This window comes from Babylonia areolata, chromosome 25, assembly GCF_041734735.1.
Source record: "Babylonia areolata isolate BAREFJ2019XMU chromosome 25, ASM4173473v1, whole genome shotgun sequence".
NCBI lineage: Eukaryota > Metazoa > Mollusca > Gastropoda > Neogastropoda > Buccinidae > Babylonia > Babylonia areolata.
In genome coordinates, this window is record NC_134900.1 from 8,711,017 (window position 1) to 8,973,470 (window position 262,454).

General features: G+C 43.5%; 5 protein-coding genes and 2 long non-coding RNA genes across 15 annotated transcripts in view; 2 read left to right on the forward strand and 5 right to left on the reverse strand.

Annotated features, from left to right (window-relative positions):
* Nucleotides 1-4,928, reverse strand: part of LOC143299412 (uncharacterized) — a 21,783-nt gene extending 16,855 nt beyond the window's left edge. Inside the window, exon 1 of the long non-coding RNA XR_013057534.1 lies at nt 4,850-4,928. This is a non-coding gene — a long non-coding RNA (uncharacterized LOC143299412). The remainder of the gene's footprint in view (nt 1-4,849) is intronic.
* Nucleotides 4,929-15,763: 10,835 nt separating this feature from the next.
* On the forward strand, nt 15,764-114,277 carry LOC143299458 (phospholipid-transporting ATPase ABCA3-like). 2 transcript variants are annotated; one of them, XM_076612674.1, is made up of 24 exons: nt 15,764-15,876; nt 27,485-27,715; nt 29,308-29,558; nt 39,577-39,814; nt 40,238-40,411; nt 51,404-51,585; nt 53,011-53,142; nt 53,586-53,703; nt 54,004-54,158; nt 55,979-56,134; nt 59,558-59,768; nt 61,819-62,068; nt 67,636-68,075; nt 69,617-69,792; nt 70,792-71,163; nt 73,670-73,984; nt 79,694-79,850; nt 83,387-83,626; nt 89,317-89,511; nt 96,563-96,855; nt 98,293-98,480; nt 110,334-110,504; nt 111,135-111,375; nt 112,016-114,277. In XM_076612674.1, exons 2-24 carry the CDS (start codon nt 27,493-27,495, stop codon nt 112,211-112,213), a joined length of 5,076 nt encoding a protein of 1,691 aa, XP_076468789.1. In that variant the 5' UTR covers nt 15,764-15,876; nt 27,485-27,492; the 3' UTR covers nt 112,214-114,277. The 2 variants fall into 2 exon arrangements, with proteins under 2 accessions (XP_076468789.1, XP_076468788.1); XM_076612673.1 differs by lacking the exons at nt 15,764-15,876; nt 27,485-27,715; nt 29,308-29,558; nt 39,577-39,814; nt 40,238-40,411 and adding exons at nt 46,427-46,817; nt 48,797-48,855 and having other exon boundaries at nt 112,016-114,274.
* LOC143299459 (uncharacterized) lies at nt 111,194-115,681 on the reverse strand. The gene is made up of 3 exons (XR_013057538.1): nt 115,430-115,681; nt 114,312-114,491; nt 111,194-111,328 (listed from the first exon to the last, which is right to left on the reverse strand). It is a non-coding gene; the product is annotated as an uncharacterized LOC143299459 (long non-coding RNA).
* A 72-nt stretch (nt 115,682-115,753) lies between these two features.
* LOC143299475 (phospholipid-transporting ATPase ABCA3-like) lies at nt 115,754-196,096 on the forward strand. Of its 7 annotated transcripts, XM_076612702.1 has the most exons (28): nt 115,754-115,863; nt 118,944-119,110; nt 120,079-120,157; nt 121,688-121,919; nt 124,092-124,272; nt 130,252-130,482; nt 137,892-138,142; nt 142,634-142,871; nt 143,232-143,405; nt 150,871-151,052; nt 152,540-152,677; nt 153,121-153,238; nt 153,469-153,623; nt 155,518-155,673; nt 158,877-159,087; nt 160,759-161,008; nt 162,413-162,924; nt 164,563-164,738; nt 165,857-166,228; nt 168,698-169,012; nt 172,710-172,866; nt 180,232-180,471; nt 181,462-181,656; nt 182,178-182,470; nt 190,293-190,480; nt 191,911-192,081; nt 192,993-193,233; nt 193,659-194,211. In XM_076612702.1, the coding sequence occupies exons 4-28, from the start codon at nt 121,731-121,733 to the stop codon at nt 193,854-193,856; spliced, it is 5,532 nt and encodes a 1,843-aa protein (XP_076468817.1). In that variant the 5' UTR covers nt 115,754-115,863; nt 118,944-119,110; nt 120,079-120,157; nt 121,688-121,730; the 3' UTR covers nt 193,857-194,211. The 7 variants fall into 7 exon arrangements, with proteins under 7 accessions (XP_076468817.1, XP_076468814.1, XP_076468819.1 ...); XM_076612699.1 differs by having other exon boundaries at nt 120,079-121,919; XM_076612704.1 differs by lacking the exon at nt 180,232-180,471 and having other exon boundaries at nt 120,079-121,919.
* Nucleotides 194,349-206,831, reverse strand: LOC143299476 (uncharacterized). Its single transcript, XM_076612707.1, has 9 exons — nt 206,680-206,831; nt 203,195-203,333; nt 202,170-202,277; nt 201,065-201,179; nt 200,511-200,629; nt 199,902-200,002; nt 199,632-199,680; nt 198,664-198,757; nt 194,349-197,890 (listed from the first exon to the last, which is right to left on the reverse strand). The coding sequence occupies exons 2-9, from the start codon at nt 203,295-203,297 to the stop codon at nt 197,704-197,706; spliced, it is 876 nt and encodes a 291-aa protein (XP_076468822.1). The 5' UTR covers nt 203,298-203,333; nt 206,680-206,831; the 3' UTR covers nt 194,349-197,703.
* A 4,948-nt stretch (nt 206,832-211,779) lies between these two features.
* LOC143299533 (potassium voltage-gated channel subfamily A member 7-like) lies at nt 211,780-243,423 on the reverse strand. Of its 2 annotated transcripts, none has more exons than XM_076612804.1 (3): nt 243,072-243,421; nt 235,765-237,741; nt 211,780-213,585 (listed from the first exon to the last, which is right to left on the reverse strand). In XM_076612804.1, exons 2-3 carry the CDS (start codon nt 237,350-237,352, stop codon nt 213,539-213,541), a joined length of 1,635 nt encoding a protein of 544 aa, XP_076468919.1. In that variant the 5' UTR covers nt 237,353-237,741; nt 243,072-243,421; the 3' UTR covers nt 211,780-213,538. The 2 variants fall into 2 exon arrangements, with proteins under 2 accessions (XP_076468919.1, XP_076468918.1); XM_076612803.1 differs by lacking the exon at nt 211,780-213,585 and adding an exon at nt 220,883-221,448 and having other exon boundaries at nt 243,072-243,423.
* An 11,300-nt stretch (nt 243,424-254,723) lies between these two features.
* LOC143300025 (uncharacterized) lies at nt 254,724-255,806 on the reverse strand. The gene has a single exon (XM_076613581.1). The coding sequence runs from the start codon at nt 255,804-255,806 to the stop codon at nt 254,724-254,726; it is 1,083 nt and encodes a 360-aa protein (XP_076469696.1).
* Between the last annotated feature and the right edge of the window lie 6,648 nt (nt 255,807-262,454).

The following is a 262,454-nucleotide window of genomic DNA, read 5'->3' on the forward strand; positions in this document are numbered from 1 at the left end:
AGTTAGATATTCATATGATGTGTCATATATGGATTATTAAATGTTTGTGTAATCTTTATGTGTTTGGAGAACTGGATGATTTTAGTTTGTAGAAAAAAAACACATTTTTGCTCATGTTTTGATTGATGATATATATAGTTTGTCTCTTGCCAGTTTCAGTTTCAGTTTCAGTACCTCAAGGAGGCGTCACTGCGTTCGGACAAATCCATATACGCTATACCACATCTGCCAAGCAGATGCCTGACCAGCAGCGTAACCCAACGCGCCTAGTCAGGCCTTGAGAAAAAAAGAAAAAGGTGAATAAATAATAGATAAGCTTACATAAATAAATAATAATTATAATATAAAAAAGGTAGTAGTAGTAATAATAATAATAAAATAATAATAATAATAAATAAATAAATAAATAGTATGCATATAATTCTGGTGTTTGTGATGTTGTGTATGCTAATACGATTTGACTCCTTTTAGAGGGTGTATCTAGTTAGCAGACCAAAAATTTGTTTTCAAACAGATTTTTTCCTCTTTTTGAGAAATGTGCACAAGAACAAAGACTTCAAATCAAGTTAACATGAACAATTTTGTATGATCCATATGTGCATGATCGTATACATGTGTGTAGTGTGTGTGTGTATGTCCATGTGTGTGTGTGTGTGAAGGATTAGAACATTTCCAGATAGCTTTCCTACCATCGTATGAAAATTTTTCTTTTTGATGATGTTATCTACAAAAGTGTACCAGGGTTCTCCATTTTGGTGATCTTCTTAAGCTCTAATTTCATTAATAGAATTTAAAATGACAAAGTGTTCTTTTAGACTTGCTTTATACTGTCTGTGTTTTGTTTCTTTTACACATTAGATGACATGATAGCTTGTTTGCACATACATTGACATGCTATTCTGTTTTGATTCGGGATTTTTATCTTGGAAATTACATGTTTGTGAGTTACCACTTTTTTTTCTCGTAGCTCTGTTTTCCATGTTAACATTGTAAAAAACTCATTTTCTACCAAGTCAAAATATTTCATTGAACATTATTTTGTCACTTTCATTCTTTGATTTTGAGCAGGATGAAGAGTTGGAGGTGATTATATCTGGTGGTAATTATGACAACAGATATGGTGATATTTTTTTCCTTGTGTTTTGCAGAGTCAAGAAACTTTTTTTTTTGGTAGTGAAAGATATTGATATTTTAAAGAAAATAAAAGTTTTATTAATTCTTAAAACCGAAAGTGTGCGTGGTTTGTGTTTGTGTTTGATCTGCTTGGGAGAAGAGAGTGTACTTTTGTGATATTGTGTGTATGCACACACTAACACTCTGATACATATATACAGACACACAAACATACACATACATGGACACACTGGTACTTCTTCAAAAACATATATGCACTTGGATAACAAATCTTCTTCTTCTTCTTTCTTGGTAGTACATTGGGAGCCGACGATGACAAGGTCTGTGAACTCAGCAATGACAGTGCATGTGACTCCACAGCCCAAAGCTGGAAGCACACAGGTGCCCACAGATATTGCTGCGATGGTCTGAATTTTGGACTGAGGAGGATGAGGTCCTATGTCATCTGTTCCTTGCAGTGGCGAGACGCAGTTGTCTGTCCACTTCAAAGGCAGCTGTTGCTTTGGAGGTGAGAGACCTCCATGATGATCTGTCCACAGCAGAGGCTTCCAGCTTTGCATGGCTGGATGTCACACCATCTGAGGTTGCTCTTCAGGGTGTCTTTGTGCCTCAGTTTGGGCCTTCCCTCTCTGCGTGAGCCCTCCTTGAGCTCACCATACATTAGTTGTTAGGGGATGCGGCTGTCGTCCATTCTGATGACATGACCAGTTCAGCTGAACCTTCAGCAACAATGACTTAACCTTCGCTGGCTATCGTGGGTCGCACACGACCCAGAAGGGTACAAAAACACAAATATCTCAGCCAATTCTTAATATTTTTCTACGAAATTTCAGAAATGCTTCCTACACCTAAAAGGCCAACTTTTGCCAAAAAATGAAAAAAAAATTCATAAATTAGTTAATGAGTAATTAAAGGTGGCGTTTTAAGTACACACGGACACTGGTGTGGGTTGTGTATGACCCATGCTTTTTAAAGATGAAAAAACGTGGTCACCCTTCGAAAGCTCATGTGGGTCATGTACGACCCATACCTTTTTAATAGTGATTTCAGAAGGTTTAATGACGGGCACAATAGCCGAGTGGTTAAAGCATTGGACTGTCAATCTGAGGGTCCCGGGTTCGAATCATGGTGGCGGCGCCTGGTGGGTAAAGGGTGGAGATTTTTACGATCTCCCAGGTCAACATATGTGCAGACCTGCTAGTGCCTGAACCCCCTTCGTGTGTATATGCAAGCAGAAGATCAAATACGCACGTTAAAGATCCTGTAATCCATGTCAGCGTTCGGTGGGTTATGGAAACAAGAACATACCCAGCATGCACACCCCCGAAAACGGAGTATGGCTGCCTACATGGCGGGGTAAAGAACGGTCATACACGTAAAAGCCCACTCGTGTGCATACGAGTGAACGCAGAAGAAGAAGAAGAAGAAGGTTTAATTTGCAATTAGTGAAGGAAAATAAAGAAGTTTAACTTTCAATAGCCTCACTACCATACTACTCTCCCACTACCCACCTGCCCCTCCTCGCCCCGTCCCTTTCGCCTGTCTTCAGCTATAACCCCCTTCTATCTCTTTCTCTAACAGCATGTACCTGTGTGACTGAATATCTTTGATTGTGCATGTATAGGATGCTATGAGTCATCTCTCTCTCTTGCTCTCTCTCTGTCTTGCTGTCTGTCTCTTTCTCTGTCTCGCTGTCTGTCTGTCTCTCTCTGTCTCATCTCTCTATCTATCTCTGTGTGCATAAGTAGGGTTTGTATGTATGTGCATGTGGTGTTATGCATTTGTGTGTGTGTGATCAGTTGTGTGTGAGTGTGTGTGAATGTGTGTGTGTGTGTGTATGTGCGTGTGTGTGAATGTGTGAGCATGTGTTTCTTCTGAGTGTATGTGTTTGTGTGAGTGTGTGTGTGCGTGTGTGAGCGCATGTGTGTGTAATCAGTTGTTAGGATATGTTTTCCTTTTCTATATTTTGTTATAAGCTTTGGAGGAATATACAGGTTTTCGTCTCTTTACAAAGTATGTGTCGTGCACGACCCACACAAGCTTTGGAGGAATATACAGGTTTTTGTCTCTTTGAAGGTATGGGTCATAGACGACCCACATGAGCTTCCATGTGTAGTCAAAAGCGACAGCCAGCGAAGGTTAATGCTTGTGAAATCAGCTTTGTTCAACACCTCTTGGTTTGTGACTTTGTCCTGCCAGTGGATGCCCATGACCATGTGCAGCGATCTCATGTGGAACTGTTCTAGCTGCTTGATGTGCTGTTGATAGAGGGTCTACTTTTCACATCCATACAGTAGTGAAGAAAGGACTACGGCTTTGTAGATCTTTATCTTTGTAGACTGTCTTATGTTTTTCTGCTGAGAACCTTCACTTTCAATCTTCCAAGGGCCTGGCTAGCTTCCTGTATCCTGGACATGATCTCTTTATCCAGTGATCCATCTGCAGAAATAGTGCTGCCCAGATACTTGAAGCTCTCCACACACTTCAGTTGACTCCATCAATGGTAATGGCTGGCTGGGGCTGGCTGTGTTTGGGGCAGCTTGGACCAGGACCTCCATTTTTCCAAGACTGATTGTCAGTCCAAACAGATTGGATGCTTCTGCAAAGTGGTGGACAATGACCTGCAGGTGATTCTCCTTGTGTGCCATAAGGGCACAGTCATCTGCAAAGAGGGCTTTAAGGATGAGTTTCTCCAAGGTCTTGGTTTCAGCGGTGAGACGACAATGGTCGAACACAGATCCATCCAGGCAGTATTTGATGTATACGCCCAAGTGCAGATCTTTCACAGCATGGAGTAGGACCTGCATGAAGAACAAGATGAAAATCATGAGGGCAAGGACACTCCGTTTGAGTGTTGAAGGAGTTTGTGTAGTCACCATTGGAAAGAACTTGTCCAATCATGTTGTCATGGAAGAGCCGTATGTTGTGTGTATGCGCACACTAACACTGATACATACATACAGACACACAAACATACACATACATGCACACACAAGTACTTTTTCAAACACATATATGCACTTGGATTGCAAATACTGACACACAAACACACATGCATGCAGATGCGTGCAAACTCACATTCACTTTGTGTGGAAAAGAAAAGCCAATGGTCATCAGAGACAAGGCAGCAGAATGATAAAACCACTCTTTTTCACATGGTTACCTTTCACACTTTTCATTCACACATTATGATAAGTTCTTGAATTCAGCAGCATTATTCCAGATACATAATTTAATAGCATCACAGACAAATCAAATATGTTACATTCAGCATCCACACAGAAGTAAAAGCTACAGTACTTTCACTGTTCAACAGTGAATATCAAACAGATTTGTCAAACACAAAGAGAAAAAGAAAAAAAATCATCAAATGTGAGCGGATCAAAAAGACACACAGATCTTGATACAAGGAGCAAGTCCATTGAATAGTGAATAATGTTTTAGTGAATAACATCTAATGAATAACTTTGATGCATTACTTCAAGATGTTCTGAATAAAGGTTGCGCTTGATGCCTATGAAGAACACACAGTTTCACTCTCCACCACCAAAAGACAGCAAAGGAAAGTGTCAACAAATGACAAAATGGAAGCACAACAATGAAATACTACAAGTGTCACAAAATAACAAACAAAAAATCCTCTTGCAGAAGATTATGCATCTGGTCTAGATCACTCAAATACTCAGCAAATACTTCAATAAATGTAATGATATACCTTTTAGCAAAAAGATATGTTGCCGGGTTGGCTACAATCTTCGTTTGGCCAGCTTAGTAGACGACTTTTGTGACTCACCAAAGGTTACGAAGTTGTAAATCGGTCACAAGTTATCTCCCTTTACAGGGAACCGAATGATGATTTTCATCAATTTGTTAAATTATAAACACTTCCTTATAGATGAGATTATAGTTTTATGTTATGGGACTTCAGAACGATCTTACTTCTCAAATGTAATGATATCATTTGGCCAGAAAGCCTATAACTTTTTTAAACTAGATCTAATATTTATGTGAATGAGTTTTGGCGCGATCTTCGAAATCCACTCAGTTGAAGCATACAAAATACCTTCTTTTCTATAAATCGATATAGTTGCCGTGGAATTTAGATTGTGCATTAAAATGTAAATGATTAAGCTTCTTCTCGTGCACTGCTTTCCGTGTACACCTAAGTTATAGGCATGCGATGGTACAAAATGTCTGACGGCATTTCGGCGCCACAAAACTATCTCTTCTTCAAGCCATTGGAATTCGTCAGTGCCGATTTGAGCAAAATATGTTTTTACAATACCTAGACATTTTTATAGCTTGTCTTGCAGATGTTTGCATTTCTGTTATCAATCTGATTCGTATCATACATGTATAACTGTGTTGTTGTTGGTTTAAACGAAGTATTTCATTGTCGATCACAAGTGCCAAAAACACCGCCAAGCGGTGCCGACACGGGAGCTGTCCGCTGAGTTTTCTCTTGAATTTTTACATAAAAAAACCTTTACTCTAGAAGCTGATTCTATAGATGATTTTTATATAGTTGGAAATTCATGATGTTCAGTCACTTAATTGTTGCAATTATATTACATATCGCGACGTATTAATTGTTGTAGTGTACAAAAATGATACATGAACTCGTTAAAAGCTCGTTCATTCAGTGACTCTTTTTGTTTACAGTTTTTAACTACATTATTTTTGTAGAAAATGGTTTAGCTTAAGAAAATGCTCGTCTCTTATAGTTTTGTGTGATATATAGTATGTCTATGTTAGTTCCCCGAGCCGAAAGTTAGAAGCCGCTAAATTTGGTCAAACAAACACAAGCTTCGCCCCTCAAGGCTCGCGGAGGGCCGGTTTCGTGAATCGCTTCGCGGCGCTGGCTTTGCGGTTCGACGGAACAGAATATAAGGAGTGAGCGAGTGCCAGACAAATAGAGAACTCTCCTGGCCTGGAAGAACGGAAGAATAAAAGAAGAAAACCAGCGTACTGCCTTCCCGAGTCTACCTTGCCTGGCTGCAGCTCTCTTCTGCTAACACCTTCTACCTGTCTTCACCTTCTCTAACACCACCTTACCACCCCGTCACAGATAACAAATTCAGAAGATACAGTAAGAGAAAAATGTGTTCCTCGAACAATGGCTCTTTGTCTCATTTTTCTTGTCTCTCTCTTTCCCAATGATTTTGATTAAAACACACACACACACACACAAAGTTGAACAACCAACAATTAACTCATATCTAAACAAAGTATCATTTGATTTTTTCTGTCTGAATATATCAAATTGCGAGAACTCCCAACGTGATAAGAAGCATTTGAGAAGTTAAAAAGAATAAAGCGAGTCGAGAAACAGAGAAAGTTCAAGTTGAAAAATGAGACACATTCTTTATACAGGCTGCTACATTAAACGATCAAAACTGACTTAAAAGGGACAGTATACGTTTGGTGAATGTGGGTTTGTGCCCTTTAGGCCGTCCGCAGACGACAACCAGGCCTGAGTTCTGCCAAATCACTTTAGGAATGCAGTATTAGACATTGGGCTTCAAAAATGAATAAAGTTTCCAATGTAAAAGTAATGATACTAAAGGTAAGACGGTGAGATTCGTTAATTTCCATCTTGCAAATGATTTTCAGTGTCTTAATAATAATAATGGTATTTGTTTTTCAAGTTGATGAAAGATTCAGCATGTTTATTTGACTTGCAATGTAATTGAATATTTCGCTATAATATACATTGCCTCGTATCCATGTAGCCCACTTTTTTTTTTAGAACAAAATTTGATATAATCGTTACCGACTCTTGTTTTCGCTATTGGTGGGCCACTTGCATTTGCAGTCTGGGTTGGTGCAGAGCTGCATCTCTAATACTAGCTGATGGCAAACGGGAAACCCAAACCAACAAAAGGTCATAAGCCATGACTGATATGAAAGGGCATGCTCAGTTCGTTTATTTATTTTTTTTTCTTTTTTCCACCCATATGCATCAGATTCCTTTCGTTGAGACATAAACAACTAACTGCATGACAACAGAATGCAATGGGAAAATTAGATGAAAATAGTTATGAAAAATACAACGAACTAAATAGAAATCGTAAGAGATGACAACATGACCTCAGTGAACATGTGTTACTTTAAATAAAAACAGAAAAGTTATTTCAGGCTCTCGAACTGACATCAAATTATTGCATCACGACTAAAGTACGTAATTGGGCGCGTCATTGAAACGTTCGCCAATCTGCAGCACTGGCGAGTTGAGGCCCTGCCGTGGTAACGCGGCGCTTCACACTCCTTTCATTGAAGCAGCCAAACTGAGGTACGAATATGGTAAAGTTATCAAATCCCGACCTATTCAGTCACTCCGGCGCTATTAGTTCTTAAGGCTTTACTGTAAACCAAATATGGCTCGCGGCATAGTCTTGACTTGATTGACTTGACTTGACGACGGTTTAGGCCTCTCCCGAGGCCTGTTCGTGTTCCAAAAAAAACAAACAAAAAAAACCCTGTCACTGAATTGGTTGCATGCGTGGCGAGCGCGGCAAGACCAAAATCAGTTGCTCTGACAAGATGGGTTGTACAGACCAGGTAGGCCCCTCCAGTGTTTGTCCAGGCGGCTCTTGCCGCGTTGACTGACGGCGCCAGGACCAGGGAGTCTGGGAGACTGTTCCACTGTGTCACCACTCTATTAGAGAAATAGTTCTCCCAACCCTGACATCAAGGCGAAAGCGTTGTTTCTGGAGCTTTAAAGTGTTGCCTCTGAGGTTTCCACTGAGTGACGACTGGAACACTGGCCTCCGTGTACTTCATAATGTCCATGGAGGTATTTAAATACTTCTATCATGTCCCTTCGCAGCCTCCGGTGTTCCAGACTTGGCAGCCCCAGTAGTCTCAGTCTCTGGGTGTAAGGCTTCTCTTCAAGTTCAGTGAGCCCAGGAGTTTTGTTGCTCGCCTGTGGACATCCTCGATATCACTGCATAGCGTTTTATGAAACTGTTGCTAGACACAGTGGCCATATTCCAACAGTGGTCGGACGAGGCTCTTGTACAGCTGAACAAAAGTTGTCTCAGTCAGAAAATCAAACGATCGCCTTATAAGTCCAGCCATTCTGTTTGCTTTAGATGTCAGCTATGCAGCATGCTCTTTGAAACTCAATAACTCTTGTAAAGCTGGAATTCAACAGCACCGAAACTGTGCCCGACACGGTACGAATCCCGCGAACTGGAAACTGACATGTTGAATCCCAACACGAAACCACACCGTCACGGCACCAATACTAGCATGTCGTTTCGTTCCATGGGGCAATCTGTGCCTTTTTGTCTGTATATAAGGAGGGAGGTGGCAGAATCGTTAAGATGCTTATTTGTCAGTACAGAGTCAGTGAGGGTCTGGGTTCGAATCCACTCTCGCCCTTTCTCCCAATAACTGAGAACCCACGCCGTGGCAACCAGAGTGTAGTCCTCTGGCAAAATTCTGTGGAACAAATCCACTCTGATAGGTACACAGATACATCAAGTTATAGGCTATGCATGCAATCGGTCAAACCCCGGGCCGACTAGCAAATGTGTCCGCGTGTAGCGTAGGCTATTATGGATTTGTCCCGGCGGGCGAATCAAATCCAAAAACGCTACATCCGGCCACAGTGTAGTGACGCCTCCGCGAGAAACTGAAACTAAAACATAGTGAAATGTAGTAACTGAATCCGAATCTAAATTCATTCCGTTCAAAATCGAGTCAGGCGAAAACCACAAGACTTACACCGGCAGTAAAAGCAATATCGTTTCACCCCTGCACAAAAATTGCCGTTGAAACAGGTCACTGAATTTAGGACGTTAAAATAGGACTTCACCCGTCCGCCAGTGCTTCGTCAACAGAATGGAGAGGCATTATTTTCTCTTCAGTTTTTGATTTCGTGATCTAAGAGCACAACACTTATCTCTTTGAATCATTGCAAAATAGAATTAATTTGCCTATCGATCGTCATTTAGAAGATCCAGAGATTTTCTTACTTGTTTATTCGTTTATTTGTTTATTTACTTTAATTGTTATTCGTTCATTTAGTTATGTGTTCATTCATACATTCATTCATTCGTTTCTTTATTCTATTAAAAAAAATAATTAATAATTGTTTTACAAATGGTCATTGTTTACTATTTATAGTCAGTATACGGACTCACCTCATGTTCCACTTTATAGTTATGAAGACTATATATTTATTTATTCATGAATATTTGTTTCTTTTGTTAAAAGGGGGGTAGAGTAGTGGTGGGGATAGGGGTTGACTAGGGGGTAGGTGTAAGAAGGTGAAGAGGTAGAGTAGGATAACAGGCAGAGGATAGGTGCACAATCCACTCTCTCCTCGTACCACAGCAGGGTCTTTTAGAAAGATGAATTGAGGTGTTTATTTCTCTAACTTAACAGCACACCTGGAACACACACAATATTAAAACCCAGGTTAAATCAATACCAAAACATATGCTAGACATAATCGCACTGATGTAACAGAAACATCATTATGTTGTCTGGACAAGTAAACAATTCCACAGATAACCTTTCTCCATTCTGACACTCAATGTCTAGCCGTACACTCTCTTCTCAAAGAGATCTATGTAAGAATGTAAAACAAGCTTCATATAGCTTACCATCAACAATCAGTGACATATAAGTTAATGTGCACCAAATATATGACTAACAAATACTAACTCCCAGTATTTAACTCCTGTCAAACCACCATAGAATAATAGCTGTCGTACCAAGTATGTGGCAGACAATTACAAACTCCCAGTGTTTAACTCCAGTTAAATCATCATACAGTAATAGCTGTTTCCATTAAGACTGAACAAATCTGTACTTTGTATCTGCAAAGTATCTCATTGGTAAAATGTTTACATGGGAATCATATAGTTACCAAGTAATTTGGTAAATATATAGCAACCTGTGTGCACCAACATAGGACTGCCTGTCAGTGGTCTCAAATCTTATTGAACACATACAGCTATGTGTTACCCCACTGGCATATAACACATGACTACAGCACATGGTAATCACAACTACCAAGTCACACATGTCCCCATGTTGCATTATCACCCATGTGCACACACATGGAAAAGCATGAACATACAGTTAGCCTGTAGATTTGTTCACCTTGAATATAACCATCACCACCTAACATACAAAATAGGTATGTCATGCCTCAAAATAATTCCAACTGTTACAACCAAAACATTCTACACAGATGCAACCCACACATAATCTCTGTGTTTCTTTGTGTCTAAATGCTTACATTGACACACAATTGACACAACAATTGACACACCACTGACATGTTACTGAACATTATCATTTATGTAAGCCAAGATGCACAACCTGTAAACCCAAACATGATGTCCAAGCATCATACCATAATATCAACCTGTAGGAAACAGGAAAGGGGGGGGGGAGGGGGGGGGGATACCCAAATACCCTAAACCAGTACTCCATTTAGTCATGTATTGGCTACATTGTGTATTTTAACCACTTTTCCCTCAGTCACCAGCCTCAAATACAATTAAGCCATACACATGCGGGCTATGCTCTCTCACAAGTCATGGTATCTGCATCAACACATTCCAGTTACATTAACTGTGCAATACCACATCAGCCAAAAGTGTCATAATGTTCTTGTGATACAACATTACAATTCGACAAACTCCAAACTGTTTCCAAAAACCAGAAAGTAAATTGCCAACAAACCAAATTACCAGTACAAGCATTACTCACAGCCCCAACGTTTCAGGGTTCACTTTATATTCATGTAGCAGAACACAATCCCACTGAGCCAGTGTGTTAGTTACAGAATCCAAGTATAACATAAATCAAGCATTCAACTAAGTCTGAAAAATAGATGCTAGTTTGACACTCACAGCCCCCATGGTACTGTCTTGACCGTCTGGCTCTCCTGGCCTGCTTCAAGGAAGGAAAAGAAAGAAACCCCACTTGCCTATTCATTTTATCCTCTTCACAAGCTGGCACCGCATGCAAACTATCTTCCAACCCAGAACGTTTCCAATTGGCTGAAGTTAACAGACCAATCCGGGACCAACCATGCTAGACTTGCACATTCAACACTTTTCTCACAGAACCCAGCATTGTCAAGGAGGAGGGGAGGGGAGGGGGGGGTGATGAAAAGAGGAAGGGAAGGAGGAGGAAAGATCGCCCAGCCCTGATTCTGTTCTAAACAGCTCATGATAAACACACCACACCATGTGGTGACCATTGAGGCAGATGCCATCCTGCCAGAGATCGACATGGGGGGGTAAGGAGGGGGGTTGGGGGGGGGGGGGAGGGGGGGACGGGGTTGAGGGTGATGGGAGTGGAAGGGAAAAGGGCAGGGGAGTGTATAGGAAGAGAATGGTCAGAGGAGATACCATCTTTACTTAGTATTTCTTGATAACTTGCTCCCTCTGTACTTGGCCAAGGGAAGGGGGGAAAGGGAGAGAGGGTATGGGGAGGGGTGTTGGTGGGGATAGATGCCATGAAAGGGGGGTGGGGGGAGAAGAGTAGGGAGGTAGGAAGGAGGGGTCCATCAGTGCGCAGTGTGTCTGAGAAAATCCCATGCTTCCACCATAGGCGCCTGACACACTATAACACTTTATTCGTTCATTCACTTATTTCATGTATTTGTTCATTAATTAATTTATTCGTTCATTTATCACAGTTTGTCATGGCAACTCAGTAATTCAGCAGTATAGATGGAAATGAAGTGTTTACTCATGTGATACTGACATTTTTTCATGGTTCAATTCCCCTGTTACAAAAGCCTCTCCTCCTTTTCCATCTTCCAGAACAGAGCCATCAGTAAAAAGTTTGACTAGTCATTTCTCAATTTACTTATATGAGAACATACCCCAGAGCTCTCAAATTTTTCTGCGGCAAATGTGTGTGTTGGGGTGCGGAGGGGTTTGGAGGAGGGGGAGCACGGTATGTTTGCTCAAGTGTTCCCCTGTGTGTGTGTGTGTGTGTGTGTGTGTGTGTTTCCATTTCAGATGTTCCATCAACAAAAGAATTGGCACTGAAAAATAACCGCTGTTGATCTGCAGTTAGCTTTGACTGAGTGGTTTGCTGCCAACAGAAAAACGTCTGATAACAGCTGTGCCGTTTTGTTTATATGAATTAATGTATCTGAGTTTCATGTCTGAAACAGTCTGTATTGTGCTAGTGCTGTTTCGGTGCCGTACATGATACCAGCGTCTTTCAGCCACACTCAACTTTCAGCTTGTGTATGTAACAGACTGCACCCTGGCTGGGACCGCGAATGGGTATCTTTGTGGCATGCATCATTTAATCTGACGTTTGTGCATTCATCTGACGTAAACTGCAGTATTGGTGCCCTTCAGTGGTGCCTGTGAGACTGCAGATTGTTACACGTGTGTGTGTGTGTGTGTGTGTGTGTGCAAGTGAGCGCATACGCTTTTTTAATTAAAAAAAATATTGTCACATAGGCCTGTACAATTTTTCACACATACCTTGGGTCAGCTCTCACAGCCTGATAGCACGTTTCTGCATGCTTTATTTGTTTATTTTTATAACAGCAATGTGGTGTAGTGTTTAATGTGCAGGCCTTTGGTTTTTAACAATGTCAAAATGGTAGTATAAACAATGTTTAATATTCTTTTCAGTCACAACAGGAAGTGTGTATCCTTGGTTTTGCACCCAGAAGATACAGTTTCCTACATATATTTCTAATAGATGGGGCTTTTGCAAAACGCTTATTAAACAAGAGAGGCAAGGCCTTCAAGACTCACTTATGATACACTAAAAAAAAAAAAAAAAAAAAAAAAAAAAAAAAAAAAAAAATCTAATCGTTAAAATGTTTTCTATATTTGTTATTACAGAGCTTCAGGTTAAAAGATAAAGAAAAAAGACCGAAGGGCAGATTCGAACTCCGCGTGATCGAGTGAGAAGAAACTGTCTTACCCAATACACTATCGAGGCTCCTTAACTGACGTTCAAAAAAATAATATTTAAACATGCCTTTTTAAAGGGCAATAAATCGATTGTGGTATTTGCAGTGAGAACACTGTTTAAATCATATTATTCTGGTGTATCTTGGGCATTCAAAAAATCTTTAAGGGCAATTAGAAATTCTTTTTTAAGTCCGCGGTAAAGGAGACGTGGCTATCGCGGCAATCACACTGCAACATTTAGCCGTTTTCTCTGGATCTAGATAGATGTACAAGTTTAGTTACACCCTGTTGACATGGTCAATTCAATTTCTCTTTTATGTTCATTCTAGTTTTATAGTTTTAAAGTTGATTTGAAAATTGAGTATTTTGTTAAACTAATAACATGTAGAGCAAAATACAAGTACTTCTAAACGTCATATGAAGTGAAAAGGACTTCATTTTGAGAAAAGTCAAGACTGGAAATTTTTACGTTTCAATTCAAGGGTATTAACGCTCATGGTTTATTATTTTTAACTGAATACCCACTGATTCTGTGAATATTTTTAGGGCAGTTTGGGGTATAATCCAGTAAGTGATGAGGCGTTCACAAATCTTTCTCTGAATAAATATTTAACGGTCTCTTTCTCCAATTTTCCATCACATGTTATCGTGTATTGTCGATTGAATATAGGATTGAACGGGCAGGTCAACAACTTGCAACAAAATGGCGTCATTCGCGAAGAATATGAGCACGCGCATTGAATATGCATAAATATGTGTACTCAACTGATTTTTGCCCATGACCTTCAGGGCTCAGCCAGTAGATTTATAAAGTCCACTCGTCCAATTGATTTTAGTATTTTCTGAAAAAGACCACTTGGGCGAATGAACATAGTGAAAGCCCTGTACACTGAGAGTAAAACACACAAGCTTTTATGTATTGAGTATAATTTCAAAATATAATGTTTAAAATGAGAAAGATCAGTTTAAAGCAAATTAAGCCCCCTAGCATTAATTAGATTAATTTCCCTTTTTTACAATCTGCACCAAAGACATGCAAAATAAATATAACTTCCATGCTTAGCAAAAGAAGTTCCTGTTTGAACAAAAAATGATAAAAATGACTGCTCTTGTTGTTGTGTCAGAATATCAGATCAAAGTGCCAAATTTAGAGAATAAAAAATATAAATATAACAGTAAATTCAGTTTGCATATAATTTGGCTTCTTTTTTTTAATATTTTTTGTGCCCATTCCAGAGGTGCAATGTTGTTTTAAACAAGATGACTGAAAGAACTGAATTTTTCCAATTTTTATGCCAAATTTGGTGTCAACTGACAAAGTATTTGCAGAGAAAATGGCAATGTTAAATTTTACCACGGACACACACACACACACACACACAGACAACCAAACACCGGGTTAAAACATAGACTCACTTTGTTTACACAAGTGAGTCAAAAAGCAAGTGTTGTTTTGTATGATCTCATTTGTTTTAAAGATAAAGAAAACCAGTGGTTGTTGCGTTCACACAGGTCAAGATCTAAGGTAAACTGAACTTGACAAATATATTCTTGAATGCAATTTAATGAAGGTTTTTAATAAAAACATCATTGTGAAATTTATTCTTTCAAGCTGGCATCAAGCTATTGCATCGCTACTAAGTTATGTCATTTCCTTACACACAACATTGCACGGCAGTGCCATCATTGAAAGTAATTCCCAAATTCGATATTTATTTCAGCCACATGTGAAAGGAGTTACTTTGTGAACATGGTGCACTACAATATATGAATTGACAACTGGATGGTAGCAGAAAACGAGAGTAGGAAATCGTCCTTCAACCAGTGAAGATTTTACAAAGTGTAAGAGAAAAACCACAACACACCTTTAATTAAACCCAGAACAAAGAGAAGAGAGAAAGAAGTGAAACAAAGATTTGGATCTAAAATCTTTGTGGATATCCTTTTGGGAACATAAAATTTCCTTCTGATCCTGATACTTAAAAATTTTTTTTTGACATCTCAATGCACAAAGGCGTATGCAAATTGTTTCATATATGTAATTTTTTTTTGATGTAACAAGTCCTCATTTGAACATGAAGGACAGACTTTTTTTTCACTGTGCCATCACCTGCATTGTTTCAGTAGCATTACTTCTGCATTCCAAGTCCCTCATACTCATCTATACCCTGGTTAGTCCAGTCTCAGTGTTGGCAGTCCACAGGGAACTGCCTGTGTCAGGCCACAATTTGGCCTCACACTAGATGAGACTCAGCATTGTTGCCGAGTCATTTTGGTGGTGTTCAGTAGTGCTTCTTCTGATTTAACATACACAGTACACCACCTTCTAAGCCCCATACTGATGACAATAATTGCAGAGTGTCACCATAGGTGTTGACTGTCCAGCTTGGATTCCTAATTTACATTTATTCCTCTCATTCTGAAAAAACAAATCTGTGTTGTCAGTACGTGTGCAGGCAGGTACACACCCACACCCATCCACACACACACATGGTATTCACAAACACAGACATGTACATTTGGATGCGTTTTTCACTCACGGGCGTACACCTGACTGTTCAATAATGAACAACTTCCCAACCCCCCAACCCTCTTGACACAGCTGCTCGGGGACACCACCAGAAGCCAGTCCAACATGGAGCAGGGCGCTGCGGAGAAGCCTGAAGCATCAGCACAGGCGTCAGCTGGCCGGCCGGGGTTCCTGGCCCAGGTGGGACTGCTGCTTTGGAAGAACTTGCTGCTGCAGCGCCGCAAATTCTGTGTCACTGTTGCTGAGATCCTGATTCCATTGTTTGGGGTCTTCATCATGGATTCTCTTGGACAGGTGTGGTGGTGTGGGTGTTGTGAGTGTTTTGGGAGTGTGTTTGCTTGTGTGTGTTGTGTGCGTATCTGTGTTTTAGGTGTGTTTGTATGTATGTGTGTGTGTGCATCACTGAGATATATAAACATCTGGAGGGAGTGGGGAAGCACCACTGACAGGAAAAATCTGGCGGACAGGAAGTTGCCATTCAGCCACCTTGGACTGCTGTCCCCGGCCCTGGCACGGTGTGCTGTTGTGTATTCGGCTGTACAAACAAGATTTTTGCTTAACTGCAAATGGCGAATAGAAAGACTTTTCATAAAAGAGTATATTTTATTGTTCATCACTCATTTTCTACTTGCAGGTTTTCTTCGTAATATACATAGCCTATAATTCAATCTTCTGTCGTCAGTTGTCTCTCTCAAGCTGCTCCTTTTTATGTGTGTATGAATCACAGCTTTTGGTTTATTATCTATGTGTCTACTAATCTATCTGTCTGTCTGTCTGTCTACTGATTTTTATTTTATTTTATTGATATCAGTGCCTATAATGCAAGATGTACATACTTAGTTTTATGACTTTACAACTGACCTTCGTTTTATCCTGAATAAGGCATTATATTTCCTTAAACCGTTCTGTCACAAACCATGCTTTTTCCGTTTTTATGCATTTCCTCACTTTTGTTTCATTGATAGGTGATTAACAGTGTCTGTGGCACATGCACCAGCACGCGCGCACGTGCGCGCGCGCACACACACACACACACACACACACACAGCGTATTTAAGACAGAGAGATTATGACCGTAACGTCTAAAACTTAATCCTTTCTTAGTGTCATAATCTCATAGCATTTCAATGGATACGGTGGTCAGCTTGTGTGAAAAGAACACTGATACGGACTGTACATAAAACAAGTAGTGTTTGTATTGTAAGATCATCAGGTTGTACTAGCCCAGTTCCATCCTCTTCAGCCTTTCATTTTCGTGTGGTTGAATATCCATTTTTTTCTAAAAGTTGTTCTGTTGTTCATCAGATATCAAATATTAAATCTGTCTTTCTCTCTTATATGCACATGAACCTAAAATTAGTTTGTGTTTTTTTCTCTCCCTCTCTCTGTCTCTGTCTCTCTCTCTCTTTGGGAGAACCACACACCCACCCACCCACACACCCCCCCCCACACACACACACACACACACACAAAATATGCTGGTGCGACAGACGGACAGACTTATAAACAGATTTGCAGACAGAGGGAGAGAGGGGTGATATATCACTGCACACATGCCCAGCACACAGTACACACAACACACAAAGCAGTGTGCTTATTTCCCGTGAGCAGCCACGGGACAGCAGCTGAAGATGGCGCCCAGTTTCTGTGTGTTTTGCTGATGGACCGACGGATGAGTAGGCAGTCAGGCTTATCTGTCGGTGTGTGTTCTCATATGGGAGAAGAGGCCGATTCTGGATACGCAGCACTTCCCACAGGTGTTGCAAGGGAAAACGTCTCCAGAAGTTGAGTCCTGCTTCCTTCGCTCACGCTTCTTAATGGCCAGTGTTCTCTTGTTTTCAAACATCTTTATACCACTAGAGCACAGCATCCTCCAGCGAGAGCGGTCAAGGGCATCAGTTTCCCAAGAAACGATGTCTATGTCACAGGCTTCGAGGTTTGTCTTCAAGGTGTCCATGAAGCGCTTGCAGGGTCTGCCAATTTCGCGGTGGCCTTCTGTCAGCTGGCCATACAGTAGCATCTTTGGGATCCTGCTGTCTGTCATGCTGACAATGTGTCCTGTCCAGCGTAGCTGGCACTGGATCAGAAGGCTTTCGATGCTGGGCAGGCCGCTCCTCCTTAGAACCTGGAGGTTGGAGACCCTGTCTTGCCATTTTATGCCAAGGATCTTTTGTAGGCATCTCTGGTGAAAATGCTCAAGTTGTTGAATGTGATGGCGATACGTTGTCCATGTTTCACAGCAGTACGACAAGGTGGTCAGCACAACAGCTCTGTTGGTTTTGATTTTGGTGCGGAGCCTGATGCCTGTGTTGTTCCACAGCCTGTTGTTGAGTCTGTCAAAGGTGGAGATGGCCTTGGCGATGCGCAGTGTCACTTCTGTATCAAGGGCTCCGTTGGTGCATAGGGTGCTGCTCAGGTAGCAAAACTTATCGACTGACTTGATCTCTTGTGTCACTGATCTTGATTGCAGGCAGGGGGGAGGCACTGGCGTTCTGTGAGCTAGCCGGTTGGTACATGGACTTGGTCTTGCTGAAGCTGATGATGAGTCCAAAGCGCCTGCAGGAGGTTGAGAACCTGTCCATAATGAACTGCATGTCCTCATGGGTGTGTGCAGCAAGCGCATAGTCATCAGCAAAGAGGAACTCTCTCAACAGTGCCTCAAACACCCTGGATCTGGCGTGGAGTCTCTGCAAGTTGAAAAGTTTGCCATCTGTGCGAAACTGAATGTAGATGCCCCGGTCACAGTCTTGGAAAGCGTCAATCAACATGGCAGAGAAGAGAATGGAGAACAGTGTGGGTGCCAGGACGCAGCCCTGCTTCACTTCATTTACCACAGGGAATGGATCCGACATGTCAGTATTTTCCTGTACTCTTGTCTGCTTGCATCATGGAATGACGCAGTCAGCTGGATTAGGCTCTCTGGGCAGCCGAACTTTAGGAGGATCTTCAACAGACCACGGCGGTTCACCATGTCGAAGGCCTTATTTAGGTCTACAAAGACCATGTGGAGCTCCTTGTTCTGCTCACGGCACTTCTCTTGCATCTGGCGTACAGCAAACGCCATATCACATGTTCCCCTGCCTAAGCGGAAGCCGCACTGTGCTTCAGGGATGACTGTGTTGGAGACATGGTCAACCAGTCTGTTCAGTATGATGCGGGCGAAGATCTTGCCGGCAATGCAGAGGAGAGAGATTCCACGGTGGTTATCACAGGATGTTTTGTTTCCTTTCCGTTTGGACATGTGGACAATTGAAGCATCCTTGAAATCCTGGGGGACCTCCCCTCTCTCCGAGATAGACTGGAACATGGCGGTGAGCTTGTCTGTTAGCACCTCGCCTCCATACTTGTAGATGTCAGCCTGGATTCCATCCACTCCTGGTGCTTTTCCTGACATTGTCAGCTTCAGGGCCTTCAGGGTCTTGGCCTTGGTGGGAGGGGCAGCTAGTGAGTCATTGACTGGTAGCTTTGGGAGGGCTGCAATTACCTCGTCGGATACGGACAAGTCCCTGTTTAGGAGGGTGTTGAAGTGCTCTGCCAAGCAGGCAAGGATGTCTTTCTTGTCTGTCAGGAGGGTGGTCTGGTCCAAGGCTTGGACAGGGGTTGATCCTGTAACTCTTGGCCCATACACAGCTCGGAGACCATCATGGAAGGTCTTCATGTTGTGAGCATCAGCAGCGGACTGAAGCTCTTCAGACTTTGTCTCCCACCAGGTGTTTTTTTATCTCATGCAGCCTTTTCTGTATGAGTTGCTTGGTTTGCAACAACTGGTCCGTCTTCCTCTGGCAGTCTTTATCGGAAATGTGATCCTGATGCCGAATATGCAGTGTGTTCAGGAGATTGGAGATTCCAGAGTCGTTCTTGTCAAACCAGTCTTTGTGGCTCCTCTGTACAAAGCCGAGGTGTGTCAGCTGCTGCTGTGTACACAGCATCTCTAAAGGTGCTCCAAACCTCTTCTACATACGTCCATGCAGGAATTTCTTGGAGAGCTGCTTGGATTTGCTGCTGCAGCACGTTCTTGGTGATTGGGAGGCGGTGGATGTTCAGCTTCCTAGGGGGTTTCTGCCTAGCTGGTTGGAGCTTGCATGCAAGTCTGATGTTCATCTTGCTGTGCATCAGGCGATGGTCTGACCAACAGATTGCTCCTCTCATTCAGCGTGTAATGGAAACATCACCGCTGTCCCTCTTCCGGACAATCACATAGTCCAGCATGTGCCACTGCTTGGAGCGGGTGTGCATCCATGTGTTCTTGTACTTGTCCGCTTGTTGGAAGAGGGTGTTGGTGATGGTCAGTCCATGCTGCGTGCAGAGCAAGAGCAAAAGTAGTCCGTTGGAGTTGCACTTGCCAGTGCTGTGCTGTCCTAGGACTTTTGGCCATGAGGAGAAGTCCACGCCGACGCGCACGCGGGCATTGAAATCCCCAAGGATGATCAGCCTGTCCTTTCTGTCTACCGCTGAAATGGTGCAGCTGAGCTCCTCGTACAAAGCTTCTTTGATGTCATCAGGGTTGGTCATTGTCGAGGCATAGCAGCTGATGACTGTGGAGAAGCGATCCTCAGACAGCTTCAGACACTGGGTCATCAGCCTATCGTTTATCCCACGTGGAAGGCTGTCTAGCTGTCGTGCAATTTTGGTTTATATGGCAAAGCGCATGCCTGAGGTTCTTAGGGTGCCATCTGGCTTCCCAATGCAGTAGAAGGTGTAGCTCCCTCCAACTTCCTCCAGCTGGGTTTCACCGGCAAACCTGGGTTTTGCTCAGGGCTGCTGTGTCCACCTGGTAGCGATCAAACATTCTGGCAGTGAGCGCTGTGCACCTTTCTGGTCTGTCGTCTCTGTCCAAAAGGGTGTGAACATTCCAAGCACCCAGAGTCAGGGCATGACTCCTGGTTCTTTTCTTCAGTTGTTTTCGACCGCTGGTAGGTGCAGTTTCCTACTAGGTACTAGATGAGGCAGGCTTTGTTTAGGGATCCTTTTTTCTCTCCTTCCCCATGTGTGGAGAGCAGTGCTGTTCCTAAAAAGGGCTGCTCTGACGCTGTGGGAGGATACTGGTGCTACATCTGCCCCAGTCTACGGTGGACGACCATCACCCCACAGAGTGTGCAGAGTCGTGACTAGGAACTATGCCAGCAGCATCCTCTGCCTGTCCCTGTTACCACTTCTCCATCGCCGCAGGGTTTAGAAAAGCTGGGTGTTGAAGGGCTAGCTTGTCGTTCCGACATTAGCCTGGTTGCCTGACCAGCACAGGTGACTTTTTAGTGAAGAGGAGTTGTGCAGTCCCTACCTACGATCAAGAGTCCCACAGGTGCAGATACTGCCACGTGTGGAACGGCCTTGGCAGGTGCAGGTTTTTTCTTCGGAAGTTCCGTCTCCTAGGAGGACTTCAGCCAAGGATAGGAGCCTTCACAGCCGTTGGGAAAGGTTTCCTCCTCCGCGTGATCCGTCGTTGGGAGACTTTACATGCGGCAGGTAGTACTGGGTTCCATGGTACCAGTAGCAAGGGCTATGCCCCTGACCTGACTAAGCAACATTGTTATCGTCATCGTCATCCTCCTCCTCCTCCATCATCATCAATATAAAGCACATCATGCTGTCAGTAAAACACGTTACTTATTGTCAAGCCTCTAGTGCACTTTAGATCAAATTGTATTGCTTTTAAACTTGCCAGGTAGCTCATGAATACACTGTGTAAAGGGAATGTATATAATCAGTGGCAGAGTTGTGTCCCTTGGGGCATCAGTCTTAGTACTTGAGGTTACAGGTGCAGTGCCTCATTTCAAAGTTAGGACAGGACACCTGGTTTTGATGTGGAAGCATAAAGAAAAAACCCACATTTTAACCTGAAGAGGTCCATTGACGGAGACATGTGCATGCATGCATCTGTGGTTTATGTAGGCAGTTGTCTTTGTCTTTGGGGACACCATCGTAATGCTGACTGTCCTAAAGCCATCTTTGCCAAGAGAGTGGGGATGAAACTTGGGCAAGACACTCCACTATAATTTAATCATCGATAAATATAGCCCAGATAGTTAAGACATCAGTTGCCTCGCCTGCTGTTGTGATGGTCAGTGGGACACAACTGTCATGCATGACTGTTTCTGTATTGTTGAGAGTAAAGAGAGATGGTCACAAGGGGTGTGTGGGTTATGGGTCCAGTTGGTGAATGCCAAGGGTGTGACAACGCCCACTGTGTGGGACGCTAACATCTTGGGGCGAGACGCGGGTTTCATCTTTTTGAAGCCAGGTCAGCACATGATGTACGCCCCCAACTCCACGCTTGTCAACCGCATCATGGCTCAAGTCAACACCTTACTCTTTGAACATTTGCAAGGAAGTGGTATGTGGGTGTGTGTGTGTGTGTGTGTGTGTGTGTGTAGGTGGACAAGGAGGGAAGATTATCATGTCCACATGATCATGGTGAGTTCATAAGAATGAACCAAAACAACATTTAATAGTGGTGAATTAATAGCAATCAAACAAGAGTTTATACTATATTCACATGATCCTGGGGAAATAATAGCAGAAAAACAAAATGGCTTCAAGCATGCCTTCTGATTTGTTGTCATGCTTTAAAATGATTTTGAACAATGCTGCAAGAATAATTTTCAAAAAGTCAACAAAAAAAAAAGAAAAAGAAAAAAAGATCATGTTACCCACTCTCACACCAGTTTCATTGGTTACCCATTGAGTACAGAATTCAGGGGAGATAAAAGGATCCCTGAACAAAGCTTGCCTCACCTAGTACATAGTAGGAAACTGCACCTACTTGGACATCCAACACTAGCGGTCGAAAACAACTGAAGAAAAGAACCAGGAGTCATGCCCTGACTCTGGGTGCCTGGAATGTTCGCACCCTTTTAGACAGAGACGACAGACCAGAAAGGTGCACAGCGCTCATTGCCAGAATGCTTGATCGCTACCAGGTGGACATAGCAGCCCTGATTGAAACCAGGTTTGCCGGTGAAACCCAGCTGGAGGAAGTTGGAGGAGGCTACACCTTCTGCTGCATTGGGAAGCCAGATGGCACCCTAAGAACCTCAGGCATGCGCTTTGCCATATAAACCAAACTTGCACGACAGCTAGACAGCCTTCCACGTGGGATAAACGATAGGTTGATGACCCAGTGTCTGAAGCTGTCTGAGGATCGCTTCTCCACAGTCATCAGCTGCTATGCCTCAACAATGACCAACCCTGATGACATCAAAGAAGCTTTGTACGAGGAGCTCAGCTGCACCATTTCAGCGGTAGACAGAATGGACTTCACCTCGTGGCCAAAAGTCCTAGGACAGCATAGCACTGGCAAGTGCAACTCCAACGGACTGCTTTTGCTCTCGCTCTGTTTGCAGCATGGACTGACCATCACCAACACCCTCTTCCAACAAGCGGACAAGTGCAAGAACACATGGATGCACACCCGCTCCAAGCAGTGGCACATGCTGGACTATGCGATTGTCTGGCAGAGGGACAAAGGCGATGTTTCCATGACACGCTGAATGAGAGGAGCAATCTGTTGGTCGGACCATCGCCTGGTACACAGCAAGATGAACATCAGACATGCATGCAAGCTCCATCCAGCTAGGCAGAAACCCCCTAGGAAGCTGAACATCCACCACCTCCCAATCACCAAGGACGTGCTGCAGCAGCAAATCCAAGCAGCTCTCCAAGAAATTCCTGCATCGACTGATGTAGAAGCGGTATGGACCAAGAGCCACAGGATCAATCCCTGTCCGAGCCTTGGACCAGACCACCCTCCTGACAGACATAAGACATCCTTGCACGCTCAGCAGAGCACTTCAACACCCTCCTCAACAGGGACTTGTCCGTATCTGACGAGGTAATCGCAGCCCTCTCACAGCTACCAGTCAGTGACTCGCTAGCTGCCCCTCCCACCAAGGCCGAGACCTGGAAGGCCCTGAAGCTGACAATGTCAGGAAAAGCACCAGGAGTGGATGGAATCCAGGCTGACATCTACAAGTATGGAGGCGAGGTGCTAACAGACAAGCTGACCACCATTTTCCAGTCTATCTCGGAGAGAGGGGAGGTCCCCCAGGATTTCAAGGATGCTTCAATTGTCCACATTTATAAACGGAAGGGAGACAAAACATCCATGGAATCTCTCCTCTGCATCGCCGGCAAGATCTTCGCCCACACCATACTGAACAGACTGGTTGACCATGTCTCCAACACAGTCATCCCTGAAGCACAGTGCGGCTTCCACTCAGGCAGGGGAACATGTGACATGGTGTTTGCCGTATGCCAGATGCAAGAGAAGTGCCGTGAGCAGAACAAGGAGCTTCACATGGTCTTTGTAGACCTAACTAAGGCCTTCAACATGGTGAACTGTCGTGGTCTGTGGAAGATCCTTCTAAAGTTTAGCTGCCCAGAGAGCCTAATCCAGCTGATTGTGTCATTCCACGATGGCATGCAGGCAAGAGTACAGGAAAATACTGACATGTCGGATCCGTTCCCTGTGGTAAATGGAGTGAAGCAGGGCTGCGTCCTGACACCCACATTGTTCTCTATTCTCTTCTCTGCCATGTTGATTGACACCTTCCAAGACTTTGACCAGGGCATCTACATTCAGTTTCACACAGATGGCAAACTTTTCAACTTGCGGCGACTCCATGCCAGGTCCAGGGTGTTTTAGGCACTGATGAGAGAGTTCCTCTTTGCTGATGACTGCGCGCTTGCTGCACACACCCATGAGGACATGCAGTTCATTATGGACAGGTTCTCAACCTCCTGCAGGCGCTTTGGACTCACCATCAGCCTCAGCAAGACCGAGTCCATGTACCAACCAGCTAGCTCACAGAACGCCATTTCCTCCCCCCCACCTGCAATCAAGATCAGTGACACAGAGATCAAGTCAGTCAGCTAGTTTTGCTGCCTGGGCAGCACCCAGGTGTTTACTGTGTGTGTGCTTGTGTAGGGCATGTGTGTGTGTGTGTGTGTGTGTGTGTGTGTGTGTGTGTGTGTGTGTGTGTGTGGTTGTTTATATCTGCAACTTGTAGTTTTGTGTTGGTGTATATAGATATACATATATGTTTTTTGTTTTTTATTGTGGAGCTGTGTGATTGCACTGTTGTTTATATGCTGTTTCATGTGAGGCCCTCAAAGCCTGTTGTGGCGAATAAGAACAATGATTATCATTATCATTATCACTAATATTATTGTTATTATTGTATTATAATCATTGTTGTTCTTATATCCACATGTTCATGGTGAATTAATAAAAATGGAATAAAGGAATTTATACCATGTCCACATGATCATGGCAAAATAATAACAGAAAATACAACAGCATTTACCGTGTCCATGTGATCATGGCTAACTAATATGAGTGAACCAAAACAGCATCTGTCAAGTCCACATGATCATGGTGAATTAATAACAAAGAAAGAAGAGTCTATACCATGTCCACATGATCATGATGAATTGTTATCAGTGAAACAAAAGAGTTTATACCTATTGCAAAACAGGCTTATCATCAAAACATACTGTATTGCAGAATGCAGAATTGAAATGAACTACTTGTAGTTCAAAGTAACTCATAGTAAGTGAGAGAATTCCACTGAGAAAAAATCATAATAATGATTATTGATGAAGCTCTTCCCCAGAAAATTATGTCAGCACATAAGGTAAAAAGTCTTAATCAAGATGTGCTTGATTAACAATTGGTCTAGTGACTCTGCATTCCCAAAATAACAAAAACACTATCCTATATATGGTGACTCATGTTCCCAAAATAACAAAACTACTATTCCTTGTATGGGGCCTTGTGAACACAACCCGATACCTATTTCATAAATAACACCAACTAAAAACTGATACACACACCACGACTGAAATATTCATGCAGGTAACATTAAGGAAATCAACCAGCCACTGGAAACCTGCTATAGAAAGAAATATTATCTGGATCCTAGCTTGGAAACCTTGTTTGGCACAACACCCTCATGCCCACACACACCCACACACAGTCTTCATCATAACTCCATTTCTGTGCTGACATTCACTGACAAAAAGTCTCATTCCCGGATCTTTCCAAGTACAAGCAAAACTCTGTGTTTACACTGGAAGGTCACTAACCATGACACATTAACTATAAGCACAGTCTACGTCACTGTACGGAAATACAATGCACATAGCCAGTCTATAAACTATCAACTCTTATTAGCTTAAAGAAGTGATCCACGGCACAAGGATTAATTATATATGATCAGGGGAATCTTGAGATGAAACTTAATATTTCACTGACTAAAATCCATTTGTAATGAAATGAAGGTTTAACAATCTTTTCATACATAGTATAGTTATTCCAGGACAAGTCATGTCACACACACCCACACACACCCACCAGCCACCCAGACACAGAATCACTTTCCATTGAAGTCTCATAACTAGACTTGAGCAAGTAGAAGAAATCTTACGCAACAACATATGTAATAGAAATGAATGTAACTCTTAAGTGATGATTCACTCTCAGCAGGAAGACTTGACAAAGTCAGATTTTTTTCTAAATGGCATGTCATAAAAATAATTTTTCGTCACAACAACAAAATCCAAAATTTAACCAAACAAGTTTGGGTAATGTCCTGTTTTAGCGTCCTAAATTATTGCACCTATTGATCTTTTGCACTTGTTTGTTTTCCTTCAAACACCCAAACTGATTATAGCAGGGAAAAATATTTCCTCTTTCAAGGCATCTGGATAGACGCCCAATAGCTCTGAGGGAGGGAAAAGAAAAAAAAAAAAGCAAAGGGAGATAATTTAACCTTTCCATTAAGTTCAGTGCAGTCTCAACTGTAGAAAAATGAATACTTCTGCTGTATGTGAGAGGTCAGTTTGTTGTCCTCTTAAATTTGTGTGTGTGTGTTAGTTTAGTTTCCTTTTTTGTGTGTAAGCAATTTTCGAGGTTTGGGTTTTGTTTTTTGCTTAAAGAATAACAATCTGGGAAGAATATCACCAAGTTTGACAGTCAAACCATGGGACTGCTCAAAAACTTTTAAAGAAGACTGTGTATGTTTTCTCCTGCCTCTACCACATGCACTTTGAGGCTAGAATATCTGAGCTCAAATACAAACTTTATTCTAAGAATATTTATATTTCACAGTTTCTAAAGAATTCTCTCTCTCTCTCTCTCTCTCTCTCTCTCTCTCTCTCTCTCTCTCACACACACACACACACACACACACACATACACACACAAAGTTTGTAAAATTAATGTCAAAGTTTGTAGGCAAGCAGAAGATTTTAGTAATGCAGGAAATGTGTCATCTTGCGTTCTTGGTTAAATGTACCAGAAGAACTATACATTGAATACTGTGTTCTTTTTGTGTGTGTGTTTTTTTATTCTTTTATTTTTATTTTTGACATTTTGGAACAGGACAATTATGCATTCATCAAAAAGATTTGATAGACTTGAAGATTGGTGGACAGACAGTAGCAGCTCACTCCATATGGATGATGCCAGGAGAGAGGTATGTTTTCCATGTGGATCTAATCTTGCACAAAAGAATTTTTACACTGGATGATTTTGTTGGTACAGTATTACAGTTCGCTTAATCAGTAAGTGCAGGACTGAAAAAGACCTTGTGTAAATATGTGAGGTACCCATTTAGATATCTTTATTCCAGTTTCTGGAGAAGATGCATATGGTGTGTTCATGTTTCCTTAACCTAACAACTACTGAGACAAAGTATGAGATCTTTTACATGCATATTAGATCTTCCACATACATATATTCATGAAGGGAGATAAAGACTCATAGTTTGCCGCTTTTGTGGACTGAGAAAATTTAATGACTTGGGTGAGCTTGTTTGCTATGTGGATCCTAAAAGTAAATGGCTCGTTAATCATGCATTTGTTACTTTCACTTCATCATGATGTTGTCTTCTCTGTTTTGCAGTGACTGTCATGGGTTTTGAATCTGAGGAAGACGTCATTCAGTTCTACCAACTGCTAGGAGAGGAGACTAAGGAGAAGTACCGCTTCACTGTCATTTTTGACATTGAGCCCTCAGCCAGTGCCTTGCCCCCCAATGTCAAGTACACCATACGACCGTGGCCAAAACATGAGTGGTACACATGGAGGGTATTTTCTTTTGGGCAAGGGCTGTCACCTGCTAACAACTTTAGCAGTACGTTGTTTGTTGTATTGTGGTGGTGAGGTGAGACAGTTACCAGTTCTGAACAGTGTTTGTTTTCATGCATCAGCCAGCTTCCAGTATTTGCCCTCACACATTTTTGTTTGGTTAATTAGTATATCGGCACATTGAGAGATGACCAGTAGTTAGAGAGATAACCAGTAGTTTGGGGAAAATGGTTAATGTTGGGAAGATACGGGTTTGAACCCATCAGAAGCACATCTCTTTTTTTTTGCTCATGGCTAGCTCCTACTCAGAGTTGTTAGCTCTGTGCTCACATGGAAAGATTGGGACCATACAGTTGAGTATTTTCAACTTGATGGATGTGTCATGAGGAGTGTAACTCAGACTGATTGACCAACACCGCATGCTTGTGTATAAATTCCAAACCTATGTGGGGTCTCCATGGCAGTGTTGTCATCACTCTCATCCCCATCTATCATCAGAAAAATCAAACAGAAAAAAGTCTGGAAGTTTAAGTCCCTTGAAACCTTGCTCTCACAGTGACCTCAGCTTTGAGTTCCAGCTCCATTTCAGTTGTGATGCCAGTCTTTGATGTGGGCACATACAGCGACACTGTCATGACAGTCTCCACTCCATTGGATACAATCAGTTGTGATGTCAGTCTTTGATGTCGGCACATACAGCGACACTGTCATGACAGTCTCCACTCCATTGTATACAATCAGTCAGTTGTGATGCCAGTCTTTGATGTTGGCACATCCAGCGACACTGTCATGACAGTCTCCACTCCATTGTATACAATCAGTCAGTTGTGATGCCAGTCTTTGATGTCGGCACATACAGCGACACTGTCATGACAGTCTCCACTCCATTGTATACAATCAGTCAGTTGTGATGCCAGTCTTTGATGTCGGCACATACAGCGACACTGTCATGACAGTCTCCACTCCATTGTATACAATCAGTCAGTTGTTATGCCAGTCTTTGATGTGGGCACATACAGCGACACTGTCATGACACAGTCTCCACTCCATTGGATACAGTCAGTCAGTCTGAAGGATTATTTTCATCTGTATTAGGGCTTGGTGGGTGGTGCCCTGTGTATATTGATCCACAAGAGGCACCACAGAACACCGCTGTAATAGCTCAGTATCACTGCATGGTCTTGTATGGTATGTGACCTGACTGCCAAACATGAATAATTACTCTGTAAAGACTGCTGACACTGGGAATGCAACAGAATGCACACACACATGCACACACACACACACACAGACAGACAGACAGACACACACACACACCGGTTTCCCCCACCACATGCATACAGACATGCACACACATGTGTGAATGAAAGTTTTAACACTGGCAGTGGCACACTTACTTTTGTTTTCTTCTTTTTGTTGACTTAAAAAAAAGAGATTTAACTTTCTCATTTTGCATTTCTTGTGACTGAATGAACAATCACTAGATGTTGAGACACATTTTTTATGAACAAACAAATGAACAGACTTCTATTTAAAAAAAAAAAAAAAAAAAAAAAAATTACCCCCCCCCTCCCCTGCCCCATCCTCCTTCCAAAAACCAGACTTCTAACATGGACATGACTGTTATGTTACTGGCAGTGTACTTCTGGCGGGGCTTTGCGTATACTCAGCGATTGGTCTCGGAAGCTCTGATCCAAGAGTGGCAGCCTGAGGCGAAGTTGAACGTGTCGTCATTGTACGTTCGGCGCATGCCATACCCACCATACAACGAGAACACCGTGATTAAAGTCATGGGAGATAGCTTCCCCACTATCCTCATGTTGTCCTTCATCTTCAGCGTCATCATCATGAGCAAGAACATTGTTGAAGAGAAGGAGAAGCAGCTGAAGGTAGGTGGGGTGCATGTATTTTATTGTACAGCGTTACTTCTTGTCACAACAACATTTCTCTGTGTGAAATTTGGGCTATTCTCCTTGTAAAGACATCCATTCATAAGTGTTTAGATAAACTATCATGAAGACAGAAAAAATTCAGATCTCACTCCTCTCAGTCAACCATGTTCATGTGCACAATAATCACACAGGAGACGCATATCTTTACAAATATTTATATACAAAAAAAACTATATTTGAAAAATTATCACATTCACTCATGCACTCATACGAACTATGAAGGGCAACAACACACAACACACTGCACAACACATAACGGGAATACTCATTTCTGTCCAAAGATTTCGTTTCACTCCAGTCCTCAGTCCAGGACACAGACTGCTTCTCAGCGCCTTCTCCACAGCTTGGCTGCTCTCAACAGTGGCACCATCAGCAGTTACTGCTGCTGCTGCTGTTGCTGTTGTGGCTGCTAGGTCTCGGCCCAGCGCCAACCCACAAGCTCTTTAAACCAAAATAAAAATACTTTCAGTTCATCTTGGATAATGTACGTGTTTATGCTTGCCTCCGTATTGTCTTGTCTGTCAGTCCCATCAGTCACATGTGTGAGGGGGTGCGTGTGTGCCCTTTACAATTTCACTAACTTACCTAGGTTCAGTCACGCATCATCCTCACCATTAAATTACCAATTATAAAATCACAATTCCTTAGCTATCGTCTTCGTAATATATAATATCTTTCACCCTCTTTTTGTCTTTCCAATCCAATCATATGTTTCCAAGCAGTAGTAATAGTAGGCCTCCTTCGGTCATGGCTGAACATGGATAGAGTATATCTGACCTAATGTCTAATTGGGCTGTCTGCTTGGGCCAAGCAGTGTCACCTGTGACTGTAGAGGCCGATGTGAGAGAGACAGTCTCTATCACAGCGATCACATGTGTAAACTGATGCTGGTCTGTTGGCTGCTGTCCCTTTTCTGCGAGCTTGCTTTTCTGCTGCAGCAGCTGACAGTTCGTCCTCATCAATCCGTAGCTGATTCTTGAGAGTGCTTCTCCATCTGTTGCGGTCATCTGCAAGGTCCTCTCAGTGTTGATCTCAAGCGCCTTCATGTCACGTTTGCAAACGTCTTTGTATCTCAGCTGTGGGCGGCCGATGCTTCTCTGCCCTGTGGCGAGCTCTCCATAAAGGATGTCTTTTGGGATGCGACCATCTTCCATGCGGTGAATGTGGCCCAGTCCAGCAGCTCATGCTGTCTCAGCATGGTATACATGGTCGGGAGGCCAGCGCGAGTTACCTTGTCTTGCCAGGAGATGCCGAGCATGTGCCATAGGCTTCTCAGGTGGAAGGTATTGAGCCTTTTCTCCTGATGAGCATGTGTGGTCCATGCCTCACTGCCATACAGCAAGGTGCTGAGGACGCAGGCGTTGTATACAGCCATCCTTGTCTTCGTGGTCAGCTTGGGATTTGTCCACACTCCTTGTGTGAAGCGGGCTTGCGTTGTGGCTGCCTTCCTGATCCTCTTGTCGATCTCGGTGTCAAGGGAGAGGTTGTCGGTGATGGTGGACCCAAGGTAAGTGAATTGATGGATGGCTTCAAGCTCGTAGTAATCAATGGTGATGGCTGGTGGAGATGGCGTGTCTTGGCCTAGGACATTTGTCTTCTTGAGACTGATGGTCAGACCGAAATCTTTGCAGGCCTGGGAGAAGCGGTCCATTAGTGACTGCAAGTCCCGCTGAGTGTGGGTCACAACTGCGGCGGCGTCAGCAAAGAGCATGTCTCTGATGAGGGCTTCGCGGACTTTTGTCTTTGCTCTGAGGTGGGCGAGATTGAAGAGCCTGCCATCTGATCTGGTCCACAGGTAGATCCCTTCTTGCACTGTGCTGAATGCATGTCTCAGGAGAAGAGCAAAGAAGATTCCAAATAGGGTGGGGGTGAGGACACAGCCTTGTTTGACACTGCTGTGTACATCGAAGGGCTTGGAGAGGTTACCATTAGACTGCACCGTCCCTTTCATGTTGGAGTGGAAGGACTCAATCAAGCTGTGCAGTCTGGGGGGGGTTGGGGGGGGGCAGCCGATCTTTCGAAGAGCCCAGAAAAGGCTATCTCTGCTGACTTGGTGAGGTCAATGAATGCGACATACAGGGGCATCCTCTGCTCTCTGCACTTCTCCTGGATTTGGCGAAGGGAGAAGATCATGTTTACTCTGGATCTCTCTGCTCAGAAACCGCACTGTGATTCCGGGTAAACACGTTCGGCCAGTTTCTGCAGGTGAATTAGGAGGACCTGAGCGAGGACTTTGCCTACAATGCTGAAAAGTGAGATGGCTCTGTAGTTGTTGCAGTCGCTCCTTTCACCCTTGTTTTTGTAGAGGGTGATAATCTTGGAATCCCTCATGTCCTGCGGTACAGCTCCCTCATTCCAGCACTGACAGAGGACTGTGTGCAGAGGATGCAGAAGAGCAGTCTTGCAGTGTTTAATGAGGTCTGGGGGAATTCTGTCACTGCCAGGTGCCTTGCCTGATGTCAGGCTGTTAATGGCCTTGCTGAGTTTGTCCTTAGTTGGCTCTGCGTCAAGTTCTTCTATGACCGGCATGCACTTGATGGCATTGAGGGCTGAGTTGGACACCATGTTTTCTGTGGAGTAGAAGTCGGAGTAGTGTTCTGCCCATCTGTCCATCTGCTGGCTAGGATCGTTGATTACTTCCCCAGTGGAGGATTTGAGGGGGGCAGTCTAGCACTGTGTTGGTCCCAGTGCTTTCTTGATACCATCATACATCCCTCGGATGTTGCCTTTTTCAGCAGCATTCTGTATCTCTTTGCTGAGCTCTGTCCAGTACTCATTTGCACATTGCCTGCCGTTAATTTGCAGGTTCTTCTCACTGGGTGACCATTTGTACTCAGTGAGTGCAGTGTGCTTGGCCTCAATACTGGCCTCAAACCAGTCGTGGGACTTCGCGGTTTTCTTCCCAAAGGTGGCCATAGCAATGCGGTGCATGGTGTCTCGTAGCATTTCCCATCTTTCTGTGGCAGAGTCTCTGGGCTGCAGTGCATCAAATTCTCTCTCAAAGGCCTCTGTGAACTGTTCTACATGGTCTGGCTGAGACATCTTGCTGACGTCAATGCGAGAGTTCCCTTGTTTCTTTGAGCAGTGGAACTTCTTTGGTTGCAGTCTGATCTTGCAGCATACCAGAGAGTGGTCCATGTCATAGTCTGCGCTGTGGTAAGAGCGAGTGTGGAGAAGGTTTTTGATGGCAGCTCGTCTTACTAGGATCAGATCCAGTTGGTGCTAATGTTTTGAGTGCGGGTACCTCCAGGAGACTTTGTGTTGGGGCTTTGTCTTGAAGAAGGAGTTGGCGATGCACAGTTCATGGCAGGTACAAAGCTCATGTAGTCGCTGTCCATTCTCATTCATTTTCCCCACTCCAAATGAACCGAGACAGGAGGGCCACGAATCGTTGTCTGCACCCACTCTGGCATTGAAGTTGCCCAGGAGAACAAGTTGTTCTGTCCTGGGGATGTTCCTTATGGTTGATGTGAGATTTTCGTAGAACTCATCCTTGGCGTCTGGAGAGGCGGACAGTGTTGGAGCATATGCGCTGATGAGAATGACATAGCCTTCGGAGGTGTTGAGGTGGAGAGTCCATAGTCGTTCTGAACCACCACTGCCTGGTTCGATCATGTTCAGCATGCTGTTCCTGACTGCAAAGCCTACTCTGTACTCTCTTGGGGCATCAGAGCTCTTTCCTTGCCAGAAGAAGGTGTAGTCCCTCTCCTTTAGTGTTCCTGAGTCAGCCAGCTGTGTTTCCTGCAGAGTGGCAATGTCCACATTTAGTCTCTTCAGCTCACTGTTTATGATGGCCATCTTTCTGGCGTCGCTGATGTCTTACAGATCTTGGGAGAGCCCAGGCATCATTGTCCGGACATTCCAACAGGCCAGTTTCATTGTTGATCCATTTCTTTAAGTTTTCTTTTTGCCTGGTGCAGAAATTAATGACCTGCTTGTCAGATATTCTCCTAATCTTCATACACCCATAGAAGAAGGCAGGTCGTGGCGGGACAGCACCTAACTGGCTGGGGGCTGCCCAGCTTGGGCGGGTGGTAGCTGTCCAGTGGGACGCGAGGGTCCCTCCCACCGTCAGAAGCAACCCCTGGCATCAGCTCTATGCCAATTGAGCGCTAACTTATAACCGGTAACTGTTGCTCCATGTGTTGTTCCGACGGTAGTGCTAGTAGCGAAGCTGGAGTGTCCTCTCCAGGTTTTAGGTTTAGGTGCAAGGTGTTTGTGGATGGATTGATGGATATAAGCTTGGGCAATGTAATATGGAAGACAGGCTGTTGCCCATGCAGCTTGTCCCCCCTCTCCACCTCACTGACAGATCCAAAGGAACAGAAAGGCTGTTACATTTTGGTGCCAACGCGGCCGCAGGAGCTGCCGGAAAGTGACAAAGTTTGCCATCCAACTGCCTTAGGGCCCCACACCGGATTTTCTGTCAGGGTTTACTCCCTTAGCTAGGTGGCTGCAGGTAGCTCTTCAGAGCTGGCGCCCTTTGATGGGTCCATTCCACCAGGGTGTCTAGCCACCCTCCTCACCATCCTCCTGAGAGGACTGGTGGGGGTGCTGGTTTAGTCGCCAGCAATTGGACCCTGTGACAGGTAGTACTGGGATCCAGGTTACCAGTAGCAGATATATCTATCTGACTTGACCCCCATGTTTCCAAGCAAACGCTAGTAATTACGTATGACAAATTTATATTCCATTATTCCAGTGTTGCGAAGAATCAAATCAAATCAAATTATGGTGCTTAGAGCCTTGCCGACCGTTAAGGCCATCTCAAGGCTTTCGCCACTTTAAGCGTTGAGAAGAAAGTCTCAGTGGAAATCATTCTAACAATGATACAAAGATAAGGTAAAATCAAGTGTAAGCAAAACAATATTCTTTTCTCCCTGTCACAGTAGCAGTGACATTATAAACACTTTGACAAAAAGGAATCTTACTGCCAAGTTTAGAAACAGTATGATAACATAACATTGAGTTGTTCTTTTTTTAAAGACCAAAAACCAAAACGACCATCAAATGCACACACAAACACACTTATCCAAATTGCTCCATCGACGCTGTAACAGTGAAATAAAATCGACACAAGAAATATTCTAAGTTGTTTTTTTCCACTCTCACCTGAGCACTAGGGTCTCAGAGCCAAAGTTCTCTGCGGCTGTAAGCCGAACGGTCACACTGGTTCGGTGACAAACAAGTTTTGCCAGAGAGCATGCACCTCCCTGAGCTCTCACCTGAACATCCGTATACGAATAATAAATGTTCACTTGAGCAACTTGTGCAACCACGCATATAACAAAGTTGCCTCTTTCAATTAAAGTGAAATGCCGCACGAAAAAATGTCTGCTTCGATGTAATGGTTTTCATCACACTCTTTAGGAAGAGCATGTCAATACAGCACAACTTTTTGGTTTTCTTTGTTTTTTTCCTGCCTGCAAGTATGTTTGTTTTCCTATCAAAGTGGATTTTTCTACAACATTTTGCCAGGGACAAGTTTATTGTTGCAGTTGGCTCTATACTGCATTTACTAGGTGTGTGTTACACACAGGACCTCAGTTTGTCATTTCATCCGAATAACTGGTGTCCAGACTACTCAAGGTCTAGTGAAGGGGGAGAAAATACTGGTGAGTGTGAGATGAGATTCAAACCAGTGTGCTCAGATTTTTTCACTTCCTAGGCATGGGCATAACCACTAGGCAACCACTATGTACATATATTCTGGACTTCAGTTATTCTTCCATGTTTTCCATTACATGCTTCCTGGGTGCAGTGACAGTGGATTCATGTGGACTGTCATTGGAGGGAAGCAGTGGTGGTCTCTGCTATGTGGGGCTTTCATCCTAATTCAACTGGCTTGCACATAACAGTGCAATATATTTTGATGTGTAGTGTTCATGTGAATGATAATGAAGTGTATCAGTGCTAATTTGTGTGGCTGAAAGTTTGAATGTATATTCATGTATATCTGGTGTGTAGTGAGTAATTTTTTTTTCTTTGATGTGGTTTCATGTTCTTTCACTGAAAGTTATTTATACCAGCCTTTTTATTTGCTTTTTTTCTTTCATATTACCCACTGAAACTAATGGTTCTGATCCTAATTTGGGTACAGCATCGCATGCCCATAAACTAATTTGGCCCAATCAAAAACAGAAGCAGACACTTCAAGGGACTTGACTCTGTCATCCTCCCAAAACATACCTTCCCTTGGAAAGTGTGATTCTGTACAGCCCTACCATTCAGCCAGTTTTTAGACCTGTTTATGTACTGATGGAGTCTCCCGTCGGACCGACGGACAAATAGGCAGGCTTATCCGTCGGTGTGTGTCCTCATATGGGAGAAGAGGCCGATTCTGGATGCGCAGCACTTCCCACAGGTGTTGCAAGGGAAAACGTCTCCAGAAGTTGAGCTCTGCTTCCTTCGCTCACGCTTCCCCTTAATGGCCAGCATTCTCTTGTTTTCAAATGTCTTTATGCCACTAGAGCACCGCATCCTCCAGAGAGAGCAGTCAAGGGCATCAGTTTCCCAGGAAGCAATGTCTGTGTCACAGGCTTTGAGGTTTGTCTTCAAGGTGTCCTTAACCCTTTCGCTGCCAGGAAAATAAGATTTAAGTGAAATCTATTTGCCAGGGTTTTTTCACAAAAAACGGGTATAAATTTTCAAAAAATTCTGTGTTCTTTGTTATTGGAGAAAGCCCCATAAACGTATACATTTTCTGAAAGGGAAATGAATAAAGAATACAAAACACATGATGTTTTCCCATTTTATATATTTTAATTGACATGCTGTTGTTTTGAAATCAGTGGTTTGTTTTCTGTCACATTTTCAACTTGTTCATTACAAACATTAGTCAGGTAATTTGCACAAAAATATCATTTTCTGGAGAAATGGACATCTGCACACACAAAATCATACTAGAACAACCACAATATAAAAAAACTGAAAAAGAAATAGATGCATTGTGACTTCCGCAAGTGATAATATGGATGTGAGGCCACGCCCCCTCAGTCTCCACCCCCTCCTCTTCACCCCTCTCACACGGTCACTTCATCCAGTTCTCATCAGACCGCGTTGGCTGAGTGCCAAGAAAATAGCTCATATGGTGTCCTGCTAAAAATTCGGTGACCCTGTCGTCTGCTAGAGTTGAACAGCCGGCATCACTCACTGATAGTCGCATCTTGGCCACTCTCTTGATTGCTTCCTTTATTTTCTATCAAATCGTCCTATAAATGTTCACCACTGTCTTCTCCTTCGAATTTATGCTCCAATTCTTTCTAAGCATCAGCTAAAGAAAGTAATCTTGGTTGATTTAGTTCGCCACGAGCGCATGTCTTGAGCACGGAGTCAGTCCGACATTTTGTTGAGCGAGCGAGGAGAGGAGCCAGGCAAAGACTGCGGCCAGTAACCCAACCAAAACGTTCAAATAAAGGACTGCCTTATGACGCAGATGGTGTTTCTAGCTATGAATAGAATCTAGAATGATTCCCCAAGCTAAAGCTACCAGCATTTTTGTCAACGAACTGAATGCAAAGCAGGGAAAAGTCAGAATATTTCGATGACGAGTTATCTCGTCATTGTGGCAGCGAAGCATACATGCTTTCCATGATGAGTTATCTCGTCATGCAGGCAGCCTAGGGGTTAAAGCGCTTGCAGGGTCTTCCAAGTTTGTGATGGCCTTCCTTCAGCTGGTCATACAAAAACATCTTTGTCATGCGGACAATGTGTCCTGTCCAGTGTAGCTGGCACTAGATCAGCAGGCTTTCGATGCTGGGCAGGCCGCTCCTCTCTAGGACCTGGAGGTTGGAGACCCTGTCTTGCCACTTTACACTGAGGATCTTTCATGGGCATCTCAAGTTGTTGAATGTGACGGTGATATGTCATCCATGTTTCACAGTAGGGACAACAAGGTGGTCAGCACAACAGCTCTGTTGGTTTTGATTTTGGTGCGGAGCCTGATGCCTTTGTTATTCCACAGGGTGTTGTTAAGTCTGCCAAAGGTGGAGCTGGCCTTGGTGATGCGCAGCATCACTTCTGCATCAAGGACTCCATTGCTGCATAGGGTGCTGCCCAGGTAGCAAAACTTGTCGACTGACTTGATCTCTGTGTCACTGATCTTGATTGCAGGCTGGGGGGAGGCACTGGCGTTCTGTGAGCTAGCTGGTTGGTCCATGGACTTGGTCTTGCTGAGGCTGATGGTGAGTCCAAAGCGCCTGCAGGAGGTTGAGAACCTGTCCATAATGAACTGCATGTCCTCATGGGTGTGTGCAGCAAGTGCGCAGTCATCAGCGAAGAGGAACTCTCTCAACAGTGCCTAAAACACCCTGGACCTGGCGTAGAGTTGCTGCAAGTTGAAAAGTTTGCCATCTGTGTGAAACTAGATGTAGATGCCCCAGTCACAGTCTTGGAAGGCGTCAATCAGCATGGCAGAGAAGAGAATGGAGAACAGTGTGGCCTGTTTATGTGATAGCATGCTATGTGACAAGATCTGACAGGTTCTCCAAGATCATCCTTCAGGGAACAGTGCAGGGGGAAAATGAGGCAGAGAGTGAAGACAACATCACTGAGTGGACAGAGGAGCTTTGCTAGAAATCGGGGGGACCCAGTCCCACGAAGCCAGAAATGGAGACAGTTGGTGATTTGTTCAGTAGTGCAGGACCTCCATGACTAAGCCAGATTATGGGACGAGCGACAGTGCTTTCTTTTCGTCAGGAGAATAAACTTCTTTCAGTCTGTTGATGTTCTTACTTTTCTCTTTCAATTGAATAAAAAGCAACAATAATATATCCCTGCTTCAGCCAGGCCCTGCAGTGTTGCTGCAGTGATTTATTGCCTTGTGTATTGCCATTGAACATTGTTCTCCTCTGGCATGAGTTTATTGCCTTTTGTACTGCCATTGAGCACTGTTCTCCTCTGGCATGAGTTTATTGCCTTTTGTGCTGCCATTGAGCACTGTTCTCCTCTGGCATGAGTTTATTGCCTTTTGTACTGCCATTGAGCACTGTTCTCCTCTGGCATGAGTTTATTGCCTTTTGTATTGCCATTGAGCACTGTTCTCCTCTGGCAGGAAACGATTGCCTTATGTATTGCCATTGAGCACTGAGCACTGTTTTCCTCTGGCATGAGTTTATTGCCTTGTGTATTGCCATTGAGCACTGAGCACTGCTCTCCTCTGGCATGAGTTTATTGCCTTTTGTCCTGCCATTGAGAACTGTTCTCCTCTGGCATGAGTGTATTGCCTTTTGCACTGCCATTGAGAACTGTTCTCCTCTGGCATGAGTTTATTGCCTTTTGTATGCCATTGAGCACTGTTCTCCTCTGGCATGAGTTTATTGCCTTTTGCACTGCCATTGAGAACTGTTCTCCTCTGGCATGAGTGTATTGCCTTTTGCACTGCCATTGAGCACTGTTCTCCTCTGGCATGAGTATATTGCCTTTTGCACTGCCATTGAGAACTGTTCTCCTCTGGCATGAGTGTATTGCCTTTTGCACTGCCATTGAGCACTGTTCTCCTCTGGCATGAGTATATTGCCTTTTGTCCTGCCATTGAGCACTGAGCACTGTTCTCCTCTGGCATGAGTATATTGCCTTTTGTACTGCCATTGAGCACTGTTCTCCTCTGGCATGAGTTTATTGCCTTTTGTACTGCCATTGAGCACTGTTCTCCTCTGGCATGAGTTTATTGCCTTTTGTACTGCCATTGAGCACTGTTCTCCTCTGGCATGAGTTTATTGCCTTTTGTTTTGTCATTGAAAACTTCTCCTCTGGCAGGAAACCGTTGCCATTTGTACTGTCATTGAATATTGTTCTCCTGTGGTAGGAGTTTGTTGCATTTTGTAGTGTTACTGAACACCGCTCTTCTCCTCTGGCAGGAGTTTGTTGCCTTTCCTATTGCCATTGAATACTGTTCTCCTCTTGCAGGAGTTTATTGACTTTGATATTGCCATTAAGTACTGTTCTCCTTTGGCAGGAGTCAATGAAGCTGATGGGGATGTCTTCAGCTGCACACTGGACGTCATGGTTCCTGCTGTTCTTCTTCTATCTGGTCATAGCCAGTGCCCTCTACACGATTTTCTTGTCAGTCAAGCTAGGGAGCAGCCAGCCTCTCCTTGTCTACAGTGACCCCTCCCTCATCTTCTTCTTCCTTGTCCTCTATTCCATCAGCATCATCGCCTTCACTTTCCTGGTCAGCACTTTTGTCAGCAAAGGTACACCAGTCAGTGTCTTCCTTTGCAGTCACTTGAAATTTTTAGTAATGTAGATGTAAAGGCTGTAAGTATGCATTTTGTGACCTGTGAAGACTGTAGGATATATATTATATAACTGTAAAGGCTGTAAGATCCATATCATGTGATTATTAAAGACTGTTTCAGACAGAGTTATCAATTCAGTGTTATTTCAAAACTCTTGCTCTCACATTTGATTGGTTTAGGAGTTTGAACTTTTGATTTCATCTTCTCAGATATATAGCACTGACTATGATAAGTGATCAAGGAATATGATGAAAAAGTGACTTTTGAGAACTTTATAATACATTTCATAATACCCCCCATTGTTCATTCTTTGATAGTTTTGCAGGGAAGCCAGCTGTCACATTATTCAGTATTCCTTCCCCCCTTGTTTTGTGGCAGCCAACATAGGGGCAGCCTTGGCAGGGATCCTGTTCTTCGCTACCTTCTCACTGTTTTTCTATGTTAGTAAGAACTACAAACAACTCACTCTGAAGCAGAAACTCAGCTTCTGTGTTTCCTTCAACACGGCCATGGGTTGTGGCATCAAGACCATCAGCTTGTATGAGGGAACAGGTGGGTAGACAGCTCTGTTGCTGGTAAAGAGGCACATTGGTTGCTGGTTAAGAGGGCTTTTTTTTTTTTTAAATCTAACTGCACATAACATATATACGTCATTGTGTGTGCGTGTTTGTGTGTGTGTGTGTGTGTGTGTGTGTGTTTAGGTCATTTGTGTAGGAATTTGTCTGCTTTTATGTGGGGTGTGGGTAGATTTGTTTGTCACTTGAGAGTTGGGCCTTTATGTCTGTGAGACTGTTGCATGTGCATTGTGTATCTATGTGTGTGTGTCTTTGTGTTTATTTCAATGTGTGCGCATGTGTGGGTGCATGCAGGTTCACTGTTTATTTTCGTTCTTGTTCTTATTTCAGTGATTTGCCTTCCATATTGCTGTTCCCTTGTGATATTCAGTGTATTTACTTATTTGTTTATTTTGTCTTAACAAAAGTATTTTATTATATTGTTATGTCAGTGTTTTACACAAACCTATGATAGGTTATTAAGGCCTGGTCAGCATAGTGGGTTTAAGAGAAAGTGGGCATCTGCTGTTGCAGCCTTTTCTTTTTCGATTTCAGTTGTTGTTTTTTTTACAGCAGATGTGGTGTGGTATATATGGATCTGTCTGCACACTCTGATATCTAAAAACTGAAACTGAGGACACATTGATAGCACTGGTTGCTGATTAAAAGGGTTTGTGGATTGTTGGTTAACAGGGCTCATTAATTGTTGGTAAAGAGGTCTCACTGATTGTTGGTTAACAGGACTTATTAATTGTTGGCTAAGAGGTCTCACTGATTGTTGCTTAACAGGGCTCATTAATTGTTGGCTAAGAGGTCTTACTGATTGTTGGTTAAGAGGTCTCATTAATTGTTGGCTAAGAGGTCTCACTAATTGTTGGTTAAGAGGGCTTATTAATTGTTGGCTAAGAGGTCTCACTGATTGTGGGTTAAGAGGGCTTATTAATTGTTGGCTAAGAGGTCTCACACAAAGCATCCAGAAGATGGACATGGCACAGCCCTGGAGGAGATCACCACAACCAAATAGACTACATCATGATAAAGAAGCGTTTCCAGTCTAGCGTGAACATTGCCAAGACAAGAAGTTTCCCAGGAGCTGACATTGCAAGTGACCACGACTTGGTAATGATGACCTTCAAACTCCAACTGAAGAAAACAAAGAAACAAAGCTTCTCAAGACTGAAGTTCGACCTGGAAAAATTGAAAGATCCTGAAGTACAAGAGGCATTCCAAGCCATGATTGGTGGGAAATTCGCGCCACTCATCACTCTCGATGCAGATGACGCCGACCTGGATACACTCGTAAGCGACTTCAACGCAGCTGTAACTGAAACAGCCCAAACAACTCTTGGAAAACAACGCACCAAAAAGAAGCCCTGGGTCACGGACGACATCCTACAGCTGTGTGACAAACGTAGAGACCTGAAAAAGAAGAAGAATGAAGAAGAAGGGGCAAAACAGTACAAAGCAGTTAACACCGAAATCAAGAGAAGCATGAAGAAGGCAAGGGAGAATTGGATTGAAGGAAAATGCCAGGACATAGAGGAAAACCTGACAAGAAACAACAGCAAGAAAGCCTACCAAGTTGTGAAAGAACTTACCAACACAAGGCAAGGTAGAACTATGTCCAACATCCAGACCAAGGATGGAAAATGTCTAACAGAAGAACAAGACATCCTGAAGCGATGGACAGAATACTGCTCAGAGCTATACAACATACAGACCACAGGTGATCCAGCAATACTGAATGTTCCACCAGCCACTGATAACAGTAACCACCCCATACTCCGTGAAGAAATAGAGGCAGCAATAGCATCGCTGAAAAAAGGGAAATCGGCAGGAGTGGACAACATCCCATCAGAACTGGTCCAAGCAGGGGGTGAAGTTATGATAGATGTGCTACTGAAAATCTGCAACAAGATCTGGCAAACAAGGGAATGGCCCACACCGTGGACACAATCACTGATCATCACCCTTCCCAAAAAAGGCAATCTCCAGCAGTGTCAAAACTACCGCACCATCAGCCTGATTAGTCATCCCAGCAAAGTCATGTTGAAGATCCTGCTTAACAGACTGAAACCACAAGCAGAAAACATCATTGCTGAAGAACAGGCAGGTTTCAGACCAGGAAGGAGCACAACTGAACAAATCTTCAACTTGAGGTTGCTATGTGAGAGGTACCATCAACACCAACAAGACCTCTACCACGTCTTCATTGACTTTAAGAAGGCATTTGACAGGGTCTGGCATGCAGCGTTGTGGGCTACCATGAATCTGTACAACCTGACCAGACTGATACGGCACCTCTATGACAAAGCCACCAGCGCTGTCTACCTCAACAACAGCATCGGGGACTGGTTCAGAACCACAGTCGGAGTGAGACAAGGCTGTCTACTCTCCCCAACACTCTTCAACATCTTCTTAGAAAGAATAATGACTGACGCACTGGAAGAGCATGAAGGAACAGTCAGCATAGGTGGCAGAACAATCACAAACCTACGTTTTGCCGACGACATTGATGGACTGGCTGGAAAAGAAGAACTGGCAAGCCTGGTCAAACATCTGGACAAAGCCTCCACATCGTATGGAATGCAAATCAGTGCGGAGAAAACCAAACTGATGACTAACAACACCAACGGCATCAGCATTGACATCAAAGTCAACTACGAAAAGCTTAAAACAGTCCACAGCTTCAAATATCTGGGAGCAATCGTGTCAGATGAAGGATCTAAACCAGAAGTACTCTCGAGAATTGCCCAAACAACAACGGCACTCAACAAGCTGAACACCATTTGGAACAAAAACATCGCTCTCAGCTCAAAAATCAGACTGATGCGTTCCCTGGTTATATCAATATTGCTCTACGCCTGCGAGACTTGGACCCTGACTGCAGACATCGAGAGAAGAATCCAAGCTGTCAAGATGAGATGCTTTCGTAGACTACTTGGCATCTCCTACAGAGACCACATCACTAACACGGAAGTGAAGAACAGAATCAAACAAAGTATTGGACCCTACGAAGACCTTCTGTCCATAGTGAGGAAACGCAAACTTAGGTGGTATGGACACATCTCCCGATCATCTGGTCTTGCCAAAACGTTCCTGCAAGGCACCGTACCAGGAGGCAGAAGGAGAGGACGGCAGAAGAAGAGATGGGAAGACAACATCCAGGGGTGGACAGGCTTGACGCTCGGTGACGCCCTGAGGAAATCAGAAAACCGTGAAGAGTGGAGAGGGGTGGTGGTCAGGTCAGCAGCGGTGCCCGAACGGTCTGAACCCAGACTACGGGAGAGGTGAAGGTGAAGGTGAAGAGGTCTCAGTGACTGTTGGTTAAGAGGGCTCATTAATTGTTGGCTAAGAGGTCTCAGGGATTGTTGGTTAAGAGGGCTCATTAATTGTTGGCTAAGAAGTCTCACTGATTGTTGGTTAAGGGGGCTTGTAAGCCCACAATTTCTGCAATGCCATGATTTCTCTCACACTGATTCCGATGTTGAATTTGAGGTGGATGCATTGCAGTGATCCATCTCAAGTCAAATACAATATATAGTTGTGTTTCAGTGTCATTACTGTTCATGTCTTCGCTAACGTCATTGTCGTTACCATGTTTGTCACTGTGATTGCCCCCTTTTTTTCTTTTCTTTTTTTGTCGCTCATTTTTCTCTAAGATTTGCGTTGGGAAAAGACAAGAAACCAACTCTGATGATAAAGGAAAGGGTGCCCCCACAATTTCTTACACATTGTAAGAAATTGTGGGCTTACAGGGCTCATTGATTGTTGGTTAAGATTGCTCATAAATTGTTGGTTAAGTGGGCTCACATATTCTTGGTTAAGAGGGCTCACTTACTGTTGGTTAAGAGAGCTTATTGGTTGAGAGGGCACATTGGTTGTTGGTCAAGAGAGCACATTGGTTGTTGGTTAAGAGGACATATTGGTTGTTGGTTAAGAGGGCATATTGGTTGTTGGTTAAGAGGGCACATTGGTTGTTGGTTAAGAGGGCATATTGGTTGTTGGTTAAGAGGGCACATTGGTTATTGGTTAAGAGGACACATAGGTTGTTGGTTAAGAGGACACATAGGTTATTGGTTAAGAGGACCACATAGGTTGTTGGTTAAGAGGACATAGGTTGTTGGTTAAGAGGACACATTGGTTGTTGGTTAAGAGGGCATATTGGTTGTTGGTTAAGAGGACATAGGTTGTTGGTTAAGAGGGCATATTGGTTGTTGGTTAAGAGGACACATAGGTTGTTGGTTAAGAGGACATAGGTTGTTGGTTAAGAGGGCACATTGGTTGTTGGTTAGAGGTGTTTGTATCCTGCTATCCACACCTGACTTTTTTCCTACTATAAAGGTTTCTCATGTGAATGTGATGTGCAAACTGCTGTCAGTGAGGAGAATACACCACCTCCCTCCTTTGTTTCTTTTTGCTTGAATGTTCACTTATTCTGAAAGTTCCTGAAGGACGTGCAGTAGTTCTTTCACAAACACTAGGTGTGTGTTTTACATGGATCGTGGATTATTATTTCCTTTGAAACATTGGTGTGCAGTCATCCACTTAAGATCTAGAGAAAGTAGAGGAATATGGAGGAATATCACTGCCAGTCACAAAGTGCCTCTCCAAAACCATCTCACTGACATCGCTACTCTCCCATCCACTTTTCTCTCTTCCAACACTTTGAAATGTGTAGCCTGTGTTATCTCCTTTGTCCATAAGTATTTCTTTGGTATCTTTCTTTGCCAACATTTTACTGCAAAACATGGTGAGCCCACTCCCAGAGCTGAACAAGATGACATATGATAAAAAGAAATCCATATTTAAAATTCTTTTTATTATCATTACAGGGTTCTCAAAAAGTTTGGAACTTGTACAGTTGTATTTGTATTTCTTTTTATCGCAACAGATTTCTCTGTATGAAATTTGGGCTGCTCTCCCCAGGGAGAGTGCGTCGCTATATTACAGCGCACCCATTTTTGACTCACGTAAACAAAATGAGTCTATGTTTTAACCTGGTGTTCGGTTGTCTCTGTGTGTGTGTCAGTGGTAAACTTTAACATTGCCATTTTCTCTACAAATACTTTGTCAGTTGACACCAAATTTGGCATGAAAATAGGAAAAATTCAGTTCTTTCCAGTCATCTTGTTTAAAACACCATTGCACCTCTGGGATGGGCACAAAAAAATTAAAAAAGAAGCCAAATTATATGCAAACTGAATTTACTGTTATATTTATATGTTTTTTATTCTCTAAACTTGGCACTTTGATATGATATTCTGACACACCATCAATTGCAGTCATTTTTATCATTTTTTGTTCAAACAGGAACTTCTTTTACTAAGCATGGAAGTTATATTTCTGGTGCATCTCTTTGGTGCAGCTAGTAAAAAAAGGAAATTAATCTGTAATTAAAACTAGGGGGTTTAATTTGCTTTAAACTGATCTTTCTCATCTTAAACATTACATTTTTGAAATTATACTCAATACATAAAAAGCTTGTGTGTTTTACTCTGTGTACAGGGCTTTCACTATGTTCATTTGCCCAAGTGGTCTTTTTCGGAAAATACTAAAATCAGTATTTTGAGTGGACTTTACGACCTATTGGCTGAGCCCTGAAGGTCATGGGCAAAAATCAGTTGAGTACACATATTTATACATATTCAAAGCACGTGCTCCCGACCGCGAGGGCGACATTTTGTTTCAAGTAGTTGACCTGCTCGTTCAATCCAATATTCAATCGACAGTACACATAACATGTGATGGAAAGTTGGGAGAAGGAGACCATTAAATATTTATTCAGGGACAGATTTGTGAACGCCTCATCACTTACTGGATTATGCCCCAAACTGCCATAAAAATATCAACAAAATCAATCAGAATCACCAATTTTTTTTCAGTTAAAAATAATAAACCATGAGAGTTAATACCCTTGATGAAACATGAAAATTTCCAGTTTTGACTTTTCTCAAAATTAAGTCCTTTTCACTTCATACGACATTTAGAAGTACTTGTATCTGGGTCTACTTGTTAGTAGTTTAAGAAAATACTCAATTTTCGTATCAACTTTAAAAAAACAAAAAACAAAAACCAACTATAAAACTAGATGGTCATTTACCCCGAGACTGATACCACCAAACGTTATCAGTCATGTGACTAGCAGAAGATGCTTGTTACACACAAGCTGTTAGCACCAACGGAAGAGACAGCAACCACTGATGAAGTCAGTCAGCCATCCACCCTCAAAACTGGCCATTCTGACAACTCCCCACTGGCTCAGTTTCTGCATCAGTGGCAGACTGCACTACAAAAACGACACCAGGCTAGACAACACAGTGTCACACGCCTTTGAAACACAGCCATCCTAAACAACAGATCCTGTCAACTTGATATCATCTTTATCATCAAGATCAGAACATGTATGGGTTGAATCAATATTATTCATATCATACAATTTAATATAGATCTGAATGCTATGACATGTCATGTGAATTTGAACTTTGATATTGAATTTCTTCAAACTCGCACACACACACACACAGTCTATAGTGACATTACAGTAATACAATTTGTAATATTATGTAGTTTGTGTACACATGTTTTGAGCACAAAATAGGTTCAAATGTGGAATGTATTTACTGAATTAGGTGTGTATGAGAAAGAGACAGTGAGAGATTGCAAGAGAAAATTCTTTATTCATGAGGATAATAGATATATGAAAGTTGTTTGTTGTATTGATGTGTGTGTGTGTGTGTGTGTGTGTGTGTGTGTGTGTGTGTGTTAGGCTCTATAACAATGACATAGTATGACTGATATGCAGTCTACATAAATGATTTTAGACTGCTGGGAAACAGACCTTGGCCTGACTGATCCACTCCAGGGGTTTGAACCATTGGCAATAATATCAATTGCCTTGAAAATGTTCAGTATTGTGCAGACTACTTTGGTGTAGTAGGTGCTAGTTTGGGGTGGGAGAGAAGTGGGATTTGTTCCAGTATGGTGACATTACCGTAATACGATTTATAATATGTAATTTGTGTACACATGTTTTAATCACAAAATAGATTCAGTGGAATCCATTTACATTTCAGTGGAATGTATTTTCTAAATTAGATGTATATGAGAGAGAGACACAGAGAGTGAGAGATTACAAGAGAAAATTCTTTATTCGTGAAGGTAATAGATATATGGTAAATGAAAGTTTGTGGTGTTCATGTATGTGTGAGAGTGTGTGTGTGTATGTGTGTGTGTGTGTGTTTGTGTTTGGCTCTGTAACAATGATATAGTGTGATTGATAGCAGTCTGTGTAACTGATTTTAGTCTGCTGGGAAACAGACCTTGGCCACACACACACACACACACACACACACACACACACACACACACACACACACACACACACACACACACACAGAGTATATAGTGACATTACAGTAATACAATTTTGTAATATTATGTAATTTGTATACACATGTTTTGAGCACAAAATTGTTTCAAATGTGGAATGTATTAACTAATAAGTTAGATGTGTATGAGAAAGAGACAGAGAGAGATTACAAGAGAAAAATCTTTATTCATGAGGATAATAGATATATGATAAATGAAAGTTGTTTGTTGTGTTCATGTGTGTGTGTGTGTGTGTGTGTTGTGTGTGTGTGTGTGTGTGTGTGCGTGCGTGCGTGCGTGTGTGTGTGTGTGTGTGTGTGTGTGTGTGTGTATTAGGCTCTGTAACAGTGACATAGTATGACTGATCAGCAGTCTACATGACTGATTTTAGACTGCTGGGAAACAGATCTTGGCCTGACTGATCCACTCCAGGGGTTTGAACCATTGGCAATGATATTAATTGCCTTGAAAATGTTCATATTGTGCAGACTACTTTGGTGTAGTAGGTGCTAGTTTGTTGTGGGAGAGAAGTGGGATTTGTTCCAGTATAGTGACATTACAGTAATACAATTTCTAATATTATGTAGTTTGTGTACACATGTTTGATCACAAAATAGGTTCAAATGTGGAATGCGTTTACTGAATTAGTTGTGTATGAGAAAGAGACAGAGAGAGATTACAAGATAAAAATCTTTATTCATGAGGATATTAGATATATGATAATGAAAGTTTGTTGTGTTCATATATCTGTATATATAGATATAGATATTTATATGTATGTATGTCTGTATGTATATATATATATATATATATATATATATATGTGTGTGTGTGTGTGTGTGTGTGTGTGTGTGTGTGAGGCTCTGTAACAATGATATAGTATGACTGATACATAGATATTTATTAAATGAAAGAGATGTTTTTTGTGTTCACATGTGTGTATCTGTGTGTCTATGTGTGTGTTTAACAATAATATAGTATGACCGATAGCAGTTTACATAACTGATTTCAGACTGCTGGGAAACATACTCTGGCCTGACTGATCCATTCCGGGGGGTTGAACCATCTTGTGTATGGAGTGTAACTGAACTTTATTTCTTATATGAAGTTGAATCATTTTTCACTAAAACAAAAAGCAAATTTGAGTTTAAACAATCATTTGAAACAATTAGGCACATTGTTAATATCTATATTTATTTTTTCACACTGTATTACACTTTTTCTCAACAATTATAAGCTTATTATTCAGTAATTAACAGTTTTTGTTTTTCATACATAGTAAAAAGTTCACTGTTCAGTTACATCTTATGTATTAAGATATATATAAATACATGTATAAAATGTAACTGAACTATATTTATCATTTGAATTTTGACTTCCATGTGTGAGCATGAGCATGTAATGGAGCCGCATACTCAAATAGATGTATGTAGAACTTTTGAAGTTTACACTAGAAATAGAGTGACTGTTTTAAAAATGATCTAGATTATGAAGTAATTATATATATATATATATATATATATATATATATATATATATTGGGTCTTACTAAATCAGGGTTATCACAAAAATCTGTAATATGATGAAAATGTGTTGTGAATGTCATTTTTTCTAATACTAATTGTAATCATAATGCAGACAGGCACATTGTTAATACCTATATTGAGTTCACATTGTATTAATTGTTTTCTCTATGATTAAGCTTATAATGCACAACGTAATAGTTTAACAGAAAGTTCAGTTACATCTTATATATTCATACATGTATAAAATGTAACTTAACTTTATTACCTATCTTGTGTGTGTCGGTGTGTATGTTGGTCACACTTAGTTGCATTTCCTCTTTCATTTAAACAAAAGCAAGTGTGAGTTAGAAATGATTTTTTTCCTTTGTGACTGATTTTGAAAAAAATTAGTGAAAAAAAAAGTGAAATCCAACACACCTTTGTGTGGTCTGTATTTTTATGTTGGGAGGTGCATGTGACTTTTGTTTTGCAATTGATTTTTTGTGTATTTTGATTCATTTGTTGTAGTAAGTGCATGTCACAAGTGAGTCTTGAAGGCCTTGCCTCTCTTGTTTTTGTGTTTTTTCCCGCCTGCAGTTTTATTTGTTTTTCCTATCGAAGTGGATTTTTCTACAGAATTTTGCCAGGAACAACCCTTTTGTTGCCATGGGTTCTTTTATGTGCGCCAAGTGCATGCTGCACACAGGACCTCGGTTTATCGTCTCATCGGAATGACTAGCGTCCAAACCACCACTCAAGATCTAGTGGAGGGGGAGAAAATATTGGCGGCTGAGCCGTGATTTGAATCAGCGTGCTCAGATTCTCTCGCTTCCTAGGTGGACACGTTTCCTCTAGGCCATCACTCCACTTCTTTGGAGCATGGTGAAATGACGCTTAATTTTCAGCAAACAGTGGTGTATGCAGCCAATGCAATGAGCACCACTCATAACCAGGTGTGCTTTCTTGCTTTACAATGAAAATCAACAGCTGTCATTTATAAACCACTCAACAACTGTATTTTTTTCAGCTGAAACATCCAGTTTTCAAACACATTTTTCAAGCCTTTCATGGTGCTTGAAACAGCTGTAAGAGTAATTCACGAGAGGCCACTGGTAGACTGTAGACAACCTGATGATTTAAATCCCTTGATTTTCGAGCATTTATGAGAACATTACTGCTTTTTTGAAGTGGTCATGAACTTTTGGTGAAGTGTGTAGTATGGTGATAGGAAGGTGTCAGAATGGTTAAGACGCTTATCTCCCAATACAGCATCTGTGGAGGTCTGGGCTTGAATCCTGATCTGACCCTTTCTCCCGAATTTTTACATGAAGATATGAGTGTCTTGTCATTTGGAGGAGACAATCAACGAAGGTCCAATGTGCACCACGCACATGGCACACTGAAAAAGAAGTTATGGCAACGAAAGCGTTGTCCTCTGGCAAAATTCTGTAGAATAAATCCTCTCTGATAGGTACTCAAATTTATGTGGATGCACTCAATGCCTAACTATGCACACTGGGTTGTTGTCAGGCATCCACTTAGCAGATGTGGTGCAGCTTCTCTGAATTTGTCTGAATGTAGTGACGCCTCCTTGAGGAACTGAAACTGAAGTATGATGATGAAGGGGGCTTAGTATGATGATGAAGGGGGCTGGTTGTAGTATGATGAAGGGGGCTGGGTGTAGTATGGTGATGAAGGGGGTTGAGTGTAGTATGATGATGAAGAGGCTCAGTGTAGTATGATGATGAAGGGGACTCAGTGTAGTATAATGATGAAGAGGCTGAGTGTAGTATGATGATGAATAGGTTCAGTGTAGTATGATGATGAAGGGGACTGTGTAGCATAATGATGAAGAGGCTCAGTGTAGTATGATGGTGAAGAGGCTCAGTGTAGTATGATGATGAAGAGGCTCAGTGTAAGATAATGATGAAGTGGGCTCAGTGTAGTATGATGATGAAGGGGGTTCAATGTAGTATGATGATGAAGAGGCTCAGTGTAGTATAATGATGCTCAGTGTAGTATGATGATGAAGAGCCTCAGTGTAGTATGATGAAGAGCCTCAGTGTAGTATGATAATGAAGAGCCTCAGTGTAGTATGATGATGATGCGGTTAGGGAAGGGGGCTCAGTGGGACGGCTTCACAGAGCCAGCCAGCGTGGACGACAACTTTTCCCTGATGCACGCCATGGTGATGCTTGTGATGGACACTGTGATCTTCTTCATTCTCACCTGGTACCTGGACAATGTGCACCCTGGCACCTATGGTGTGCCCCGGCCCTTGTACTTTCCCTTCCAGGTATGTATGGTGTGCTCTACCCATGGTACTTTCCATTCCAGGTATGTATGGTGTGCCCTACCCATGGTACTTTCCCTTCCAGGTATGTATGGTGTGCTCTACCCATGGTACTTTCCATTCCAGGTATGTATGGTGTGCCCTACCCATGGTACTTTCCCTTCCAGGTATGTATGGTGTGCCCTACCCATGGTACTTTCCCTTCCAGGTATGTATGGTGTGCCCTACCCCTGGTACTTTCCCTTCCAGGTATGTATGGTGTGCCCTACCCATGGTACTTTCCATTCCAGGTATGTATGGTGTGCCCTACCCATGGTATTATCCCTTCCAGGTATGTATGGTGTTCCCTACCCATGGTATTATCCCTTCCAGGTATGTATGGTGTGGTACTTTCCCTTCCAGGTATGTATGGTGTGCCCTATGGTACTTTCCATTCCAGGTATGTATGGTGTGCCCTACCCATGGTACTGGTATGTATGGTGTGCCCTACCCATGGCTGGTACCTTGGTACTTTCCCTTCCAGGTATGTATGGTGTGCCCTACCCATGGTACTTTCCCTTCCAGGTATGTATGGTGTGCCCTACCCCTGGTACTTTCCCTTCCAGGTATGTATGGTGTGCCCTACCCATGGTATTATCCCTTCCAGGTATGTATGGTGTGCCCTACCCATGGTACCCCTTCCAGGTATGTATGGCATGTCCTGCCCATGGTATTTCCCCTCACAGCAATGTATGTACCATGGTACTTTACTGTCCAGGTGCTTAGTGAGTGACCAAGAAAGTAATCATGACAAATACCAAAAGGGATCAGGTCACATTGTATGAATGCACCCTCTGTGTGTAGTAAATCTGAAATTTCATTTACTTCCAGGTGAGCAGTCCTCTTTGTCTGGTTTTAGGTGAATTGAGAATGGCGGAATAGAAGAGTAGTTTAGGTTGGGGTTTTAAAATTTTTTGTTTCTGTAATAACTGTACATTTATTTAGTGCTTTCAACCAGTGTTAAATAATATGCAAGTCAGACACAAACCACAACGCACAAATACACTCAAACATACACATGCACACACAGGTGCACGCACTCACACACACCCACACATACATCCACACGTACACACACGCACATGCTCACATGCACACACACACACATGGAGGAAATAGATGTGGATCCATACTACAGCTAATGAAGTTGAACGCTGTGATTAAGAAGAGTCACGGTCTGCTTGAAAAGGAATAGTTTCAGACTTGTTTTAAAGAATGTGAGAGAGGGACTGTGACAGACTGACAAAGGCTGTGAATTTTAGGTTTGTACGGCTGAAGAACTGGGAGCTCTTGTGCGATGTTTCTCTGTAGATAGGAAGAACAGAAAAACAACTCTAGAAACTTCTGGATCTCTTAAAAGTAAATTGTTTTTCATGTGTCATAATGCAGCCATCATACTGGTGTGGGTGTGGACGGCAAAAGAGATTGCATAAAAAGACAGGTGGTGCCACAGGTGACCGTCACTTCGAGCGTGAGCCGAGCGGTCTGCCTGTGGGCATCAGTATGGTGCATTTGAGAAAGGTGAGCGACTGTGTGTGTGCACAGTGTGTGCTGTTCTCCTTCTTTCTGTCTTTGTGTTCAAGGGGGATTGACAGAGAAATGATGAATTACAACAGTGAGATCAACAATCCATAAATATCAAATACATGTTTGTGTGGTGTGGGTTTGTGTGTAAATGTGTGCCCACGCATGCTTGTCAGCTGGTTGTGCATGTGTGTTTGTGTGTGTAGGAGTGTTCTTATGATTGTGTTTGAGTTTGAGAGACAGTCTTTTGTGTCAAATCTGTGTTTACAATAGGAATCAGATAAGTGTAACTTATAACTGCTCCTGAGTTTGTGGTGGGTAGATATATTATTTTGTGTGCATTTCAGAGAGAATATTGTGATGTTCTCACTTTGATATGACAGTCATGACTGAAAATGTATTTCTTTGGCCTTACATTTTGGTTGCTGGAATGTCTTAAGGTGTTTGACAACAAAGCGGCGGTGAAAGATTCCACCCTGACCATGTATGAAGGCCAGATCACCGTTCTGCTGGGTCATAATGGTGCAGGGAAGACAACCACCATGTCCATGCTGACAGGTGCTCTCCCTTAGTGTTTATTCTGTGTGTGTGTGTGTGTGTGTGTGTGTGTGTGTGTGTGAGAGAGAGAGAGAGAGTGTGTGTGTGTGTTTGTGTATCTGTGTGTGTGTTTGCTTGCACATATGTGTATGTGGGTGTTGCACGTGTGTGTGTGTGTGTGTGTGTGTGTGTGTGTGTGTGGGCATGTGCCTGTCTTGACAGTCTGTTACCTTGTCGCAGTGTTTCTATCAGCCCTGTAAATGTGAGAGGACATGAAATTAGTGAATGCTTCCCATGTAGACTGCTCTTGTTGATTTTCAGGGTTCATTCCCCCCACGTCCGGAACAGCCTACGTCAATGGCTACGACATCCGCACAGACATCACCAATGTGCGCAGTAACCTGGGCCTCTGTCCCCAGCACAACATTCTCTTCGATACTCTCACTGTTGATGAACACCTCACCTTCTTTGCCCGGGTATGTGCTATACCCATTATGTACTGTTAGAATCTGTTCAGTTGTTGCTTTTCTTGTTGTTATTGTCTTTTTGCAAGCTGAAGAGGAAGACAGAAAAAAAAATAGTGGACTGACAACATTGCAGAATGGACAGAAAAACCATTTGCACAGATCCTGGCTTTGACACAGGTCTGGAGGAATCTGGTGTTCAGTTCTTCTGCGAGGTGACTCAAAGACACTCCACAGAGCTGAGGGAGAAGAAGAAGGGTCATGGTAGGGAGGGATGGTGGGAGTATTTTCATATATAAATGTAACTCCCAGTCCATTTTCCACCTCAGAACCAACTTCAAGACTCATCTGTTCAAAACTGCCTTTGATTAATTAGGGTGTGTTGTGTGTGTGTCTGTGTGTATTTGTATGTATACATTGTATACAGTTGACTACGCATAAGTTGACTCCTGGGGACCAAAAAAAATAGTTGACTTATACAAGGGTAGACCTGTCCACACCTTGGATAAGTTGACATTTTCTGGAAGTATTATCCTTAGAATGGAAAGTCAACCTCTGTCAACAGAAAGACCACAGAAAATAAGGTTGTGATAAATGTCACCATTCTGCCTCTGCATTGCATTGATACATGCGTGTTAAACATTATTTGGGTATTAGATTTATCTGTTGGTTATTTAACATGTATTGGTTTATGTAATTTGTGGACCTCGGTTGAACGTAGGTGATAACAATTTCAGTTAAAGTTTTGGGTATGCATGTTAAATTTTTCTTTGCTTTTTTGTGTGTGTGTTTTGACTTGCTTGCATATGTTCCACGTTAGTTCACTGGTCCATCATTCGTTTTTTTAGTTTTCAACTGCATACAGTGCTTGCACTTGTGTACAGTTTTATATATTGCTTTGCTTGCTTGTGTGTGTTTGTGTGTAATGGTTTGAACTGGTGTTTGAAATGGCAAAATGTATTGCATTTTCATGCATTCAAGTTAACGGTGATCAGGGGAATAATTACCAGGGGAATGATTGTTTCCTCCTACATTGACTATGATGTGGCAGTTTTTCACAACATTCATGGTTTCAGCCCAGAAAGTGACATGAGTGTTGACTAATGACAGGGAGGGGGAGATTTACCTGGGCACAAAAATTTGGTTGATGTGTGGGAGGAATCCACTTACATGAGGTTGAGTTTTAAGCAAAAAAATTTACAGAGATAAAGGAAGCTGTCGGCCAAGGCCAAAGAAAGGTGGTGGCTTACCTGATGAGTCAGCTTAAAGGAGATCTGCTTGAGTGGGGATGATTGTAGTTTGCTGTATTGTACTTTGCATGATCTACTTTTGATGCATTGTCAGAGTTTGTAATGTTTTCTCACTTGGTAGGTCAAACCTGCATGTCTTGATGGATGGTGTAAAGAATTGTAATATGGTCATATTTGAAATGATGTTTTGTAAGGCACTTACAGAACAGTTATTTGATTCAGCAATATATATATATATATATATATATATATATATATCTACTCACTATATATTTTAAGTTATAATGGCACATAATTCACCATAACATAGGATCCACCAAGCTGCAGTTGTTGATTTTAGCTCCCAGAAACAGATTCTGCGTCTTTTCGATTGAATGCAGTCTCTGTGTGGTTTAAAACTGAAAATTCCCTTTCTGTATGTGACCCAAAAATCGTGACAAATACTAGAAGAGATCAGCTCACATTTTGTGAATGCAGCCTCTGTGTGTCCTAAATGTGAAACATCACTTTCTGTGTGTGACACTAAACGTAACCATGAGTGGAGATCAGCTCATGTACATTTTCCATGTTTGGCACCGACAGCTGAAGGGCTGTCCACGGTCAGAGATCCCAGCGGCTGTGGCCCACATGGTCAAGGAGGTGGGGCTGGAGTCCAAGAGGTCTGCCCAGTCACACACCCTGTCTGGCGGCCAGAAGCGCAAACTGGGTGTAGGCATTGCCCTGATCGGGGGATCCAAGGTAAGCTTTTTGCTGTTGGGGAAAGAGACGGGGGCTGGCATGTTTGTTGACTGTCATTGCTGTGCTGGCTTTTTGTTTGAGTTGGTTTGGGTTTGAACAGAATTTTGTTCAAGCTTGAATTGATAGTGGAAAGACGGGCGCAATAGCTGAGTGGTTAAAGCGTTGGACTTTCAATCTGCGGGTCCCGGGTTCGAATCTCGGTGACGGCGCCTGGTGGTTAAAGGGTGGAGATTTTTCCGATCTCCCAGGTCAACATGTGTGCAGACCTGCTAGTGCCTGAACCCCCTTCGTGTGTACACGCAAGCAAAAGATCAAATACGCACGTTAAAGATCCTGTAATCCATGTCAGCGTTCGGTGGGTTATGGAAACAAGTACATACCCAGCATGCACACCCCCGAAAGCGGAGTATGGCTGCCTACATGGCGGGGTAAAAACGGTCATGCACGTAAAGGCCCACTCGTGTATATACAAGTGAACGTGGGAGTTGCAGCCCACGAACGCAGAAGAAGAAGATAGTGGAACAGGGGAATAAAAAATGAGCAACGACAAGCTGTGGGTTATGGCGCGTTGAAAACGGTTTTGTTTGGTTTTGTTCTGTGTTTGTGCTGTTTGCTGTGTGTTTGGTTTTGTTCTGTGTTTGTGCTGCTTGCTGTGTGTTTGGTTTTGTTCTGTGTTTGTGCTGCTTGCTGTGTGTTTGGTTTTGTTCTGTGTTTGTGCTGCTTGCTGTGTGTTTGTGTGCCTTGCTTTGTTTTGTATTTGTGTGTTTTATTTTGTTTTGTATTTGTTTATGTGTCTTGTTTTGTTATTTATTAGTTTGTATGTGTGCCTTGTTTTGTTTTGTTTCATTTTATATTTGTTTGTGTGCACAACACAGACATACTGAGTGGAAAGCCAGCGCACTCAATTCTTATTCCAATTTTATACTGTTCCCAGTGTTTTTGTTTTTGTGCACACATACACAGAATGGAAGGGCAGTACACTCACTCATTATTCCCATTTCAAAGCATAACCTCCTCCTTTTCCGTGATTTGTGTTGGGAGTTAACAAAGGGATATGGCGCATTCAGAACTGATATCTTAGTGACAGGGCCAAAGTGAAGTGATTGCCTCCCTTCCCTTAGAATAAAGACAAACAATCAGAGGGAGTTGTTATCTGTTTCGTTTTGAATACAGTTCTAAAGTATTCAAGTTATATTAATGCAAAGACTCTCTGCTTTGATATCATTTTAGACCACATTTGGAGATTATAAGTTTTTTTTGTGTTTATTGGATTAAGCCAAAATACTTATCCATGTTTTGATTTATCCTGTCCATTGGCCATCTACTTGATCTTTTTCTTCTTCTTGGTTTGTGGCCGCAGCTCCCATATTTGTATGTATACCAGTGGGCTTTTATGTGTTTGATCGTTTTTACCCTGCCATCTAGGCAGCCATACTCTGTTTTCGTGGGTATCTACTTGATCTAGTCAGAGTGTGTGATCCTACACAATTGACAAAAGGAAAAAAAAGAAGGGACATATTTCCAAACCAGAGGCACAGATTTTCTTCTTCTCTTTTTCTGATGTAGTGCCTACTGGTGGTACTGTTTTGTGACTCCAAATTGGTACCATAAACCATTCAAGTCTTATTGAGAGGCAACATCAAAGGCAAACCGCGTTGTTGGAGTCATCTGAAGGTCCTTAGACTACCTAACACCAGCAACTTTCGTCCAGTTGTTCAAGGGATTAGTCAGACTACTCCTGGAGTACGGTCACTGTGTGTGTAAGCCAGACGAGAAGAATCAGAAAGGTCTCAACTCTGAAGTGGAAAACGTCCAGAGGAGGGCGACCAAAATTTTTGGCCCTCTGAAGGACCTCCCGTACCCCGAAAGGCTATGTCGGCTGAAGCTCCCATGTCTGGAACACAGGAGAAAGCAGGGAGACGTAATTGAAGTCTACAAGTACCGACATGGCTTCTGCAAAGTGTCATGCCCTGACTTCCACGTCGCCATGAATGAGCTGAGATCCACCAGAGGCAACTCCCTGAAACTTCAGAAACCAACGCACCGTCTCAACGTGCGGGAAAACTACTTTGCAAACAGAGTTGTGAACCTCTGGGACAGCCTCCCAGATGATGTGGTAACGGCGCCATCGGTAGACACCTTCAAGAGAAGACTGGACAAGCACTGGGCTGTACTACCTTCAATGTACGACCCAGAATGCCTAGCCTAAATTGTTAAAACAAGTGATCTGATTGGCACCATCCTCAAACCACCCAGGCCAATCAGTTTCAGTTTTGAGAACCTGAACATGGTCCTATGAAAAAGGACATGAATCTTGTAACATCAAAGTCAAGTCAAAGTCAAAGTCAAGTGATACTGGATTTGGCTTTACGTTGCTGATCTGTATGGAATCAGTCACATTACTAATGAGTTGGAAGAAAACAGAATTTCAGAAGCAATATAATCAAACCGAGAAATAGACGGGCACAATAGCTGAGTGGTTAAAGCATTGGACTTTCAATCTAAGGGACCCGGGTTTTAATCTCGGTAGCTGCGACTGGTGGGGAAAGGGTGGAGATTTTTCCAATCTCCCAGGTCAACATATGTACCTGCTTAGTGCCTGAACCCCCTTTGTGTGCTTACGCAAGCAGAAGATCAAATACGCACATTAAAGATCTTGTAACCCATGTCAGCGTTTGGTGGGTTATGGAAACAAGAACATACCCAGCATGCACACCCCCGAAAATGGAGTATGGCTGTCTACATGTTAGGGTACACGTAAAAGCCCACTTGTGTACATACGAGTATCTGGTGTGGACTGTATGTTGAGAGCTTATGCACTAAATTCAGACCCCACAATTCCCTTGTTCGGAGAAGGCATTTCTGAAGAACTGGTTACAAAAGTGTCCCCCATCTTTTTATATTTGCTTGTGTACACAAGACACAGACACACAGCATGGAAGGAATGGAAGGCGATGTGCACAACACATAGACACACAGCATGGAAGGAATGGAAGGCAATGTGCACAACACATAGACACACAGCATGGAAAGAATGGAAGGCAATGTGCACAACATATAGACACACAGCATGGAAGGAATGGAAGGCAATGTGCACAACATATAGACACACAGCATGGAAGGAATGGAAGGCAATGTGCACAACACATAGACAAACAGCATGGATGGAATGGAAGACAATGTACACAACACATAGACACACAGTGTTGAAGGAATAGAAGGCAATGTCCACAACACATAGACACACAGCGTGGAAGGAATGGAAGGCAACTGCACTCGCCCATTATTCCCATTTCATAGCCATACCTGCATCCACTTTTTTGTATTTTTTGTGTGCACAACACATGGACACACAGAATGGAAGTGCTCCACAATTTCAACATCCCCCCCCAACCCCCCTCCCAACTTTCTCCACATGTGCAGATTGTGATCCTGGATGAGCCGACAGCAGGCATGGACCCTGGGGCACGGCGCCAGACATGGGACATCCTGCAGCGCCACTGCAGAGGGCGGACAATGCTGCTGTCCACCCACTTCATGGACGAAGCAGACCTCTTGGGTGACCGCATCGCCATCATGGCGGAGGGTGTGGTCAAGTGCTGTGGCACCTCCCTCTTCTTGAAGAAGCTCTACGGTAGGCTGACGTCAAAGGGTCCACTAGAATAAAATTGAAATAAATGAAATAAAGTGCTGTGGCACCTCCCTCTTCTTGAAGAAGCTCTATGGTAGGCTGACAGCAATGGGTCCACTAGAATAAAATTGAAATAAATGAAATAAAGTACTGTGGTATCTCTCTCTTCTTGAAAAAACTCTACAATAGGTTGATGTCAATCTGACAACTTAAAAAAAAAAAGAAAAAAAGAAAATGTTGTACTCCTTCAGTGTAACTAACATTTGGATCGTCATTATGGCAGATGGCATGGTGAAGTGCTGTGGCACCTCCCTCTTTTTGAAGAAACGCTGTGGTAATAATAATAATGGTTATCCTTCGGTTCCAAGGAAGATGTCACTGTGTAGCTTTATATGCACACGGAAGTGGCTGTGCAGCTCACACACACACACACACACACACACACACACACACACACACACTCACTCACTCACTCACTCACTCACTCACACAAACACGCACTCTCTCTTTCTATCACACACACACAAGCAGGCATGCACTCGTGCATGCATCAAATAAGTTGCTGGATCCCTGTTACATAGCTCAATTGGAATGTTCCTATAGTGTGACTTTGCTACTGGTACTGTTGCTTTGGTTTCTATTTAAATTGATCATTGATGGCTATCTATACAGGTATCCACATCAGTCCATCAATGATGACAAGAGCAGGGTACCTATATAGGTATCCACATCAATCCATCAATGATGACAGGGTCAGGGTACCTATATAGGTATCCACATCAATCCATCAGTGATGACAGGGGCAGGGTACCTATATAGGTATCCACATCAATCCATCAGTGATAACATGCAGTGTACATATATAGGTATCCACATCAGTCCATCAATGATGACAGGGGCAGGGTACCTATATAGGTATCCACATCAGTCCATCAATGATGACAGGGCCGGGGTACCTATATAGGTATCCACATCAATCCATCAATGATGACAGGGGCAGGGTACCTATATAGGTATCCACATCAATCCATCAATGATGACAGGGGCAGGGTACCTATATAGGTATCTACATCAGTCCATCAATGATGACAGGGGTGGGGTACCTATATAGGTATCCACATCAATCCATCAATGATGACAGGGGCAGGTTACCTATATAGGTATCCACATCAGTCCATCAATGATGACAGGGCCGGGGTACCTATAGGTATCCACATCAATCCATCAATGATGACAGGGGCAGGGTACCTATATATGTATCCACATCAATCCATCAATGATGACAGGGTCGGGGTACCTATAGGTATCCACATCAATCCATCAGTGATGACAGGGGCAGGGTACCTATATAGGTATCCACATCAATCCATCAGTGATGACAGGGGCGGGGTACCTATATAGGTATCCACATCAATCCATCAATGATGACAGGGTCAGGGTACCTATATAGGTATCCACATCAATCCATCAGTGATAACATGCGTTGTACATATATAGGTATCCACATCAATCCATCAGTGATGACAGGGGCGGGGTACCTATATAGGTATCCACATCAATCCATCAGTGATAACATGCAGTGTACATATATAGGTATCCACATCAGTCCATCAATGATGACAGGGCCGGGGTACCTATAGGTATCCACATCAATCCATCAATGATGACAGGGGCAGGGTACCTATATAGGTATCCACATCAATCCATCAATGATGACAGGGGCAAGGTACCTATATAGGTATCCACATCAGTCCATCAATGATGACAGGGGCGGGGTACCTATATAGGTATCCACATCAATCCATCAATGATGACAGGGGCAGGGTACCTATATAGGTATCCACATCAGTCCATCAATGATGACAGGGGCAGGGTACCTATATAGGTATCCACATCAATCCATCAATGATGACAGGGGTGGGGTACCTATATAGGTATCCACATCAATCCATCAGTGATGACAGGGGTTGGGTACCAATATAGGTATCCACATCAATCCATCATTGATGACAGAGACAGGTTATCTATATCCACATCAGTCCATCAATGACAGGGGCAGGGTACCACTTGGTGATGGTGAAAGGGCCACAGTGCGACGAGGCTGAAGTAACGGCTGTGATACAGAGCCAGGTGGCGAGGGCTACACTGGAGAGCCATATGGGGTCGGAGTTGTCTTATCTGCTGCCGAAGGAGGATGTATCGCTGTTCCCAAAACTGTTCAGGGTGATTGAGCGATGGGGTGCTGAGCTGGGCATCACCAGTTTTGGGGTCACTGCCACCACCATGGAGGAGGTGTTCCTCAAGTAAGTGTGTGTGTGTGTGTGTGTGTGTGTGGGTGGGTGGGTTGGTTGGTGTGTGTGAGTGTGAGTGTGATAAGTTCATTTGTGTGTGTTTGTTTTATCTCCATGTATGTGTGTCTGTATTTTTTATCTCCTTATGTGTTGTTTTTTTATGTGTGTGTGTGTGTGACACATCTCCATCTATCAGTAATGTGTATCTCTTTTACATTATCTCTGTCTCTGGAGACTCAGTCATTATTTGTGGAGACCTCAATGCAAGATCCAAGCTATGGGACCACGGAACACCAACCCACAAGGACTCGCACTTGAAAGAATGATAGGGGAAATTCTTCTTAGCCCATTAACAACTACATCCCCAACTCCCCTTGGAACAAGACAAGGGGACAGTGACAGTGTGATCGACATCGCTCTAACATCTCCAAAATTCAGAGCAGAAATGAATGCAGAGACGCTTCCACACCAAGGCAGTGACCACCTCCCGGTAGTTTTCAGTCTACAGAAACTGTCAGACAAACGCTGCATGAAACCGCGTGATCCATTTCAGTATGAAACCAAAGAGACAACCGTCATCGAAAAATTAAGACGCAGAAGAAACAAAAGAACGGCACTGAACAGGATGCAAACTATTCAGCCCCCATGGTGGAATACCGACACAGAGAGAGCCTGGATAGAAAAACATGCGGCTGTCAAACTTTGGCAGAAAGAAAGAACAAAACCATCTCCAGACAAAGATACTGAAACAAAAATGAAAGAAAAAACTAAACAGTTTGAAACCATTGCTCAAGAGGCCAAAAATGACAAGTGGAAACAGTTTTGCGAGGCACTCAGTTATGACTCAACATTGACAGAGTTCTGGCAATTTTATCGTCGCATGGAAGGGAAAACGTGCACAACAACAACCCCAGACATGGTAGACACTGATGGAACCAAGCTTAAGACAAACGAAGAAAAAGGATCCGCCCTGCTCAAACGTTTCATACAACAGAGTGATCAAAGAAACTTAGATGAGAAAAAGAAATATGTTGAGGAGTTAAACCAAACCCTTATGCAGACTGGACCTGATGATGACTTGACAATAGATGATCTAAATGAAGCAATAGCTAAATGCAAGAAAGAATCTGCCCCTGGCCCAGACAAAGTTCGCTACTCGGACATCAAGGAACTATCGGAAGAAGACAGAAGCAAACTTTTCAATCTATATCAAAACAGTTTCCACAATGGACATGTGCCGGAGGACTGGACACACAGCTTCTTAAAACCCATACCAAAACCAGGAAAGGACCATCATCAGGTAAGCGGCTACCAGATCCTAACCATGCAAAACATCGCTGGAAAGCTCATGGAACGCATGATAGCCAGGAAACTTGCAAGGGATCTTGAACACAGGCACATTCTCCCTTCAAATCAAGGTGGTTACAGAACAGGCAAGTCCACATGGGAAAATGCAGCTGCTTTTGCATATGAGGTGTATGAAGGATTTCAAAGGAAAGAAGAAACACTAGCAGTAGCAATCGACCTTGAAGATGCCTACAATAAAGTCCAGTTTGCACACCTCATGGAGCTGCTGCTAAGGTATGGAGTAAGTTTGACACTGACAAGATGGGTAGCAGCAGCGCTTCAGGAAAGAACCGTCGTCCTATGCCTTGGAGATTGGATGTCTGCACCTTCTAAACTATCCATGGGACTGCCACAAGGGTCTCCGCTCTCTCCTGTCCTCTACAATGTCTACACGAAGGGCCTTGCAGACTTAAACAACAATGGAATAGCTCGGGTGCTTACTCTTGCGGATGATGGCCTGGTCTTCAAAACTTCGAAAGATGCTCAGGAAAGAACCAAAGCCGTCCAGAAACAACTAAACAATATTGCTCAATGGTGCAAAGACACAGGATCTTCCATCAATCCAGCGAAAGCCCAAACGTTGCTGTGTGAACAACAGAACCGCGAGCAAAGCACCACCTTCTGTGTCATTCGATGGGATTCAGATCGAGAAAACTGAATGCCTACGCTACCTAGGAATGCACTTCGACAGGATGCTGACCTTCAGAAAACATACGGAAAATACTGTTCTCAAATGCAAAAAAGGCCTTTCAGTCTTAAAGGCAATTGCAACCAAAGGTATTGAACAACGCCACCTCTTCCTGCTATACCAATCACTCGTCCTCAGTGTGATCGACTACAGACTTGGGCTAACAACACCGTCTCAAAGCAACCTCCTAAAATTAGAAAGAGTACAAAATGAAGCTATGAGGCTGATCCTTGGAACAACAAAAGACACGCCCACAGAAACCATGCGATACCTGCTTGACCTTCCTTCAGTGCAAGCCAGAAACAAGTTAGAACAGGTCAAGACCTACTTCAAAGCATTAGAAAACCCTCAAAACCCACTGCATGACACAGTCAAAGAACCAAAAGGCAGCCGTCAGGGCGAGGAAGATCATGGATGGGGCAAGCAGAAGACACAATCCAGCTAGTATGCCGACTACAAGACCTGAAAGAAACAAAAGAATGGGAGAAAAACCCCGAAAACCTCAACCATCTATTCAACACAGCCATTTCACCCACTCTAGGAAGACATTGTCGGGAATGGCCAGAGGGCAAAACTGATGCGGAAGTGAAGCTACTCATAGAAGAAAACAGTAAAGAAGAGGACATCATCATATACATAGATGGCTCAGTCACCAAAGACCAATCCGGTTGGGGATTCACTGCGAAACAAAATGGAAAAACAGGGAAGAGAATGCTGCCTACAAAGTCACAACCTCCAGCCTAACGATGGAAGTTGAAGCTGTGACACATGCCCTCCAGTGGCTATCGTCCATCCATACGCCCGGAAACCAACATGCCATGATTCTAGCAGACTCAATGAACCTCATACAGAAAATTGAAAACGGAATGGGAAGCCCAGAGTGGCATAAGGCAATGCGCAACTTTCAGATAAAAAAACTCACATGGTCATACTGCCCGGGACATGCAGGAGTTAAGGGAAATGAGCAAGCTGACAGACTTGCTGGTAACGCAACACCAACGAGCGGCCTACATCTAGGAAAATCGGAAATCCTCAGAAAAGTCAAAGAATATCAAAAAGAACAGGTACAAGGCCATCACACCATCGATCGCCTCAAAGAAATAAAAGCAGAGAGCGGGAGCGGCCGTAAGTCTAACATGAAAGGTAGAGCACGATGCTTTGCAAATCAAACAAATATCGGCATCATTTCCAAACCAACATTGCGCAAATTTCTTCAAAACAGAACAGAGTCTCTGTGGGCTTTTTCAAATACAGTAGACTGAGCAACACACTAGACGCCACATTCTTGGCATCAGAGATCTTTTCCCATCCCTCTTGCGGCCAATCAGTGGCAGCCTCTGTGCGTGTGTGTATGTGTGTGTTTGTGTGTATGTGTGGGTCTGTGTTTTTGAGTGCGTTTGTGCATGCGTGAGAGTGTAAGTGTACACAAGTGTCAGGAGAGTTCTGTGCATGTGTGTGTGTGTGTGTTGTGTGTGTGTGTGTGTGAGAGGGAGGTGGGGGTGCAGGGAGGAGGTGAGATAGAGGATGAGGTATGTGAGTGTATGCATGCCTACACTGTGGGAGCATCAGGATATTGGAACATATATTTTATATATATCTTTGTATATATGTGTGTGGGGTTGGGGGTGGGAGATATGGGCGTGTGTGTGTGTGCTTGTACAAGTAAGTGTTCATCTGTGAGTGTGAGTGTGTGTGTGTGTGCGTGTGTGTGTTTGTGTGTGTGTGTGTGTGTGTGTGTGTGTGTGTGTGTGTGTGCCGTGGAAGCTGCAATACATAGACTAGAAACTCCCAGTGTGTAGAGGAGGGGGTAGAGGAGGTGCAGGGAAATTTGTGGTGTGTGTGTGTGTGTGTGTGTGTGTGTGTTGGAGCTCATGTACGTTTATATGTATTTGACTGTGCTTTCATATCTATGAAACTGCGTTTTGGGGGCATATCTGTTATGCGTGTATGTGTGAATGTGTGTCTTCATGTTTTATATTTATTTGCTTATTTATCATCATTGTTGTCTTATTTATTTAATTATTTATTTATTATTATTATTATTTTATCATTATTTTCATTACTACTACCTTTTTTTTCATCATAATATTTATTTATTTATGTATGTACGCTTATATATATATATATATATATATATTTTTTTTTTTTTTTTTTTTTTTTTCTCAAGGCCTGACTAAGTGCGTTGGGTTACGCTGCTGGTCAGGCATCTGCTTGGCAGATGTGGTGTAGCGTATATGGATTTGTCCGAACGCAGTGACGCCTCCTTGAGCTACTGATACTGATACTGATACTGTCTCTAGCTCTCTCAATCTCTCCATGTGTCTCCATACAAAAAAACCGAAATGTCTTATACTCACCACCAGATAGAAACGCCAAAACTTTTCACACAACCTTCCACCCCTTCCCGTAAATGGTCAACAAATAGAAGAAGTTGATAATCATAAAATTCTTGGAGTCATCATTGATAACTTATCTTGGTCCAGTTATATTATGTCATTATGCAAAACTGTCCAAAAAGATTTATCAGCTTTCCAGAATTAAACATTTTCTTGATTTGCATTGTCGAAAATTATTCTTTTTGCCTTATATTGAATCACATATTAACTATGCGTCAACGCTTTGGGATTCAGCTAGCGATAATATACTAAAACCTTTACTAAGTCTGCATAGACGAGCTCTTCAATTAATCCTTCTGAAATCTTCATCACTGACTGCTGACGACTACAGACATTTAGATGTTCTTCCCCTAAAGCTTAAACTTAAATACAACAAAGCACTTTTTATTTTTAAAATCATGTCTAATTATGCTCCATCTTTGAGATATAGATTTCCGATGATGCTAGTCTGTCAGACCTACAAGATTAAGATCCCAATTCCAAGAGTAGATCTGTTTAAATCAGTCTCATTTATTCAGGAGGCTGTTTATGGAACAATGTTTCATCCAATTTTAATGTTCAGAAAAGCATTCGAGAATTCAAAAAACATTACCATACACACCTTATGGACAAATTTCAACAATCCTACTTAACTTGACTTTGTCTTATTGAATACGCATATATAGTTTAATTGTATGTCTAACCACTATCGCAGTACTTAATGATATACAACCACAATCAGTGTCCTGCATACTTTGTGTGTGTGTGTGTGTGTGTGTGTGTGTGTGTGTGTGTGTGTTGTTTGTTTTTGTTTTTTGTTTGTTTTGTTTTTGTTTGTTTTGTTTTTTGGAGGGGGGAGTGGGCGAGGGGGTGTAATTTTTTTTTCTTCATAATATGATGTTTGTATCAGGATTGTGCACATGTGCCTGTTTAAATGTGTATGTGAATGTCATGTCCTTATTTCTACATCTCTTTGTTACTTTGTGGATGTTTTGATTCATTTTCATTTTCTATTTGCCCTGAGGGCTGCATGAAAAAAAGCACATGTATGCTTATTCCACTTCCCTCAATAAAAAACTTTGTTCGTTCGTTCTCCCCCCTCAGTCTCTCTCTTAGTGTGCTTGTCACTATTTTGTATCAATAGTGATGGCAGAGATGCCTGTTACCAGGGTGGGCGCCAGTAACGCAGCACATGACGACAATGAACCCAGTAACAAGGCCCTAACTTCACGACCAAAGATACCTGTTAACAGGAGGGGCTCCAGTGGGGTGGATGACAGCAACACTTTCACCGGTGTGGGCGAGTCCAGTGACAGATTTGTGAGTGGTGTGTTGGGAGTCAGCACCAGCAGGAGCAGTAATCTGATTCAGTCCGGTAACGCCAGTGCTTCTGCCAGTGGTGTGTTGGGAGTCAGCAACAGCAGGAGCAGTAATCTGATTCAGTCCCGTAGTGCCAGTGCTTCTGCCAGTGGTGTGTTGGGAGTCAGCAACAGCAGGAGCAGTAATCTGATTCAGTCCCGTAGTGCCAGTGCTTCTGCCAGTGGTGTGTTGGGAGTCAGCAACAGCAGGAGCAGTAATCTGAATCAGTCCGGTAACGCCAGTTTGAGAGGTATATGGGTGTGTGTGTGGGGGGGGTATGGGGTTGGGGAGGATGGGAGTTTTAGTTTCAATTTCTTTTTCTCAAGGAGGCATCACTGCGTTTGGACAAATCCATATACGTGACACCACATTTGCTAGGTAGATGCCTGACCAGCAACAGCACCCAGCGTGTTCAGTCAGGCTTTGAGCGCATGCATATGTATGCATTTGTGTGCCTATGAGAGTGGATTCCTTCTACATAATTTTGCCAGAAGGCAACGCTTTTGTTGCCATGAGTTATTTTTCAGTGCACCATGTGTGTGCTGCACACAAGACCTTGGTTTATCATCTCATCCAAATGACTAGATGCTCAGTTTATTTTCCAGTCAATCTTGGGAGAAGGGCGAGAGTGGGATTCAAACCCAGACCCTCACGGACACTGCATTGGCAGGTGACCGTCTTAACCATTCTGCCACCTTCCTCAGGAGGATGGTAAATGTGTGCCTTTGTGGAAAGAGATGTCAGGAGCAAAGAAGAGGAATGGGGAGAATGTTTGTGTTGGCATGGAAGTGAGAGGTAGACATTCATACGGGTTCAGTCAGCTTACTTTGTGGACACAAAACCATTATGTGTTTATGTACAAACATGTGTGTGTATGTCTGTGTTTGTGTGTATGTCTTTAATTATATATGTATATACATGCCTGACTCAGTGAGTGAACAAGTAAATGCATGTCTGCAATCACTACACGCATGGATCCACCAAGTAAATGTATGTCTGCTCTCACCACACACATGGATCCACCAAGTAAATGTATGTCTGCTCTCACCACACACATGGATCCACCAAGTAAATGTATGTCTGCTCTCACCACACATGGATCCTACAAGTAAATGTATGTCTGCTCTCACCACACATGGATCCACCAAGTAAATGTATGTCTGCTCTCACCACACATGGATCCTACAAGTAAATGTATGTCTGCACATGCTACACACATGGATCCTACAAGTAAATGTATGTCTGCTCTCACCACACATCGATCCTACAAGTAAATGCATGTCTGCTCTCACCATACATGGATCCTACAAGTAAATGTATGTCTGCTCTCACCACGCATGGATCCAACAAGTAAATGTATGTCTGCTCTCACCACACACATAGATCCAACAAGTAAGTGTATGTCTGCTCTCACAACACACATGGATCCTACAAGTAAATGTATGTCTGCTCTCACCACACATGGATCCTACAAGTAAATGCACATCTGCACACGCTACACACATGGATCCTACAAGTAAATGCACATCTCCACATGCTACGCACATGGATCTTACAAAGTAAATGCACATCTGCTCTTACCACACACATGGATTCTACAAGTAAATGCACATCTGCACATGCTACACACATGGATCCTACAAGTAAATACACATCTGCGCACACTACACACATTGATCCTATAAGTAAATGCACATCTGCTCTCCACACAGGACACACAGGACTGAATCCAACAATTTAACGTGTGTCTGTACACACCACACACATGAATTCCCCAAACTTTTTTTTCAGCCAAGATGGCGCTGGACAACAGCTACAGTCGTCTGAGCGGTATTAAGTTGAACCTGTCGCGCTTCTGGGGCATGTTTGTGAAGAAGGCCATCCACACCAGGCGCAACCGCATCATCTCTGCTGTGCAGCTGGCCCTGCCTGTCTTCTTCACCATTCTTGCCATCCCATCCGAGAAGGTCAGCACTGTGGAGTGGTGGCCCAGTGGTAATACGCCCTCTAGGAAGCCAGGGAATCTGAGCTAAACAGGTTCAAATCTCACACTTGCCAGCATTTTCTCCTCTTATGCTAGTCATTTGGATGAAACAGTAAACTGACGCCCCTTGTGTAACATGCACTTAGTACATGTAAATAAAACAACAGAGTATTGTCCCGAGCAAAAATTCTGTAGAAAAATCCACTTTGATAGGAAAGCAAATACATCTGCGGGCAGAAAAAGTAAAAAAAGGTGGCACTCTTGCTGTAGTGATGTGCCCTGCCGAGGGAGAGCAGCCCTAATTTCACACAGAGAAATCTGTTGTGACAAAAGAACAGGGTATGCAATACAATACTTCTAGCTCCTGCAATTTGAACTTGAGGGTCTTGTGTTCAATCCTAGGCAGCATCTACTGGGTTATGGGTGGACATTAGCTACAGGGAGTCGTCCCAGTCAGTCCTATTTCTAAGAGTCAGTGATGTGTCCTAGCGAATCGGTGAAGTTAACATGTAACATTTCAGCTCTGTGACCAAGCAGCGGTTTAGTGCTTCCCCAATATTTTCTGTGTGTGTGTGTGTGTGTGTGTGTGTGTGTGTGTGACCCAGTTGGCTGTCCTCATAATGAAACATCAACCAGTTGTAAATACACATCTTTTCTATAGAAAAAACAGGTATTTTGTGAGACACCAAGCATCGTCATCAATACAGATTTAAGTGTTGGCCACAGATTTGTAACCAAAATTTTTCTTCACACATTTAAGATTATTTTCCTGTGCTGTTTGTTTGATTGGTTTGTTTTGAGACTGAAGCAGATTTAGAATATCTGCAAAAAGTGGTTGAGGTAGGCTGTGTCACCAAGTTTGTTGGTATAAGTGTAACTGGATATTCACTGTCGGACGTTTCTGTCCACAAGAATACACAACTCATAGAAGATGCCTTCTATATCAGCTGTTGATCTCCTTGTGATCTCTGACCCCACCCAGGCAAAACACCAAGCAAACAATGAAGTATCATTGGACCTGACCCTGGAAATGTTTAACAGTACCTGCTCGGCCTACACTTCGGGGATCACCCCCACACCTTACAGCCTTGCCCTGGCCACAGGCTACTCCTCCCAGTTCTCTGGGGATGACCAAATCCAAGCCATTGACCGCAAAAAGTTTCCCAAGGTCACCGATTTTTACCTGGCACAGGCAGAAGAACTGGGGCTGTCCACGTACAATAAGAAGGTGGTGATCGGGGCGCAGTTTGAAGCGGATGGGTCTCTGGTGAATGCGACAGCGTGGTACAGTGGGCAGCCCTTCCATGCCATGCCTGTGTCATTGGCTTACTTCATGAACGCCTTTGTCAGAGAGGTGAGGAGAGCAGGGAGGGAATGACTTTTTTTCCCTGCATATCACAATTATCATTTTTGTCAGTATCTTCTCTCATAGGGTTCATACACTCCTTGAAATGTGTTGAAACTTCTTGATTAGTGGGTACCCATTTTCAAGGCCCTTGAATCCTTGAAAACCCTTGAAAATTGAGTCATCAAAATATGTATTTGCTACTTAAAAGATAGTGATTTTTTTTTTTTCTGTTTGTTATTTGAAACACTTAGAAAAAATCAGACAAGTGTCATTGAGACATAGCTCAGCAAAACCACTTAGGAAATGTGAAAAGAGTTTAGATCTGTTTTCCCCTGTAATCCCAAGCCTCTTACCTGTTTTGTGCTAGGAATACCTGTGTTTGTCTGCAGTCATCCAACCTCTTACCTGTTTTGTGCTAGGAATACCTATGTTTCTCTGCAGTCATCCAACCTCTTACCTGTTTTGTGCAGAGAATACCTGTGTTTGTCTGCAGTCATCCAACCTCTTACCTGTTTTGTGCTAGGAATACCTGTGTTTGTCTGCAGTCATCCAACCTCTTACCTGTTTTGTGCTAGGAATACCTGTGTTTGTCTGCAGTCATCCAACCTCTTACCTGTTTTGTGCTAGGAATACCTGTGTTTGTCTGCAGTCATCCAACCTCTTACCTGTTTTGTGCAGGGAATACCTGTGTTTGTCTGCAGTCATCCAACCTCTTACTTGTTTTGTGCAGAGAATACCTGTGTTTCTCTGCAGTCATCCAACCTCTTACCTGTTTTATGCAGGGAGTACCCATGTTTCTTTGCAGTCATCCAACCTCTTACCTGTTTTGTGCTAGGAATACCTGTGTTTGTCTGCAGTCATCCAACCTCTTACCTGTTTTGTGCTAGGAATACCTGTGTTTGTCTGCAGTCATCCAATCTCTTACCTGTTTTGTGCAGAGAATTCCTGTGTTTGTCTGCAGCCATCCAACCTCTTACCTGTTTTGTGCTAGGAATACCTGTGTTTGCAGTCATCCAACCTCTTACCTGTTATGTTCAGGGAATACCTGTGTTTCTCTGCAGTCATCCAACCACTTACCTGTTTTGTGCTGGGAATAGCCAAGTAGTTGGATTTTCAATCTGAGGGTCCCAGGTTTGAATCTTGGTAACAGCACTTGGTGGGTAAAGGGTGGAGATTTTTCCGATCTCCTAGGTCAACATATGTGCAGACCTGCTTGTGCCTGATAACCCCTTCGTGTGTATACACAAGCAGAAGATCAAATACGCACGTTAAAGATCCTGTATTCCATGTCAGTGTTTGATAGGTTATGGAAACAAGAACATACCTAGCATGCACTACCCTGAAAACGGAGTATGGCTGCCAACAGGAAAACCTGTTTTCCTCTGTAATCTGATACCCTGCCCTGTTTTGTGCTAGGAATACCTGTTGTCCTCTGTAATCCCATACCCTGTTCTGTTTTGTGCTAGGAATACTTGTTGTCTTCTGTAAGCCCGTACCTTTTTTCTGTTTTGTGCTAGGAATACCTTTTGTCCTCTGTAATCCCATATTGTGTCCTGTTTTGTGCTAGGAATACCTGTTGTCCTCCATAATCCCATACCTTTTTCTGTTTTGTGCTAGGAATACCTGCTGTCCTCTGTAATCCCATACCCTGTCGTGTTTGTGCTAGGAATACTTTTTGTTCTCTGTAAGCCCATACCTTTTTCCTGTTTTGTGCTAGGAATACCTGTTGTCCTCCATAATCCCATACCTTGCCCTGTTTTGTGCTAGGAATACCTGATTCCTCTGTAACCCCATACCCTGTCCTGTTTTGTGCTAGGAATACCTGTTTTGTGCTAGGAATACCTATTGTCCTCTGTAATCCCATGCCCTGTCCTGTTTTGTGCTAGGAATACCTGTTTTCCTCTGTAATTCCATACCAGTTTTCGCATAAAATACACCAACATTTTCCCAGTTTTATGCTAGGAATACCAGTTTTACCCTTTAATCCTCTAACTTTTTTCCTGTTTTGTGCTAGGAATACATGATTTTGCCTAAAATCGCCTAATCTTTTCCCTGTTTTATGCTGGGAATACTTGTTTCTACCTATATCCCCCTAACCTTTTCCTGTTTTGTGTCAGGAATACTTGTTTGTACCTATATCCCCCTAACCTTTTCCTGTTTTGTGACAGGAATACTTGTTTCTACCTATATCCTCCTAACCTTTTCCTGTTTTGTGTCAGGAATACTTGTTTCTACCTATATCCCCCTAACCTTTTCCCTGTTTTGTGTCAGGAATACTTGTTTCTACCTATATCCCCCTACCCTTTTCCCCGTTTTTTGCCAGGAATACATGTACTCCCCTATAATCCCCTTACCTTTTACCTGCTTTGTGCAGGGCATGTTACCGTTCCCCATAGGTTTAATTTTTTTTCTCTCTTTTTTGTGTATACAGCAGATGTGGTGTAGCCTGCATGGATCCATCTGCACACTCTGACACTTCCTTGAAACTGAAACTTAAAACGACTGTGGGCAGATAGCAGGAGAGGGCCACCGTATCACGACAGCCAACTACCCCATGCCAAAGAGCAAGGAGGATGCTGCCACTGATGCACAGAAGCAGTCACTGTCTGGGGGCTTCACCATCAGCTCCAACTTGCTCTTCGGCATGGCCATCCTCACTGCCTCCTTCTGCCATTTCCTCATCCGTGAGCGACAGACTGGTGCCAAGCACCTGCAGGTGGTGAGTGGGGTGGGCCCCCTGGCATTCTGGTTGGCTTCCTTCGCCTGGGACTTAATCAACTACCTCATCCCTTGCCTGGTGTTGATCGGCGTGTTTGCCCTTTATAAGGTGAGGGGGAGGATGGGGTGAAGGGATTGTTGGGTATGGGGTAGAAATGAAAAGAAACGGAAGTTTATTCAGTTTAGAGCCTAAGCCTCTTCCTCATGGGGGTTACACAAATGCTGTGGGAGAAAACAACATGACAACCACTTGGAATGGAAGATTAATGGCCCAAACAGGAAAAGTGCAAGAACTTTTACATGAACTCATATAGTATGCCTGGCACATTGTAAGACTGTGATGGATAGGTCTGGACGAACATCAAACAGAAGGACATGTTCTCTCCTTCAGTGGAGACCTGAACAAACTCATGAGTGGAGTATGATTCCATGTCAACATCAAGAACATCAATAACTTGGTCTATTGATGCTGCCCAATATCCTGCAGGATTGCTACCTTCGGACTGCTGGCAGCATCTTTCAGCTTCATTGTACAAGCCTATGCTCTGACCTCAGACTAAGATGACAAGTGGAGGAATTCGACACCCAGCTCCAAGACATTTTTGACAGAACAGACAACTCCTACCAGAGTTTGCTAGCTACAACAGTATGATTCTGGCCAACACTCTTAGGGAGCACAGGGCTTCGTGGTTCTGGACATAGCATGCGCCTGGTAGATTCAGTCACAACCAGATCAGTTACATCCATTCAGGCAACAACAGAGCAAAGACCAGGATGTTCACTGGTGGAGACATTGGAAGTGACTGAAGTGACTGTGATCTTGTTATCATGAACTTCAGAGTCAAACTCAAGAAGATTAACAAACCCAGAAACACCAGATCAAACCCAGTCTAGACAGATTGAAGGATCCTTCAATTTGGGAATACTTAAAAGCAACAATTGGCAGAAAGTTTGCACCACTGCTAGCGCTTGATGACCATGTTGAAGTGATAATCACCACCTTCAACACAGTCAGGACTAAAGCAGCCAGTACATTGGTAGGAAAATACCACCAACAAAATTCAGCCCAGGGTCACAGCGGGGAATTGGGACTTGTGAGACGTGAAAGTCATTTATTGTCCACATAGCAATACAGCCCTCAGGACAAGGGGGATATCATATTAAGCATATTGTTGCACCGCTTGAATGGTTCTAACATCACACACACACACACACGCACACACACACATGCGCGTGTGTGCACGCAAAATACATACTTAATAATGCACACACTCACATGCGTACAGATACATACATGAAACGTGCGGTTAAATGTGGATCATCTTTGGATTAGTTGTCATTTTGTTCCATTATCTTTTTTCTCACAAGCATTGCTTCTGCTATGAATCTAGCTAGAGCTTTCAAAGAGTTTTCATTATCATTCGAAATAATACTCACAACATGATTGTGACTCGGATTACCAAAGAAAGAATTTATCATACTACAGTTTTTTCGTTTATCGTCGTATGCGGTACAATGACAGAGAAAGTGAATTTCATCTTTCATCACACTCGCGCATGACAGACACACATTATTCGCATCTTTTTCGCTGGAAAACCAATGCTTGAAGTTTTTTTTAGTCCACTCACTCTCAGTCTAAACCTGATGAGGCTATCCCTATGCCATTTATTTGTTACACATGATAAATATTTTTCTGCCTGAAAGACGCTTTTAAAGGAATAAAACCACATGTATTTATCGTTAGCTCCTAGGTGTGAATGCCAGTTTTGCTTATAGCATGAGATAAGCCTGTCTTTAAATTTACTTATGAAACCATGCTCATATCCAACCTCTTGACTCAACCAAACTATACCAGACCCATTCTCACTCAGTAATTTATGAATGCTCGATACCCAATTAAACTGACCAGATTCATGTTTTGATAGGAGCATTTCATAGGCCTGTCTACATAGTCACAACATTGGTAAAGCAGTGAGTTTTAACCAGTATTTAATGCATTTTATATATGTTCTGATATATAACAGATATCTTCCTGTTTCCCCATATACTAATTTATTAGATGTATGTAAAGGAACACAAAGGAATCTTTTTATTGCAAAAGTATGCACTTTTTCAATCTACTTACAATCTTCGTGTAACCCCCATATTTCAGCTGCATAAGTTAAGAGTGGTTCTATCTGTGAATCAAACATTTTCCAAAACAGATTTATGTCCATAGTCTTAAGTTTTTTTAAGAGGTTTCTGTATTTCCATGACCCCCCCCCCCCCCTTTTCCCTTTTCTACAAACTTCTGACAAAGCTATACTAATACTTAATTTTGGGACATGTATGACACAGAGACATGAAGAATGCTAGGTACACAACCAACAAAATTCAGCCCTGGGTCACAGCGGGGAATTGGGACTTGTGTGACACAGAGACATGAAGAATGCTAGGTACACAACCAACAAAATTCAGCCCTGGGTCACAGTGGGGAATTTGGACTTGTGTGACACAGAGACATGAAGAATGCTAGGTACACAACCAAAAGAGCAGAGTACAAAGAGGTCAACGAAACGATTACACAAGGCATGAAGGCAGCCAGCAGGAGAACTGGGTTGAAGAACAGTGTCATGAAACACAAGACTGTCTGAAAAGAATAACAGCATGGGGGCAGTCATTGTTGTGAAAGAGTTGACAAAGCAAAGGCAGTCCAGAGTCAGCATGATACAACGGAAAGAAAGGAATTGTCAGCGACTAGTTCCACAACACAGTTGGGGTCTGTCAATGGTGTCTTCTATCCCATATACTCTTCAACATATTCCTGGTATGTATAATGACTGATGCCTTGGAATGACACTCTGGAACTATCAAATTCCGAGGATGTACCATCACATACATCTCCAATTTGCAGATGATATTGATGGACTGGCAGGCAGTGAGGAAGAACTAGAAAAAGTGGTGAACTGCTCGGATAAATCAACCTGGTATGGAATGGAGATCAGCACAGAGAAGACGAAACTCTTGAAAGACCAAATCAACACCAGGATCAATGTCAACAGTCATTAGCTGGAAACAGTGAAACAGTTTAAGTATCTAGCTGCCATCATCAGTGAAGAAGGGTCCAAGACCGAAATACTGACAAGAGCTGCGCAGACTTAAACAGCACTGGCAAGGCTGATGTCCATATGAAGACAAGAACATCAGTTTCAGAACAAAGCTGAAGTTCCTGCATGCACTGGTTCTCTCTGTTTTCTTGGATGTATGCGAGTCCTGGACTCTTACAGCAGAGCTTCAGAGAAGGATCCAAGCTGTGGAAATGAGATGCTTCAGGAGACTCCTTTGCATCTCCGTAATCAATGAAGAAATAAGAAAAACCATCAGTACGAAGAACTGACCACAGTGAAAAAAAGAAGGAAAATAAGGTGGTATGGCCTTGTAACAAGATCCAGTGTGCTCTCCAAGATCATCTTTCAGGGAACAATACAGGGGAAAAGGAAATGAGGCAGACAGGGAAAGAAGTGGGCAGACAGCATCACTGAGTGGACAGAGAGGAGCTTTGCTGAAACTCAGGCCCTATCCCACGACCGCCAGAAATGGGAAAAGTTGGTGATGCTTTCTGATTGAGCAGTGCAGCGCCCCCACAGTCTGATAAGGTTTCAGGACCAGAGACAGAGACAGTGACACACACACACACACACACACACACACACACACACACACACACACACACACAGTGTCACATGACAATCTTAAAAGAAAAAAAAAGAGAGAAAAAGGAACAGTAAATCAGGCCTCAGACTTCACACCAGGAAAAACACCAGGGCACACCAGATAAAAGTTAACACTTTATTCACTCACCCCCTCACACACTCACAAACAAAAACAAAACAGTTGTTCCTATTCTCTAATTCCCTTCCACACCCAACTTCCCTCTATCTACCACCTTCCCTTACCCATGAATCCAATGTTGACAATAATTAGTCATTAGCTGATCAGAACACCAAAATGAACTTCATACTCCACACTCTCACAATCTCACATACACAGGTACAAAACGCACAGTCAGCCCCATGTTCACTCCCCAGGCATTCCACAAAACTCCCCTGTCCATGTCACACACAGCACAGATCGATGCTGTCATCCTTGTAGAACCTGGTGACTCCAGTCCACGGAAAGAGGGGGTGGGGGTGGGAACGGTCGTCTTGACGCCCAAATGCCACCATGAGAACGACCCCCGTCGGTTCCGGCGCTAACTCCGCCCTCCTCCACCTTTCACTTCAGGCAGATGAGAGAGGCTGGCAACTCTGGCACCAACCTCCGGCACCGCGCGGACACTGGGGACCTGACATGGAAGGGGCAACAGGGCTGAAGGGAAAATAGCAGCTGAAACACCCTTGCACAAAGTGTGAACATCCCGATGGTCGAATAAGAGAAAGTTTGGGAGGAGGAGAGCTAGAAGGAGAAGAAACACAGAGGCTGACACACATACACACACACAATGGCAAGAACAGGGGGGAAAAACAATACATCTTCCAAAGATGCACACAGACAGAAATACAAAGAACCAGGGTATGAGAAAGAGGGGGTGACAGGCAGGATTGTACAATAAGGAAGGGGACTGCACATCCCTACCCCCACACACCACCGCCTCACCACACCTGAGGGGGACGGGCAGAAAGACAACCCCATGGCCTCTGCCAGAGAAAGAATAATAGAGAAAAACTGTTCATCGACTTGTAACAATATCTACTTCTCTCTGTGGCAAAACATATTCATCAAGAAAAAACAAATCAAAATAAATATTTCCATATCAATGTAGTGGGAGGGAAAAGTAGCACCCCTCTCGCCCAAGATTTAATAGAGAACTGTCAAAGTGTACAAATACGAAATGATACCTGGCAATAACTTAACAGTACAAAATTACACAGAAATCTTAATACATAAGCACACAGCGAAAACGATTACATGTACAAATAGAACAAACATGGCCATACAGAGCTAGCCAAATGCCAGTGAATAAATTTACCTAAACAGCTGGAGCAGTCTGGTAAAAAATTCCAAGAGACTGGTGTTTCTTCTACCCGGCAGGACGAGGACACAGGTAAGCACAGGGCCTGCAGTAACCCTGGCAGAACTTTTGGCTGAATGAACAGCCCATCCCCTCCTCTTCAAATGAATGAAGAGGAACCGGGGAACCACTGGACAGACTGACCAGAAAGCATTCCAGTTCAAAACTCGTCTGTGAGGAGACGGAGCAGAGAGACGCTTGAATCTGAACCATTAACGGTTCACTCAGAAGCATAACCGCTCGAGTGGCATGGACCACATTGCCACATGGACACACTAACTCACACACGCTCACATACTCCTATGTATGGCAACCCTATCGTCTCAAAAGCTGGTACCATGTCGTCTTCCCCAAGAATGGCGAAATAAAAAAAGTAGCATTTTAACTGTCGACCGTGACGTATATATACATGCGGGGGGAACACTTTGAGAGAAAGAGGGATGTTTGGGGGATGGGAAAGTAGGGGGTTATTTGTTGTTGCTTTTTTGTTTGTTTTTAAGGGTGGTGATGGGGGTGGCATGTTTTGGTGTTGGGAAAGGATTGTGTGTTTGTGCACATGTGTATGTATGTGTCTGAGGTTTATTTTTTGGTATTTTGATTTTCCTGTGTCACTTTTTTTTTTTTTGAGGTTACTTATTCTTCTCTTCTTCAACATGTTTATTTCATTTTATTTTTCTTGTTGCATGTTTATAATTATATACTTCATTTTCTTATTCACCATACTATTTTTTTGTTGACTGTTGTTTTACCTTCCTGTTGTTTTTCCAGGTGGATGCCTACACGGACAAAGATAACCTGGGTCTGGTGCTGCTGATCCTGGTCATGTTTGGAATTGCCGTCCTTCCTTTCATCTACATCCTCCAGTTCCGATACAGCAGCCCTGCAACTGGTTTTGTCAACCTTGTCATCCTTGAAATCATCACTGGTCAGTAATCTGCATATGATTATAACAATAATAATGATAAGAAGAAGAAGAGAAAAAATGGGTATTTATAATGCGCTCTACCTCCTTGGCACAGGGTCCCAGAGTGCTAAGAATGAACGTCAGTATGGTGGTATCAGTATCAGTATCAGTAGCTCAAGGAGGCGTCACTGCGTTCGGACAAAACCATATACGCTACACCACATCTGCCAAGCAGATGCCTGACCAGCAGCGTAACCCAACGCGCTTAGTCAGGCCTTGAGAAAAAACAAAACAAAACAAAAAAAAAAAAAAACAACCAAAAAAAACCGGGGGAATAAATAATAGATAAGCTTGCATAAATAAATAAATAAATAATAATTATAATATAGAAAAAGGTAGTAGTAATAATATTAGAAATACTAATAAAATGATAATAATAAAACATAAATAAATAAATAAATAAGACAACAGTGGTGATAAATAAGCGGATAAATGTAAAACATAAAGACACACATTCACACATACACCCACACATGCATAACAGAAATGCACCAAACATGCAGTTTCACAGATATGAAAGCACAGTCAAATACATATAAACGTACATGAGCTCCAACACACACACACACACACACACACACACATATTACCTTGCACCTCCTCTACCCCCCTCCTCCACACACTCATTTCTAGTCTACGTATCGTGGCTTCCACGGCACACACACACACACACACACACACACACACACACAAACACACACTCACAGAGATGAACACTTACTTGTACAAGCACATATGAAAGCACAGTCAAATACATATAAACGTACATGAGCTCCAACACACACACACACACACACACACACACACACACACACACACACACATTACCTTGCACCTCCTCTACCCCCTCCTCCACATACTCATTTCTAGTCTACATATCGCAGCTTCCATGGCACACACACACACACACACACACACAAACACACACTCACAGAGATGAACACTTACTTGTACAAGCACACACACATAACGCCCATATCTCCCACCCCCAACCCCACACACGTACATACAAAGATATATATATATATATATATATATATATATATATATATATATATATATATATATATATATATACGTTCCAATATCCTGTTGCTCCCACAGTGTAGGCATGCATACACTCACATACCTCATCCTCTACCCCACCTCCCCCCGCACTCCCACCTCCCCTCACACACACACACACACACACACACACGTACACATATCTCTCCTGACACTTGTGTACACTTTCACTCTCGCGCATTCACAAACGCACTCAAAAGCACAGACCCACACAGACCCACACATACACACACATACACACACACACAGGCTGCCACTGACTGGCCGCAAGAGGGATGGGAAAAGATCTCTGATGCCAAGAACGTGGCGTCTAGTGTGTTGCTCAGTCTATTGTATTTGGAAAGGCCCACAGAGACTCTGTTCCGTTTTGAAGAAATTTGCGCAATGTTGGTTTGGAAATTATGCCGATATTTGTTTGATTTGCAAAGCATTGTGCTCTACCTTTCATGTTAGACTTGCGGCCGCTCCCTCTCTCTGCTTCTATTTCTTTGAGGCGATCGATGGTGTGATGGCCTTGTACCTGTTCTTTTTGGTATTCTTTGACTTTTCTGAGGATTTCCGATTTTCCTAGATGTAGGCCGCTCGTTGGTGTTGCGTTACCAGCAAGTCTGTCAGCTCGCTCATTTCCCTTAACACCTGCATGTCCCGGGCAGTATGACCATGTGAGTTTTTTAATCTGAAAGTTGCGCATTGCCTTATGCCACTCTGGGCTTCCCATTCTGTTTTCAATTTTCTGTATGAGGTTCACTGAGTCGGTTAGAATCATGGCATGTTGGTTTCCGGGCGTATGGATGGACGATAGCCACTGGAGGGCATGTGTCACAGCTTCAACTTCCATTTTTAGGCTGGAGGTTGTGACTTTGTAGGCAGCATTCTCTTCCCAAATTGTTTTTCCATTTTGTTTCGCAGTGAATCCCCAACCAGACTGGTCTTTGGTGACTGAGCCATCTGTGTATATGATGATGTCTTCTTCTTTACTGTTTTCTTCTATAAGTAGCTTCACTTCCGCATCAGTTTTGCCCTCTGGCCATTCCTGACAATGTCTTCCTAGAGTGGGTGAAATGACTGTGTTGAATAGTATGGTGGGAAAATGGTGACAAAAAACAAAGGGACTATAATCAGGACTTGCAAACAGGATAAATGGAATGTGTCTGTGACAAAGCACACACACACAGATGCACGCACACATGCGCCTGCACGCAGACACACACACACACGCACACACACACACACACACACATACACACACACACACACACACACACACACACCACATCACACCACACCACACCACATGCCAACACACAGACGTCCATCACCCCTCCTCGCCCCCCCAAAAAAAGGATCATGACTGCTGACATGGTAGGGGTAAAAATGATCATTCACGTAAAAGCTCACTCGTGTACTGTATACTAGTGAATGTGTGAGTCGCAGCCCATGAACAAAGAAGAAGAGACGTCCATCAGAACAGGTTAATTTGAATTGAGATTTTGATTCAGTGTGATGAATTTGTGGGAGAAGTTTATTCAAGGGGATGTGACTTCAGTGGTGTTCAGTGGTGCCTGCTTTGATTTAACTTACTTAGGACACCACCTGCCTACTCGGCGGGCAAGTTCAATATCGCTTTCTCAGTTATTGGTATTCTCATTCGGGGCATTTAGCTTGCAGTCTTTAGCCTATTGTCTAAGTTGTTCGCTGGTGTTTCAGAGGGGACTGAGCATGTTTTCAGTGTTTTGAGCATTTTGTGTATGAAGTATGGTGTCGACAATATACTCAGCTGTTATATAGCTGGTCCATAGAAACTGCAGTGTAGCTGCACTGATGATATCCTCTACATTGTTCACGAGTGTTTTCAAGGGGACTAAGTGTGTTTTGGATGATGTTTTGAGAGTTTAACGCATGAAGTATGGCATCCACAATGCACCTAGCTGTTGCAAAGCTGAGCCACAATGAAGCTGCACATTGAAGATGGTGAATGATGTTGGGGTGAGTGAAGTTGTACGGATCCTTGAAGACGGTGTTTGGCTGTGGGGAAGGTGGTTGAATGGTTGAGATGCTTGTCTGCCAGTACAATGTCTGTGAGGGTGTGGGTTCACTTTCTTCAACTTTCTCCCTAGATTAACTGGAAAATCAAACTGAGCATCGAATCATTTGGATGAGATGTTAAACTGATTTCCCGTGTGCAGCATGCACTTGGCGCATTGAAATAGAACACATGGCAACACGTGTTGTCTTCTGGCAAAATTCTGTAGAAGAAATCCACTCTGATGGGTACACAAATATGTACGCATGCAATCAAGGCCTGACTAGTGCATTGGGTCATGCTGCTGTCTGGCATCTGCCTATATAGCATATGTAGTGTAGCACATGTAAGTTTGTCCAAATGTGGTAGAACCTCCTTGAGAAAGTGAAAGTGAAACTGGACTGTGCAGGTCTGTTCCCTATGATAGCGATGAACATCCTGAGGGACCCATCCATTGGCCTGAAGGACTTTGTTGAGACACTGGACTTGGTGTTCATGGCACTGTTCCCCCACTACTCCGTGGGGATAGGATTCGGCAATATGTACATCAACCATGAGAACAGAAAGTACTGCATTAATGGACCCATAAAACCCCCGAACACCTGCCAGGCTTCCAAGTTGAAGAAAAAAACCAACTCTTGCTGCAAAGGTGAGTGCTGGTGTTGGTGTGGCAAGCGCTGCCATCTTTTTTATTCTCATACTCACCTGTCCCATGTGAATAGGACTAGCTTTGTCGGGACAGAATATTAACTTTCTCAACAACAAAACCAACTCATGCTGTCAAAGTGAGCACTGGTGTCGGGGCGTGGAAATCATGGCCATCTTTGTTTTTGTCATCATGCTCACATGTTGAGACTGAATAGGGTTGAGCTTTGTTACAAAAGGTGAACGTTGGAGTTAAGGCCCACACATGTCGAAGGGGAAAAATAGGTCACTCTTCAATGATTATCACACTGTTTATCTTACTGTAGAAGGTGTTTACAGTGTTTGTCTTACTGTAGACATTGTCACAGTGTATGTCTTACTGTAGACATTGTCACTCAGCCCCACTGTAGATGTTGTTTGTCTCATTGTAAACATCACTCTGACTTATTGTAGACATTGTCACATTGTCTTTCTGTATACATTGTTACAGTGTTTGTCTTACTGTAGACATTGTCACAGTGTATGTCTTACTGTAGACATTGTCACAGTGTATGTCTTACTGTAGACGTTGTCACTCAGCCCCACTGTAGATGTTGTTTGTCTCATTGTAGACATCACTCTGACTTATTGTAGACATTGTCATATTGTATTACTGTGTTTTCACACTGTCTGTTTACTGTAGACATTGTCACACTGTCTTACTGTAGACATTGTTACACTGTTTGTCTTACTGTATAGTCACACTGTCTGTCTTACTGTAGACATTGTTACACTGTCTGTCTTACTGTATAGTCACACTGTCTGTCTTACTGTAGACATTGTTACACTGTTTGTCTTACTGTATAGTCACACTGTCTGTCTTACTGTAGACATTGTTACACTGTTTGTCTTACTGTATAGTCACACTGTCTGTCTTACTGTAGACATTGTTACACTGTTTGTCTCACTGTATTGTCACACTGTTTTACTGTAGACATTGTTACACTGTTTGTCTTACTGTATAGTCACACTGTCTGTCTTACTGTAGACATTGTTACACTGTTTGTCTCACTGTATTGTCACACTGTCTTACTGTAGACATTGTTACACTGTTTGTCTCACTGTATTGTCACACTGTCTTACTGTAGACATTGTTACACTGTTTGTCTTACTGTATTGTCACACTGTCTTACTGTAGACATTGTCACACTGTCTTACTGTAGACATTGTTACACTGTTTGTCTCACTGTATTGTCACACTGTCTTACTGTAGACATTGTTACACTGTTTGTCTTACTGTATAGTCACACTGTCTGTCTTACTGTAGACATTGTTACACTGTCTGTCTTACTGTATTGTCACACTGTCTTAATGTAGACATTGTCACACTGTCTGTCTTACTGTATTGTCACACTGTCTCAATGTAGACATTGTCACACTGTCAGTCTTACTGTAGACATTGTCACTCTGTTTGTCTTGCTGTAGACATTGTCACACTGTCTGTCGTACTGTAGACATTGTCACACTGTATGTCTTACTGTAGACATTGTCACACTGTGTGTCTTACTGTATTGTCACATTGTCTGTCTTAATGTAGACATTGTCACACTGTCAGTCTTACTGTAGACATTGTCACTCTGTTTGTCTTGCTGTAGACATTGTCACACTGTCTGTCGTACTGTAGACATTGTCACACTGTATGTCTTACTGTAGACATTGTCACACTGTATGTCTTACTGTATTGTCACATTGTCTGTCTTAATGTAGACATTGTCACACTGTCAGTCTTACTGTAGACATTGTCACTCTGTTTGTCTTGCTGTAGACATTGTCACACTGTCTGTCGTACTGTAGACATTGTCACACTGTATGTCTTACTGTAGACATTGTCACACTGTATGTCTTACTGTATTGTCACATTGTCTGTCTTAATGTAGACATTGTCATACTGTTTGTCTTACTGTAGACATTGTCACACTGTCTGTCTTACTGTAGACATTGTCACACTGTCTTACTGTATAGTCACACTGTCTGTCTTACTGTAGACATTGTCAGACTGTTTGTCTTACTGTAGACATTGTCACACTGTAGACATTGTCACACTGTCTGTCTTACTGATTGTCACACTGTCTGTCTTACTGTAGACATTGTCATACTGTCTGTCTTACTGTAGACATTGGCACACTGTTTGTCTTACTAATTGTCACACTATTTGTCTTACTGTAGACATTGTCACATTGTTTGTCTTACTGTAGACATTGTCACACTGTCTGTCTTACTCTAGACATTGTTGTCTGACTATAAATGTTACACTGTCTTAATGTAGACATGGTCACACTGTATGTTTTACTGTAGACATTGTTGTCTGACTGTAGATGTTACACTATCTTACTGTAGACCTTGTCACACTGTTTGTCTTACTATATTGTCACATTGTCTTACTGTAGACATTGTCACACTGTTTGTCTTACTGTAGACATTGTCGCATGCACTGTTTGTCTTTCTGTAGACATTGTCACACTGTCTGTCTTACTGTAGACATTGTCACACTGTTTGTCTTACTGTAGACATTGTCACACACACTGTTTGTCTTACTGTAGACTTTGCCACACTGTCTGTCTTACTGTAGACATTGTTACACTGTGCCTCTTACTGTAGACATTGTCACACTGTACGTCTTACTGTAGACATTGTCTGACTGTAGATGTTACACTGACTGTAGACGCTGTCACAGTTTGTCTTTCTGTAGATGTTACACTCTCTTACTGTGGACGTTCAATCAATCAATCAATCAATCAAAAACACTTTATTAATCCACATGGAAATTAAGTTGTGCAATCACAGGCTCATTGTAAACACTGGCATAAAATCATGCGCAACATAAGAAGAGATTAAAACTAGTCAAATAAGAATTCCCAATAGCTGACGATATACTACCCCCCCACCCCACCCCCCACCCCCACCCCACACACACACACATACTCATGTTAAGACAATAGGGTATTGCACAACAATATTAACAAATGAAAACATCCAACAAAAAAAGGGTATAAGATTACTAAAAATGACATGCGCGCACGCACGCACACACACCCACACACACACACACACACATGCACACACACACACACACACACACACGCACACGTTAAGACCATAAGGTATTGTACAACAATACATAAATAAAAACATCAAGGGAATAAATCGTATATATAAGTAAAATGCACGCGCGCGCGCGCGCACACACACACACACACACACACACACACACACACACACACACACACACTCATTCACACACACACTTACACACACACACAAACAACGTATACATGCACATAACATATGTCACACCAATAAGATTAGAACATTAACATTAAGATACATGAAATCCAAGTAAAATAAGAAAATATTTAAAAATCACTTCCGATCACACACACACAGAAATGCTTGCTTGCCCGTGCTCACCCGCTCAGTCCCACATGCACGCATAATGTCTGCTCCCATACACTCTGCTGGTGAAGTTCAGGTGTCGCTGTGGCGAGTGGGCTTGGGGGGTGGGAGGGTTCACTTAGTGTATTGGATGTTTTGATTGTGTGCGCGAATGGCTGTAGGAATAAATGAATTAATGTATCGAGATGTTCTTGCGCGTGGAGCTCTAAACCTGTCACTTATGTCTGACCTTCTGCTATTAATGTCATCATGTAGTGGGTGACTTTGTCATGTTGGAAAAGGTCATTAGGAAAGCGGGTGGGGTGGTGGGTATAAGACAAGACACCTTTAGTGACATGCACAATAGAAAACTGACTGACAGACTAATAACAATTTTGACCGACGTAAGACATCCACTACATGATGACATTAATAGCAGAAGGTCAGACATAAGTGGTAGGTTTAGAGCTCCACGTTATCACAGTTTGTCTTACTGTACTGTCTTACTTTGGACGTTGTCACAGTTTGTCTTACTGTAGATGTTACACTGTCTTACTGTGGACATTGTCACAGTTTGTCTTACTGTAGATGTTACACTGTCTTACTGTGGACATTGTCACAGTTTGTCTTACTGTAGATGTTACACTGTCTTACTGTGGACATTGTCACAGTTTGTCTTACTGTGGATGTTACACTGTCTTACTGTGGACTTTGTCACAGTTTGTCTTACTGTGGATGTTACACTGTCTTACTGTGGACTTTGTCACAGTTTGTCTGACTGTAGATGTTACACTGTCTTACTGTAGATGTTGTCACAGTTTGTCTTAATGTAGATGTCACACTATCTTACTGTGGATATTTTCACAGTTTGTCTTACTGTAGATGTTACACTGTCTTACTGTGGACGTTGTCACAGTTTGTCTTACTGTGGATGTTACACTGTCTTACTGTGGACGTTGTCACAGTTTGTCTGACTGTAGATGTTACACTGTCTTACTGTGGATGTTGTCACAGTTTGTCTTACTGTAGATGTTACACTGTCTTACTGTGGACATTGTCACAGTTTGTCTTACTGTAGATGTTACACTGTCTTACTGTAGATGTTGTCACAGTTTGTCTTACTGTAGATGTTACACTGTCTTACTGTGGATGTTGTCACAGTTTGTCTTACTGTAGATGTTACACTGTCTTACTGTAGATGTTGTCACAGTTTGTCTGACTGTAGATGTTACATTGTCTTAATGTAGACCTTGTCACAGTTTCTGTGACTGTAGATTTTACACTGTCTTACTGTGGATGTTGTCACAGGTTCTCTGACTGTAGATGTTACACTGTCTTACTTTAGGCATTGTGGATTTTGTCTTACTGTAGATGTTACACTGTCTTACTGTGGATGTTGTCACAGGTTCTCTGACTGTAGATGTTACACTGTCTTACTTTAGGCATTGTGGATTTTGTCACAGTTTGTCTTTTTGTGGATGTTACACTGTCTTACTGTAGACATTGTCACATTTTGTCTTACTGTAGATGTTACACTGTCTTACTGTGGACGTTGTCACAATTTGTCTTACTGTGGATGTTTTGCTGTCGTACTGTGGATGTTGTCACAGTTTGTCTTACTGTGGATGTTACACTGTCTTACTGTGGACATTATCACAGTTTGTCTTACTGTAGATGTTACACTGTCTTACTGTAGATATTGTCACAGTTTGTCTTACTGTGGATGTTATACTGTCTTACTGTAGATGTTGTCACAGTTTGTCTTACTGTAGATGTTACACTGTCTTACTGTGGATGTTGTCACAGTTTGTCTTACTGTAGATGTTACACTGTCTTCCTGTAGATGTTGTCAGTTTGTCTTACCGTAGATGTTACACTGTCTTACTGTAGATGTTGCCACAGTTTGTCTTACTGTAGATTTTACACTGTCTTACTATAGATGTTGCCACAGTTTGTCTTACTGTAGATGTTACACTGTCTTACTGTAGACGTCACAGTTTGTCTTACTATGGATGTTGTTATACTGTTTACTACAGGCATTGTCAAACTGTTATACTGTAGATGTCACTCAGTCGTACTGTAGACTGTACTACACAGGCATGTGTTCCCTATTCAGATGTAACCACTCATCCTTTAAATCACTCACTATGTAACATGTAGTAGCTTTTATCACATTTTACCTTACATTCTTGTTCTTGTTGGCAAGGTGAGTTCACTACCTCCCTCTTTTTCTGTTTGTTTAAACTTCCAACTCCCAGCTAGTTTGCTTTCATTTGATGGCAGGCATTTGTGGGAAATTTTGCACACCCTTTGAGGATGACTACCTGTCGTGGGAGTACCCAGGCATTGGGCGCAACATAGTGTTCATGGGCTTGCAGTGTGCAGTCTTCTTCCTGCTGACACTGGCCATCGACTATCACCTGCCCCAGAAGCTGGTCTACCTGTGCCATTGGATGGCCTGCCAGTGCCGGAATGCAGGTGAGATAAAGGGGGGCTGATGGGTTTACGTGATGTAACTGGGTAAGAGAAAAGCAAAATGTTTTTTGGTGTGTGTGTGTCTGTTTTATTAACCTCTTGACTGCTTTGTTGAGGTACGGCGTACGTCATGAAATGTCGCTCACCAATGCTGTATTGATGTGCGCCGTATGTCATGTAACATTGTTCTATGTTTTGAGTCCCGCATTACAGAAAATACAGTCTGCTAACCATTAAATTAGCTCCCCTGAGAGCTCTTTATCTCCTGAGTTCCCTAAGCTAAAATTATTCACCTCATTTGTCATATTTATGGCGAAAGTTTTGCAAATTTGTATGAAGCTCAAGTTGTATTTGCAAAGCCATGGCTGAATGCAGACAAACCCCAAAACTTGCACTAGTACTGGAAGAAATCCTTCACGATGCAAATAGTAGAGATGAAGATTGTGGACTGAATGAGATAGAACTGCATGAAGTTGATGCCGAAGACGCTGATTTTGACATGGAGGGGGGTGAGAGGTGGAGTTGCTTGACGAAACTGAAGACAGACAAGCTCAGCTGATTCAAGATGCAGGTGGGTGTTTATGAGGTTTGTCAGTTTATTATTTGCTTTCTGTTTGTTGTAACAATGAATATAACTGCATTGTGTGTGTTTTGAGTGTGTTAGCTGTGGTAAGTAGCTTTGTCAGTCACTGATTAGTGTGTGTGAGTGAGAGAGAGTCAGTCATGTGAGTATTGTGTGTGACCATCATAGCCCAAGGAGGCCTGGCTTGCTGGCTGGCGCATTGTTGATGACAGCTTGTGTCGCTCGCCTGTGTGTTGTCATATCATATCAATATCAAGGCGTGCAGGCCTGACAAGGCCTTTTGCCCGCTTGAAGCGGGGAAGAAAAAGAGAGTCCCCACATATGTCTGGTGCATTTTTCAACATTGAGTGTGCAATGCTTGAAAAATCAATAAATATGTTGTTATAGTGTGCCAGCAGTGTCACCCCCCACCACCTGCACTCTGTCCCCCTTCCCTCCCCATCCCTTCGTCCCCTCCCCCCCCCTCTCCCTCCTTATCTCCCTTCCCGCGCCATCCAAAGTCCAGTCTTTGAGGTCGCGCCGACACTGCGCCACCCTCCCTCCTTCCACCCTCCCTCACCCCTACTCCCTAGTCGGCCCTCTTTGGTCAGCGACGCAGCGTCACCCGCCCCAGCTATAGGAATACGTGCAGTTACGTGATGTCTGCCACAATCCCCGTGTTCGAAACAGACGAGCACGGCATGTCGGAACATCCCGTGTGGCGGCCTGTCTTTCAAGTCGTTCCCCATCTCCCCTGTCACAAACACAGCTGACGTAGATGGCGGGACTTCGGAAGATAAGCTAGGGAGAATTTATGCTAATGTGAACTTTGATCATGCCGGCTAACATGCCGAGAGTTGTATTGTCCTGTCTCCCCAATCTCTTTGTGATGTAAATAGGTGAACTTGTCATCATAGAATGTGTATAGACAAGTGGGTTGAATTGTAGCGAATCAGATCAGTCTGTTGAGTTGGACGAATTGGGATCAAGTAGTGAATCTGTCAGTCATTCATGTAGTGTCATTAGGACAAGCAAAGATTGGTTATTTCAGTTCAGCTAGTTGGGGGAGTGAGTGTTGTAGCTTGCATTAGTATACACAGTATGTTGGGGGAAGGGATAAAACCAGTCAGCACAGCCAGTTCTTAGCTGTCTCCCAGAAGAACTGACTGACACAGGGTGACTGACTGATCAGTGATGTGAGGAACAAGGAAATCCTTGTTGGGCTGTGTGCTGCTTATAGGTGCTGCTTTACTTTAGGTGTAGGGTGAACTTTTTACTGTGTGCTGTATTGTAAAGTAAACACTATAAAAACCACTCCATGTGGCCCTGCTATTGATGTGAGGAGAGAGTGAGTGAGTGCATCATTAGTTGATCCTATCTCCCCCCCCTGTCTATTCCCCTCTCTTTTCTATTAGAATCGAACCACACACTCTTAAACACCAGTTTTTACAACGTAAATGAGTTTTGTATTTAAAATTTTGTAAATGAATATCAAGATAATGTGCAATCTGGAAGTTTTTACTGAAACTTTTAATAGTTTGTAGGAATGGCCTCTTGTAGCACTGTTCTCATTCAGTGTAAACAAGGAGTTTATAGTTCTGCTGTCATATAATCCATGAGTCATTTTATACATCTCTATTAAATCACCACGCAGTCTTATATATTCTAAACTAGGTAACTGAAGTGCTTGCAACCTATTTTCCTAGTCCATATCAGCAAAACCAATGATTCTTTTAGTAAATCTTCGTTGAACATTTTCAATACTGTCTATATGTTTCACTAAGCCCGTATTCCAAACAACATTCCCATATTCTAAGACTGGCCTGACTAATGACTTAAATAATGGCACCATAATGTCTTTACTTTTACACTGTATATTCCCAACTAACATTCCAGTTAATCTATTGGCTTTTTTAATGGTTTCATTAACATGAACATCAGAAGAGAGACCAGAGTCAACAATGACTCCAAGATCTCTCTCCGATGAAGTCTCCTGCAGGTCCGTACCATCCATATAATACTTATAATGTGGATTATTTCTGCGTATGTCTAAAACTTTACGTTTATTGCTATTAAATTTAACTTGCCATTTATCAGTCCAGTGTACTAAATTATCAATACTAACTTGTAACTTCAATCTGCCAACATCAGAATCTGCTTCCTCATAGATCTTTGTATCATCTACAAAGATTTTCACACATCAGGCATTTTCACATCAGGCATGTCATTTATATAATATACAAAGAGTGTGGGCCCCAAGACACTGCCTTGAGGAACACCACTACTCACCTTAACAGGACACGATGACTCAGTCCCTACTGATACGTACTGTGTTCTCTCATATAAGAGGTCTTTTATCCATTCCAACAATTTACCACAAATACCGTACCCTTGCAATTTAACAATTAATCTATTATGTGGAACTTTATCCAATGCCTTCGCTCCCAAGTGTGCATTGGTTGTTGTTTTTTTGTGTGTGTGTGTGTGTGGTGGGGGGGGGGAGTGTTGATAAAACTGAAATCCGAGAATGATATACAGAATTGTATGCCTAAATTACTTTGTAAATGCAGCACTTGTAGAAGTGTGTGTGTGTGTGTTGTCATTTTGTTTTATAGGAAAAAAGAGAGAATGAGGGGTGTGTGGCATACCATGAACAAGTTTCAGTGTGTGTGTGTGTTGGGGATTTGGTGTGGGGGTGTAGGTGTGTCTGTGTGTGTGTTTATATTTCAGCTTCTGAAAACAATCAGAAATAAAATGGTACCATTTCATAACCTTTTTATATGTAAAGAAAAAAGAACAACAGAAAAAAACCCAAACCTCCAAAAAAACTTAGTCTTTTATGTGTGATGGAGTGGTAAGGTGGTGTTAGAGAAGGTGAAGACAGGTAGAAAGTGTTAGCAGAAGGAGCTGCAGCCAGGCAAGGTAGACTCGGGAAGGCAGTGCGCTGCTTTTCTTCTTTTATTTTCTCATTCTTCCAGGCCAGAAGAGTTCTCTATTTCTATTTGTCTGGCACTCGCTCACTCCTTATATTCTGTTCCGCTAAACCGCAAAGCCAGCGCCGCGAAGCGACTCACAAAACCGGCCCTCTGCGAGCCTTAAGGGGCCAAGCTTGTGTTTGACCAAATTAAGAGGCTTCTGAGTTTCGGCTCGGGGAACTAACTAACATAGACATATTATATATCGCACAAAACTACAAGAGACGAGCATTTTCTTAAGCTAAACCATTTTCTACAAAAATAATGTAGTTAAAAACTATACACAAAAAGAGTCACTGAATGAACGAGCTTTTAACGAGTTCATGTATCATTTCTGTACATTACAACAATTAATACATCGCGATATTAATATAATTGTAACAGTTAAGTAACTGAAAATCCTGAATTTCCAACTATATAAAAATCATGTATAGAATCTGCTTCTGGAGTAAAGATTTTTGATGTCAAAATTCAAGAGAAAACTCAGCGGACAGCTCCCGTGTCGGCACCGCTTGGTGGTGTTTTTGGCACTTGTGATCAACAATGAAATACTTCATTTAAACCAACAACAACACAACTATACATGTATGATACGAATCAGATTGATAACAGAAATGCAAACATCTGCAAGACACGCTATGAAAATGTCTAGGTTTTGTAAAAACGTATTTTGCTCAAATCGGCACTGACGAATTCCAATGGCTTGAAGAAGAGATAGTTTTGTGGGGCTGAAATGCTGTCAGACATTTCGTACTATCGCATCGCTATAACTTAGGTGTACATGGAAAGCAGTACACAAGAAGAAAGCTTAATCATTTACATTTTAACGCACAATCTAAATTCCATGGCAACTATATCGATTTATAGAAAACGAAGGTATTTTGCATGTTTCAACTGAGTGGATTTCGAAGATCGCGCCAAAATTCATTCACTTAAATATTAGTTTAAAAGAGTTATAGGCTACCTGGCCAAATGATATTACAGTTGAGAGGTATGATCTTTCTGAAGTCCAATAACATAAAAACTATAATCTCATCTACAAGGAAGTGTTTATGATTTAACAAATTGATGAAAAATCATACGGTTCCCTGTAAAGGGAGATAACTTGTGACCGATTTACCGCGCCAGACTTCCTTAGTAACCTTCGGCGAGTCACAAAAGTCGTCTGATAAGCTGGCCCAACGAAGATTGTAGCCAGCCCGGCTACATATGCAGTGTGTTTCAGGTATGCAGCATGGTGATGATCATGATGTTTATCCTGGACCATCTGGAGCTGACAACTTGCCACAAACCTGCAGCTGAAGACCAGCAGCAGCAAGACCAAAGGGCAGTAAACAAGCCTCCAGCAATTCTGGATCAAACAAAAACATGGGTGCCACTGTTTGTCACAGCCTTGACAGTGTGTGTGGTTGATCACAACAGTCACAAGAAAGACTGGTTGATAACCTGGTTGATGTTGTAGCACCTACATAATGGAATGACAGTCCCATTTTTTTTTTATTGCATTTTATGGAATTTTTATGTTAGATTGACTCATTATTTGAACATGTGAGTTTTGAAAACAAAATCTTGGTTCATTTTCCTTTCATTTGATATAACTTTTATGCACTTATCTTCAGTACTTTTTTAAATATAAGCAAATTAAAATCAATGGAGTGTTTTTCTTGTTTTTCTGAAAAATTTCTCAGCATAGGCTATCGCAAAACATACTAGCAGTGAATGGGTTAAGTATCTACTGTTCAGAGTAAGTAAAATGAGCAATAATGCATAATCATGAAAAACGTGCAATAATCCATATTCACGACTCAAAGAAATCTCCTGCACACATATACTCTCGCACTCTCTCTTACACACACACGTACGCGCATTCACACTCTGTCACACACATACACGCACGCACAAACAGATGCACACACACACACACACACACACACACACACACACACACACACTTCCACTCTCTCATGTACACACATGCACACACACACACACACATGTATGTAGCCGGGTTGGCTACAATCTTCGTTGGGCCAGCTGAGCAGACAACTTTTGTGACTTGCCGAAGGTTACTAAGGAAGTTGTAAATCGGTCACAAGTTATCTCCCTTTACAGGGAACCGTATGATGATTTTCATCAATTTGTTAAATTATAAACACTTCCTTATAGATGAGATTATAGTTTTATGTTATGGGACTTCAGAACGATCATACTTCTCAAATGTAATGATATCATTTGGCCAGAAAGCCTATAACTTTTTTAAACTAATATTTATGTGAATGAGTTTTGGCGCGATCATCGAAATCCACTCAGTTGAAGCTTACAAAATACCTTCGTTTTCTATAAATCGATATAGCTGCCGTGGAATTTAAATCGTGCATTAAAATGTAAATGATTAAGCTTCTTCTCGTGTACTGCTTTCCATGTACACCTAAGTTATAGGCATGCGATGGTACAAAATGTCTGACGGCATTTTGGCGCCACAAAACTATCTCTTCTTCAAGCCATTGGAATTAATCAGTGCTGATTTGAGCAAAATACGTTTTTACAATACCTAGACATTTTTATAGCGTGTCTTGCAGATGTTTGCATTTCTGTTATCAATCTGATTTGTATCATACATGTATAGCAGTGTTGTTGTTGGTTTAAACGAAGTATTTCATTGTCGATCACAAGTGCCAAAAACACCGCCAAGCGGTGCCGACACGGGAGCTGTCCGCTGAGTTTTCTCTTGAATTTTTACATAAAAAATCTTTACTCCAGAAGCAGATTCTATAGATGATTTTTATATAGTTGGAAATTCAGGGTGTTCAGTTACTTAATTGTTGCAATTATATTACATATCGCGACGTATTAATTGTTGTAATGTACAGAAATGATACATGAACTCGTTAAAAGCTCGTTCATTCAGTGACTCTTTTTGTGTATAGTTTTTAACTACATTATTTTTGTAGAAAATGGTTTAGCTTAAGAAAATGCTCGTCTCTTGTAGTTTTGTGTGATATATAATATGTCTATGTTAGTTCCCCGAGCCGAAAGTCAGAAGCCGCTAAATTTGGTCAAACAAACACAAGCTTGGCCCCTTAAGGCTCGCAGAGGGCAGGTTTCGTGTGTCACTTCGCGGCGCTGGCTTTGCGGTTCGGCGGAACAGAATATAAGGAGTGAGCGAGTGCCAGACAAATACAGAACTCTCTTGGCCTGGAAGAATGAAAGAATAAAAGAAGAAAACCAGTGCACTGCCTTCCTGAGTCTACCTTGCCTGGCTGCAGCTTCTTCTGCTAACACTTTCTACCTGTCTTCACCTTCTCTAACACCACCTTACCACTCCGTCACATGTACTCTCTCATGTGCACACACACACGAGTGCTCACACAGACCCCCCCACACACACAATGTCAGTAAAACAGCATGGATAATGGGGCAAAGTAAAAACAAACCCTTCAAAATGGTGATCAGTATAGAACTCCAATGGAAACAGGCTCAGGGAGTCTATCCATTCACATTTTGTACTTGATTCCAGATGAGGACAGTGCATCGTCAGAAGACAGAGACGTGGCATTGGAGAAACAGAGGGTGGACAGTGGTGGAGCGGATGGGGACACCCTGGTGTTGAACCGGCTGTACAAACAGTACGGCACGTTCGTGGCCGTTAACCACATCTCGGTTGGCATTCCAGAGCAGGAATGCTTTGGTCTGCTGGGGCAGAACGGTGCCGGCAAAACCACCATCTTCAAGATGCTGACCGGTGATGTCATGGTGACTGACGGCGACGCCTCTGTCTGGCAGCACAGCGTCAAGTCCGACATTAGAGCGGTTTGTGATGGTGTTGAGTGTTTGAGTCACTGATTTTATTATTAATATCATTATTACTGTTACTATTATTATCATAGTTGATACGTATACAATGCCCGGTCAGAGACAAAACTCTAAGCGCTTTAAAAACACAGTCATTTGCATAACAGGCTGCTTACCAAGGTAGAGCCAACAGCTGCCTGTAGGCACTGATCATCTGCTGCCTGTGTCATTCAGTTAGGCCTGTCACATGTAAGCACACACATATCACAGATATGTATATATATTTGAGTGAATGTTTCTCCTGGTAAGAATTTTGCCAGGGACAGATCTCTTGTTCCCATGTGTTCTTTTACGTGTGGTAAGTGGATGCTGCACATGGGACCTCAGTTTATCATCTCTTCCATATGACTAGTGTCGAGACCATAACTCAAGACCTCGTGGAGTGGGGAGAAAATTCTGGAAAGCATGGATTGGATCCGCACCCTCAGATTGTCTCACTTCTTAGGTGGGCTCTGTGTTCTGTTGACACATAGACTTTGTGGTGATTGTTTCTTTTATTTCTATCTTTTTAGCAGGCAGGAGACTACCTGTATTTACATCTGTTTGTGGTGTTTACACTCATGGGTTGGAACTTGAATTTGGTTTTGAACCTTGAGTTCATGAAGCCATGTCAGTTCAACATGGAACCGCCAGTGCAGGCTGTGACAGGTGAACAGGAATGAAACACACATGTGCATGCTCTCACATAAACACACATACAGGTATTTAAACACACACACACACATACACACACACACACACACACACACACACACACATATATATACTCACACATATTAGGGAAACACCCCCATATAAGGAGCATTAGTTGCAATATCACATTCCAAGATAAATAGCATTTATTTAAACACACAAACACAGACACCACACACACACACACACACACACGTGCACACACACATGAACTCACATATACATGCTCACACACATTAGATAAACTTAGATAAACACCCCCACACAAGGAGCATTAGTTGCAGTATCACATTCCAAGATAAATAACATTTCTTCATCCATTGATGAAATAGATTATCTATTTACTGATTTTTAGAATTTCATAGTTATGTGTGTGTTATTCCAGTTATCAGTTTGCTTATTCTTCTGTGATGTATTGTTTTTAAATACATTATTATTATTATTATTTGTAGTAGTAGTATTAGCACCCAACACAGACAGTCAGAAGCCCTCTTGGCTGAGAGAGTGGGCATGTAACTTGGGCAAGTCACCTTCCACACTAATCATATTCTAGCCCAGATAGCCAGTACAGCAGTTGCCTCCTCTGCTTTTCTGATGGCCCTAGTCGGACACGACTGACTATCATACATCATTTTTACCTGAGGACCAGCTGGTGTTGGAAGTAGTCCTGGAAGCAGACTCGACAGGTGCAGAGTGTTGCAGGTACAAGCCAACATGGGGTACTGCCCGCAGTTTGACGGTTTGATCGACCAGATGACAGGCAGGGAGACGCTGGTCATGTACGCACGCATGAGGGGCATTCCCTCCTCTGACATCGATATCATCGTCGACAACCTCATCAACCTGCTTATGCTGGAGACCCATGCCGACAAAATGACCATGCACTACAGGTTGGTCTTCCCTACTCTGTTTGTGTGGTCATTTTTTTCAAAGCAGACATGGTATAGTGTATATGAATCAATCCACATGTTTTGACACCTCCTTGAAACTGGAAATGAAACTGCGTGTGTCCAGTGGTCTGTTTACCTCTCACCATTACTCCCAAATCAGTAGGTTTCTTTCTTTTTTTTTCTCCTTTTTGTTTTATACACGTTCACTATTTTTGTTTCTCTTGTTTGTATTTTCCAGTTTCAGTATGTGATTTACACCACTTCCCCTCTCCCGTCCCCACCTCCCAGAACATGATATGAAACTCAGTAAGGTGTTATTGTTTTCTTTAATTTGTATGTCATTCAGAAGTATCTGTCTTCTTTGTGCTAAGTGCGTGTGTGTGTGTGTGTGTGTGTGTGTGTGTGTGTGTGTGAATGTTTGTGAGTGTGTGTTTATGCACATGCACATATATGTGTGTGTGTTGACATGTGTGCACATGAAATTGAATGGGTGAAAGGGGGATGTCATGAGTACCATAAAGCTTGTTCTTTTCCAATTCTTCTTTTGAGTGTTCACCTTCATTTTTTGTGTGTGCATTCCTGTTGGGAGGAGGCACCATAGCAGAATGGGTGAGGCGTTTGACTTGGGATTCAGTGTTCAGCAGTGAGACGTTTTAACATGCTGTAGTGTGTCTCTCCAGTGTTTAGCAGTGAGACCCCTTTAACATGCTGTGGTGTCTCTTCATTGTTCAGCAGTGAGACCCCTTCAACCTGCTGTAGTGTGTTTCCATTGTTCAGCAGTGAGACCCCTTCAACCTGCTGTAGTGTGTCTCCATTGTTCAGCAGTGAGACCCCTTTAACATGCTGTAGTGTGTCTCCAGTGTTCAGCAGTGAGACCCCTTTAACATGCTGTAGTGTGTCTCTAGTGTTCAACAGTTAGACTCCTTTTACATGCTGTAGTGCCTCTTCATTGTTCAGTGGTGAGACCCCTTTAACATGCTGCAGTGTGTCTCTAGTGTTCAGCAGTTAGACTCCTTTTACATGCTGTAGTGCCTCTTCATTGTTCAGCAGTGAGACCCCTTTAACCTTCGCCGGACGGTGTGGGTCCATGTGGACCCAGAAGGGTCTTTAAATGCCGATATCTCGTATATTTATAGATGTTTTTCAACGAAATTTTAGATATGCTCCAAACACACAAATCCCCTCCTTGTCCTAAAATTTCGAAAATATGGGTCAAAATTTCAAAAAGTAATTAAAGGTGACATTTTAACTAGTCACTGATGACGGTGTGGGTCCGTGTGGACCCATGGCTCGCAAAGAGGGAAAACTGTGTTTACCCCTCCGCAGACGGCCTGGGTCCGTGTGGACCCATGGCTCGCAAAGAAAGAAAACTGTGTTTACCCTTCCGCAAACGGTGTGGGTCCATGTGGACCCATGGCTCGCAAAGAAGGAAAATTGTAACCCTTGGCTACAGAGGGCGACAATGGGGAGGTCTGTAGAACCCCTCTTTGCATGCTGGAGAGAGAAACTGAAACCGATACTGGCACTTCTGAAAGTAACAAGTTCTGATGAAGCGGCGGGTTTTTCCCACGTTCTCTCCTTGCTACAAGTATCTCTCATGGAGGCTGGACAGTCACGCTGATACCGTCATGGACAGACCCAACATCTTTGAAGCACTTGTCACCTGCGCTGACGTAGAGGAAGATCGTAATTTTGGTGAGTATATCAACATTTTGAGTTAGAATTTAAACCACTTGACTATTTATTAGGGGAAATATAGTTGATGGGTCGGGGGTTTGGGGAGTGCAGAAATGGCTTGTATCTGTGGTTTGTATCTGTCTCTGTCTCAGTTCAAGTTGCATCTCAAAGCTAGCCAAAACTAATCAATAACGTAAAAAGGCTTGAAGAATACAATCACAGAGGTGTACTCACTCTGTCTGTTTTGGTACTCTAGTGTTATGGGTTAATTGTTTACAAGTGCTTACATGAGTCTGCATTTTTGTTGCTTGTCATTTTTAGTTGCGAATGCTTACAATGTTGCCCGGGTTTTTTCGATGACATGGTGTGTGTGTGTGTGTGTGTAAAACATAACTGCAAATTTATGGAATCATATCTGACTATATTGTACCTATTTCTTCTTTTTTTGGTTACCCCAGATGAGCAAAGAACACGGATTGCCAGTTCCCAAGACCACGAACAAGAAAGTGGCGATGACGAGACCAGTGACGAAGAATTTCTTCCACCTGAGCCTGATGCGGAGTCCCTTAGTGACGATGAACCAGATTTCGAAAAAGATGAAGAAGAAGTCTTTTCTCAGTCAGGTGAGGAGCAAGAAGTGCCACCAGATTCCAACACATATACAGCAAAGGACGGAACAAGATGGAGCAAAGTTCCAGTGACCGGAAAAAGAAAGACGCCGTCTAAGAACATTTTCAAGTGTCCCCCTAGTCAGGTCCCTGGAACCCAAAACAATGGCCTGACAGTCGTAGGGACAGTCAGATCCAACAAAAGGTTTCTACCCTACCCTTTCAAAAGCAACAGAAACCTCCCACTTCACGGCAGCGAGTTTGCTTACAATAAGACTGTCACCCTTGTTAATTACCAGGGGAAGAGAAGGAAGAACACCGTTCTCCTCAGCTCAATGCATGACGAAGGGATGGTGAAGCCAGGGGCCCCCAAGCAGAAGCCTGAGATTGTTCTTTTTTTAAAATGAGACAAAGGGGGCTGTAGACTCTCTGGATAAGCTTGCCCATGCTTATACCTCAAAAAGAATTTCCAAACGCTGGTCATTTGTCATGTTTGCCAACATCATCGATCTTGCTACAGTGGCTGCACGCTGTGTCTGGTCAATCAAGTTTGAAGATGATTCTCTTGCAAAGAAAGATGCACGGAGTGGATTCATCCAATGCATCAGTAAAAGCCTGATGTTGCCACACATGAAGCGCCGTCTCATGCACACAAACATGCACCGGGGCACTCTTGATCTGATGAAACGTTCAATCAAGAGGATTGAGCTTGAGTCAGAAGGGCACAAAATGCCAAGAGCAAAAACGGTCAGGCAAGACAAGTCTGAGACAGTAAGATCAGGTGAAACTGCCAGCACATTGCACAAGAGGCAAGCCAGTTCTGATCCTGGAACATCAAGTGAAGCTGCCCCCACACAGCGCAAGAAAGCACGCTGCTTTTTCTGCTCATGGAAGGCTGATCGAAAAGTGAGACAGAGGTGCCAGAAATGCAGTCAGCATGTTTGTCCCGACCACATGCAAATTCTTTACCCTTCCTGTGCGTGCTCAAAGTAAAAACGCTGAACTTGTCAGATCATGAGAATTCTAAAATGCATACATGTTCTTCAGCTATACCAAATGCAGTAAAGATATGGTATTTGGCTCTTACACAATGTCATGACCTAACATGATTCTTGCTTGTTGAGTTCTTTTTTGTGTGTGTGTGTTTCTTACTACTGCTTGGTGTTCTTAATGTTTTGATCTTGCTTGTATTTTTATGTTTCTTTTTTCTTGCTGCTTGAAGCCTAATTGCCTTAGAAATATAGTCTGCATTTCAGGTAACATTCCTTAGTGTCAAACATACAGACATGCAACATATACACATACAGTTTACACACACACACACACACACACACACACACCAGGCATGCCTACCCCCAAATTTGCTTTTCAGGAACAACACACATTAGAATCAGGGACAGGGTTAAATTTTCAGGAACATCTCAGCAAACATACATCTGTCATCAGTCTGACTGATGTCGCAAAACGCATACGCGTCTCTTTTCCTCCCCGGATTTATGAACGGCTACTTCTCAGAGTGTTCCTTCCTGAAGATCTGTGTCATTATGCAATCATGTCCAAGGCTGTGATTCAAGTCCCTCATATACACCTGTATTATTTATCTATTGCAGATTTCACATTAACTCACTCAGTACGGCCAGTCCTCTCTTCTCCTCTACACAGACCCCTCGGATGTTCAGTGGGTGTCTGAATGACCCAACCTTTAGCTTCCATTGTCAGAACTGTGGTATTCTTTGTCAACATTCACCTCTTCCGTATAAGAGCGTTCCGCTTGCAATATTTTGATGATGGTAATTGGGATGAAACGCTGTTAACGTCGTCTCTTTCGCCGTTCGTATGGAGAGAGTTAAATTGATATCATCACTATTAGTACTATTGATTTCAGTGTGGCCCAGCTGACCATCCAGGGCCAACTCAACTCCTGCCAGAAAACTAAATAATTGATTTTTAAGAGGTTTGGGAGGACCTCTCCTCTGTGTGTGTGTGTGTGTGTGTGTGTGTGTGTGTGTTTACAAGGAAAATGTACTTATCACACAAGTTTGTACTGTACCATATAACTGACCATCTGGTCTCTGCTGCTGTAGTGTCTGTTCCGCTGACAGACTTGTGTGCTGGTTTGAGGAAAGAAATGGGGAAGGGGGATGACTGGAGGGAGGTGGGGGTGGGTATGTGACTGGTCATATCAATTTCAACAGTCAGGGATTCTCAGCCAGAGCAAGTGGTCACTGTCCTGGCTCAGTGCCAATTTTGCCACACTCATTGACTGTGTGGTTTTATTCACCCCCACCCCTCTCTCACCATTGGTGGCAGAGACAGAGAGAGCGGAGGGCAAGTATGCATATGGGAGGTGGTGTCTGGTGGTGGGAAACAAGAGGAGTGAGGGATGTAGCCAAGTGAGGGGATCAGAAGGAAAGGAGGAAAACTGAGGTCATGTTTGTGTTCACTAGATTTCACTTATGAATATAATTCCACAGAATGCTTATTTCTGGCTGTTTTCTTTTCTTTTTCTTTTCATCAGCACACAGGACCTTCACACTGAGATCAGGGGGAGTGTGAGAGAGAGAGAGAGAGAGAGCAGTCAAAGTATAGGAGGGGAGGGGGGTAGTGAAGGGACCAGAATAGCGCTGCAGTGATTTTGACAGCTCTGCCAGTGGTAGTGGAAGGGTGAGGTGGAGGTGGAGGAAGATTGGGGAGGGAGGAAGGTGGGCACAGCCATTCAGTACATTGCTCTCTTTGGACTGACTACAGACAGGTCTCATTGGTCATCAATTAGATAACACGAAGTCGTGGGCGTTTTTCTTCCTCCTCCTTTTTTCTTCCAGAAAATGGACCTTCCGTTTTTGACCAAAACCTAAAATCAGTCTCAGGACCGCGGAAGAGTTGCACCCATGTTTCCATAAGTCTTAAAGAAGTGTCTTCGGCAATGGTCAGAAAGCCATCTATGGGTACACTTGTACCCACTCAATACTTAGGGGGAAAAATGTTATGGTCGGATTTTTTTTTATTTTCCGGGACATGCAGCAAACATCCGTATTTCCGGGACACAGTTTCAATTCTACCAATTTTACGGGACAAAAAATACGGGCCCTCAGTAACGGTAGGCATGCCTCACACACACACACACACACTAACACACAAATTCTGCTGTGATTGAAGCATAAGCGCCACTGTCCGCCACTGTTGCAGGATGGAGCAGTATTTTGAGAACTTCGCCAAAATCGGATTAAAATAACCCTCTTTATAGACATGGGTCCACCTGGACCCACACCGTCTTCGGAGGGATGAACACAAAATTTCCTTCTATGACGGCCATAGGTCCACATGGACCCACACCGTCTGTGGAAGGGTGGACATGATTTTCCCTCTTTGAGGGACATGGGTCCACACTGACCCACACCGTCTTCCGTGTATAGTCAATAGCACCGTCCGGCGAAGGTTAACATGCTGTAGTGTGTCTCCAGTGTTCAACAGTAAGACCTCTTTAACATGCTGTACTGTGTCTCATTGTTGAGCAGTGACACCCCTTTAACATGCTGTAGTGTCTCATTGTTCAGCAGTGAGACCCATTTAACATGCTGCGGTGTGTCTCCAGTGTTCAGCAGTGAGACCTCTTTAACACACTGAAGTGTGTCTCCAGTGTTCAGCAGTGAGACCTCTTTAACCTTCACCGTACTTGGTTATTTTCCCACTTATCCATATTTTGTGGGTCTCACAGACCCACACTCGCTAAAGAAGGAATCCAGAGCTTACCCCCTATTCATACATCGTGGGTCTGACAGACCCATACAAATTAATGTGGGCTTTTCCAACTTCAATAGACTGAGCAACACGTTCCTGTCATCAGATCTTTTCCCACCCCTCTTCCGGCCAATCAATAGCAGCCTCTGTATGTCTGTGTCTGTGTCTGTGTGTGGCAGCCTCTGTATATGTGTGTCTGTGTGTGTGTGTGGCAGCCTCTGTATGTATATATATATATATATATATATTTGTGTGTGTGTGTGTGTGTATTTGTGTGCGTGCGCGAGCGTGTAAGTATACACGTCAGGAGAGCTCTGTGCGCGCGCGCATGTGTGTGTGTGTTCGTGTGTGTGTAGAGGATGAGGTGTGTGTGTGTTTGCATGTGTACTGTAGGAGCAACGGAATATTGGAATGTGCGGGTGTACACACACACACACACACGCACGCACGCACGCACACACACACACACACACACACACACACACACACACACATATATATATATATATATATATATATATATATATATATATATATGTCATCGTCAGGAAAAGGGATAGGCAAGATGTACGTGTAACAAAGACCATGTGCGGCGCCGAGTGTTGGACAGACCATCGCCTTGTAGTCTCGAAGCTGAATATTCGAATCCAGCCCAAGAGACGCCCCCAAGGCCAGAAGGCTCCAAAACGGCTTAAATCGCTAAGCTGAAAAACATCACCATCAAACAGTCCTTTGTGGAGCTGCTGGAAGATCGTCTGGAATCCGCCTCTCTGGACAACCAGAATGTGGAGTCTGACTGGAGGACCCTGCGTGAGCTGATCTATAGTACAGCTTCAGAGACCCTGGGACCCATGACCAGAAAGCACAAAGACTGGTTTGATGAAAACTGTGATGAAATCAAGCAGCTTCTGGATGAGAAACGCCGTCTGCATCAAGCCTACCTCAGCAACCCAAAGTCCACATCAAAAAAGGATGCGTACGATGCCATCCGCAGGACTGTTCAGCAAAAGTTACGCCAGATGCAGGATAAGTGGCTGAGTGACAAAGCTGATGAGATCCAGGGATATGCTGACAGGCACGATATGAAGAGGTTCTATGATGCCTTAAAAGAAGTCTACGGCCCCACATCCTCAGGATCATCCCCCCTCCTCAGTGCAGATGGGAATACCTTGATCACCGAGAAGGAGAAAATTATCGAACGCTGGGCTGAGCACTTCAACAGTGTCTTAAATCGCCCTTCCTTCATAAATGATGAAGCCATAGACCGTCTCCCACAAGTCCCCATCAACGAAACACTGGACGATCCGCCAACACCTCTTGAGACCCAGAAAGCAATCCATCTGCTATCCAGTGGCAAAGCACCTGGCTCAGACTCCATACCAGCAGAGGTCTACAACGATGGAGGCACTGTGCTGACTGAGAAGCTCCATCAGCTGTACTCACTCATGTGGAAAGAAGAGACGATCCCCCAGGATTTCGAAGATGCATCTATCATTCACTTGTACAAGCGAAAGGGGAACCGGCAAGCCTGTGATAACCATCGGGGCATTTCCTTGCTCTCCATCGCAGGCAAGATACTTGCCAGGATCCTACTAAACCGCCTCACAGCACACCTTGACCAAGGTCATTTGCCTGAGAGCCAATGTGGATTCCGGAAAGAGCGCGGAACCACCGACATGGTATTTGCTGCAAGGCAGCTGCAAGAGAAATGTCAGGAGCAAAATGCTGCTCTGTTCTCCACCTATGTCAACCTCACCAAGGCCTTCGACACCGTGAGTAGAGAGGGACTGTGGAAGATCATGGCCAAGTACGGATGCCCTACCAGCCGCCGTGGCGAAGTGGTTAGCGTCGCGGACTGACGGCTGGGAGGACGCGGGTTCGAATCCCAGCGGAGGTGGGTTTTTCGGCCCGTGGCCGGCTCCTACCCAGAGTTGAGTGTGCTGTGGGCTTAAATGGGGAGACTGGGACCACACAGTCGAGTGTCATCCACTTCAAGGATGCGTCTTTGGGTGTGTTGCTCTAATTACCTGACCAACACTGCAAGTGTCTGTATCTCTCGGGCCTGGTTAACGCCGGGATATCATTATGACAGGAAGCGTAGAGTACAGCCTTGTCACGCAGTCCCAAACCAAAATGGACCTCCATAGCAACATCGTCATCATCATCGTCATCCTCCTCCCCCTTCATCGTCATCAATATAAACAAAATAGTCTCAAAGTCTGTGACCTTTCATGCCCTGCTCTCATGGTGACCTCAGTTTCGATACCCCTCCACTTCCGTGCTTTGGGTGAGTCCTGTCAATGTCGTCAGATTCATGGGGGGGCTGTTGTTTGAGGGACGTGGTGGCAGTCTCCACTCTGGGAGAGACGCTCGCTCAGTCTGGCTCCGCGACTAAGCCATTATTGTCGTTAGTAGGGGGCTTAGTAGGTGGTGTCCTAAGTACGTTAAAACAGAACAGGCACCACTGAACACCACTGAAGTGACTCAGCAGCAGTGCAGGGTCTCCTCTGGTGTGTGGCCTCCAGGCGACCTAACATCGATGGTTCCCTGTGGACTGCCGACGCTGGGACTGCGACGGACGAACCCGGGTGTGGCCGTGTATGGGGGAATCTAAATGAGCGGCGTGGGAGTAATGCCACTGAAACGGCGCAGATGATGGGGCAGCAAAACAAAAAAACAAAAACAAAAAAAAAGTACGGATGCCCTCGGAAATTTATTTCCTTGGTCAGCCAATTCCATGCAGGCATGCAGGCTCGAGTCCAGGACAATGGCGAAACATCTGCTCCTTTTGCTGTCACAAATGGCGTCAAGCAAGGCTGCGTCCTGGCTCCAACGCTGTTCAGCCTCATGTTCTCTGCAATGCTTACTGATGCCTTCAGAGATGGCGATGTTGGAATCGACCTAAAGTATCGAACAGATGGCAAGCTAACTTGATGGCAATTAATAAACTTGATAATCATCAAAATATGACTTGCCTGAGGCAATGACACCGGTAGCCTGCTGTACTGTTGTGTTCTCCGTGAGAGCCGGATGCGATGTGCCAGCCAACTACAGAAGCAGTGAGGTAGCCTATGTGTCATCAGTCATGTACGCACAATCACTTCGTTCCACGTAGTACAAAGGGATTATTGATTTGTTCCCTTCTTTTGCGAGTATGGGTCTGAGAGACCCACGAATTACGAATAAGGGTACTTAGTGTTTTCTCTTCTTTGGGGAGTATGGGTCTGTAAGACCCACAACGTAGGAATGCAGGTAAAAATTTTCACAATTACGTAACTGATTAACTAATCAGTTAAAGTCTACATTAATTTACTAAAATGATGCATATGTTGTGACAACAAAAGTCATGAAATTTCAAATTAATCGGACACCAAATATATTTTAAAGGCATTTTTTAAGGCAAAAATGGGTCTGTCAGACCCACAAAGTACGGTGAAGGTTAACACGCTGTAGTGTGTCTCCAGTGTTCAGCAGTGAGACCTCTTTAACACGCTGTAGTGTGTCTCCAGTGTTCAGCAGTTAGACCCCATTAACATGCTGTATTGTGTCTCCAGTGTTGAGCATTGAGACCCCTTTAACATGCTGTAGTGTCTCTCCATTGCTCAGCAGTGAGACCCCTTTAACATGCTGTAGTGTGTCTCCAGTGTTGAGCATTGAGTCCCCTTTAACATGCTGTAGTGTGTCTCTCCATTGTTCAGCAGTGAGACCCCTTTAACATGCTGTAGTCTGTCTCTCCATTGTTCAGCAGTGAGACCCCTTTAACATGCTGTAGTCTGTCTCTCCATTGTTCAGCAGTGAGACCCCATTAACATGCTGTAATGTGTCTCCAGTGTTCAGCAGTGAGACCCCTTTAACATGATGTAGTGTGTCTCTCCAGTGTTCAGCACCGAGACCCCTTTAACATGCTGTAGTGTGTCTCCATTGTTCAGCAGTGAGACCCCTTTGACATGCTGTAGTGTGTCTCCAGTGACACCCCTTTAACATGCTGTAGTGTGTCTCCAGTGTTCAGCAGTGAGACCCCTTTAACATGTTGTGGCGTGTCTCAAGCAAGACCCCTTTAACATGCCGTGGTGTCTGTCCAGTGAGACCACTTTAACATGCTGTAGTGTCTGTCCAGTGAGACCCCTTTAACATGCTGTGGTGTCTCTACAGTGAGATCCCTTTAACATGTTGTGGTGTGTCTCCAGTGAGACCCCTTTAAAATGCTGTGGTGTCTCCAGTGAGACCCCTTTAACATGCTGTGGTGTCTCTCCAGTGAGACTCCTTTAACATGCTGTAGTGTCTTTACAGTGAGACCCATTTAACATGCTGTGGTGTCTGTCCAGTGAGACTCCTTTAACATGCTGTGGTGTCTGTCCAGTGAGATCCCTTTAACATGCTGTGGTGTCTCTACAGTGAGACCCCTTTAACATGCTGTGGTGTCTCTACAGTGAGACTCCTTTAACATGCTGTGGTGTCTGTCCAGTGAGACTCCTTTAACATGTTGTAGTGTCCTTGGGAAAGGCAGTTTGCTCCAAAGTTCCTGGTGCCAACCAGGTGTGAACAGGTACCTGACTTCACTTGGGAAAGGTTACAGTGGTGAAAGGAGAGTATTAGGCCTCACCTCCCTGTACCAAACCCTAGACACTGTGGATATGAATTCATTGTCTTTGTGTACCAAGCCCTAGATACTGTGGATATGAATTCACTGCCTTCCTGTACCAAGTCCTAGACACTGTGGATATGAATTCACTGCCTTCCTGTACCAAGCCCTAGACACTGTGGATATGATTTCACTGCCTTCCTGTACCAAGCTCTTGACGCTGTGGATATGAATTCACTGCCTTTCTGTGCCAAGCCCTAGACACTGTGGATATGAATTCACTGCCTTCCTGTACCAAGCCCTAGACACTGTGGATATGAATTCACTGCCTTTTAATACCAAGCCCTGGGCATTGTGGATATGAATCCACTGCCTTCCTGTACCAAGCCCTAGACACTGTGGATATGAATTCACTGCCTTCCTGTACCAAGCCCTAGACACTGGATATGAATTCACTGCCTTCCTGTACCAAGCCCTGGGCATTGTGGATATGAATTCACTGCCTTCCTGTACCAAGCCCTAGACACTGTGGATATGAATTCACTGCCTTCCTGTACCAAGCCCTAGGCATTGTGGATATGAATTCACTGCCTTCCTGTACCAAGCCATAGGCACTGTGGGTATGAATTCACTGCCTTCCTGTACCAAGCCCTAGGCTTTGTGGATATGAATTCACTGCCTTCCTGTACCAAGCCCTAGGCATTGTGGATATGAATTCACTGCCTTCCTGTACCAAGCCCTAGACACTGGATATGAATTCACTGCCTTCCTGTACCAAGCCCTAGACACCGTGGATATGAATTCACTGCCTTCCTGTACCAAGCCCTAGGCACTGTGGATATGAATTCACTGCCTTCCTGTACCAAGCCCTAGGCACTGTGGATATGAATTCACTGCCCCAGTGGCCGGCCGTAAAAGGCATGGGCCCTTTAAACTGAACCTTCCTTTGAGTCTCCACATTCACATTTTTTTTTTGCACACTTTCCAGTTCAGACTGTCTGCCCTTTCCTTGCTTGGCAACATTGCCATGGTCACCTTCTCTTTCAAAAAAATGTTTTCCTCTTGTTCAGATTCCTCTGTGAAGAATAATCCATGCCTAAAATAACAAATAGTAAAGAGTGGTAACTCTCTCCATTACACAACGTACACAACTTCAAGTCAGTGATTCTTATGCTAAAATACTTTATCCTAGAATAGAAAGGCTTTGAGGTCTGAGCTCCTGTTTAACTTTCACTGTGTTGCTGACAGTGGAGGCAACAAGCGCAAGCTGAGCATGGGCATAGCGTTGGTGGGGGGCCCAGCGGTCATCTTGCTGGATGAGCCGTCAACTGGAGTTGACCCTGCCGCCCGACGCCATCTGTGGAATGTGCTGTCTGAGGTTCGAGACAGTGGACGAACCCTGGTTCTCACCTCCCACAGGTGTGTGGGACACTGTCTGTGTATGTGTGTGGAGGTGTTCTGAATGTGTTGATAGTCATGTTTATCAGTATGTTGAGTTTTGCCACCATCATCATCATCATCATCTTCTTCACTACCATCATTATTATCATCGTCATTACACCAACAGTGATCATTATCATGTTTATCAGTATACTGAATTTCGTCACCATCATCATCAACATCACCATCATTATCATCATCGTCACACCAACAGTATCATCACCATATTTATCAATATGCTTATTATTTGTCAAATAATCACCATCATTATTATCATCATGATCATTATCACCATCATCATCACACCAACAATGATTATCATCATGTTTATTAATACGCTGAGTTTTGTCACCGTCATCACCATTATTGTCACACCAACAATGATTATCATCATGTTTATTGATATGCTGAATTTTGTCACCATCATCATCACACCAACAATGATTATCATCATGTTTATTGAGATGCTGAATTTTGTCACCATCATCATCACACCAACAATGATTATCATCATGTTTATTAATATGCTGAGTTTTGTCACCATCATCAGCACACCAACAATGATTATCATCATCACACCAACAATGATGACGTGAACACTGTCCTCAGCATGGATGAGTGTGAAGCGCTGTGTACCCGCATTGCCATCATGGTGAATGGAGAGTTCAAGTGTCTGGGCAGCCCCCAGCACCTCAAGTCTAAGTTTGGCCAGGGCTACACTCTGGTGGTCAAGATGGCCACAGATGACAATGGTCAGTTGGTGTCCAAAGAGCCACTGGTATCTGCCATCTTCAGCAAGTTCCCTGGCACACAGAAGTTTGACGATCATCAGGGTTACGTGCATTTTCAGGCAAGTGTCATTGGGGAGGAGCAGGGAGTAAATAGGTAGGGTGGATTTTGGTATGGTTGTTTGTATATCTGCATGTATGTGTTTGTGGTTGTGCATACATGTGTTGTGAATGATGTGTGTGTATATGCATGTGCAAGTGTATGTGCTAATTCATGTCTATGTTGATGGAGACAAACTGAGGAATGTACACTTGTGGTTATATTTGCAATATACACTTTTTGTCTATTTTTGTTCTTTTGGTGTTTGTTTTTGTTGTTGTTGTTTTTTGTCTTAAAAGAAGGTGACACTTGCCTTTTGAAAGATATTTAACAACTTGACCCTGAAATCAATACGCTATTAGAATCAGAACATAGTTTTCAACACTCAGCAACAACAACATCAAAGAAAGACAAGAAATTTGCTGTTCAAAAGATATTGACAAACTAATCCTAGAATCAACACATGATGGGGAGGAATCAGATGTCATCTTCTTTCTTATTCTCATTGATTTATTGTCAGTTCACTACAAGGTGATTTAGACACACAAGCATTCATTCATTTCAGCACACTCATACAGTGGGTGTGAAGAATGGGTGAGGGAAAGTCCCCATCTCTCAAACAAATGAACATATGATTCTAGCTTTTTTTAAATTTTATTTAGGTGCCAGATGCCAGTATTCCCCTGTCTGAAGTGTTTGAAACCATGGAGTCGGCCAAAGACACACTGGGGGTGGAGGATTACTCTGTCCACCAGACCACGCTGGAGCAGATCTTCCTGACCTTCACAAGGGCCCAGTACCTTGCAGTCCCTCCAGATTCCTCTGTGTGTGCCAAACTGTGCCCATGTTTTTCACCATGAGTGTGCCATGGACAACGTGTGTGTGTGGGGGGGGGGAAGTGGCTTGTGACAAGACTGTGCAATGCAGTGTGAAGTGATGTACAGTGCAGTGGGTGTGGTTTTCAGCAAGTTCCCTGGCATGCAAATGTTAGTTGATCATCAGGGTTTGGTACAGTTTCAGTTTCTCAAGAAGGCCTATGGGATAAGAAAAATATATCCTATCATTTCTTCAAGGGTGAGTCCTTATGGGTTAGAGTTCTGCTGGTCCCATAACTTTGATCTCACAAGAAGGTCTCTACAGATAATCAAAGACTCTCAAAATTCATTTTTTATTTCCTTTGAAAAAAGGCCCAGTCAGTTTTTGTATAGGTTCCTGTGTGTGTATAGACATTGATGAGTGGGAGTACAATGCTTTTGTGACTTCCGCCAGGTTTTTCAAGACATACGCCAACTAGTTCACATGAGTTACTGCACCATTTATCACGATTTATGCTAGAAACTTCGTTTTCCAGTTTATTGTTTAGTATGATTGCAAGTCCTGTTCCTTCATGCCTTTTAAAAACTGTGAGACAGGCGTGGCAAACCTCAAAACAGATGTAGCAAAATAGATAATGGTCAGGTAGCAGAATGACAAAAACAGACTGACTGTCAAAGCAATTCTTTCGAATGGGTACTTGGAATTGTGCTTGTTTAAGAAAGAGAATCTGAACAATAGAGAAATTAGCATATGATTTTGATATCTTTATGTCTCCAATAGACCAATAAATTTTGACAATTTCAAACAGTATACATTTGCTTGAGGACTATTGCTTTCAAATGCACTCAGACACATGTGACAGTAGTTTTGCAGTGGATAGTAAATAACGTTTTTTTTCTGTATAAATATATGATTGTTATTTTTTTTTTATATACATTTTAGAATGACTTAAGCTTTGTCTTGTTATTAAGACAGCCCAAATACAATTTGCTTTGTCATCAAATATGAATACAACTTTGATTTTGCTGTAAAGATACACTGCAAGTTGTGGTAAATGTGAATACAAGTAGTCAGCAAGAAATATATTAATGCTTTTATCTTATAAAGTATACACTTTTTTCTTTACAATTTAAAATCTTTTTTAACAGGACAATAAATCTTAACAAATGAAAAAGATTGTTTTGTGAAAGTGTATGTCAAGTATTCTTAGCTATCCACAATACAGATTTTAAATTGCTTGTGTATTTAGTATTAATACTTTTGTTGACTCACTTGTGTAAACAATGTGAGTCTATGTTTTAACCTGGTGTTCGGTTGTCTGTGTGTCCGTGGTAAACTTTAACATTGACATTTTCTCTGCAAATACTTGGTCAGTTGACACCAAATTTGGCATAAAAATAGGAAAAAATCAGTTCTTTCCAGTCATCTTGTTTAAAACAATATTGCATCTCTGGGATGGGCACAAAAAAAGCCAAATTATATGCAAACTCAATTTACTGTTATATATATATATTTTTTTTTTCTCTGAACTTGCACTTTGATCTGATATTCTAACACAACAACAAGAACAGTCATTTTTATCATTTTTTGTTCAAACAGGAACTTCTTTTGCTAAGCATGGAAGTTATATTTATTTTGCATGTCTTTGGTAAAAAAAAGGGAAATTAATCAGTAATTAATGCTAGGGGGCTTAATTTGCTTTAAACTGATCTTTCTCATCTTACACATTACATGTTGAAATTATACTTAATACATAAAAAATCTTGTGTGTTTTACTCTTGGTGTACAGGGATTTCACTATGTTCATTCAAAAAGCTCAGTACAACCCTGTGATACAGATGATACAGGTGATCATGACATTCAGAAACAGTGTCTCAAAGTCCATGGCTCTTGATACCCTGCATTCATGATGACATTCAGAAACAGTGTCTCAAAGTCCATGGCTCTTGATACCCTGCATTCATGGTGGCCTCATACAGTGCCCCTTTCCCTACCAGTACTGTGCCACATTTATTGTACACATACACAAGTACACTTGTATACACAAGCACACAGACATGTACATACATGCACACACTCATTCTAACACACACACACACACACGAACAGATTGGATGCTTCTGCAAAGTGGTGGACAATGACCTGCAGGTGATTCTCCTTGTGTGCCATGAGGGCACAGTCATCTGCAAAGAGGGCTTTAAGGATGAGTTTCTCCAAGGTCATGGTTTGAGCGGTGAGACGACGATGGTTGAACACAGATCCATCCAGGCAGTATTTGATGTATACGCCCAAGTCCAGATCTTACCCAGCATGGAATAGAACCTGCATGAAAAACAAGTTGAACATCATGGGGGCGAGGACACTGCCCTGTTTCACTCTGTTCGAGTGTTGAAGGAGTTTGTGTTGTCACCGTTGGAAAGAACTTGTCCAGTCATGTTGTCATGGAAGATCTGTATATTGTGTGTATGCACACACTAACACTCTGATACATACATACAGACACACAAACATACATATACATGCACACACAAGTACTTTTTCAAACACATATATGCACTTGGATTGCAAATACTGACACAAACACACATCAAACATATGCAAATGTGTGCAAACTCACATTCACTCTGTGTCGAAAAGACAAGCCAATGGTCATCAGAGACAAGGCAGCAGAACGGTAAAACCACTCTTTTCACATGGTTACTTTTCACACTTTTCATTCACATACATCATAATATTATGAGAAGTTCTTGAATTCAGCAGCATTATTCCAGATACACAATTTAGCATCACAGACAAATCAAATATGTTACATTTAACATCCACACAGAAATAAAAGCTGCAGTACTTTCACTGTTCAACAGTGAATATCAAACAGATTTGTCAAACACAAAGAGAAAAAGAATAAAATCATCAAATGTGAGTGGATCAAAAAGACACACAGATCTTGATACAAGGAGCAAGTCCATTAAATAGTGAATTAACGTTTTAGTGAATAACATCTAAAATGAATAACTTTGATGCATTGCTTTAAGATGTTCTGAATAAAGGTTGCAATTGATGCCTATGAAGAACACACAGTTTCACTCTCCACCACCAAAAGACAGCAACGGAAAGTGTCAACAAATGACAAAATGAAAGCACAACAATGAAATACTACAAGTGTCAAAACTGCAAGCATAAAATCCTCTTACAGAAGATTATATATCTGATCCAGGTTACACAAATACTCAGCAAATACTTCAATAAATGAAATGATATACCTTTTTGCAAAAAGATAACGAGTTCAGAAATACAATAAAACAAGGGCTTCCTCAAAGAATGGCTCTTTGTTTCATTTTTCTTGTCACTCTCTCTCAAATGATTTTGATTAAAACACACACAAAGTTGAACAATCAACAATTAACTAATATTTAAACAAAATAAGAAGCATTTGAGAAGTTGAAGAGAATTAAGCGAGTCGAGAAACAGAGAAAGTTGAAAAATGAGACACATTTCAACTGGCTGCTGCATCAAACGATCAAAACTTAAAAGGGACAGTATACAGGAGGCGAATGCGGGTTTGTGCCCCTTAGGCCGTCCGCAGACGACAACCAGGCCTGAGTTCTGCCAAATCACTTTAGGAATGCAGTATTAGACATTGGGCTTCAAAAATGAATAAAGTTTCCAATGTAAAAGTAATTATACTAAACAAAAGGTAAGGCGGTGAGATTCGTTAATTTCCTTCTCGCAAATGATTTTCAGTGTCTTGATAATTATGGTGTTTGAAGTTTATGAAAGATTCAGTTGCATCTTGTAATATACTCATTCCCGAAATGGTTTATTTGACTTGCTATTTGATCGGATATTTAGCTATAATAGACATTGCCTCGTATCCTTGTAGCCCACTGACTTTTTTTTAGAGCAAAATTTGGTATAATCGTTACCGACTCTTGTTTTCGATATTGGTGGGCCACTTGCATTTGCAATCTGGCTGGGTTCACCAGTGGTGCAGAGCTGCATCCGTAATACCAGCTGATGGTAAACGGGAAACCCAAACCAACAAAAGGTTATGCATGAAGCCGTAAGAAAGTACCGTGAAGCCGGCCCAGTTTTTTTTTTTTTTTTCCCATATGCATGAGATTCCTTTCGTTGACTCCCTCCCAGCTGATGCTTGAGGGCCCGCCAGGCACAGTAGACACCCCCCCTTCCCCCACTAGGTCCTTCACCCCCCCCCCCCCCCCAACTAATGATTAATTGCATAGGGATAAGGACTACGAGTACGAAATTCTAAGAGCACACACTTGCACTTGAAAAATTGTTAATAATGGTCAAAGTTATGACCGCTGAACATTACTGGCAGAAGAAGAAGAGACATAAACAATTACCGACCGTCAGAATGCAAGTGGAAAAAAAATAACTATGAAAATAGTTATGAAAAATAACGAACAAAATAGAAAACACAAGAGATGACAACACTGATGACCTCAGTGATCATTACTTTCAATAAAAACAGAAAAGTTATTTAAAGCTCTCGAGCTGACATCAAATTATATAGTATCACTGACGACAGAAGTACGTCATTACTTTATACACAATTTGGAGCGCGTCATTGAAACTTTTGCCAATCTGCAGAGTTGAGACCCTGCCGTGAGAACGCGGCACTTCACACTCCTTACATTGGAGCAGCCAAAGGTAGGAATATAGTAAAGTGATCAAATCCCGACCTATTCAGTCACTCCGGCCCTGTTAGTTCTCAAATGAGGCTTTACTGTAGACTAAATATGGCTCACGGAATAGTCAATAGCTTTTGTAAAGCAGGAATTTCATGTACACAGCACCGAAACGGCCGACACGGTACGAATCGCCGCAGCACGTCGTTTTGTTCCGTGGAGCAACCTGTGCCTTATTGTCTGTATATAAGGAGGGAGGTGGCAGAATGGTTAAGATAATTATTTATCGTTACAGAGTCCGTGAGGGTCTGGGTTCGAATCCCACTCTCGCCCTTTCTCCCAATAAGAGCCCATGCCGTGGCAACCAGAGTGTAGTCCTCCAGTGGCAAAAATCTGTGGAACATATCCACTCTGATAGGTACACATATATTATAGGCTATGCAAGCACTCAATCAAACCCCGAGGCCGGCCGACTCAAATGTGGTGTAGCGTATTATGGATTTGTCCCGACGCCTCCGCGAGAAACTGAAACTAAAACCGTTTAGTGAAATGTAGTGACAGAATCCGAATCAAACTTCACTCGTTTTTTTTTTCCAATTTTTTTTCCTGCGCTCTCCCAGTTCTTCCGGCCGTCGCAATCAAAATTGGTTCGGCGACGTACAGATCCAGACACTGAAGACCTACTCAGTAAAGGTAATATCGTTTCACTCCTGCACAAAAATTGCCGGTGATTTAAATAGGTCCCTGAATTCAGGACGTTAAAATAGGACCTCACCCATCTGCATGTGCTTCGTCAACAGAATGGAGAGGCATTATTTGCTCTTTTGATTTCGAGATCTAAGAGCATAACACTTATCTCTTTGAATCAGTGCAAAATAGGATTAATATGTCTATTGATCGTCATTTAGAATATCCAGATATTTTCTTACTTGTTTATTCATTTATTTGTCAGTTTACCTACTTAGTTATTCGTTTATTTAGTTATGTATTCATTCATGCATTCATTCATTCGTTTCTTTATTTCTTTCTTCTTTTTTTATTTATTAGTGTTTTACAAATGGTGTGATGAGAGTCATCACATCCAAGCAGATGTTTTTTTCGCCTGGCATAATACTTTGTAGAGATAGGCAATTTATATATATATACATACATACACACACACACACACACACACACATATATATATATATATATATATATATATATATATATATATGGTTGCACGAGGCGCATGGGGCGCTCCAGTGAACATTTATTTTTCTTATATGGATGTTCAGGTGGGCGGAGCTCAGTTAGATGAGTGCTCTCTGACACAACTTGTTTGACATTGAACCTGTTTGGCAGTTCGGCTTACAGCCCTAGAGAACTTTATTGGCTCTGCTCTGAGACCCTGTAGTGCTCAGGTGAGAGTGGAAAAAAAGTACTTAGAATATTTCTGGTGTTTATTTTAATTCATTGTTATAGCGTCAGTGGAGTAATTTGGACAAGTCACAAAGTGTATTTGTATGTGCATTTGATAGTCATTTTGCTGCTTGGTCTTGAAAAAAACAACTTGATGTTATTATATTATCATACTGTTTCTAAACTTTGCAGTAAGATTCCTTTTTGTCAAAGTGTTTGTAATGTCATTGCTACTGTGACAGGGAGAAAAGAATATTTTGCTTACACTCGATTTTACATAATCTTTGTATCATTATTAGAATGATTTCCACTGAGGCAACGTGGCGATTGCCTTGAGATGGCCTTAGTGGTCTGTGAGGCTCTAAGCACCATAATTTGATTTGATTTGATTCTTCATAACGCTGGAATAATGGAATATAAATTTGTAATATGTAATTACTAGAGCTTGCTTGGAAAACATATATGATTGGAGTGGAAAGATAGAAAGAGGCTAAAAGATATTACTATGATGAAGATGACAGCTAAGGAATTATGAATTTATAACTGGTAAATTAATGCTGAGGATGATGGGTGACTGAACATAGGGAAGTTGTACAGGGCACCCACGCACCCGCTCAGACACATGCGACTGACAGGACTAACAGTCAAGACATGACAATACGGAGACAAGCATAAACACATACATTAGCAAAGATGAACAAAGTACTTTTAATTTCATTCAAAGATCCTCAGCTTGTGGGTTGGCACTGGTCTGTGACCCAGCTGCAACAGCAGCAGCAGTAGCAGCAACTGTTGGTGGTGCCAGCATCGAGGGCAGCCAAGCTGTGAAGGCACTGAGGAGCAGCCTGTGTCTGGAACTGAGGACTGGAGTGAAACGGACTCTTGGACTAAGTATTCCCCTTATGTGTTGTGCAGTGTGTTGTGTGTTGTTGCCCTTCAACCATAGTTAGTATGAGTGCATGAGTGAATGTGTGAATTTTTTTAAATATAGTGGGTTTTTTTGTATATAAATATTTGCAAAGATATCCGTCTCCTGTGTGATTGTTATGCACGTGAACATGGCTGACTGAGATGAGTGAGATGTGAAATTTTCTGACCATATCAACGGGTTTGAATGGATGTCTTTACAAATGGTCATTGTTTACTATTTAAAGTCAGTATACGGACTTGCCTCATGTTCCACTTTATAGCTATGAAAACTATTTATTTATTTATTTATTTATTCATGAATATTTGTTTCTTTATTCATTCAATCATTTATTTGATGTATTTGTTTATTAATTAATTTATTCATTGGTTTATCACAGTTGACATAATGGCAACTCAGTAATTCAGCAGTATAGATGGAAATGAAGTGTTTACTCATGTGATACTGACATTTTTTCATGGTTCAATTCCCTGTTACAAAAGTCCTCCTTTTCCATCTTCCAGAACGGAACCATCTGTAAGCAGTTTTAGACTAGTTATTTCTCAATTTACTTATATGAGAACATACCCCAGAGCTCTCAATTTTTTCTGCAAATGTGTGTGTGTTGGGGGGCGGAGGGGTTGGGGAAGAGGGGGAGCACGGTATGTTAGCTCAAGTGTTCCCCTGTTTGTGTGTGTGTGCTTGTGTTTCCATTTCAGATGTTCCATCAACAAAAGAATTGGCACTGAAAAATAACCACTGTTGATCAGCAATTAGCTTTGACTGAGTGGTTTGCTGCCAACAGAAAAACATCTGATAACAGCTGTGCCGTTTTGTTTATATGAATTAATGTATCTGAGTTTCATGTCTGAAACAGTCTGTATTGTGCTAGTGCTGTTTCGGTGCCAGCGTCTTTCAGCCACACTCAACTTTCAGCTTGTGTATGTAACAGACTGCACCCTGGCTGGGACCGCGAATGGGTATCTTTGTGGCATGCATCATTTCCTCTGACGTTTGTGCCTTCATCTGAGGTAAACTGCAGTATTGGTGCCCTTCAGTGGTGCCTGTGAGAGTGCAGATTGTTACACGTGTGTGTGTGTGTGTGTGTGTGTGTGTGCAAGTGAGTGCATACGCTTTTTTAACTAAAAAAAATTGTCACATAGGCCTATACATTTTTTCACACATACCTTGGGTCAGCTCTCAAAGCCTGATAGCACGTTTCTGCATGCTTTATTTGTTTATTTTTATAAGAGCAATGTGGTGTAGTGTTTAATGTGCAAGCCACTGGTTTTTAACAATGTCAAAATGGTAGTATATAAACAATGTTTAATATTCTTTTCAGTCACAGCAGAAGTGTGTATCCTTGATTTTGCACCCAGAAGATACAATTTCCCACATATATTTCTGATAGATGGGGCTTATTCAAAAAGTGAGTGGTTTTTTTTGCATAATCTCATTTGTTTTAAAGATAAAGAAAAACGGTGGTTGTTGTGTTCACACAGCTCAAGATCTAAGGTAAACTGAACTTGACAAATATATTCTTGAATGCATTTTAATCAAGGTTTCCAACAAAAACATCATTGTGAAAGTTGAGCTTTCAAGCTGGCATCAAACTATTGCATTGTTACTAAGTTATGTCATTACCTTACACACAACATTGCAGTGCCATCATTGAAAGTAATTCCCAAATTCGATATTTATTTCAGCCACATGTGAAAGGAGTTACTTTGTGAACATGGTGCGCTACAATATATGAATTGACAACTGGATGGTAGCAGAAAACGATAGTGGGAAATTGTCCTTCAGTCAGTGAAGATTTTACAAAGTGTAAGAGAAAAACAACAACACACCATTAATTAAACCCAGAACAAAGAGAAGAGAGAAAGAAGTGAAACAAAGATTTGGATCTAAAATCTTTGTGGATATCCTTTTGGGAACATCACATTTCCTTCTGATCCTGATACTTTTTTTGTTGTTGACATCTCAGTGCACAAAGGTGTATGTAAATTGTTTCGTACATGTAATTTTTTATGTAACAAGTCCTCATTTGAACATGAAGGACGGATGTTTTTTTCACTGCGCCATCACTTGCATTGTTTCAGTAGCATTACTTCTACATTCCAAGTCCCTCATACTCATCTATACCCAGGTTAGTCCAGTCTCAGGGAACTGCGTGTGTCAGGCCACAATTAGGCCTCACACTAGATGAGACTCAGCTTTGGTGTCGAGTCATTTTGGTGGTGTTCAGTAGTGCTTCTTCTGATTAAACATACACAGGACACCACCTTCTAAGCCCTATACTGACAACAATAATTGCAGAGAAACCTGAAGTGTCACCATAGGTGTTGACTGTCCGGCTTGGATTCCTAATTTACATTTATTCTTCTCATTCTGAAAAAAACAAACCTGTGTTGTCAGTACGTGTGCAGGCAGGTACACACCCACACCCATCCACACACACACACACACACACACACACACACGGTATTCACAAACACAGACATGTACATTTGGATGCGTTTTTCACTCACGGGTGTACACCTGACTTCAATAATGAACAGCTTCACACAGCTGCTCTGGGACACCAACAGAAGCCAGTCCAACATGGAGCGGCGGTCTGTGAAGAAACCTAAACCATCAGCACGGGCGTCAGCTGGCCGGCCGGGGTTCCTGGCCCAGGTGGGACTGCTGCTCTGGAAGAACTTGCTGCTGCAGCGCCGCAAATTCTGTGTCACTGTTGCTGAGATCCTGCTTCCATTGTTTGGGGTCTTCATCATGGTTTCTCTTGGACAGGTGTGGTGGTGTGGGTGTTGTGTGTGTTTTGGGAGTGTGTTTGCTTGTGTGTGTTGTGTGCGTATCTGTATTTTAGGTGTGTTTGTATGTATGTGTGTGTGTGCATCACTGAGATATATATACATCTGGAGGGAGTGCAGAAGCGCCACTGATAAGAAAAATGTGGTGGACAGGAAGTTGCCATTCGGCCTTCTTGGACTGCTGTCCCCCGGCACAGAAACACCACATGTTCTGTACGCATCAACACGGTGTGCTGTTGTGTATTCGGCTGTACAAACAAGATTTTTGCTTAACTGCAAATGACGAATAGAAAGACTTTTCATAAAAGAGTATATTTTGTTGTTCATCACTCATTTTCTACTTCCAACGCAAGGTTTCTTTGTAATATACATAGCCTATAATTCAACTCTGCCGTCAGTTGTCTCTCTCAAGCTGCTCCTTTTTATGTGTATATGAATCACAGCTTTTGGTTTATTATCTATCTGTCTGTCAATCTATCTATCCGTCTTGTCTGTCTACTGATTTATTATTTTTATTGATATCAGTGCCTATAATTCAAGATGTACACGCTTAGTTTTATGACTTTACAACTGACCTTCGTTTTACCCTGAATAAGACATTATTACTTAAAACGTTCTGTCACAAATTGTGCTTTTTCTGTTTTCATGCATTTCCTCACTTATGTTTCATTGATAGGTGATTGGCAGTGTCTGTGGCACACACACACACACACACACACACACTGACACACACACACTGACACACACAACCACATGTACACGCACACACGCACGCACACACACACACACACACTCACTCACACTGACACGCGCACTCATGTCCAGATATACTGACAGACAACAGAGATAGGCAGGCAAACAGCGTATTTGAGACGGAGAGATTATGATCGTAACGTCTAGAACTTAATCCTTTCTCAGTGTCCTAATCTCATAGCATTTCAATGGATACAGTGGTCAGCTTGTGTAAAAAGAACACTGATACGGACTGTACATAAAACAAGTAGTGTTTGTATTGTAAGATCATCACGTTGTACTAGCCCAGTTCCTTTCTCTTCAGCCTTTCATTTTCATGTGGTTGAATATCTATTTTTTTCTAAAAGTTGTTCTGTTGTTTGTCAGATATCAAATATTAAATCTGTCTTTCTCTCTCAAATGCACATGGATGTAAAATTACTTTGCGTTTTTTTCACTGACTCTCTCTCTCTCTCTCTGTGTGTGTCTCACTTAGGGAGAATCACACGCGTGCGCGCACGCACACACATACACACACACACAAAATATGCTGGTGCGACAGACGGACAAAGACAGACTTATAAACAGATTTGCAGACAGAGGGAGAGAGGGGTGATATATCACTGCACACATGCCCAGCACACAGTACACACAACACACAAAGCAGTGTGCTTATTTCCCGCGAGCAGCCACAGGACAGCAGCTGAAGATGGCGTCCAGTTTCCGTGTGTTTTGCTGTGACCCATTGATCTATCATATATATGTCTGGTGTGCATGTATGTGTGTGTGTGTGTGTGTTAAAGCACATCATGCTGTCAGTAAAACAGCATTTTATGTGCAGCAACAAGGCAAAACATGTTGCTTATTGTCAAGCCTCTTGTGCACTTGAGATCAAATTGTATTGCTTTTAAACTTGCCAGGCAGCTCATGAATACACCGTGTAAAGGGAATGTATATAATCAGTGGCAGAGTTGTGTCCCTTGGGGCATCAGTGTTTGTACTTGAGGTTACAGATGCAGTGCCTCATTTCAAAGTTAGGACAGGACACCTGGTTTTGATGTGGAAGGATAAAGAAAAAACCCACATTTTAACTTGAAGAGGTCCATTAACGAAGACTTGTGCATGTATGCAGACTAATGCATGCATGAATGCTTGCATGCATCTGTGGTTTATGTAGGCCTTTGTCTGTGTCTTAGGTGACACCATCCTAATGCCAACTGTCCTAAAGCCCTCTTGGCCAAGAGAGTGGGGATGTAACTTGGGCAAGATACTCCACTATAATATAATCATAGATAAATATAGCCCAGATAGTTAAGACATCAGTTGCCTCGCCTGCTGTGATGATGGTCAGTGGGACTGTTTCTATATTGTTGAGAGTAAAGAGAGATGGTCACAAGAGGTGTGTGGGTGATGGGTCCAGTTGGTGAATGCCAAGGGTGTGACAACGCCCACTGTGTGGGATGCTGACATCTTGGGGCAAGACGCGGGTTTCATCTTTTTGAAGCCAGGTCAGCGCATGATGTACGCCCCCAACTCCACGCTTGTCAACCGCATCATGGCTCGAGTCAACACCTTACTCTTTGAAGATTTGCTTAGAAGTGGTATGTTGGTGTAGGTGTGTGTGTGTGTGTGTGTGTAGGTGGATGAGGAGGGAAGATTATCATGTCCACATGATCATGGTGAGTTCATAGGAATGAACCAAGACAACACTCATCAAAAAAAGAGTTTATACAGTGTACACATGGTCATGGTGAATTAATAGCAATGAAACAAGAGTTTATACTATATCCACATGATCCTGGCAAAATAATAGCAGAAAAACAAAATGGCTTCAAGCATGCCTTCTGATTTGTTGTCATGCTTTAAGATGATTTTGAACAATGCTGCAAGAATAATTTTCAAAAAGTCAAACAAACAAAACAAAAAAGATCATGTTACCCCACTTTTACACCAGTTTCATTGGTTATCCATCCAGTACAGAATTGGGTATAACATTGCCATTTTGGTGTCATATACTGTATCATGTCAAACCTATGCAAATCAGGCCTATCTGTTTGCTCTTCTTGGCCAAAATTTATTGTGACAACTCAGTGATACATCTCGCCATTAGACCGCCGTCTGCTAACCAATGAAAAGCTGTTTCCGGCAGGAGGTAAACAATCATTCCAATATATTTAACCAAACTGGGAGTATAATATGTACTCCCTATATTAATGATATTGGCTTATCACCACTTAAACACTTTGAAGGATCTCTCCCACCTTACTTATCTTCTGTCCTTTGTACTTACACCCCTTATTGTTCTCTCATCTGTTCAGTTGAAAAGTCCCCAAAACTTCTTCAAAGACATTTGGCCATAGGGATTTTCAGTATCAAGCACCTTCTGTCTGGGAATCTCTTCCTCTGGATCTCAGTCACTTCCCAATGCTGTCCTCTTTCAAAACAATTTTGAGAAACCACCTGTTCAAACAGGCCTTTGGGTGTGATGAAGCATAGTTGTTTGCAGTCTTCCTCCTCCCACCCACCCCACTATACCCTCTACACTGAAGTCCTCATTTTGTGTATGCCTGTGGGTGGGTGTTTACTGTGTGTGTGCTTGTGTAGGGCACGCACGTGTGTGCATGTGTGTTTGTTCATATCTACAACTTGTAGTTTTGTGTTGGTGTATATAGATATATATGTTTTTGTGTTTTTTTTATTGCGGAGATATGTGATTATGCACTGTTGTTTATATACCGTTTCATGTGAGGCCCTCGAAGCCTGAGTGGCAAATAAGAACAATGATTATTATTATCATTATCACTAATATTATTGTTATTATTGTATTATTATCATTGTTGTTCTTATGTCCGCATGGTCATGGTGAATTAATAAGAATGGAATAAAGGAATTTATACAATGTCCACATGATCATGGCAAAATAATAACAGAAAATACAACATCATTTACCATGTCCATGTGATCATGGCGAACTAATATCAGTGAACCAAAACTTGTAGTTTTGTGTTGGTGTTTCTAGATATACACTGAAGTCAGGTCAGGGTCATAGCCCTTGCTACTGGTACCATGTAACCCAGTACTACCTGCCGCATGTGAAGTCTCCCAACGACGGACCAGGCGGAGGAGAAAACCTTTCCCCAGCGATAACCACCGTGGAATCTGTCTGCTCTGCATCGCTGGCAAGATGTTCGCCCGCATCATACTGAACAGACTGGTTGACCATGTCTCCAACACAGTCATCCCTGAAGCACAGTGCGGCTTCTGCTCAGGCAGGGGAACATGTGACATGGTGTTTGCCGTACGTCAGATGCAAGAGAAGTGCCATGAGCAGAACAAGGAGCGTTCCACATGGTCTTTGTAGACCTGACTAAGGCCTTCGACACGGTGAACTGCCGTGGTCTGTGGAAGATCCTCCTAAAGTTCAGCTGCCCAGAGAGCCTAATCCAGCTGATTGCATCATTCCACGATGGCATGCAGGCGAGAGTACAGGAAAATACTGACATGTGGGATCCGTTCCCTGTGGTAAATGGAGTGAAGCAGGGCTGTATCCTGGCACCCACACTGTTCTCCATTCTATTCTCTGCCATGCTGATTGACACCTTCCAAGACTGTGACCGGGGTATCTACATTCAGTTTCGCACAGATGGCAAACTTTTCAACTTGCGGCGACTCCATGCCAGGTCCAGGGTGTTTGAAGCACTGTTGAGAGAGTTCCTCTTCGCTGATGACTGTGCGCTTGCTGCACACACCCATGAGGACATGCAGTTCATTACGGACAGGTTCTCAACTTCCTGCAGGCGCTTTGGACTCGCCATCAGCCTCAGCAAGACCAAGTCCATGTACCAACCAGCTAGCTCACAGAACACCAGTGCCTCCCCCCCACCTGCAATCAAGATCGATGACACAGAGATCGGTCAGTCAACAAGTTTTGCTACCTGGGCAGCACCCTATGCAACAACCGAGCCCTTGATGCAGAAGTGATGCTGGGCATTACCAAGGCCAGCTCCGCCTTTGGCAGATTCACCAACAGGCTGTGGAACAACAAAGGCATCAGGCTCAGCACCAAGATGAAAACCTACAGAGCTGTTGTGCTGAACACCTTGTTGTACTACTGTGAAACATGGATGACGTATCACTGTCAAATTCAACAACTTGAGCAGTTTCACCAGAGATGCCTACAAAAGATCCTCGGCATAAAGTGGCAAGACAGGGTCTCCAACTTCCAGGTCCTATAAAGGAGTGGCCTGCGCAGCATCGATAGCCTGCTGATCCAGTGCCAGCTACGCTGGACAGGACACGTTGTCCGCATGACAGACAGCAGGATCCCGAAGATGATTTTGTATGGCCAGCTGAAGGAAAGCCACCGTAAACTTGGAAGACCCTGCAAGCGCTTCAAGGAAACCTTGAAGACAAGCCTCAAAGCCTGTGACATAGACATCGCTTCCCGGGAAACTGATGCCCTTGACCGCTCTCGCTGGAGGATGCTGTGCTCTAGTGGCATAAAGATGTTTGAAAAGAAGAGAATGCTGGCCATTAAGGAGAAGCGTGAGCAAAGGAAACGGGTCTCAGCTTCTGGAGACTTTTTCCCTTGTAACACCTGTGGGAAGTGCTGTGCATCCAGAATCGGCCTCTTCTCCCATATGAGGACACACACTGACAAATAAGCCTGCCTGCCTACTCATCCGTCGGACCGACGTGAGACTCCATCATATTATAGATATACATATATGTTTTTTGTTTTTCATTGCAGAGGTATGTGATTATGCACTGTTGTTTATATATACTGTTTCATGTGAGGCCCTTGAAGCCTGCTGTGTCAAATAAGAAAAATAATTATTATTATCATTATCACTAATATTATTGTTATTGTATTATTATTGTTGTTATGTCCCCACAGTCATGGTAAATTAATAAGAATGGAATAAAGGAATTTATACCTTGTCCACATGATCATGGCAAAATAATAACAGAAAATACAACAGCATTTACCATGTCCATGTGGTCATGGCTAACTAATATCAATGAACCAAAACAGCATCTGTCAAGTTCACATGATTATGGTGAATTAATAACAAAGAAAGAAGAGTCTATACCATGTCCACATGATCATGATGAATTGTTATCAGTGAAACAAAAGAGTTTATACCTATTGCAAAACAGGCTTATCATCAAAACATACTGTATTGCAGAATGCAGAATTGAAATGAACTACTTGTAGTTCAAAGTAACTCATAGTAAGTGAGAGAATTCCACTGAGAAAAAATCATAATAATGATTATTGATGAAGCTCTTCCCCAGAAAATTATGTCAGCACATAAGGTAAAAAGTCTTAATCAAGATGTGCTTGATTAACAATTGACATAAGGTAAAAAGTCTTAATCAAGATGTGCTTGATTAACAATTGGTCTAGTGACTCTGCATTCCCAAAATAACAAAAACACTATCCTATATATGGTGACTCTTATGTTCCCAAAATAACAAAACTACTATTCCTTGTATGGGGCCTTGTGAACACAACCCGATACCTATTTCGTAAATAACACCAACTAAAAACTGATACACACACCACGACTAAAATATTCATGCAGGTGACATTAAGGAAATCAACCAGCAACTGAAACCTGCTATATAAAGGAATATTATCTGGATCCTAGCTTGGAAACCTTGTTTGGCACAACACCCTCACACCCACACACACCCACACACAGTCTTCATCATAACTCCATTTCTGTGCTGACATTCACTGACAAAAAGTCTCATTCCCGGATCTTTCCAAGTACAAGCAAAACTCTGTGTTTACACTGGAAGGTCACTAACCATGACACATTAACTATAAGCACAGTCTACGTCACTGTACGGAAATACAATGCACATAGCCAGTCTATAAACTATCAACTCTTATTAGCCTCAAGAAGTGATCTACAGCGCAAAGAGTAATTGTATATGAACCAGGGAATCTTGAGATGAAACTTGCTATTTCACTGACTAAAAATCCATTTATAATGAAATGAAGTTTTAACAATCTTTTCATAAATAGTATAGTTATTCCAGGACAAGTCATGTCACACACACACACACACACACAGAGAATCACTTTCCATTGAAGTCTCATAACTAGACTTTGAGCAAGTAAAAGAAATCTTGCGCAACAACATATGTAATAGAAATGAATGTAACTCAGCAGGAAGACTTGACAAAGTCAAAACGTTTTCTAAATGGCATGTCATAAAAATATTTTTTTTCGCCACAACAACAAAATCCAAAATTTAACCAAACAAGTTTGGGTAATGTCCTGTTTTAGCGTCCTAAATTATTGCACCTATTGATCTTTTGCACTTGTTTGTTTTCCTACGAACACCCAAACTGATTATAGCAGGGAAAAATATTCCTCCTTCAAGGCACCTGGATAGACGCACAATAACTGAGGGAAAGAAAAAAAAAAAAAAAAAAGCAAAGGGAGATAATTCGACCTTTCCATTAAGTTCAGTGCGGTATCAATTGTAGAAAAACGAACATTTAAGCTGCATGTAAGAGGTCAGTTTGTTGTCCTCTTATATTTTTGCGTGTGCATGTGTTAGTTTAGTTTCCTTTTTTGTGTGTAAGCAATTTTCGAGGTTTGGGTTTTGTTTTTTGCTTACAGAATAACGAATCTGGGGGAAGAATATCACCAAGTATGGGACTGCTCAAAAACTTTAAAAGAAGACTATGTGTATGTTTTCTCATTCCTCTACCACATGCACTTTGTGGCTGGGATATCAGAGCTCAAATATGAACTTTATTCTAAGAATATTTATATTTCATAGTTTCTAAAGAATACTCCGTGTCTGTCTCTCTCTTTCACACAAACACACACACACACACACACACACACACACACACACACAAAGTTTGTAAAACCAATGTCAAAGTTTGTAGGCAAGCAGAAGATTTTAGTAATGCAGGAAATGTGTCATTTGTATTCTTGGTTAAATGTACCAGAAGAACTATACATTGAATACTGTGTTCTTTTTGCATGTTTTTTTTCTTTCTTTTATTTTTATTTTTGACCTTTTGGAACAGGACAGTTTTGCATTTATCAAAAAGATTTGATAGAATTGAAGATTGGTGGACAGACAGTAGCAGCTCACTCCATATGGATGATGCCAGGAGAGAGGTATGTTTTCCATGTGGATCTAATCTTGCACAAAATAATTTTTACACTGGATGATTTTGTTGGTACAGTATTACAGTTTGCATCATCAGTAAGTGCAGGACTGAAAAAGACCTTGTGTAACTATGTGAGGTACCCATTTAGATATCTTTACTCCAGTTTCTGGAGAAGATGCATACAGTGTGTTCATGTTTCCTTAACCTAACAACTACTGAGACAAAGTATGAGATCTTTTACATGCATATTGGATCTTCCACATACATATATTCATGAAGGGAGATAGACTCATAGTTTGCCGCTCTTGTGGACCGAGAAATATTTAATGACTTGGGTGAGCTTGTTTGCTGTGTGGATCCTAAAAGTAAATGGCTCGTTAATCATGCATTTGTTACTTTCACTTCATCATGATGTTGTCTTCTCTGTTTTGCAGTGATTGTCATGGGTTTTGAATCTGAGGAAGACGTCATTCAGTTCTACCAACTGCTAGGAGAGGAGACTAAGGAGAAGTACCGCTTCACTGTCATTTTTGACATTGAGCCCTCAGCCAGTGCCTTGCCCCCCAACGTCAAGTATACCATACGACCGTGGTCAAAACATGAGTGGTACACATGGAGGGTATTTTCTTTCCGGCAAGGGCTGTCACCTGCTAAATACTTTAACAGTACGTTGTTTGTTGTATTGTGGTGGTGAGGTGAGACAGTTACCAGTTCTGAACAGTGTTTGTTTTCATGCATCAGCCAGCTTCCAGTATTTGCCCTCACACATTTTTGTTTGGTTAATTAGTATATCGGCACATTGAGAGATGAACAGTAGTAGTTAGAGAGATAACCAGTAGTTTGGGGAAAATGGTTGTTATAGTGTGTCACACCTTCTACACCTACCCGTACAACCCCTATCCCCACCACTACCACCCCTTTTAACAACTTGGCATCGCCGACAGGATCAGCAGGTGAGGTGTCTCTTAGCTTTAGCAGCACACAGCCCATTGCAGCCCAGCACAGCCCAGCACAGCCCGAGGATGACCATGCCTACTACCACAGCACAGCAGTCCCCCATGCAGTGGTGTGCAGCAACCACACTGCCAGTGTTCACTGGTGAGCCAGGCGAGACGTCGGCTGAGGACTTTGTCACTGAGGCGGAGAGGGTCCTGGCCGCATACCCCATGGGAGACGAGATGGCTGCATACTTCATCTACAGCCATCTGCAGGGAACCGCACGCAGGGAGCTGATGCTGTGGGACCTGGAGGACACCAACACCCCAGAGAAGGTGACTGGCATTCTGCTGGGGGTGTTCGGTGACGGACGGCGTGTCACCACACTACTGTCCATACTTTTCAGCAGGGTACAGCAGCTGGAGGAGTCCATCATGGACTACTCTCATGCTCTGCACAGCATGGAGAGAACCATCCAGATGAAGACGACTGGGGCCCTCACTGCTGATATGCTGAGGGACCACTTCATCAGTGGCCTCCGGAACGCCTTGTTGAAAAGGGAGCTGTGCCAGGTAGTGAGGCGAGAGCCTCAAACCACCTTCATCCAGGCGAGGGATGAAGCCCTGAGGCTGCTGAGAGAGCTGGAAGAGGACCAACAACAGCAACAGGCCAGGGAACAGATGGCACGACTGGGGGACAAACTGTTGTTGTTAGAGGGAAAAGTCAGGTCCATGCAGGGGCTAGTGTCAGGTCTAGTTGGTCAGAGAGATGAGGTTTTAGTTAAGACCAGGGCTGTGGGCAAAAAGAAAAAGAAGAAAGTTGGGAAAGGAAAAATCCAGTCAGCAGTGGGGAATAGGATTTCCCCAAACCACAACAAGGGTAAGGATTTTCCCAAAGTAAAGAGCAAGGTTTCCCACAATGAAATACACAGAGACTTCCACAATGGTCTCAAGGGGCGGGATCACAAACTGGAAGAAAGGATTTCAGATAAACTGATGAAGAGCCATTCAGTAGGTGACTGCAATGGTGATGATCAATGCCGAGATGAATGGGTGCTGCTGCCCATGCCACCTGATCCAGGGATTCCTGGTCAATGTTGGAAGAAGGAGAATGACGTAGACTGCCAAGCTGCAGTCAAGACTCCCAGACCATCACACAAATCAGTGTGCACTGGTTTGTGTGAGACTAGCACCAGGTTTCATCTGAAGCCTGAAATGCACATGTCTTGTGGCTCAAAAGGTGCTAGAATGTCGGCTCAAATGGATAGGAACTGGGATGGGAGACTGACAGGGTCAATACTCCCAAAATGTAGTGCTATGTACAAGACTAATGTGAACCACCTGTCAGTGAGTAGACTTGCTGCTGTAGCCTGCTAGTGGATCTGGTATTTTGCGTACAGGGTGGTGTTTTAGCTGGAATTTAGATGAAGTACGAGCAAACTGTCGATTTTTAAATGATTTTAGGAACTCGTGTGTGCTTTGTTTTACCGAAACCTGGTTTAGTGAGAAAGTGTCGAATGAATGTGTTGCAATTGATGGTTTTAACACTCCGTACAGAATGGACAGAGACTGCAAGAAAGTGGGGAAGAAAATGGGTGGTGGCGTGTGCCTGTATGTCAATGAGAAGTGGTGTGACAGTGCGAATGTGTGTGTGAAGAAGCAACTGTGTACACAGGAACTTGAACTCATATCAGTGTCGCTGAGGCCTCGATACCTGCCACGTGAGTTCGGCCGTATTTTCTTGACTGTTGTGTACGCCCCAGTCTTTGACCAGGCATCTGCTGCACGTGCAGGAAGGACGATCGCAGGTGTTGTTCGCGATCTTCAACTCATCTCTGCCGACGCCCCGTGTTTTATTGTTGGAGATTTTAATCACTGTGATTTAAAGAAAGCCTTACCTTCTTTTAAACAATATGTTACCTGCCGGACCAGACTGGACAAGACAATCGATTTGTGTTATGGGAACATTCCTAATGCCTACAAATCTGTTCCCCTTGCACCAGTGGGTGTATCTGATCATGATGTTGTTCAGTTAATCCCAGCCTACAGACCAAAGATACAGACAGAGCCGATTGTGAAAAAGAGTGTGAAAGTTTGGACGTCAGAGTGTGGATGAACTGAGAGGATGTTTTGATTGTACTGATTGGAGTGTGTTGACTGACCCATGTGAGAATGTTCATGAAGCAGCTGATGTTGTTACATCTTACATCAGTTTCTGTGAAGACATGATAATTCCGACAAAAATAATTAAACTTTTCCCCAACAACAAACCATGGATCTCAAAGTCTCTCAAAACAATTTTAAACGAGAAAAAGGTAGCGTTTCAGTCAGGGAACAAGAAGGATAGGAAATTGATACAAAAGAAGCTTAGAGGTGAATTACGAAGGGGACAGAGGGAATTCAAGTCAAAAGTAGAGCAACAGTTTCAGACAGGAAAAATGGCAGATGCATGGGATGGGTTAAAAATTATCACTGGAGAAACGAAAAGGAAAACAGTAGCTTGTAAAATGGAAAAGGATGAACAGATTGATTTTTCAAATAAACTGAATGATTTCTACTGTCGCTTTGAAAGGAATGATCTGGGAAGGGAACTGGATAGTATTATCTCACAGTTGCAGGAAAAGATCAAAGATAGGAACACAGGTGAAGACTTTGAGATCGATGCAAAAGTTGTTGAATCTTTATTTTTAAAACTGAATGTCACGAAGGCAATTGGCCCCGACAATATCTGCGGAAGATTACTGAAAATATGTGCTTCCCAGTTGTGTGACGTGTTCTGCAAAATTTTCAACTGGTCTCTGAAAGACTGCTCTGTCCCCAGCATCTGGAAAAAATCTACTATCTGTCCTATCCCCAAGAAAAAGAACCCAGCCGCACTAAATGATTACCGTCCTGTTGCCCTGACTTCAGTAGTGATGAAATGCTTTGAAAAAATTATTCTCCGACATCTTCTTTCTTTCACTGAACAGCAGCTTGACTCTCTTCAGTTTGCTTATAAAGCACACAGAAGTACTGACGATGCTATCCTAACTCTCCTTCATAATGCTTTCCTTCATTTGAATAACACAGGATCTTTCGTTCGTATCCTTTTTGTTGACTTCTCTTCTGCTTTTAACACAATACAACCTCATCTCCTTGCCCTCAAACTGCTAGGCATAGATGTTGATCCGAAGCTTACTCTTTGGATAGTAAGTTTTCTTCTCAATAGAACTCAGTCCGTCCGCTTTCATTCTGCCCACTCTTCTCTAAAATCTACTTCTACTGGTGCACCCCAAGGTACAGTGCTGTCCCCTGTTCTTTTTACACTGTACACAAATGACTGCAGAGGCACGGAGGAAACTCTTGTCATAAAATATTCTGATGATTCAGCAATTGAAGATCTGTCCAACTCTGATGCTATTTATTTCAGTGAAATTAAAAAGTTCTGTTCCTGGTGTGAGAAAAACTATCTGGATCTCAACGTATTGAAAACAAAAGAAATGTTAATAGATTTTCGGAAAGACCCCTTGCCTGTAGCTGACCTTGTTATTGATGGTCAAACAGTGGAGAGGGTCAATGAATATAGATATTTAGGGACCATCTTAGACAATAAGCTGACTTTTGACAGAAATGTTGATTCCATTCATAAGAAATGTCAATCTAGAATTTTTTGTTTACAGAAGCTTAGAAATGTTGGTATAAATTCAAATATTCTTCAAAGTTATTATCGATGTTGTATCGAGTCCGTGCTTACAGTTTCATTTATGTGCTGGTATGGAAGTTTGGGAGTGAGGAGTAAGCGTGTTTTGAACGATGTCATGAGTGTATGCAGTAAAATTGTGGGAGTGAAACAAGCTAGTATGCAAGAGCTGTATGAAAGTCGAGTGGTTAAAAAAAGCAGGCAGATAGCAACTGACGACACCCATATTTTAGCAAAGTATTATGAGCTGTTGCCATCAGGACAACGCTACAGAACTTTTAAGTTGAAATCCAGAGCTCTGAAGACTTTTATTCCACGTTCAATCCACCTTTTAAATTCTTGAGAACTGTGTGTGTGTGTGTGTGTGTGTGTGTGCGCGCACGCACTCTCATGTGATACGTGTGAAAGTCCGTGCATGATAGGCTGTACCTTGTTCTAGTTGTGGTGTGTGTGTGTATGTGTGTGTGTGTGTGTGTGTGTGTGTGTGTGTGTGTTTACTGAGCTTAAAACGTGACAATTGGTTATAATGAATGTGCAATATGTAGGAAGAATAATGTGCAATATGCAGGATGAATGTACATTGAATAGTTTAATAATTACGATGTAATAATTAATTGCAATGTTTTAAAAAGTGAATATGTGAAATGCTTTTATTTCAGAACATATGTTTATTACTCTTGTTTAATCAAGTTATCCACGTGTGTGGGGTGTGTGTGTGTGTGGGGGGGGGGGGGGGGGGGGGGGGAAGAGGTGCGGGTGTGTGCTGATTATCTGGTTGTGGTTTTCCACAATTCATCTTTATTCTTATCTTATCTATTATAATCAATGTGCAGTATAGTAGGTATGTTTATAATTATATTCAAATAATGTTTCTTAATTCTTTGTTTTTACATTAAGAATACTAGTTATTACCTGCAGTGTGTGGATGTATGTATGAAATGATGTATGTGATACTTTTTTACATTTGTATCTTCGTAATATTTGTAGGAGCTGTTGTTGGCTTTTACAGTTATGGTCCCCATGTTGTTTACTTGTCTATGTTGTGATAATGCACCTGACCAAATTTCTCCAGTTGGAGATAATAAAGTTATTCTTATCTTATCTTATCTTAAGTTTAATGCTGCTTTTCATGTTTTATGGTTATTCAGTCTGTTGAAGTTACAATTTCTATACTGGCCTTTCCTGTTTGAAGGTTTTTAGGTATTGCTTTTTTTTGTTGCTGACAATGTTCTGCATTTATTTGCAATATGTAAGGGTGACATACATCAGATAATGTATGATGACAGGGATTCCTGTAAGATCCTTATGTATTAATGTTTTGCTAATACTCTTCGTTGGAGAATTTGTCTCACCATTTGCATGAAGCAATTGATTGGTATGCAATCTGCAGCAATGAGGACATTGCTTTCAAAAGCAAGGGGTGGATGTTATAGTGTGTCAGGCACCTATGGTGGAAGTGTGGGATTTTCTCAGACACACTGTTCACTGATGGATCCCTCCTTCCTACCTCCCTACTCTTCTCCCCTCCCCCCCCACACACATTCCATGGCATCTATCCCCACCAACACCCCTCCCCATACCCTCTCTCCCTTCTCCCCCCCCCCTTCCCTTGGCCAAGTGCAGAGGGAGCAAGTTATCAAGAAATACTAAGTAAAGATGGTATCTCCTCTGACCATTCTCTTCCTATACACTCCCCTGCCCTTTTCCCTTTTCTCTTCCATCACCTTCAACCCCGCCTCCCCCCCCCACCCCCTCCTTACCCCCCATGTCGATCTCTGGCAGGATGGCATCTGCCTCAATCGTCAATGGTCACCACATGGTGTGGTGTGTTTATCATGAGCTGTTTAGAACAGAATCAGGGCTGGGCGATCTTTCCTCCTCCTTCCCTTCCTCTTTTCATCACCCCCCCCTCCCCTCCCCTTCTCCTTGACAATGCTGGGTTCTGTGAGAAAGGTGCTGATGTGCAAGTCTAGCACTGTTGGTCCCAGATTGGTCTGTTAACTTCAGCCAATTGGAAACGTTCTGGGTCGGAAGATAGTTTGCATACAGCGCCAGCTTGTGAAGAGGATAAAATGAATAGGCAAGTGGGGTTTCTTTCTTTTCCTTCCTTGAAGCAGGCCAGGAGAGCCAGACGGTCAAGACAGTACCATGGGGGCTGTGTGCTGTTAAGTTAGAGAAATAAACACCTCAATTCATCTTTCTAAAAGACCCTGCTGTGGTACGAGGAGAGAGTGGATTGTGCACCTGTCCTCTTGCTGTTATCCTACTCAACCCCTACCCCCACCACTACTCTACCCCTTTTAACATGGTTAATGTTGGGAAGATACGGGTTTGAACCCATCAGAAGCACATCTCTCTTTTTTTGCTCATGGCTAGCTCCTACTCAGAGTTGTTAGCTCTGTGCTCACATGGGAAGATTGGGTCCATACAGTTGAGTATTTTCAACTTGATGGATGTGTCATGAGGAGTGTAACTCAGATTGATTGACCAACACTGCATGTTTGTGTATCTCTCAGACCTGGTTGATGCAGGGATATACCAAGCCAAGAAGAGTAGAAAGCGGGCCAGTTTCTAAGTTCCAAACCTATGTGGGGTCTCCATGGCAGTGTTGTCATCACTCTGAAACCTTGCTCTCACAGTGACCTCAGCTTGAGTTCCAGCTCCATTCCAGTTGTGATGCCAGTCTTTGATGTCGGCACATACAGCGACACTGTCATGACAGTCTCCACTCCATTGTATACAATCAGTCAGTTGTGATGCCAGTCTTTGATGTCAGCACATACAGCAACACTGTCATGACAGTCTCCACTCCATTGAATACAATCAGTCAGTTGTGATGCCAGTCTTTGATGTCGACAGATGCAGGGACACTGCCATGACCGTCTCCACTCTATTGGATTATTTTCATTGAAGGATTATTTTCATCTGTATTAGGGCTTGGTGGGTGGTGCCCTGTGTATATTGATCCACAAGAGGCACCACAGAACACTGCTGCAATGGCTCAGTATCACTGCAGGGTCTTGTATGGCATGTGACCTGACTGCCAAACATGAATAATAACTCTATAAAGACTGCTGACACTGGGAATGCAACAGAATGCACACACACACACACACACACACACACACCTGTTTTCCCCACTACACGCACAGACATGCAAACTGGCAGTGGCACATTTACTTTTGTTTTCTTTTTTTTTGTTGATTTAAAAAAAAAAAAAAAGAAGAGATTTAACTTTCTCATTTTGCATTTCTTGTGACTGAATGAACAGTCACTAGATGTTGAGACACACATTTTTTTATGCAATATTTCCAGAGAATAAACAAATGAATAGAGACTTCTTTTTTTTTTTAATATAGTTTTTTTTTTTTACCTCCCCCCCCCTCCAACCCCCCCCCCCCCCCCCCCTTTCAAAAACCAGAGACTTTTAACATGGACATGACTGTTATGTTACTGGCAGTGTACTTCTGGCGGGGCTTTGCGTATACTCAGCGATTGGTCTCGGAAGCTCTGATCCGAGAGTGGCAGCCTGGGGCGAAGTTGAACGTGTCGTCATTGTACGTTCGGCGCATGCCATACCCACCATACGACGAGAACACCATGATTAAAGTCATGGGAGGTAGCTTCCCCACTATCCTCATGTTGTCCTTCATCCTCAGCGTCATGATCATGAGCAAGAACATCATTGAAGAGAAGGAGAAGCAGCTGAAGGTGGGTGGGGTGCATGTATTTTATTGTATTGTACAGCGTTACTTCTTGTCACAACAACATTAAATTTTCTCTGTGTGAAATTTGGGCTATTCTCCTTAGGGAGAGCGTGTCACTACAGCACAGCTTTTTTGGTTTTCTTTGTTTTTTCCTGCCTGCAAGTATGTTTGTTTTCCTATCAAAGTGGATTTTTCTACAACATTTTGCCAGGGACAAGTTTATTGTTGCAGTTGGCTCTATACTGCATTTGCTAGGTGTGTGTTACACACAGGACCTCAGTTTGTCATCTCATCCGAATAACTGGTGTCCAGACTACTCAAGGTCTAGTGAAGGGGGAGAAAATACTGGTGAGTGTGAGATGAGATTCAAACCAGTGTGCTCAAATTTTTTCACTTCCTAGGCATGGGCATAACCACTAGGCAACCACTATGTACAGATATTCTGGACTTCAGTTATCCTTCCATGTTTTCCATTACATGCTTCCTGGGTGCAGTGACAGTGGATTCATTTGGACTGTCATTGGAGGGAAGCGGTGGTGGTCTCTGCTATGTGGGGCTTTCATCCTAATTCAACTGGCTTGCACATAACAGTGCAATATATTTTGATGTGTAGTGTTCATGTGAATGATAATGAAGTGTATCAGTGGTAATTTGTGTGGCTGAAAGTTTGAATGTATATTCATGTATATCTGGTGTGTAGTGAGTAAATTGTTTTGACTCACTTGTGTAAACAAAGTGAGTATGTTTTAACCTGGTGTTTGGTTGTCTGTGTGTGTGAGTGTGTGTGTGTGGTAAACTTTAACATTGCCATTTTCTCTGCAAATACTTTGTCAGTCGACACCAAATTTGGCATAAAAATAGGAAAAATTCAGTTCTTTCCAGTCATCTTGTTTAAAACAATATTGCACCTCAGGAATGGGCACAAAAAAAAGAAAAGAAAAAAAAGAAGCCAAATTATATGCAAACTGAATTTACTGTTATATTTTTTTTATTCTCTAAACTTGGCATTTTGATCTGATATTCTGACACAACAACAAGAACAGTCATTTTTATTATTTTTTGTTCAAACAGGAACTTCTTTTGCTAAGCATGGAAGTTATATTTATTTTGCTTGTCTTCGGTGCAGGTAGTAAAAAAAGGGAAATTAATCTGTAATTAATGCTAGGTGGCGTAATTTGCTTTAACTGATCTTTGTCATCTTAAACATTACATTTTGAAATTATACTCAATACATGAAAAGTTTGTGTGTTTTACTCTCAGTGTGCAGGGCTTTCGCTGTGTTCATTCGCCCAAATGGCCTTTTTTGGAAAATACTAAAATCAATATTACGAGTGGACTTATAAATAAATTGGCTGAGCCCTGAAGGTCATGGGCAAAAATCAGTTGTGTACACATATTTATTCATATTCAAAGCGCGTGCTCATATTCTTCGCGAACGCGAACGACGCCATTTTGTTTCAAGTTGTTGACCTGCCCGTTCAATCCTATATTCAATGGACAATACACGATAACATGTGATGGAAAGTTGGAGAAGGAGACTGTTAAATATTTATTCAGAGAAAGATTTCTGAATGCCTCATCACTTACTGGATTATGCCCCAAACTACCATAAAAATATCCACAGAATCAGTCGGAATTCACAGTTAACACGAAAGGCAAGGCCTTCAAGACTCACTTGTGATACACTTAAAAAAAAAAAATCTAATCGTTAAAATGTGTTCAGTATTGTTTATTATAAAGCTTTGGGTTAAAAGAAAAAGAAAAAAGAAAAAAAAAGTCCTAACAGCAGATCGAGCCCCGCGTGTTCGGGTGAGAAGAAACGGGTCTTACCCATTGCGTGTTCGGGTGAGAAGAAACGGCCTTACCCATTACATGGCTTCTTAGCTGACGTTCAAAAATATAATATTTAAACATGCTTTTTTAAAGGGCGATAAATCGATTGCTGTATTCGCAGTGAGAACGCTGTTTAAATTATAATAATATTCTGGTGTATCTTGGGCATTCAAAAAATCTTTAAGGGCAATTAAAAATTCTTAAACGTAAAAATTTCCAGTCTTGACTTTTCTCAAAATGAAGTCCTTTTCACTTCATACGACGTGTAGAAATACTTGTACTTGGCTCTACATGTTATTAGTTTAACAAAATACTCAATTTTTATATCAACTTTAAAACTATAAAACTAGAATGAACATAAAAGAGAAATTGAATCGACCATGTCAACCGGGTGTAACTAAACTTGTACATCTATCTAGATCCAGAGAAAACAGCTAAATGTTGCAGTGTGATTGCAGCGATAGCCACGTCTCCTTTACCGTGGACTTAAAAAGAATTTTTAATTGCCCTTAAAGATTTTTTTAATGCCCAAGATACACCAGAATGATATGATTTAAACAGCGTTCTCACTGCGAATACCACAATCGATTTATCGCCCTTTAGAAAAGCATGTTTAAATGTTATTGTTATATTTTTGAACGTCAGTTAAGGAGCCATGATAGTGTAATGGGTAAGACAGTTTCTTCTCACCCGAACACACGGGGTTCAAATCTGCCGTTAGGACTTTTTTTTTCTTTTTTCTTTTTCTTTTAACCCTAAGCTTTATAATAACAAATACAGAACACATTTTAACGATTAGATTTTTAAAAAAAGTGTATCACAAGTGAGTCTTGAAGGCCTTGCCTGTCTTGTTTTTATAATCTTTTATCTGATGTGGTTTCATGTTCTTTCTCTGAAAGTTGTTATTTATAACTTGAAGGCCTTGCCTCTCTTGTTTTTATAATCTTTTATCTGATGTGGTTTCATGTTCTTTCTCTGAAAGTTGTTATTTATACCAGCCTTTTTATTTGCTTTTTTTCTTTCATATTACCCACTGAAACTGATTGTCCTGATCCTAATTTGGGCACAGCATTGCATGCCCATAAACTAATTTGGCGCAATCAAAAACAAAAGCAGACACTTCAAGGGACTTGACTCTGTCATCCTCCCAAAACATACCTTCCCTTGGAAAGTGTGATTCTGTACAGCCCTACCATTCAGCCAGTTTTTAGGCCTGTTTATGTGATAGCGTGCTGTGTGACAAGATCTGACAGGCTCTCCAAGATCATCCTTCAGGGAACAGTGCAGGGGGAAAATGAGGCAGAGAGTGAAGACAACATCACTGAGTGGACAGAGGAGCTTTGCTGGAACTCGGGGGGACCCAGTCCCACGACGGCCAGAAATGGAGACAGTTGGTGATTTGTTCAGTAGTGCAGGACCTCCATGACTAAGCCAGATTATGGGACGAGCGACAGTGCTTTCTTTTCGTCAGGAGAATAAACTTCTTTCAGTCTGTTGATGTTCTTACTTTTCTCTTTCAATTGAAAAAAAAGCAACAATAATATATCCCTGCTTCAGCCAGGCCCTGCAGTGTTGCTGCAGTGATTTATTGCCTTGTGTATTGCCATTGAACATTGTTCTCCTCTGGCATGAGTTTATTGCCTTTTGTACTGCCATTGAGCACTGTTCTCCTCTGGCATGAGTTTATTGCCTTTTGTACTGCCATTGAGCACTGTTCTCCTCTGGCAGGAAACGATTGCCTTGTGTATTGCCATTGAGCATTGAGCACTGTTTTCCTCTGGCATGAGTTTATTGCCTTGTGTATTGCCATTGAGCACTGAGCACTGCTCTCCTCTGGCATGAGTTTATTGCCTTTTGTCCTGCCATTGAGCACTGTTCTCCTCTGGCATGAGTTTATTGCCTTTTGTACTGCCATTGAGCACTGTTCTCCTCTGGCATGAGTTTATTGCCTTTTGTACTGCCATTGAGCACTGTTCTCCTCTGGCATGAGTTTATTGCCTTTTGTACTGCCATTGAGCATTGAGCACTGTTCTCCTTTGGCGTGAGTTTATTGCCTTTTGTACTGCCATTGAAGACTTGTTCTCCTCTGGCATGGGTTTATTGCCTTTTGCTCTGCCATTGAGCAATGAGCACTGTTCTCCTCTGGCATGAGTTTATTGCCTTTTGTACTGCCATTGAGCACTGAGCACTGTTCTCCTCTTGTGTGAGTTTATTGCCTTTTGTACTGCCATTGAAGACTTGTTCTCCTTTGGCATGAGTTTATTGCCTTTTGCACTGCCATTGAGCAATGAGCACTGTTCTCCTCTGGCATGAGTTTATTGCCTTTTGTACTGCCATTGAGCACTGTTCTCCTCTGGCATGAGTTTATTGCCTTTTGTACTGCCATTGAGCACTGAGCACTGTTCTCCTTTGGCATGAGTTTATTGCCTTTTGTACAGCCATTGAAGACTTCTCCTCTGTCAGGAAACTGTTGCCATTTGTACTGTCATTAGATATTGTTCTCCTGTGGTAGGAGTTTGTTGCATTTTGTAATGTTATTGAACACTGCTCTTCTCCTTTGGCAGGAGTTTGTTGCCTTTCCTATTGCCATTGAATATTGTTCTCCTCCTGCAGGAGTTTATTGACTTTGATATTGCCATTAAGTACTGTTCTCCTTTGGCAGGAGTCAATGAAGCTGATGGGGATGTCTTCAGCTGCACACTGGACGTCATGGTTCCTGCTGTTCTTCTTCTATCTGGTCATAGCCAGTGCCCTCTACACGACTTTCTTGTCAGTCAAGCTAGGGAGCAGCCAGCCTGTCCTTGTCTACAGTGACCCCTCCCTCATCTTCGTCTTCCTTGTCCTCTATTCCATCAGCGTCATCGCCTTCACTTTCCTGGTCAGCACTTTTGTCAGCAAAGGTACACCAGTCAGTGTCTTCCTTTACAATCACTTGAAATTTTTAGTAATGTAGATGTAAAGGCTGTAAGTGTGCATTTTGTGACTATTACAGACTGTTTCAGACTAAGTTATCAATTCAGTGTCATTTCAAAACTATTGCTCTCACATTTGATTGCTTTAGGAGTTTGAACTTTTGATTTCATCTTCTCAGATATATAGCACTGACTATGATAAGTGATCAAGGAATATAATGAAAAAGTGACTTTTGAGAACTTTATAATACATTTCATAATACCCCCCATTGTTCATTCTTTGATAGTTTTGCAGGGAAGCCAGCTCTCACATTATTCAGTATTCCTTTCCCCCTTGTTTTGTGGCAGCCAACATAGGGGCAACCTTGGCAGGGATCCTGTTCTTTGCTGCCTTCTCACCGTTTTTCTATGTTAGTGAGAACTTCGAACAACTCACACTATTTCTGAAACTCAGCTTCTGTGTTTCCTTCAACACGGCCATGGGTTGTGGCATCAAGACCATCAGCTTGTATGAGAGAACAGGTGGGTAGACAGCTCTGGTTGCTGGTTAAGAGGGATTATTTTAATTTTATAAATCTAACTGCACATAACATATATACGTCATTGTGTGTACGTGCGTGTGTGTGTGTGTGTGTGTGTTTAGGTCATTCGTGTAGGAATATGTCTGCTTTTATGTGTGGTGTGGGGTGTGGGTAGATTTGTTTGTCACTTGAGAGTTGGGCCTTCATGTCTGTGAGACTGTTGCATGTGCACTATGTATCTTTGTGTGTGTGTCTTTGTGTTTGTTTCGATGTGTGCGCATGTGTGGGTGCATGCAGGTTCACTGTTTATTTTCGTTCTTGTTCTTATTTCAATGATTTGCCTTTCGCATAGCTGTTCCCTTGTGATATTCAGTGTATTTACTTAGGCTATTTGTTTATTTTGTCTTAACAAAAGTATTTTATTATATTTCATTGTTATGTCAGTGTTTAACACAAACCTATGACAGGTTGTTAAGGCCTGGTCGGCATAGTGGGTTTAAGAGAAGGTGGGCATCTGCTGCTGCAGCCTTTTCTTTTTCTATTTCATTTTTTTTACAGCAGATGTGGTGTGGTATATATGGATCTGTCTGCACACTCTGATACCTAAAAACTGAAACTGAGGACACATTGATAGCACCGGTTGCTGGTTAAAAAGGTTTGTGGATTGTTGGTTAACAGGGCTTATTAATTGTTGGCTAAGAGGTCTCACTGATTGTTGGTTAACAGGGCTCATTAATTGTTGGTTAAGAGGTCTCACTGATTGTTGGTTAACAGGGCTCATTAATTGTTGGTAAAGAGGTCTCACTGATTGTTGGTTAACAGGGCTCATTAATTGTTTGTTAAGAGGTCTCACTGATTGTTGGTTAAGAGGGCTTATTAATTATTGGCTAAGAGGTCTCACTGGTTATGTGTTAACAGGGCTCATTAATTGTTGGTTAAGAGGTCTCACTGATTGTTGGTTAAGAGGGCTCATTAATTGTTGGTTAAGAGGTCTCACTGATTGTTGGTTAACAGGGCTCATTAATTGTTGGTTAAGAGGTCTCACTGATTGTGTGTTAACAGGGCTCATTAATTGTTGGCTAAGAGGTCTCACTGATTGTTGGTTAACAGGGCTTATTAATTGTTGGCTAAGAGGTCTCACTGATTGTTGGTTAAGAGGGCTTATTAATTGTTGGCTAAGAGGTCTCACTGATTGTTGGTTAACAGGGCTCATTAATTGTTGGTTAAGAGGTCTCACTCATTGTTGGTTAAGAGGGCTCATTAATTGTTGGTTAAGAGGTCTCACTGATTGTTGGTTAACAGGGTTCATTAAATGTTGGTAAAGAGGTCTCACTGATTGTTGGTTAACAGGGCTTATCAATTGTTGGTTAAGAGGTCTCACTGATTGTGTGTTAACAGGGTTTATTAATTGTTGTTTAAGAGATCTCACTGATTGTTGGTTAAGAGGGCTCATTAATTGTTGGCTAAGAGGTCTCACTGATTGTTGGTTAACAGGGTTCATTAATTGTTGGCTAAGAGGTCTCACTGATTGTTGGTTAACAGGGTTCATTAATTGTTGGCTAAGAGGTCTCACTGATTGTTGGTTAAGGGGGCTTGTATGCCCACAATTTTTGCAGTGCCATGATTTCTCTCACTTTGAGAGAAATTGTGGGATTGTGAGAAATATGGCCATTCTCCTCCCATGTTTATCTCAATTGCGAGAAACTGTGGGTGGCGTCCCCGTGATTTCTCACAATGTGCGAGAAATTGTGGGAAGTCCCCTTTATTTTAATCAAAAATATTTCCTTTGTCATCAGAGTTGATTTCTTGTCTTTTCTTGATGCAAATCGAAGAGAAAAATGAGAGACAGAAAAAAGAAACGAGAAATAGGGGAAATGACAGCAAGGATCATGATGACAGTGGTGTTAGCGAAGACATCAACAACAGACAGTGAAGGTGATGGCACAGTGCTGGTTAAAAAAAAAAGTGAATGTATGTGTATGTCAGTGAGTGAGTGAGTGAATATGTGTGTGTGTGCATGTATGTGTGTGTATCCTTATGTGAGTTTACTTGGCTGGTTGATTTGGTCTTCTTTCACTCTGTTTTGAAAATATTTTCATGTTCTCAGCGTCTTCTGTTAAACTGAGAATCTGTTTTCAGTGCAATTTTGCATATGAAAGGATGCTGACACAAACATGAACAAATGAGCAAGCATGAAATGAAGAACATTCTAAATAAATGTGACAGAAAAGGTTGCATCACAACAAACATCAAAACTATGTGTTCCTGTTTTTATGCACCCTACCTGAGGGTGAAGCATTGTGAAACACCTTTTTTTGCTATCACATTAGTGTAGAAAGTTGGATCATTTTGATGTTATTCCCTACATCCAGGAAAGATTCTGTTTAAGTCATATTATATTATGTTATGTTATAATATAAAAGCAAAAAGAAACATGATCATACAGGAGATCAAGAAGGAAGAGGATTACAAAAGAGTCCAGAAGGCAGTCCAACAAGGCCAGCAGGGGCAGCGGACAACATGGGAGAATGCACTCCAAAGGAGCCTCAGCTGGAGCGACATGTGGAACATGGTCCCTCTGAGGATCAGCTTCATCCTAAGATCTGTGTATGACCTCCTTTCCTTGAATACAGACTTGGTGAAATGGGGGAAAGCAGATGACCCTGTGTGCCCACTTTGCCATGGCAAACAAACAGTGGAACTTGTCCTCAGCTCATGCAAAGCGGCGTTGGGCCAAGGACGGTACACATGGAGGCACATCCAAGTTCTTAAAGAAATTGCACACGTGGTGAGCACTGTCCAAGGAGCACCAACCCCACCAGAAGTTCCAGTAGAGTTCCACTCGGCAAAAGGCAGTAAAGTCTGGCCAGGAGCAGTATCCAAAGTTTCCAAAGCATGGAAACGTGGGCTGCTTGATGGTGCCGAAGACTGGGAATGTACAGCTGACCTACCAGAGGGGAAGAAACACCCAGAAATCATCAGCAAGAGCGGCATGAGACCTGACATAGTACTCCACTCCAAGGCAATGAAACAAGCGATTCTGATTGAGCTCACTGTGCCATACGAAAGTAGAATGGAGGAAGCCCACATCTACAAGATCGAGAAGTATGCTAGCCTAGCCAGCAACCTGAGAGAATCTGGCTTCCAAGCCAAAGTCCTTGCCATAGAGATTGGTGCAAGAGGGTTTGTGGGTGCATCTGCCCACAGCCTCATGAAACACCTGTTGATTTCTGGCAGAGAGAGGACATGGGCTACTCAAATTAGGCGTAGGATGGCCTAGTGGTTAAAATGTCTGCCAGAAAAAGGTGACTCAGTCCTGAAGTAGTTACCACCCTGGAGGCGTGGGTTCGAACCTGCTGAGGACCAGGAAAACAGAAAAAAGAAAAAAGAAAAAGCAGCAATACAAGGGCATCCAGGAGTCATGACTTGGGTGTGGCCCGGCCCCCTTAGAGTGTAAGGAGTTCAGGACTGAAACACTTGACTGAGGGGGGCTTCTTCTCTGAAGACCTTGTACTGTCCAGCTCTCCCTTGAGTTCCTTATCACTGTTTTGTAATATTACCTTATATTATATAATATTATGTTTCTGTTTTAGTTATACAGATTGCCTGAATTTTGTTTGCTATTGATTCCGATGTTCAATTTGAGGTTGATGCATTGCAGTGATCGATCGTATGTCAAATACAATATATAGTTGTGTTTCAGTGTCATAACTGTTCATGTCTTAGCTAAGGCCACTGTCATTATGTTTGTCATTGTCATTGCCTCCCTTTTTCTCTTTTCTTTTTCTCTCTCTCATTTTTCTCTAAGGTTTGCATTTGGAAAAGACATGAAACCAACTCTGATGATAAAGGAAAGGGTGCCCCCACAATTTCTTACAATGTGTGAGAAACCGTGGGCTAACAGGGCTCATTGATTATTGGTTAAGATTGCTCCGGCTCATTGATTGTTGGTTAAGATTGCTCATAAATTGTTGGTTAAGAGGGCTCACTTACTGTTGGTTAAGAGAGCTTATTGGCTGAGAGGGCACAATGGTTGTTGGGTAAGAGGGCACATTGGCTGTTGGTAAAGAGGACACATTGGTTGTTGGGTAAGAGGGCACATTGGTTGTTGGTTAAGAGGGCACATTGGCTGTTGGTAAAGAGGACACATTGGTTGTTGGGTAAGAGGGCACATTGGTTGTTGGTTAAGAGGGTACTTGGTTATTGGTTAAGATGGCACATAAGTTGTTGGCTAAGAGGGTATATTGGTTGTTGGTTAAGAGGGCACATTGGTTATTGGATAAGAGGGCACATTGGTTGTGGGTTAAGAGGGCACATTGGTTGTTGGTTAAGAGGGCACATTGGTTGTGGGCTAAGAGGGCACATTGGTTATTGGTTAAGAGGGAATATTGGTTGTGGGTTAAGAGGGCACATTGGTTATTGGTTAAGATGGCACATTGGTTGTAGGTTAAGAGGGCACATTGGTTATTGGTTAAGAGGGCACATTGGTTGTGGGTTAAGAGGGCACATTGGTTGTGGGCTAAGAGGGCACATTGGTTATTGGTTAAGAGGGCACATTGGTTAAGAGGGCACATTGGTTGTGGGCTAAGAGGGCACATTGGTTATTGGTTAAGAGGGCACATTGTCGGTTAAGAGGGCACATTGGTTGTTGGTTAAGAGGGCACTTTGGTTAAGAAGGCTCCTTGGTTGCTGGTTAAGAGGGCACATTGGTTAAGAGGGCACATTGGTTGTGGGTTAAGAGGGCACATTGGTTATTGGTTAAGAGGGCACATTGTTGGTTAAGAGGGCACATTGGTTGTTGGTTAAGAGGGCACTTTGGCTAAGAAGGCTCCTTGGTTGTTGGTTAAGAGGGCACATTGGTCAAGAGGGCATATTGGTTGTTGGATAAGAGGGCATATAGGTTATTGGTTAAGAGGGCACATAGGTTGTTGGTTAAGAGGGCACATTGGTTGTTGGTTAAGAGGGCATATTGGTTGTTGGTTAAGAGGGCACATTGGTTGTTGGTTAAGAGGGCACATTGGTTAAGAGGGCACATTGGTTGTTGGTTAAGAGGACACATTGGTTGTTGGTTAAGAGGGCATATTGGTTGTTAGTTAAGAGGACACATAAGTTGTTGGTTAGATGTGTTTTGTATCCTGCAATGAGCACCACTCATAACCAGGTGTGATTTCTTGCTTACTTTACAATGAAAATCAACAGCTATCATTTATAAACCACTCAACAACTGTATTTTTTTCAGCTGAAACATCCAGTTTTCAAACACATTTTTCAAGCCTTTCATGGTGCTTGAAACAGCTGTAAAAGTAATTCACGAGAGGCCACTGGTAGACTGTAGACAACCTGATGATTTAAATCTCTTGATTTTCTAGCATTTTATGAGAACATTACTGCTTTTTTGAAGTGGTCGTGAAGTTTTGGTGAAGTGTGTGTGGTGATAGGAAGGTGTCAGAATGGTTAAGACGCTTATCTTCCAATACAGCGTCCGTGAAGATCTGGGCTTGAATCCTGATCTGACCCTTTCTCCCGAATTTTTACTTGAAAATCTGAGTGTCTTGTCATTTGGAGGAGACAATAAACGAAGGTCCCATGTGCACCACGCACATGGCACACTGAAAAAGAAGTTATAGCAACGAAAGCGTTGTCCTCTGGCAAAATTCTGTAGAATAAATCCACTCTGATAGGTACTCAAATTTATGTGGATGCACTCAATGCCTAACTATGCACATTGGGTTATTGTCAGGCATCCACATAGCAGATGTGGTGCAGCTTCTCTGAATTTGTCCAAATGTAGTGATGCCTCCTTGAGGAACTGAAACTGAAGTATGATGATGAAGGGGGCTGAGTGTAGTATGATGATGAAGGGGGCTGATTATTGTATGATGAAGGGGGCTGAGTGTAGTATGGCGAAGTGGGCTGAGTGTAGTATGGTGATGAAGAGGCTCAATGTAGTATGATGATGAAGGGGGCTGAGAGTAGTATTATGGTGAAGGGGGCTGAGTGTAGTATGGTGATGAAGGGGGCTGAGTGTAGTATGATGATGAAGGGGGCTGAGTGTAGTATGGTGATGAAGGGGGCTGAGTGTAGTATGGTGATGAAGGGGGCTGAGAGTAGTATTATGGTGAAGGGGGCTGAGTGTAGTATGGTGATGAAGGGGGCTGAGAGTAGTATTATGGTGAAGGGGGCTGAGTGTAGTATGGTGATGAAGGGGGCTGAGTGTAGTATGATGATGAAGGGGGCTGAGTGTAGTATGGTGATGAAGGGGGCTGAGTGTAGTATGGTGATGAAGGGGGCTGATTATTGTATGATGAAGGGGGCTGAGTGTAGTATGGTGAAGTGGGCTGAGTGTAGTATGGTGATGAAGAGGCTCAATGTAGTATGATGATGAAGGGGGCTGAGTGTAGTATGGTGATGAAGGGGGCTGAGTGTAGTATTGTGATGAAGGGGGCTCGGTGTAGTATGATGATGAAGGGGGTTCAGTGTAGTATAATGATGCTCAGTATAGTATAATGATGAAGAGGCTCAGTGTAGTATAGTGATGAAGAGTCTTAGTGTAGTATAATGATGAAGAGCCTCAGTATAGTATAATGATGCTCAGTGTAGTATAGTGATGAAGAGGCTGAGTGTAGTAGTATGATGAAAAGGCTTAGTGTAGTATAGTGATGAAGAGCCTCAGTGTAATATAGTGATGAAGAGGCTGAGTGTAGTATGATGATGAAGAGGCTGAGTGTAGTATGATGATGAAGAGGCTGAGTGTAGTATGATGAAGAGGCTCAGTGTAGTATGATGATGAAGAGGCTGAGTGTAGTATGATGATGAAGAGGCTGAGTGTAGTATGATGAAGAGGCTCAGTGTAGTATGATGATGAAGAGGCTGAGTGTAGTATGATGATGAAGAGGCTCAGTGTAGTATGATGATGAAGAGGCTCAGTGTAGTATGATGATGAAGAGGCTCAGTGTAGTATGATGATGAAGAGGCTCAGTGTAGTATGATGATGAAGAGGCTCAGTGTAGTATGATGATGAAGAGGCTCAGTGTAGTATGATGATGGAGAGGCTCAGTGTAGTATGATGATGAAGAGGCTCAGTGTAGTATGATGATGAAGAGGCTCAGTGTAGTATGATGATGAAGAGGCTCAGTGTAGTATGATGATGAAGAGGCTCAGTGTAGTATGATGATGGAGAGGCTCAGTGTAGTATGATGATGAAGAGCCTCAGTGTAGTATGATGAAGAGGCTCAGTGTAGTATGATGATGAAGAGCCTCAGTGTAGTATGATGATGAAGAGGCTCAGTGTAGTATGATGAAGAGCCTCAGTGTAGTATGATGATGAAGAGGCTCAGTGTAGTATGATGATGAAGAGCCTCAGTGTAGTATGATGAGGAGGAGGCTCAGTGTAGTATGATGATGAAGAGGCTCAGTGTAGTATGATGATGAAGAAGCTTAGTGTAGTATGATGATGATGCGGCCAGGGAAGGGGGCTCAGTGGGACGGCTTCACAGAGCCAGCCAGCGTGGACAACAACTTTTCCCTGATGCACGCCATGGTGATGCTTGTGATTGACACTGTGATCCTCTTCATTCTCACCTGGTACCTGGACAATGTGCACCCTGGCACCTATGGTGTGCCCCGCCCCTGTTACTTCCCCTGCCAGGTATATATGGTGTGGCCTACCCATGGTACTTTCCCTTCCAGGTATGTATGGTGTGCCCTACCCATGGTACTTTCCCTTCCAGGTATGTATGGTGTGCCCTGCCCATGGTACTTTCCCTTCCAGGTATGTATGGTGTGCCCTACCCCTGGTACTTTCCCTTCCAGGTATGTATGGTGTGCCCTACCCCTGGTACTTTCCTTTCCAGGTATGTATGGTGTGCCCTACCCCTGGTACTTTCCTTTCCAGGTATGTATGGTGTGCCCTACCCCTGGTACTTTCCCTTCCAGGTATGTATGGTGTGCCCTAGCCATGGTACTTTCCCTTCCAGGTATGTATGGTGTGCCCTACCCATGGTATTATCCCTTCCAGGTATGTATGGTGTGCCCTACCCATGGTATTATCCCTTCCAGGTATGTATGGTGTGCCCTACCCATGGTATTATCCCTTCCAGGTATGTATGGTGTGCCCTACCCCTGGTACTTTCCCTTCCGGGCATGTATGGTGTGCCCTACCTTGGTATTATCCCTTCCAGGTATGTATGGTGTGCCCTAACTGGGTATTATCCCTTCCAGGTATGTATGGTGTGCCCTACCTGGGTATTATCCCTTCCAGGTATGTATGGTGTGCCCTACCCTGGTATTATCCCTTCCAGGTATGTATGGTGTGCCCTACCCTGGTATTATCCCTTCCAGGTATGTATGGCGTGCCCTACCCATCCTACTTTCCCTTCCAGGTATGTATGGCATGTCCTGCCCATGGTATTTCCCCTCAGCTATGTATGTACCATGGTACTTTACTGTCCAGGTGCTCAGTGAGTGACTAAGAAAGTAATCATGACAAATACCAAAAGGGATCAGGTCACATTGTATGAATGCACCCTCTGTGTGTAGTAAATCTGAAATTTCATTTACTTCCAGGTGAGCAGTCCTGTTTGTCTGGTTTTAGGTGAAATGAGAATGGCGGAATAGAAGAATATTTTAGGTTGGGGTTTTAAATTTTTTTGTTTCTGTAATAACTGTATATTAATTTAGTGCTTTCAACCAGTGTTAAATAATATGCAAGTCAGACACAAACCACAACGCACAAATACACTCAAACATACACATGCACACACCGGTGCATGCACTCACACACACCCACACATACATCCACACGCACACACGCACACACACACACACATGCTCACATGCACACACACACATGGAAGAAATAAATGTGGATCCATAGAACACTACAGCTGATGAAGTTGAACGCTGTGATTAAGAAGAGTCATGGTCTGCTTGAAAAGGAATAGTTTCAGACTTGTTTTAAAGAATGTGAGAGAGGGACTGTGACAGACTGACAAAGGTGTGAATTTTAGGTTTGTACGGCTGAAGAACTGGGAGCTCTTGTGCGATGTTTCTCTGTAGATAGGAAGAACAGAAAAACAACTCCAGAAACTTCTGGATCTCTTAAAAGTAAATTATTTTTCATGTGTCATAATGCAGCCATCATACTGGTGTGGGGGTGGACGGCAAAGGAGATTGTCGATGCATGAAAAGACAGAGGGCACCACAGGTGACCGTCACTTTGAGCGTGAGCCGAGCGGTCTGCCTGCGGGCATCAGTATGGTGCATTTGAGAAAGGTGAGCGACTGTGTGTGTGCACAGTGTGTGCTGTTCTCCTTCTTTCTGTCTTTGTGTTCAAGGGGGTTGACAGAGAAATTATGAATTACAACAGTGAGATCAACAATCCATAAATATCAAATACATGTTTGTGTGGTGTGGGTTTGTGTGTAAATGTGTGCCCACGCATGCTTGTCAGCTGGTTGTGCATGTGTGTTTGTGTGTGTAGGAGTGTTCTTATGATTGTGTTTGAGTTTGAGAGACAGTCTTTTGTGTCAAATCTGTGTTTACAATAGGAATCAGATAAGTGTAACTTATAACTGCTCCTGAGTTTGTGGTGGGTAGATATATTATTTTGTGTGCATTTGAGAGAGAATACTATGATGTTCTCACCTTGATGTGACAGTCGTGACTGAAAATGTGATTTCTTTGGCCTTACATTTTGGTTGCTGGAATGTCTTCAGGTGTTTGACAACAAAGTGGCGGTGAAAGATTCCTCCCTGACCATGTATGAAGGCCAGATCACCGTTCTGCTGGGTCATAATGGTGCAGGGAAGACAACCACCATGTCCATGCTGACAGGTGCTCTCCCTTAGTGTTTATTCTGTGTGTGTGCGTGTGTGTGTGTATGTGTGTTTGCTTGCACATATGTGTATGTGGGTGTTGCACATGTGTGTGTGTGTGTGTGTGTGGGCATGTGCCTGTCTCAACAGTCTGTTACCTTGTCGCAGTGTTTCTATCAGCCCTGTAAATGTGAGAGGACATGAAATTAGTGAATGCTTCCCATGCAGACTGCTTTTGTTGATTTTCAGGGTTCATTTCCCCCACGTCCGGAACAGCCTACGTCAATGGCTACGACATCCGCAAAGACATCACCAATGTGCGCAGTAACCTGGGCCTCTGTCCCCAGCACAACATTCTCTTCGATACTCTCACTGTTGATGAACACCTCACCTTCTTTGCCCGGGTATGTGCCATACCCATTTTGTACTGTTAGAATCTGTTCAGTTGTTGTTGTTTTTCTTGTTGTTATTGTCTTTTTGCAAGCTGAAGAGGAAGACAGAAAAAAAAATAGTGGACTGACAACATTGTAGGATGGACAGAAAAACCATTTGCACAGATCCTGGCTTTGACACAAGCCGACAGGTCTGGAGGAATCTGGTGTTCAGTTCTTCTGCGAGGTGACTCAAAGACACTCCACAGAGTTGAGGGAGAAGAAGAAGGGTCATGGTAGGGAGGGATGGTGGGAGTATTTTCATATATAAATGTAACTCCCAGTCCATTTTCCACTTCAGAACCAACTTCAAGACTCATCTGTTCAAAACTGCCTTTGATTAATTAGGGTGTGTTGTGTGTGTGTGTCTGTGTGTATTTGTATGTATACATTGTATACAGTTGACTACGCATAAGTTGACCCCTGGGGACCAAAAAAAAATAGTCGACTTATACAAGGGTAGACCTGTCCACACCTTGGATAAGTTGACATTTTCTGGAAGTATTATCCTTAGAATGGAAAGTCAACCTCTGTCAACAGAAAGACACAGAAAATAAGGTTGTGATAAATGTCACCATTCTGCCTCTGCGTTGCATTGATACATGCATGTTAAACATTATTTGGGTATTAGATTTATCTATTGGTTATTTAACATGTATTGGTTTATTTAATTTGTGGACCTCGGTTGAACGTAGGTGATAACAATTTCAGTTAAAGTTTTGGGCATGCATGTTATTTTTTTATTATTTTTTTTTCGTGTGTTTTGACTTGCTTGCATTTGTTCCACGTTAGTTCACTGGTCTATCATTCGTTTTTTTAGTTTTCAACTACATACAGTGCTTGCACTTGTGTACAGTTTTATGTATTGCTTTGCTTGCTTGTGTGTGTTTGTGTGTAATGGTTTGAACTGGTGTTTGAAATGGCAAAATGTATTGCATTTTCATGCATTCAAGTTAACGGTGATCAGGGGAATAATTACCAGGGGAATAATTGTTTCCTCCTACACTGACTATGATGTGGCAGTTTTTCACAACATTCATGGTTTCAGCCCAGAAAGTGACATGAGTGTTGACTAATGACAGGGAGGGGGAGATTTACCTGGGCACAAAAATTTGGTTGATGTGTGGGAGGAATCCACTTACATGAGGTTGAGTTTTAAGCAAAAAAATTTACAGAGATAAAGGAAGCTGTCGGCCAAGGCCAAAGAAAGGTGATGGCTTACCTGATGAGTCAGCTTAAAGGAGATCTACTTGAGTGGGGATGATTGTAGTTTGCTGTATTGTACTTTGTATGATCTACTTTTGATGCATTGTCAGAGTTTGTAATGTTTTCTCACTTGGTAGGTCAAACCTGCATGTCTTGATGGATGGTGTAAAGAATTGTAATATAGTCATATTTGAAATGAGGTTTTGTAAGGCACTTACAAAACATTTATTTGATTCGGCAATATATATATATATATATATATATATATATATGTATATATATATATATATATATATATATATATATATATATATATATATATATATATATATATATATCAACTCACTATTATTTTAAGTTATAATGGCACATAATTCACCATAACATAGGATCCACCAAGCTACAGTTGTTGATTTTAGCTCCCAGAAACAGATTCTGCGTCTTTTTGATTGAATGGAGTCTCTGTGTGGTTTAAAACTGAAAATTCCCTTTCTGTATGTGACCCAAAAATCGTGACAAATATTAGAAGAGATCAGCTCACATTTTGTGAATGCAGCCTCTGTGTGTCCTAAATGTGAAACATCACTTTCTGTTTGTGATGCTAAACGTAACCATGAGTGGAGATCAGCTCACATACATTTTCCATGTTTGGCACCGACAGCTGAAGGGCTGTCCACGGTCAGAGATCTCAGCGGCTGTGGCCCACATGGCCAAGGAGGTGGGGCTGGAGTCCAAGAGGTCTGCCCAGTCACACACCCTGTCTGGCGGCCAGAAGCGCAAACTGGGTGTAGGCATTGCCCTGATCGGGGGATCCAAGGTAAGCTTTTTGCCGTTGGGGAAAGAGACGGGGGCTGGCATGTTTGTTGACTGTCATTGTTGTGCTGGCTTTTTGTTTGAGTTGGTTTGGGTTTGAACAGAATTTTGTTCAAGCTTGAATTGATAGTGGAACAGGGGAATAAAAAATGAGCAACGACAAGCTGTGGGTTATGGTGCATTGAAAACGGTTTTGTTTGGTTTTGTTCTGTGTTTGTTCTGTTTGCTGTGTGTTTGGTTTTGTTCTGTGTTTGTGCTGTTTGCTGTGTGTTTGGTTTTGTTCTGTGTTTGTGCTGCTTGCTGTGTGTTTGTGTGCCTTGCTTTGTTTTGTATTTGTGTGTTTTATTTTGTTTTGTATTTGTTTACGTGCCTTGTTTTGTTATTTATTAGTTTGTCTGTGTGCCTTGTTTTGTTTTGTTTCATTTTATATTTGTTTGTGTGCGCAACACAGACATACTGAGTGGAAAGCCAGTGCACTCAATTCTTATTCCAATTTTATACTGTTCCCAGTGTTTTTGTTTTTGTGCACACATACACAGAATGGAAGGGCAGTACACTCACTCATTATTCCCATTTCAAAGCATAACCTCCTCCTCCTCCGTGATTTGTGTTGGGAGTTAACAAAGGGATATGGCGCATTCAGAACTGATATCTTAGTGACAGGGTCAAGGTGAAGTGATCGCCTCCCTTCCCTTAGAATAAAGACAAATATGTTTAAAAACAATCAGAGGGAGTTGTTATCTGTTTTGTTTTGAATACAGTTCTAAAGTATTCAAGTTATATTAACACAAAGACTCTCTGCTTTGATATTATTTTAGACCACATTTGGAGATTATAAGTTTTTTTTCGTGTTTATTGGATTAAGCCAAAATACTTATCCATGTTTTGATTTATCCTGTCCATTGGCCATCTACTTGATCTTTTTCTTCTTCTTGGTTTGTGGGCCGCAACTCCCATATTCAGTTGTATGTATACCAGCGGGCTTTTATGTGTTTGATCGTTTTTACCCTGCCATCTAGGCAGCAATACTCCGTTTTCGGGGGTATCTACTTGATCTAGTCAGAGTGTGTGATCCTACACAATTGACAAAAGGAAAAAAAAGAAGGGACATATTTCTAAACCAGAGGCACAGATTTTCTTCTTCTCTTTTTCTGATGTAGTGCCTACTGGTGGTACTGTTTTGTGACTCCAAATTGGTACCATAAACCATTCAAGTCTTATTGAGAGGCAACATCAAAGGCAAACCGCGTTGTTGGAGTCATCCGAAGGTCCTTAAACTACCTAACACCAGCAACTTTCGTCCAGTTGTTCAAGGGATTAGTCAGACTACTCCTGGAGTATGGTCACTGTGTGTGTAAGCCAGACGAGAAGAATCAGAAAGGTCTCTACTCTGAAGTGGAAAACGTCCAGAGGAGGGCGACCAAAATTTTTGGCCCTCTGAAGGACCTCCCGTACCCCGAAAAGCTATGTCGGCTGAAGCTTCCATGTCTGGAACACAGGAGAAAGCAGGGAGATGTAATTGAAGTCTACAAGTACCTACATGGCTTCTGCAGAGTGTCGTGCCCTGACTTCCACGTCGTCACGAACGAGCTGAGATCCACCAGAGGCAACTCCCTGAAACATCAGAAACCAAGGCACCGCCTCAACATGCGGGGCAACTACTTTGCAAACAGAGTTGTGAACCTCTGGGACAGCCTCCCAGATGATGTGGTAACGGCGCCATCAGTAGACACCTTCAAGAGAAGACTGGACAAGCACTGGGCAGTACTACCTTCAGTGTACGACCCAGAATGCCTAGCCTAAATTGTTAAAACAAGAGATCTGATTGGCACCATCCTCAAACCACCCAGGCCAATCAGTTTCAGTTTTGAGAACCTGAACATGGTCCTATGAAAAAGGACCTGAATCTTGTAACGTCAAAGTTAAGTCAAAGTCAAAGTCAAGTGATACTGGATTTGGCTTTACATTGCTGATCTGTATGGAATCAGTCATATCACTAATGAGTTGGAAGAAAACAGAATTTCAGAAGCAATATGATCAAACTGAGAAATAGACGGGCGCAGTAGCTGAGTGGTTAAAGCATTGGACTTTCAATCTAAGGGACCCGGGTTTTAATCTCGGTAGCTGCGACTGGTGGGGAAAGGATGGAGATTTTTCCGATCTCCCAGGTCAACATATGTGCAGACCTGCTTAGTGCCTGAACCCCCTTTGTGTGCTTACGCAAGCAGAAGATCAAATACGCACATTAAAGATCTTGTAACCCATGTCAGCGTTTGTTGGGTTATGGAAACAAGAACATACCCAGCATGCACACCCCCGAAAATGGAGTATGGCTGCCTATATGTCAGGGTAAAACGGTTGTACACATAAAAGCCCACTTGTGTACATACGGGTATCTGGTGTGGACTGTATGTTGAGAGCTTATGCACTAAGCTCAGACCCCACAATTCCCTTGTTCGGAGAAGGCATTTCTGAAGAACTGGTTACAAAAGTGTCCCCCATCTTTTTATATTTGTTTTGTACACAACACACAGACACACAGCATGGATGGAATGGAAGGCAGTGTGCACAACACATAGACACACAGCATGGAAGGAATGGAAGGCAATGTGCACAACACATAGACACACATCATGGAAGGAATGGAAGGCAATGTGCACAACACATAGACACACAGCATGGAAGGAATGGAAGACAATGTACACAACACATAGACACACAGTGTTGAAGGAATGGAAGGCAATTTACACAACACATAGACACACAGTGTTGAAGGAATGGAAGGCAATGTGCACAACACATAGACACACAGTGTTGAAGGAATGGAAGGCAGTGTACACAACACATAGACACAGTGTTGAAGGAATGGAAGGCAATGTCCACAACAAATAGACACACAGCATGGAAGGAATAGAAAGCAATGTGCACAACACATAGATACACAGTGTTGAAGGAATGGAAGGCAATGTGCACAACACATAGACACACAGCATGGAAGGAATGGATGGCAATGTGCACAACACATAGACACACAGCGTGAAAGGAATGGAAGGCAACTGCACTCGCCCATTATTCCCATTTCATAGCCATACCTGCATCCACTTTTTTGTATTTTTGTGTGCACAACACATGGACACACAGAATGGAAGTGCTCCACAATTTCAACGTCCCCCCCCAACCCCCTCCCAACTTTCTCCACATGTGCAGATTGTGATCCTGGACGAGCCGACAGCAGGCATGGACCCTGGGGCACGGCGCCAGACATGGGACATCCTGCAGCGCCACTGCAGAGGGCGGACAATGCTGCTGTCCACCCACTTCATGGACGAAGCAGACGTCCTGGGTGACCGCATTGCCATCATGGCGGAGGGTGTGGTCAAGTGCTGTGGCACCTCCCTCTTCTTGAAGAAGCTCTACGGTAGGCTGACGTCAAAGGGTCCACTGGAATAAAATTGAAGTAAATGAAATAAAGTGCTGTGGTATCTCCCTCTTCTTGAAGAAGCTCTATGGTAGGCTGACAGCAATCGGTCCACTAGAATAAAATTGAAATAAATGAAATAAAGTGCTTTGGCACCTTCCTCTTCTTGAAGAAGCTCTACGGTAGGCTGACGGCAATCGGTTGACTAGAATAAAATTGAAATGAATGAAATAAAGTGCTGTGGTATCTCTCTCTTCTTGAAAAAACTCTACAGTAGGTTGACGTCAATCTGACAACTTAAAAAAAAAGAAGAAAATGTTGTACTCCTTCAATGAAAATAACATTTGGATCGCCATTATGGCAGATGGCATGGAGAAGTGCTGTGGCACCTCCCTCTTTTTGAAGAAACGCTGTGGTAATAATAATAATGGTTATCCTTCGGTTCCAAGGAAGATGTCACTGTGTAGCTATATATGCACACGGAAGTGGCTGTACAGGTCACACACACACACAGACACTCACACTCACACTCTCTCTCTCTCTCTCTCTCTCTCTCTCTCTCTCTCTCTCAGTCACTCACTCACTCACTCACTCACTCACACACACACACACACACTCTCACTCACTCACTCACTCACTCACTCTCTTTTTCTCTCTATCACACACACACAAGCAGGCATGCACTTGTGCATGCATCAAATAAGTTGCTGGATCCCTGTTACATAGCTCAACTGGAATGTTCCTATAGTGTGACTTTGCTACTGGTACTGTTGCATTGGTTTCTATTTAAATTGATCATTGATGGCTACCTATACAGGTATCCACATCAGTCCATCAATGATAACAAGAGCAGGGTACCTATATAGGTATCCACATCAATCCATCAATGATGACAGGGGCAGGGTACTTATATAGGTATCCACATCAATCCATCAGTGATGACAGGGGCAGGGTACATATGTAGGTATCCACATCAATCTATTAATGATGACAGGGGCGGGGTACCTATATAGGTATCCACATCAATCCATCAGTGATGACAGGGACAGTGTCTCTATACAGGTATCCACATCAATCCATCAATGATGACAGGGGCAGGGTACCTATATAGGTATCCACATCAATCCATCAGTGATGACAGGGACAGTGTCTCTATACAGGTATCCACATCAATCCATCAATGATGACAGGGGCAGGGTACCTATATAGGTATCCACATCAATCCATCAGTGATGACAGGGACAGTGTCTCTATACAGGTATCCACATCAATCCATCAATGATGACAGGGGCAGGGTACCTATATAGGTATCCACATCAATCCATCAGTGATGACAGGGACAGTGTCTCTATACAGGTATCCACATCAATCCATCAATGATGACAGGGGCAGGGTACCTATATAGGTATCCACATCAATCCATCAGTGATGACAGGGGCAGGGTACCTATATAGGTATTCACATCAATCCATCAGTGATGACAGGGGCAGGTTACCTATATAGGTATCCACATCAGTCCATCAATGATGACAGGGGCGGGGTACCTATATAGGTATCCACATCAATCCATCAGTGATGACAGGGGCAGGTTACCTATACAGGTATCCACAACAATCCATCATTGATGACAGAGACAGGTTATCTATATCCACATCAGTCCATCAATGACAGGGGCAGGGTACCACTTGGTGATGGTGAAAGGGCCACAGTGTCACGAGGCCAGAGTAACGGCCGTGATACAGAGCCAGGTGGCGAGGGCTACACTGGAGAGCCATATGGGGTTGGAGTTGTCTTACCTGCTGCCGAAGGAGGATGTATCGCTGTTCCCAAAACTGTTCAGGGTGATTGAGCGAGGGGGTGCTGAGCTGGGCATCACCAGTTTTGGGGTCACTGCCACCACCATGGAGGAGGTGTTCCTCAAGTAAGTGTGTGGGTGGGTGTGTGTGAGTGTGAGTGTGATAAGTTCATTTGTGTGTGTTTGTTTTATCTCCATGTATGTGTGTCTGTATTTTGTATCTCCTTATGTGTTGTTTTTTTATGTGTGTATGTGACACATCTCCATCTGTCAATAATGTGTATCTCTTTTACATTATCTCTGTCTCTAGCTCTCTCAATCTCTCCATGTGTCTCCATCCAAAAAAACCGAAATGTCTTATACTCACCACCAGATAGAAACGCCAAAACTTTTCACACAACCTTCCACCCCTTCCCATAAATGGTCAACCAATAGAAGAAGTTGATAATCATAAAATTCTTGGAGTCATCATTGATAACAACTTATCTTGGTCCAGTTATATTATGTCATTATGCAAAACTATCCAAAAAGATTTATCAGCTTTCCAGAATTAAACATTTTCTTGATTTGCATTGTCGAAAATTATTCTTTTTTGCTTATATTGAATCACATATTAACTATGCGTCAACGCTTTGGGATTCAGCTAGTGATAATATACTAAAACCTTTACTAAGTCTGCATAGACGAGCTCTTAAATTAATCCTTCTGAAATCTTCATCACTGACTGCTGACGACTACAGACATTTAGATATTCTTCCCCCAAAGCTTAAACTTGAATACAGCAAAGCACTTTTTATTTTTAAAATCATGTCTAATTATGCTCCATCTTTGAGATACAGATTTCCGATGACGCTAGTCTGTCAGACCTACAAGATTAAGATCCCCATTCCAAGAGTAGATCTGTTTAAATCCAGTCTCATTTATTCAGGAGGCTGTTTATGGAACAATGTTTCATCCAATTTTAATGTTCAGAAAAGCATTCGAGAATTCAAAAAACATTACCATACACACCTTATGGACAAATATGTCAACAATCCTACTTAACTTGACTTTGTCTTATTGAATATGCATATATAGTTTAATTGTATGTCTAACCACTATCGCAGTACTTAATGATATACAACCACAGTCAGTGTCCTGCATACTTTGTGTGTGTGTGTGTTTTGTTTGTTTTTGTTTTTTGTTTGCTTTTTTGTTTGTTTTGTTTTTTGGAGAGGGGGGGGCGGGTGTGTGATTTTTTCTTCTTCTTCATAATATGATGTTTGTATCAGGATTATGTACATGTGCCTGTTTAAATGTGTATGTGAATGTCATGTCCTTATTTCTACATCTCTTTGTTACTTTGTGGATGTTTTGATTCATTTTTATTTTCTATTTGCCCTGAGGGCTGGATGAAAAAAAGCACATGTATGCTTATTCCACTTCCCTCAATAAAAAACTTTGTTCGTTCGTTCTCCCCCCTCAGTCTCTCTCTTAGTGTGCTTGTCACTATTTTGTATCAATAGTGATGGCAGAGATGCCTGTTACCAGGGTGGGCGCCAGTAACGCAGCACATGACGACAATGAACCCAGTAACAAGGCCCTAACTTCACGACCAAAGATACCTGTTAACAGGAGGGGCTCCAGTGGGGTGGATGACAGCAACACTTTCACCGATGTGGGCGAGTCCAGTGACAGATTTGTGAGTGGTGTGTTGGGAGTCAGCAACAGCAGGAGCAGTAATCTGATTCAGTCCCGTAGTGCCAGTGCTTCTGCCAGTGGTGTGTTGGGAGTCAGCAACAGCAGGAGCAGTAATCTGATTCAGTCCCGTAACGTCAATGCTTCTGCCAGTGGTGTGTCGGGAGTCAGCAACAGCAGGAGCAGTAATATGATTCAGTCCGGTAACGCCAGTGTTTCTGCCAGTGGTGTGTCGGGAGTCAGCAACAGCAGGAGCAGTAATATGATTCAGTCCCGTAGTGCCAGTGCTTCTGCCAGTGGTGTGTTGGGAGTCAGCAACAGCAGGAGCAGTAATCTGATTCAGTCCGGTAACGCCAGTTTGAGAGGTATATGGGAGTGTGAGGGGTATGGGGTGGGGGAGGATGGGAGTTTTAGTTTCAATTTCTTTTTCTCAAGGAGGCGTCACTGCGTTTGGACAAATCCATATACGTGACAGCACATTTTTTCTTTCTTCTACATAATTTTGCAAATGCTTTTGTTGCCATGAGTTATTTTTCAGTGCACCATGTGTGTGCTGCACACAAGACCTTGGTTTATCATCTCATCCAAATGACTAGATGCTCAGTTTATTTTCCAGTCAATCTTGGGAGAAGGGCGAGAGTGGGATTCAAACCCATACCCTCACGGACACTGTATTGGCAGGTGACCGTCTTAACCATTCTGCCACCTTCCTCAGGAGGATGGTAAATGTGTGCCTTTGTGGAAAGAGATGTCAGGAGCAAAGAAGAGGAATGGGGAGAATGTTTGTGTTGGCATGGAAGTGAGAGGTAGACATTTATACGGGTTCAGTCAGCTTACTTTGTGGACACAAAACCATTATGTGTTTATATACAAACATGTGTGTGTATGTCTGTGTTTGTGTATATATGTATATACATGCCTGACTCAGTGAGTGAACAAGTAAATGCATGTCTGCAATCACTACACATGGATCCACCAAGTAAATGTATGTCTGCTCTCACCACACACATGGATCCTACAAGTAAATGTATGTCTGCTCTCACCACACACATGGATCCTACAAGTAAATGTATGTCTGCTCTCACCACACACATGGATCCTACAAGTAAATGTATGTCTGCTCTCACCACACACATGGATCCAACAAGTAAATGTATGTCTGCTCTCACCACACACATGGATCCTACAAGTAAATGTATGTCTGCTCTCACCACACACATGGATCCAACAAGTAAATGTATGTCTGCTCTCACCACACACATGGATCCTACAAGTAAATGTATGTCTGCTCTCACCACACACATGGATCCTACAAGTAAATGTATGTCTGCTCTCACCACACACATAGATCCAAGAAGTAAGTGTATGTCTGCTCTCACAACACACATAGATCCTACAAGTAAATGCACATCTCCACATGCTACGCACATAGATCCTACAAAGTAAATGCACATCTGCAATCACTACACGCATGGATCCACCAAGTAAATGTATGTCTGCTCTCACCACACACATGGAGCCACCAAGTAAATGTATGTCTGCTCTCACCACACACATGGATCCAAGTAAATGTATGTCTGCTCTCACCACACACATAGATCCAAGTAAATGTATGTCTGCTCTCACCACACATGGATCCTACAAGTAAATACACATCTACACACGCTACACACATGGATCCTACAAGTAAATGCACATCTCCACATGCTACGCACATGGATCCTACAAAGTAAATGCACATCTGCTCTTAAAACACACATCGATTCTACAAGTAAATGCACATCTGCACATGCTACACACATGGATCCTAAAAGTAAATGCACATCTGCGCACACTACACACATTGATCCTACAAGTAAATGCACATCTGCGCACACTACACACATTGATCCTATAAGTAAATGCACATCTGCTCTCCACACAGGACACACAGGACTGAATCCAACAATTTAACGTGTGTCTGTACACACAACACACATGAATTCCCCCAACTTTTTCTTCAGCCAAGATGGCGCTGGACAACAGCTACAGTCGTCTGAGCGGTTTTGAGTTGAACCTGTCACGCTTCTGGGGCATGTTTGTGAAGAAGGCCATCCACACCAGGCGCAACCGCATCATCTCTGCTGTGCAGCTGGCCCTGCCTGTTATCTTCACCATTCTCGCCCTCTCAGCCGGCAAGGTCAGCACTGTGGAGTGGCGGCCCAGTGGTTATACGCCCTATAGGAAGCCAGGGAATCTGAGCTAAACAGGATCAAATCTCACACTCGCCAGCATTTTCTCCTCTTATGCTAGTCATTTGGATGAAACAGTAAACTGACGCCCCTTGTGTAACATGCACTTAGTACATGTAAATAAAACAACAGAGTATTGTCCTGAGCAAAAATTCTGTAGAAAAATCCACTTTGATAGGAAAGCAAATACACCTGCGGGCAGAAAAAGTAAAAAAAGGTGGCACTCTTGCTGTAGTGATGTGCCCTGCTCAGTGAGAGCAGCCCTAATTTCACACAGAGAAATCTGTTGTGACAAAAGAACAGGGTATGCAATACAATACTTCTAGCTCCTGCAATTTGAACTTGAGGGTCTTGTGTTCAATCCTAGGCAGCATCTACTGGGTTATGGGTGGACATTAGCTACAGAGTCATCCCAGTCAATCCTGTTTCTAAGAGTCAGTGATGTGTCCGAGCGAATCGGTGAAGTTAACATGTAACATTTCAGCTGTGTGACCAAGCAGCGCTCTAGTGCTTCCCCAGTATTTTTTCTCTGTGTGTGTGTCGTGTGCGTGTGTGACCCAGTTGGCTGTTCTCATAATGAAACATCAACCAGTTGTAAATACACATCTTTTATATAGAAAAAACAGTGAGACACCAAGCATCATCATCAATACAGATTTAAGTGTTGGCTACAGATTTGTGATCATGTGCAATACCCTAAAAAAGAAATTAAAAAAATTAACTTATACATTTAATACTCCATGAAATAACATGTTTTGAGTGTTGGCAGTGCTGAAAAGCAATTGCAAGAGGAACACAGTTTATGTACTGCCATGCAAAACTTTTCTTCACACATTTAATTAAGATTATTTTCCTGTGCTGTTTGTTTGATTGGTTTGTTTTGAGACTGAGGCAGGTTTAGAATATCTGCAAAAAGTGGTTGAGGTAGGCTGTGTCACCAAGTTTGTTGGTATAAGTGTAACTGGATATTCACTGTCGGACGTTTCTGTCCACAAGAATACACAACTCATAGAAGATGCTTTCTATATCAGCTGTTGATCTCCTTGTGATCTCTGACCCCACCCAGGCAAAACTCCAAGCAAACAATGAAGTATCATTGGACCTGACCCTGGAAATGTTTGACAGCACCTGCTCGGCCTACACCTCAGGGATCACCCCCACACCTTACAGCCTTGCCCTGGCCACAAGCTACTCCTCCCAGTTCTCTGGGGATGACCAAATCCAAGCCATTGACCGCAAAAAGTTTCCCAAGGTCACCGATTTTTACCTGGCACAGGCAGAAGAACTGGGGCTGTCCACGTACAATAAGAAGGTGGTGATCGGGGCGCAGTTTGAAGCGGATGGGTCTCTGGTGAATGCGACAGCGTGGTACAGTGGGCAGCCCTACCATGCCATGCCTGTGTCATTGGCTTACTTCATGAACGCCTTTGTCAGAGAGGTGAGGAGAGCAGGGAGGGAATGACTTTTTTTCCCTGCATATCACAATTATCATTTTTGTCAGTATCTTCTCTCATAGGGTTCATGCACTCCATGAAATGTGTTGAAGCTTCTTGATTAGTGGGTACCCATTTTAAAGACCCTTGAATCCTTGAAAACCCTTGAAAATTGAGTCACCAAGATATGTATTTGCCACTTAAAAGATAATATTTTTTGTTAATTTATTCTGTTTGTTATTTGAAACATTTAGAAAAAGTCGGACAAGTGTCATTGAGACATAGCTCAGCAAAACCACTTAGGAAATGTGAAAAGAGTTTAGATCTGTTTTCCCCTATAATCCCAAGCCTCTTACCTGTTTTGTGCTAGGAATACCTATGTTTCTCTGCAGTCATCCAACCTCTTACCTGTTTTGTGCTAAGAATACCTATGTTTCTCTGCAGTCATCCAACCTCTTACCTGTTTTGTGCTAGGAATACCTATGTTTCTCTGCAGTCATCCAACCTCTTACCTGTTTTGTGCTAGGAATACCGTATGTTTGCAGTCATCCAACCTCTTACCTGTTTTGTGCTAGGAATACCTGTGTTTTCTGCAGTCATCCAACCTCTTACCTGTTTTGTGCTAGGAATACCTGTGTTTGTCTGCAGTCATCCAACCTCTTACGTGTTTCATGCAGGGAATACCTGTGTTTCTCTGCAGTCATCCAACCTCTTACCTGTTTTGTGCTAGGAATACCTGTGTTTCTCTGCAGTCATCTAACCTCTTACGTGTTTTGTGCTAGGAATACCTGTGTTTCTCTGCAGTCATCCAACCTCTTACCTGTTTTGTGTTAGGAATACCTGTGTTTGTCTGCAGTCATCCAACCTCTTACCTGTTTTGTGCTAGGAATACCTGTGTTTGTCTGCAGTCATCCAACCTCTTACCTGTTTTGTGTTAGGAATACCTGTGTTTGTCTGCAGTCATCCAACCTCTTACCTGTTTTGTGCTAGCAATAGCCAAGCGGTTGGACTTTCAATCTGAGGGTCCTGGGTTTGAATCTCGGTAACAGCACCTGGTGGGTAAAGGGTGGAGATTTTTCTGATCTCCCAGGTCAACATATGTACAGACCTGCTTGTGCCTGATTCCCCTTCATATGTGTACACAAGCAGAAGATCAAATATGCACATTAAATATCCTGTAATCCATGTCAGCATTTCATAGGTTATGGAAACAAGAACATACACAGCATGCACTACCCCAAAAACGGAGTATGGCTGCCAACAGGAATACCTGTTTTCCTCTGTAATCCCATACCCTGTCTTGTTTTGTGCTAGGGATATCTGTTTTCCCCTGTAATCCCATACCCTGTCCTGTTTTGTGCTAGGAATATGTGATTTCTTCTGTAATCCCATACCTTTTTCCTGTTTTGTGCTAGGAATACCTGTTGTCCTCTGTAATCCCATACCCTGTCCTGTTTTGTGCTAGGAATATGTGATTTCTTCTGTAATCCCATACCTTTTTCCTGTTTTGTGCTAGGAAAACCTGTTTCCGCATACAATGCACCAATATTTTTCCTGTTTTATGCTAGGAATACCAGTTTTCCCCTATAATCCTCTAACCTTTTTCCTGTTTTGTGCTAGGAATACATGATTTTGCCTATAATCCCCTAATCTTTTCCATGTTTATGCTGGGAATACTTGTTTCTACCTATATCCCCCTAACCTTTTCCTGTTTTGTGTCAGGAATACTTGTTTCTACCTATATCCCCCTAACCTTTTCCTGTTTTGTGTCAGGAATACTTGTTTCTACCTATATTCCCCTAACCTTTTCCTGTTTTGTGTCAGGAATACTTGTTTGTACCTATATCCCCCTGACCTTTTCCTGTTTTGTGTCAGGAATACTTGTTTCTACCTATATTCCCCTAACCTTTTCCTGTTTTGTGTCAGGAATACTTGTTTGTACCTATATTCCCCTAACCTTTTCCTGTTTTGTGTCAGGAATACTTGTTTCTACCTATATTCCCCTAACCTTTTCCTGTTTTGTGTCAGGAATACTTGTTTGTACCTATATCCCCCTGACCTTTTCCTGTTTTGTGTCAGGAATACTTGTTTCTACCTATATTCCCCTAACCTTTTCCTGTTTTGTGTCAGGAATACTTGTTTGTACCTATACCCCCCTAACCTTTTCCTGTTTTGTGTCAGGAATACTTGTTTCTACCTATATTCCCCTAACCTTTTCCTGTTTTGTGTCAGGAATACTTGTTTCTACCTATATCCCCCTACCCTTTTCCCCGTTTTTTGCCAGGAATACATGTACTCCCATATAATCCCCTTACCTTTTACCTGCTTTGTGCAGGGCATGTTACCGTTCCCCATAGGTTTAATTTTTCTCTCTCTCTTTTTTGTGTATACAGCAGATGTGGTGTAGCCTGCATGGATCCATCTGCACACTCTGACACTTCCTTGAAACTGAAACTTAAAACGACTGTGGGCAGGTAGCAGGAGAGGGCCACCGTATCACGACAGCCAACTACCCCATGCCAAAGAGCAATGAGGATGCTGCCACTGATGCACAGTTGCGATCACTGCCCATGGGCTTGATCATCGGCTTCAACGTGCTCTTCGGCATGGCCATCCTCAATGCCTCCTTCTGCCATTTCCTCATCCGTGAGCGACAGACTGGCGCCAAGCACCTGCAGGTGGTGAGTGGGGTGGGCCCCCTGGTATTCTGGTTGGCTTCCTTCGCCTGGGACTTCATCAACTACCTCATCCCTTGCCTGGTGCTGCTTGGCGTGTTTGCCTTTTATAAGGTGAGGGGGAGGATGGGGGAAGGGATTGTTGGGTATGGGGTAGAAATGAAAAGAAACGGAAGTTTATTCAGTTTAGAGCCTAAGCCTCTTCCTCATGGGGGTTACACAAATGCTGTGGGAGAAAACAACATGACACCAACTTGGAATGGAAGATTAATGGCCCAAACAGGAAAAGTGCAAGAACTTTTACATGAACTCATATAGTATGCCTGGCACATTATAAGACTGTGATGGATCGGTCTGGACGAACATCAAACAGAAGGACATGTTCTCTCCTTCAGTGGAGACCTGAACAAACTCATGAGTGGAGTTTGATTCCATGTCGACATCAAGAACATCAATAACTTGGTCTTTTGATGCTGCCCAATATGCTGCAGGATTGCTACCTTCAGACTGCTGGCAGCATCTTTCAGCTTCATTGTACAAGCCTATGCTCTGACCTCAGACTAATATGACAAGTGGAGGAATTTGACACCCAGCTCCAAGACATTTTTGACAGAACAGACAACTCCTACCAGAGTTTGCTAGCTACAACAGTTTGATTCTGGCCAACACTCTTAGGGAGCACAGGGCTTCGTGGTTCTGGACATAGCATGCGCCTGGTAGATTCAGTCACAACCAGATCAGTTACATCCATTCAGGCAACAACAGAGCAAAGACCAGGATGTTCACTGGTGGAGACATTGGAAGTGACTGAAGTGACTGTGATCTTGTTATCATGAACTTCAGAGTCAAACTCAAGAAGATTAACAAACCCAGAAACACCAGATCAAACCCAGTCTAGACAGATTGAAGAATCCTTCAATTTGGGAATACTTAAAAGCAACAATTGGCAGAAAGTTTGCACCACTGCTAGCGCTTGATGACCATGTTGAAGTGATAATCACCACCTTCAACACAGTCAGGACTAAAGCAGCCAGTACATTGGTAGGAAAATACCACCAACAACATTCAGCCCTGGGTCACAGCGTGGAATTTAGACTTGTTTGACACAGAGACATGAAGAATGCTAGGTACACAACAAAAACAATTCAGCCCTGGGTCACAGAGGGGAATTTGGACTTGTGTGACACAGAGACATGAAGAATGCTAGGTACACAACAAAAACAATTCAGCCCTGGGTCACAGAGGGGAATTTGGACTTGTGTGACACAGAGACATGAAGAATGCTAGGTACACAACAAAAACAATTCAGCCCTGGGTCACAGCGTGGAATTTAGACTTGTGTGACACAGAGACATGAAGAATGCTAGGTACACAACAAAAACAATTCAGCCCTGGGTCACAGAGGGGAATTTGGACTTGTGTGACACAGACACATGAAGAATGCTAGGTACACAACCAAAAGAGCAGAGTACAAAGAGGTCAACGAAACGATTACACAAGGCATGAAGGCAGCCAGCAGAAGAACTGGGTTGAAGAACAGTGTCATGAAACACAAGACTGTCTGAAAAGAATAACAGCATGGGGGCAGTCATTGTTGTGAAAGAGTTGACAAAGCAAAGGCAGTCCAGAGTCAGCATGATACAACGGAAAGAAAGGAATTGTCAGCGACTAGTTCCACAACACAGTTGGGGTCTGTCAATGGTGTCTTCTATCCCATATACTCTTCAACATATTCCTGGTATGTATAATGACTGCTGCCTTGGAATGACACTCTGGAACTATCAAATTCCGAGGATGTACCATCACATACATCTCCAATTTGCAGATGATATTGATGGACTGGCAGGCAGTGAGGAAGAACTAGAAAAAGTGGTGAACTGCTTGGATAAAAAATCAACGAAACTCTTGAAAGACCAAATCAACATCAGGATCAATGTCAACAGTCATTAGCTGGAAACAGTGAAACAGTTTAAGTATCTAGGTGCCATCATCAGTGAAGAAGGGTCCAAGACTGAAATACTGACAAGAGCTGCGCAGACTTAAACAGCACTGGCAAGGCTGATGTCCATATGAAGACAAGAACATCAGTTTCAGAACAAAGCTGAAGTTCCTGCATGCACTGGTTCTCTTTGTTTTCTTGGATGTATGCGAGTCCAGGACTCTTACAGCAGAGCTTCAGAGAAGGATCCAAGCTGTGGAAATGAGATGCTTCAGGAGACTCCTTGCATCTCTGTAACCAATGAAGAAATAAGAAAAAAAACATCAGTACGAAGATCTGACCACAGTGAAAAAAAGAAGGAAAATAAGGTGGTATGGCCTTGTAACAAGATCCAGTGTGCTCTCCAAGATCATCTTTCAGGGAACAATGCAGGGGAAAAGGAAATGAGGCAGACAGGGAAAGAAGTGGGCAGACAGCATCACTGAGTGGACAGAGAGGAGCTTTGCTGAAACTCAGGCCCTATCCCACGACTGCCAGAAATGGGAAAAGTTGGTGATGCTTTCTGATTGAGCAGTGCAGCACCCCCACAGTCTGATAAGGTTTCAGGACCAGAGACAGAGACAGTCTCACACACACACACACACACACACACACACACACACACACAGTGTCACATGACAACCTTAAAAGAAAAAAAAAAAAGAGAGAAAAAGGAACTGTAAATAAGGCCTCAGACTTCACACCAGGACAAACACCAGGGCACACCAGGTAAAAGTTAACACTTTATTCACTCACTCACTCACAAACAAAAACAAAACAGTTGTTCCTATTCTCTAATTCCCTCCCACACCCAACTTCCCTCTGTCTACCACCTTCCCTTACCCATGAATCCAATGTTGACAATAATTAGTCATTAGCTGATCAAAACACCCAAATGAACTTCATACTCCACACTCTCACATACACAGGTACAAAACGCACAGTCAGCCCCTTGTTCACTCCCCAGGCATTCCACAAAACTCCCCTGTCCATGTCACACACAGCACAGATCGACGCTGTCATCCTTGTAGAACCTGGTGACTCCAGTCCACGGAAAGAGGGGGTGGGGGTGGGAACGGTCGTCTTGACGCCCAAATGCCACCATGAGAACGACCCCCGTCGGTTCCGGTGCTCACTCCCCCCTCCTCCACCTTTCACTTCAGGCAGATGAGAGAGGCTGGCAACTCTGGCACCAACCTCCGGCACGCGCGGACACTGGGGACCTGACATGGAAGGGGCAACAGGGCTGAAGGGAAAATAGCAGCTGAAACACCCTTGCACAAAGTGTGAACATCCTGATGGTCAAATAAGAGAAAGTTGGGGAGGGGAGCTAGAAGGAGAAGAAACACAGAGGCTGACACACATACACACACGCAATGGCAAGAACAGGGGAAAAACCAATACATCTTCCAAAGATGCACAAAGACAGAAATACAAAGAACCAGGGTATGAGAAAGAGGGGGTGACAGGCAGGATTGTACAATAAGGAAGGGGACTTCACATCCCTACCCCCACACACCACCGCCTCACCACACCTGAAGGGGACGGGCAGAAAGACAACCCCATGGCCTCTGCCAGAGAAAGAATAATAGAGAAAAACTGTTCATCGACTTGTAACAATATCTGCTTCTCTCTGTGGCAAAACATATTCGTCATGAAAAAACAAATCAAAATAAATATTTCCATATCAGTGTTGTGGGAGGGAAAAGTAGCACCCCTCTCGCCCAAGATTTAATAGAGAACTGTCAAAGTGCATGTTTATATACTTCATTTTCTTATTCACCATACTATTATTTTGTTGACTGTTGTTTTACCTTCCTGTTGTTTTTCCAGGTGGATGCCTACACGGACAAAGGTAACCTGGGTCTGGTGCTGCTGATCCTGGTCATGTTTGGAATTGCCGTCCTTCCTTTCATCTACATCCTCCAGTTCCGATACAGCAGCCCTGCAACTGGTTTTGTCAACCTTGTCATCCTTGAAATCATCACTGGTCAGTAATCTGCATATGATTATAACAATGATAATAATAATAAGAAGAAGAGAAAGAATGGGTATTTATAATGCGCTCTACCTCCTTGGCACAGGGTTCTAGAGTGTGCTAAGAATGAACGTTAGTATGGTGGGAAAATGGTGACAAAAAACAAAGGGACTATAATCAGGACTTGCAAACAGGATAAATGGAATGTGTCCATGACAAAGCACACACATACACGCAGTCAATCAATCAATCAATCAAAATCAAAAACACTTTATTAATCCACATGGAAATTAAGTTGTGCAATCACAGGCTCGTTGTAAACACTGGCATAAAATCATCATGCGCAACATAGGAAGAGATTAAAACTAGTCAAATAAGAATTCCCAATAGCTGACGATATAGATTAACCCCCCCTCTGCACACACACATACTAATGTTAAGACAATAGGGTATTGCACAACAATATTTACAAATGAAAACATCCAACAAAAAAAGGGTATAGATCACTGAAAATGACATGTGTGCACGCACACACACACACACACACACACACACACACACACACACGCACACACACACACACACACACACACACACACACACACACACACTCACTCACTCACTCACTCACTCACTCACAATGTATGCATGCACATAACATATGTCACGCCAATAGAATTAGTACATTAACATTAAGATACATGGAATCCAAGTAAAATAAGAAAATATTTAAAAATCACTTCTGATCACACACACACAGAAATGCTTGCCCATGCTCACCCGCTCAGTCCCACATGCACGCATAATGTCTGCTCCCATGCACTCGTCTGCTGGTGAAGTTCAGGTGTTGCTGTGGCGAGGGGGCTTGGGGGGTGGGAGGGTTCACTCATGAGTTAGTGTATTGGATGTTTTGATTGTGTGCGCGAATGGCTTTAGGAATGAATGAATTAATGTAGTGAGATGTTCTTGCGCATGGAGCTCTGAACCTACCACTTATGTCTGACCTTCTGCTATTGATGTCATCATGTAGTGGGTGTCTTTCGTCGGTCAAAATTGTTATTAGTCTGTCAGTCAGTTTTCTATTGTGCGTGTCGCTAAAGGTGTCACACACACACACACACACACACACACACACACACACACACCACCACACCACACCACATGCCAACACACAGACGTCCATCACCCCTCCTCGCCCCCACAAAAAAGGATCATGATTGCTGACATGGTGGGGGTAAGAACGATCATACACGTAAAAGCTCACTCGTGTACTGTATACTAGTGAATGTGTGAGTCGCAGCCCATGAACAAAGAAGAAGAAGAGACGTCCATCAGAACAGGTTGATTTGAATTGAGATTTTGATTCAGCGTGATGAATTTGTGGGAGAAGTTTATTCAAGGTGATGTGACCAACTTCACCAAGGTACGAAAAGGCAGGCTGTCCTTGTAATTTCTTTTTACAATGTGGGATACAGAACTGCTTATTTCATGAAACCTCTTTGGAGGTATATGAAAATGTTAGGTATTTCATGTTAACTGATACAGCATATGAAACACATTTGTCATTGTTCTCACAATCAAATAAAATAGCCATAACAGCTGGTCGGTTGAGAAACACATTTGATACATTTGGAGGAAGAAAAATACCACACATAGAGAAAAACTATGCATCAATCAAGCAACATGTAAAAGTTTAGTATTGTATACATGCTAGAAGTAAATGTATATGAAGCAGGGATGTTTGTGGGGTGTGTGTGTGGGGGGGGTGGGGGGGGGGGGGGTAGTGTGGTGTCATTCTGGCTTATCTGGTGTATGTGGCTTCTTGTTTCAATTTGGGTTTTTAAATCAAAGAGCGCGGAATGCAATCGCTGAGTAGATGGAATGTGGGCTATTGCCGTTAATGGACTGCACAGTGTGACGTCGCCATTATGCGCTCTGGTATCTACATTGGTGGGTGCTTGCGCGCAAATGTGTATGTGTGTCTCTGTAGTGTATGTTTGCGTGTGTGGATAGACAGGTAGCAGACAAACTAACTCCATTTCAATCATTCATTCATTCGTTTACATGTTTTGACTTACTTAGACATGGAGCCCACTTGATATGATCATTTATTGTAACATCTATATATTTTTTTGCTGCCCAATCATCTGCACCATTTCAGTGGCATGGCTCCTATGCTGCTCATTCCAAGTCCCCCATACACAGCTACACTTCGTCTGTCACCGTTCCAGCATCAGCGGTCCATAGGAAACCACTGATGTTAGTTGCCAGGAGGCCACACACCAGAAGAGACCCTGCACTGCTGCTGAGTGACTTCAGTGGTGTTCAGTGATGCCTGTTTTGATTTAACTTAATTGGGACACCACCTGCCTACTAGGCGGGCAAGTTCAGTATCACTTTCTCAGTCATTTGTATTCTCACTCGGGGCATTTAGCTTGCAGTCTTTAGCCTATTGTCTAAGTTGTTCGCTGGTGTTTCAGAGGGGACTGAGCACGTTTTCAATGTTTTGAGCATTTTGTGTTTTAAGTATGGTGTCGACAATATACTCAGCTGTTATATAGCTGGTCCATAGAAACTGCAGTGTAGCTGCACTGATGATAGCCTCTACATTGTTCACGAGTGTTTTCAAGGAGACTAAGTGTGTTTTGGATTGTGTTTTTGAGAGTTTAACACATGAAGTATGGCATCCACAATGAACCTAGCTGTTGCAAAGCTGAGCCACAATGAAGCTGCACATTGAAGATGGTGAATGATGTTGGGGTGAGTGAAGTTGTACGGATCCTTGAAGACGGTGTTTGGCTGTGGGGAAGGTGGTTGAATGGTTGAGATGCTTGTCTGCCAGTACAATGTCTGTGAGGGTGTGGGTTCACTTTCTTCAACTTTCTCCCTAGATTAACTGGAAAATCAAACTGAGCATCTAATCATTTGGATGAGATGTTAAACTGATTTCCCGTGTGCAGCATGTACTTGGCGCACTGAAATAGAACACATGGCAACACATGTTGTCTTCTGGCAAAATTCTGTAGAAGAAATCCACTCTGATTGGTACACAAATATGTGGTGGTGTGTGTCCATCAAGATCGATGATGACCATCGTTGTCATCCAGCTGGGGGATGGGGGGAGGGTGGTGGTGGGGGCTTGGGGGGGATGCTCATGAATCTATTTGTGAATGCGCAGATGGCTGCATAGTCCAATCTGCGCACGAAATGTTCGCTGACAGTTGGGGCAGCCAAAGACAGGCATATCATTGTCAGGGAGCTTGTTTGCCCGTGACTTTCTGGCCTGCCTCTTCTAAACAGCTGCAGCAGTCCTGTTGGCCTCGCACAACTTGGCGCCTTTGTGCACAGCAGCGCGCCATTTGTCACGGTCCACTGCAGATTCCTCCCAGGAGTCAGGATTGATATCAAACGCTTTCAGAGAGACTTTCAAAGTATCTCTGAAGCGCTTCTTCTGACCTCTGTGTGATCTCTTCCCTTGTTGCAGCTCGCCATAGGAGAGCCTTTTGGGCAGCCGATGGTCTGGCATGCGCGCCACGTGTCCAGCCCAGCGAAGCTGGGACTGCATCAGGATGGTGAAGATGCTAGGAAGGGTGGCTTTTGCAAGCACCTCTGTGTCTGGGGTCCTTTCTTGCCACTTGATGTTCAGTAGCTTCCTGAGGCATGTTGTGTGGAAGTGGTTGAGCTTCTTGGCGTGTCGTTGGTACACTGTCCAAGTTTCGCAGGCGTACAGTAGTGTGGGGAGAACTACTGCTCTGTAGACCTTTAGCTTGGTCTCAAGACCAATGCCTCTTCTGTTCCAGACATTTGCATAGAGTCTACCAAAGGTTGCGCTTGTTCTTGCAATCCTGACGTTCACATCATCGTCGATGGTTGCATTTCATGACAGTGTGCTGCCAAGGTATGTGAACCGCTCCACCGCACTGAGTCTCTGACTGTTGACTGTGATGTTGGGCTCAACATGGGGTTTCCCTGGGGCTGGCTGATGGAGAACTTCAGTTTTTCTCGTGCTGATGGTAAGGCCGAAGTTCCTGCTGGCAGTGGCAAACTTGTCGACGCTGAGTTGCATGTCAGCTTCAGATCCAGCGTTGAGGGCACAATCATCAGCAAACAAAAAGTCTCTGATGATGTCTGTCATGACCTTGGTTTTTGCTTGAAGCCTTCTGAGGTTAAACAGCTTGCCATCTGTTCTGTACTTTAGGCTGATTCCAACATCGCCATCTCTGAAGGCATCAGTAAGCATTGCAGAGAACATGAGGCTGAACAGTGTTGGAGCCAGGATGCAGCCTTGCTTGACACCATTTGTGACTGGAAAAGGAGCCAATGTTTCGCCATTGTCCTGGACTTGAGCCTGCATGCCTTCATGGAATTGGCTGACCAAGGAAATAGATTTCCGAGGGCATCCGTACTTGGCCATGATCTTCCACAGTCCCTCTCTACTCACGGTGTCGAAGGCCCTAGTGAGGTCGACATAGGTGGAGAACAGATCGGCATTTTGCTCCTGACATTTCTCTTGCAGCTGCCTTGCAGCAAACACCATGTCGGTGGTTCCGCGCTCTTTCCGGAATCCACATTGGCTCTCAGGCAAATGACCTTGGTCAAGGTGTGCTGTGAGGCGGTTTAGTAGGATCCTGGCAAGTATCTTGCCTGCGATGGAGAGCAAGGAAATGCCCCGATGGTTATCACAGGCTTGCCGGTTCCCCTTTCACTTGTACAAGTGAATGATAGATGCATCTTTGAAATCCTGGGGGATCGTCTCTTCTTTCCACATGAGTGAGTACAGCTGATGGAGCTTCTCAGTCAGCACAGTGCCTCCATCCTTGTAGACCTCTGCTGGTATGGAGTCTGAGCCAGGTGCTTTGCCACTGGATAGCAGACACATTGCTTTCTGGGTCTCAAGAAGTATTGGCGGATTGTCCAGTGCTTCGTTGATGGGGACTTGTGGGAGACGGTCTATGGCTTCATCATTTATGGAGGAAGGGCGATTTAAGACACTGTCGAAGTGCTCAGCCCAGCGTTCGAGAATTTTCTCCTTCTCAGTGATCAAGGTATTCCCATCTGCACTGAGGAGGGGGGATGATCCTGAGGATGTGGGGCCGTAGACTTCTTTTAAGGCATCATAGAACCTCTTCATATCGTGCCTGTCAGCATATCCCTGGATCTCATCAGCTTTGTCACTCAGCCACTTATCCTGCATCTGACGTAACTTTTGCTGAACAGTCCTGCGGATGGCATTGTACGCATCCTTTTTTGATGTGGACTTTGGGTTGCTCAGGTAGGCTTGATGCAGATGGCGTTTCTCATCCAGAAGCTGCTTGATTTCATCACAGTTTTCATCAAACCAGTCTTTGTGCTTTCTGGTCATGGGTCCCAGGGTCTCTGAAGCTGTACTATAGATCAGCTCGCGCAGGGTCCTCCAGTCAGACTCCACATTCTGGTTGTCCAGAGAGGCGGACGATCTTCCAGCAGCTCCACAAAGGTCTGTTTGATGGTGATGTTTTTCAGCTTTGCAATGTTGAGCCGTTTTAGAGCCTTCTGGCCTTGGGGGTGTCTCTTGGGTTGGATTCGAATATTCAGCTTTGAGACTACAAGGTGATGGTCTGTCCAACACTCGGCGCTGCACATGGTCTTTGTCACACGTACATCTTGCCCATCCCTTTTCCTGACGATGACATAATCAATGAGATGCCAATGCTTTGAGCAAGGGTGCATCCAAGACGTACTGTTACGGGTAGGGAGGCAGAAAAATGTGTTGGTTATCAGCAGTTCGTGCTCTGCACAGGTCTGAAGCAAAAGCAATCCATTTGGGTTGCAGTGGCCCATGCCGTGCTTTCCAATCACTCCATCCCAGGAGATGTAGTCAGAGCCAACTCTAGCATTGAAGTCCCCAAGAATGATGAGCTTGTCTGCTTTCGGGATAGCAGCAATGACAGAGTGAAGGTCCTCATAGAACTTCGCCTTCACTTCATCCGGGTTGGTCATGGTTGGGGCGTAGGCACTGACAATGGTGAGGTGCTTCTGGCCAGATGCCAGTGGGAGTTTCATGATCATAGGCCTATCGTTGACTCCCTTTGGGATTCCAGCTAGCTTGCTGACAAGTGCTGTTTTTACTGCAAAACCAGCGCCAGCCTCACGCCGCTCTTCGCTTCCTCGTCCACGCCAGAAGGTGTAACCAGATCCCCGTTCATAGAGCTCGCCTTTGCCTGCAAGGCGAGTCTCACTCAAGGCTGCGATGTCATGTTGTATCTTGCAAGTTCGGATGCAAAAAGTGCTGTTCTCCTTTGGGGTCTGTCCGTGTCATCTCTGTCCAGGAGAGTCCTTATGTTCCAAGTACCAATGGTGAGAGGAACGATCCTTGTTTTTTTCTTTTCTTTCTCTTTGTTTCGACCACTGATGTAGGGTCCCTGCCAGCCGCGGTATGCTGGCCAGGGTGATATGGAGCCGGCAATTTTTAGGGCACCTTTTCTAGCCCCTTCCTCATGCCAGGGAGGTGAGCAGTGCATTCCTAAAGAGGGCTGCTCAGACAGCTGCCGAGCTCCATCGCTGCTCCTGTCGATGAAGAACGACCCTATGGCCTGAGCTGCCTGTGTGCAGGTCTGCGGCTGCGACTGCCAGTGTACCCACACCTGTCGTTTCGTCACTCGCCCGTCGCTACAGGACTTGGGGGTGATGAAAGGATAAAGGATGAATGGTCATTAAGGATGACTGATGACTTGCGCGATGAGTTGTTTAAAGTGAAGAGGAGTTGCGCAACGTTGACCTCACTCTCTCGTCCGGGTTCACCAATTTCCAGTGGCAAGACCAAGTCGAGATGACTGGAGGATGCAGTGGATGACCAAGATATCCTTTTGGTGTCTCATCTTGCTTTCTGCACTCCACAGTGCATTGCTGTAACCGACTTCCTCTCCGTTGAACCAATAGGTTTCTTCCCCAGATTCTGCCGGATCCAGACTTCGCATGCATGGGTAGACACACCCTGGGGGCCAACTGCGTGTGGCATGCACACAGCACGGTGGAGCTAGATGGCCGTCAGTGGCTCTCCTGAGCCGATGCCCTTTTATGGATCTCGTTTTTAATTCCATAAGGGTGTCTAGCCACCTGCCTCACCAGTCCCGGAAGGCAGCGGTGGGAGTGCCGGTTTAGTCGCTGGCAACCTGACCCTGAACAGGTTGTACTGGATTACAGGTTACCAGTAGCAGATCTAATGACCTGACCTGACTGTAACAAATATGTACGCATGCACTCAAGGCCTGACTAGTGCACTGGGTCATGCTGCTGTCTGGCATCTGCCTATATAGCATATGTGGTGCAGCACATATAAGTTTGTCCAAATGTGGTAGAGCCTCCTTGAGAAAGTGAAAGTGAAACTGGACTGTGCAGGTCTGTTCACCATGATGGCGATGACCATTCTAAGGGCTCCATCCATTGGCCTAAAGGACTTTGTTGAGACACTGGACTTGGTGTTCATGGTACTGTTCCCCCACTACTCTCTGGGCATAGGATTCAGCAATATGTACGTCAACCATGAGAACAGAGAGTACTGCATTAATGGACCCATAAAACCGCCGAACACCTGCCAGGCTTTCAAGTTGAAGAAAGAAAACAACCCTTGCTGCAAAGGTGAGCGCTGGTGTTGGTGTGGCAAGCGCTGCTATCATTTTTATTCTCATACTCACCTGTCCCATGTGAATAGGACTAGCTTTGTTTGGACAGAATATTAACTTTCTCAACAACAAAACCAACTCATGCTTTCAAAGTGAGCACTGGTGTCGGGGTGTGAAAATCATGGCCATCTTTGTTTTTGTCATCATGCTCACATGTTGAGACTGAATAGGGTTGAGCTAAGGCCCACACATGTCGAAGGGGAAAAATAGGTCACTCTTCAATGATTATCACACTGTTTATCTTACTGTAGAAGGTGTTTACAGTGTTTGTCTTACTGTAGACATTGTCACTCAACCCCACTGTAGATGTTGTTTGTCTCATTGTAGACATCACTCTGACTTATTGTAGATATTGTCACACTGTTTTACTGTAGACATTGTCACACTGTCTTACTGTAGACATTGTTACACTGTTTGTCTCACTGTATTGTCACACTGTCTTACTGTAGACATTGTTACACTGTTTGTCTCACTGTATTGTCACACTGTCTTACTGTAGACACTGTTACACTGTCTTACTGTATTGTCACACTGTCTTACTGTAGACACTGTTACACTGTCTTACTGTATTGTCACACTATCTTACTGTAGACATTGTTACACTGTTTTTCTTACTGTAGATGTTACACTGTCTTACTGTAGAAGTTGTCACAGTTTGTCTCACTGTGCGTGTGGTTATACTGTTTACTACAGGCATTGTCAAACTGTTATACTGTAGATGTCACTCAGTCGTACTGTAGACTGTACTACACAGGCTTGTGTTCCCTGTTCAGATGTAACCACTCATCCTTTAAATCACTCACTATGTAACATGTAGTAGCTCTTATCACGTTTTACCTTACATTCTTGTTCTTGTTGGCAAGGTGAGTTCACTACCTCCCTCTTTTTCTGTTTGTTTAAACTTCCAACTGCCAGCTATGAGTAGCTTGCTTTTATTTGATGGCAGGCATTTGTGGGAAATCATGCACGCCCTTTGAGGACAACTACCTGTCGTGGGAGTACCCAGGCATTGGGCGCAACATAGTGTTCATGGCCTTGCAGTGTGCAGTCTTCTTCGTGCTGACACTGGCCATCGACTATCAGCTGCCAAAGAAGCTGGTCTACCTGTGCCATTGCATGGCCTGCCAGTGCCGGAATGCAGGTGAGATAAAGGGGGACTGACAAGTTTACATGATGCAATTGGGTGAGAGAAAAGCAAAGTGTTTTTTGGTGTGTGTGTGTCTGTTTTATTAAGTATCTACTGTTCTGAGTGAGTAAAGTGAGCAATAATGCATAACCATGAAAAATGTGCAAAAATGCATAATCACGAGTCAAAGAAATCTCCTGCACACATATACTCTCGCACTCTCTCTTACACACACACGTACGCACATTCACACTCTGTCACACACATACACACGTGCACAGACAAACAGATGCACACACACACACACACGTTCACACTCTGTCATGCACACACATGCACGCACACACACACACACTCTCTCATGTACACACACACACACGAATGCGCACACAGACCCACACACACACAATGCCAGTAAAACAGTATGGATAATGGAGCAAAGTAAGAACAAAATCTTCAAAATGGTGATCAGTATAGAACTCCAGTGGAAACAGGCTCAGGGAGTCTATCCAGTCACATTTTGTACTTGATTCCAGATGAGGACAGTGCATCGTCAGAGGACAGAGACGTGGCAGTGGAGAAACAGAGGGTGGACAGTGGTGGAGCGGATGGGGACACCCTGGTGTTGAACCGGCTGTACAAACAGTACGGCAAGTTTGTGGCCGTTAACCACATCTCGGTTGGCATTCCGGAGCAGGAATGCTTTGGTTTGCTGGGGCAGAACGGTGCCGGCAAAACCACCACCTTCAAGATGCTGACCGGTGATGTCATGGTGACTGACGGCGACGCCTCTGTCTGGCAGCACAGCGTCAAGTCCGACATTAGAGCGGTTTGTGATGGTGTTGAGTGTTTGAGTCACTGATTTCATTATTAATGTCATTATTACTGTTACTATTATTATCATAGTTGATACTCATACAGTGCCCGGTCAGAGACAAAACTCTGATGATGGAGTCTCCCATCAGACTGACGGATGAGTAGGCAGGCAGGCTTATCGGTTGGTGTGTGTCCCCATATGGGAGAAGAAGCCGATTCTGGATGCGCAGCACTTCCCACAGGTGTTGCAAGGTAAAGCGTCTCCAGAAGTTGAGCCCTGCTTCTTTCGCTCACGCTTCTCCTTAATGGCCAGCGTTCTCTTGTTTTCAAACGTCTTTATGCCACTAGAGCACAGCATCCTCCAGTGAGAGCGGTCAAGGGCATCAGTTTCCCATGAAGCGATGTCTGTGTCACAGGCTTTGAGGTTTGTCTTCAAGGTGTCCTTAAAGTGCTTGCAGGGTCTTCCAAGTTCGCAGTGACCTTCCTTCAGCTGGCCATACAAAAGCATCTTCGGGATCCTGCTGTCTGTCATGCGGACAATGTGTCCTGTCCAGCATAGCTGGCACTGGATCAGCAGGCTTTCGATGCTGGGCAGGCCGCTCCTCTCTAGGACCTGGAGGTTGGAGACCCTGTCTTGCCACTTTATGCCGAGGATCTTTCGTAGGCATCTCTGGTGGAATTGCTCAAGTTGTTGAATGTGACGGTGATATGTCGTCCATGTTTCACAGCAGTACAACAAGGTGGTCAGCACAACAGCTCTGTAGGTTTTGATTTTGGTGCTGAGCCTGATGCCTTTGTTGTTCCACAGCCTGTTGGTGAGTCTGCCAAAGGTGGAGCTGGCCTTGGCGATGCGCAGCGTCACTTTTGCATCAAGGGCTCTGTTGCTGCATAGGGTGCTGCCCAGGTAGCAAAACTCGACTGACTTGATCTCTGTGTCATCGATCTTGATTGCTTGTGGGGGGGGAGGCACTGGCGTTCTGTGAGCTAGCTGGTTGGTACATGGACTCGGTCTTGCTGAGGCGGATGGTGAGTCCAAAGCGCCTGCAGGAGGTTGAGAACCTGTCCATAATGAACTGCATGTCATCATGGGTGTGTGCAGCAAACACATGTCACATGTTCCCCTGCCTGAGCGGAAGCTGCACTATGTTTCAGGGATGACTGTTCTGGAGACATGGTCAACCAGTCTGTTCAGTATGATGCGGGCAAAGATCTTGCCGGCGATGCAGAGGAGAGAGATTCCCTGGTGGTTATCGCAGGATGTTTTGTCTCCCTTGAAGCATCCTTGAAATCCTGGGGGACCTCCCCTCTCTCACAGATAGACTGGAACAGGGTGGTCAGCTTGTCTGTCAGCACCTCGCCTCCATACTTATAGATGTCAGCCTGGATTCCATCTACTCCTGGTGCTTTTCCTGACGTTGTCAGCTTCAGGGCTTTCCGAGTCTTGGCCTTGGTGGGAGGGGCAGCTAGTGAGTCATTGACTGGTAGCTGTGGGAGGGCTGCAATTACCTCGTCAGATACGGACAAATCCCTGTTTAGGAGGGTGTTGAAGTGCTCTGCCCAGCGGGCAAGGATGTCTTTCTTGTCTGTCAGGAGGGTGGTTTGGTGCAAGGCTCGGACACGGTTGATCCTGTGACTCTCGGCCCATACAGAGCTCGGAGACCATCATGGAAGTTCTTCATGTCATGAAGATCAGCAGTGGACTGAAGCTCTTCGGATTTTCTCTCCCACCAGGTGTTCTTCATCTCACGTGGCCTCTTCTGTACGAGTTGCTTGGTTTGCAAGAGCTGGTTCTTCTTCTTCTGGCAGTCTTTATCGGAAATGTGATCCTGATGCCTTATATGCAGTGCGTTCAGGAACTTGGAGATTCCAGATTCGTTCTCGTCAAATCAGTCTTTGTGGCTCCTCTGTACAAAGCCGAGTGTGTCAGCTGCTGCTGTGTACACAGCCATCTCTAAAGGTGCTCCATACTTCTTCTACATCAGTCGAGCTGCTTTGATTTGATGCTGCAGCATGTCCTTGGTGATAGGGAGGCGGTGGATGTTCAGCTTCCTAGGGGGTTCCTGCCTGGCTGGTTGGAGCTTGCATGCAAGTCTGATGTTCATCTTGCTGCGTGCCAGGCGATGGTCCAACCAACAGACTGCTCCTCTCATGAAGCATGTAATGGAAACATTGCCTCTGTCCCTCTGCCGGACAATCACATAGTCCAGCATGTGCCATTGCTTGGAGCAGGGGTGCATCCATGTGTTCTTGTATTTGTCCGCTTGTTGGAAGAGGGTGTTGGTGATAGTCAGCCCATGCTGCGCGCAGAGTGAGAACAAAAGCAGTCCGTTGGAGTTGCACTTGCCAGTGCCGTGCTGTCCTAGGACTTTTGGCCACGATGAGAAGTCCACGCCAACGCGGGCATTGAAATCCCCAAGGATGACCAGCCTGTCCTTTCGGTCTACCGCTGAAATGGTGCGGCTGAGCTCCTCGTAGAAAGCTGCTTTGATGTCATCAGGGTTGGTCATCGTTGAGGCATAGCAGCTGATGACTGTGGAGAAGCGATCCTCGGACAACTTCATATGCAGGTCACCAGCCTATCGTTTATCCCACATGGAAGGCTGTCAAGCTGTCGTGCAAGTTTGGTTTGTATGGCAAAGCCCACGCCTGAGGTTCTTGGGGTGCCATCTGGCTTTCCAGTGCAGTAGAAGATGTAGCCCCCTCCAACTTCCTCCAGCTGGGTATCACCGGCAAACCTGGTTTCGCTCAGGGCTGCTATGTCCACATGGTAGCGATCAAGCATTCTAGCAGTGAGTGCTGTGCGCCTTCCTGGTCTGTCATCTCTGTCCAAAAGGGTGTGAACAGTCCAGGCACCCAGAGCCAGGGCATGACTCCTGGTTCTTTTCTTCTGCCTGTCCCCGTTACCACTTCTCCATTGCTGCAGGGCTTGGGAAAGCTGGGTGTTGAAGGGCTGGCTCGTCGGTGACGTTTTTTTTTTAGTGAGGAGGAGTTGTGCAGTCCCTTCCCCACTCTCTCGCCTACCGATGCTCACAGTCCCACAGGTGCAGATACTGCCATGTGTAGGACGGCCTCAGCAGGTGCAGTTTTTTTCTTCGGAGTTCCATCTCGTAGGAGGACTTCCAGCCGAGGATAAAAGCTCCCCCTGCCCTTTGGTTATCCTCTTCCGCCTTCACAGCCATTGGGAAAGGTTTCCTCCTCCGCCTGGTCCGTCATTGGGAGACTTTACATGCGGCAGGTAGTAATGGGTTACATGGTACCAGTAGCAAGGGCTATGCCCCTGACCTGACATGTGACAAAACTCTAAGCGCTTTAAAAACACAGTCATTTGCATAACAGGCTGCTTACCAAGGTAGAGCCAACAGCTGCCTGTAGGCACTGATCATCTGCTGCCTGTGTCATTCAGTCAGGCCTGTCACATGTAAGCACACACATATCACAGATATGTATATATATTTGAGTGAATGTTTCTCCGGGTAAGAATTTTGCCAGTGACAGATCTCTTGTTCCCATGGGTTCTTTTATGTGTGGTAAGTGGATGCTGCACATGGGACCTCAGTTTATCATCTCTTCCATATGACTAGTGTCGAGACCATAACTCAAGACCTCTTGGAGTGGGGAGAAAATTCTGGAAAGCATGGATTGGATCCGCACCCTCAGATTGTCTCACTTCTTAGGTGGGCTCTGTGTTCTGTTGACACATAGACTTTGTGGTGATTGTTTCTTTTATTTCTGTCTTTTTAGCAGGCAGGAGACTACCTGTATTTACATCTGTTTGTGGTGTTTACACTCATGGGTTGGAACTTGAATTTGGTTTTGAACCTTGAGTTCATGAAGCCATGTCAGCTCAACATGGAACCGACAGTGTAGGTTGTGACAGGTGAATAGGAATCAAACACACATGTGCATGCTCTCACATAAACACACATACAGGTATTTAAACACACACACACACACACTAGCACAATCACACAGACACACACACACACACACACACACACACACATGCTCGCATATATATATATATACTCACACACATTAGGTAAACACCCACACACAAGGAGCATTAGTTGCAGTATCACATTCCAAGATAAATAGCATTTATTTAAACACACACACACACACACACACACACACACACACACACACACACACATGGCAGAATAACACGTGTCCCAGACAATCCAAGTCATAGAGCAACTGCCATAGATCTTACTTTAATCTCACCAGATCTGGCACCAATATGTGACTGGCATACACTGAATGACACTCTTAATAGTGATCATTTGCCTATAATCACAAGACTTGAATCAAAAATATCTCAGTCGATAGATCCAATTGAGGATAAGATTCCAAAATATAATTACAGACTTGCGAACGGGGATAAATTCAAAAGTTTACTTTCATCGTTTCAAATTAACAACATAAACGATACAGACGTCAACAGTTTATATTCGATATTTACAAATGCAGTCATCACCGCTGCAAAATGAATCTATTCCAAAGTTCAAATCGGTTAAAGATCATAAGCACTCTGGTGCAGCAAAGAAAGAAAAGAAGTAAAAAAAAATTCAAAATATACATAAATGTACAATCCCCCCAAGATCATTTAGAGATGAAAAAAGCTAAAAATAAAGCAAATAGTGTTAACGCACAAGCAGACAGGCAGTACTGGTCATCTTTCTGCACAAATGAAGTTTTCAATCACAAAGATATGCAAAATGTATGGGAAAAACTAAAAACAATGAAAAATGGAATATATTTACCACAATGCCCTATTAAACTGGACCATAAAGATCTACTTTCAAATATTGAAAAGGCAGAGGTTTTTGCTGACATGTTTGGTAATCATAGTAGAAACACTGGTTTGTCAGAAGAAAGTAGAAAGTATAGAGAAAGCCAAGAGAAAAATGAAGCATACCAAGGTTCATCATCTATATATAGATAGTGAAATAACACTAGATGAAATAAAGGAATGTGTCTCAAATCTCGGCAGCAAAAAAATCAGTTGGTTTAGACGGAATTTCAAATGAAATGTTGACATTTGCCTTAAAGAAATGTTCGCCTGGTGGTGACATTCCTCTTGTATGGAAACACTCAATCGTTGTCCCAATACACAAACAGGGCAAACACAGAACAGATAAAAACAGTTATTGACCAATTGCCTTAACATCGCATGTATGCAAACTAATGGAAAAAATTGTTTTAAAAAGACTTGTTCATTATTGTGAGAAGCATAGCGTAATACCTATGAACCAAGCTGGCTTTAGAAAAGTTAGATCCTCTACAGAACATCTAGCCAAACTGACTACACAGGTAAAGCAACAGTTTGCAAGGCGAAAAAACGTACTAGCGACTTTTTTAATGTGAAAAAAGCATACGACCAAGTGTGGCATGCTCGACTTTTATATAAACTGAAAAATATCGGTATCACAGGTAATATGTATGATTATATTTGAAGTTTTTTATCAGATAGATTTATACAAGTAAGAATAGGAAATACCTACTCAAACCCCAAACAGTTACACATGGGGTTACCACAAGGATCTGTAATTTCGCCGATTTTATTTAATATATTATTAGCAGATCTACCTAACAAACTAGCTAAAGATACAGTCTTGGTTCAATTTGCTGATGATATTTGTTTATGGATGAAGGTGACAATGAAAAATAAAATGCCTACTAGGACACTGAATTACACAAAGAAAATATACCAGTGGGAACTTGATAAAATCAGCAACTTTATGACAGAAAACAGTTTATCATTGTCCTTAGAAAAAACAAATATGATGCTGTTTAATACAGGATCAGACCCAGAAAAGCTCCCTGTGTTTACAATAAATGGTATTATCATCAGGTATACACTGTCTGTTAATTTTTTTTTAGTCTATCTTTCTTCAAAACTTCCGTGGAATTACCATATTGACTATATATTAAAATAAAGCAAGGAAAGGTCTAAATTTCCTTCAGATAATTTGTAAACAGTACTGGGGGCAAGATACCAAAGCATTAATATCTCTCGCTACCTCCCTCGTGCGTTCACGCTTGACATACGCTTAAGAAGTATTTTTCAGTGGTCCACTGCATTTGTTAAAGAAGCTGTAAAGCATTGATTGTAAGGCATATAAACTCGCTCTTGGTGTGCCCATTCTTTCATCAAATTTAGGAACTTACAGAGAAGCAGGTGTTTTATCTCTTGATGAACAAAGGAAGGCTTCAGCTGCGAAATTCGTTATCAAAAAAAAGAAAAAGATTTTGCTAAAAGAGCTAAGATGATACAATCTATGACATCCATTAATACATTTGCATCAGATATCATATGTCATTAGTGCCACGGAAACAAAAGACAAGCAAATTGCAAAAATACCTACTTTTTCACCAGTCCCTGAATGGGAGCAGTGTAAAGCTACCTTTGACATAGATTATACAGATCTATCCAAGAACCAGTCACCATTTCTGTTAAAACCTGAAGTACTCTCCCATATAGAAAATCAATATTCAAATTATCTAAAAATAGACACAGATGGATCTGTTCTAGAAGATGGTAAACCAGGAGCGGCTTTTGTAATTCTTTCATTCAGAATAGAAAAATTATACTATATTGGTAGACAATATTCCATTTTCACAGCTGAACTTATAGCCATACTTATGGCCTTAAATTATATTTCAGACATTCCAAAAACTGTATGTGAGATTTTATAATGTGTAGACTTGAAGTCAGTGTTTCAAACCATAGAATCTCCAAATTCAAAGAAGCGAATTCAGATGACAGTGGAAATAAAAATCACAAGTCTAATGTATAGAATTCGTTTGAATGCCTTTTGTACAAAATTTTCTAAAAATATAAAATGTATGTGCGGTAAGCAAATAACTGGAAACCATCTACTCATTCATTGTCCTAGCATAAGACAGTTAATTCCAAAAGATGTAGTAGATAACTTGTTTACCAATATTCCATCAGCCACTGAAAAGATTTTGAATGATTATTCATTGCTTAGAATGTTTTCGGAAATTTTAAACTCCAGTCCAGTTGGTATCCTCCTTTGATGTATTCTAATTAATGTCGCTATTTATATTTGCATTGTTGTAAGTTAATACTTTTTGATATGCATACATATATTCTCCTTCCAGGGACACCTCATTCATTACACACCACAATCTCTTTAGCCTTTAATTTCTTATAATGTACTTTTTCTCTACTACATAAGATGAACACTTTCTTACACTAATATACACATGTATTCCCTTTCCTTTATCAACTACTTTTCTCCTTTCCGTCTAATAACACTTATAGTGAATAGATGTTAAACTGAAGAAGAAAACACACACATACACACACACATGCGCTCACATATACATACTCACACACGTTAGATAAACTTAGATAAACACCCCCACACAAGGAGCATTAGTTGCAGTATCACATTCCAAGATAAATAGCATTTCTTCATCCATTAATGAAATAGATTATCTATTTACTGATTTTTAGAATTTCATATTTATGTGTGTGTTATTCCAGTTATCAATTTGCTTATTCTTCTGATGTATTATTTAAATACATTATTATTATTATTATTATTTGTAGTAGTAGTAGTAGTAGCACCCAACACAGACAGTCAAAAGCCCTCTTGGCTGGGAGAGTGGGTATGTAACTTGGGCAAGTCACCTTCCACGCTAATCATATTCTAGCCCGGATAGCCGGTACAGCAGTTGCCACATCTGCTGTTCTGCTGGCCCTTGTCGGACACGACTGACTATCATACATCATTTTTACCTGAGGACCAGCTGGTGTTGGAAGTAGTCCTGGAAGCAGACTCGACAGGTGCAGAGTGTTGCAGGTACAAGCCAACATGGGGTACTGCCCGCAGTTTGACGCTTTGATCGACCAGATGACGGGCAGGGATACGCTGGTCATGTACGCACGCATGAGGGGCGTTCCCTCCTCTGACATCAAACGCATCGTTGACAACCTCATCAGCCTGCTTATGCTGGAGCCCCATGCCGACAAAATGACCATGCACTACAGGTTGGTCTTCCCTACTCTGTGTTTGTGTGCTCATTTTTTTCAAAGCAGACATGGTATAGTGTATATGGATCAATCCACATGTTTTGACACCTCCTTGAAACTGGAAATGAAACTGCGTGTGTCCAGTGGTCTGTTTACCTCTCACCATTACTCCCAAATCAGTAGGTTTCTTTCTTTTTTTTTTCTCCTTTTTGTTTTATACACGTTCACTATTTTTGTTTCTCTTGTTTGTATTTTCCAGTTTCAGTATGTGATTTACACCACTTCCCCTCTCCCGTCCCCACCTCCCAGAACATGATATGAAACTCAGTAAGGTGTTATTGTTTTCTTTAATTTGTATGTCATTCAGAAGTATCTGTCTTTTTTTTTTTTGCAAAGTGTGTGTGTGTGTGAGTGTGTGTGAATGTTTGTGAGTGTGTGTTTATGCACATGCACACATATGTGTGTGTGTTGACATGTGTGCACATGAAATTGAATGGGTGAAAGGGGGATGTCATGAGTACCATAAAGCTTGTTCTTTTCCAGTTCTTCTTTTGAGTGTTCACCTTCATTTTTTGTGTGTGCATTCCTGTTGGGAGGAGGTACCATGGCAGAATGGGTGAGGCGCTTGACTTGTGATTCAGTGTTCAGCAGTGAGATGTTTTAACATGCTGTAGTTTGTCTCTCCAGTGTTCAGCAGTGAGACCCCTTTAACATGCTGTGGTGTCTGTCCAGTGAGACCCCTTTACAATGGTGAAAGGAGAGGATTGGGCCTCGCCTCCCTGTACCAAGCCCTAGACACTGTGGATATGAATTCACTGCCTTCCTGTACCAAGCCCTAGGCACTGTGGATATGAATTCACTGCCTTCCTGTACCAAGCCCTAGGCACTGTGGATAGGAATTCACTGCCTTCCTGTACCAAGCCCTAGACACTGTGGATATGAATTCACTGCCTTTTAATACCAAGCCCTGGGCATTGTGGATATGAATTCACTGCCTTCCTGTACCAAGCCCTAGGCACTGTGGATATGAATTCACTGCCCCAGTGGCTGGCTGTAAAAGGCATGGGCCCTTTAAACTGAACCTTCCTTTGAGTCTCAACATTCATTTTTTTGCACACTTTCCTGCTCAGACTGTCTGCCCTTACCTTGCTTGGCAACATTGCCATGGTTTCCTCTTGTTCAGATTCCTCTGTGAAGAATAATCCATGCCAAAAATAACAAATAGTAAAGAGTGATAACTCTCTCCATTACACAAGGTACACAACTTCAAGTCAGTGATTCTTACGCTAAAATGCCAAAAATACTTTATCCTAGAATAGAAAGGTTTTGAGGTCTGAGCTCCTGTTTAGCTTTCACTGTGTTAATAATCCATGCCTAAAATACTTTATCCTAGAATAGAAAGGTTTGAGGTCTGAGCTCCTGTTTAACTTTCACTGTGTTGCTGACAGTGGAGGCAACAAGCGCAAGCTGAGCATGGGCATAGCGTTGGTGGGGGGCCCAGCGGTCATCTTGCTGGATGAGCCGTCAACTGGAATCGACCCTGCTGCCCGACGCCATCTGTGGAACGTGCTGTCTGAGGTTCGAGACAGTGGACGAACTCTGGTTCTCACCTCCCACAGGTGTGTGGGACACTGTGTATTTTGTGGAGGTGTTCTGAATGTGTTGATGGTCATGTTTATCAGTATGTTGAGTTTTGCCACCATCATCATCATCATCATCTTCTTCACTACCATCATTATCATCATCGTCATTACACCAACAGTGATCATTATCATGTTTATCAGTATACTGAATTTCGTCACCATCATCATCAACATCACCATCATTATCATCATCGTCACACCAACAGTATCTTCACCATACTTATCAATATGCTTATTATTTGTCACATCATCACTGTCATTATTATCATCATTATCATCATCATCATCATCACCATCATCATCACACCAACAATGATTATCATCATGTTTATAATACGCTGAGTTTTGTCACCATCATCACCACTATTGTCACACCAACAATGATTATCATCATGTTTATTAATATGCTGAGTTTTGTCACCATCATCACCGTTATCATCACACCAACAATGATTATCATCATGTTTATTGATAGGCTGAGTTTTGTCACCATCATAACCATTATCATCACACCAACAAGAAACAATCATCATGTTTATTAATACGCTGAGTTTTGTCACCATTATCACCATGATCATTACACCAACAATGATTATCATCATGTTTATTGATATTCTGAGTTTTGTCACCATCATCACCATTATCATCACACCAGCAATGATTATCATCATGTTTATTTATATGTTGAGTTTTGTCACCATCATCATCACACCAACAATGATTATCATCATGTTTATTAATATGCTGAATTTTGTCACCATCATCATCACACCAACAATAATTATCATCATGTTTATTAATATGCTGAGTTTTGTCACCATCATCATCACACCAACAATGATTATCTATCATCACACCAACAATGATGATGTGAACACTGTCCTCAGCATGGAGGAGTGTGAAGCGCTGTGTACCCGCATTGCCATCATGGTGAATGGAGAGTTCAAGTGTCTGGGCAGCCCCCAGCACCTCAAGTCCAAGTTTGGCCAGGGCTACACTCTGGTGGTCAAGATGGCCACAGATGACAATGGTCAGTTGGTGTCCAAAGAGCCACTGGTATCTGCCATCTTCAGCAAGTTCCCTGGCACTCAGAAGTTTGACGATCATCAGGGTTACGTGCATTTTCAGGCAAGTGTCATTGGGGAGGAGCGGGGAGTTGATGGGCGAGGTGGATGTGGGTATGGCTGTGTGTATATCTGGGTGGATGTGAGTGTGGTTGTATGTGTGTGTGTGTGTGCATACATGTGTTGTTAATGTATGCGTATATGTGCTTGGGAAAGTGTATGGCTCTGGTAATTAATGTGTAAGTTTGTGAAGACAAATTAAGGAATATACATCTATTCTTGTATTTGTAATATGTATGTGTTGTCTGTACTTTTTTGTTCTTTTCTTTTTTTCTTAATAGGAGGTGGCTTTGCCTTTTGAAAGATTTTTGACAACCTGATCCTGAAATCAATACATGATTTGAATCAGAACATAGTTTTCACCACAGCACATGATGGGAAGGATGTCTTAATTCCTAAAGCAAACGTTTGATTCTGACTTTTATTTAGGTGCCAGACTCCAGGGTGCCCTTGTCCAAAGTGTTTGAAACCATGGAGTCGGCCAAAGACACACTGGGGGTGGAGGATTACTCTGTCCACCAGACCACGCTGGAGCAGATCTTCCTGACCTTCACAAGGGCCCAGTACCTTGCAGTCCCTCCAGCTTCCTCCGTGTGTGCCAAACTGTGCCCGTGTTTTTCACCATGAGTGTGCCATGGACAACGTGTGTGTGTGTGTGAGGAAAGTGGCTTGTGACAAGACTGTGCAATGCAGTGTGAAGTGGTGTACAGTGCAGTGGGTGTGGTTTTCAGCAAGTTCCCTGGCATGCACATGTTTGTTGATCACTGGGGTTAGGTGCAGTTTCTGACATGTATCGTGGGGGGAGGATGTGGTACTGCTTGTAGACTGTGCGTTTCACAATGAACTTCAGCTCCATGTTGTGCTTTGCTGTTGTAACAAATGACGATAATGATTATGATACTGTGCACCCGTTTACACAACATGCTCGGTCATTGATACATATGCATGAGTACACTTGCGTTCAAATGCAGACAGACACACACAGCTTAAGTTTTGAACTGTGATGATAGGTCTGTACACACACTTTCACACCGCATGCTCTCTCACTTTCACACATAGAAATGTGTGAACACACTTCAAGTCAAATGCATACAGACACATCACTAGCTTTGCAGTAGACAGGGGGAAAACAACAACTTTATTCTATATAAATATACATTATTATTTTCAATACATTTCAGAATGACTAAAGCTTTGTCTTGTTGTTAAAACAGCCCCGAAAACAATTTGATTTGCCATCAAGGCGCAGTGTAAGAATGAATAAAACTTTGTCTTTGCTGTTAAGATCCAGTGCAAGTTGTTGCAAGTCTGAATAGTCTTTAAGAAATCTATTCATATTTAATTACTTTTATTTATTTATTTATTTACTTTTGTATCTTCTTTTTATTTTCCCTCAAGGCCTAACCAAGCACGTTGGGTTACGCTGCTGGTCACGCATCTGCTCAGCAGATGTGGTGTAGCGTATATGGATTTGTCCGAATGCAGTGACACCTCCTTGAGTAACTTAACTAAGCTGAACTATTCACGTCTTTTATCTTATAAAGTGTGCACCTTTTTAAACAATCATCACAACTTAAAAACTTAAAAAAAGGGAACAATACGTTGTTTTGTGAATTGTTTATGTCAGGTATCAACTATTTTCAACACAGATTTTAGATTGCTTACTTAGTATTAACACTTTCATTTTTCATATTTTTGTTTCCATTTGATACGCATTTGAATGCAGAAGAAAGTGAAGATGTTCTCTTTTTGTGTACTCAACATTCAAAACAGCTTTCAGTGATGTGTTTTCCCAATCTAAACAGTTCAAATGGAATGGTTTTTTTATCATTCTTCTCAGACTTTTGGTGTGGCATATCATTTGCTTTTATTTGTGTACATGTTTTGATAAAAGAAGACATTCCAAAATGAGTGGTATAATACATATGTAATTCTTTTTATATCCGTTTTTGCACAATGTGTATATACATAGGTTTGATATCAATTTTTTAGCATGGGATATATATTTTTTTGTAGATCCACTTATGCTAATTTATAGAATCCAAAAAGATAAACCCCTTTTACTAGACTGTACATTTGATTAGTTTTGACATCTAACATGTGAATACCTGCTGTGATATTGATGATCCGTGCAACACAACTTTATCAACAATAAAATTCATGATTATGATCGTGACAATCAGAATACACTGTACATTGAAAGTGTTATGTGATACTTGGACTTGAATATATTTTTTGCTGCATATATTGTTGAATTTCTGTCTTCCTCTCAACACTTAGCAATGCTATGAGGATATGCAAATGTGTCCATACCTCATTTCATGTTTTGATTCACACTAGGAGATTGTAACAGCTTTCCTGCAATCCATGTTAAAGAATTATGCTTAATTTTCAAATGTTTATATCTGTTAAGCCTGGTTGATGCAGGGAATGTTATTCAAAACACAATGTCCTGCTGTACAGTGTGAAGCCAAGTGCAACCCACCCCCAGCTTCATTGCCATCATCCTCATTCTCCACAAGTGATCATGAGGTAAAGAAACACCCTGCACTGATGGTCACCTCATTCACTGTCTCTTTCCCTTCCAGTATTGTGCCGCATTTATCATACACATACACACATGCTCATGCACATTCACAAGCACACAGCCACACACACACACACGCACATACACATACATATTCAAACACACATACACACACATCGCACTATCCATACACACTGAACCATTTCACTGTATTCAGTTATTCCTGATATTGATCAGCATGCGTAGGAAGTCATGCCTGATCGTAAGAAGCCCTTTACTTATGACAACATCATCTGTTTTGTCTTGGACCCATATTGAGTGAGAATGTCATGTCAGTGTGTTCGTGTGTGTGTACCTGTATGTATGCCAATGTGCATGCCTCTGTGTGTGTGTGTGTTTGAATGTATGTTTGCTCTTTACTTTAGCGTCTTTTCACTATCGGTGATACTAGACGATCAAAAAAAAAAAAAAAAAAAAAAAATAGGGGGGAGGGGGGGGGGGAGAAAACAGAAAAGGTAGAACACTACCAAAAAATGCATAACTAACGTATGCGATTACATTTAACAGCAACAATTAAATAATAATAATAATCAGAAACCATAAACACAATTCTGAACTTCATTAAAGGAATGTAAAAATAGGGCTATGAACTAATGCCTGTGAAAGTTGGACCATAAGAACCTCGTCAGAAATAACTTTCCAAAAATCATCTGCAGAATAGTTATTCTCTTTGAAATACTTGGGCAAGAAGGTACGTAACTGCTGACAGTGAAACAATGATGCAAGCTGAACTGCTTACCACAGATGCATGAAACATTTTTACTGTACTTTGTCTTCAGCGCATCAAGTTTAATACGGAAGAAAGTAGAGGTTATTAATCTTATATAGCAAGCTGATGGATTCGGTTTCTTTTCATGGCATCGTAATTGTCACCGACTTCATTGACTGAGTCTCTCCTCGTAGCCTAGCTGTGTCTCTTTAGGTTTGAGTATCTTTCTCACTCTGCTCTGTCTGTCTGCCAAACTGCCTGCCTGGTCTGTCTGTCGGCCTGTCTATCTCAGCCGAGTTTGTCAGTCTCAAGACTCGATAATCTTTATTTCGTCGTCCTCAGTAAAAGGATAATTAGTTTACGGTCACCTCAACGATAACATAAAACATGAAAAAGAAAGAAAGAAAAAAAAATATATATATATATACACACGCACGGTTCTCTACCATATAAAGACATATAAGAATAACAAAACATTTATCACATACCGAAGTAGAAATCAATGCTTATACCTCAAATCGTTCATCTCCCTCCTTCTCCGGCCCCAGTCCTCCCCTTTCCACATCGCATGCACACAAATACGCACCATCAGTATCAATGTTGTAAAAACTGACGTGGAATCATACACTACTTGTGACTAACAAACGATGGGATTAAAGTCACGCGTGCCCACATTATGCGCACCTCTTGCACGCACTCCTTTTTTAAAATGGAGAACGCTAAAAGTACACTTGCCCGGAACCCATTTTCGTATGCACGCGCGCTCAGTCACACACAATAAGTCGCATTTATTTGACCACACACCACGTTCCCCTGTCTGTCTGTCTGCCTGTCTGTCGATCTGTCTCACCCCCACTGATCGTATACGGCCTCTTATACTCTCTCCCTCCATCACTTTATGTCTGTCTGTCTCTCATCCACCCTCATCCTTCTGTTGTATCCATCTCTTGTTCTGTCTCTGTCTCTGCCTGTCTGTCACCCCCTCCCTGTCTCTGTCTGTGTCTGTCTGTCTGTCTGTCTCTCTCTGTCTCTCTCTCAACCCTTTGATCCTTTACACATCTCTCTGTCTGTCTGTCTGCCTCTCTCAATCCCCACTCCCCCCACAATGATCCTCATACCCCCTGCTGTCTCTTTCTGTCTTTTGAGATTCTCTGTCGCTCTCCCTCTCTCTTTCTCCCTCACTCAGCAGTACTCTGTCCTTGCTCCATGTACAAGTACAACTTGTTCAGTTCTTCATGACACCTCTTCGTTGTCCACAAATCCGGGTTCCGTTCCAAAGTACTGAGCAGGTTTCTCAGCAGACAGCGCTGAGCAACTGAGATGTCCAGACTGAGCAGATCTTCTGGACGTAAGAAGCGTAGAACCCTGAGAACAGCATTGAATCAAGGATATGGTTAGGAAAGAGGAAAAAAAAAATGACAACAAACAACTGAAACGTGTGTGGTGTTGGGGGTAGTTACGGAGGTGGTGGTGGTAGTGGTGGTGTTTTTTTTGTTTGTTTTTTGTTGTTTTTTTTGTGTGTTCGTCTTCAGTTCAACGTCTTTCCACTTGAAGTGATATTAAACGGAAAAAACCCCCGTGGGGGTTGGGGTTGTGGGAGGGGGGTGGGAGTAAAAATGTGTATATGTGTGGAGGGTGAATAGGGAGAGACAACGCTAGGGAAAATGGAAACGTCATAAACACGTGTGTGTGTGTGTGTGTGTGTGTGTGTGTGTGTCCTCTTCACCGTCCGTCTTTCACCCAGGGCCAGTCGCACCATCAAAAGCAATACCCTTGTTTATGAAGCCACCCAATCATCGACATGCCCATAATTTCATCGTCTCTCCCATTGTCAACGCTGTCTTCCTTATAACCATCACCTCCACTGCCGTCATGGTCTGTCGTCATCACCACTAGTATCGACTCCGTCGTTGTCATTAACTGCATCGTCACTTTCGTCTTCATATGCATCGTCATCAATGCTTCTTTTTGTTGTTTGGTTCTTCTTCCTCTTTTTGATCTCAGTTGTTCATCATTACCATCATCCCCACCATTATCTTCGTCGTCGTCGCCATCATCGTCATTTCATATCATTATCAAACACTTATAATTTCATCATCATCATTTCATGGTTATTCTAAACGTGAAGTCTGGTATACCTGGGCTGCAGCAGCTGCTCTGAACGCAGTACGCTGTAGGTGTGGGGCGTCAGGCCCTGCTGAACGTGGCCCAGAGCCTCCAGGCTCAGCTCTTCTGCACACATCATCAAAAAGCAGAGGGTGTGGAAGATGGGGTGGGGTGAGGTAAAGGTCAATATTGTTACTGCGTGAAGGAGGGAAGAGGGTGTGTATCGAGTGCAGATTGATACAAGGACTCACCAATGTTGATGCGTGACTTCAGTGTAAAGTTGTGTGTGACGGTGCAAAGAGCAAAGAATGAAGAAGAAAAGTGTAGGAGATCGTATTTGTAATAACACACTCAACAGCACACACACACACACACACATATACGCATGCACGCGCGCGCGAGTGTGTGTGTGTGCGCGCGCACACATACACACTGACACACACACACTGACACACATACACACACCGTCTGACACACACACACACACACTGACACACACACATGGCATCTATCTCATTTTACCTCTTTCGAACCTCCCCGCGACGCCCCCCCCCCCCACCCTGCTCCCTCCCTCATGACACTCCTTCCCTGTGATGGTCCGAGGTGTGTTGCATGTATTTCCTATATCAACTCTGTAATTTCCCATACTTTCCGCTGTAGGCATGTGCAGCTTCCTACATATGTAGTTACAAATAATAATCACACACTGTTTGAAAACTAAACTGATGATAAGCTTATTCATATAGCACCTGATTAAATAATTATTTGTCTCAAAGCGCTTTACGATACAATACTAATTTCCAGTATGTAAACATTACGTTACACCATCCATCAAAACATGCAGGGTGGTTCAACTAAGTGAAAAAACATAACAAACCATGACAAGAAAATGCTTTAACAGCGCAAACTAAGTAAAGCTTATAACATTCGTATACCTAAAAACGTCACTTCATGTTTGCACTGCACACGCACATTGATTTATGCATAGAATTCGGCTTACCATCCTTTGTGTCGGTCACACCATACTTCATGGTCTTTTCCATGACCATCTGAAGACACACAGACATAATACCTGTTGTATACGCATGTATTCATGTTACCTAACACGCGCGCACACATTTACTTGCGGGCAAACACCCATACAGTACAACAGAATCCTAACACACACACACTCGCACGCAGACATACACACACAGGCACGCACGCACGCACACACGCACACACACACAGAGGCGCGCTCGCATGCACACAGAAGTAGAATAATGCTCACCTTATCTCGTTTTTCTTCGATCTCAAACATGATCTGCATTTCCAGAGCCTTCGATCTACCAGCGATGCAAGACATCTTCCTCCGTCGGCATAGCACCAGTACTGTCAGACGGGTACGTTCTTATTTATTCATTCATCTTTTCATTTTCATGAATTATTCATGTATTCGTTTATCATCTATTATACATTTGTTTACTTCGCCATTTTATTAATCAAATAATCAATTGGTTTTTTTTTTTCATTTTTCTATAATTTATTTGTGTCATTCAGCTCGAGTCAATAGCGCATATAAATAATAAGTTGCGTGCCGGCAGTACATGATAGACACACGTTGCGCAAACACAAACATAACCGAAAGCAGTTTACTCTCTGAAACACGCAGCGTTCTTCTTCTTCTTCTTCTCCTTCTTCTTCTTTCATACTGCTGTTTGTTGTTGTTAATATTTGCCCGGTTCACTGACAAAACGTTTAAGCAAAACGAAGATTAACAGCTCCAGCCATCGGGCTCAATAGTATTGAGCTCAGTGGCTCCAGCCAGTAATGCTGGGGTTGTTACATATACACAAGGTGCGGGATTCTGTACTGCTGACAGACTCACTGACTGACTGACCAATGGTGAAGACGATGATGAGGAGCCAGACGTATAGAGCCACAAGCTGGGCGTAGGTGGCAGTGACTGACCGCTCACAGCCATCCTGGTCAGGCCCCAGTGTCAAACAGTCGAGGTACCTGCACCACAGTTGATCGATACATTGATCGATCTAGCAACCAACCAGCCAGCATACACAGCCAGCCAACCAACAAACCAGCCGATGCCAGTCCTCACTCACTTACACCAGTCGACCAATCAGTAGTTCACAGTCAGTCAGCCAGCAAGCAGTCAAGCAAACAAGACAACCATCAGCCAACCAGTTCATTTGTCAAGTCTATCCATTCATCATGTTGTAGCCCATACCAATTTAAGACGACCAAGGTAATCATTTGTTTGGTTTCTTACCACCAGCTAACAGACTTTCGCACTGCGACAGCACTAAAAACTTGTTTTGACCAGTAGAACCACACGTTGATTAATTCCCACCTACCCCCACCCGGCCCATCCTACCCCACTCCTGCCCCCTCAAAACAACAACAATAATAAACAAACGAAGAAAAACGAAAAAGTACCTTCGCTGCAGGGATCCAATGATAACCCACGTCAGAGCCAGACCGCTGGGGCGACGTATCAGCGAACACATGATGTTGGGAGGTGGACAGCCACGCACCAGTTTCCAGGGGAAATCTTCAACCGATTTTATTTGGTTTAAAAACACACTCATCTCGCTCTCCCTCCTCTCTGTCCATCTGTCTATATCACTGAAGCTATCACCGACAAAACAAATCAACGTGTCCACTGACCAGAAACAACATATGTAATTACCAAATAACATGTGAATGACTGGACGCTCAGTTTAATTTTCCAAACTTGGGAGAAAGGGTGAGTCCGGAAATCGAACCCAAACCCCCGCGGACACTGTATCGGCAGATCAGCGTCTTCACCATTCTGCCACCTTGCTCTTTGCATGGGAAGAATAGAAACTACGACCTCAGACAGGGAGACAGAGAGATGAACGGAACAGAAATAACGACCTCAGGCAGACAGACAGAGAGATGAACGGAATAGAAACTACGACCTCAGGCAGGGAGACAGACAGACAGAGGGATGAACGGAACAGAAATAACGACCTCAGACAGACAGGGAGACAGACAGACAGAGAGATGAACGGAATAGAAACTACGACCTCAGGCAGGGAGACAGACAGACAGAGAGATGAACGGAATAGAAACTACGACCTCAGACAGGGAGACAGACAGACAGAGAGATGAACGGAATAGAAATAACGACCTCAGACAGGGAGACAGACAGACAGAGAGATGAACGGAATAGAAATAACGACCTCAGACAGGGAGACAGACAGACAGAGAGATGAACGGAATAGAATTAACGACCTCAGACAGGGAGACAGAGAGATGAACGGAATAGAAATAACGACCTCAGACTGGGAGACAGACAGACAGAGGGATGAACGGAATAGAAATAACGACCTCAGACAGGGAGACAGACAGACAGAGGGATGAACGGAATAGAAATAACGACCTCAGACAGGGAGACAGACAGAGAGATGAACGGAGAGTAGAAAATCAGACTTAATATACGCACAAGATAAACAAATATACCGACATAAATACGGACAAAACGAAAGTTAAATGTCATAATGGTATACAAACTCACCAGCTAAAAACAGAATGAAAGCGGGAAGCAGGAAGAACGACAAGCCGTACGGAACAATCAGGTTGGAGTGACAAGGGCAGACAAAGATGGCGTCGTTCAGCAGCAACTCTGCGGCATTCACCACAATCAGAGAACACGTCATGATGGCGACAACAGTATCAACGACAAGATTTAATTTCGTAGACTTTGCACGTTTGTTGGCAGGTCCCCTGACGGAGATTTTCAATAATCGAAAGGTAGAGTCAGACACAATGGGTGTTGGTGTTTATATTTTTATTTCAATTTAGTTTTTTGCCCCTCCAGTCCCGGCTGTTTGTTTACCGAAAGTTAACATTCATTTATAATATGTGGTTTAAATTTTTTTTTTTTTTACTTTACGAAAATTTAAAGAATTCGCAGTTCCATTAAGTGCAATAGTAGAGTAAACACATCTTCTTCAACCAAGAAAACACGGAGTTCTTAAAAAAAGTGAAACAGACTATATTTCAGTAAATATGCCGAATGTATATCGGTATAGTGTTGATAGAAATGACTTTTATTGAACAGTTACATATCTCACAACTGACATGCGGTAATGAATCATTTCAAAGAAGGAGAGGTGGGAAAACGAGATCACTTGGGAAAAGCCCTCTCTCTCTTGCCTTGCACCATCATCACACTGCAAGTACTGTCTGACCCGCCTCAGTACTGACCCACACCCCCTTGTTCTTCAAGCGCTACAACAAACAAGAGAGACAGGGCTTTCAAGGCTCACTTGTGATACGCACTTTATCCAGTAAAGGAATCAAGAGAGAGAGAGAGAGAGAGAGAGAGAGAGTAAAGAAGTCAGATACACGTCAAAGAAAGTGGCCAGCACGACAAATATGCAGGGCCGCCGGCCGCCTATGTATGTCCTAGCAAGCATTAGATACAGACATATGGAGAGAGACTAAAAAACAAAACAAAAAAAACCCACCAAAAGACCCCCCAAATTTTTAGAATACAATTATTGACATCTTTCTTTTTTTTCTTTCCATAGACAATACCTGCGACAGCCACCAAAGTGAACAAGAGAACCGCGTTCAGCGTGCCAGGGGAAGTAAGCGCTCCTGCCAGCAGCGCTGCTGGCTTCGAGGCGGCGACCACCATGGTGATTGTCTCCCTTGCTTCCCTGTCGCGCTCTGTCTGCCAGACATTAATTTTGAATTCAGGTTAAACATACACTTACACACAAACACGTCGATTGCTTATGAATGTGTTGCGTTTATTGTATTGTATAGTACTGTATTGTATTGTATTGTAGGGCAGGGCAGGGCAGGGCAGGGCAGGGCATTTTATCAGTTACTTTTTGTCACAATAAATAAATTGCCGGCAGTGCGAAATTCGACTGAGCTGTGCTCCCGAGGGACAGAACGTCGCCACAGTGCAGCACACCATCATTTTGTTATTATTGTCATTCTTCTTATCATCATCATCATCATCATCATCATTATCATTATTATTATTATTTGTGTGTCCGCAAGTCACGGTAGTTTGTTTATTTATTTATAGTCTATTCATCTAAGAGGATGATATTAGACTGAAGATAAATGATATTATTGATATTGTTATTATTATTTGGATTATTATCATTTTTGTCATGGTGATGATGAACCGCAAGTGTAGTTTCAGATTGAAAGTCCAACGCTTTAACGGCTCGGCTATTGGGTATCTGAAAAAAAAAATGTGGCGGAAAATTTTCCGTGTATTTCTTCTTCATTATGTACACATGTGAAAAACATGCCGGCGCCAAATCTGTGCTATATGTGTGGGGGGTTCATGGTAGTTTAAAAAAAAAAAGATACTGAAACGAACAAACGCGGTTTTCAGACTGTAAGCTTCAGGCAGGAAATGAAATCTTGTTGAAAGTACGAGAAAAAAGAAGAAAAAGTTATGTGTTTATCAGTAACCAGTTGTCTTCCTTGTTACATCCTCCTTCAACCCAACCCTCTCCACACTGAGGCAGAGTGTATGTAAATCGTTAAGGCTGGAACAAGTGTTGGCTCCACATGAGGCAGAGTGTATGTAAATCGTCAAGGCTGGAACAAGTGTTGGCTCCACATGAGGCAGAGTGTATGTAAATCGTCAAGGCTGGAACAAGTGTTGGCTCCACACTGAGGCGGAGTGTATGTAAATCGTCAAGGCTGGAACAAGTGTTGGCTCCACATGAGGCAGAGTGTATGTAAATCGTCAAGGCTGGAACAGGTGTTGGCTCCACCTGAGGCAGAGTGTATGTAAATCGTCAAGGCTGGAACAAGTGTTGGCTCCACATGAGGCAGAGTGTATGTAAATCGTCAAGGCTGGAACAGGTGTTGGCTCCACGTGAGGCAGAGTGTATGTAAATCGTCAAGGCTGGAACAAGTGTTGGCTCCACGTGAGGCAGAGTGTATGTAAATCGTCAAGGCTGGAACAGGTGTTGGCTCCACATGAGGCAGAGTGTACGTAAATCGTCAAGGCTGGAACAAGTGTTGGCTCCACACTGAGGCAGAGTGTATGTAAATCGTCAAGGCTGGAACAAGTGTTGGCTCCACATGAGGCAGAGAGTAAATCGTCAAGGCTGGAACAGGTGTTAGCTCCACATGAGGCAGAGTGTATGTAAATCGTCATGGCTGGAACAAGTGTTGGCTCCACATGAGGCAGAGTGTATGTAAATCGTCAAGGCTGGAACAGGTGTTGGCTCCACGTGAGGCAGAGTGTATGTAAATCGTCAAGGCTGGAACAAGTGTTGGCTCCACGTGAGGCAGAGTGTATGTAAATCGTCAAGGCTGGAACAGGTGTTGGCTCCACATGAGGCAGAGTGTATGTAAATCGTCAAGGCTGGAACAGGTGTTGGCTCCACACTGAGGCAGAGTGTATGTAAATCGTCAAGGCTGGAACAGGTGTTGGCTCCACATGAGGCAGAGAGTAAATTGTCATGGCTGGAACAAGTGTTGGCTCCACATGAGGCAGAGTGTATGTAAATCGTCAAGGCTGGAACAAGTGTTGGCTCCACATGAGGCAGAGAGTAAATCGTCAAGGCTGGAACAGGTGTTGGCTCCACGTGAGGCAGAGTGTATGTAAATCGTCAAGGCTGGAACAAGTGTTGGCTCCACACTGAGGCGGAGTGTATGTAAATCGTCAAGGCTGGAACAAGTGTTGGCTCCACATGAGGCAGAGTGTATGTAAATCGTCAAGGCTGGAACAAGTGTTGGCTCCACATGAGGCAGAGTGTATGTAAATCGTCAAGGCTGGAACAGGTGTTGGCTCCACATGAGGCAGAGTGTAAATCGTCAAGGCTGGAACAGGTGTTGGGCTGGTTGGTTGGACGCTTGTTGGAGCTACGCCATTTCAACCACGAAGATGATTTCTAGTTCTTTATTATCTATGAGGTGTGTGTGTGTGTGTGTGTGTGTATATATATATATATATATATATATATATATATATATATATATATCAGTCAGTTAGTCAGTCAGTCAGTCTGTCTGTCTATCTATCTATCTATCTATCTATCTATGCCTTACAAAAGACATATATATTTTTTTTATCTGAGAGTTTTTGAAATGTCGGAACAGAAAACAAACACCAAACCACTAAGCAACCAACAACAACAGTAACGTACTATTTGCCCACTTCAACCTCCAAGATCATCTCGTGGCGATTATGATTATCTCATACCTATGAGGCATTTGAATGTCGCCGAATGGAATGCAAACATATCTTTAAATCTTTTAAAAATTTTTTATTTAGACAGACGCACAAAGGCAAAAGGGCAGATTATTCAGTGAATTGTTGTGTGGTAGCAGGACGAAGGAAGAGAAGTGCCCAAGTCTGGTCAAGGTTGAACCATTTGGTGTGAGCAGACCTGCCACAGAAGGATGCTGGAACGCTTGAAGTCCTGCATGATTGAGTGGCCAGTCGATGTTCACATGCCTGCCAATGGAAGGAGGGGGAGGGGTGTATAGGTGATGGCCTGTGGGTCTCTCTGCCTGTCATCTCTGGCTAAGAAAGCGATGCATGTCTGACGTGTCTTGAACCGATCGAACTGTGGTACGTTTACAACATGCAACAAACATTTGTTGGGTTTTAGGCTTTATTTCGAGTGGGTCTCTTATTCAAGCCTTTTTTTTTTTTTTTAAGTGTCGATTTGGGCCCGAGACCAATAATGTCATCCCCAGTCTGACTCATTTTCTAAAGATGTAAGCTGTTTTAATGAGGAGAAACAGCAACAACATAAACAGCAACACACACACACACACACACACACACACACACACACAAAACCAACCAACAAAACAAACAATCGCAGAAAGAAACAGCAACAGCAGCAGCAACAGCCTCTGTCAACAATCAAAGAGTCGTTTGACTCGTCGTGGCCGAGTGGCTAATGTTCTGACTGACTGACAACCCATGATGGAGTAAACAAATGACGTTGGCTGGATAGAGTTAGAGTTAGTTAATAATAGCAAGACAGACACGTTGATCAAGGACATGCACACGATGATACACTCACCCGAACTCCCCTCTTCGCTCTCTGCCCTTGTGTCTCTGTCTCTTGTCTTCGGGTTGCTGGACTGACGTTGACTTTTGACGTCTGCCTGGGTGTGTGGGTTTGTGGGTGTCTGTCCCTGGCCAGACTTATGGCCGTGTGGTCAGTTGAGAATAGCGGAGAATGGTCACACGGACAGAGGATACACCTGTCAGTCTCTGTGTTCTCACGAAGCACACATTGACAACGCGTGCAATCCTTTTTTTTTTATTTTTTATTTTTAAAGTTGCGTATACAGGAAGAAAGGTGGGGGTTTTTTTTGTTTTGTAGTGTGTGTGTGTGTGTGTGAGCGCGCGCGCGCGCGCGCGTTGGGGTGGCCGGGGTGTGAAGGGGGAGTCATCGTCAACGCTCCTGTCGGCACGCTCGCTTCTCACGTCCTCGCCAGTGTGGGGAGAAGGGAGGGGAAGGGGGTGTGGGTGAAGGGACAGGGGGTGGGGGGTCAGCCTTCACGTGCAACGAGCTTCCTGGTGACGGGGCGTCGTGGTTGCTGTGACGTTAAACATGGAGGAAGTCGTTAAGATGAATGAGATGGAGGGTGGGGTTGGGGGGTAGGGTGGGGAGTGAGGGAGAGCGTGAGGGCGTGGACAATTGAGCAGAAGGAGAGGGAGGGTTGGGTGTGGGGTGAGGTGGGGGGGAGTCATTCTTATCTTCGTCTGTTTGCGTCTCTGGTTTTCCTCGTCCCCCCCCCCCTCCCTCCCTCGCTCTCTCTCTCATTCCCTGTTGTGTTTTCTTTTCTCATCCTCGTTTTTGCAGTGTGTCTGTTTCTGTGTCTATGCCAGTCTCTGTATGTCATTCTCTGCAGTGTGTCTGTTTCTGTGGCTATGCCAGTCTCTGTATGTCATACTATGCAGTGTGTCTATTTCTGTGTCTGTGCCAGTCTCTGGATGTCATACTATGCAGTGTGTCTGTTTCTGTGTCTGTGCCAGTCTCTGTATGTCATGCTCTGCAGTGTGTCTGTTTCTGTGTCTATGCCAGTCTGTGTATGTCATACTATGCAGTGTGTCTGTTTCTGTGCCTATGCCAGTCTCTGTATGTCATGCTGTGTAGTGTGTCTGTTTCTGTGTCTGTGCCAGTCTCTGTATGTCATACTATGCAGTGTGTCTGTTTCTGTGTCTGTGCCAGTCTCTGTATGTCATGCTGTGTAGTGTGTCTGTTTCTGTGTCTGTGCCAGTCTCTGTATGTCATACTATGCAGTGTGTCTGTTTCTGTGCCTATGCCAGTCTCTGTATGTCATGCTCTGTAGTGCGTCTATTTCTGTGTCTATGCCAGTCTCTGTATGTCATGCTCTGCAGTGTGTCTGTTTCTGTGTCTATGCCAGTCTGTGTATGTCATGCTCTGCAGTGTGTCTGTTTCTGTGTCTATGCCAGTCTGTGTATGTCATTCTCTGCAGTGTGTCTGTTTCTGTGTCTGTGCCAGTCTCTGGATGTCATACTATGCAGTGTGTTTCTGTGTCTATGCCAGTCTCTGTATGTCATGCTCTGCAGTGTGTCTGTTTCTGTGTCTATGCCAGTCTCTGTATGTCATGCTCTGTAGTGCGTCTATTTCTGTGTCTATGCCAGTCTCTGTATGTCATGCTCTGCAGTGTGTTTCTGTGTCTATGCCAGTCTCTGTATGTCATGCTGTGCAGTGTATGTCTATGCCAGTCTGTGTATGTCATGCTCTGCAGTGTGTCTGTTTCTGTGTCTATGCCAGTCTCTGTATGTCATGCTGTGCAGTGTGTTTTTGTGTCTATGCCAGTCTGTGTATGTCATGCTCTGTAGTGTGTCTGTTTCTGTGTCTATGCCAGTCTCTGTATGTCATGCTCTGCAGTGTGTCTCAGTGTCTGCTCGTCTCTCTTTCTGTCCATATTTCTCTGTACTGTGTCTGTTGCCCCCCCCCCACCCCCCCTGTCTGTTTCTGTCTCTCTCTTTCTCTCCCTCTGCCTGCCAACCATGTTTCTTTCTCCGTCTGGAAGATCTAGGGTTGAAGTAATTTTGTTTGGGTTTTTCCTGATCAACTGAAAACAAAAGAACAACAAAATCGTGTGTGTGTGTGTGTGTGTGTGTGTGTGTGTGTGTGTGCGTGTGTGTGTGTGTGTGCGCACGCTCGTGTGTGTGTGTGTGTGTGTGTGTGTGTGTGTGTGTGTGCGCGTGTGTAATATGTGTGATCCATTCCCAGATATGATGCTTATATGTTTGTTTCCATAGCGTTGTTTGGGAAATACTTCGAAAGGCAAAAGACTGTCTTAGATCGCATGATTGTTGTTCGCCCATCGTGGTGCGATGAAGACCTCGGCATCTCTATCGCATGGCTGACTGGGCGTTCTGTAGTATGCATATGATTGATAGAATCTGCTATTCTGGTGTGACAGGGAGCATGGTGGCACATTCGTGTTATCATCATGTATACTATGGCATGGTGTTGCACGACATCGCGTAACAGAGTAGACCATATCACAACACAGCACAGCACAGCGCAGCACAGCACAGCACAGCACAGTGCAGTACAATGCACGTGATAGCAGGGAAGCTTTGGCTGCATCACGTCGGTATGTTACTGTAGAGAACTACGGGGCGGGATGGTGACGTGCGGCAAGAACAGGACAGTACCGCATACACAGTATAGTTTCTAACGTGGTAGCACAGCATACATTACCTTGTACCAGGAGACGCCGTGGCGGAGTCGGTTACACGTGCCGATCAGTAAACCGGAGATCGGAGTTCAAACCCCGTTTCCGCGTGGTGTTGTGTCCTTGGGAAAGGCACTTTACTCAGATGTTCATCACACCACCCGTGTGAATGGGTGCCTGACTTCGGTAGGGGAAGATTAAAACAGTGGAAAGATAGGATTGGGCCCCGCCTTCCTCTGCCCAACCCTGGACACAGTGGATATGAACTCACTGCCTTCCTGTGCCCAGCCCTGGACAGAGTGGACATGAATTCACTGCCTTCCTGTGCCCAGCCCTGGACACAGTGGACATGAATTCACTGCCTTCCTGTGCCCAGCCCTGGACACAGTGGACATGAATTCACTGCCTTCCTGTGCCCAGCCCTGGACACAGTGGACATGAATTCACTGCCTTCCTGTGCCAATCCCTGGACAGAGTGGATATGAATTCACTGCCTTCCTGTGCCCAGCCCTGGACACAGTGGATATGCATTCACTGCCTTCCTCTGCCCAGACCTGGACACAGTAGATAGGAATTCACTGCCTTCCTGTGCCAAGCCCTGGACACAGTGGATATGAATTCACTGCCTTCCTGTGCCTAGCCCTAGACACAGTGGATATGAATTCACTGCCTTCCTCTGCCCAGCCCTGAACACAGTGGATAGAATTCACTGCCTTCCTATGCCTAGCCCTGGACACAGTGGATATAAATTCACTGCGTTCCTATGCCGAGCCCTTGACACAGTGGATATAAATTCACTGCCTTCCTGTGCCCAGCCCTAGACACTGTGGATATGAATTCACTGCCTTCCTTTGCCGAGCTCTAGGCACTGTGGACATGAATTCACTGCCTTCCTGTGCCGAGCCCTAGACACAGTGGATATGAATTCACTGCCTTCCTGTGCCGAGCCCTAGACACAGTGGACATGAATTCACTGCCTTCCTGTGCCGAGCCCCGGACACAGTGGATATGAATTCACTGCCTTCCTGTGCCGAGCCCTTGACACAGTGGATATGAATTCACTGCCTTCCTGTGCCCAGCCCTTGACACAGTGGATATGAATTCACTGCCTTCCTGTGGCAAGCCCTTGACACAGTGGACATGAATTCACTGCCTTCCTGTGCCCAGCCCTTGACACAGTGGATATGAATTCACTGCCCTCATGGCAGTAAACCTTGTTTTGCATTGCAGTTAAAATATTTGTCACGCTGTGACATACAACGCAAGACATGAATTATATAGTTACTCAATATGTAAACGTGCTTTTATGTTACATCATTAGCTCTGAGGTGGCGTTTGGGAGTAATATCCATGATATCGCATTGTGTTGTCGGTAAACTATGCGATATTGTTTTCTGTTGTATTCTCCACTGCCGATTTTGTGTTGTAATGCTGTGTTGTATCGCACTGTCGTAGGGACAGCATCAAACATCAGTGAACGTGCGTGTAAGGGAAAATAAACACAGAGATGTAGATAACAGGAAGAGAAATAGCTGGAGAGAGATGGAGAGGGGGGACACACAAAAAGACGGAGAGAGAGGGGGGAAGGGGAGGGACAGAAAAAGAGAAACGGACGGAAAGAGGGCGAGGGAGGGACACACACACACACACACACACACACACACACACACACACACACACACAGAGATTCCGATTCAGATGGTTTATTAAAAAAAAGGCCATGGCCCCTCATGAAAAGGGTGGTGTGTGAACGTATTTGAAAAAGATTACAAGACATACATTTTGTGATACATCAGAACAGAATAACAGAACAAATTGAAATTACTTACAACTTAGTGACAGAAATTTAAAGGCTTTGTATAAATAATTCGCAAACTGTTTGACTTCTTCTCAACGTGACGTCCTAAGCAATACTGATTTAAACAAAGAAGGCTGGCAGTGATATTTCTGTGGTATTAGATTGTACCTAAGGTCACTTAACTTTGGACAACAAAACGTAAAGTGTAATTCGTTTTCTTCGGTTTTTCTTTTGCAAAATGGACAGATAAGATCACGATCATTATGCTGTCTGTAACGGAAATGATGAATAGCAAAATCTGACATCACAAACCTACATCTTGTCATGACATGTTGTAAATGTTTGGGCAAATTCATGGACAGATAAGTCGGGACACAATGCAAACAACTAATCTGATTTTACAAATAAAACCTATCACTTTCTTGCATATGTGCATTTTATTCTTACCATCTACAATCAACTAGCCTGGTACGGAGATTACGAACAAATCCTGTGGTATCCCGTACCACCAACCCCCCTTGGTTCAGCCAAACCAACCTCATCCCAGTTTCATACAGTTTAACTCTCAGACAGACAGACAGGCAGACAGACAGACACACACACACACACACACACACACACACACACACACACAGAGACAGAGAGAGAGAGAGAGATAATAACCGAACAGGCATATTTAACAAAACGCAGTATCACCTGAAAAATGCTTTATTGAAATTCAGTTTAATGACTGACATAATGTAAACACGCGCTTCTCCATGCCTGTGCCAGAAGCCGTTGTCACACCAGGGATGAATTGTTACACAACAACAATAACAACAATGTTGAAGCAGTATTGTTGATAATGATACCAGTGAATGCTGAAGATAGCGGGAGAAGGTCAAAGCCTTTTGATTGATTGATTGATTGATATGGATACTAATATAGCGCGTATCCTCGGTCGGAGAGCTCTAAGTGTTTTACAAACACGGGGCCATTTACACAACAGGCTGCCTACCTGGGTAGAACCGACCGACGGCTGCTGTTGGGCGCTCATCATTCGTTTCCTGTGTCATTCAATCAGATTTCAGGTACGCACACATACACACTCAGACAAACATATAACATTCAACATTTTACGTGTATGACCGTTTTGTTTATTTACCATGCTATGTAGGCAGCCATACTCCGTTTTCGGCGGTGTGCATGCTGGGTATGTTCTTGTTTCCATAACCCATCGAACGCTGACATGGATTTCAGGATCTTTAACGTGCGTATTTGATCTTCTGCGTGCGTATACACACGAAGTGGGTTCAGGGTGTCTGCACATATTCTTCATCTATTACACATTCGTCCCGTGCGTTCGCGCTCACAACCTTCCACCCATCCAACCTTTCGTGCACAAACAATCGACGCGCAATGAAGGAAAAGAAAACGAAAACATTAAATTTTATTTTCGAATTGCCATTTTGTTAAGTCTTTTTGGTGACTTTTCATACTGTATGTTAGCCGGTGCATTCCGCTGTCAGTGAACACCTGGTACAATTTGGATGTGAAAGAAATGTTACAACTGATAAAGGTATTGATTCGATGATTTTGAGTGGTAAATCATACATGACGATGTATATCTACGCATATAAAACGGGAAAGGCATTGCCCACGTTTTGGGGGTTACTTGCACTCTAAAACACAGGTATGAAATAGAAAAAAATAATACATTGCCAGTCGCTTCTCTTATCCTGTGTCAGTCGACTTCCACCAAGCTTCTTTTAGTCTGCTTCTTACTGTATTGCAGATGTCCAAATGAATGAATGAATGAATGATATGGATACTTTGCGCCTGTCCTCGGTCAGAGACCAAGCTCTAAGCGCTTTACAAACACGGGGTCATTTGCACAACAGGCTGCCTACCGGGGTGGATGAAAAACGCATTGGTTCGAACACCACAATTTACCAACAAAAAACAAACAAACAAAAAACCACTTTCGCTTATTAACTCACGTATTTCCTGCAGTGCTGACTCACCTGTCATCAGAACAGCGTACACACTGCTGATGTGTCGTGACACACAATGCTGTGTTTCTCCGTTTGTCGCCCGTTTTTTTCCCTCACTCCTCGTAGATTCTCTCTCTCTCGGTTTGCTTTTACGCATGCATAAGATCAAAATTAATGCGCATGTTAAACGTTCCTGTAATCAATTCCACACTTCTGTGGGCTACAGAAACGTAGACATACTCAGTGTGTTGAAACCTCGTGTCTGGGAATCAAAGTTTATATTCGCAGTTTTATAGGAGGAAAAAGAAAAAAAAATATACAAGGGGTTGAAAAAGTGTTGTGCACTTTTGACGTCATCCGTCCGCAATGACGTTTTGAGTGGCGTCGCAGGGACCTCTCGTGCAAGTGCTCTTCGTACGACGTGGACAGGTCCAGTGTCAAACGTCAGGCACTGCTTGTGTTTCCGCTTTTCCGCTGGCCAAGTTCATTTCCTGGGGATTATATTCACTTGTTAAAAATTCTTTTTCCATAAAAGTAACCTGTAGTTGGAACACGGTTTACAAGGCAGGTATTCCCTAGAGAGGATAATAAGAGTATTTCAAATTTAGTGATATCAGTCGCGCGCTCGCGCACTCACTCACACACACACACACACACACACATACACGCACGCACGCACACACACGATTCGTGACCTGTTTTGTTATGCATATAAGTAATTCAACCACTTGAGCTATTTTGTGCTGTCACCCGACCCCACACCAGACCCCCCCCCCTCCCGCCCATCCACCCCCCTCTCCCTCCCAAAGGCGAGAATGACCACAACAACAGTACAACAATGCTACAAAAAGTGCTACTGGAGAAGGCAAGAATGACCACGACAACAGTACAACAGTGCTACAAAAAGTGCTACTGGAGATTGCAAGAAAACAGGCTACTCTAACAAGAGGAGAAAAAGAATAACCATCTATCGTCAATAAACTGCGGTCAGTTAGATGCTGAAAGACTTGTTATTTGCTCACTACTCCGCCAGGTTTCACCTGGGCAAACACGTGTATACGTTACAGAGTCCTGTGTACGACAGACCTCTGGCAGAAGGCAGAGCTCAGCTATATAATCATATACTTACCCCTGTGAAGGGTTCCCCCCCGGTGGGCCTTTTGTTCACGGTGCGTACAGTCTGGCTTTTGGTGCTGACGCCCGTTTCATTCAAGTCCAGTGCTTGTTGTATGGGGTGGAAGTGGGGAGGGGGGTGGCATAAGGGGGTACGGGAGGACTTGGGTGAAAAGAAATGAAGGTTCTGGAGGATTCCTTGTCCCCCCCCCCCCCTCTCTCTCTCTGTGTCTGTTTGTCTGTCTCTTTCTCACTCTCTCTCTCTCGTGTTGTGTGTGTGTGTGTGTGTGTGTGTGTGTGTGTGTGTTTGTGTGCGTGCGTGCATGTGTGTGTGTGTGTGTGTGTGTGTGTGCGTGCGTGCGTGTGTGCGTGCATGTGTGTGTGTGTGTCTTTGTGTGCGTGCGTGCATGTGTGTGTGTGTGTGTGTGCGTGCGTGCGTGTGTGCGTGCATGTGTGTGTGTGTGTGTCTTTGTGTGCGTGCGTGCATGTGTGTGTGTGTGCGTGCATGTGTGCGTGCATGTGTGTGTGTGTGTGTGTGTGTGTGTCTTTGTGTGCGTGCGTGTATGTGTGTGTGTGTGTCTTTGTGTGCGTGCGTGCATGTGTGTGTGTGTGTGTGTGCGTGCGTGCATGCATGTGTGCGTGCATGTGTGTGTGTGTGTGTGTGTGTGTGTGTGTGTGTGTGTAGTGAAGTGAAGTCCTTTTGATCGTGTTGGAAGACTTAGGGATGACTTAGCTCCGCCTTGTCACTGTCAACAGCTAGATTGATTGATTGATTGATTCTTCCATTCATTCATTCATTCATTCATCCGACCATCCATGCGCTCTTTGATTCATTGCTTTCATCGTTCGTCCATTAATTCACTCGCTTTTGGACAAATCGATAAACAATAAGAAAGGGACTAAGGACCCAATGAAATCAAGCGAACAAGCAAACAAAAAAATCAAACATATAGAATAAGATTAAAAAAAAATTAATTGATTAAAAAGAGTGGAAAAGACAACACCAAACAAGTGAAATGACATGAAGAAGTGATAACAAAACAAAAATCACATGATATTATATAAAGCACAATGAGACAACGCAACGTGAAAAGTCCAGGAAGGCACAGGCCAAATCTTCTCGTTGTGTGCTCACAACAGTTCTGCAGAGACCGCTGGAGGAGTAGTACACGTTAACGGTCTGATTTACAACACAAATGTATTTCAAAGGAGAGATCAGTTTTGCAAATGTCAGTGCTGCGTGTACAAGACAAACGATGGAAGTGAAAAAGAAGCAAAGTAAATTGCTCTGGAAAACCGAGGAATTTCTCATATTTTCCGATAATTATTCTTCAGTATCATGATAATTGTTTACATCATTCATAATGCATTATTAAAACAAGATGAAACCGACTACGGAAAAGAAAAGTAAAAAGGGCTATTAAAGGTATCATTAGATAAAAAAAAAAAAAAGAAAGAAAAAAAAAAAAGAAAAAAAAAGAAAGGAAAAAAAAAGAAGAAAAAAGAATGGATAGATTTGCAGGTAAGTATCAAGCGGGTAGGTAGTAGACTGTGGGTAGGTAGATAGGTAGATGGATGGATGACTGAATACAAAGAAACAGTATGCGTATTGTTTATTCAAGTGTTAATTCAATTTTATTCCGATAAAGGTCTAAAAACATGAACAGAATTTCACACAAACTATATATATATATATATATATATATATATATATATATATATATATATATATATACATATATATATATATATATATATATATATATTCAAGAAAGTTAATGCATTTCGAGTGAAAACGTTCAGATGATATCAGTTTTGTGGGCGAAGGAGTAGAAATAATGTACAGACACACACACAGACACACGTACAGACACAGACACACACACACACAACAACAATAACAGCAGAGAAACAGTAGTACAGACGCACACAAGAATATCGGTAAGTCATTAAATAAAGAAAAGTACAAATACATAGATAAGAATAATAGATGAATAATAATAAACGATAATTGAAATATAGAAAGAAAATAAATGTGTGATGATTAAAAAGCCAAGTGCATTTACCAAAGCGAAATCTGAAGAGTGTGAAAGTTTTTAAAATTCCGATAACACCAAATACCGGACCAGGTTGCTTGTGCATTGTGCGTTTTCTGAACCTTCCCCACAGTAACTATCCAAAACGGAAAACACGAATAACAAAATAAAACAAAACAACCCTAACATAAATAATCTGTCATTCTAATGCACACTTGTTAAATAATACACAAAATACACACTTGGCAAAAAAAGTTGTGCACGCGAGGTTGGAGGTATTCGTATATATACACCTCGGCAAGATACTGGTAAAATAATATGTCTCTGAAGAATCGACGATGTATAGTGACCAATACAAATGATTAAACATGGCAAGAACTTGGCCTGGAATGACTAGGCCGGTGTCTTTTTCTGCTCAGTAACTGGGAACTTGACGGCATTGTCTCACAGTTCTTTAAGCCGTTAAGGGCATTGTTCTCCGTGGATTTTATGGATCAGTTCTGTGACTGTGGACTTTACGTTGCTGTCTTCCCAGTCAATTTAAGGAACCGGAATATAATGACGAACGTTACGGTGATACATCCCATTCGTTTTTGAGGATGCATGCTAAAAGTATGAGATTAACGGTTCTCCAATTATTTTAAAAGGATCAAACGTTTTTATGATAAACTTTACGGTACTGTCCCCCTTTCGTTTTAAGGATCCATGCTGCAGTCTTGAACTTTTCGGTATTCATCCTCACTCTGTTTTGTGATCCATGCTGATTTCAAGATTTATGTGCTGGAACAAACAATATCCTTGGCATTATTGAGGAAAACGATTATTATTACTATTATTATTATTGTTTTTGTTGTTGTTGTTGTTATTTTCATCACCACCATCATTGTTATTACCATTATTATTATTACAATAAAAATATGTTCTTTCTCTAAGGATGTGTGATCCTCGGAGATAGGGAAGGAATTTGGAGAAGAGAGGGGACAATACACCGGACGACAGTGGAGGCGATATTTGAACAGTACGGAACTGTGTGGAATTCCGACAGTGATTGATTTTCTGCTCACTGTTGTCAGTCTGTGGAAAAGAAACTGTCGATTATATAGATATTAAAAAAAAAAAAAAAAAAAATGATATGAAAGGAGAAGAGAAGAATCGAGCTCAAACGTGTACAGCTGAAAGGGAGGGAGGGGGGGTGTCAGGGGGTGGGGTCTGTGGATTTCAAACAGCAGCAACACTCACGACCGTGATTCACCGGATGGCTCGTGTTCCCACTGAAAAGTCTGGCCGAACAAAAGGCACGATTTGCTGCCAGCGGTAGATTCGATTGAGCCCCGACGCAGAAGAAAACGAAGACAAATATAAAAATGGGTGAAAAAGGCATTTACTTCACGGTGTTCCTAGAGAGGGACGGCGTTTAAGAAAGACCTTCATTTCACGGTCTGAATTTCTGCCACCTCGCTATTCCCCCACTATGCCCTAGCCCCAATCCTACCCCTATCCCCACTCTGCCCTATCCTACCCCTATCCCCACTCTGCCCTATCCTACCCCTATCCCCACTCTGCCCTATCCTACCCCTATCCCCACTCTGCCCTATCCTATCCCTATCCCCACTCTACCCTAGCCCCTATCCTACCCCTATCCCCACTCTGCCCTATCCTACCCCTATCCCCACTCTGCCCTATCCTACCCCTATCTCCACTCTGCCCTATCCTACCCCTATCCCCACTCTGCCCTATCCTACCCCTATCTCCACTCTGCCCTATCCTACCCCTATCTCCACTCTGCCCTATCCTACCCCTATCCCCACTCCTATCCTACCCCTATCCCCACTCTGCCCTATCCTACCCCTATCCCCACTCTGCCCTATCCTATCCCTATCCCCACTCTGCCCTATCCTACCCCTATCCCCACTCTGCCCTAGCCCCTATCCTGCCCCTATCTCCACTCTGCCCTATCCTACCCCTATCTCCACTCTGCCCTATCCTACCCCTATCTCCACTCTGCCCTATCCTACCCCTATCCCCACTATGCCCTAGCCCCTATCCTGCCCCTATCCCCACTCTGCCCTATCCTACCCCTATCTCCACTCTGCCCTATCCTACCCCTATCCCCACTCTGCCCTATCCTACCCCTATCCCCACTCTGCCCTAGCCCCTATCCTACCCCTATCCCCACTATGCCCTATCCTACCCCTATCCCCACTCTGCCCTAGCCCCTATCCTGCCCCTATCCCCACTCTGCCCTATCCTACCCCTATCTCCACTCTGCCCTATCCTACCCCTATCCCCACTCTGCCCTAGCCCCTATCCTACCCCTATCCCCACTCTGCCCTATCCTACCCCTGTCCCCACTCTGCCCTATCCTACCCCTATCTCCACTCTGCCCTATCCTACCCCTATCCCCACTCTGCCCTATCCTACCCCTATCTCCACTCTGCCCTATCCTACCCCTATCTCCACTCTGCCATAGCCCCTATCCTACCCCTATACCCACTCTGCCCTATCCTACCCCTATCCCCACTCTACCCTATCCTACCCCTATCTCCACTCTGCCCTATCCTACCCCTATCCCCACTCTGCCCTATCCTACCCCTATCCCCACTCTGCCCTATCCTACCCCTATCCCCACTCTGCCATAGCCCCTATCCTACCCCTATCCCCACTCTGCCCTATCCTACCCCTATCCCCACTCTGCCATAGCCCCTATCCTACCCCTATACCCACTCTGCCCTATCCTACCCCTATCTCCACTCTGCCCTATCCTACCCCTATCCCCACTCTGCCCTATCCTACCCCTATCCCCACTCTGCCCTATCCTACCCCTATCCCCACTCATATCCTTTTCCTTGAACTATATTTACATTACGCTCAAGACTTCAAAGTGACATTGGAACTTAGAGCTTATAGAACCTCAACACTCAAAGCCTCCTTGTGATTTATCCTCCCCCCCAATCTCTTCCTCCTACATACACACGCTCTTTCTCTCTCTCTCTCTGTCTCTCTCTCTCTCCACACACACACACACACACACACACACTAAAATAGAAAGTTGGGACTTTCCTTGTGATTACTCACCTTCCCCTCTCTTATCCCCCACACCCTTTCCCTGACACCTGCCCCACTTCCTAACCAACACCCCGTTGTCTTCAGCGCAAAGTAAATACTTCATTATCTTCTCACAAGACCTCAGGGTAAGGTAATTAAGAGAATTAAGTGTTCCTGCGCACTGGTTATCTTCCACTGCATAACAATGGAAGTTATTCTTCTGTGGTAGAAGAAGGAACGGACTTTGACTGGTGTGGCGGTGATTGTGCGACTGTTTCTACATATTTCACTGTACTGGCCAGATGTAATGCATTTCACTGAGTTCCAGCGAAGCACCGTTGTGTTTATTTTATTAGATATTTTTAGAAGATCTGTTTCTTTAGCTAGTTGGTTATCGGCTTGTTCCGAAGTTCATGGCAAAAACACAGTTTACACATAATTATTTACTTATTCAGTCATTCAACGACTGACTTACTTTATTCTTTTTTTTTTGTGCCCCAAACTTTGGGACATGTTGTTTTCTATATTTCGATGATGATGAACAATGTTTGGGGTGATGACAATGATATTAAGGGGGTCCATTTAGATTTGGGACTACGTGTCAAGGCTGTAATGATACAGCCTGAGGTCAACCACGCTGACAGACACAGACACCTGCAGCATTGGTAAGAACGCTTGAGCAACACTTCCAAAGAATCATCCGTGAAGTGGATGACCCTCAGCTGTGTGGTCCCAGTCTCCCCACCTGAGCTCATGGCACACTCACAACTGTGTGGTCCCTATCTCCCCACCTGAACCCATGGCCCACTCACAACTGTGTGGTCCCTATCTCCCCACCTGAGCTCATGGCACACTCACAACTGTGTGGTCCCTATCTCCCCACCTGAGCTCATGGCACACTCACAACTGTGTGGTCCCTATCTCCCCACCTGAGCTCATGGCACACTCACAACTGTGTGGTCCATGTCTCCCCACCTGAGCTCATGGCACACTCACAACTGTGTGGTCCCTATCTCCCCACCTGAGCTCATGGCACACTCACAACTGTGTGGTCCCAGTCTCCCTACCTGAGCCCATGGCACACTCACCCCAGTCTCCCCACTGAGCTCATGGCACACTCACAACTGTGTGGTCCCAGTCTCCCTACCTGAGCTCATGGCACACTCACAACTGTGTGGTCCCAGTCTCCCCACCTGAGCCCATGGCACACTCACAACTGTGTGGTCCCAGTCTCCCTACCTGAGCTCATGGCACACTCACAACTGTGTGGTCCCAGTCTCCCTACCTGAGCTCATGGCACACTCACCTCAGGGTAGCAGCAGGCCACGGGTCGAAAAACCAACTTCTGTTGGGGCTCGAACCAGCGTCCTCACATTTTCAGTTCGTGACGTTGACCACTTCGCGACAGTGGTTGGATGATCTGCATTATTTTTGTTTGTTTGTTGATTTTAACATACAGTGACTTACCCAGTCTTCCAAACAAGTGTTTTAGAAATAAACGACATAGTTGTTAAGCCGTACTGTGAAAAAAAAAAAAAAAAAAAAAATCATAGCCACAGCTACAGTTCAGTTTTACAGCCCTGAAAATGCCCCTTTGTGGTCGGCTGGGTTATAGGCAACATGATTTAATTCATAACTCAGTTTCAAACGTACAATTATCAGTCTGAAGATATTCTTTGGTTTGGGGAAGGGGCTCAACAGAGAGGGGTGAGGGCGGATGGACTGAGCAGTATCAACATGAGTTACCTGAACCTGTCACTGTCGATGAGTCATCTAAAAGGATGAGGTGGACTCGCTCACTACCACATGCTCAGTTTCGCTATCAGTACACTTCTATCTTCTTTTTTTTTTTTTCACGTTCTCTGTCCCATTCGTTGTGGCTGTGGTTTGTTTTGGATTATAGGTCGGGGGGAACCTGTTGGATGAACTAAATTCAGTTGTTACGGTTGCTACTGCTAGTATTGTTGTTGGAGCTGCTGCCGGTGTCCTGCTCACAGGGAGAAGACAGTATGATATCAGGCCTACAACTCTCTTGTCGGGCGGATTTCTCCTCCTCATCCTTGCGCTCTTCGCTTGATGACGTACAAAGCTTGCCGCTGCACGTCACAAGCTGACGTAAGCGATGACGCCACTCTGGCTCGGTCTTGACCCGGACTGTCTCTGCAAGCAAACGCAGAGCCAGTCAGTGACGTCATCATCAACAGCGTAAAGCTTTGCGTCATACTTGCGTAACTCTAACCTGACAAAGCGCAACAAAAACAAAAAAAGAGGAGCATTTGTTTTATTTTTATTCATATATTTTGTTTTTTACATGGTAAAAAAACTAGTGTTACCCCCTTTCCCCCTGTCTTTCCTTACCTTCATTCCGTTTAATTGCTCGGTTTATTGGTAAGGTGTACTGTTTTTGGTTTGTCTTTTAGATTGATGAATTGATTGAAATGCCTACTTATTTTGGTCAATATTTGTTTCTTTTCTACGTTCAACGACCAATTTACTGATTCATGTGCTAACTGATTTCGTGATTGTCTATTTTGTGTTTATTTTAGATTGATGCATGTGCATAAATATGAAATTTAAACCTCACTTGCACCTACTGCAAGGACTGATCCAAAGATTGTGTCATTTTCTTCACAAAACAAAAATAAGTCTAACGTATGTGAGATTTTCAGTCCTTTAAAGTACTCCCCCATTCTCTCCACACAGAGTATCAGCCTCCTCGGCCAAGAGTCAGTTGCTTTGTGGAAGTCTGACTGAGATATGGTAGAAAGCTGTTTTTCCAAAGTCCTGGGTTCTTGAAAACTTGTGGCCATTCAGGTTTTGCTTCAGAACGGGAAACACCCAGAAGTCGCACTGGGTCAAGTCAGGACTGTGGGGAGGGCGAGGTGTAAATTGGCTGGATTGCTCATGTAGATAGACCACAGTGATCCTGGCTTTATAGCACGTGTATCATGTTGGATCGGTTTGCTAGTACCCACAGTCTGACGCTGCCCAACGATGGACTGTACAACCTTTAGGAAAACACTTTCCACATCATATTCAGCAGTAAGAGTAGACTTTACAGGCAAAATGTCGACAGCTACAAAGTCTTGGGAGTATGAAAAAAAAAAAAAAAAAAAAGATTTAGTAAAGTCTCTTCCGGCTTTCAAAAGCATATCTGTGTGCAGCGAGTCTTTCGTCTTTAGCGATCACCTACATTTGATAGGACCGTTAGTTCGAAATGCCGTTGAAGGTGATCCACGTTTCGTCACCTCTTATTACGTCACATAGTCCTGTAAGGCCTGGCTCGAACAGTTCAAGCAATCGTTTAGAAATCCCGAACCATCTGGTTCTTTTTTTGTCTGCTTCCTCTGTCAGAGAACATCCATCTGGTAGACACTCTTCATCCCAAGATGATTCCGCAGGATCTGTTCAACTATAAGATACAGTTACTTCAAATCCTCAAAAACGTAGTATGGCTGCCTTCATGGCGGGGTAAAAGCGGTCATACACGTAAAAACCCACATGTACGTACGAATGAACATGGGACTTGCAGTCCACAAACAAGCAAACAAACAAAACAGCTAATACCTTGTTTCATGAACTGAAATATTTGGATCTTCCTCAGCTAATCTCTTTACACGTTCACTGGTTCCTGGCTTCACTGAGACGTCCACATAAAATTATGTACTAACAAATGTCTGTCAAGTCCGATTTTCTTCGTTTGAAACTACCAACACAGGGACATCAACAGACTGTTCGATATGACACACACTTGTTTCAACACTTGACTGTCAAATCTGTATATGCGCATGATTTATTATCTGCCCATCTCCAAGTTTGAGCTTTGTGAATGCTAGGGTCCACTTTCCTAACGCACCCTTAGTTGCGTTAACATTTTTCATTGACGTCATACATATAAATATGTATGACGTCACTATATTTTTATGCTTTTGAATAGCGCAAAGGCTTGATTTAATGTCGAAAGTTAAAAGCAGACTGCTGTCCGTAAACAGTTGAGAGTGGAGTGATGGCCTAGAGGTAACGCGTCCGCCTAGGAAGCGAGAGAATCTGAGCGCGCTGGTTCGAATCACGTCTCAGCCGCCGATATTTTCTCCCCCTCCACAAGACCTTGAGTGGTGGTCTGGACGCTAGTCATTCGGATGAGACGATAAACCGAGGTCCCGTGTGCAGCATGCACTTAGCGCACGTAAAAGAACCCACGGCAACAAAAGGGTTGTTCCTGGCAAAATTCTGTAGAAAAATCCACTTTGATAGTAAAAACAAATAAAACTGCATGCAGGAAAAAATACAAAAAAATGGGTGGCGCTGTATGAAGCGACGCACTCTCCCTGGGGAGAGCAGCCCGAATTTCACTCAGAGAAATCTGCTGTGATAAAAAGAAATACAAATACAAATAGAACAAAGAGAAATGACAGTGTGAACAGGACTTTGGATCGGCCCTCGTATTAACATGAACTAATCTCTATTATAATTTTAGCTCACTTTCATCACCCGCATGATTATTTTCATACATTTCTTTATGAGGTCTACTAATTTTTTTTTGAAGATATCTCTTCTGTTATTATTATTATTATTATTATTAACATAATATTGCATTTTATTTCATTTCATGTTATCCTGTTATCTATTAGTGTTTTTTTTTTCTCTCGGAAGTTATTTTGCTTTTCATTTATACTTTTTAAACTTACTATCACGATTATTATCATTATGATGATAATGATTACTAATCATTCTCAAAGCAGAGGAATAGTTTCCGTTTTCAAAGTATTCTTTTCCCTTCGTGCCCTGAGAACATCGGCTGTGCAAAACAAAAAAAAAACATACAGAAAAGTAGAAATGACACATAACGTGTTAACCAGTGATACATACAGTAAAGTAGAAATGACACATAGCGTGTTAACCAGTGATACATACAGAAAAGTAGAAATGACACATAGCGTGTTAACCAGTGATACATACAGAAAAGTAGAAATGACACATAACGTGTTAACCAGTGATACATACAGTAAAGTAGAAATGACACATAACGTGTTAACCAGTGATACATACAGAAAAGTAGAAATGACACATAGCGTGTTAACCCAGTGATACATACATTAAAGTAGAAATGACACATATACGTGTTAACCAGTGATATATACAGAAAGTAGAAATGACACATACTGTGCTAACCAGTGATACATACATTAAAGTAGAAAATGACACAAACGTGTTTAACCAGTGAACATAACACAGAAGTAGATTGAGACATGAATTTGTGTTGAACCAGTGATACAAAGTGACATACAATAGAATATGACGGCATGAGTACCAGTTAGACTGCCAGATGGACTGTAAACTATTAGAAAACATACACATATACAGATTTAAAGTGAACTTTACAGCAAAGTCGACAATACAATAGCTTTGATATGAAAAAAAAAGAAAAGAAAAAACGTTTAAAGTGTCATACGCGTTCAAAATGACAATCGTGTGTCACAGTGTTATCAGTCTTACGATACCTAAATTGACTACAGACGTGTTAACCGTTGAGTAATACAGATTGTCGACCATTAACGCAATAGTTTAAGCCTGGCTCGAACATTCAAACAAGTAGAAATGACCACTTCTTTTTTGTGATTACATCTGTAGAAACATACATCAGGTGTAACATTATATACAAAAGATCGAGAATGCACATAAAACGTTACTCCAGTATCTACAAAAGTAGTAGGCTGCTCATGGCGGGTTAAAAGGGATCATACAAGTAAAAACACAAGCTGTACACGATGAACATATAGCAGCAAAAAAGAAAAAACAAAACAGTGTTAACCTGTGTCATCAGAAGTAGAAATATTATTTTCAGCCAGCAATCCATTCAAATCACATTACAATGGACTTCATTGAGAAAATCCACAAAAATAATGTCTAACAATGTCTCATCAATATCTTCGTTTGAATACACACAACATAAAGACTGTTCGAACGACACACTCAACCTTGACTCAGTAACAAAATCTGTAACAGTCGCATGTATGTACTTAGCATACCAATTGAACTTTGTGAATGCTATCATTCAAGCACTAGTTGCGTTAACAATTTTTTACGCACAAATTGTATGTCCTTATTATTGTTTTAATACGCAGCCTGTTATGGAAGTAAAAACCTGCCCGTAAACATTGAAGTAAGTGTGGCAGAAACGCATCCGCTAGGAAGCGGGATCTGGCGCGTGGTTCGAATCCGTCTCAGCCGCACGATATTCCTCTCACAGACTTGAATTTTGCGACGTAGTCATTCAGATGAACATAAACAGCAGTAGGTCAGACATGATAGCGCAGTTTAAGACCCACGGCAACAACATCTTCGATAATCTGTAAAATCATTTATTAAACATAAACTGCATTGCGCAAACAATCAAAACAAATTGGCGCTAGTTGAAGACCCTCCACCGAAGCACCCTTGCACTCAGCAACACCTGACTTCAACAGAAACAATAAATAGAACAAGGTGCATGTGACTAGCGGTTTGAGCCCGAGACATGCAACTTTTATTTAGCTCTTTCATCGCAAGTATTTTCATAATTTTTTACTATATTTTTTTTGAGATTCTCATTTTATTTAATTTAATGTTTATATACATATTGCATGTTATTATGTTATGTTCATGCTCTGTTTGATGTAGTGTGTTTGTTGTTTCTCTCGTGAGTGTTTTGCTTTTCATTTACTTTAATGCGATTATTCCGATTTTATATTATATGTATTGTTACAATACCTTATCTAAACGAGGTGTTTTTCTAGTATTCTTTTCTTGTGGAGCTCGGTGTGCAACTACGAAAAGCGAATGCGACATAGCGTGTTCCATGTACTTATATAGAAATGCTATACCGTGTTATAGTGTAATCGAAAAGTGTTAATATAGTTGTTAACAGTATACTGGTAGAATACCCCATATTGTTACATATACATACAGTAAATAGTGACGGAGTAGCGTGTTACGGGGTATAATACGTAGATATGGACACTTCTGTTATCGTGAACTATTGTAATGCATCTTACTATATTCGATAGATAATGCCATGTGTAACATGAACATACTGTTGAATGCACAACTTAATTCCAGTGTGATACAAAAAAGTGTTATTTTGAGATGATTGATAACAACAATGATGACAGTGAAGATGACGACAGTCGACGACGGGAACAAGATTGAGGACTGTAGAAAATATTATCAAAACAACTACAACAATAACAAAACTTAATAAGGAAACAATGAGGACGACAACAAAGCATCAGTAGCAGCAACACAAAGATAGAGTAATGATAACGGTAATGACAGTAATGAAAAACAACACACACACACAAAGACACAAAACGAACCCTCTTTCTTCCTACTCTCTTCCTCCCTACGTCTCTAATTATAGAACAGAAACAGCATGTCGTTCTGCATATTATTACACCTTCCGATCACAAAGCACACGTTTCCAAAATAGTTGTTGATACAAGCTCCAACTTTTCCTCCATCCTGTTTACCCGATAATACATGACTCACACACATACACACACACGCGCATGCACGCACGCGCACACGCACGCACGCACGCGCGCATATGCACACTCACACACACGCACTCACGCACGCACGAGCACACGCAGGCACGCGCGTATACGCACACTCACACACACGCACGCACGGACGCACACACACACACACACACACACAAAGGAGGGCGGAAAATGATCAACTCTCTGTTTTCCCTTGTCCACTCAAAGGGTTGGGTTTGCACGTGGGGATCGCTCACTGGGGCAATACCATGTTGGTTTTTGAATCGTTGGACTTCCCAGATCCTGTGCTGGAGTCTCGGGATCCAGTTCCTGATATGGCATTACCTGATGGGTTAGGGGCATTTTGAACCCCCCCCCCCCATCTCCCTCACCCATGATACGTCTGAAGTCGTTTTAATTACTTGCACAAGTACACACTCCTCCCTCCCTCTCCTGTCTCCCACTCTCTGCCTCCCATCCTTTTTCTCTCCCTGTCCTTCCTCTCTCCCCCATCCTTCCTGTCTCACCTCCACTCTCTCCCCCCTCCTTCCTCTCTCACCTCCACTCTCCCCCCCCTCCTTCCTCTCTCACCTCCACTCCCCCCCTCCTTCCTCTCTCACCTCCACTCTCCCCCCCCTCCTTCCTCTCTCACCTCCACTCTCTCCCCCCTCCTTCCTCTCTCCCCTCCACTCTCTCCCCCCCTCCTTCCTCTCTCCCCTCCACTCTCCCCCCCCTCCTTCCTCTCTCACCTCCACTCTCTCCCCCTCATTCCTCTCTCCCCCCTCATTCCTCTCTCCCCCTCCTTCCTCTCTCAACTCCACTCTCCCCCCCCCTCCTTCCTCTCTCACCTCCACTCTCCCCCCCCTCCTTCCTCTCTCACCTCCACTCTCCCCCCCTCATTCCTCTCTCCCCCCTCATTCCTCTCTCCCCCCTCCTTCCTCTCTCAACTCCACTCTCCCCCCCCCCTCCTTCCTCTCTCACCTCCACTCTCTCCCCCCTCCTTCCTCTCTCACCTCCACTCTCTCCCCCCTCCTTCCTCTCTCACCTCCACTCTCTCCCCCCTCCTTCCTCTCACCTCCACTCTCTCCCCCCTCCTTCCTCTCTCACCTCCACTCTCTCCCCCCTCCTTCCTCTCACCTCCACTCTCTCCCCCCTCCTTCCTCTCACCTCCACTCTCTCCCCCCCTCCTTCCTCTCACCTCCACTCCCCCCCTCCTTCCTGTCTCACCTCCACTCTCTCCCCCCTCCTTCCTCTCTCACCTCTACTCTCTCCCCCCTCCTTCCTCTCTCCCCCCTCCTTCCTCTCTCACCTCCACTCTCCCCCCCTCATTCCTCTCTCCCCCCTCCTTCCTCTCTCACTCCACTCTCCCCCCCCCCTCCTTCCTCTCTCACCTCCACTCTCTGCCCCCTCCTTCCTCTCTCACCTCCCACCTCATTCCTCTCTCCCCCTCATTCCTCTCTCCCCCTCCTTCCTCTCTCACTCCTCTCCCCCCCTCCTTCCTCTCTCACCTCCACTCTCTCCCCCCTCCTTCCTCTCTCACCTCCACTCTCCCTCCCCCTCCTTCCTCTCTCACCTCCACTCTCCCCCCCTCCTTCCTCTCTCACCTCCACTCTCTCCCCCCTCCATCCTCTCTCTCCCCCCTCCTTCCTCTCTCACCTCCACTCTCCCCCCCCTCCTTCCTCTCTCACCTCACTCTCTCCCCCTCCTCCTCTCTCACCTCACCTCTCCCCCCTCCTTCCTCTCTCACCTCCACTCTCTCCCCCCTCCTTCTCTCTCACCTCCACTCTCTCCCCCTCTTGCTCTCACCTCACTCCCCTCCCCCTCCTTCCTCTCTCACCTCCACTCTCTCCCCCCTCCTTCCTCTCACCCTCCACTCTCTCCCCCCTCCTTCCTCTCTCCCCCCTCCTTCCTCTCTCACCTCCACTCTCTCCCCCCCTCCTTCCTCTCACCTCCACTCTCCCCTCCTTCCTTCTCCCCCTCCTTCCTCTCTCACCTCCACTCTCTGCCCCCCTCCTTCCTCTCACCTCCACTCTCTCCCCCCTCCTTCCTCTCTCCACCTCCACTCTCTCCCCCTCCCTTCCTCTCTCACCTCTTCCACTCTCTCCCCCCTCCTTCCTCTCTCACCTCCACTCTCTCCCCCCTCCCTTCCCTCTCTCACCTCCACTCTCTCACCTCTTCTTCCTTTCACCCTCCCTCCCTCCCCCCTCCTTCCTCTCTCCCCCCTCCTTCCTCTCTCACCTCCACTCTCCTCCCCCCTCCTTCCTCTCTCACCTCCACTCTCTCCCCCTTCCTTCCTCTCTTCCCCCCTCCTTCCTCTCTCACCTCCTCTCTCCTGCCCCCTCCTTCCTCTTCTCTCACCTCCCTCTCTCCCCATCCTTCCTGTCCTCACCTCCACTCTCTCACCCCTCCTTCCTCTTCACCTCCCACTCTCTCCCCCACTCCTTCCTCTCTCACCTCCACTCTCTCCCCCCTCCCTTCCTCTCTCACCTCCACTCTCTCCCCCCTCCTTCCTCTCCACCTCCACTCTCTACCCCCCTCCTTTCCTCTCTCACCTTCCACTCTCTCCCCCTCCATCCTCTCACCACCACTCTCTCCCCCCTCCTTCCTCTCTTCACACCACTCTCTCACCCCTCTCTCCCCCTCCTTCCTCTCTCACCTCCACTCTCTCACCTGTCCTTCCTCTCTCACCTTTCTGAACCTAACCACTTTCCTCTTTCATTTTCTGTTGCTCCGTCACCAGTAACAGTGAGGACGGGATGTAGAAAGCACACAACTGTTTTTCTAATGCTTTCGAAAACGAAGTAATTCTCTCTCTCTCTGTGTCTCTGTCTCTATCTGTCTGTCTGTCTGTCTCTCTCTCTCTCTCTCAAAATTAATGAAGAGCTCATACAAGACTGGCTGGTTCAAGAAAAAAACGTTTACGCAAAGATTTGTCGATTTTAAAAGGTATTAAGAGCACTGGCGATTATCAGAGAAAATGAAGCTTTGGATAGCCCGATTCTGTTTCAGAGTTTAAAGCAAATGTTTCTGTCTGTGACACAGACAGATATGTTTACCCCCATACGCCCCCCCCCCACCCCCCTTCCCTATTCTAAGTGTTCTTGTTTACCAGACAAAATAGTCAGTATCCTCTTGCTAAAACACTACCCACCCACCTTTTGTTTCAACACGTGGTAACTGACGAGAACCGTACTAACAAAACTGACGTGAAATTTGAATCGTTGGTGACAGATTTACCCAGTGGGAAGGGGTGGCGAAAGGAAGAGTGTGGGGCATGGGGGGTGCGGGGTGGGGGTTGGGTGGGGGCGGCGAACCTCACGAGGGAAGGATAGTTCTAGCTTGTCACACACATTTCAGAAACTTGATCATCCTTACTTACTGTGGGCTGATAGACCGATTGCATGTCGTATGCTTCTTGAGTTCTTTGACAATAATACACTGAAAAAATGGTCTTTGTCAAGCCCACAAGTGGCTGAATTGTACACCAACGAGGTTTTGACAAGACCACTTCGAGACTCATGCTTCATGGTAGCAGCTGTGTTGATAAAGATGTCGATGTTTGTCATTAAGGTCTTTCACCGAGTTACGGCGTAGAAGCTGTGCTGATAAAGATGTCGATGTTTGTCATTAAGGTCTTTCAGTGAGTTACGGCGTAGCAGCTCTGTTGATAAAGATGTCGATGTTTGTCATTAAGGTCTTTCACCGAGTTACGGCGTAGCAGCCCTGTTGATAAAGATGTCGATGTTTGTCATTAAGGTCTTTCAGTGAGTTACGGCGTAGCAGCCCTGTTGATAAAGATGTCGATGTTTGTCTTTAAGGTCTTTCACGTATAGCTGTGCTATGATAAAGATGTCGATGTTTGTCATTAAGGTCTTTCAGTGAGTTACGGCGTAGAAGCTGTGCTGATAAAGATGTCGATGTTTGTCATTAAGGTCTTTCACCGAGTTACGGCGTAGAAGCTGTGCTGATAAAGATGTCGATGTTTGTCATTAAGGTCTTTCAGTGAGTTACGGCGTAGCAGCTGTGTTGATAAAGATGTCGATGTTTGTCATTAAGGTCTTTCACCGAGTTACGGCGTAGCAGCTGTGCTGATAAAGATGTCGATGTTTGTCATTAAGGTCTTTCACCGAGTTACGACGTCTCTGAAGTGGTTACTGTGTTGTTTACCTTTTTTCTATCCTCCTTACACCGCTGCACACTTTACTGGTCTCTTTCCTCTTGGAGTCATTGACAGACGGGGACACAGAGAGATAATTATCTCTTTCCTTTGAGCGTGTGTTTGTTTGTCTCTCTGTCTCACCCTCTGTCTCTCTCTCTGTTTCTGTCGCTCTCTGTCTGTCTGTCTGTCTGTCTCCTCACCCCCTCGTACACGCACGTACACATATACACATAACAAGCCGGGCGGGGTGAGGGTGGGGGGTAAGAGAGAGTCAGAGGGAAGCAGCGTAACAGTGTGTGTGTATCTGTGCGTATGTGTGTGTGTCCGTGCGCGCGCGTGCGCGCGCGCGTGTGAATAATGGAAAGAAAAAAGTGAGGAATCATAAAGCGAGTGGAAATGATCTGGACCTGTAAATGAATGAAAGAAATAAGCAAATAAACAACAATAAATGAATGAAATACAAACGAAAATAGCAAAGAAACAATTTATTGAATACACATAGAAATGAATTAACAGTGATATGTAAGTTTTGTTGCGGAAGCAAATATGATAAACATAAGAACTGTGTTACAATTATGTACATCTCACTATTACTGGCATAGCATCAAGACCACAAAGATATTAAAGGGTGTCATTAATAATTATTTTTAAAACTTCGTCTGACTGAGTTTGTATTGAGAGGAGGGGTGGATGGTGGGGGTGTGGGGAGGAACGTTAAAATACGCTCATTATCAGCGCAGAAATGTCAAAAGAAGAAGAAGAAGAAGAAGAAGAAGAAGAAAATTTAAACAAAATCGTGAGATCCTGGATACTGGTCAAATATTTGTATGGTGGATTTTGGGAAAGCAAGGTACTGTCTGATGCTCGAGAGTTTCTTCGTGATGTAAACGTCCCAATTGCAAAACAAAGTTGAAAGAATTTGGCGATTGACATCAAATCACCTACACACACGCACACGCACACGCACGCACGCACGCACACACACACACACACACACACACACACACACACACACACACACACACACCACACACACACACACACACCACACACACACACACACACACACACCACACATACACACACACACACACACACACACACACACACACACACACACACACACACACACACACACACACACACACACACACAGAGCATATTTTTGACTAGACTAGATTTCTAGTTGAGCGTAGAATGGAACCGGGGTTTTTGACATCCAAGAATCGACACTGGGAAAATGTCCACATAGAAATTATAACGCGCGTTTGAAAGTTGGTTGATTGGGTTATCTAATTTCTTGTAACTTGTGCCAAGCCGAACAACATGTCACATAAAGTTACAGCATGGACATGTAATGATATAGCAGACTGAACACAACATATCTTATTTCAATCATTTTGCCTTGCATGCATCTTTGATATATTTTTGTTGTTGTATCTTTATGTATTTACTTATCTATTATTAATTATGAGCATTTACGCCTGATCTTGAAAATAAGCCCTAGGCGTTTACAAATAGAAATATGTAAATATCAAAAAGGAAAAATTGAACACAAGATACCAGACATTATTAAAAATCATTCATCCACACACACACACACACACACACACACACACACACACACACACACAACACACACACGCCATAGCACACAATCGTAAATAGTACACACTCAAAAATACTACCAATTTCTGAAACTATCAAAACTCATTCACTCACTAATAGTCATTTTAGTTCATACTGGAAATGGACGAGCTGTTGAGAATCATTCAGGAGGGGGAAAGGTGGGTCTTGAGACTGGGTTTGAAAGACTGCAGCGAAGATGAGTGACGGAGAGGCTGAGGAAGTAAATTCCAAAGAAAGGGGGCTTTGTATGAAAAACTGCGTTGGCCATACGTTTTGGTTCGAGCAGGGGGGATCCTGAGCACACGGGTGTCAGGAGAAGAGCAGAGTTGGCGTGAGGGTATATAAGGATGGATAAGATCAGAAAGATACTGTAAACCAGAAGCCTCAGTGGACTTGAAACAAAGAGAGACGACTTTGTAAGTAATTCTTTCTTGTACAGGGAGCCAGTGTAAAGCATGAAGGAGAGGAGAGACGTGATCAAATTTAGAGGAACGAAAGACAAGACGAGCAGCATAGTTCTGGACTTTTCTATTCATTTTGTTCATTTGTCATTTCAGTTTATACATGTTTTCTGCATTTGTATTTGTATTTGTATTCATTTTTATCACAACAGATTTCTCTGTGTGAAATTCGGGCTGCTCTCCCCAGGGAGAGCGCGTCGCTACACTACAGCGCCACCCATTTTTTGTATTTTTTCCTGCGTGCAGTTTTGTTTTTCCTGTCAAAGTGGATTTTTCTACAGAATTTTGCCAGGAACAACCCTTTTGTTGCCGTGGGTTCTTTTACGTGCGCTAAGTGCATGCTGCACACGGGACCTCGGTTTATCGTCTCATCCGAATGACTAGCGTCCAGACCACCACTCAAGGTCTAGTGGAGGGGGAGAAAATATCGGCGGTTGAGCCGTGATTCGAACCAGCGCCCTCAGATTCTCTCGCTTCCTAGGCGGACGCGTTACCTCTAGGCCATCACTCCACTATACCAGTGTCAGAATCTCAAGACCCTGATCAGCGTGCTGGTCATGCATCTACTCTTGTTTTCATGTTTGATTTAATTTGATATAATATATTTCAGCTTTGTAGCGTATCGTACATGAACCAGTCAACACGCATGGACTCTTCATTGAAACTTGGACCGAAACTGTAAACAACTGAGTGTACCTCCGTCGTTCAGATAAAACGATATCACGAACACAGCTTCAGTAACTCCATGATTCGTTTGTAAACATATTTAATTCACCAGTTTTTGGAACGTTTTGCACGTTGAAGGACTGAGGAAAACAGTGCCGACACGGCTTAAAGCAGCGATGAGCCCCCTCACCCAACTCTCTCACAAAGCATACAGCCTCGTTTCTTCCCCTCCACGTTTCTTAACACAAATAAGGCGGGGTCAAAGGGGACAGTTTATTTTGTCACACAGGAAAATGATAAGTGAAGGGCCAATCGAAAGGTCTGTTCCAATTAACGCATTAAAACAATTGACACAAAAAAGCCAGCGAAAAAAACCCCCAGTTAATGTGATGGGGACAACAACATTTGTTTAGGACAAGGTAAAAAAAAAAACTTTATAAAAAAACAAACTTACTTACACCACAGAATATATATATATATATATATATATATATATATATATATACTCTATTTTAAGCAAAATGAAAACCCGAAGGAAAGAGGGAGAGGGGAGGTAGCTAGGAACACTCTATGAAGGTGACAGCTCTGTGGTGACGATTGTGACAAATAAGGAAACTTGGTAAGAGGGAAGTGGTCAGCAAAATCCTCTGTGTGTGCACCCATATCAACGAAATATCTTATGAATTTATGCTGTTGCAACACTAAATGACATTGAGCATTGAAAAAAGGAAGAAAGAAAAATGAGAAAATATGTATCAAATATACCCTGTGTGATGACAGCCAACGACACAAATCAAAGACACAAACGCTATTACCCGCCAGCAGCTGAACCTGTCTGCCTGTCCAGAGTTCAGGGCGAGAAAGAAACGAAAACTGAAATCTGCTGTGTAATATTGAAAGATGTTGCCAAAGAAAACAAATGAATAAAGTTTCCTGCTTATAGTCTTTGGCCATTATAGTAGTGAGAGAAGAACACCTTCTACCTTTGACGTGGCCATTATAGTGTCTAAAGAAAGCATGGGATTCACTGCTTGTGCAATGGCGTTAATGGTTAAAGAGGGTCAGTTAAAACCTCTTTCATGAAAGCTTCTGTTATGAAAGCCTATATCTATCAATGAAAACCGTGAAATTTAAAAAAACTGAAAGCTTTTGCCAGTCAAACAAAGCCTCTGTTACAAACAAAGCCTCTACCAAAGGCCTCATGTCCATAAAAGCTTCGGCCTGTCACGCGCGGCGATAGAGGAAAACAGTTCAATGAAACCCTCTTCCTGTAAAGCGAAGCCTTAGTCTATCAAAGAAGGGGGGGGGGGGGGGAGCTGTCTATAAAATCATATACCAGTCTAGAAAAGCCTCTACCTGTCTCGTTTCATGTAATAGAAAACGTCTGTTTGTCTAGAAAAGCGTATAAAATGTAGAAAAGCCTATGTATATCTAGAAAAGGGTAACTCTGCCCAAACAGCATCTTCGTGTGTAGGAAAGCCTATAACTGTCAAGGAAAGCCTATAACTGTCAAGGAAAGCCCATATCTGTCTGTCAAAGTCTTGTTTAGAAACGCGTCTATCTGGCAAGAAAAAAATACAAATTTGTCTAAGAAAGCTTTTATATGTCAAAGAAGGCATCTACTTGTCCAGAAAAGAAAAAAGCTTGTATATGTCAAAGGAAGCATCTACATGTATATGAAGGCTTATATCTGTCGAAGAAAGCATCTACATGTCCACAAAAATTCTCTACCTGTCTAGAAAAGCCTACATGTGTCAAAGAAAGCATCTACCCGTCTAGAATGTTTTGCATGCGTCTGAATGACTGGTGCGAAAGCGCTTTGATCTGTCTCTGCACAGAGAAAAGCCAGTATCTATAAAAGAAATCATCTCCATGTCCAGAAAAAAAGCCTCTGTCTTTCTATCTGCTTGTCTAGAAAAAAAGCCTCTGTCTGTCTATTTACATGTCTAGATAAAGCCTCTGTCTGTCCATCACAGTTGGCTGCGGTACAAAGCTGAAGGGGAAAAAAAAACAGCAAAGAGAAATGCTCAGTGTCTTCTACCTGTGTAGTGGCGGTAGTAGTTGTTGAAGTTGGCCACGATGACGGGCACGGGCAGCGCGATGGCCAGCACACCTGACAGCACACAGACACCGCCCAGCATCTTGCCCGCCACCCCCATGGGTACGAAGTCCCCGTAACCCACCGTGGTCATGGACACGATGGCCCACCAGAAGGCATCCGGGATGGAGGTGAACTGGGACTGGGGGTGGTCCAGCTCTGCGTAGAAGATGGCCCCGGAAAAAATGACGGTGGCGATGGCCAGAAAGAGCACGAACATGGACAGCTCGCGGATGGAGGTCTTGAGGGTCATCCCCAGGATCTTGAGACCTTCCGAGTGCTTGGAGAGCTTCAGGATGCGCACCACGCGCAGAACGCGGAGCACGCTGAGCGCGGAGCTCTTGTTGCCGGCCTTGCAGTCCCCGGAGACAAAGTTGATGATGAGAAGGACAAAGTAGGGTGCGATAGCTATCAGGTCGATCCAGTTGATGGCGGCGCGGAAGAAGACCAGCTTGGAGGGGCTGACAATGAGGCGCAGAGCCAGCTCTATGACAAAATAGGCGATGCAGCAGGTCTCCGTCAGAAAGATGGGGTGCTCCAGGTTGGGCATTTGTAAGGTGACGTTGTGACCTTCACTGTCAGTGGTGGTGACGTTCTCACAGCCCGCGTCCTTGAAGGCCGGCAGGGTCTCCGTGCAGAACACCACCACGGACACCAGGATGAAGAAGATGGACAGAACGGCCAGGATCTTGGCGGCGATGGAGGATTCGGGGTACTCCAGGGCTGTCCAGATCTTGTACATGGTCTGGTTGCGGGGGCCTTCAGGGGCCGACTTGTCCACCAGGTAGCCTTCGTTCTCTTTGAAGGAGTCGATGACGGGACCGCCCAGCTCGTAGAACATCAGCTCGTTCAGGAAGATGTCCATGGGCACCTCCAGGGGCCGCTTCAAACGTCCCCCTGACTGGTAGTAGTACAGCACGGCCTGGAAGGTGGGCCGGTGGCGGTCAAAGAAGAACTCCTGCCGACTCTCGTCCCAGTACCGCCGCCGTTTCTCCGGGTCGCCCAGCAGCGTGTTGGGCAGGCGGTCCAGCGTGCGGAGCTGGGTCTCGAACCTCAAGCCGCTGACGTTGATGACGGCTCTCTGGCAGCCCTCCAGCTGGCAGTCATGGTCCAGGGGCAGGTACTCCGTGCAGGAGGGGGACAGGTACTCCGAGGCGCCGCTACCCGGGGTGGGGCCTTCCATCTCCGGCAGGAGCTGCTCCAAGGCTTCATCCTGCACCATGCTGCTCCGAGAGCGGTGCGGGCTGTGCGTGCGCGTGAAGTTGCAGTCGGAGTGGGACCGGTGGTTCGAGCCCAGCAGATTGAGCGGAATCTCCAGCGCCGCGGACAGGGGCCGGGAGACCTGGGAGTTGCGCCTCAGCCCGGAGCCCAGAGACACGTTGTCGTGGATGTCGCCGATCAGAGTATGACGTCGCTGGGAGTGGTGGTCGTCACCGTCCGACTGGAAATGGTCCGGCCTGAGGTGGAAGTTGACGGGCGGGTTGAAGCCGTGCCCCATGTTGTTGTCGTACATCTGTGTCATGATATTCATCTTGAAGTCCCGGTGTTGGCAGACAGCACACAAACACAGAGCCGACTTGTTGGGAGTGTCAGGTGTTGATGTCAGTGCAGACTCCCCCTGAACAAACCGAAATTCAACGCCGAGTTCTCCACAGAGCAGGTTAAAAATGGCTGGTTTCAGATCACCACTGGATGCCTCAAAGCTTTTGACGACCGCTGCTTCTCCCCGAAAGTTGAAACAAAAACATTTCTTTCTTTTCTCTCCTGCGACACAGCTGGGGAAGGCAGTATATCAGGAGTGAATGATGACGTTAACACCATGGGAAGCATGTGCACTAATATCCTGTGAGTGGTGTGGACGATGCTCCGTCTGTTGTTCTTCTGGGAGAGGAGGAAGGGCAGGAGGTGGTCATGGCTGTGCTGAAACAGACAGGAAAGGTGAATAAAGGTGAATGGAATTTCAGTGAACTGGTTGTGCTGCTTTTGAGATGACCTGCATGGCGTTGCGTTGCGCTGTGTTGCGTTGTGAAGCACAGCGCAGTATAGCGATGCAGGCAGAAAACAGTTTTACTCGTGTGTATAATCTGGGATATATATATATATATATATATATATATATATATATATATATATATATATATATATGACAGTCAGTCGTGTCCGATTATGACCATCAGAACAGCAGAGGAGGCAACTGCTGTTCCAACTATTTGGGCTAGAATTTGATTATAATGGAGAGTGTCTTGCCCAAGTTACATCCCCACTCTCTCGGCCAAGAGGGTTTTAGGACAGTCGGCGTTGGGATGGTTCCCAAAGGCCAACTAGCCCACAAGGCTGCAGCACTAAGAGTCAGTGCAATTTTGCCTCCTAGTTTGAGAGTCATAGTCCTTCACAAAAGACTAAGCTGTAAATGATTTCCCATTGACTGGGGAAACCATTGATAATACAGCTCTCACTTTGCTGGTTGCCCAAATGTAAATGTAAACTTGTGTCAATCTGGGATATAAGCCGAGTGTTGGGCCGAATCTGGAGATGATAGGCCTATATTAAGCAGAATTGTTTTATATTTGAACACGCCTTGTCTCAGTGAGACTACACTGTGCTGGGTTCTGAGAAAACACTGGTGATGGATGAGGGTGTAGTGGAGATACTGTTGCGAAAAAGGCAGGGATGAAGTGAGACTGGTCTGCACTAAAAGTGACTGCTCATTCATCAGTCCACTCACATAGTCAAACATTGGCTGACCAGGGGAAAAGTGAAGACAACATTAAATTTTAGTGGGAGTTCGAATCCCGGTAGTGTTGTATTGTATTGTATTGTATTGTATTGTATTGTATTGCACTGGCTGTAACCAGATTTATCTGCTTCTTTTATATATATATTTTTTGTGTGTGGTCATTTGACGCTTGTGAAGGACAGTGTGTATCAGAAACCTCGTTGGTCTTGTTCGCTCTCTCTCTTTCCCTCTCTCTCTCTCTCTCTCCCTCCCTCTCTCTCTCTCTCTCTCTCCCTCTATCCTTGAGTAATAAAGTTTTTGAATCTTGAATCTTTGAATCTCTCTCTCTCTCTCTCTCTCTCCCCCCCTCTCTCTCTCTCCCTCTCTCTCTCTCTCCCTCTATCCTTGAGTAATAAAGTTTTTGAATCTTGAATCTTTGAATCTCTCTCTCTCTCTCTCTCTCTCCCTCTCTCTCTCTCTCTTTCTCTCTCTCTTTCCCTCTCTCTCCCTCTCTCCCTCTCTCTCTCTCTCCCTCCCCCCCTCTCTCTCTCTCTCTCTGTATATCTGCATCTGTCTGTCACCCGATTGTCACACCCGACTGTTGATCTTTTTATACATTTGTTATTGTAGCGGACCGGAGGCTTCTAAAATTAAATCATTCTGAGTTTTCCCTTATCTCTGTCAGTCTCTCTGCCTGTAAACAGTTCCTTTTCTATTCCTTTCTATTTCACTGTCTCTGTCCATCTCTCAAGGCCTGACTAAACGTGTTGGGTTACGCTGCTGGCCAGTCATCTGCTTGGCAGATGTGGTGTAGCGTATATGGATTTGTCCGAACGCAGTGACGCCTCCTTGAGCTACTGAAACTGAAACTGTCCATCTTCCCTTATTTGTCTTTCCCTGATAGTCACTCTTCTGTCTTTCTTTGTCTATCCCTGATAGTCACTCTTCTCTCTTTCTTTGTTTATCCCTGATAGTCACTCTACTCTCTTTCTTTGTCTATCCCTGATAGTCACTCTTCTCTCTTTCTTTGTCTATCCCTGATAGTCACTCTTCTCTCTTTCTTTGTCTATCCCTGATAGTCACTCTACTCTCTTTCTTTGTCTGTCCCTGATAGTCACTCTTCTCTCTTTCTTTGTGTGTGGGTGTGTGTGTGTTTTTTCCTGATAGTCACTTTTCTCTCTTTCTTTGTCTATCCCTGATAGTCACTCTTCTCTCTTTCTTTGTCTTTCCCTGATAGTCACTCTTCTGTCTTTCTTTGTGTTTTTTCCCCCCTGATAGTCACTTTTCTCTCTTTCTTTGTCTTACCCTGATAGTCACTCTTCTCTCTTTCTTTGTTTTCCCCTGATATTCACTCTTCTCTCTTTCTTTGTTTTTTCCTGATAGACACTCAAAGTCTAGCACAGAATCAGGTAGAGATATATTTTTTTAAGCTGAAGAAACAAATTGCAAATATCATGCATGTGAATGAAAGGTACTTGTGGTACTTTAAGTAAGAGGTTTTTATATTAAAAAAAAAAATCAGACATATAACCGTCTCTTTTATATGTCGTGTCGTTGGTCTTTGCTGCTGGTACTGTGTTGATATTTTGTTGTTGGTGTGTTTTAATTGTTGTACAACAACAAAAATATCCTTCTTCATCTTCCTCTTCTTCTGTGGGTGAAATTCCTTAGACTTCGCTTGTGAAGAATTCATGGGAAATTCGCATGCGAAAAGGAAAAAAAAAAAAAAAAGAAAAAAGAAAAAGAAATAAAGAAATAAAAAGAAGAAGAGCAGTCAATCCGCAGACCCTAAAGTTAACTACCTGTTAGTTTGGGTTGAAACCACGGGGCCCGTACACAATGCACATTCTGTGTCTATTTATTCATTTTATTATTATTTAAAAAAAAAATCTATTTATTTATTTTATTTTCATTATTATTATCATTATTTATCAATTTATTTAAATTAAATTATTTACTTTTTTTAAATTTATCTATTTTATTATATTATCTATTTTTTTATTTTTTATTATTATTATTATTTTTTTTTTCTCAAGGCCTGACTAAGCGCGTTGGGTTACGCTGCTGGTCAGGCATCTGCTTGGCAGATGTGGTGTAGCGTATATGGATTTGTCCGAACGCTGTGACGCCTCCTTGAGCTACTGAAACTGAAACTGCGTCTAGAACTGATGAGAGAATTTTGAATGCAGTCCTGTTTAACTTGTCACAGAAGAAGAAATACAAAGCAAACAGGAAGCATCGCTTTTGGGTCAGACAACGGACTGAAGGCCCGGCATCAGAAGGTTGCTTGCAAAAAGCCTGATCTGTGAGTTCGGTCTGGATGGAGATCTCACCAAGAAACACATGCAGTCTCATGGAAACCATTCGCTCAAGTAATGGGCCAACCAGAGAGGAATCTTATCAAGAACTGCCTCAGTCGAGAAGGGATCTGTCCCAAGATTAGTAAAATTCGCTTGCAAAAGTCAAAAGTTTCGGCAAACTTTGCATGCGAAAGTCAAAAGTTTCGGTAAACTTTGCATGCGAAAGTCAAAGGTTTCGGTAAACTTTGCATGCGAAAGTCAAAAGTTTCAGTAAACTTTGCATGCGAAAGTCAAAGGTTTCGGTAAACTTTGCATGCAAAAGTCAAAAGTTTCGGTAAATTTGCATTCGAAAGTCAAAGGTTGCGGTAAACTTTGCATGCGAAAGTCAAAGGTTTCGGTAAACTTTGCATGCGAAAGTCAAAAGTTTCGGTAAACTTTGCATGCGAAAGTCAAAGGTTTCGGTAAACTTTGCATGCGAAAGTCAAAGGTTTCGGTAAACTTTGCATGCGAAAGTCAACGGTTTCGGTAAACTTTGCATGCGAAAGTCAAAGGTTTCGGTAAACTTTGCATGCGAAAGTCAAAAGTTTCAGTAAACTTTGCATGCGAAAGTCAAAGGTTTCGGTAAACTTTGCATGCGAAAGTCAAAGGTTTCGGTAAATTTTGCATGCGAAAGTCAAAGGTTTCGGTAAACTTTGCATGCGAAAGTCAAAGGTTTCGGTAAACTTTGCATACGAAAGTCAAAGGTTTCGGTAAACTTTGCATGCGAAAGTCAAAGGTTTCGGTAAAGTTTGCATGCGAAGGTCAAAACGTTCAATCCCTCATGCAAAACAAAAGTTTCTCCGCGACGTTCTTGCGAAATTTGGGTATATGAATTTACGCAGTGACAAAAACAGTTGATGTGATTTTTTCCTTTTCAGTGCGAAAATCGATTTTTCGGTTCTCAGGGCCTTAATGTCGTCTTCTTCTTCTGCCATCATTGTTACTGTCGTCGTCGTCGTAGTAGTAGTCATTCTCCGCCCCCCCACCCCCCCCCACCCCCCCGCCCTTCTTTTCCTTATGTTTATCATCTTCTTCTGCTCAAGATTGTCCTGTTATTTTTCTTCTGCCTGTTGTTCGTCTTGTTCAAAATGCATTTATATCCTTTCTCCTTGCACTATTTTGTCACATACACGATACTTTATTACCTCAAATAAGAGAAAGTCACGAGTCTCTCTTGTCATCTGTTTTATTCCGAGCAGTGTTCGGGAGCTGGTTATTGTGGCAGTGAATAGACACGTTCCACACCACAGCACGGCGACAGTTCCGCTGCCTGGGCCGCTTTGTTCGTCGGTAAGGGAGACAGGCGGAAGGACAGAAAGAATTCCATGGTGTCACACACATAATGACTGGCTCGGCCCGGGTCGTCCGCCGTGAGGTTTGTTGTCATTCAAGGCGTCTGCATATTTGTGTGTGTGTGTGTGTGTGTGTGTGTGTGTGTGTGTGTGTGTGTGTGTGTGTGTGTGTGTGTGTGTGTGTGTGTGTGTGTGTGGGATTGTATGTGTGTGTGTGTTCGACTGTCTTTCTTTCCTCCCTCTGTCTCTCTTTGTTTGGATTTAGGAATGAAACTGTGTAACTTGTCATTATAACTTTTGGCGATATACATTGTTTGACAGACACAGATCGGTTAAGAGACATAAAAGCTAGGCACACACACACACACACACACACACACACACACACACACACACACACACACACACACACACACACACACACACACACACACACACACACACACACACACACACACACACACACACACACACACACACACACACACACCACAACACAAACACAACACAAACACACCACAACACAACACACACACCACAACAAAACACAAACACAACACAAGCTCAAACAACACAAACTCAAACAACACAAGTATCAGTATCAGTAGCTAAAGGAGGCGTCACTGCGTTCGAACAAATCCATATACGCTACACCACATCTGCCAAGCAGATGCCTGACCAGCAGTGTAAATCCAACGCGCTTAGTCAGGCCTTGAGAACACAACACGAACACAACACAACAAAAGCTCAAAGAACACAAACTCAAACAACAACAACAACAACAACAACACCACACACACACACACACACACACACACACACACACACACACACACACCACACACACACACACACACACACACACACACACACACAAAGACCAATTCTTCAGGGGAAACTCACCACAGGTGTTGGTGCAGACAACTCCCACTCCTCACTCAAGCACCCCGCAGCTCCGTTCCTCCCATCACGAGTCCTCCTCCCACCCGTGACAAGGAAAGCCTTCACCACAAAGAGGAACAGTCCACATCGCCCATGATCAGCGGAAAACAAATCAGATCAATTTTCCTCTCGTCCTATTGAACACCCCCTAAATCCCTTGCTCACGTCTGGCACGGCTAGAAAGGAGAAGGGCGAAGAGGAGACCCAACGACAGAACCTAGGAGGATTTAGTTTCGCAGAAGAATGTACGTACGTACCTACCCCCGTTTCCAGACTAATACACGGGTGCAAGGATTAAGAATTTGGCCGGGTGCCACATCCCTGTCCGCACCCCGACCCCCACCACTACCCACCACCACTATCACCGCTGTGGAGGACCTACGACTACACGCTCTCTCGCGAGTGAGCACTTTTTAACCGTATATATACCCGGGGTATGATCGCTCGAACTTTGACGAATTAATATATCCGGGGTATATGAAAGCTTGACTACTTGCTTCTTGATTTATTTTGGGTGCGGGTCAGGTAACGTTACAGGTTGAAGAGAAAGGGCTTCTCTTTTACGAGGGGAAAGCAAGGGAAGAAGACAAGAATGCGAATTGGGAAACTGTGGATGGGGGCTAGGGGGTGAACAGTGAAGTCGGGGGGGACTGTGGATGGGGGCTAGGGGTGAACAGTAAAGTGGGGGGGGGGGATTGTGGATGGGGGCTAGGGGTGAACAGTGAAGTGGGGGGACTGTGGATGGGGGCTAGGGGTGAACAGTAAAGTGGGGGGGGGGGGATTGTGGATGGGGGCTAGGGGTGAACAGTGAAGTTGGGGGGGATTGTGGATGGGGGCTAGGGGTGAACAGTGAAGTGGGGGGGGATTGTGGATGGAGGCTAGGGGTGAACAGTGAAGTTGGGGGGGGGGACTGTGGATGGGGGCTAGGGGTGAACAGTGAAGTTGGGGGGGACTGTGGATGGGGGCTAGGGGTGAACAGTGAAGTTGGGGGGGGACTGTGGATGGGGGCTAGGGGTGAACAGTGAAGTTGGGGGGGGGGGACTGTGGATGGGGGCTAGGGGTGAACAGTGAAGTGGGGGGGACTGTGGATGGGGGGGTAGGGGTGAACAGTGAAGTTGGGGGGGACTGTGGATGGGGGCTGGGGGTGAACAGTGAAGTTGGGGGGGACTGTGAATGGGGGCTAGGGGTGAACAGTAAAGTAGGGGGGACTGTGGATGGGGGCTAGGGGTGAACAGTAAAGTGGGGGGACTGTGGATTGGGGCTAGGGGTGAACAGTAAAGTTGGGGGGGGGGCTGTGGATGGGGGCTAGGGGTGAACAGTAAGTTGGGGGGGAGGGGGGACTGTGGATGGGGGCTAGGGGTGAACAGTTAAGTTGGGGGGGACTGTGGATGGGGGTAGGGGTGAACAGTGAAGTTGGGGGGGACTGTGGATGGGGGCTAGGGGTGAACAGTAAAGTGGGGGGGGGGGACTGTGGATGGGGGCTAGGGGTGAACAGTGAAGTTGGGGGGGACTGTGGATGGGGGCTAGGGGTGAACAGTAAAGTGGGGGGGGGCTGTGGATGGGGGCTAGGGGTGAACAGTAAAGTGGGGGGGGGGCTGTGGATGGGGGCTAGGGGGTAAACAGTGAAGTGGGGGGGACTGTGGATGGGGGCTAGGGGTGAACAGTAAAGTGGGGGGGGCTGTGGATGGGGGCTAGGGGTGAACAGTGAAGTGGGGGGGGGCTGTGGATGGGGGCTAGGGGTGAACAGTAAAGTGGGGGGGGGGGGGGACTGTGGATGGGGGCTAGGGGTGAACAGTAAAGTTGAGGGACTGTGGATGGGGGCTAGGGGTGAACAGTAAAGTGGGGGGACTGTGGATGGGGGCTAGGGGTGAACAGTGAAGTTGGGCGGGGGGGGACTGTGGATGGGGGCTAGGGGTGAACAGTGAAGTTGGGGGCGGGGGGGGGCGGCGGATGGGGGCTAGGGGTGAACAGTGAAGTTGGGAGGGGGGGAGGGGGGCGGCGGATGGGGGCTAGGGGTTAACAGAAAGGGTGGATTGTATTATCAGCTAGGTGTTTTTCCTCCACTGCTGGGTCTGTAATGAGTGACAGGCCACATCGAGCTTTGTTCCAGATGAACAAACAACATTCTGAGGAGGGAAAGGGGGCGGAGAGAGAGAGAGAGAGAGAGAGAGAGAGAGAGAGAGAGAGAGAGAGAGAGAGAGAGAGAGAGAGATCAGATGGTTTATTCATGTATATGCCTAGACCCCTTATGAAGGGGTATGTGTGTGTGAGTATGTGTGTGTGTGTGTGTGTGTGTGTGTGTGTGTGTGTGTGTGTGTTGCTTCTCTGCAGCCTTCATTCAGTCACAGTGTAAGTTGATAGGTTGCACAAAGCAGTAGTGAACGGGTCACCTTTGACCAGATGGAATGAATTGGTGCAGAATCCCCGAATCTCACTGACGACTGGTTGGGAAGATGAGAAGTAAGGTGAAGGGTACCCGTGGAGTTAGGTTCCTTTCTGTGTCTTTCTTTCTTTCTTTCCTCATCTTATTCTTTCTTTCTTTCTTAAGAATCACTCACACACACACACACACACACACACACACACACACACACACACACACACACACACACACACACACACGCACACACACGCGCACACACACACACACACACACACACTCGCACATACACACACATACACGCACACACACACACACACACTCGCTCACACACACACACACGCACGCACACACATACACACACACACACACACACACACGGAAAATGGAACAAAACTACCAGTAAGCCCCATACCTATGACCCTCCTCAGAGTATGAACCACTGTGCACCAGTACGGAGCATCGGTTCGTTTTCTTTTTGTTTTTTGACAAGTGCTCTTATATGGATGTGAGACATGGACACTGATGGCAGAAACAGAAAGAAGAATCCAAGCATTCGAAACCAAATGCTTGAGGAGACTACTACACATCTCCTACAAGGAGCACAAGACCAATGACTATGTGCGGAACCTGGTCAGCAACCTTGTTGGGCCCCAAGAACCACTGCTGGCGACTGTCAAACGACGGAAGATGGCATGGTTTGGTCACGTCATACGACATAACACCCTCTCCAAAACCATCCTGAAAGGGACTGTAGAGGGAGGGCGCAGACGGGGGCGGCAGAGAAAGAGCTGGTCCGACAACGTCAAGGAATGGACCAAAATGACGATGCCAGATCTCCTCAAGACAGCTGCCAATAGAACGGCGTGGCGAGCTATGACATCTTCCTCATGTCCCCCCAACGACCCCAGCGGTCGAGGGAATGAGTGAGTGAGTGAGTGAGTGAGTGTGTCAGTCTAATTTTACGTTTCGCGTTCAGACGATGTGATGATGACGGCGAGCGTGAGGAAGGGATTTCTGGTAATGAACATGTAAGACCGAACTATGAAGGATTTAATGTCAAAATTGTTCTAGTTGTCGCCACAGGAGCTGCTGTTGTGAATGAGCAGGGTGACTGGACGGTGATGGTGATGGAGGTTGGGAGCGATGGGGTGGTGGTGGTGGTGGTGGTGGTGGAGTGGATGTTTGCGATGAAGTCGGCAGTGGGACAATGTAGAGATGGGTGGTGGTGGTGGTGGTGGAGTGGATGTTTGCGATGAAGTCGGCAGTGGGACAGTGTGGAGATGGGTGGTGGTGGTGGTGGTGGTGGTGGTGGAGTGGATGTTTGCGATGAAGTCGGCAGTGGGACAATGTATCGTTCGCGTTCAGGATGTGTGATGAGGCGGGTGGAAGTGGATTTTGGTAATGAAGTAAGACTGACTATGAAGGATTAATGTAAAACTTTGTTGTGCAGAGTGGTTGGTGAAGAGCAGTGTGATTGGACGGTTGGTGATGAGGATGGGCGATGGGATGTGGGTGGTGGTGGTGGTGGAGTGGATGTTTGCGATGAAGTCGGCAGTGGGACAATGTGGAGATGGGTGGTGGTGGTGGAGTGGATGTTTGCGATGAAGTCGGCAGTGGGACAGTGTGTAGATGGGTGGTAGTGGTGGTGGTGGTGGTGGAGTGGATGTTTGCAACGAAGTCGGCAGTGGGACAGTGTGGAGATGGGTGGTGGTGGTGGTAGAGTGGATGTTTCCGATGAAGTCGGCAGTTGGACAATGTGGAGGAGGGGGGTGTGGGGAGGGAAGAGGGGGGCTGGGGGGCTAAGTTGTTAGTCTGGTTGGGTAATTCAGGGACAAAACAGCACACTGATCGTTAGAATTTATTTGGCACTGATATTTGTTTGTAAGCATGCAGCTAACACAGTATTGGACCTGACTTGTGCTGGGATACACTGGTTGTAAACTTGAGTTCATTGACTTGCATGGAGGCAGGGAAGAGTCAGAACTCAAACATGTCTATAAGCACATCGTTGCCACCCACAGCCTCATCCACAACAATGGAAAACAGCAATTGGCTCTGCACGAGACAGTACAGAAAGTGGGATTCTTCTTCTTCTTCTTCGTTCGTTCGTGGGCTGCAACTCCCACGTTCGCTCGTATGTACACGAGTGGGCTTTTACATGTATGACCGTTTTTACCCTGCCATGTAGGCAACCATACTCCGTTTTCGAAGGTGGTGGGATTCAATCTCAGACGGTTGGATTCACTCCCATCCCCTTACCACAGTACCCCCTCCTATCTCTCCCCCCCTTCTAAACAAGACGGGGTACGGAAGAACGACTCAGTAAACTGAAGCATGTCAGTAAAATGCCTGTACACAGGCAACTGATCAGACTCCAGGTGACTCATTTTTCCAGGTCAGGTCACCCCACAACCACAGCCCTCGCTGAGGGGTGTACAGCGCGTGTCACTGAACACGGTTTACCTGTGTAACACCTATTGTGCCCACCCGACCAGGTGCTGCTGTCTTTGAACGCACGCCGACAGCACCCAGCCACCCGTGAAGGTAGTGTGGCGTCGTTTGAGGTCAACAGACGTAGTGCTTGGACGTGTACTCCCTCTGATCTCCTTGCCTGTTCTAATTGCTTTGCTGAGGGGGGAGGGGGTCACGGGGGAAGAGGGAGAGGGTGTAGGTAATTATTGGTATGACGCTCAAGTGCTGTGTCGCTGCGCTGTTTTCCTTTTGTTTTGTTTTTGGTGGCCAACAGGTGTGAGAAACTGTGACGTCTGTTTTTTCCTTGAGTGTTGATAAGGTTGCGTGACTATGCACGCTACTCGCTTGGTTGTGGCCAAACACAGAAATCCACACACATAGACCTACGTGTTCAGACATGTGAACACGCACACACACGCACGCAACGCGCGCGCGCGCACACACACGCACACACACACACACACGTGCCCAAACACAGAAATGCACACACACAGGCCTGCATGTTCACACACACACACACACACACACACACACACACACACACACACACACACACACACACACTCCAGACCATTAATTAATTGCTGTTCATGTATTTATTTCAGACTGTTACAGAATAAAACCCGACCCAACAGACGTGGAACGCTGACTGAAATGAAGGTAAGAGCTGGTTCTAATATTTCGTTGAATCAGATTCAGACAAAAAGGTCGATTCTTGAAATAAGTTGAAGGTCTATATTTCCAGCAAAATATTAACATTTTTAGTCTTAATACGACTGCTAAGGTTGTCCTCAAATGGAGATGAGACCTCCTGCTCCACTCAAATAGAATGCTCTCTAAAAACAAACATATCCTTTCCTTTAAGTGGTGAAACTAAGTGTTTAAAAATCATGACATAGTACAACCAATTACAATGCATGGAAAATTCTGCAAAATTCTAAAAGTCACCACAAGTGTACAAGGAGGAGTTCTGCTGTATCCCACCACACATACTGGTAATTGTTAAACAGCAAACTTTCTCCGCCTGTGATTGATAACATCACTAAACTGGTCATTGGTGTCACTGAATCATCACTTATTCACTGAAGCCGGGTGTGAGCTGTGTTCCTGGTCATCAGCATTCATCCAAGACAGTGCTGTTTCGTTTGATAATGTTATTCACACCAAGCATCCCAGAGGTTCTGCTGTGTTGGCCTGTATTTCAGAGTCCCAGACACCTGTGGTATTGACAGTCTGTATTTCAGAGTCCCAGACACCTGTGGTATTGACAGTCTGTATTTCAGAGTCCCAGACACCTGTGGTATTGACAGTCTGTATTTCAGAGTCCCAGATACCTGTGGTATTGACAGTCTGTATTTCAGAGTCCCAGACACCTGTGGTATTGACAGTCTGTATTTCAGAGTCCCAGACACCTGTGGTATTGGCAGTCTGTATTTCAGAGTCCCAGACTCTTCACGCACTGTTGCCTGTCAGTACAGAAGGTTCTCTTTAATCTGTATCGCTTTATACACGAATTAACTGGGTTGATTATTGTGAATGCACATAAGTCCAGGAAAAGGACCACCACACAGGACTCACATTCCTCCAATTGCTTGCATGCAAGCAGAGTGCAGGAAGGTTCTGATTCCATCCCCTGTGCTCTTCTTAGGCAAGAAAGCAAACTGGAGGGGAGGCGGTGTTTATCAATAGTTCCCCGTAGACTGCCGACGCTGGGACTGCGGCAGACGAACCCTGGTCTAGCTGTGTATGGTAGACTCGGTATGAGCGGCATGGGAGCTGTGACACGGTGCCAAAAAACAATACAAAACAAAACAAAAAAACACAAAAAAAGAACAGTAAGAAATATTTTAATAAAGCCAACAGAAAAAAATGTGCGTGTATGTGTGCGTGTGTGTGTGTGTGAGATAGAGATAGAGAGAGGTGTCATGGGTATTGCCGTCAACAAGAGTGCAACAAAGGACGACTTTCTCCAGGGATATACATCAAGGCTACATGGCCATGGACAGCTTGGAATTCAGGGATGGGTTTCTTTAAAATATGGACTACGATCAGTGTTTTCCAGAGCTCTGGGACAACGCCAGTCTTGAAAGACTGTTGTAACAGCCTGGTAAACTTTGTTGTCTGCGAGCAACCGCATTTCTTTAAGACAATGCTGATGTTGCCACCTGTCCGTTGACGTTCTGTAACACTTCACTACAGTCTCACCTCCGTCAACCAGGAGAGTGGAGTTAAGCGACCTGTTGGCTAACGCCATTAAGTCACGTTCTTCAGGGACGAAGTCTTGGTTGTGGTCTTAGCTCCGTCAAGACATACTTCAGGTTTTTGTTAAACTTCCTGAACATCAGTCAGGAACTAACTAATGAAACAGTTCAATGGCTTCCAGTTTTAGTACTGCAGCGTATCAACTGCTACGCTTATGCAATCAAAACGAATTCATCCGTGTTGTATATGACTGGTATGATCGATAACCCCCCAAAACAAACTTAATATTTGCTGCCTACACAAATGCTATGCTGAACAAAATGGCCGAATCAGAATGTAAACACTTTTCTCAGTGCTTATCTAAAACAGTGTTTTCCAGCATGGTGGATCAGTTCTGGATGACAGTGAACGCGACAACAAACAACGGTTTGGAACGCAGTTTTCTCAACGTCATGTTTCATTACGTCATGTTCGTCCATCAAATTTGCGTCCCAAACTGTAGTTTGTTGCACCGAGTTTGGAACAAACCTTTAATGAACTGTCACGTTTCAGTGCGTCACGTCTCGTGCCTTGACTTTGCGTCCCATGCCGTTTTACGTCACACTGAGCGGTGTTTGCCAAAAGGTCGCCTCGCTCTGTTTGTCATTGGGGGAAATAATATATGGTCATAAATGGATGGGTAGGCTATTGCAACGTATCACCAACATGATTATGTATATATATATATATATATATATATTTGTGTGTGTGTGTGTGTGTGTGTGTGTGTGTGTGTGTGTGTGTGTGTGTGTGTATTATGTATGTATATATATATATATATATATATATATATATATATATAATTTATATTTATATATATATATATATATATATATATATATATATAGAGAGAGAGAGAGAGAGAGAGAGAGAGAGATGGGATCTGAAATGGTTGCTTTTCTGTCTTTTAATGCTTCATAATTATTACCAGTTAGTTTGCTATTGTGTGGTGTTTCTGTTGTCCTATTATTATTATTATAATTTTGTGTGTGTGTACATATCTCTTACTTTGCTTCACCAAGCTCTTCCTTGCACAAGGATACCAGTGGAAGGAACGTCCAGCTTTGACCCTACAACGGGTGATATAATCTTGGTCTTCCAGTGAAGCACGTTGAGTAGAGTTCAGCTGCACTGTGGAGCAGCAGAGATATGGACGACACCTTCATGAAGCAAATCCTGAAACCACTGTAAGACACACAAGTTGTGGACCTATCATAAGCAGGTCCTGAAGGCCACTGTAAGACACACAAGTTGTGGACCTATCTTAAGCAAGTCCTGTTTGAAGGCCACTGTAAGACATACATGTTGTGGACCTATCATAAGCAAGTCCTGAAGGCCACTGTAAGACACACAAGTTGTGGACCTCATGATCATAAGCAAGTCCTGAAGGCCACTGTAAGACACACAAGTTGTGGACCTATCATAAGCAAGTCCTGAAGGCCACTGTAAGACACACAAGTTGTGGACCTCATGATCATAAGCAAGTCCTGAAGGCCACTGTAAGACACACAAGTTGCCGACCTATCTTAAGCAAGTCCTGAAGCCACTGTAAGACACACAAGTTGTGGACCTATCATAAGCAAGTCCTGTTTGAAGGCCACTCTTGTCCAGGACACGCAAGTTGGGGACCTCTTTGTAGATGATGGGACCCTGGGGAACGTCAGTACGGGGATCACAGAAAACGCAAAAGTGGTCAGAGTTAAGCTCCAAAGTCACTGTACAGTGCGCACCTCTGACCTGAGGTCGGAGCATGATCAAGTCAGTTATCTGACCACGATAAGGGGTGGGCTGAAACACTGATTGGCTGAGACTAATATGTTTAAATTTGTGTGTGTGTGTGTGTGTGTGTGTGTGTGTGTGTGTGTGTGTTTGAACGGTATGATTCATCGGATTGAAAATTCACATCACAACATGACAGCACTATTTTATTATTATATATCGTTTATTTATTTATAGTCTGTTCATCTAAGTTAATGATATTAGAATAACAGCACTAGAAGTTGTACAAAATGTCGAGCATGTCCAGAGATTCCAACGGGAATAGTTCATCAGTTCATCAAAAAGTTCTTTTTTTCAGGACAAAGGAAAGTGTGGCAGACGCACCAGACGTGGGCAGTATGTTGTATTGACAGGAAGGCTACCCGTAGCCTATAGCTTCATATGTTGGTGTGGATGTGGATGATGACGATGTAGCGATGAAGGTCCATTTTATGTTCGGGACCATTTGAGGAGGATGGGGAAGTTCGTGTTAGGAAAGAAGTGGACAAACAGTGATTGTACACTGTAGCACGGCCCCCGTCATGGTGAAGGCTTGTGAAACGTGTGACAGAACACCCTGATGGACAGGGATCACGTCACTTTCCTTCGTCGACCTTTTCTTCAAACCAGATTTCCCCAACAAACCGTCACCCCTCTGCCCCCATCTCGGACTATGCGTGTGCACAAGTATGTTTCTTTTTCTGTCTTTTCTTTCTAATTTTCGTGCTTTCTTTAAGTCTTTTTGTTCTTTCTTTAAGTCTTTTTGTTCTTTCACTTTTATTCCCTTGAATAGTTGCGGACCTATCATAAGCAAGTCCTGTTTGAAGGCCACTGTAAGACACACACGTTGCCGACCTATCTTAAGCAAGTCCTGTTTGAATGCCACTGTAAGACACACAAGTTGTGGACCTATCTTAAGCAAGTCCTGAAGGCCACTGTAAGACACACAAGTTGTGGACCTATCATAAGCAAGTCCTGTTTGAAGGCCACTCTAAGACACACACGTTGCCGACTTATCTTAAGCAAGTCCTGTTTGAAGGCCACTCTAAGACACACACGTTGCCGACCTATCTTAAGCAAGTCCCGTCATGGTGAAGGCTTGGGAAACGTGTGACAGAACACCCTGATGGACAGGGATCACGTCACTTTCCTTTGTCGACGTTTTCTTCAAACCAGATTTCCCCAACAAAACGTCACCCCTCTGTCCCCATCTCGGACTATGCGTGTGCGCAAGTATGTTTCTTTTTCTGTCTTTTCTTTCTAATTTTCGTTCTTTCTTTAAGTCTTTTTGTTCTTTCTTTAAGTCTTTTTGTTCTTTCTCTTTTATTCCCTTTGAACCTTCCTTTCTTTCTCATGAAGTTTTCATCGACGTTGCTTTGTTGATTTTGGTAATATTCTGATACTGACTAACTGCAGTTATACCCTCAGGCATGTAGGACAGCCACTCTGGTCTGTTTTGGGCCAGTCTCTGAATAGTGACCCAGGTGTACTTCAGGATATTGAGTTTTTCGACTGTTCTGTGCCAGGTGTTCTTTGGTCTTCCGCTCTTGCGCCCACCTTATAGTGTCCAGTGCAGGGCTGTCCGGGTATTGTTACTTTGCACTTTTCGCATGACGTGTCCAATCCATTTCCACCGCCTTCTCATGATGATGTTCTCCATGGTCTGTTGATTGCACTGGGCGAGTCGTTGATTGGAGATGGTACTGGGCCAGAAGATTCGCAGGATTCTCAGGAGGTTTTTCGTGTTGAGGCCATGCACATAATTAAGGCATTGGCAAGACTGTCCAACTGCACACTCATCGCTAGTGACATCACGCGATACAATAGCAATGACTATGGGTGCACGGTTTTGCCAATGGCTTTATTTTTTGTGATCGCGGACAGAAAGAGTTGTTTTACACACGCACACAAACACACACTACATATACGCCACAAACACATACACACACGTGCGCGCGCAGGCACGAACGTTCGTACGGACATAGACAGACGCAAACACAGCTTTGAAACCAGAAGAAAGGATGAGGATTGGGACAAAATAGCCATGGGTTGTTGGTGGAGGTTGAACAGTCGACAAAGTGACGAAGACGTTGAACACTGGCGAATTCCAACTCTCGTTCAGTGCTCAGTAGTCTACTCACTCATGACACTGTCTCTGTTTGTCGGCAAATAGCAGATATACAAAGTTAGTACTCATATACATGTTTACAGACAGTCACACACAGAAAGACACACACGCACACACACACATGCAACCATTCATGTTACGAGTACACACGAACACATATAATGCACACATGCGCACGCACGCATGTACGCACACGCCGACCCACACTAGCGAGCGTGTTTGTGTGTGCGTGCGTGTGTATGTGTGCGCGCTTGTGTGTATACGTGTGATTTTACATGTGGATGCTTGCATGTGTGTGTGTGTGTGTGTGTGTCTGTGGGTGTGGGAGGGTGGGTGGGTGGGTGGATGCAGTGCGTATACGGCTGAACGCTGTCGCACAACTGAATGAAAGCTACAGTAGTTATTGTTTTGTTGGAAACGCTATCAACTGCCATTGCTCTTTGGACCCGCTGCAAGAACGCGAATCCCTACGAGCATTTAGTCACTGGTATCTATTTAATCTATAATAACTAGTATCCACAACTTCGTGACATCTTTTAAACCACGCTATAGTAACTGGTATTCGTACACGATGAAAGCGCCGCGTTTGTACCCGCTGTAATAACCAGAATCAGAATCACGAATCCCCCTTTTAGCGTTTCTCTCTCGCTGCTCCGCTCGTTCTCTTGCTGTCGCCAACAGCGGAGGAAGAAGCGGCAGGCAGAGATCTGTTCCTCCCACAGCCCAGGACGCTGAGGAACTCCTCCCTGAACCTGGCCCCCGTCAGACAGTACAGGTAGAAGTTGACCGCAGCGTTAGAGTGACCCAGCAGTGACCGTATAGTGGCCACGAAGAACAGCTCGGCCACCTCGGCGTCTGTCCTCTTGCTGTAGGTCAGGACATAGAACGACTGGATGAAGTTGATGGAGGTGGGCAAGGTCAGAACCAGGAAGGCCAAGGACACCACGATTACGGTCAAGGTCACGGAGTTGGCTGTTTTTTCCCGGGCCAGGATTTGATCAGGGTCGCCTTGGGCGAGGTGTTTTCTGGCGTTCCGGACGGACATTGTCAGCTTCCACACCAACACGGCGTTAGCGCAGACCAGACAGGCAAAGGGCAGGAGAGAGTAAAGCAACAGTTCGACGTAAACGAAGGCGTTGACAACAAAGCTGGCGTGCTCTGACTTGAGCACACACTTGAGGGAGGAGGACCCCTTGGACAAGGGAACGGTGCCCACCGTGATCAGTGCGTGCGCGTAGAGAACAGCCAAGACGACGCCGACGCTCATAAGCAGCAGCAGGACAGTTCGGCGCGTGCACATGGTGCTGACGCGGTGCGGCCACACGACGGACATTGCTCTGTGCACCGTCAGGCACACCAGGTACCAGCAGCTGATGGTGCTGGAGCCGGTGTAGAGCCAGGTGTGGATCTTGCAGACCACGTCGTGCAAGCCGTTGATCCTGAAGTTGAAGGTGTACCTGGTCCACTGGGTCAGGGTCAGGGTGTAGAGGAACACCATGTCCAGCACGGCGGTCCCCATGAAGTACAAGTTCACCGTGGACTCCTGAGACATCATCCTCCGCATGATGATGATGGTCATGACGTTGCCGAACGTGCCCAGCGAGATGAGGATGGGCGGGATGACGTACCACAGGCGCACGGCAGTGACGTAGACCGGAAATGACGTCAGTGGGACGCTGGGTTTGGCTGTCGTTGCAGTCGTGTCCATCGTCATGGATTCGTTCCACATACCAGATATCAGAGGAGTCGTTCCTGCTGCTGTCAAACTCTCCATTTCAAAGATGTTTGGTTTCGACTTTACAAGTCCTGATGTGTGAGCAGTGTAGTGGGTGAAGACTTATTTTGAGGGGTGTTTGTAGATTTTTTTTTTTTTAAGACAAACAGGCGCCGTTTGGGATCAGGCTCCAACGTCCATCCACTGTTGAGGAAATGAAACCATGACAGTAGGAAGAACAATTGACACAGCTTTTTAAGACAATTTTTTGTTAGCTTTCTTTCCAGAAACTCTAAATATCATATACAAGTACAATCACGAGGCTTTCAGGAGACAGACAGGTAACTGTTTCCTCCTCAGACAAGCAGAAAGAACGGGCAGAAAACAACGTAACACAATGTTGAACAATATTCGCAATTTCGAAAATTCAGTACAACTGAATATGTACTGGAGCTTCCTTTATCATTTCGAAGAAATACAGTGTCTGTAATGGTTGAAAACTTCATACCAACGTCGCTTTTAAACGATTTCGTAATTGTTTGCTACTGTTTTTTTGTTTTTTGTTTGTTTGTTTGTTTGTGGTCTCTCATGTGGCCAGAATTGTATGTGTGTGTGTGTGTGTGTGTGTGTGTGTGTGTGTGTGTGTGTGTGTGTGTGTGTGTGTGTGTGTGTGTAGATGCGGCGTGCGCGCATGCGCACGCGCACGCTCGTGTGTGTGTGTGTGTGTGTGTGTGTGTGTGTGTGTGTGTGTGAAATTGGAAAGGATGGAGCAAACGCAATGGGACGTAGAATTAGCGTATGTTGGATTGATGTACGTTAAAGTGAGCGCATGCACACACACACACACACACACACACACACACACACACACACACACACACACACACACACACACAGAGACACACAGAGAAAAAAAGAAAAAAAAAACCCACACAAACTCACTCACTCACTCACTCACTCACATACACAGAGACAGAAACACACATAAACACAGACACAGTCACACGCACATACGCGCGCCCGCGAATCAGTTAAACTCTCACAATATAAACACACGCGCAGGCATACGAGCACACACACACACATTCAGACAGACAGAAACACACGTAGGCGCGCTTGCTTGCGCGCGCGCGCTTATACACACACACACTCTCTCTCTCTCTCTCTCTCGCACTTTTTTCTCTCTCACACAAACACAGACACACAGACACACACACACCATTGCATCACACTATACCACAAACACACACACACACACACACACACACACACACACACACATACACACCCATACACACAAACAAACAAACACACACACACACACACACACACACACACACACACACACACACATTCATTTATGTATCTCTATATTTATTCATCTTTGCTCAATATTACCTAGAGATGGGAGGCGGTAGAGTTTGGGGAAATTGCGCTTGCCATTATCATTGTAATTGACATCGGGGATTTAATCAGTCTCTAATTGGGCGAACGAAAAACAGTATCTAAATTGATCGCCTTTGCCAGTTGACCTTTTAAAGCCTTTGTCACAGCAGATTTTCCCGTGACATTGTTAGTACACGTCGAAGGGGCTTCCTCCCTTGTCGAGCATTCATTTAGGTTGTTGACAAAGGGTGCGTAACTGTCCGCATGGTGTGCAACTTAAAAGAATGACTTTGACATGAGTTGTGGGCCTTAGAGACGGACACCACGACAGGCGTGTGTTCAGTGTTTGCAGGCGTCAGTCCCATATAACTCAGTGGTTAGTCCGTGGGCTTTCAGCGGTCGGTCATTGGATTTTTCTGAAGCTATGGGACACGCCTTTGTTTTCTCCTTTGTCAAGGCAAGAAGACAAAATGAGATTCCACGCAACAATGGAAGGTGTTCACCTGTGCAGCATTCAAGTGAAAAAAAAAAAAAAAAAAGGTACAGGAGAAAGGCTGGGAAAAGAAACACACCCTTTGATTGATATTGAAATAATAGAGCCTGATTAAGTGATGGAAATAAGGAAAGACGGGCAGAAAGAAAGGAAGGGAGGAAAGAATAATCTTCTGCTAGCCCGTCAACATTATCTTTTCTTTCCGTTGGAGATGATTCATCTTTCAGTTTAAGATCATTAGACGGGAGATCACCTTGACCTGGATTATTTCATTTATTTTTATTTATTTATTTTTTCAAGTTTATTTCTGCGGCAGAGTTTCAGCACAACGTAACTTCAAGTATAAGGGCAGTAGTGGGTTGCTCCTTAAAAAAAATAAATAAATGAGGTGTCTGCAGAACCATCTGTGTACACATAAATCTAGCATTCCGAGGAGGTGCTGCACTGCAATAAGGACCAGTAGTAGGCTGCATTTGACGGGCACAACAGCTGAGTGGTTAAAGCTTCCGATTTTCAATCTGACGGTCCTGCGTTCGAATCCCGGGCACGCCTCCTGGTTGGTTAAGGGTGGAAAGTTGTTTCCGATCTCCCAGGTCAGAGATGTGCAGACCTAAACTCCTTCGTGTGTGTATGCATGCAGAAGATCAAAGGCGCGCATCAGAGATCCAGCAATTAATGTCAGCGTTCGGTGGTTAATGGAAACAACTTATCGAATATGCACTCCCTTGAAAACGGAGTATGGCTGCTTTCATGTCGGGGTAAAAAAGGTCATGCACATAAAATCTCACTAACACATGGGAGTGAACGTGAGATCGTTGCAAACGAGGGCAGACGATGAAGTAGAAGAAGAAGAGAGGAGAATGCTTTCAACATACTGTTGACTGTGGTAGCCGTATCCCCTCCCTCCACCATCCCTGTTTTTTTTCAGTGGGGTAGGGGTGGGTGGAGGGGGTTATCTATTAGTTTCTGTCTGCCAACCGTACTGTTGGACATGAAGACTGATTGAAACGTTATGACGTTTTGTGAACCGATGCAGCTGAGGTTCTTTTTTTTTTTATTAATCTTTTCCAAAGCAGGTGTGGTGTGGTGAATATGTTGTTCAGTGTGATCAGTGTTTGACACTTGGTGAATATGTTGTTCAGTGTGATCAGTGTTTGACACTTGGTGAATATGTTGTTCAGTGTGATCAGTGTTTGACACTTGGTGAATATGTTGTTCAGTGTGATCAGTGTTTGACACTTGGTGAATATGTTGTTCAGTGTGATCAGTGTTTGACACTTGGTGAATATGTTGTTCAGTGTGATCAGTGTTTGACACTTGGTGAATATGTTGTTCAGTGTGACCAGTGTTTGACACTTGGTGAATATGTTGTTCAGTGTGATCAGTGTTAGACACTTGGTGAATATGTTGTTCAGTGTGACCAGTGTTTGACACTTGGTGAATATGTTGTTCAGTGTGATCAGTGTTAGACACTTGGTGAATATGTTGTTCAGTGTGATCAGTGTTTGACACTTGGTGAATATGTTGTTCAGTGTGATCAGTGTTTGACACTTGGTGAATATGTTGTTCAGTGTGATCAGTGTTTGACACTTGGTGAATATGTTGTTCAGTGTGATCAGTGTTTGACACTTGGTGAATATGTTGTTCAGTGTGACCAGTGTTTGACACTTGGTGAATATGTTGTTCAGTGTGATCAGTGTTTGACACTTGGTGAATATGTTGTTCAGTGTGATCAGTGTTTGACACTTGGTGAATATGTTGTTCAGTGTGACCAGTGTTTGACACTTGGTGAATATGTTGTTCAGTGTGATCAGTGTTTGACACTTGGTGAATATGTTGTTCAGTGTGATCAGTGTTTGACACTTGGTGAATATGTTGTTCAGTGTGATCAGTGTTTGACACTTGGTGAATATGTTGTTCAGTGTGATCAGTGTTTGACACTTGGTGAATATGTTGTTCAGTGTGACCAGTGTTTGACACTTGGTGAATATGTTGTTCAGTGTGATCAGTGTTTGACACTTGGTGAATATGTTGTTCAGTGTGACCAGTGTTTGACACTTGGTGAATATGTTGTTCAGTGTGATCAGTGTCTGACACTTGGTGAATATGTTGTTCAGTGTGATCAGTGTTTGACACTTGGTGAATATGTTGTTCAGTGTGATCAGTGTTTGACACTTGGTGAATATGTTGTTCAGTGTGATCAGTGTTTGACACTTGGTGAATATGTTGTTCAGTGTGATCAGTGTTTGACACTTGGTGAATATGTTGTTCAGTGTGATCAGTGTTTGACACTTCCCTGAAAGTGAGGCAGGAGCCGTGTCTCGTGGAAACATCCAGTGGGTACTGGGGCCAGCTGTGGGGAAGGGGTCCTGGAAGGGCGGTAAGAAAGAGGGTTGGTTAGGGCCGCGGCCTGGTCGGCTCACAGACAGCTAAGCCGAGTCAGTCGTTGTCCCTAATTCAGCTGTCTTTACAGCACGTGCTGGAATTGACAGTGGATGTTCGTGGTGGCTGGGGTGAAGGGGGGGGGGGGGGGGGGGGGAGTGCGTCTGTGGAAACACGTTCTGCAGATTGCTGGTTCGATTCTCAGGGCTGGAGAAAGTGTTGTTTGGGTTTTGTTTGTTTTTTTGTCTTGATTTTCTTGTTTGTCTTGTTTTGTTTTGTCTTGTCTTGTTTTGACTGCCCAGCTGCCTGTCTGTCTGTCTGTGTCTGTCTGTCTCTCCCTCCGTTTCTCTGTCTGTACCTGACTCTGTCCCTCTCTCTCCGTATTGTCTGTTCTCTGTCTGTCTGTCTGTCTGTCAATATATATATATATATATATATATATATATATATATATATATATATATATATATATATATATATATATATATATATATATCTTTCTCTCCCTCTCTCGGGGTTACTGTTTTTGGTGAGGTAGCGTCATGGCCACAGAGTCAGTGAATGTTTAATCTAGGTCAAGGTCCGAGGCACCATCTTGATCCTCACTCCCAAACACTGAGGCAACCTTGATCATTCCTGCATGCCAACTGTTTCACCCAGTATAGGTAGATAGCCATCTGGTCATAACCCATAATTATATTCTACCATTCGTATACTGTCCTTACGTATGGAGGCACGTTCGACTCAACGTAAAATAGATTTTGGAAGTTCATTAGTTGCTACACGTGATAATGATTATGATGATAGTGTGTGCAGGATGTTCATAAAGTGGTGGGATTGTGTGCGCTTCAACTGAGGCAGACAGGAGAGGGTGAGATGGTGCTGTGATGGGTGGAAGGGGATTACCCGAGCTGCAGGTATTTGAATGGACGGAAACAGCATTGTAGTGGACGCTGGACGGTTGGTTTGGATGGATAACAAGGTGGACAGGGCAGTATGGATGAATGTTAATCACGTGTTTCGTGTTTACTTTTTCATGCTGCCCCATCTTCCGAGCCGTTTGAGTCAAATTTCCCACACCCTTCATTACCCAGACACAGCCACACTCGACCTCCTTCTGTCAGTTCCAGTGCTGGCAGTCCACAGACAGCTATGAGGCCATACACAAGAGGAAATTCTGCACTGCTGCCGAGTCTCTGCGGCAGTGCTCGTATCATCAATGCCCCTTCTGACTGACGCCACCTGCTAAGGTCCATACTGAAGAAACCACCTTGACGTGTTGATCTTACGATGGTGTCCGTGTGTGTGTGTGTGTGTGTGTGTGTGTGTGTGTGTGTGTGTGAGAAGAAAGATAATACATGAACACAAGGATCAATACTGAGCAGGTTCCGCATGTGGTGGCGATAGAATTGCACAGTTGTGCACACGAAGTTGGCAGAGGCGGATAAGTTGTTATATCAGTCCCATCAGAAGGATGTCTCACTTCAGAGAACATATTACACCCCCCGTCATATCACTTTGTTTCACCACCTCGTGTGGCACCTCACTGCACCACCACCGCATCACACCACTTCACGCGCACATCAGTGTAGGGATGCTCAGAAGAACTGGTGTGGAATACCTTCTAATCTCCCGGATCCCAGGTCACAAGTCTGCACCTTGAATAAAGGTCTTGATTGAGTTCTCCGTGCCAGCAGCCATACCACTTTGAAATCATCGGTTCTCGCCCAGTCTGGCTCCGGAATAAACAACGTCGGGCCCGATTAGTACCTGGATGGATGACCGCTTGGAAACACCGGGATCTATCGACATTCATTGATTTTAATCCTGAAGCCGGAGTTTGGCTTCCATCATGGCGGGATAAACACGGCCATACACGAAAAAGCGCACTCCGTCACACGAATGAACGTGGGAGTTGCAGCCCACGAACGTAGAAGAAAAAAAGTTTATCCATAATAATGATAACGTGTTCTGCTTGTAATCGACCGCTAAATAACCGCCGGCAAAATAATCATACAGTTGTTCCTACTGCTTTCTCATGGCAGTGTCTCGGCGTCATGTTATTTTTAGATCTTCCGCTTGACTTGAGTGGCTGGAGACCAAGAGACGGCTGAGAGGTGCTGGGCGGCTTGGTGGCTGTGTGGTGTTGACAGCACAGCACCGGCTGTCTGTGTCCCTCACCTGGACTCGCTGACATGGACCTACATCTTCTTCTATACTTACTTACGTGCGAATGTACGTGTGGACAGGAAACCCATTTGTACAGACCCAGGCTTTGATAGACAACCGATAAACCTGGATGAATCTAGAGGACAGTTTTTCTGTGCGGCGCCCCAGTCACTCTTCACCTAGTTGAGGAAGAAGAGGGAAGAAGATACGTACGTCCT

Excerpts from the sequence above, each read along its gene's own strand:
- LOC143299533 (XM_076612803.1), bottom strand. The coding sequence starts at position 237,352 with ATGAATATCATGACACAGATGTACGACAACAACATGGGGCACGGCTTC. Across the intron at positions 221,449-235,764 it reads CTACTACCGCCACTACACAG|AGACAGTCCGGGTCAAGACC; the intron begins GTAGAAGACACT and ends GTTTGCTTGCAG.
- LOC143299476 (XM_076612707.1), bottom strand. The coding sequence starts at position 203,297 with ATGGTGGTCGCCGCCTCGAAGCCAGCAGCGCTGCTGGCAGGAGCGCTT. Across the intron at positions 201,180-202,169 it reads TTTCATTCTGTTTTTAGCTG|ATTTCCCCTGGAAACTGGTG; the intron begins GTGAGTTTGTAT and ends AATCGGTTGAAG. Across the intron at positions 200,630-201,064 it reads ATTGGATCCCTGCAGCGAAG|GTACCTCGACTGTTTGACAC; the intron begins GTACTTTTTCGT and ends ACTGTGGTGCAG.
- LOC143299458 (XM_076612674.1), top strand. The coding sequence starts at position 27,493 with ATGGGTTTTGAATCTGAGGAAGACGTCATTCAGTTCTACCAACTGCTA. Across the intron at positions 73,985-79,693 it reads GCGTGTTTGCCCTTTATAAG|GTGGATGCCTACACGGACAA; the intron begins GTGAGGGGGAGG and ends TTGTTTTTCCAG. Across the intron at positions 96,856-98,292 it reads TCAAGTCCGACATTAGAGCG|GTACAAGCCAACATGGGGTA; the intron begins GTTTGTGATGGT and ends AGAGTGTTGCAG.
- LOC143299475 (XM_076612699.1), top strand. The coding sequence starts at position 121,629 with ATGTACATTTGGATGCGTTTTTCACTCACGGGTGTACACCTGACTTCA. Across the intron at positions 161,009-162,412 it reads ATGGAGGAGGTGTTCCTCAA|GGTGGGCGCCAGTAACGCAG; the intron begins GTAAGTGTGTGG and ends GCCTGTTACCAG. Across the intron at positions 172,867-180,231 it reads CATCCTTGAAATCATCACTG|GTCTGTTCACCATGATGGCG; the intron begins GTCAGTAATCTG and ends TGGACTGTGCAG.
- LOC143300025 (XM_076613581.1), bottom strand. The coding sequence starts at position 255,806 with ATGACGATGGACACGACTGCAACGACAGCCAAACCCAGCGTCCCACTG.